Source organism: Pantherophis guttatus, chromosome 8, assembly GCF_059756535.1.
Source record: "Pantherophis guttatus breed Tessera chromosome 8, ASM5975653v1, whole genome shotgun sequence".
NCBI classification, from domain to species: domain Eukaryota; kingdom Metazoa; phylum Chordata; class Lepidosauria; order Squamata; family Colubridae; genus Pantherophis; species Pantherophis guttatus.
The window spans coordinates 52,788,129-53,014,963 of NC_142070.1; the positions used below are offsets into that span (position 1 = coordinate 52,788,129).

General features: G+C 39.4%; 3 protein-coding genes across 30 annotated transcripts; 2 read left to right on the plus strand and 1 right to left on the minus strand.

Moving 5' to 3' along the window:
• The first annotated feature begins 1,300 nt into the window (after positions 1-1,300).
• On the plus strand, positions 1,301-22,466 carry HPF1 (histone PARylation factor 1). 8 transcript variants are annotated; one of them, XM_087875151.1, is made up of 10 exons: positions 1,301-1,496; positions 2,752-2,879; positions 3,334-3,493; positions 5,248-5,437; positions 7,087-7,185; positions 9,108-9,258; positions 10,862-10,949; positions 12,264-12,436; positions 12,909-13,019; positions 21,710-22,466. In XM_087875151.1, exons 2-10 carry the CDS (start codon positions 2,811-2,813, stop codon positions 21,722-21,724), a joined length of 1,056 nt encoding a protein of 351 aa, XP_087731277.1. In that variant the 5' UTR covers positions 1,301-1,496; positions 2,752-2,810; the 3' UTR covers positions 21,725-22,466. The 8 variants fall into 8 exon arrangements, with proteins under 8 accessions (XP_087731277.1, XP_034298551.1, XP_087731282.1 ...); XM_087875155.1 differs by having other exon boundaries at positions 1,460-1,508; XM_034442660.3 differs by lacking the exon at positions 21,710-22,466 and having other exon boundaries at positions 12,909-13,137.
• Positions 22,467-27,887: 5,421 nt separating this feature from the next.
• CLCN3 (Cl-/H+ antiporter 3) lies at positions 27,888-106,633 on the minus strand. 8 transcript variants are annotated; one of them, XM_034442661.3, is made up of 14 exons: positions 106,421-106,633; positions 101,989-102,166; positions 64,754-64,917; positions 62,498-62,597; positions 53,280-53,467; positions 51,363-51,485; positions 50,110-50,316; positions 49,326-49,406; positions 45,263-45,808; positions 42,611-42,797; positions 40,896-41,294; positions 36,008-36,224; positions 29,326-29,401; positions 27,888-28,077 (listed from the first exon to the last, which is right to left on the minus strand). In XM_034442661.3, exons 2-14 carry the CDS (start codon positions 102,146-102,148, stop codon positions 27,919-27,921), a joined length of 2,607 nt encoding a protein of 868 aa, XP_034298552.1. In that variant the 5' UTR covers positions 102,149-102,166; positions 106,421-106,633; the 3' UTR covers positions 27,888-27,918. The 8 variants fall into 8 exon arrangements, with proteins under 8 accessions (XP_034298552.1, XP_087731274.1, XP_034298553.1 ...); XM_087875148.1 differs by having other exon boundaries at positions 105,603-106,440; XM_034442662.3 differs by lacking the exon at positions 106,421-106,633 and adding an exon at positions 106,200-106,402.
• Positions 106,634-116,462: 9,829 nt separating this feature from the next.
• Positions 116,463-206,580, plus strand: NEK1 (NIMA related kinase 1). Of its 14 annotated transcripts, XR_015729221.1 has the most exons (36): positions 116,464-116,784; positions 120,264-120,411; positions 120,491-120,587; positions 121,818-121,915; positions 129,689-129,772; positions 131,436-131,503; positions 131,590-131,676; positions 133,581-133,635; positions 134,533-134,733; positions 139,503-139,563; positions 140,230-140,384; positions 142,805-142,864; positions 143,064-143,111; positions 143,249-143,296; positions 143,395-143,469; positions 143,563-143,735; positions 143,822-143,953; positions 159,275-159,377; positions 164,688-164,771; positions 165,167-165,250; positions 166,852-166,929; positions 172,247-172,342; positions 173,161-173,307; positions 173,794-173,850; positions 177,200-177,431; positions 178,752-178,904; positions 190,875-191,042; positions 191,903-192,017; positions 192,289-192,392; positions 194,429-194,640; positions 194,840-194,914; positions 195,458-195,609; positions 198,208-198,407; positions 200,923-201,056; positions 201,527-201,659; positions 205,433-206,580. XR_015729221.1 is itself a non-coding variant. In XM_034442667.3 (35 exons), the coding sequence occupies exons 2-35, from the start codon at positions 120,295-120,297 to the stop codon at positions 205,444-205,446; spliced, it is 3,825 nt and encodes a 1,274-aa protein (XP_034298558.1). In that variant the 5' UTR covers positions 116,464-116,784; positions 120,264-120,294; the 3' UTR covers positions 205,447-206,580. The 14 variants fall into 14 exon arrangements, 13 of the variants coding, with proteins under 13 accessions (XP_087731262.1, XP_034298558.1, XP_087731263.1 ...); XM_034442667.3 differs by lacking the exon at positions 194,840-194,914; XM_087875136.1 differs by lacking the exons at positions 164,688-164,771; positions 194,840-194,914 and having other exon boundaries at positions 116,463-116,784.
• Positions 206,581-226,835: the final 20,255 nt, after the last annotated feature.

Here is a 226,835-nt window from a genome sequence, read left to right on the forward strand (position 1 = left end):
CCCAGCTCCAAGTAAAAACTCTGAGGCAGGCATTTCTCAAAGTTCCATTTATTTAGAGAAGGTACTGGCAATCTGGGAAAACCCGAATCTGAGAGTTCTGGTTTTCCCTCAGTAAATCAAAACCCCAAATCCAGCCCCTGCACCCATCAGTCTGTCACATGATCCAATCAATGTGTCCCAACTAGAGCGATCCCTGCAACCAGTCCTCCTCTAGATGCATAAACACCATGACCTTGACCGAAGGGAAGAATGCTATTATGTCTAACTACAATCACTCCTCTAAATCCCCCCTCCCACTTTCCCAAGTGCAAGAAGTTGACAGTGGGGAAGCATCTGGTGCTGATATGGCTTCCAAAGCTGACATCCTAACTACTAAGTACCTTAATAATCAGGAATAATATAAAAAGTGTGGAACTGTAGACAATGTATTGCAAGAAGCACAAGATCATATCTATTCTTTATGTGACACACATGTAAAGATAACAATAATCATGGATCTAAGAAATATTTTTATATAGGATTTTTTGTCATTTAAACTCTTAAATTAAGCCCAAAATCTTTTTAATCCTGAAAGAAATATGTTGCCCAATTTTCTATTCTTCATAGAATTCTAATTCTGATGTATCAGTCCATTAATATATCAAAGAAACAATGTTTTTATATTGACATACAAATGTCACAAGTTTGTCACACAAATTGAATATGCTTCAGAGAAGATTTTTAAAGACCAGAAATTTTAAAAGAAATGTTGCCAGACAATGCCAAACAAATATCAAACAAATAGTATTAATCTTTACTGCCTGAGGAGATCATATGTTACACAGGAATTACTGTTTTGGAACTATTAACCTACAATGCAATTTTAAGCTACTTACGTCCTATTATCATTAATAAGCGTCATGTGGTTGATAATGCAGGCCCATGCTACCATAAAAGCTTATTTCCTAGAGATTTAATCAGAGAAGGATTTTTATGGCGTATTGACACTGTGGGCCACAGTGTTTGGTTGTGAGAACATTTCAGGAGATTGAAATTGGGGGCTGGTGGACAGCTTGTTCAAGCAAATCTTGATTGCTATGAGCATTTATCAGAGTGGAAGATTTTAGTTTTTGTGCAACTAAATAAAAAAATAAATCCTCACCCCACCCCACCCCCAGCAAAAAATAGATCATTGACAGAACTCAGTCCCCCTGCCTAGACTAACCCCAAGAGGCCTGGACGGGGATAATATCCAGTGAAGCAGGCCCACGGCTCTCAAAAGGATCATTCTTTTTCAATTTATGCTACAATATATTTTTCCTCAGGGAAAAGCAGGATTCCAAAAGCTCCGACAGCAATTCCCCCGCCCTTCAGGCAGAGGCGCTTTTCCCCGCGAAGCCGGGCAGTAGCGCAGGAGATTCTGCTCACCGTTTTCCACTCGGCTGTGATAGTATTTAGTTCCGCTTCCGTGAGAAAGAGCGAGAAGCGCGAACTGGAACGGACTTCGTTTTGATGTCGTAAGGAGGCTTGTTAGTTTCCTGGCTGTTTATTTTTAATTTGTCTGTTTTTCACTCCTGTTTCTAATAATTGCCGCCTGTTTTGTTCCCTGCCTCTTCTACTGTCTCTTTTTCCCCTCGTTCTAATCTTTTCCTTTTTATATGCTGCTGTTTTTCTCCTCCTTCCATCCCTCCCTCCCTTTTCCGCCTCTGTAGATAGTGTAGGGAAGGCGGGTGTTTTGCGTGTTGTAATAAAAATGTAAGGAAACTTGGGTTCAGTAGTATTCGTTTCCAGATATGTTTTGCCTTCCTTCAGATTACCCTGTGTATTCCAGCGATTTCCTCTGTCCTCCCGTCCTCTTTTATTGACCCAGTTTCCTGGGTCACACACACCTGTGACTACACTCTAAGTCTTCAGGTGAACCTCTAAGTTACCGCAAAGTTTTTCAACTGAATTTCCTACAACAACAGGCTACAGCTCTCCTCTTTAGAGCTACTCCCAATCCGTTCGCTTTGAGCTTGTTCTTTCCTCTTGCCTCTATTAGCAATGACAGTCAGAAGGCCAGCTCTCAAGAGTTTGTTCGCATTTCCAATTTTTGTGTTACAAACAAGTCTCTGCCTTTCTCTCTTACTATTGAGGTTTATGAATGATGTAGTAAAGTATTTGCTTTGATAGAAATTTGTATTTGCTTCAAAATAAATTCTACAGAATTCAGTGGGGGGGGGTGCTTGGAAAAGTAAGTACAAAAGTGTAATTAAAAACGTCTTCTGGGGCATAGTCAGTTTACTTTTGTCTGTTTGCTAATCTGATTCATTCCAGATATGTTAACCAAAACACCTGTCTCTAACCATTATGATTATGCTATCTCAGGATAGTGAGAGTTAGAATAAATTTATCTGGAATGAATCAAAATGAAAAATGCTGTTCACATAATTATTTTGAACCTAGCAATACAAATATCTAGCATGTTATTACAATAGTACCGGTAGTTAGAAGCATTGGTTTAATTCTGTTTTCCTATACAAGATATCCTCAGCAAGAATATGTATAAAATCACAACATATCCCTATGTTTTCTGGGAAGTTCCCATTCAGTTCGGTAGTGCTTGCTTAAAAGTAAACATCAAATTATGAATTTAACAGTTTATGAGCAATACTACAATGTTTTGCTTGCTGCTTGATTAGTTTTTGTACCAGTACTCTTTAACATTTACTAGCTACGTAAATTGCAGTGTGCGCGTCCTGTCTTATCCCCTTCTATTCTTGATTGACATAGACACTTTTGTGCAAGGAGAACTTGGAAACTGTTACAATCACGAAAGACAGAATATAACAATGACCACAACAGGTACCAGAATGGCTGGAGGTAGGAAGCGGAGATGTCATGCAGAGGCACAAAAGCAGGTATCAGTAATATGTCCCCATCTCCATTCCCACTCTATCGAAGAACTGGAAGTTTTGTGTCCTTCAACTACTGGGACAGACAAGAGTTCAAAATACCATGCTAATATCACCTCCCATCCTTGGGATCTTTGATACAATAACAAATACGTTATACATTCATACAAAGTGTCTTGGTCTCATTAAGTGTTACTTAGAAGCAGGGATTTACGAGGGTAGAATGTGTAACTTCCTTTAAGTTGGCATATTTTTTTCTTAGTTTGAATCTGTAAACAGTTGCACATAAACAATATGGAGAATTATATATTCTCTTTGCTGCTTATTTCTTAGTGCACCGCTTTATCTGCTACAAATCAGAAGTTAGCCCCCAGATTACATTCAACTCAGTTTATTTTCCTTGTCTTAAAATGATAAATGTATGAGCTTATTTCTTCCTTGATTTTCTTTTTACTGGTAGGATGAAAACATTAAAGAAGTAAAAAATGTACAAGCTGGCAAAGCAGATGTCTCTGATTGTATTCGCCAAGAAATCGAAAGCTGTTACCGGCTCAAGATGCCTGAAGACTTCTATCATTTCTGGAAATTCTGTGAGGAATTGGAACCTGACAAGCCATGTGGTAGATCTTAAATGTTTATCTTCTCTATATGAATGTTTGTGTGTATACACATATATAGATATAGTTGTGTGTGTACAATTTTAGGCATAGCAATATCTTCAACATTTTGATATTTATTTTAGAAATTTATGAGGCTACCCAATTGTAAAATGACTCTGGGTAGCATACAGTAAAAGTAATACAATTAAAATAAACAAGTCCACCTCCCCACTGCCTCCATTAAAGCAGACATTACAATACAAATTTGCCACCCACTTTAACCCAATTCATGGGAAAAGAACCAGGTTTTCAATGCTCTTTTGAACATAACCAGGGTGGAGACAAGATGGAGGAGAGGGAATAGCTCTCCAGAAGGCAGGTGTTATGATCAAGAAGGTATACTTCCTAAGTCCCATCAAGTGAGATTGCTTAATTGATGGGATCTGGAGCATGCCAACTGTGCCTGATTGGCTCACTTAACTTCTTCCTGTCAATAGATTAGACTTGACCACAAAGAACAGAGGGAAACTACCATAATGCAATGTCTTTCAGTCCCATATGGTGGGCTAGGAGTATGCTATGGTTGATACTATGGTTTGATATTATTTAATATCACTAGTAGTCCTTTCCACATGTAATATAAAATGTATTTATCCTTCACTTTGTTAGTTTATTTCTAATAATCACCATCCTATGTCAATCAGCATGTTCAGTTCTTGTGGGAAGTGCCATTTTGGATTATTATTTTTATTTTATCAGTCTTTTAATTCTTCCAGGTTTGCTGAACTATAGATCTCTGTATAGAGAGCAATTTTGGCTTTATAAGAATTTGACCCTAATCTTTGAGAACAGAGAGAATTATAGATAGATAAAGCATACTTTATATGAAAACAATAACTGTTTTGCATATTTAATGTATTTAATTTTATGTATTTAAAACTGGGCTGTAGGAAACCTAATCAAACTCAGAACTTTTCATGTAATGTAGATCAGAGATCCAGTATTTTTGTTTTAGTTAGTCTTTATTTTCTCCAACCTTTGTGTAACATGACCAAGAGGTAGTTATGTTAATTGCAATTTGGTTTGTTTTTGCCTTGACTGCTAGTTATGTATGTTATTTTCATTGTTGGTTGTGTTTTATACTGTATCTGTTGTTAGCTGCCCAGGGTTAATGTGGTGAGATAGGCGGCCATATAAACTGAATAGAATAAACAAATAGTACTGTCAGGGTGACGGATGCCCTAATTAAATTATGAGTCTCGAGCCAAGCTTCAAAAGAAATCCAGTTATTTATTAGGAGCTTATGTTGGCATGTTCCTAAGTGGAGCCAGCTCTGACCCTATGTAATTTATGCTCCAATTATGACCCTATTTCACCTCTCCCCCCAGGGTGTGTCATCAATCACATTCGCCAACGGAGGGTTGTGGAGGTCACTCCCCTCTGGCTGCTTTAGGAGGTAACCCTGGGATACAGCCTTGAGGGAGATAAACGTGGAACGTGCATCTGTCTTTGGCTGCTATGCCATTTCGCCAGTTTCCCATCCCTCCTGTCCTATGGCAACTCAAGAGCAGGCCAGCGATGCTTTGCGAGTTGACAAGTACCTTATTTTGTGAGCTCAATGAGAAAGTGAATCCAAAGTGTTAGATGCAACCTTTCCATTAATCCTAGAAGCAGAAAGGATAGCAGATAAATAAGTAAAAACAATAATTTTAAATATATATTTTGATATATATTTACAGTTATTATTATGAAACAATAGGTGTTTTTATTTATAGACGCTCTCAAATCAAGTATTGGACTTCAGCTTGTTGGACCATATGACATTCTTTCTGGAAAACACATAAACACTAATAAATCAAAAGAAATAAATTTCAACCTTCACTGGAGATTTTTTTATGATCCTCCTGAATTTCAGACAATTATTGTTGGAGACAGCAAAACACAATATCATATGGGATATTTCAGGTAAGAAATACCTTGGCCTGAAGGGGAAAAATAATTCTTTAACGATGTTCTTCCTGCTGTTGCTTTAAAATAATGAGCAGGCATTACTGAGTTTTGCCTTGTAAGATCTTTTCATTCATATAAAGTTGAAAAACATTTCTAACATAAAATGTTTGAGATAATCAAAGTGTAGGATGGATAAAAATTGATTTTTTTAAAAAAAATGGATTTTTAAAATTTAAATCAGATTTTTAAAAATCAAATTTATTTTAATAAAATATTTTGGAGTAAAAATCTAGCGAAAGATAGTTTTCTATTTAAGATACATTAATAATTTAGTTTATTCAGCATCAAATGGAGCTTAGTTATGTAGCATGAGGCTGTATATTCTGCAATATTTACATTTTTTGTAAACTCATTCAATGAATCCAAGCTCTGTAAGCTGAAATAACTTGCACTGCATTGATGCATTCATACAATTTCACAGTAACCATGCAATAAATCATAAAACAAAGTTCAGGAATATTCCTTTATGCCATTGTTTTGCAAATCTGTGTACACTACAAACTGTATGATTGTTTGAAGAGAAATGCATCTGTACCACCAGCCTTTAAGTGTGAGGAGGCAGAGCAAGCAGTTAAAATGAAAGTGAAACCTAAGCAGTTTATAAATATAATACTAAAGAACACCTGTCATTTCAGATCCATCATGGCAGCGCCTGTTAGCGGGCATCCACTCACCTGCTGCCTGCCACATCCCTCACCTTGTTGCATCACTGCTGCATCACCAGCCGTCCCATTAAAGTGAATGGGACTGTCGGTTAGTCAACAGTGGGTCAGAGGAGGAGCTGCTACGGGACAGACATGACAGTTGCTCTTTAAAAATTATGATTTTAGTCGAATTGATTTAAATCAAGCTTTTTTACTAGTGATTTAAATAATTTAAATCGTGATTTAAATTGACTTGATTTAAATCAAATCCACCCTGTCAAAGGGTATGTTGTTTCACTTGGTGTGACATTAGGATGTTTAATTCATATATACTTGCCAAGAATATTTTGGAATAGAATAAAAATTATTTTGCCTTTGGGAAGTTTGCTGGCATGTTGTGATTTATTTTGCAGGTGAATTTAGAGTTGGTATCTTCAAAATAGTATGAGTGCTAGATTGTATTATCCAGTTTTGACTTAGACAACCTAGCTTACAAAGTTCATTTTATTGTTTTAAAAATTTAGAATTATTCAATACAATAGAATTTACTTTCATTATTATACTGACTGTCATTATACAAAATGTTTATTATAGTATAAAACTAGTAGTATAAAACTATTGTGGATGTATTTTTGTAAAATCTGTGTTTTTAATTAAGACTGCCATAATTCTTGATGAAATTCGAGATCTTAATATTGATCTAGCTTGTGCTAGGGGTAATCAAGTAGATTTCATAAAGTAATCATCTGATCTGGAAGCAATTTGGATTGTTCTGATTGGAATCCCATGTCTGAAACATGAAATATTCAGTTTGAAGGATTCGTTTCAAAATTTTCAGTTTTGCACCTATCTTTTTTGGGTAGGAAAAATAGTGTTTGAGAACTCTCTCTATGGTAACGTAGCTGCTTCAGCTCTAATTCTTAAAATATGTTCAGTTTTAATATCTTGTATATTTTATAGAGATATACCAGATCAACTGCCAGTGTGGGTTGGTGAAACTGAAACCCAGAAAGGCTGTACAATTTATCAAGTTGGTGACAATATATTTGCTGCTGTAAAGTAAGAATTTAACATTTTCATCATGTAAAAAGAGGTTAATTCGAAAAGCAGTCTCAATTTGCAAGGGATTTTTTTTCTTTTACTCACATATAGCTAATGCTATATAGCTCTATGCAGTGGTGGGCTGCTTCCGGTTTAACAACCGGTTCGCCCAGCACAGAAAATGTGAGCATGCGCACGCGGCTTCAAAAACATGGTGATATAAGACTGGATAATGCCTGGGCAGGTGGGCAGGTGGGCAGGTGGGCGGGCCCACCCCCACCCGCAAGTCGCAACTACCGGTTTGTCTGAACCGGCAGCAGCCCACTTCTGGCTCTATGCCATTTGAATTAGGAAAATACACCCCTTACCATTTCAGTATATTTTACCTGTTCTTACTTTGAGAAAATGATTTTGTGGGTGAAGTATTGGGATGAAGCTTATTCTTCTTTTCCTCTTTTAAAACTGTTTGAATATAAGTCACTGTTAACAGAATCCTCTTGCTTGTAAAAAAAATGGTTGCAATATAGTCCCTGTTTATGAAAGTCAAAATCTAGTCTCATGATTCAGAAAAAGGTGCTGCGCTTTTTTATTTATGACAGGAATTTGTACTTGGCTCAGAATTTAATGGTAGAATATGGCTTAGTTTGCTGCTCAAAATTTCTTGTTCAAATAGTTCAGTAGCATAGTTTACATGTTATTTGCTGCTATATACTAATTTGAGAATATTTTGGACAACCATGTAATATTTTTAATCTGCAAAATATTTTCTACAAAGTATGTTTTTCTGTTGCATTTCTATGCATTGCATTGTTCATTAAAGCATTGTAAGAAACTTTCACATAGTTTATATTCAGGTCTGGAATATTGGAGGATGTATATATAACTTTCCATATTTAATCTTTCTGAATATACTGATGTGAAAATGATTTTCCAGCTGTTTTCTCCAAAATACATTCAGCCACATTTTTAGTAGCTTACTGAAAAATATGTATAACAGAGCTTTTTTATTATTGTTATTGGCTTTTGCTTGTCTTAGTGTAAAATGTGATTCTTAAGAGTAAATGTCCCAAAGGTGCTTTTTTGAAGAGGCAACTGGACTTTCTGGTTTTTCTTTGAAGACATTTCGCTTCTCATCCAAGAAACTTCTTCAGCTGAAGAAGCTTCTTGGATGAGAAGCGAAATGTCTTCAAAGAAAAACCAGAAAGTCCAGTTGTCTCTTCAAAAAAAAAAAACCTTTGGAACAACTGTGACTTGGATGACTGAGAATCTGTCAGAGTTTGTTGCAAACATCAAATCCAGAAAGCAGAGACAGATAACTGATTCAGCAGGATTCATTAACTTATTTATATACATAGTAACACATGAATAAATGTACAATACCAAGAGTGGTTCCTCCAATGTGGTAGAGAGGAGAGATCAGTTTCAGTTCTCAGCACACAGATTAGACCAGACTTGTTTGCTAAACCATGCCCAGGCTCCCAACTGGTTTCAGCTCCCATTGGCTGACTTAGTTGCTATGCCTATTCATTGGCTGACCTTGTTATCATGTCTTCCCAGTCATGATTATTCTGAGAGAATCTCCATAGATACTTAAGAGTGAATGTTTCACAGAAAACTTTTGAATCAGCCTAGGTACCAGCTTGTTTTACATATGGATATGAAAGGATGAAGATTTTATCTGGTGCCTATTTGTTTAGAAACAGCTATTTAGTCATTGGTAAAATTCCTTTCATAGAATTACTTCAAAAATGTTTCCATAGTACTTCTGATAATTTGCGAGCACTTCTGATCATTAGAAGTCTATTCTGGTACATATAGGAGCAACCTTTGGGATTTCTACTAATCATACTGTTTTGAAGTGTGCTTCTGTTAGCTAGTAAAAGGCATTTTTGAGTCTTCAAGATCAATGAACTGTAGAATTTTGTGCTCTTTTGTTTCAGGTTATTTTTGTCTAAAAAGCTTAAAGAACTGACTAATAAAAAGAGAGGTGGTTTATTAAAAGACACAGATGAAAAACTAACTAAAACAGCAAAACAATTGGGTTACTCATTGGAACAAAAAAGTTTGAAGGTGAAACAGCGAGATAAGAAGGTAAAATTTGATTGTCCAAACTCAGTAAACTTTAATACATCATTTTTTTTTCCTGGTTTGTGCTAAAATATGTTTATTCCTAAGTCTCTTCCAAAACCAGAGAATCACATTTAATTCTTGGGGTCAGCACAATAAAAGGTTGAGTTCATTGTTAGTATGCAAATAGTAACAAGCATGCTGTAAACATTACAGATACCTTTAAGGGATGAAAAACTTTAGTTCTCAGTTACCATCCAGTCTTAAAAAGGTAAAATATAAATCTTAAATCTTAAATGATTTAAGAATTGAATTAATCAGAAAATACTGCTTCCTTTTTTTATTGTACTCCAGATAATATTCAGAACCGGTTGGATATCAGATTTTTTAGGCTGACATTGTAACAAATTTAAGGATTCTTTAATGATTTGGCATTTTACATCCTGTTTGGTTTCAAGCTGTAGCATATGTTAATACAAATTTGGGTGGGGTGGGGGGAAATGTAACCAACATATAAATGTATATTCAATTATCTTTCCATGATATGGAAGTTGTGATTTTTTGTTTATTTTATCTTAATCACTCTTGTGTATAAAGGCTTTTATATTATATAGTTATTACATTATTACAAGTAGTCCCTGTCTAGTGACTTAACTTCACAACCAGTTCCTGCATTTATGACCTTTGTAGGTCCTTTAAAGCAAAGCTGAAGTAAAATCATAAGCACCATATATTATTTATTTATTCATTAAATTTATGTGCCACCCATTTCATCAGACACAACTCTGGGCAGTGCAGCTTACAAACATTAAAACTAGTACTCATTAAAAATTTAGCAACCACTTCACTTAATGACCAAGTTGCTGGTTCCAACTGTGGTTGACAAATGAGGATTACCTGTAGGTTAGTTGTTTGTTATATTTCACCAATAATAAAAAGATGAACAACTGTCACTCTTATATCTGCATAAGGCCAACTAAATTCTTTCCAGTGGTGAATTGCCTTTTCCACAAGAATCTACCAAGAGATGGTAAAGCTCTTTAAAACTCTTTATGGCCATTTTGCGAGAAAAATCACCAGCATTCTCACTGAATTTGTCACCATTATTTTGGTTGCATGAATTGAGAAGTAAACAAAACAGTCCTACTGTTCTGAATGCCATGATACGTGCAAGCTTTTGTTTACATCTGATAATTTGTTCTTGTGGTTATGAGATGCAACCAGAGTTAGCTTATTTAAAGAAATAAAGCTATTTCTTTAATAGGGCATTTGGTTGCTTGTCAGGAAATATGATGCAGCCTGGATACATTATTCCTCTTAGGCCCACTTAATTTGCCAACTGCTATCTAGTCTATAAGCTTGCCATTTGTTTGATAATGCAGTATATAGGAGAGATGACATTAGAGGGTAATTATTAGTGGAATCCCTAGGCAATCATCAATTTACCTAGGAGTTTTCTCTTTCAAATTAGCAGGATATCTTACGTAAATGTGCACTTGACTTATTAATCAATTAAACAAAAGCAAAACATATGCAAATACATTGGTATTTGAAGACTAGTGTACCTGCACACAATATCTAATGTTAATGTATGTAAAGTACTTGCTTTTTTTTTTTTTCAAAACAGATAGTAACAAAGACATTTCACGGAGCTGGTTTAGTAGTTCCTGTAGATAAGAATAATGTTGGATACAGAGAGCTTCCTGAAACAAATGGTAGGTATTGAAGAACTTTTCTCAAAATACAAAATTAAAACTTCCATGAAGCCATTGTTAATGGTCCACATTTAGACATTTGACTAGCCAAATGCCTTTAAAAGGAAACAGTGAACATATCTTCCCAGAGTCTATCACAGTGGACAGGAATAATTAAAAAAAAAATTAGTATAAAGTTAGTAATTAGGTTTCTCCTCATGTTTTTATCTAATAAGGTCATTTGTAAAAACAGAATTCCATAGCACGGACAAATAATTGTTATTAAAGCAGGATGTTCTTATGCTGAGCATATCATTAAAAGCACTGTAGTAGTCTTTGCTATAGCAGCAACTGAATATCTGTCCTGAAAACATTAGGCTAGACTTAGATTGGTTGCATTTAATTCCATTTTAAATTGGTGGGACCATTGTCATGATTTAAGTCCCATTGGTTTCAGTGGGAGTTTAGGTTGTAATTCTGCACTTATTTTGTAAGACAGATGTAAAATAATACCAATTAACCTCCATTTTATATTAATATTACCAGGAATATGATACTATCAAAATCTTGGAAGATTTATGGTACAGATTAGCATATATTATGCAGTTAAAAATGGTTTTCTTTTAAAATAATACATACCATATTTTTCGGAGTATAAGACACACTTTTTTCCCTCCTAAAAGAGGCTGAAAATTTGGGTGCGTCTTGTACTCCAAATGTAGCTTTTTCGAAGCTTTTTTTTAGCCCTAACGAAGCGCTAGCGAGTAAAGCGATCTCTGCTTCCCTGCTTTGCCTGCTTCCTCCGACTCTCAGCTGTGAAGTTTTTTTTCAGCCCTAACGAGGCGCTAGCAAGTGAACTGATCTCCATAGTTTGCCTGCTTTTCTCATTGCTTCTCTCTCCAAAGATCAGTTGTGCTTTAGAAGTTGTTTTTTATCCCCAAGCAGGGGATAAAAACCAGCAAATTAATGTGCTGAAGCTGACCAGACTAAGGACGCTAGCCAGATGAATACCTGGTAGACAGATTTTTTCCCCCTATTTTCCCCCCAAAAAACTTATACTCCGGTGTGTCTTATATTCCAAAAAATACGGTATATTGCATGTAAAGAGAATATATAGAGGTATGCAGTGCTTATTTGATTTGGAAGAGGTGCTTCCAAATGTAAAACAGTGTGAAGCACAAAGCACAAGAAATAGATTGCAGCTGCTTTAATGAATTGCAGGCAGTTTGTAATTTGTGCTCCTGTGCATCCCAAACGCATCTCTCCAAAATCAATTTTTAAAAATTGTATAGAATATATTGTAATATAGTTCTCATGGAATCTTTTTCTTCGTAGCAAATCTCAAAAGAATTTGTAAAACCATTGTAGATGCTCCTAATGATGACCAGAGATTGAAAGCCTTTGCTCCTATTCAGGAAATGTTAACTTTCGTTCAGTTTGCTAATGATGAATGTGACTATGGAATGGGATATGAACTGGGCATAGACCTCTTCTGCTGTGGATCACATGTAAGTTCATGTTTTTCTCTGTAGTAATTGTTTGAAATATGAATCATTGTCTCTATGATATGTAGCTCTGAAACAAATGACTCCAAAAGTTCAGTAGTCCCAAAGGTGCTTTTTCAAAAGGCAGCTGGACTTAGTTTTTCCTTGAAGACGTTTAGCGTCTTATCCAAGAAGCTTCTTCAATTTAGTCAGAACTTAAGAAGCTTGTTGGATGATAAGCTAAACATCTTCAAGGAAAAACAATGTCCAGTTGCTGCCTTTTGGAAAAGCACCTTTCGGACTATGGCCTGGATGACTGAAAATCTCCATAGACAAAGGGTCAGTAGAGAATAATAACTATCTATATAATAATTTCAGTGCTTAAGAAATTAAGAAAAAAGTGGAAATGAAAAACAAATTAAAGCACTTTATGTTGCTCTGAAATTCATTATCAACTTCAATAAAACCATTACCATTGTCTTTTAATTTTTTGCAGTATTTTCACAAGATTATCAGCCAGTTGTTGCCTCTTGCATATAGTCTGCTGAAAAGAAATCTGTTTGCAGAGATAATTGAAGCTCACTTAGCTAATAGAAGAAAAGAGAAGGTAGATCTACTTGCAGCATGATAAACACTAAAATACTGTAAAATACTTCTGTTATTTATGTTTTTTTTTCTACTAACATGTACTTATTGTGTGATAAATAAATGTTTTTTCTAAATGAGTTATTTTGGCTATAGAATCTAAATTATATCAATCATTAATAACTTTTTAGTTTCTAGTATAACTTTCAGTGAAGATTCATAAAATAATAATTTTAAGCTGTTCTATGCAGAACCCTGTACATTCCTTAATAAGTTGCTTTATGAAGACAAACTTTTTCAAAAGTTTCCAATATATAACGCGTTGCCATAAAGAAGAGGAAGTTAACCTATTCGCCAAAGCACCTGAAGGCAGGACAAGAAGCAATGGATGGAAAATAATCAAGGAGAGTAGCAACCTACCCTGTTTTCCCCAAAATAAGACATCCCCTGATAATAAGCCCAATTGGGCTTTTGAGTGCATGGCAATAAGGCCAAGTGTTTATTTCAGGGTTCAAAAAAATATAAGACGGGGTCTTTTTTTCGGGGAAACACGGTAGAACTAAGGAGAAATTTCCTGACAGAACAATTAATTAGTGGAATAAGTTGTCTTCAAAAGTTGTGGATGCTCCAATATTGGAAATTTTAAAGAAGAGATTGGACAACCATTTGTCTGAAATGGTACAGGGTTTCCTGCCTGAGCAGGGACTTGGACTACTGTGTTTTCCCGAAACTAAGACCTCTCTGGATAATAAGCCCAATCAGGCTTTTCAGCGCATGCAATAAAATAACCTCCCCCCAAAAATAAGCCCCCCACCAACTACTTGCACGCATGCGCAGCTGGTCCCGCCATTTCCTCTGGTTGCTCGCCGTGCAAACAACACGATGTGAGGAGATGAGACCGGAGGGGAGGGATGGGGGGGAACATGCCACATGCACCCCACATGCCCTTACAGTAGTTACCAGTAACGCTGATGGCCATCCCAAAAAGAGCAGCAGGCCAGCAACATACCTCGCGTCCCACTCCTGCCCCTTGGATAGCCACCCGCCCCCTTTGGGGATGCCATTTGGGGGTGGCAGGTGGGGCGAGGGAGAAGCAGGACACGCGTCTTATCTTTCCAGCTCCGTCACATTCCTCGCCGTTGTGTCCAGGGAAACACGTAAAAAAAAAACCCTTGTGAGTTCAAACAAATTTCTCAAACTCGTGAGAAGTTTTCTTTTATAACATGTTTCCCTGGACACAACGGCGAGGAATGCGACGGAGCTGGAAAGGTAAGACACATGTCTCACGGCCCAACACGGCCCACCCCACCCCGATGGCAACAGCCTTGCTGCTTCCCTTCCCCGCCATCTCTTTATTGAGAGGGGTGGCAGGTGGGGTGGGGAAGAAGCAAGACGTCGCTCCCCTTGCCGTCACTCCCCCCCAGTTGCCGGGCATGGCAGGGCTCCTGCCCCTAGCCACCCACCCCCTTTAGGGATGCAATTTGAGGGTGGCAGGTGGGGCAGGCGAGAAGCGGGATGCACGTCTTACCTTTCCAGCTCCGTCGTGTTCCTCACCGTACACAAGTGGAGGGGGAGTTAATGGCCATGAAACAATATGGCTGGCCAGCAAAGGTGTATGTTCGTGAATTCCGTCGACTTGCTGGTAGGCTGCTGGCCTGGCCGGAGCGCCTACTGATGCACCAGTTCCGAGGGGGCCCGGGTCATGAGATTCGCCAGGCCTGCCTGTACAGGGGTCTTCCACCCCGACTCCAAGACTGGTTCCAAGCGGCCGTAGAGTTGGTTGCGAGAATTCTGGCCCCGGGGGGAAGCGGGTCCCGGCCCTTGGAAACCTGCTGACCAGCGATGATGATGGAGCGGAGGACCCAATGGTAAGCGACTCCATTCAACCATTTATCATCCCAGTCACGATGAGGCCTCACACAGGCAAAGGGGCCTGTTATGGTGCGTTGATCGACTCTGGTTGTACCCAGTGTCTCATCAATAAAAAGATGGTTAGGGAGCTAGGTATAGGGGTATGTAGGATGGCTAAACCCATTAGATTCGAGCAGGTGGACAGCTCAATACTTGGGGGGGCACCGGCTACCCATATCACAGAGCCGGTGAAACTTGAGATGGGGGAGTATTGGGAGCTCATCAGATTCATCGTAGTGACAACAACTTGGCCTAGTGTGACTGGACAAATGGGGGCCCATGATATGGTGGGAGAGGGGGTTTCCGGAAACTAAGGATAACAACTGGGCCCAGTCCACCACCACACAAACGGGTTGACCAGGAGGGTAGCTGACCTTGACAAGAATAGGTGTCAGGCTATGGATGGGCCCGCATTCTCTCAGGTCTATGCCGACCAAGCGAAGGTATTCAGCAAGGCAAAATGCGAGGTACTACACCCCTCCCCCCAGGTCCACGAACTGCATCATCGAGCTTATACGCAGGGCAAAATTATCTAAGCCCCAGATGTATTTGATGACGCCAACTGAGATGGCGAAATTAAGGAAGTATATTGATAAGAACCTGGCAAGGGGGCTTGTTATCCTTATGCCTTACGATGGAACCTTACGCCTCTGTGTTGACTTCCAAGGCCTCAATGATGTTTGCGTGGAACATCTCTACCGCTTGCCACTGATGAAAGACATGTTAGCGACCTTGGCAAAAGGCCGGTTTTTCACCAGGCTGGACTTACAGGAGGCATATTACCGGCTTAGAATCTGACCAGGTGATGATTGGAAAACCACGTTCAACTGTCCGTTGGGGAGCTATCAGTTCCAGGTAATGCTGTTTGGGGGGTCCTGGTGGTGTTCATGCAGCTCATCAATGAGGTGCTGCATGAACACCTGTACCAGGGGGTCCTTGTATACCTAGACATCTTGATTTACACCACCACCATGGCTGAACACACCCAGTTAGTGCAGCAGGTGTTTCAGAAACTTTTGGCAGCAAAGTTGTACGTGAAGCTTTCCAAATGTGAGTTTCACCAAACCCGGTTGGACTACCTAGACTATCGTATATCCAGCCATGGGGTGGAGATGGATCCACGCAAGGTTCAGATGGTATTAGAATGGCAGGCCCCCTCAGACGGGGAAACAGTTACAAAGCTTCCTGGAGTTTGCCAATTTTTACCGGCAATTTGTCCCGTCGTTCGCACAGATCACTTTGTCGTTAACCGACCTGCTACGAACAAAGCACACCAATCCCAAACCTTGGCCGGGACAACCCCTTTCCTGGACAGTGGAATGTTAACAGGTGTTCGAGATTTTGAAGGCCCTCTTCACAAGGGAACCCATACTAACCCAGCCCCGGCCAACCGTTCGTCGTACAAGGCAGACGCCAGTGACGTTGCTGTGGGGGCAGTGTTACAAAAGAACACCGATGGCCATTTACAGCCCTGCGCCTACACATCCTGGAAGCTGACACCAACGGAATGGGGTTGGGCCATTTGGGAAAAAGAAGCCTTTGTGGTGTGGTAGGTGATTCTCACATGGCGGCACTTGCTGGAAGGGGCCCAACAGACATTCGAGGTGTGGACGGACCACAAAAATCTCGAGGCCCTACAAACACCACGATGATTATCACCAAAGCAGGTCCATTGGGGACAGTGCTTTCAACGGTTTAATTTCACCCTCAAATACGTCCCCACTGGGAGGAATTTCTGCCTGACGTGCTGTCACGTATGCCCCAGTACCATAGTTGCCGGGAGGACGTGGTACAAGCCATCATCCCACATCATCAACCTGTGGACCCGGTGGCAGGTGCCGACAGTGGGGATAGCCTCACAAAGGAACTGCAAGCGGCATTAGTGAACGGCCCATGGTTATTGGGCAATCAAGCACTGTGCACTCGTCGGGACGGAGTGGTGTGGAAGGGGGACAAGCTATATGTACCAAATTTTTTGATACCAATTTTTTGGTACCTCCAATTGTACTATGATGGGGTTGATGATCCGAACAATTGGAAAAGGGCCCATGTTCTTGGGTCCAAGTTTTTTCGACTTTTGGGTGGTTTGCAAATACTTGGTGGAAAGGAAAACCATATCTCCGACTATAACTTCTCCCCTGAGCCCTTTTCTTGTCGGCCTGGGCTTTATGAGCCCGATGGGCTTCATCCAGAGCCTTGCGGGTTATAGCCCAAGTGCTACATAACTGTTGGATCCACTCAATCAAGGAGGGAATCTATGGGTTTTCCTGGGGCAACTCTGGAATGGGTACGAAATCTTGGCCAGAGGCCACTTTGAAAGGGGTGAACCCCGTGCTGCTATGTATGGAGTTATTATAGGCTACCTCTGCAAAGGGTAGCAAATCTGTCCAGTTATCTTGTTGGTAATTTATATAATATCTAAGATATTTTTTTTATTTTTTTTTTAAATTTGATTTATATGCCGCCCCTCTCCGGAGACTCAGGGTGGCTAAAAACCACTTGTCAGTTTTTAGAGCTTCTTTTAGCTGGTTAGTCAAGTCGCCCGATAAGGTTTGGTCTGCTTTTGCTTGGGCTCTAGTAACTACTGGTGCCACCAGTTATTTTGAGGGGATAATTGGCAGAATCACCTCCTCTCTAATGCTATCGTATTGTGGCAGTCTTGACAGAGCATCTGCCATGAAGTTCTTTCCTCCAGGAAGATAGCGCAGGGAGAAATTAAATCATTTGAAATGTTGACTTGCTTTGGGGACAGTTTTCGTGGCATTTTCAACCCTTCTAGATTTTTGTGGTCAGTCCACACCTCAAATGGGTGCTTAGCTCCTTCACGGAAATGTCTCCATGTTAGTAGTGCCCAACGAACAGCAAAAGACTCCTTCTCCCATATGGCCCATCTCCTCTTGGTCTCTGACAGTTTACGAGAAGTATAAGCGCAGGGTTGCAGCTTTCCCTCTGCATTCGCTTGAAGTAGCACTGCTCCGACGGCTACATCGCTGGCGTCCGCCTGTATTACAAACGGGGCTTCCATGTCAGGATGTTTAAGGACCGGTTCGGCAGCAAACAGTCATTTTAGTTTCTCTAAACCACCTGACAGTCCATAGTCCATTCGAGAGGCCGGGAGGACTCTCTCCTCTCCTTCTGTTTTCAGAAGGTTTGTAATTGGTAAGGCAATTTTGGCGAACGAGGGGATGAACTGTCTGTAGAAGTTAGCAAATCCCAGGAAACTCTGTAGTTGTTTGCAGGTGCGTGGTGGGGCCCACTCTAACACTGCACGGACCTTTTCCAGGTCCATTTTGATAGTTTGGCATAGAGTTCAGTGGCCCTAAGTTTTCTCTGGACGGTTCTCACCAACTTTATGTGTTCGTCCATGGTCTCGGTGTAGATAAGAATGTCATCCAAGTAGACCAATACACCCATGGATTGGTGTTCATGCAGCATCTCGTTAATTAGTTGCATGAACACTGCAGGGGCTCCTTGCAGTCCGAAAGGGAGCACCCTGAACTGGAAACATCCTTGCAGGCAGTTAAAAGCCGTTTTCCATTCATCCCCTTCCTTAATCCGAACTCTATAATAGGCCTCCCGTAAGTCCAGTTTTGTAAAAATTTTCCCCTTGCCTAGGTGGGCTAACATGTCCTTCATGAGCAGCAGGGGGTAGACATTTTCTACAGAAATGGCGTTAAGGTTTTTGTAGTCAACCACCAAGCGAAAGGACCCATCCTTCTTCTCCCGGAAAAGTACCTGTGGTGCCACCCGTGGTCTAGCCGGTTGGATAAAACCGCACTTTAAGTTCTTGTCAATAAAGTCTCGTAGATCCCCCAGCTCCCGGGGGGTCATGGGGTAGATTTTTGGCTTAGGGAGTTTTACACCTGGGAAGATTTCAATGGCACAGTCAGTTGGCCGGTGGGGGGACAGCACGTCTAACGCCTTCTTGCTGAACACCTCCCGAAGGTCCCAGTACTCTTTTGGGATCTTTTCCTTCCCAACAATGTGGTCTGTTGCCGTTGCCACACTTTCCACTCCGTCCACAAAAAGGGGTTCCTTCCCTTCCTTCCCTGGGTGTTTCGAGCGGATGCGCAAAACTCCCATTTTCCAGTTTATGCAGGGGTTCCATTTACGGAGCCAAGGCAGTCCAAGTAGGAGGGGCCATTCCATACCCAGGGCCACGATAAAGCTAAGGCTCTCTAGGTGATCCCCCATTTTCATCTCGATTGGCTTGGTTACAAATGGGCTGGACCCACTCCAGCCACTGATCCATCTAGCTGACAGAATGCGATGGGCCTTTTCATGGCTTTTAGTCTTAGGCCCATTTGTTCTACCACATCCGGGCTGATGACACACCTGGTGCATCCCGAATCTAGGAGGGCTGGCATCTGGCCGTGGGCCCCTGTGGCGGGTACCTTTAGCTCTACTGGGATGGTCAGGGGGACCCCTTTCCGACTTACCAGGCAGTCGTCGTCAGAATTGGTTTCGGTTTCGCTGTCGTCTGCAATGGTCGGAGTTCCCAACTCATCCTGTTTCAGGGGAGCGAACTCAATGACTTCTCCCTTCAGGGCGGTTTCACAGCCTTTCACAGGTGGTTTATCCGATCTCTTTCCTCCGGTAGTGGTGGCATTGGGCGCTGGCTTGGAGAAACACTCAGCAGCTCGGTGCCCCTCCTTTCCACATTTGAAACACGCAGAGGATTTTGGCTTGGGCCCTGCCTTGCTTGCTGCGGCCTTAGGCGCCCCCTTGTGGATCAAGGAGGGTGGCTGATCCCATGTGCGCCCCCCACAGAGATGGCTTCATGCCAGGTCAATCTCCACGCCCGCTGCCAGCACATACCAGCTCTGCAGGTCATCAGGAGCCCCCTGAGAATGGCAATCTTTGTAGACGTCCTCATTCAGCCCATCTTTATAATTCTCTAGCAGAGCCACTTCTGACCACCCTCTCATGTAGGGTGCCAACTCGCGGAACTCTTGGGTGTACTCAGCCACCGACCTCCGCTCCTGGTGATTGCCCTTCATTCTGATTCTCGCTCTTCGCTCAGCTAATGGGTCCTCAAACCATGTTCTGAGGACTGTCATGAATTGATCATAATTTCTCAGCAAGGGGGAGTTTTCGTTGTGGAGTCCCACCATCCATTCAGCTGCTACTCCCCCTAGGGCTTGGGTAACGCACCTGCTGAGCTGGCAGCTCCCATCTGGTCCAGCTGTCTTGATCAGATATTGCTTGTTCAGCCCCCACAGTAGTTTTCCCGGGATGGCTGTTAAAAGAGACCTTGCTTAATGTCAGGATAGCCTCCTTTCATTACCCAAGAAAGAAAAACCCCGACTCCATTTTCATAGAGAAAGGTATCTTTTACTGAGTATGAACTGAATGCAGTCAAAGAAAAGCAAGGTCTGAAGCAAAGGTATGAAAATTACATATAGAAAGCATCCCCCCCCCATCTGTCCAGCGTCCATCATCCAATCCACAATTTCCCCCAGGGGTCATGTGGGTGCCACATCTCATGGTGCCATCCTCCTGCTATGCCAGGACCGTTGACATTGGACCGTTATCAACTTCAAAGAAGCTAAAGCAAAGTTTTTCCCTTCTCCTCCAGCTCTCTTCCCTCCTCCCAGAATCCCAATAGCTCCCCCCTCCCCCCATTTCATGGCAGCCAAGTAATAAAGCAATGAAAGAGCGGAGGCTGACAGTAGGCCTGCTGCAGACCGTGGCTGATCCTGTTCGTCCATGAGAGATCGCCATGGACTTCATAGTAGACCTGCCCAAGAGCAATGGGCACACGGTCATATGGACTGTAATCGATTTATTTTCAAAACAGGCCCATTTCATACCATGCAGGGGGATTCCATCAGCACGGAAACTCGCAAGATTGTTCATTGGACATATCTACTGTCTCTACGGGGTATCTCGACGTATCATCTCAGATCGGGGGGTTCAATTCACTGCCAAGTTTTGGTGTGATTTCGTCCAGCTGTTCAGCTCCACCCAGGGACTGAGTTCTGCGTTCCACTCCAGTACCAATGGGGCTATCAAGAGAGCCAACACCAAGACTGAACGCTATGTCGATACCAGCAGAAAAATTGGGCAAGCCTCCTTCCCTTTGCAGAAGTGACTTACAATGCGGTGAATGGGAGCACTGGGTTCACCCCCTTATGCGTGGTTAACAGGATAGAGTTCCTAGCCATCTCCGAGTGGGTCAATGACTCCCAGATTCCCAGAACTCTGAAGGAATGGGCAGACACAATACCAGATGTCTGGGGAGCAGTGAAAAAAGCATTGCAAAAAGCAGCTGAGACATGTAAGGTACAAGCCGACAAGAAACGGGCAATGCCAAAACCTTTTAAGGTTGGAGATCTAGTGTACCACTCAACGAAGTACATCAAACTGAGGGTGCCATGCAAAAAGCTTGGCCCGAGATACCTGGGCCCATTCCCTATCGTTCAAATGATCAACCTGGTGACCGTGGAACTGAAGCTCCCATCCTTACTGGACCAGGTGCATCCCGTGTTCCACAGTAGCTTACTGAAACATGTACAGACCACTAGGATAAGACCCCTACTGAGACCTCCTGGGCCAGTGGGAGCAGGCCACTACGAGATAGACAAGATCCTAGACTCCCATTTACATAGGGGTAGACCCCAATATTTGGTCAGGTGGAAGGGATATCCAGCTGCCAACGCATCCTGGGCACCTGAAAGGGAAATAAACACCAACAGGCTGCTGTGACGATTCAACCAATGATATCCGGGTAAACCGGGGAGTGGGGATCGGGCACTTGTAATAGTACGACAGCTAACACCTCTCTGTTATGTCTTCCAGGTGGTGCCCTGGTAGAGGGGAGCTGCCTGTCAAGCCCAGTCCACGTGCTCGCCATACCTGGGGGGGCAACACGGTGAGAGTAACTGCAGCCAGGGCGGCAGGAACAGCGGCTGGCGTGGCCAATGGGGATGTGGCGTTCTGGCATCCGCAGATGGCCTGGGCTGCAATAGAAGTCCCCTGCCTCTGTCGGCTGCTTCCTGGAGAAAAGCCGAACCAACGCCTTACAACTGATGCAGCTGGGGCAATGATGGGCAGCCTTTTGCAGCCAGAACCATCGCAGCTGGGACTACAACACCAACAATGGCCTGGGACACCACCAGGGAAGCCTTCATGGACATTGGCCTGGTTGGAACCTGGCCAGTTACGCCAGATGCTGGCTACTCGGGGGGGTGATAGCCGCTGGGTAATTGGGGGGTGGGGTACACTGGACAAAAACAGCACTGGAAGGCGGATGCTCCCAGCACTGACTTCACATGGCTTTAGGTGCCTTCCAGCTGCATTCTGTGGCAAGCCTGTTAATAGGACAATAAAAGCACAGCTTCAGCCATCTTTGTGCTTTACTGCCAGGCTTGCCCTGACAGGCTGAGACTGGCATTTTAACAGGAATATGTAGACTTATTATATCCACTGTATATATGCTATATGTCCTCCATTAAGAATATTGTTTTACAGAGAAAACTATGGATTTATAATAAATCTTTATGACATAAAGCCCATGAATTAAAAGGTAAAAATGAAACTTAGAGACTGCAAAAAAGGAAATGTGTTTATTTATTTATTTTATTTTATTTATTTTATTCAATTTGTATACCGCCCTTCTCCTAGTGGACTCAGGGCGGTGCACAGCCAGAACTAAAACACATAACAATACAAAATTTAAAATTATTAAAAGAATTATATACTTTGGCCCAAATTTAAAACAATTCAAATTAAAACCCATTGACAGATTAAAAGCTAAACAACTAAAAAACTAAAAAAAAAAGGGGGGGGTGGTTTCACGCCAGCCCTGCTTGATGGAAAAGAAAAGTTTTCAGGGCACGGCGAAATGTGTTGCACACCAATGGTCAAAACGGATATTTCATTAGTTTTTAAGATACAACAAATCTTCAAGTGTACTTTGTGTATTCAGACTGAATTGCAGTTTAACTTAAAAGATTACGATTTAGATGACTAGTAAAATTGATGCAACCTTTAGAACAGATTGAATGGAATTGTCTACTCATGAAGCATTCCTGATCTGCTCTCGAGTTGCCATAGGCAGGGGGAAGGGGAATTGAGCCTCGCAGCTGCATCAAGGAACTTGCACTTCAGTGAAAAGAAAGCACATTCCAACCAGCAAGCACCAAGGCCATCTCCACGGATATCCACAGTGGCCGGAGGGAATGACTTCTACAACCCGCAAAATTGCTTTGTTGGGAAATGTGACTGATGACACACCTTGGGGGCAGGGGGAAACAGGGTCAGAGCCAAGGCGCGAATTAAGTGTGATCAGAGTTAGCTTCACTTGGTCCATGCTGACATGACGCTTGAGGCTCATGATTTAATTAGGGCATTGGTTGGAACCCTGACAGGAATTTCCCCAAATTAATATACCCAAAGTGTATTACTTAATATGCACTACCCATGTTTCCCCGAAAATAAGACCAGGTTTTATATTTTGGGGGGCTGCAAAATAAACAGGGCTTATTTTCAGGGGATGTCTTATTTTTCTTTACGTACAGGAGGCTGCAAGCATGGGGCCAGCAGAGTGCTGCTACTGCCGGCCTGATCTCTCAATCTCACCATCTGCTTGCCCGCAGCTGCAACAAGCTAAGCTCTCGGCATGTCCTGGCCTCCGCCCACCCTGCCTGCTGGTCCTGGGACATTTCTCAGCTGCGGTGGGCGCTGTACTGGCTGCAGAGTGACTGTCCATGTTGCTACTGGCCTCACGGGGGCTCTTTGCCCTCCTGGCCATGCTGCTCTCAGCCACCCTGCTGGCGTGCTCCTGCTGTTCTTGTGGCACCCACAGGCCAAGCTTTCAGCACATCTGCCTCCTTTCATCGTGAGTTGGAAGACCCGCACGGTGAGGGACTGCTGGTTAGGTTGATGCACGTCTTTGCCAGTTTCTCCCCTTCAGTGGTCGTGCCACCCATTTCGGGAGTGCAGGAGCCATCCCAAAAGCCCCGCCTTCAACACAATTCACACCAATATGCCCTGACTGCCTTCGGCATTACCTCATCTGTGGCTGCTCTGCTGCCCCTTGCCTACCATCCAGCCTGGCCTGCTGTTGGGTTGGAAGTTTGATTGTGTCCCGCAAGGGAGCCTCCACACCTGGTGGATGTTTGTCTGCAAAAGCTGAGATGGAGCAGCCGCAGGAGGGGGAGAAAGAAGGGAAGGAGAAAGCACGCACCTTCCTTGACACAAAGCTTCACAATAGGCAGTGCGAAAGCAGTGCATGCATGTTGGCCAGTATAGTGCTGGCTGTGACCAAGAAGTGTCCCAGCAGCAGCAGAGCCAGCAGGCATGGCAGGCAGAGGCCAGGGTGCATTGAGAGCTTGGCCTGCAGGTGCCACAAGAACAGAAGCAGCCCAGCAAGGCAGCCAGGAGGGCAAAGAGCCCCTGAGAGGCCAGCAGCAGCACGGGCAGCTGCTCCGCAGCTACTATGGCAGCTGCCATGGCAGAGAAGTGTCCTAGTAGCAGCAGGGCCAATAGGCAAGGTGGGCAGAGGTTGGTGCATGCCGAGAGCTTGGCCGGTGGGCGTTGAGAGCAGCAGCAGCAGGGTGGTGCCCAGAGCCGAGGTCAAGCAGGGCAGCAGCAGGTTGCATAGCAGCCACACAGACAACATAGGGAGCTGCTCCCACCTAGGCACCATCGGCCCCCAGCAGCAGCAGGCCCAGCAGTCGGGCCTCAGGGTTGGCGATGGCGGCTTCTGAAATCGATCCAGGGAAGAACAGACAGCTTCTTCCCTTTCAGCCCCTTCTGCAGTCACCAAAAGAGACAAGTGGCAATTGCTCAGGGAGAAAAGAAGGTAAGGGTGTATTTGAAGAAATATTCCTCTCCCCACAGGCACCCTCCTGATGTAAGCGAGTCAGCTGGCTATGTCCATCCCCCAGATGACCCTCTTAACTAGGGCTTATTTTTGGGGCAGAGCTTATGCGAGCAAGAAAAAAAATCAGGCTGGGTGTTATTTTTGGGGTAGGTCTTATTTTTGGGGAAACACTATTTGGCAGCATGAGAAAAAGTGAATTGTCAAATTCTATTACTTTCTCAGGGTCTGTCAGTTTTCTTGGCACAAGTCTGAATCTAATGTGGTTCATTCATTACTTTTATAGACATCTACTGATGACTATAGAGCTAGATACTTTAATAATTACCATAGTTTTTCTTGTTTATTGCATTTGCCCACTGCAGTTATGTGGGAAAAGCTATTTCATTCTTCAGTTTCAATTTTATTTGTTAGGATCTCATATTTTCACATAAGGAGACATGGCTTACTAGTACTGTAATTAAATAAAGCAAAAAAATAAGATCTAAACAGTCATACAGAAATATTTAATGCATTTTCTAATGAAATCATCACAGTAACAGAACTTTATTTTACTGTAATGAAATGCAGTTTTACCACACCAGTATAAATTAAAACATAAGATCAATGTTTAATACATCTCTAGAAATATTACAGGTGCAATTGTCATAATCAGCAACTGAACTGTTCAAGCAAGAAAAAAAATCTCCCTCAGATATCCCATTCTGTTCCAACATAAATAAGGCTCTGTAATTAGTTGTATTATTACAGGTAAATCCTTTTTGTTGAATACTCAGATATGCTAATTTCAGACACATGAGCAGAGGCACATTTTATGTGCTTGTAAGAAGTTGGGTAAGAACATAAAACACTGCATTAGATCATACTATATATATATATATGAATTACTAAATTAAAATACATCTGGGATATGAGTTGGTATCACTTCACATCACAAAGGGCACTGTAAATTAATACAATAGGCAACTTTGGTAGAGAGCCTATGGCAAACTACGTGTATAGATGAGAGTTTGAAACTTAAGACAGAAGTTTTAAAAACATGCTACAGGAAAAATCATTTTAGATCTGCATGATTAGCACAAAGAAATGTTTAATTTTAGAGGAAGCATCCCAAGATTCCTAAAATGTTTTACCCATAAGTTAAATTCTGTTAATGGTAATTTATAAATGTAAGTGGTATACAAGTGCAAAATTCATTGTTTAGCTGCCCCCGCCCCCGTATAATTTTCTCTGAAATGGTGTTGAAATACCTAATCACAATGAAAATTAATTATTGCAGAGAAACATTCTCAAGCATTCTGAAAAGCCATGTAATATTATCTGGGCTGTTTAACAAAGCAGTTTGCAGTATTGATTCAGGATTTTTACTCTGATAATCCTCTGAAATATTTTTTTTCCAAAGACAAGGATTAGTATCTTTGGATTATATGATTTAGAAGAAAAAAAATACAGACTATTTTACTTTGGCAATAAAAATAACCTCTTGTTACAAGGACTTGCATGCATAGAATAAAGCATCTGATTTTGTTTGCCCTCCTTAAAGTGACTTCCTGTGCAGTTTTGATAATAGTTTTGATATTTACTTTCAAAACAAGCTTATCAATAGAGATAGGAAGGGCAAACAAAAAACAGAAATCGTAGCATGCAAACAAACCTTATAATACAACTATACTTTTATCACTAATTCATATCTGAATAACCATTAAGATGGTACAACCTTTAGAATTTTCAATTGGCCATCACTCATGAACTTTATACAATATATCAGTTTTATTAGGTAAATAAAACCTCATATCAAATATTTGCATTTCCTCTCCTTAATAAATGAATATTCAAAATGCAAAAAAAATTTATTAGGGATGGTAAAATTCAGTTGTTCCATCAATTATTGGCTTGTATTACAGAATTTTTCAAGTAACTCAATTCTATTTCAAATCAATTATTACCACTTCAAAATTCCTCAAAATAAACATTTTAATTTCTGTAATATTTACAAATAAGGACCTATTAATTATCTAGTCCCTTAATTAAACAGTAATGAATTTAAAACTATGGTAATCAAGTATCAGGATGGGTTACAAAGAAATATAAAAATCCTTTCATTAGAAACTTGCCAAGTTTATGGAGGCTTTTGAATATAAAAATCACATTATTAAAGTAAAATCAATAGCGTGACTCATTTATATTTAATATAACCTAATTTGTAGAAACAAAAACTATAATATGTATATTTCGTGCAAATTATAACATTTTTCTGCCTTTATTTGATATAGGTATGTAAAACAAAAAGACCTTCATTTAGGGAAATATTCTCCAGTGCTTGAACATGCAGTTGCTATCAGGTACACAATTAAACTGAATGAACAGAAATTAAACAGAATTGTTCCAATTCTTAGTAGAATAGTAGTATTCTCTTTACATTTCACAAAATTGGTATATAACAGGATTTTTAATAGTACAAAAACTGCATAAGCCTAAGTTATTATTTTGCAACAGAAACATAGTTTAAACAAATTTGGCTGTTTAACTTGCAACTACTAAACTGCAGGGTTTAACATGCTTCACCCACGTTTATTAACCTGTTCAATCTGTTTTTCTTGCAGAAGATCTAAACTGTCACAAGACTTTTATGATATCCAAACTCTTAAGCTTAAATGGCACAAGAAACACTTCCTTCTTGTTAACAAATTCAGCTGGTCACAGTACATCTCAATATGAGAAACCACCATTTCAATAAGATGCATCAATTGTAAGGAGGCTCAGTTGGGGCTCAGGAGAGAGAAATGCTCTTCTGGAATGTAAAGAGGTAATGTGGAATAACTATACATTTCATGAATTAACCCAATAATGATCTGTTGTAAAATGGGCCAAATCGTACAGTTTTCAAAGGACAGCTCAATTCAAAATGATTCAGAAACAGGAACTAACCATCAATTTCTTCCATGCTAAAGCAGCAAGGCCCAAACTGGAGTTTATGAACTTCTTATAAATTATATAACATCCAACTGCACTATCATGGCAGATCTAACAATTCAGAGTGCATCCAGTGCAGGTTTTCAGATTTTGTTTTCTCCATCTTTCTTACTTCGTAAAACCACATTTTCCTAAATCAACTCCTAAATTCCAGCAGTTTACTTTTCAAAAAATCCAGCCTTTCTTTTGTATCACAAAACTGCACCTTATATTAAAGTATTGTACTGTTCAACAAATGAACCTCCTCTTCACTTTCCTCTCTTTCCTCAGCTATTGAGTTCAGTTGAACATTATTGATGCGGGATCTTGGTTTGCCATCTGGGCCATGTGTCGAAGGATATCTTTTTTTGTGATAATGCCAAGGAGGCGCCTAGAAAGAGATACACAAAGTATGGCTAATTAACTACAATATTTAAAGTCAATCAATTTTTCTTGTAAACAAAATCCTTTTTGTTGATAGTAACAGAAGAGCAAAGCCTGATTATTTCAAAGAATGCATTTTGACAGGAAGTAACCATCATTTTATTAAAACTGTGAAAGTAAAGAGGATGGTCACTAAACTATTACCTACTTTCACCTAAGAAATAACTAAGCTACCACCCGCTGATAATTTGTTGTTGATTATTATACGCTAACAAAAAAGTAACAAAGGTGAAAAAGATTTGAGTAAATGAAATTGATCCCATTACAAAAATGAAATATAGTTGAATCTAGGCAAGCTCAAAATTGCTTGATAATTCATTTTCGAGAATTCAATTTTGAGAAACTGAATAGAATGCTTTAGATGTTTCTATAAGAGATATGCAGATAAGCTTGAACAATAATCACAAATCATCTGAAATTCAGATTTTTTTAAAAAAAAGTTAGTCATATTTTCCCCAAATTAAAAAGCAATGCTTTTATGATCAAAGTCTTGATATTATCAAAGAGTGAAGCTGTCCTAAGAAATACTATTACAGGAGAGGCAGAGAGATATGTTACTCTGGTTAGTAGTTGTACTGTAACTGACTTTATAAAAGGAGGCATGAAAAACTTGTGAAATATTAGAAAAAATACAAGTTAAATAAGAATGTAAGCAGTTAACCTGGAATACAGTGTTTATTTTTAACTTTTTTAATTGCAGAGCAGCAATTGCTAAGTGTCATAGAATACAGCAAAAGGGACAACTGATAAATATAATTAGTGTTGATCAGAAAATACAGGAAATCCTAAAATAAGATCTAAAATATCCTATTGTAGATGTCAAGACTAAAGTGTCATATGCAGCTTAAGTAATACCTAAAATTAAAAATGAAAACTCTAATCAGAGTTTTGGCAGGTTTTATCTAATTTCACAAAACCAAGGGGAGAAAAAGATGTATGCTAACCTATGTGAGAATACTAGAATTTCTAGCATCAAGATTGCTAAAATACTACTTAGGTCCTATTTTATTCAGCATGTTTCCAACAAATGGATGTTAAATATTATGTTTCAAATTCACATGATATTTTAATTTAAAAGCTTTTAGAATTGTATATGATTTCTTGTCCAGATGTTATAATAGAACACTGAACAATTCACAGGTTTCATGCTTCCTGATGTCTAAAGTGTCAAATGAGATCTGATATATCTAATCACCAAGGGTTCGACGTGCTGCTTTAGTTGCTCGAGATGCTCTAATATGTTCTTCTTTGTGATGATTCCCAAGACAATCCTGAAACAGATCATGTTATGCTAATAACTGTGTGTGAAAAAAAATGAAATGAAATGAAAACATGGATTGCAGAATTGGTAGTAATGAAAACAGTGAAATGAAAATCTTTGCGGTCAACATCTCTTTCACAAGATGTAAAATTTACGGTGAGGACTTAAAACAAGAATGAATTTAAACATGATGAACACTGGTTAGGCATTTACTGCTGTCACTAAAATCTCCAGTTTCCTAAGGCTGTAAAAATGAAATGCAAGAATGAGCTTAAATATTTCTGCAGATAGGAATTCTGAGCTTTTTACAAATAGCAGATGCTATGCATTTTATCCAGCTTTTTCTGGATTCAAATCATATGAAAGATTTTAAATATGCATTTAAATTTAAATGCAGAACCATTTCGCTTGATTTCTGCATTTAGAATATAGTGAATTGCATATTAATACATTTATTTTGAATTATTTTTAACATGAGAATAGAAGGGAAGAATATGTTGAGGTTTTATCAGTGCCATCTAGGATCAAAATCAGGGAGTCATGACAAAGGAAGACAGTTGGCAGAATTACATATCTAATGGTCAGTCACCAGGACCAGAGGTTTAGCTTTCCATGCTTTTGGACTCATGCTGGAGCCCATCCTCAGGGAATTTCTCTCTCACCATTCTGGTCCCTGTGACCGACCCAGTTTGGATCCTGCAAAATGATCCTGGGACACATATATTTTTTGCCTTCATTTGTGATATATGATTACAAAGTTCCACATCCTGATTCCTGGAAATCCTGCTTAAGTTACTTCTAAATTTTTCTTACAAATCATACAGAGAGAGAAATAAGTTTTAAACTCTCTACTATAAAGTAATTTTATAATATGTGTAATAAAACTGAGCACGTTTTGTGTAGTAGAAACTGGGGGACCGTAAATTCTAGTCTCACCTTAGGCACAAAGCTAATTGGGTGATCTTGGGCGAATCACAGGAAGGAGGCAATAGCTAATCATTTCTGAAAAACATTGCCAAGAAAACTACAGGATTTAAGGAGTTGCTAGGAGTAAAAACTAATTCAAAGACATAGAGAGAGGGAAGGACGAACGGACAGAGATGATATAGTCATTTGTTGAATTTGTAAGGTGCCTCAGTCATCCAAGAGATGCCAGGCAACAGTGTGTGTGTGTTTGTACACACACATCCGTGTGCACGCACACACACACACATATATATATACTGTATATTATTGTTTAATGAAGAAGTGGTATTGGTAAAATGCTGCACAAAGAAACTATTTTTTCTTTCAAGTATAGTGCAGTATTTTATTTCCTTGATAATGTAAGAAATATTTGAAAATCATGGAACTGAACCAAAATCTACTGTTAATTTTTTAAAACAGAAAATTTGTTAGATTTTTTTTTGGACACGTATATATTTTACTGTACCACATTTTCAACTCTTTCTCTAGGGAAGTGTCCTAACAGAAAAGTCTACTGCTAGAACTGTTGCATTGATAGTGGTATACTCAAGTATTGTATTTCTAATGAGTTTACCAACTGAGCTTGCCTCTCAAATTGAAGAGAATGAAATCTGGTTACTGTTGACATTATCAAATGCAAAGAATACTACAAAGTTAAAGTTATTAAATTAACATAAATGCTATATCTGCAGGCTAACTATTTTTGTCCATAAAAATTCATTCACTAAAACATTAAAATAATATTTTGGTTATCTAGGGTGGCCTTTTTACTTAGTTTATTACTTTCCAAAATAATTATGAACTTTTATTTTGTCTATATATCTTACTATACTAACTTTCTGTGATCACTTCAAATTTCTAAAATGCTATTTCGACTCATTATAATATTTTATATCCTCACTCCATAACTGGAGCTCAATCACATTGACTGGAAAACAATGTAACACTGGGCCTAATATGTGAAGAATGTAATTACAATCTGACTTCCGGTTTGACGTCGCGGCGAGACAGGCGGGGAAATAGCGGGCTCTGACGAGCCCCACAAAAACCCCGACTGCTGAACCGCCGCCGATGGGTCTTCGGACCGGAACCATCCTGCAGGGACGAGGATGGAAGAGACGCGCCTCGGACGACCAAGAGGAATTGGCAAGTTCCTTGGAGGTCAGAGGGATCTCTCTGCAAGTCGGGGGGGGCGGAAGCCATAGCAGCTGCCACGAAGCTGGGACAAGCTGGGCAAGTGATGTGCAGGAGGAAAGCGGAAAAGAACGATGCTCTTTGAAGCCGGGTGAGTGACAACCAACCCAGGCTTGAAACAACGTTTGGAGTAATGGTTATTTTTTATTTGTTAGACCCCTAGCCTTAAAACAGCGGCTGAGGAGCTATGGGGCATAGAAGATTTTAAGATGAAATTTTTAAAAGAAAAGAAAAAGACCCGACTGAAAATTGATATTTGAATAGACTAAATTGGAAAAATAAACATTGAGACTTGGTTCAAAATTGAACAAGCTTTAAATTTTTATTGGATTTTAAAGAAAAGAAGAAAAAGAAGAATTATTATCTTTAGAATACAGAAGGAGAAAATCAAGCTGGAACGTGATATAATTGAAACAAAATGGCGATTTGCATGACTAAAGAAAATTGTGGATTGTAGAATGACACCTTCTGGTTTAAAAAGAAACATTGTAACCTGCTCCTTGTTTGGGAACATTGTGAATATTACAGATAACAACTGTGGGATTTTGGCGGTGGAGCTGTTTTTTCTTTGTCTGCAGGCGGCTTGACTTTGGGGGGGAAAAATAAGAGAAAATATAATGGAACTCTTACAATCGGACTAATTGGTGCAGGAACAAAAGAAGTCAAATGGCACAGGAACAAAAGAAGAAAATTGATGTGATTTGCTTGAAATAGAAGTAAGAAAAAGAACTAAACTGACACATGGAGAATTAAATTGTGAACATTGAAGTTGAAATGAAATATATGCTAACAGACAAGGAAATGAGGAATGATACACACACGGCTGGAAAAAAGTAGAAACAATGTAATTAAAAATAAAGCAATGTATAGATGGACAGTAATAATAAAAAGGAGGTTTTTATAGATGAATAAAAATGAATAAGAATATGAGAAGAATTTGATATAGCATATAAAAAATTGAAATAAAGAAGAAAGTTAGAATATGAGAGGAACAGAATATACTAACAGAAATCTATTAATTTACATAAGGATGTGTTTGGAGTAAGAATTAAGCCTCAATGTTAAATTCTTACAAAGATGATAATGATAATGTGATTGAACATGAATAAGTAATGTATAGATGGATGGATGGTAAAATTAAAAAAAAGGGTGATTATGCTGGGATAAGCAGCAACTAAGGTGATTATGGCTGGGATAGACATAGCAAAACAAAGATGATTTTACTGGGTATAACAGTAAAAATAAAGACAATTATGCTGGGTTTGACAGTAAAATAAGATGATTATACTGGGTATAACAGTAAAGATAAAAATAATTATGCTGGGATTGACAGTAAAAATGATGATTATACTGTGTAACAGTAAAACTTAAGATGCTTATGCTGTGATTAACAGCCAAAAGAAGATGATTAAGATGAAGATTATATACTGGGATAAACTTTTAGAATAAAGATGACCATACTGGAATTAATATTAACAATGAGATGATTATGTTGTGATTAAAAGGGTTAAGCTGAAATAAATAGTAAAATGAAGATGATAAATGCTAATAGTTAAAATACTGCGTAAATACTTTGATGATTTATACTTTTCAGATATATTCATCCATATTAAAAGGAAAAGAAATTGAAATGATATTGAATTAAATATTTTAAGATCAGTGTAATAGGTTTTAAGAATTTTTTTTTATTAGATAGAATTTATGGCAATAATGTTAGAGAATATTAAGTTGTGTTATTTGAAAATTAAGATTTGTGGTGAAATAATAGAAAGGTACTTGATTTGTGTAAAATAATATAAATTGGATAATTTTTTTCTTTTTTTTCCTTCTTTTTTTAAAAAAAGATGGTTATTAGTGGGTATTTGGGGAAAGCTTTTGTTAAAGAGGAATTAGTAATTGTACTTATTTATGACCGGATCAATGGCTCGTTCTGAAAAGATATTTTGTATATTTATGTGTCTTAAAAAATTTAAAAAAATTATTCAAAAAAATGTAATTACAATCTGATGCACTGATGATCAGAGAGAGACCTGTCAATAGAAATGCTTTCTAGGTATCTATCTGCATGGAATCATATCAAAAAAAGCTACATAGATAAACACAACATTTAACCGATGCTTTATTTCTATATATGAAAGACATGGAAGATGATTTACAATGTTCAACAAATTTCCTCCTCTGTCACAGCTTTAGGATAGAAATGACTGGCAGATTATGGTCTTGCATCTTTAGGTAAAAGACTAATCTTAGGATAGAAAGCAGAAATCTGGAAATACTCAGCAACGAAATAAATCAGGAACAGGTATCAAAACTGGAAACTCACCATGGAGTTTTGAAATCAGTCCTATTTGGGGGGGCGTGTCTCAATAAGGTTTTCTTTTTAGAAAACAATGTTTAAAAAATAAAGTAAAAGGACAACCAAACTTTTTTTTTTTTAAAAAAAAATAGCCATGTAAATTTCATATTTCTAATAGATTTGCAGAGACTGCAAGTTATACCAAAGCTCAATTCAACCCATTGTGGCCAATAGCTGGTTGGAATGTGTAGTCCAACATCTGGAAGTATTAAACTGGAAACAATGGCTTTTTAAAAATCACACAGGAGAGGTGGATATCTTCTAAGGGATGGAAGGCCAACCTGTAGATGTAGGCGCATTTGAAATGCTTGGGTAAATTTCAAAAATATTCTGTGTAGACTACGCAGTGTAGAAAAGTAGAGAATAAGAAATAAAAAATGGCAGTTTGCAGGGAATGGGGAAACACTTGTCAAAATAAGAATAGTAAATGGCTCAATGACCATTTTTACTCTAGCCCCAATGATGAGTTATTTCACCTTAGTGATAACAATCATACTGACCCTAAGAAATTAAGTGGTTTTTGACAGAAAAAAAGATTGCAGAAGCTCAACCTTGGTAACCACACTTGTCTCCACAGTTCATCCTCACAACCACAGCCTGGGAGAGAGATTGATATGAATAGCTACCTCCAAATACATAGTGACTTCCCTGACTGAGTAGAAACTTGAACCTAGACTTAACTGATTATATTCCAACATTTTACTTTACCATACTGGCTTTTTAGTATCTTTTAAATAAAATGATGCAGAACAAAAATAGTTTCAAATGTATTGTAATTTTACAATTGTAAACAGTTATCTATTTAAAATACTTTAAATATACACTAGAAGAATGACCAAGTTTCCGATGAACTTAATATGATAATGCAATCTAGTATATTCCAAACTATAAGGAAAACTCAATAAACATCACAGTAGCTTACTTGCTTTTAAAAGCTGACTAAGAGATTCAAGAAAGTTCCAAGAAATTATATAGAACAGGAATGGCCACTGCCAGGTTGCAGCTTGTTTGAAACCAGGCCGTACAAGTGATGGGCAAGCGTGCGTGTGAAGCTCCACTCGCGTAAGCGGCAGGAAAGTCCATGGATGTGAAGCTGCACTCACGCAAGCGGTGGGCCCTTGTGCTTGCACACGAACCTCCGCTCACAAAAGCGGACAGCACTTATGTGGCGGGCACTTGTGCTTGTGCATGAAGCTCCATTCACGCAAATGGAGCTTTGTGTACAAGCACTCTCCGCTTGTGAGTGGAGCTTCATGCTTGAGCACTCTCCACTCATGTGAGTGGAGCTTTGCATGCAAGTGGAGTTTTGTGTGCAAGCTCTCCACTCATGAATAAAGCACAATTCGCGCGAGCAGAGGGGCGCTTGCCCATGCCTGCTACTCACACCGGCCCCCACGCTGGCCCAGTTCACCAAGATGGAAAGGTTGGGGACCGCTTACATAGAAACAGAATAATAGAATTGGAAGGGAACTTGGAGCTCTTCTAATTTTTTATTTTTACTTGAAAAATAAAGTTATGGGTGGAGCAAATACAATCTGCAAGACTAACATTTTTAACAAAGTCTGAAAGAACCATTAAACAAGATAGCTAGGCATAGGGCCTAGCTATCTTCGAGACCGCTTGCTGCCACCGACGATCTCCCATCGACCCGTGCGCTCCCACAGAGAGGGCCTCCTCGGGGTGCCATCAGCCAAACAGTGCAGGCTGGTGACCCCCAGGGGGAGGGCCTTCTCTGTGGGGGCACCTACCCTCTGGAATCAATTGCCTCCAGAGATAAGGAGAATCCAAGACCTCGGTGTCTTCCGCCGTGCCCTTAAAACCTTCCTTTTCCAGGAAGCCGGGCTGGCCTAATTTTTTTAAGTGTTTTTAACTGTTTTGTTTATTGTTTTTAATTAATGGGGCCAAATTTATATATGTATATTTTAACTGTATTTTAATATTTGTATTTGATGTTTTTACTTGGCTGTTCACCGTCCTGAGTCCTCAGGGAGAAGGGCGGTATACAAATTCAAAATAAAATAAAAAAAATAAATAAAACAATCTGGGGAAAACAAAATCTTGGCAGGGTACAAAAGACATTTTTCTCAATAAAGAACTCACCCATTGTGTGTTACAAGACATTGCCTTAGTCCCAGTTTGCGGAATATGTCCACCACAATCTCCATTGGTGTGTGATCCGTAACTGTAAAAGGGCTCATATCAAGAATGCTCCTAAGCTTCAAAGGTCGAGGACTTTCTGCTGAAAGTGATAAGGTATGCTGGGCAAAACAGACTCTGGAACTGCCAACAATGCCTTCTTGTTTCTTTCTGGCACTTTCTTCAACAAGAACAAAAAAGAAAAATCAGTATGAAGGATTGGATTTTTTTTTTAAAAAAAGCAAAGTATTGCTAGATTTCAGCCAATTGCTTCATGTGTGTATTATTATTTCAAATTAATTTTCTCTTCTGAACACCCATATATGGATAAGAGCCTTGGTAGTACAGTGGTTTAAGGCACCCTGTTATTAAGCTGGTTATTAAGACCAGCTGCCTGCAATTACTGCAGGGTTCGAATCTCACCAAGGCTCAAGGTTGACTCAGCCTTCCATCCTTTCTAAGGTAGGTAAATTGAGGACCCAGTTGTGGGGGCAATAAGCTGACTTTGTATAAATATACAAAAAGGATGAAGGCTATTGCTGAGCACATTGTAAGCCGCCCTGAGTCTCCGGAGAAGGGTGGCATATAAATCAAATTAATATATATATATATATATATATATATATATATATATCAAAAATTTGATAGCATATCAGGCCATGCAATGATTCTCTCCCTAGGAATTCTATCTGTATGTACCCATGAGAAATGGGTACGCATGGGAAAGTCAAGGGCTTTAAACGATATGATAAAAAGTAGCCCCAATAACAATCTGCTTCTTTAGTGAATGATCCTTCCCTTCCTTTCCCTTTTCATGAGTTTTTTTTCCTGCTATCTTTTCAGCAGCTCCTTTCTCTTGCTAGTCTATTAATGACACTTGCACTGTATCTATATATCTATCTGGTCTCAGCCTCCTTGCAACTGAATCTCCAAGGTGGCCTAATTAAGAATAATCCTAAATTATATTATAAATACCAAATTGGAAAACATCAATTTTGAGAATTCAATTTTGAGAAACTGAATAGAATGCTTTAAGTGTTTCTATGAGATATGCAGATAAATTTGAACAATAGATAATCACAAATAAATCCATCTGAAATTCAGATTTTTTTAAAAAATTAGTTATATTTTCCCCAAATTAAAAAGCAATGTTGTTATGATCAAAGTCTTGGTATTATCAAAGAGTGAAGCTGTCCTAAGAAATACCATTACAGGAGAGGCAGAGAGATATGTTACTCTGGTTAGTAGTTGTACTGCAACTGGCTTTATAAAGGGGAGGTATGAAAAACTTGTGAAGTATTAGGAAAAAATACAAGTTAAATAAGAATGTACTGAATGCCTCCTTCCAACTAAATCTCCAAGGCGGCCTAATTAAGAATAATCCTAAATTGAAGTCTTCTTGACTTCAAGAAGATATTATATGGACTATAAATTTAAAGTTATTGTCTTTTCTTTTTTTATTTAGATATAATGGAATATATATATATATATATTTTTAAGTAGTGTGGGCAGTGAATTAAAGATATCAAGAATTGTTGTGTATGGTAAATTTGTAAGACAGTGGGTGAATAAGCTAGCTACAGACTGATTAGTTTAAGAAAAGGGATTTTTAAGTGATACATTTAGGGGAGTGGAGGAAATGGATAGAGTGGAATAAATGTTAAATTAGATTTTATGGGGAGCCCGCTTTGAAATGTTATTAAAGTAGGACTTATTGTATAGTTTTAAAGTGGAAGGTGGTTTTGAATTGTTGCAATAATGCATAGATATAAAACACTATTATGCTAAATTAGAGTTATTTTATAATAGTTATAGTATAATGTGTTTGTTTTTTTTTGTTTTTTTTTTCTCTTCTTCTTTTCTGAAATGTATGGATAAAGGGGGATTTATAATACTTTTAGCAAGTAAAGGTCAGTATTTTAAGGAGGGAGTAAGTAATCTGTTATGAATTAGGGGTTTTTTTTGTTACGAAGAAGTCACAGGGGGGGAAGGGTGGGGAGGGGGGGTTAGGGAGGGGGGGGAGGGTGGGGAAAAAGGGGGAAAAATTTGTATTTGAAAACCTTTTCAATAAAAAAAAAAAAAAAAAAGAATAATCCTAAATTGCACAACATTTTAAAACACTAGAAATACCAAATTGGAAAACATTAACAGAGAAGAATGCCTTCTGAAAGAAATCTGACTTGGACCAGTATCTAAGATCAGCAGCAGTCCAAAGAAGGCTCTAGAAATTCTTTATATTTTGTAGATTCACAGATCTGATCTAATAAATAACGGGGATTTGAGGCTTTAAATATTATGAATAGTTAAGCTAAGATTAAGGGAAGCGAATTGCACTTACACTAATAAAATGAAATAGCCTCTCATCCAGATACCCCCACAGCTAACTCCCTACTATGACTCCACCTACATATACAGATGGAACAACTAATTTAGGAGGTAATTCAGGATTAAATCTGTGTCTCCAGAGGTTTTAATTGGCTAAATTCCAATGGGTTAATGAATATTTTTATTATATTATGGTCACTAACCAGAATTTAAAAAATGAACACAAAAATAGAGCATAAACAAAACAAGATAAAATATTACAACTGATGGTGGGTTTGTCAATATATAATAAATGTGCCCAATTTTACTGGCAGGATAATAAAACGTATCTATGTTAAAAATAATGAATCATATTCTTCATTAAAAAAAAAAACCAACAAAAGAATTTCCAGGATATTTTACCATGTAAGAAGTAATAAGGCGGGTCTTACCTGTATCTGTACAGATAGTTCTTGACTTATTAACTCTTTAACTGTTTAGCAACTAATCAGTTAAAATGGCACTGAAAAAAGTGACCTAAGACCAGTCCTTGCCCATACAACTGTTCCAGCATCCCCAGTCCTGTGATCAAAATTTGGTGTTTGGCAACCAGCATATATTTACAATGGTTGCAGCATCCTGGGACCCATGGCTGCCATTTGTAACCTTTGTGGATGGCTTCTAACAAGCAAAGTCAATGGGGAATGCCAGATTCACTTAACAATGATATGATTGACTTAGCAACTATGGCGATTTGTTGAACCTTGGCAAAAAAAAAAGGTTGTAAAATCAGACATGACTCATTTAATAACTGCTTTGCTTAGCAATGGCTTATAAACACAATCTTAGCCAACATGGGACTTTTTTGTATTGGCCCTACAAAACTACTGTGTGCAGAGTGTTAAAGCATGTTGAAGTTAGTGCTCTTTGTAATTTAGAAATAATTATAAACTGTAGTCTCTCAACGGTTTATAAAAGGGGTTTGGCTGCTGAGAAGGATTATTTTAGGACCTGCTAGTTCTGTTGGATTTCCAGGTCTTGGATATTTATTTATTATTTATTTATTAATTTTATTTCTATACCGCCCTTCTCCCGAAGGACTCAGGGCGGTGTACAACCTAATTAAAAACACAACGACAGACAATATTTAAAAATAATTAAAATTATTAAATAATAGGCCCAATTTATAAAACCCCGAATTTAAAATCCCAATTAAAACCAATTAAAATCTTTATATTGATAGCCCAGCCTGGCAGAACATGGTTTTGAGGGCACAGCGAAATACACGGAGATCAGAGATTTTGCGAATTTCTGGGGGGGAGTTCATTCCAAAGGGCAGGGGCTCCCACAGAGAAGGCCCTCCCCCAGCCGACATAATTTGGCCGATGGCACCTTGAGGAGGCCCTCTCTGTGGGAGCGGACTGGCCGGTGGGAGGCTACTGGTGGCAGAAGACGGTCTCGAAGGTACCCAGGTCCAATGCCATGGAGAGCTTTAAAGGTGGTAACCAACACCTTGAATCGCACCCAGAAGATCACTGGGAGCCAGTGCAGCTCGCGCAGGAGGGGTGTCACATGGGCACGAGTTGCGCCCATAACCACCCGCGCGGCCGCATTCTGGACCAGCTGGAGCCTCCGGGTGCTTTTCAAGGGGAGCCCCATGTAGAGAGCATTGCAGTAGTCCAGTCGGTAGGTGACAAGGGCGTGAGTGACTGTGCGCAAGGCGTTGCGGTTCAGAAAGGGTCGCAACTGGCGGATCAGGCGAACTTAAATGCATTTTATGCAATTTAAATGCCGAAGTGCATGCTCATAACCATCAGGAGCACTTTCCTGGAGAAGCTGAGATTTTGAGATTTTTGTGAGATTCCAATCAGATGCAATTTTACCTTACACAGATTCAGTTTCAGCTCTCCAGCCACATTAATATAGCAGCATTGTTCACATCAAGAAAAGCAATGGAAACAAAGCTGCTTCTACACAGAATCCCAGCGACGAGTAACTCATATGACAATGTGGCCATAGCAACAATCTTTTATAAAAAGGAAGTCCCAATCTTTCAAAGAAGGTCTTGTAAGTAAGAAATGGCTACAACTATCTAGTTACTATATAAATATCTTAACCTTAAAATGTATTAAATCTCTTTTGGCTATCACAAGGCCACAGAAGGACAACTTCACCAGGGTCTATTCTGAAATTCTTATGTTCTATTCAGAATTCTGTATGGCAAAAGATCTACCAAGCATTTCATCTGAACTATCATACCTGCACTGTCCTTAAAACAACTTTGCAATGATAGAATAGGTATATTTGATTTAGATGTGTATTATCTATAAAAATAATTCATTGAAGGTTCTTTTCCATTTGGTAAGGAAATAGAAGGAATGCAGGACACGTCCAAAATACACGAGACCAAGCTTATCTGCTCTTTGAATACCATGTCCCCATTTCCTTCCTCAGGGTCATGTATACTTTCTATACTTCTGCTATGACTGCCTTCCTGTTACTCTTTGGAAAAATAACAGATATCCTCCAGCTAATGAAAAGCAATTACCTATTGCAATAGTCAAATCTCTCCTTAGTGCAAATCCTACTAATCTTTGGGATTCTTTTGACATTATTACAGGAAAACCATTACAGCTGGTTTCATTGATCAAATTTTCAATATCATCCACAGTCATATTATCCTGTGTTAATACTGCCAATGGAGCATCATTTCTTCGAGGTCTCATGACATCAGCAGCCAGGGTTGTATGAGTAAATTCTTCCTTAGCATCCAAGAAAGGATATCCATTCAGACGTATGTGTGCTTCATAGATGCCTTCTCTGCCAAAAGCATCTCCAACCCATTTGCTCGTCATTACTGCAGCCATAAGAGGTACAATATACTCTAGTCCCCCTGTTAACTCAAACACAATAACCACTAGAGATACAGTCATCCTTGTCACTCCACCTGGAAGGAAAAATAAAAATAAAAATGGCTTAATCAGCATGCTGTGAAATGCATCAAAATTTCTAGGTATCAACTACCAAATTATGCCTCAGAGACAGCAGCTAAACAAATTAACAACAACTATAGAAACATGCAAGGAAGATGGTTAAGTACTACACTGCCATTTAACTGTGGGGTCAAAATTAAATCGCAACCCTGCCAGTGCTTATTTGTGAGAAAATTCCACTGAACTTCTATACACACACTTAGTATAGCTCTACAAATATTTTAATAAAGAACTCTGCCAAATCTTACATTTCTAAAAGATCCTAAGAGGTGCTCAAAGCAACCATATCTGACAAACCTTTAAGCAGCTGGGTCACAGTATCAAGGAGCAAAGTAGTTTTGTTGAATTACTTAGATTATGCTTAGATTTGCACTGTAAAACTTGAGGAAATTGCTAAATCTAGGTTCCAAATATACCACCTCTGAGGTTTATAGGGATCTTTCTTGCTCCTAATGGATAATTATTAATTTGCTTTATTTTTTTCAAGATTCCAATATTTAAAAAGAATTAGGCATGCAGATAGCATGCTGCCAAGCATTAGCTTAAAGCTTCAACTTTATTTCCAACCTGCTTCTGGGCTGTACTTGGTAAGTGACTACTGTACAGCATACCACTTCTTTAAAAGAAAAAAAAAAGTAAATGGAATGGCAAGGAATATCCAAAGGCTCTAAAAAGTATATCAAGTAACAACTTCTCCAGCTGGTGTAAAGGTAAAGGAATACTGGTAGTTCTTGACTTACGACCACAATTGACCCTAAAATTTCTGTCACTAAGTAAAACATGTTAAGTGAGTTTTGCCCCATTTCACGTCCTTTCTTGCCATAGTTGTTAAATAAATCGCTGCAGTTGTTACATTAGCAACCCAGTTGTTAAGTGAATCTACTTTCCCCATTGACTTTGCTTATCAGGTCACGGAAGCTGATCACATGACTCCCAAGGCACTGCAAATGTCATAAATATGAATCAGTTGTCAACCATCTGAATTTTGATCACATGACCATGAGGATGCTGTAACAGTCATAAGTGTAAAAATGGTCGTATTTTTTCAGTACCATTGTAATTTCAACCGATCACTAAATGTAAGTCAAGGACTACTTGTAGTTGTGACTGGTCAACTCACAATGGCAATTATTTTTTGGTACAGGCATCCTTCCACATCATACCATTATAGTTTTCTACAGTTAAATGTTTTTGTATGACAACAATCAGGTCAAATATTTGTATCCACTTGTAACGTAAAATTGGCTGACCATTGGCTGTTAATAATTACCTAAGCATGCAGCAGCACCAACCATAGCGTAGAGTCCCGGAGTTATGCAATCTGCTCCAACTTCACACCACTGCTTGAAGATAAACCAGTCGTGATGATAATAAGCCAATTGTTCTACAGCAATTCCAACAATTCTACCAGCTATTGCTCCAATGGCCATACTGGGTATGAACAAGCCTGATGGAACCTAAAACAACAAAATGTCAAGGAAGATTGTGACTTAGAAGAATGAGTATCTTCTTTTTCAGATTTTTGAAAAGGCTATGGAAGAATTTGCTTGTATAAAGAATTCAGAAACAGAACACCTACAAGCCACATTTGAACAAACATTTCTGAAGAAGAGAATCAGAAACATGCAATGCAAGCAGAGACAAATAGCCTATAAAAGACTTGACTAGCCTGTAAAAACTATTGTCACCAGTAATTCTTGCCATATCGACTCATCGTTTCCTATACATGCATATTTATCTCCCTCACATACCTCAGTGGCAGTGCCTCAGACATTGTGTATGTGAACATCCTAGCAATATGCTTTTTCAGCGTAACAGAATTAGCACATTAACATAGCATGTTTTCCACCATACTGTCTGGAAGCAAACTTTCTACAAAGTACAAAATAATTGTCAGGTTCCGAATCAGGATAAGAAAATAAATCGCAGACAACAGGGTGGATGTTGTTCTAAAGTTTTAATCTTCCTAAATTCGGCACGCTCCGACAATCACCTGGTGCAATTACAGTGAAATATTGTCAGCTCTAACCTTATCGTGCTTTCCCTTCCTGTTTTAAACCTAGCGCTACTCCTCCCCCAGATTCCACCCAAAATCCCTGTGCTGATTGGAGGGCTCCAGTTGCCTTCCTCTGGCCAGTAATTCAGTGCAATTAGTCCTGGTTCGTTGGAGCTGTTCCGATCGGGATAGGTCTGGTAAGCCTCCATTAATGCTGGCTAACGCAGCCGGCACCTCATCTACGCAAGTGCAGTCCTATCCGCCCTCAGCTGGAGGCCCTGTGAACAGCTGAAGGAAGAGGATTCCACTGTCTGTATGCAGGAGGAGGCAAGTGACGGCAAGGCAAGATATCCAGGCAGGAACATGAGCTGCACACTCTGTCTCCCTTCGTTCCCACCGGAATGACAGTCATGATGACGTGGACTGACAATAATTTTAAAAAATTTAAGAAATTAAAAATAATGTTAGTCTGAAATTAAAAACTGGCTTGGAGATGAAACAATCAGGGAACCAGTAAATAAGATGACAAAGCCTGTTTCTTTGGCATTTCTGTTAAGAGACAGAATTTTAGAATTATATGACCAAAATCAGAATAAGCTTTTTATCCAGAATTATCCTTTGACTTTTAGAGTCTTGACTGTGCTCATTCATCATCCAGCTAGCTGGAATATGCTGCTAAATAAATATAAAGGTTTGAACCGTAGTAGTACTATACAAGCATGAGTGAAGAGTGCACAAGACCCTGAAATCTTACATCAACTTATCCAAAAATACATTATTTCAAAGCAATACAGGTAGTTCTTGGCTTACAACAGTTCATTTAATAACAACAACAACAACTTTATTGTCATTGTACATTTATACACAGTATACCCAATGAAATTCATTTAACACCCAAAGACCAGGTCCAACACACATAACAATCCTCAAACACACTTCCACCCACCACAATTCTCCACCCCTAAACCACCCAAACATCACACAACAGACCAAATAATACTGTCCAACAGCTCACTGACCCTTTAGTTCATTGTTGAGTGCAATTATAGCTCTGGGATAAAAACAATTCAGAAAACATGTGGTCTGAGTTTTAATTGTTCTGTATCTTCTGCCAGAAGGCAACAGTCCAAAAAGATTGTAAGCAGGATGGGATGAATCTCTGAGAATGTTATGCAACTTCCTCAAACAGCGAGATTCAATGATGTCATCCAGGGCTGGTAGCTGGAGTCCAATAATATTCTGGGCAGTTTTTAATGATTTTCTGTAGAGGTTTTTTGTCTGCTACAGAGTTGCTCCCATACCATGCAAGAATTCCATATGTCAGGACACTCTCAATGGTGCTGCGATACAGAAGTAGATGCTGAGATAGATTTATCTTCCTGAGCATTCTCAGGAAGTAAAGCCTCTTCTGTGTCTTCTTTACAAGCATGTTAACATTTAGTTATCATTCAAAGTTACAACAGGACTGAAAAATGTGACTTATGACTGTTTTCCAGAGTTACCACCTTTGCAGTATCCCCATATCATATAATCAGATGCCTGGCAATTGGTTCATATTTATGACCGTTGCTGTGTCCCAAGGTCATATGATCACCTTTTGCAACCTTTTGACAGGCAAAGTCATTGGGAAACCAGATTCACTTAATAACCAGGTTACTAATTTATCAACTGTTCACTTAATTTACTTAATAAGTGTGACAAAAAAAGGTTACAAAATGGGGCAAAACTCACTTAAATGTTTCACTTAACAACATAAATTTTGGGCTCAATAATGGTCATAAATCAAGGGCTACCTGTAAACAATTTATCTTATGGAAATAAATTAGTTCTGTTCAATTGCCAGTAGAGAGATGGAGAACTAATTAGAGCACTGCAGAAAGAAAAATGAGAGACCAAAACAATGGAGAAAAGTTTGTTTCATCTTACCTTAATACCAAAAGTGAAGACTGTCATTATAATCTTAAATATAAGAGCTAAGCACAGCTGCCATATTGCTGAATATACTCCAGTGCCTGCTGGACGGTCAGGAATGTCATCCACTATTTTACTGACATTCATGTCATTTCGATAATCACAAAGGGAGGATGACTCCAAAGGCCCACAGTCTGTGAAAAGTTCTTTAATTAGTTCACTGGTGTTGACTCTGGTATAGGGGTTTGGAAAAGCAATGACAGCTGTTATTGCTGCTACAATAATAACCTCAAGAACTGGATACTTTCCAAATTTGGTTGATTTCCGTCGACGGCACCAAGCAATGTTGGCACGGATGAAAAATGCTCCCCACAGTCCACCAAATACACCCAGAAGGATGAAGGGCAATAGTTCAAATAGATACCATGGAGTGTGATATTCAACATAGAAAAGAACCAGGCGACTGTTTCCAAAAGGATTGATGGATCTCAAAACAAACGCAGCCACCAAAGCAGCAAAAAATGATCTCCACAAAGTCTTCAATGGAAAATAATAACTAACCTATAAAGACAGAAAAAAGAGAATATAAACGGATCTATGGGCAAGATTACTTTATTCTAAGTAGTTTGTTGACACAGAGCATCAAGTGGACCTAACCAGATCTCCAAACTTTACTGCCAATGAATCGAACAGGTACTGTGCCTTTCCTGGGATGTTTCAGCAACCTCCAAGTATCTAGACTCAAAAGAATCTTTGAGCTGGCAAAAGAATCCATTTGAGCTGGATAGACAGGACTCCTGTGACTCTGGACATGTAGAAACAACAGAGCATGTACTCCTCCAGTGCTTTATTTATTTATTTGATTTTTTTTAAATTATAAAATATTTATTATTTTATAAGTAACTCAAGGCAGCAAACACAGATAATACTTCTTCCTCCTATTTTCCCCACAAAAACCTTGTGAGATGGACTGAGCTGAGAGAGGCCGACTGGCCCAAAGCGACTCAGATGGTTTTCATGCTTAAAGAAGGACTAGAATTTACAATATCCTGGTTTCTAGGGCAACACCTTAACCACTATACCAACCTGGCTCCTTACAGAGACATTCATACTGGCCAGATCTCAGCGTTACTGCTTAATCCCCAGGGTGCAAAGGACAATTTTACACCTCCCTGCTGTTTGCAGATATTAATCTTGCTATAACCTACAACACTGTCAAGTTTTATGCTGCAGCACTTAAAATTCGTTAGAGAATGACTTGTGCCATAAGGTAGAATGCTTATTTACATTTTGTAGGTATTGTTCTATAACAACCAAGATATTATCTCACATATTAAGTGGAAAGCTATTTAATTTAGGTTTTTAAATGATCATCAGAATAAAACCTTTAACATCAATGAATACAAACTATTGCTAGCTATGATTGATCATTGATAACAAGAATTAATTCATGATTAATGTTATAGTGTACAGATTTTCCTGCATTAAGAACCTATGGCAAATAGGGTCTTCCTGCTGACGTCATGGCACTACCAGTCACAAGAAACAAAGCTCTCTGTTCCTGTGCTTGCTTCTCCCTGTTTGTGGGCTCTGAAAGGAGCCAAAGCCACCTTGTAGGGGTGACGAAGCTAAGGAGGGTCGCTCTGAGAGGTCGCAGGAGAGATCGCAACTCTCCTGCTGAATCGCGGGGCTTTTCCCTCTATGCCACAACGAGGAGAAGAGGCAGTCTAAGATGGCTGCCACAAAGCCAAGGAAGATCTAAGAATTGTGCTGGAGCAGAGTTGGTGAACAGGGCCTGGAACTGGGTGAGAAGAATCCTTTTATTCAAATTTTAGCCCCAAAAGAATATCCAGAAAAGAGAGGCTCATAACTATTTTTAAAGCAGCAGCGACTTAACACTCTGAGGAAAAATTTAAAACTGAAGGAAAAAAAAATTAAAGGGGAAAAGGCAAAAAAATCGTTAAAAATACAGAAAATTGGACTTTTAAATTGGACAGATGTTGTTTTGGATAGGCATTTTGAAATGCTGGAATTATCTAGTTAAAAATTAACATGATTTTTACATTGTAGAAAACTGGAAAAATTGGTTAACATTGAAATTTAAACTAAAAGTGCCACCTGCTGACGAAAGGAAGTATAACACATTCCCAAAATCTTGGAAATGATTACTGGAGACTTAAATGTGAGAATAAGAAAGACACTATCATTAAAATGACCCCTGAAGATTACAACACAAAATGGAATCTATAGAGGGATTTAAGGAGGTTCTGGAAAATGTATGAGACTATCCAGAGGAACAGGTTGATCAATTGTGGGATACAAAGAATTAAGAATATTGAATTTTTTGAGGAGTGACTTTAAGTTTGAAAATATGGCTTTTGGATTATTGGACAAAAGAGGGACACAATAAAATTTAACGAGATGCTTCATCAAGAAGAAATGAGTGGAATTTGGGAAGAGATGGCGTCGTTAATTCAAAGTACAAGGGAGATACTGATAAGAACCCACAAGGAAATTATGAACCGAATAGAGAGCATAGATGAAAAGCTGGGAAATATAATACAAAGGACAAAGAGTGATCAAGACGCCCATGAAGAGGAGGAGCCAAATGAAAGTATAGATGAAAAAACGGAACAGACAAAACAAATGAAACAAGATGATAAGAAGGAGATAATAACAAAAATAATAAGGATTGATGAAATAAGCCAAGGGGAGAGTATTCTAAGGAAATTAAAAAGGAACCGGAGAATCAGGAAGATTTTTCTGGAAGAGAGAGAGGAGCAAGAGTAAATATTTCAAAAGCTAGACAATGGATAAGGGCAGAGAAGGGAGAAATGTTTAAAATGAGTAGTCAAGATGTGGAAGTAGATAGAAATAAAAATCCAAGAGAGGAATATGGGAGGCAAGCTAAGAAACGAACAATTAAAGCTTGAAGCGGGTAAGAGATGAGGGCTAGAAAGGGAATATGTTTAAATATAGTAGTGGCATAACCAAAATTAGAATAGGGATGGAAACTAGAGGGAAGGGGATTAATAAAATACACATTTTTATATAATAAGAAGTAATAATAAGAGGGGAAATCAGAATTTGAATGATGGCTTTATCAAGTATGTTAAAATAATATGGTGACTGGCATAAAAATAATATATTGAACTACTGAATAACCAAATAATGAAAGATTATAATCCAATATGAATATGTGCATGGTTGTCAAATGATTATAATATTTTATTTGTATTGAAATGTATGACATGTAGAATATGATGATTGACATAAAAATAACACTGAAATATTGAATAATCAAATAATGAAGGATTATAAATTGAATAAGCAAATAATGGAAGATTATAATTTAACATAAATGTTTGTATTATTAGAATTGATTAGCATAAAAATAATACATTGAAATGAAAGACTATAATTTAACATAACTATGCATATTATTATTAGAATTATTTAAGAGTGTTAAATGAAACAAATATAATTAATACTATTTTATCTGATAATATTTTATCTGCATTAAAATGTAGGACATGCAGGATATAGTGATTGGCATAAAAATAACATCGCAATATTAAATAACTAAATAATTAAGGATTATAATTTGAATAACTAAATAATGGAAGACTATAATGTAACTTAAATATGTGTACTATTTTTAGAATTACATAAGCTAGCTAAATGTAATAAATATGATCAATACTTTATTTGAATTAAAAGGTATGACATTCAGAATATGGTGATTGGCATAAAAATAACATATTGAAATTTTGAATAACTAAATAATGAAAGATTATAATTTAACATAAAATGTGTATTATTATTAGAACTATATAAGCTTGTTAAATGTGATAAATATTGTTTTATTTGTACCAAAATGTGTGACACTCAGGTGCCACACATTGATATGTTTTTTAAAAATAAAAAACTTTGGGGGGGGGGGAAGAACCTATGGCAAATAGGAATTGTCTCTAGAATTTTTTTTTATAAAATGGTACAATTTTTCTTTCATTCTATTGCAAGTGGCTATAACAAGTAACAAGCAAATCCAGGTATTTTCAGTACTGGGTATACATACTTCTTCTAGGCTGAAAAGAACTCCTCCAATTGGGGCACCAAATGCTACTGATACTCCAGCTGCTGAAGCAGCAGATAATACCTAGAGAACAGATTAGATGGATTTAGATTATCTAAATACCAATTAATGAAACATGCTAAGCTTACGTGCAAAGAGTTTGACCTGGCCTATATAATACTAAATATTATAATGTGGCATTTATTAAACACTTATTTTTCTGGGTTGCATGGCTATCAAAGAAGTCCAGGAAAAGGCAGTCTTTCTTCATGAAACAATGGACAAGGACAGTGAGCAGCTCAATTCCCATCTATAGCACCTTTTCCACTTTGGATCCAAATAGGTACACAGCCCTGTACAGTACTCAAATAACAAACCCTCTTCACATCAATGAAAGCTCCTTATGCTTCTTAATTATGCAAAATCCATATACAAACTTTTCTTCCAACAGAAAGCAACCACATTTCTATTGAAGTAAGGGAGAAGAAAAGTTTCTTTGTGGTGTATACTTCTACATTTAGTCTTGACTGCTTATCAAATTAATCTATTGTCAATAACAGTGCTTCCATGTTACAAAAACAGTATGTACTGGATTAATACAAGCATGTTTTTTACAACAAAAAGGTCCTGCTATACATGAAAAATTAGATTTGCCAATTTAAAATGTAATATTTGGAACACCACCAATAAAGACTAAAACAGTTCATATGTAATTTTAATTTTTTAAAATTTGAAATATCTTGCAAGTTCTACTGAAATTAAAAACTGTAGTTAAAAAAGGTCATACCTCCCTTTTCTTTGCTTCATTTGTGCTGTATTTGGGGAAGAGGTACGAAAAGATATTTCCCCAGCAACAGGCAACATGTACAAGAGGGCCTTCTTTCCCTAAACTCAAGCCCGAGGCTACAGCCAAGACTAAAGTGACTGTTTTAATCATCAATGTCCACTTGCCCAGGTACCCTCTAATGATGAAGCCACTCAATATTGTTTTGATCTAGAAGAAAAGAAAAGTACATTCTGAAGAAATGTTTCTCAAAATATTTATCCTTTTCGGAATGTATGGCTCTATTTTAGTTATTTGTAATTCTTAATGTTTTTGAGTCTTTGGAAGGATTATTTATTTGACTGATCTGGCTGGCCAAATCTATGCATACAGAATTAATTATAAATTAATGTTACAATATTTATTGTGGAATTTCTAACATAATATATAATATTATATAACATGATTATTTAGATATATGTTGACATGTAGAGAAGCAACCTAGAACTAAGGAGAAATTTCCTGACAATTAAAACAATTAATCAGTAGAACAACTTGCCTCCAGAAGTTGTGAATGCTCTAACACTGGAAGTTTTAAAGAAGATGTTGGATAACCATTTGTCTGAAGTGGTGTAGGGTTTCCTGCCTAAGCAAGGGGTTGGATTAGAAGGCCTCCAAGGTCCCTTCCAACTCTGTTATTCTGTTCTGTTATTCTGTATTATGTAGATATTATTTATATGTATTATTTAAATACATTATCTATTAATATATATTTTAAGAGCTCATTTTCAGAATATTGATGTGTGCTGTAATAATCCCTTCCTTTATCAAACAGCATTTTCCATTCAGTATACATGAAATAAAAATTAAGATTGCAAAGAAAAACCACAGATAATCTATTGTAAGGAATTTCTGCTACTTTCTTCCAAATGTATTATACATCTACATATACTATAGGTTAATCTGCTTTTACAATCATAGTATGCTAAAATAAGGCATTCAAATTTCTAAGTAAGGTAACAACTTTTTCTCAAATTAAACAAAAGAATTTTCTTTTAATTTTCCGAGAGCTATATTAATATATTTCTTAATAATATTTGAGAATATTTAAAATTTCTATCCTAAATTGCAATCTTCATGACAGCCTGATTTCTTTTATCAAATTCTAGTTTCTTATTTCTTCTATAAAACAACAATATACCATTAGTTATGTACAGCAATATTTTTCATAAATTTATTTTCAGCACAGTTAGGGATAACTATAATTCATTTCTTACCTCTGGTATCCCTGATCCGCAAGCATACGGTGCGAACACCTTTACCAAAGAAACTGCTAAGAAAGCAAAGCTCAAAGCCCAGAAAATGTACATTATGTAGTTCATTATATAGGAACCTGGTCCCTAAAACCAAACAAAGTAAACTTTAGTAAATCACTTTTTATTTTTCAAATAGACTCCCAGCTTTAAAAGCAAGCTTACAAATACATCACACTTTATGATCAAACATGTTATTTAGAATGTAAATAATGACCTATGACCATTTGACCTGTGATCTTGACCTATAACCATTTGCTCATCAACCATTTAAAGTTACAACAGTGTTAAATGTATGGTGGTTATGACTGGTCTTCAAGAGTTTTGTGTCCCTTTACCTCCACAGTGACATCATTCCAATCTGGGTCTTGGCAACTGGTTCACACTTACAGCCATAGTACCCCACAATTACAATAATACTATTTGTCATCTTCTGTGCAGCTTTCTCCCAAATGTTAACGGGGAACCTGGCAAGGAAAGTCCCAAATCACTGGGATAAATCTTCTCCATTGTGCACCCTTCTCCCCTTCGGTGCTAGATCCATGGTGGCTTTGTACATCTTCCCCAAACCACATCATGGTTCTTGTGAATCCCTGATTCTCACTCTACATTTACACAACCTTGCCAACCCATGCCTCACACACCACCCTAACACCTGCTCTTGACCTTCACTGCATCATGCCTCCTTGCACACCCTCTTGCTCTTTTCCCCACCTGAGCAACTACTTACTTGTCTACTGGCCTGGATCTTGCAACTTCCTACCAGTTTCCACACTGTTTTTGTTTGTGGGAAGCCAGCAGGAAATTGCCTTGCTTAATGATTCTGGGATTTGTTTTTAACAATAGCAACCCGGACTGCAGGATTGCTATTGCTAAGCAATGCAGTTGTAGTTTACAATTACATTCCTTCACAAAGGAAATTCTGGTACCAGGCTGCCATAAGTAAAAAAATTACCTGTGTTTATTGTCCAAAAAGTGGTTTACAGCATGCAGGAAAAAAATGATAGGGTAAGTTTTAGTGATGCTGTAAGGAGACAACATATATATTACTAACTAAAAAAAATTCAACAAAATCCATGGCAGCCCTGAAAATCCCATCGCACAAATATGATTAATAAAAATGCCCTTTAATATTTTGTGATAAATAGCTAATCCACTACAGAAACAATGCTTAATAAAGTATCATTTTGTCTTTTGGAAGGCCACTAAAACCTGGCTTTTTATCCCAGTGTTGGACAAGAATGAGGATATATGGAATTGATTGTGGGGCATCCCAAAGGGATGACTGAGGCACCGAGGTTTTATTTTTGATAATTTATAATATTATAGTTCTGGTTTATATTGTCAATACGAACCTCCCAGAGCTGTTTTAAGATATACAGCCATACAAATCTTTTAAATAAATAAATAAATAAATAGCCTGGAGACTAAAACATATGAAGAATAGTTGCAGGAATTGGGTCTCGCTAGTGTACAGAAAAGGACTAGGGGGGACATGATAGCAGTATTCTAATATTTGGAGGTCTGCCACAATGAAGAGGGGGTCTATTTATTTTCCAAAGCACCAGAGGATAGGACAAGAAACAATGGATGGAAACTAGAGAAAAGCAACCTGGAATTAAGGAGAAACTTTCTAAAAGTGAGAACAATTAACCAGTGGAACAGCTTGCCTTCAGAAGTTGTGAGGGCTTCATCACTGGAGGTTTTTAAGAAGAGACTGAACAGCCAATTGTCTGGAATGGTATAGGGTCTCCTGCTTGAGCAGGGGGTTGAACTAGAGGTCCCTTCCAGCTCTATTCTGATTGATCTAGAAAAACTTTCCTATTGTTAGATAGGGTTTTCTTATCAAGGCACTGATTTCTCTTTAAAGACTTTACTTACCTCTGCTTGACCAATTATTAATTCTGCCCATGTTTTCCATAATGGACATTTATCTCTCTCTTCAAATGTTGTTTCATTAGATGCCCAGCAACACTGTTCATGATTGAACCACAGGGCACTAAGACAAATGCCTTCCTTTAAATCAGTCATCCAATCTGCAGCAATATCTATCAATCCAGCCAAAGCACCTAGTACATAAATACAGAATGTTCTATACTTTCAGAGAATAAACATACTCAAAATTATAATATACTAAAAACACAAGTCTTACTGAGGTTGCTTTTTTGTAAGAAAAAAATGAAATATTAGAGCCGCAGTGGTGCAATGGTTAGAGCACAGTACGCAGGCTACTTCTGCTGATCACTGTGCCAGCAGTTTGACAGATCGAATCTCACCAGGCTCAAGGTTGACTCAGCCTTCCATCCTTACGAGGTCAGTAAAATGAGGACCCAGATTGTTGGGGACAAGATGCTGACTCTGTAAACTGCTTAGAGAGGGCTGTGTAAAGCACTGTGAAGCGGTATATAAGTCTAAGTGCTATTGATATTGCTATAAATGATTTTATAAAAATACTGACACATCATAACTATGTCTTTATTTTTCATGTTAAAATATTGAATATTACATAGTATCAAGACCAGTGGGACTTTGGAAAAAATAAACATATTGTATAAAGCTTTATAATCATGCTGTTTCATGCTGGTATTTATAATTAAAATAAAATTAGTGTAACAAAACATAATAATATTAGCAATAAATAACCATACAATTATAAACATGTTGGAAGAAGGAATTCTAATGAATATAGTAATAGATTTGATTCTGGTATTTCCATTCATAAATGGAGATTGATGTAAAAATCCTGATTTCTTCATTCCCCATTTTAACATTTCATTATTAGTTCCTATGTTAGTTTTTGCTGGGGCAAACCATAAGCAAAATCCGTAAGTTTACAGATTCAGAAGTCTGATGCTTTGGGGATAAATAAGCAAAGAAAGCAACCAACGATACTGAGTCAACCAGCTATTACTAACTTGGATTACATGCTTAATTGCTCATTTCATAATTAGATATGCATGATTAAGGCATGCATATTGTAACGTTACAATACCAATGCATATTATTTCTAATGGACCTATGTACTGTATGCATGAAAATAATGCGTAGATTAATATAATTTCTGTACATTCTTTTAAATAAACAAACAAAATTATACTATCCAAGTTACTCTTCTCTGTAACACTTCTCTATTTGTGAATAAAAAGGTAAAGGTTCCCCTCGCACATATGTGCTAGTCGTTCCCGACTCTAGGGAGTGGTGCTCATCTCTGTTTCAAAGCCGAAGAGCCAGTGCTGTCTGAAAACGTCTCCGTGGTCATGTGGCCAGCATGACTAAATGCTAAAGGTGCACGGAATAGGTGGTCTCTATTTTTCTAGTTGCATTTTTTACAAGCTTTCGAACTGCTAGGTTGGCAGGAGCTGGGACAAATAACAGGAGCTTACCCTATTAAGCGGCCCTAGGGATTTGAACCGCTGAACTGCCGACTTTCGATCGACAAGCTCAGCGTCTTAGCCACTGAGCCACCACGTCCTATTTGTGAATAGTCATCATTAAATATGTTTCTAATTTCTTTTAATTTTCTAACACATCTGACAACTCCTTGGGATACTGTTCCTTAAAATAGTTAACTTCACAGTTTTTTGGAGGACAAACAAAGATGCAGTAGAAGAATAGGCATAATTCCATGTACCATGCAATATAACTATCAGAATTCAAATCATAGCTAACATATTTAAATATCTACAGGTAGTCCTTACAATTACAATGGAGCCCAGAATTTTAGTCATAAATTGTTGTGGTTGTTGAGACACTATGACAGTCATAAAGTGAGTCACTATGGTTGTTAGACAAATCATGTGGTCATTAAGCAAATCATGTGGTTTTTAACAAATTCATACTTGGAAACTAGCAAAAAACACCAGAAACTGGCAAAAATGTTGCAAATTGTAGTCATAAATGCAAGCCTGTTTGCCGAATGCTGAAAATGCAATCATATGACCGTGGCGAGGGGACCGTGGCAGGGGGACATAAAAAGGTATGAGACCGAGGAGAAACCGGAAGCATTGCGGCGGAACTGGCTGGAGAAATAGCAGGCTCCAATGAGCTCCACGAAAATCCAGCCGGACAAACTGCTATCGGGGGGGTCTTCGGACCAGAACTATCCTGTAGGGACAGTGAAGGAGAGGTGCCTCGGACGACCAAGAGGAACAAGCAAGTTCCTCAAAAGATTGGAGGCTGCTCTTCAAACCGGCGGTGGGGGTTGTGGCCATTGAAAAATGACCGCTCTGAAGCTGGGGCAACCGGACTAAGTTGTTTGTGCAGGAGCGGTGTCTGAAAGGAGTGCTGGTACTGGGTGAATGACTGGCCAACTCACAGGTAAAAAGAAAAATTTTAATAACCTTAAAAGGTGTCCCGGAGCAGAAATGAGTGGCTAATTGGTACTTGGGAAAGTTAATGGAGGGAGAAGAACAAAGAGGAGGTTAAAATACTAAAGCCCAAGAAAGAAAATTTTACAACTGGATTTAAAATTGAATTTGGAGAAACTAAAAACAACAAAAGAAAAAGAAACCTGAGGAAAAGAACTCTTTATGTGGATTTAAAATATTTTTGACCATTTTATTTTTAGTTTGTTTGTCCCCAGGATCTGTTTGTAATTGATTTTCTAACTTTTTATTTTCTTCAGACAATATGTTATAATCTCTCCACTTATCTTTATTTCTTTTTGCAATATATGCTATTATAATCCCCCTTAAATATGCTTTTATGGTATCCCAGAGGTTTTGTAATGAGGTGTAGTGTTTCTTGTTGTCTTTAAAAAATAATTCCAATTCTTTTAAAATTTTTTGGATATATTCTTTTTCTTCTCATTCTCATTGAGAAAAGAAGAAAGGGAAGTACTAAATAAGGAAATAACATTATTCGAACTTAAAGAAGCAATTCGGAAGCAAAAAAGGAATAAGACTCCAGGACCAGATGGGTTGCCAGGGGAAATTTATAAACACTTAGGAGATTAGATAGAATTATTACTATTGGAAATATGTAATGAAGTCTTGAGGGAAGCAAAGGTACCAGAATCATGGAAAGAGGCATACATTACCCTGATCCCTAAAGAAGGCACTGATAATAAACAAATTAAGAATTATAGACCAATCTCATTGTTAAATTTGGATTATAAAATTTTTATGAATATTATGGTAGAATGGATAAAAAAAATACTAAATGAGAAGATACACACAGACCAAAAGGGATTTCTCTCTATGAGACAAATTAGAAATAATACGAGAATAATAATCAATATACTGGAATATTATGAGGTGCACCCAGAGAAAAAAGTGGCCCTTGTCTCCCTGGATGCTCAAAAAGCTTTCAATAACGTGAATTGGGAATTTATGGTCCAACAAATTAAAGCCATGAAATTTGGAGATAAATTTGAAAAGATGATTGAGTTGATTTACTCTACACAAAAGGCAAGGGTAATAATAAATGGGGAGACCACAAACCTGTTTAAGATAACGAAAGGAGTTAGGCAGGGCTGTCCAATGTCACCTCTGCTCTTTATCCTGATCCTAGAGACACTACTACAAAGAATTAGGCTAAATGTGGAAATAAAAGGAACTAAAATTAAATAGGAAGAATTCAAATTTGCAGGCTTTCGCAGATAATATGGTATTTGTCATAGAGGATCCATTGGAATCTGGATCGATATTATTGCAAGAGATAGAGAAATATGGGGAGGTCACAGGCCTCAAAATTAACAAAGAAAAAACTAAAATGTTAGTTAAGAATTTATCAGAGAGAAAAAGGAGAACTTGAGAAAAGAATGGGGCTTCAAATTGTAAAAAAAGTGAAATATCTAGGTGTTTGGCTAAGAGCAAGATGCTCAGCATTAAAAAAGGATAACTATACGAAATTAATACAACAAATAGGGAAAGATTTGGAAAGATGGGGGACGTTACAACTGTCATTATTAGGGAAAATCGCAACGATTAAAATGAATATTTTGCCAAAATTGTTCTATCTATTTCAAACAATCCCCATAAAACTAGATAAGAATTTTTTTAAAGAATTAAATAAGATGACTATGAAGTTTGTATGGGCAGGAAAAAAGGCGAGGATAAAATTAATTTCACTTCAGGATAGTAGAAGTAGAGGTAGCTTTGGACTCCCTGCATGGGAGACTTATTATAAAGCAACAAGTTTGGTTTGGGTTAGGAATGGATAAATTTAAAGTACAGGAGAATTCTAACATTGGAAGGACACGATCTTCAGATGGGGTGGCATTTTTTCATATGGAATGCCAGAAACAAGAAACATTTATATTTCTATAGACCTACATTGCGAGATTCACTGATACAGACCTGGGAGGGAATTAGGAAGAAGCACTATTTTAAGATACCGGGCTGGCTATCCACTATGGAGGCAATGATTCACCCTAACACATTAGACATTGGTAAAATATAACGAAATTTTGGATAACAGGGGAAGATTAAAATCCAACCAAGAATTAAAGGAGCAGGTAATAATTATAGACTGGTGGCCCTATCTCCAGCTACAATCAAGATACAAAAAAGATTTAGAGGAATTTGGATTTGAACCAAATTTAACACAACTAGACAAATTATTAACAGGCCCGGAAAAGAAATTACTATCTAAAATATATAATTATTAATTAAATTTTGATTTTGAAGATTAAATCGTAAAGGGGCCAATGATAGCATGGGCTAAAAATGTGGGACATAATATTGAGTTAGAAGATTGGGGAAAAATTTGGAAGAAAAACTATACATTAACAAAATCCACCGCATGTAAAGAAAATCAGTATAAAATGTTCTATCGGTGGCACTTAGCCCTAACAAGACTTGCAAAAATATATCCCAATCTAAACCCTAACTGCTGGAAATGTAAAAAAGCAAAAGGTACCTTTTTTCATGTATCGTGGCTTTGCCCAGAAATTTTTTAAAAAAAAAAAACTGGATTAAAATACAAAAATGGTTAAAATAAATTACACATTGCCAAATAGAATTGAAGCCTGAACTGTTTCTTCTGGGGATCATTAAGAGAAAATATCCTAAAAAGATTAAATATTTGATCATTCATATTATTACAGCAGCGAGAATTGTACACGAACAAACCTGGAAAATGTCCACTACACCAACAGATTGTGTAATAATCCAGAAAATTTTTGAGTGTGCAGAAATGGACAAACTTACTATAGAATTAAATAACAAGGAAGACTCGGAATATTACTCAACCTGGGAAAACTGGTATCAATGGATAGAAAATAAAAATAGGAAATATATAGATCAAAATAAATCATAAATTGTGTTTACATATATTCAATCAAAAAGGAATATTTGAGAATATATGAATAAAGTTAAGATTTGTGTACTATTGGAACAACGTTGAATTGTATCATGGATGTATTTTTGTTATAGGTGTATTTGTATTAGTATTTTAATATTTTAAATTTTAATAAAAGGTTTTTTGAAAATTAAAAAAATTAAAAAATATTTTTGACATCTTGGATATTTAGTTGCTCTGAGAATATCGTGGATTTGAGAGGGACATCTGCTGGTAGAAAGTGAGTACTGCAATATTGGTGGGAAGACAGAAGAAAAAACAGCAGCTGTGACCATGATTTAATCTGGAATCTGTGAGAACTTTTAAGGAGTATCTGTTTTTCTGAACTGTTTGGTTTCGACTGTCAACAATTGTGGAAAATAACAAAGCTTTAATTTGGAGTGGATTGGATAAATATTTGAATTGGATACTGTTTGGAATTCAAAAGAAACTATATGGACTTTGGAATTTCAATTAAATATAAAGTAAAAGTGTTAACAATTTTTTAAATTGACAATATGGAGTCTTGGATGTGTAAAGAATTAATTGAGATGTTTAAAAATATGTGTGAATCACTAAAGGATAATAAAAAGTTAGAAATTTTGCTGGAACATACAGAGCAGGAAAAAGAGTATAAGTGAGGAGCAAGAAAACAATATTGAAAGAAAAGGAATTGAAAGCAAAAAGAAGTTAGATGATTTCACTGGGATTAACAGTGGCAAAAAAAAAGAGTGGATGGGGGAGAATATTCCCCCCAAAAGAATCAAACAAAGGGAAAAGAAGGAAATAGTGGAAAGAGACTAGGAGAAAACTTGGGGAGAATTATTTGAGTAATATATTTAAAAGTGAGAAAAAGGATTCAGAAAAGACATAATAAACATAAAAAGAAAAAAAAGAAAAAAAAGAAGTCAAAAGGAGGAAATTATTAAGAAGTGGAATTTTGGAGAGACCAAGAGAAAATGGCTATGTTAGTAGATTTAAGGGAATTGTATTAATTTTATTAATTGTGGAAGGTCAATTAAGTTAAAGGATTTTAATGTAAGAAGTCAGTATAATGATGTATATTGCTTATAGTAAAACAGAATAGCAGATGAAATATGAAATGGTAATTGGGTTTAATTATGAAGACAAATTAAGAGATAAAATTGAAAAGTTAAAAAGTGGGATGGGGATTTTCAAAATATATGCTGTAAATGAAGAAATAAGATAATTAATTGAGGTTATTGTAAGAAATTAGGAATCAAGGGCAGATAGATAGTGATACTGTTTATGTATTATGTATTAAGAAGAGATAAGATAAAGAAATATGGAAAGAATATTATGGCTAAAATTGGAAATATGTAAAAAAAATTTGGAGGAAAAAAAAGATGAAATAACAAGACACAGTGAAAAATGATGGATTTGTGATAAAGACTTATATAAAAGGGATAAATATGGAAAAAGCAATGTATAAGATGTGACCTGGTCAACACTCTGTTCATAAAATATGTATAATGAAAGAAATATTTTAATAAAACTTGTTTACAAAAAAGTTATGAGACCGGGTTGTAAGTAGTTTTTTCATAAAGTACACTGTAACTTCGAACAGTCATTATATGACCGATCATAAGTTGAGAACAGCCTGTAATTTAATATTTCTATAAGATGTTGGGTTATCTGTACCTTTGGGGATATATACTGGTCCATATGACTAACTTGCAGCCATATAACCTCTTGTATTTTTATAAATCGTAATTACGTTTCAAGAAACAGGAAAACAAGTAAACAACTATTAAGCCAATAGATGTCCATATAAATTGAAGAAATAATTGTAACAACACTTTTGGGAGAGTGAATTGCAAGTGAGTTACTGAAAAATGTAGTCGACAATGGACATTAGACACACAGTTCTTGATAACATGAATTTATGCTGATATAGTGCATGCTGATATATGAGGAACTTAGTATTCCAAAAACTGGGTTCTGATAAAAACACAACTCTAAAGGAACTTTAAATTTTAGCCTCAACTGCAATTCCAGCATTTCCTCCAGGTTATCACTAAATTCAGGACTAAATCCTGTTTTTTAATCTTAGTTTAAAAAAAGTAGTTACATTGCATTCCCTGGTTAGGATGTCACAAATATGTAGAAGTTGGAAGAAACAGAAAGTACAAAGTACTTGAACTCATTCTTCATTCATGCTCCAATGAACTGAGGGTTTGTTTGTTTTTGTGGAAGTAATATGATTCAACAAGCTAAAAAGTACAAGTCTTCAACAGTTATCAAGTATTTTGTAACCATTGCTTCAGCTTCTAAAAAGTTAAATGGAACTTTACAAGTTGCCTGACTTGTTCTGTGCCTAAAAGAAAAAACGTATGTAATGCACATATTTTATTTGACATGAAAGAGAATACAATTTTTTCTCAACCAGCAATACTTTTACATTTTATGTTCTACCATACATCCACAGTATTTTAGTAGAAATGAAATGTGTACTATGAAAGGAACTCTGCTAGTTGGTCACTAAGTGACAAGATAAAAGTCACAAGACAAAATGCTACATAGATGGTATTTAGCCCCGGCCAGACTAGCAAAGATATATCCCAATATACATCCCAATTGTTGGAAATGTGGCCACGGTCAAGGCACCTTCTTTCACATGTGGTGGACATGCCCCGAAGCGAAAGGATATTGGAATAAGATCAGGAGGTGGCTATATGAAATAATTGGCGAAGATATTGAACTAACACCAGAGATATTTCTCCTGGGAATAGTAAAGAAGCCATATGGAAAGGAAAGATACATTTAATGATCCACATAAGTACAGCCGCCAGATTGGCATACGCACAGTACTGGAAAGAGAAAACTCAACCACCAGAAGAGCTCACAATTAGGAAAATAATGGAGTGCGCAGAGATGACTAAATTAACTCATGAATTAAATGATGATGAGAAGTCAGTTTATTATATTATGTGGGAAAGGTGATACAAGTGGATGCATGATAAAATGAAAGAAAGACTTAAAGATGTGTTAAACAATTGTCAAAAGTGATTTGAAATATTACCAAGTATTATTTATGTAAATAGTTAAAACACTGCACATCCGATACTAACTGAAAATGTCATTACACTTATGTTTTTTATGTTTTTGTTTGTATGTTTTTCTTTTTTGTTTGTAAAAAATCTCAATAAAGTATAATAATAATAATAATAAAAAAAGTCGCAAGACCATGCCTGTGTTTACAATTTTACTTCAGCTTTCCTTCACTCTAGAGCAGGAATGTCAAACTCAATCCCGTCGCGGGCCACATGAAGAGTTTGTTTGCCGTTGGGGGGCCAGGATGGGCATGGCCTGGTCATCACGGCCGACTGAGTGGGCGTGGCTGGGTCCTGGGAAACAGGGGCTGGTCCCTCGCCATCTCTGGAATGGCCCCACGGGCCAATGCTGCAGCCTATTGCGGGCCGCATGTTTAACATATCTGCTTTACAGTATCAGAAGAATATAATCACAAACAGCTAGATGAGCCCAAATGGTGGGGAAGATTTCTGGAACTGAACTCAGAGGGAGCTGAGGAAAAGGACAAATCTTATAACACCTTTTCTCCACTCCCCTGTCCTTTCGAATGTTCTCCCCATCCCTGGGATAATTCGCAAGAAGAGTTACTTTTTTATCATTATTGGAACTTTGAACAGTCATTGCCCAAGGCAGTTGCTAAGCAAGGTCTTCCTATAGATGGAATCTTGAGCTTTTCCCTCGGAGTAGGTTTCTACTTGATTCAACATAATTTATTTCTGAATCGAAATATTTAGGATTATATTATTTAAAAAATGAGTTCCTACCTGATGCCAATCCAGTTAGTGTCACAACCAGCCATCCTGACCATGCATCATACAAACTCTCTGTCATTTCCCATGCTGATTCTTTTTTCTTGCTATTGATCTAGATACAATATATAGTTTAGATTAACACAAATCTTATTTTTTTTAACAAAGTAAGATACAGTACAGGTAGTCCTCAACTTATGACCACAATTCAGCCCCAAATTTCTGTTACTAAGCAAGACAATTAAGTACGTTTTGCCCCATTTTATGACTTTTCTTGCCATAGTTGTTAAGTGAATCACTACAGTTGTTAAGTTAGCAACACAGCTGCTAAGTGAATCTAGCTTCCCCATTCATTTTGCTTGTCAGAAGGTCACAAAAGATAATCATGTGATCTCGGGACACTCAACTGTCAGACATACATGCTAGTTGCCAAGCATCTGAAATTTGACTACATGACCATAGGGACACTGCAACGGTCGCTAAGTACAAAAAACAGTCATAAATCACTTTTTTCAGTGCCACTGTAACTTTAAATGATGAATGGTTGTAAGTTGAGCACTACCTACACTTGTTTTGTTAAACTCAAGAGAGGCAGAGAACAGTGAAAGCAATGATGAGCTTCTTATGGATGGATGGATGACCAATATCTTGTTTCAGAAGGCGGGCAAATGTTTATTTTTTCAGATGAACGTACAGTTGTGCTCATAAATTTACAAACCCTGGAAGACTTTATGATTTCCTGGCCATTTTTCAGAGAATATGAATGATAACATGAAAACTTTTCTTTCACTCATGGTTAGTGTTTGGCTGAAGCCATTTATTATCAATCAACTGTGTTTACTCTTTTTCAATCATGACAACAGAAACTACCCAAATGATCCTGATCAAAAGTTTACATACCCTGGTGATTGTGGCCTGATAACATGCATACAGGTTGACACACAGGGTTGTGAATGGCTATTACAGGTAACCATCCTCACCTGTGATCTGTTTGCATGTAATTAGTGTGTGTGTATAAAAGGTCAATGAGTTTCTGGCCTCCTGACAGACCCTTGCATCCTTCATCCAGTGCAGTGCTGCACTGACGTTTCTGGATTCTGAGTCATGGGGAAAGCAACAGAATTGTCAAAGGATCTGTGGGAAAAGGTAGTTGAACTGTATAAAACAGGAAAGGGTTATAAAAAGATATCCAAGGAATTGAGAATGCCAATCAGCAGTGTTCAAACTCTAATCAAGAAGTGGAAAATGGGGTGTTCTATTGAGAACAAACCACGGTCAAGTAGACCAAGTAAACTTTCAGGCACAACTGCCAGGAAAATTGTTCGGGATGCAAAGAAAAACCCACAAATAACTTCAGTGAAATACAGGACTCTCTGAAAATATGTGGTGTGGCTGTTGCAAGATGCACAATAAGGAGGCACTTGAAGAAAGATGGGCTGCATGGTCAAGTCCCCAGAAGAAAGCCATTACTACGCAAATGCCACAAAGCATCCCGCTTACAATACGCCAAACAGCACAGAGACAAGCCTCAAACCTTCTGGCTCATCATTTGGAGTGATGAGACCAAAAAAGTGATGAGCTTTTCACCCACAACCATAAACGCTACATTTGGAGAGGAGTCAACAGGGCCTATGATGAAAAGTACACCATTCCTACTGTGAAACATGGAGGTGGATCGCTGATATTTTGGGGATGTATGAGCTACAAAGGCACAGGAAATTTGGTCAGAATTGATGGCACAATGAATGCAGTATGTTATTAAAAGATACTGGAGGACAATTTGTATTCATCAGCCCGGAAGTTGCGCATGGGATGTACTTGGACGTTCCAACATGGCAATGATCCTATACACAAGGCCAAGTTGACTTGTCATTGGCTACAGCAGAATAAAGCGAAGGTGCTGGAGTGGCCATCTCAGTCTCCTGACCTCAATATCATTGAGCCACTCTGGGGAGATCTCAAACATGCAGTTCATGCAAGACAGCCCAAGAATTTACAGGACCTGGAGGCTTTTTGCCAGGAAGAATGAGCTTTACCATCTGAGAAGATAAAGAGCCTCATCCACACATACCACAAAAGACTTCAAGCTGTCATTGATGTTAAAGGGGGCAATACAGTGTATTAAGAACTGGAGTATGTAAACTTGTGATCAGGGTCATTTGGGTAGTTTCTGTTATCATTATGATTGAAAAAGAGTAAACACATTTGAACTATTAACCTTAAACAGTTTATAAAAGCATCAAGAAAAGTACATTTAAGTATTTTAAATACCCTTCTGTGTCTCTCTCTGTCTTTGCATTTTTCTCGCACCCAATCAATCGTGTGGAAATCATCATAGGTTCCAACTCCAGGAATGGGCTCTTCAAGGAGATCCAATAAATGTGTTGTACTGTTAATACTGCCTCCATTTGTCATTGTATAATGAGTTCCTGCAGCTGAAACAGAATAAACAGTGACTTAGTCCTGTAAAAAGGAAAATATATAATTCAGTAGCAAAAGGAAATGGGAAGGTAAATACACACATACAGACACACATATTACATATAAAGTACAAAGAAAAAAATGGAAAATATACCTGATGAATTGAATAGGTGGCAGTGTCATGCAATGGAACAAAAGAGGTGCTGCAAGGTTACAAACCACCCTCAGGCTTCCCTTCCATGCACTCAAAATAGCTGTATTAGAGGATGTATTATATTTTTTAATTCAAAATACCACTTTCCTGCCAGATTATTTTGATTCAGCATCAGCCTGCCTCAATTACACTGAAAAGGAAGCTCCATTGTGAGGATATATCAAAAGGATAAGCAAGTTTTTTTGGATGTTATATGGAGAAATCTTCATTCTTTTGAAGTTTATATAAGTTTAGTTTATATAACTTCAAAAGAATGAAGACTTCTCCATATACATTGTATGATTCAATATATTGAAAGGTTAATTGAAAATCTATGAGCCATGAAGAATCAAATACTGTAGATTACTATTTTACTTTTTTTTTTGCAGTAACAATATTTTCAAAAAATAAAAGACAGACAATGCAAAGATGGCAAATGCTATAGGGCACAAAATACTACTAAGATTTTGGAGGGCAAAGGCAGTGCCATATAACGACTTGCCTTTCAAATGTAAGTCAGGATTTTACCCTGAAATACTGTAGAGTGGAGGTTGCAATTGCTGTCTTATTACCAGTGCTGAACAAAGAGAAAGCCACCACTTTAGTTAGTTTCTCTTGGGGAAAGGAGGTCATTTTCCCTGTTCTGCATCAAGCAACAAAATATCTTGAAGCAGCTTTAGTTAGGATAGGCCAGTCTAGCAATCTAAAAAGCATTTATTTATTTGTTTGTTTGTTTGTACAATTTATATGCCGCCCTCCTCCGAAGACTCAGGGCGGCTTACAATGCACTTATAGCAATAGCTTTCATTCTTTTGTAAATACCTGCTTATTAGGGCTTTTGGGCCCCCTTAAGCGGTGTTTCTACAAAATCAGCTTATTGCCCCCACAATCCGGGTCCTCAATTTACCTGCCTCGGAAGGATGGAAGGCTGAATCAACCTTGAGCCTGGTGAGATTTGAACTCACACTAATTGCAGGCAGCCGAGTGCTACGTAACAGCACTTAGTCCGCTGCACCACCAAGATGCACCTTGGTGGTGCACTTTAAATAGTAAAAGTGCCATGCTGACATAAACAATTTGCTAATCTCATTTTTTTAAAAAAATTAGACACCAAAATGCAATCTATACAGAAGATAAATATACAAGTTTTATCCAATTATCATTTAAATGTAGTTATCCTCTTAAACTGCATTTTAATAGTATTATAGAAGGTATCTAGAAAGTATGAAAAGGAATAAGACAAAGTCAAGAACAGAACACTGTATGAAATTGAAGGACTTATAGAAAATACTGACATTGCAAACAGAAGGCAAATATACAGTATGATTAATATCTACTTGGGAGATCATCATGACTCAAAGTCCTATCCAACAACAGTAATCAAAAATGGCAAGACACTCTGAGGGAGGAAATAAAAATGTGCATATCCTTTAAAACAAACATAAAATAAATTAGGGAGACAGGAGTTTATAGTTTCATCACTAAGGGGTGGGGGGAGAGGGAGAGAGAGTGAGAAGGAGAGGGAGAGAGATTCAGAACTACATGGTCCCAATCCTTCTACATTGTTGCTTCACTCACTGAAGCCAATACTGTCCCCAAAAACATAAGTGCAGCCTAACAGCCACCAAAGTTTATCCATTTGTAATAAAGTTTACTGTATCCAAAATAAAAGAAACTGAATCACGTAAATTGAAAAAAAAAATCTGAATTGAATACTTTATTTGGCCATGTAATTAGACACATAAGAAATTTATCTCTGGTGCAGAAGCTCTCAGTGTCCGGTATATGCTAAGCAGCAGAATAATGATAGCCATAATACCACCAATAAAAGGGGGTAGTAATGAATATACTAAGAGACCAAATACTAAGCATACTGCAGCCACACTACGTGGGCAAATATACATAGACAATAGACAGAACTGTGAGCATTGATTAACTTTGTCTAATATCATTCTATCTATTTTCCAAACTTTCATCAAAGAAAATTTTCACATAATTACCTTCCTTGCACAATTATGTTTTTAGCAATCCAGGAAAGCAATCGGCTGAAGAAATGTTCTGAAGGTGTCCTTGGTAATAAGTGGCTCATTAAAATAGGTCACACACTACAAGAGTATTAGCTAACAAGTTTCAAGTAACATGTTTCAAAACAAGAGCAGAGAAACTTTCAGAACACCAGCTGTGTACTTTATAGCAGCCCCCCCCCCACAAATTACATGTGTCTTCTAACGATTTTCTTAATTCCCACTGAGTGGAAACAGCAACTTTACTGACAGGTTATATTATGATACTACATGCCTCCCTATTTTCCAACATGTTTAGTGAAAAACAGGCAACTTAAAATTACTAATTTTAGCTCTATGACCCAGTTCCAATGCCATTCAAAACTAATCTGCTAACCTAGTTTCTTCTCGGAAAAAAATATTGATTAAAAAAGCTATAAATCATATAAAGTCATTTAAACATATGCAATCAATGCATCAAATCAATGTTTGATCAATTGCAATGCAATCAAGCATTTCAATGTCCCAGAAACCAAATCTATTTCTTTCAAATAAATATGCATTAATGCCATCAAATTCTAATATGGAATGGCTTTATTTCTCCTTCTTATGGCTATGAATCCTTGTTTTCTTATAATTAGAAATTTTTCAAATAAATACAATACAAATTAATAGCAAACCCATTATTTCTCAACTAAACAGCTTATTGATAACAACAAGAACCAGAAAAATGTAGTGGTTAACAGCATTAAATTAGGATCATGGAGGCCAAGATTCAAACCCCACAATTTATCCTGAAGCTCACGGAGTGACTTTAGGGGAGACAAATATATTTTCTGTTTACAAACATATATAGCAGGGGTGTCAAACTTGCTTCCCTCATTTACCAGAAGCCAGCTGGGAAGGTTACAAATGGCAATTATATCACCACAGGACACCACAACTGTTATAAATACATACTAGTTTCCAAGGGCCTGAATTCTGATCACATACGGTGGGGAAGCTGCAATGGTCACAAGTCATTGGGGAGGAGCCAGTTGGTGTCATCGCGAATGGGTGTGCGAGCGGGATCTCCGTGAAGCACAGCCGGTTTCTGTCCATCCAGGGGACTCCTAGGAGCTGAAGTCGCCCTGTAGGGGCAATGGGAGAGGAAGGTGTTGTGGTCCGCCAGCAGCCTGCGGAGCTGGCAGTGGAGTTGGACAGTGAGGAGGCTGGGGAGGATAATGGGCCAGTCCTGGAGTCAAAGGAAGGCCCGGAGGAGGGCTCTGCACCGGAGGCAGAGATGGGGCCAGGGCCATCTGGGAGCGATGCGCGGACTCCGCAGACTCCAGAGGCAGATAGCAGAGAGGCAGAGGAACAGAAGAAGCCTGTTCCTAGTGCACGCACGCGAAGAGCTGCCAGAAGGCAAGAGCAGCTAAAGCAAAAAGGACAACTCGGGAATAAGGCCAGGAGATGATTGGCACCTCCCAGAAGACTTAAAAGAGCAGCAACGGCACTTGGGATCTTTGTAGGAAAGCAATGTTGCTACATCTGTTTTTTGTCAGCGTCTCTTGCTTCTGAACTTTTGCCAAGAAAAGCCTTTGGCAGGGTGCCAAAGAAGACAAAGGTTGGTGATAAGGCCGAAGGACTGTTTATGAAGAATTTGTTTTGGACTTAATTTGGACTAAGCAGAGAATGAAGTAATTCTCAGCTGTTGTAATAAAATATGCTTGTTTAGGACTGACTGTGTCTGGTACTAAGTCACAACAGAAGAATTCTCTATTGATCGCAAACAGGCAGCGGTCCGTTTTGCTGGTCAGGAGTAATCCTTCCTGAAAGAAGGCGGTGAAGAAGATGGCCATTAATGGCCGAACCGAAGCGTTGACAACTGGTCGAGCAAGCATTGAGAAAGTGGAAGAAAGCAGTGGGTTGGACCTGGATGAAGTTTCTTTACGCCAAAGTGACTGAATTTCCCTATGCTGATCTAAGAAGAAAGGGGGACTCCAGACAGGAGGGAAGGGGATTTCTTTTCCCTCCCCCCACCTTTGAAGCAGCGAGGAAAAACGCAGAGCAGTTACAGATCCATAATAATAAGGAAGGAGTGAAGGGAGAGTTGTTGTTAAAAAATAAATAAACCAGAAAGACTGAACTGGGCTGAACTTTATAAAAGAAGATTTGGACAGAGGTAACTTTGGATAGAGACCATTTGCAATTATATTGAGTCACTTTCCTGGACGTTAGGTTAAATAGGGAAAGTAAAGTATCTCCCCCTCCTTGCACTGATATATAAAGTACTATGAGAAGAGAAGAGAAGGAGCAATGAGGACATCTACTGGGCAAAGAGGATATAAAACTGAAGGATTGTGGAAATGAGGAATACCCCTTTTTTCCCCTTTCTCTTTTCCTGGATATCTTATAACCTATAACCTTTGCCGACCTGTGGTGGATTACAAATAATGTGGACTAAAGGTTAAGTGCTGCCTGTCTCCATCTCTTTGGAATACTGAGGTATTGGAGATTGGCGATTTAAGAGCCCTTGTGGATTATAAACACGCTTGATGAACTCATAATACTATTGGACAGATAAAGTAGAACGTTAAGGACAAAAATAGTGGTCACTCTCGGATTACAAATTCCTTTTCCTGGGATGGTGAGGATGAGGATGATTATTATTACTATTACTATTATTACCTCTTTTATTCATTAAACATGAAACTCAGTCAACTGAACATTGAAAAGAGCCTTGGTAGCACAGTGGACTAATGCACTGTTATTAACATCTGCTGCTTGCAATTACTGCAAGTTCAAATCCCACCAGGCTCAAGGTTGACTCAGCCTTCCATCCTCTCAAAGGTAGGTGAAATAAGGACCCAGATTGTGGGGGCAATAATCTGACTTTGTATAAATATACAAAAGTATGAAGGCTATTGCTTAATGCATTGTAAGCCGCTCTGAGTCTCCGGAGAAGGGCGACATATAAATTAAAGCAAAAAAAAAAAAAGTGTCACAAATACCCTTGACTGGTGCTAATGGTTGATACGGGTTGCGGTCAGCATCCTAGATATCAACCAAGTATCTTCTCAAAATATATGATGTTCCAAGTAGCATAGTTTTTTGCAGTTCCGCTGGTGTTACTGCAGCAAGCTGGAATTTCTTGATGTGTTTTTAAAATTCTTGGATATGGTATCAAGTGCCCCGATGACAATGGGTATCACTGTTACATGCTTCATCCATAGCTGTGTAGTTTCGATGGCTAGGTCGCGATATTTCATGATTTTTTCCCAGCACCTTTTCCTCAACTCTGGCATCTCCTGATATAATGATATCAATAAACTGTACGCTTCAGTCCTCGACAACCATGATATCTGGCATGATATGTTCCAAATGACAATCCATCTGTATATGAAAGTCCCACATTTCCCACTTTGTGCTGCCCTGACTTTTTGGATGCAGGTATGTCGTATTTTTTACATAATGACCAGTGGACTAATTTAGCAACTCGATCATGTCTAGCTTTGTAATTAGTTTGTGCAATTTTGCTGCACTTAATGTTTTACACATATTAAGTGTGAAACAGTTTCAACTTTGTCATTGCAAAGTCGATAGTTTGGATTGTCAGTGGATTTTTGTATCTTCGCTTTCATGGCATTAGTTTGTAATGCTTGTTCTTGAGCAGCAAGTATTAAACCTTCCATTTCTTTCTTGATGGTTCCTGTCTTAAGCCATGCCCATGTCAAGTTGTTATCACATTTTCCTTCAATGTTTTTCAAGTACTGTCCATGCAGAGCTTTGGTTTTCCATCCATTTAATCTGTTTTCTTTATATTCTGCCTTTTTCTGTTGTTTTTATAATGTTCTTCATTTTCACAGCCTGCAGCAATCTTTCTGTGCTTTGGCTCACATAATCATTCAAACTTTCTTTTTCTTCTTCTACAGTTTGATGGATTATTACTATTACTATTATTATTTTCTCATCTAATTGCATTTAAGACATGGATTACAAAAAGAATGGTCTAAAGGGAGGATTGAAGTGGGATTGGATCTCAAAGATGTTTACTTCTTTTTCTATACCTATAGGTCAAGCGAGATTTGGGGTGCTAGAGGACTATATACGTATTAAAAGGTGATTGGAGGTGTTGGATATTAAAAAAATCTGAGGTAAAATTGTTGACCATGACAAGCACTACAAACCTAACAAAGATAGGGTTAGGGAGGAAACCTGCTTCCATACCATCATCGGCTACCTCAAGTCCATCTAGTCAGAGGTCAATAGAAGATATGTTATAAATGGAGAGATCAAATCCATTTAAGGAATTGCATGCTATGCTCCAATATCGATGCAGGAGAACATGATAAAAAACCATGACGAAATGAAGAGGGAAATAGGAGAAATGAGAAACGATATGGGAGAATTTTTTAAAAAGATACAAAAGATGGATGAAAAGTTTGAAAATTTCCAGCAATTGATTACAAAAAAGGAACAGAAAATACAGGAAATAGAAGAGGCTGGAGAAAGAAGAAAAAAGAGTAGATGAAATAAACGATAGACTAATCCAGGAAAGTAAAGAGTTAGAAACTGCAGTTATATTGTTAGAGACAGAAAAAGCAGCACATTATCTGAGATTCCACAATATGGAAGAGGAGAAAGGGGAAGACTTACCAGACGTTTTGGCAGAGTTACTAGCAAAGGCATTAGGGACAGAGAAAGAAGAGATGCTGATAGAAATTGATGAAACTTATAGAATACATACGAATTACACAAGGAGACATAGATTGGACTCACTGCATAAAGCAATGGAGTTCTACAACCAGCATTTCGGTACCGAAGAGGAATTGGAGGAGAGGGAAGTAATAAAAGATAGAGATCAAGGAATGCTTGCTACAGAAAAAAAGAAACTGCAGCAAAAGGAGAGAGAGAAAAGGAACCGAACAGAGAGCAATGGAGCAAGACCCAAAGAATCGAGAGAAATAAGAGCAAACAGACCCAGATATAGATAGAATAATGCAAGAAGAATTTAAGATAGTATCATTAAACATCAATGGATTGAACTCACCCATGAAAAGGAAGAAAACCTTCAATAAATTACAAAGATTGAAGCTAGACATAATATCACTACAAGGTCCAGATAAAAGAAAAACTTAAATAATTACCAAAAGAAGAGAGGAGTGGTGTTATATGTTAAAGAAACAATTCAGGCTAATCAAATATATAATGATGAAGAGGGAAGGATCCTGATTGTGGAAGTAATATTAAATGAAAAGCGGGTACTCCTACTTGTAATCTAGGCATCAAATAGTGGACAAGAACAATTTTATAAAAAACCTACATAATACTATACATTTTATTTTATTTATTTATTAAATTTTTATACCACCCTTCTCCCGAAGGACTCAGGGTGGTGCACAGCCAAAAAATAAAACATGATATGATATGGAGTATGATAATCTTTGTCTCCTAGGAGACTTCAATGCAACAATAGATAAAAAATTGGACTATAAAAGTAACAGAATAAGGTAAGGAGTAAAAAGGATTTTACCTAGAACTTTCTTTAAAATGGCAGAAGAGTTAAACATACAAGATGTATGGAAAGAGGAACCCAGGGGAAAACCAATACACATTCTATTCTATTCCTGGTCTAAAGTAGACATGGTATGGCTGTCGATGGAATTAAATACTAATGTATATGAGGTAGAAATAGATACAAATCTATAGGCAGATCATAATCCAATGAGAATCACCTGGAAAGGATGAAAGAAAAGTATAGATGGACTATGAACCAATTGATATTAAAAGATATAGAATTTAGGCAGATGTTGGAAAAACGAATGGGATTCTTCTTTAAAGAAAATAGAAAAGACACGTCATTACAAAATTTATGGGACACAGCGAAAGCATACATGAGAGGAGTTGCTATAACATTTATAGCGAAGAAAAATAAAAGGAAGAAGCAACAAGAAGTGCCTGAATTCTGATCACATACAGTGGGGAAGCTGCGATGGTCACAAGTGTGGTCCCGTATCTCAACAATCACTTTTTCCTTCACTATATTTCTGTTTTTCAATTGAATTCATTCTATATTTATTGATACACTTGCTACTATAACATACAGCAACTTATATAATATAGATTGCTCAGATATGAGACCTGAAAATACACAGCTCAAAAAAATAAAGGGAACACAAGCAGAAGATATCCGAGATCTGAATGAATGAAATAGCCTTATTAAATACTTTGTTCGTTACATACAGTAGTTTTGTGTTCCCTTTAGTTGTTTGAGCAGTGTATAAACTACTGTATGTAAAGAACAAAGTATTTAATAAGGCTATTTCATTCATTCAGATCTCGGATGTCTTTTGCTTGTGTTCCCTTTATTTTTTTTGAGCAGTATATTTTATTTTGTTCTACCAACTAGAAAAGTTAATGGGAAGATTTACTGGATCTTTTGCTTAATTGGAAGAACTTGGAATAAAATTATGGGTATTTGCTATGTTTTGATTGGCTTTACTGTGAATCACTTTTACTGTGTATTACTGTGTATATGATGGGGTACCTTATCAGTTCCTTAAATCAATCAATCAATCAATCACACAATCAATCAAACAATCAATCACAGAACTGAATTTCTACAGAACATATAATAATGTATAATAAAAGGCAACAATCTCCATAGTTATATTAACTGTCTTATGTATAAACATGAAACCCTAATGGTTTTGCAATTTTTTAACTGTACCCAAAAACTCATTCTTTGTAATATTTGATCAAAATATTTGAAATTATTAATTTCCCAGTAACAGTTATAATAACTTATAATTAGAAATGAGAAATCTGATAATGAAGTACAATACAGATGAACAAGACAGTTTCAACAAGAAAGAGATAAGGACTGGCTTCCTGTCCCCCTTCAGTTGTTTTAAATCAAGTCTCTTTGAAACATTGTTGTCTACTAGACATTATAAAACTCACACATATACACACTTCCACCTATAGATTATCCTGACTGCACCAACTATTCTTAACATTCAAATGACTCAGGAATGGGAAGATTACAGGGTTGAATATTCCTTAATCCCATAAATAAATGTTTCTTTTTTAAAAAAAGAAGCTGCATATGTTTTTTATGAACAAATATATTTAATTTTATTTTTTGTGCTCTGCACAAGTGATTATATTTTAAAATTAACAGCAGAATGTCAAAAAGAAAGAAAAATTTCTGAGATATATTACAATGTAAGAAAGAAAGAGAACAAAATGAAGCCTAGGTAACCTAGTATCAAGCATTCAACAGAGCATTTATATTTAATAATTGATGAGAGTATTTTTGCAACATTTAACCTGCATTAAAAAAAGTGAAATGGAATCAGTAGCTCCAATGTTAGCATGACAGGAAAGAAAACTGTTTTAAGATTTCATAATTATATTGTTCAGCTGGTGAGAGTTACATCCCTATTTGAACTAACTGGAGTTTTTCTCCCTCTTTCAAAACATTAGGACCAAGGCTCATCCATTTAAGATGCTTGGAGATTTCAAACACAAAATAGCTTCTTCACAAAATACATACTTGTGGAATTCAATACTGCAAGGCATGGTATTAGCCACTAACTTGACAGGCTGGAAAAGAAAACTAGACCTACTACTCTGTAGTTTTCCAATAGGGTTAGACCAGTAATGGTAAACCTTTTGGGCTCAGCATGTGAAAAAAAAATAAATGCCTAATTTGATCCTGCTGATGTGTCACCTCCCTTAGAAAAAACAGGTAATTTTTGATTCATTTAAAAAAAAATACAGTCATGTGGTGATCCCCAGGATATGCTGCATGACACTTTTTTCAGTATTCTTTCTATTGACAGGCCCATATAGTCTACCCAAGGCAACTCTGGGTCACACTTCTGCAGTCGCTGAAAACTGCTTGAAAGAGCACCTGGTTCTCACATGATTTTCAGAAGTTCCAGAGGCCATACAAAAGCACATCCTATTTTTGCATGGCCTCTGCAGCTTCCAAAAGTCATTGAAGAATGAAGTGTGGTTTCCAGCACAGTTGTTTTCAGGTGTTGGTGGATGTTGGCATCTGTATCTTAGATTCGCCATCAATGAATTAGCATTTTGGAATATGGCAGCATGTCTTCAGATACCAATGGCAGAAGATAACAGGAGAAGAATATATCTCCACTTCCTTATTGCATAGCGCCCAGAATTTATAGGCCATGATGAGAAACAAGATCCTGGTGTCAAATGGGCCTTGGCTGATGGCTATCCTTACATTCTTACAGAAGAATCTCCATTCAGACAAAACAAGATTATATCTGCAATAATTCACAAACTCAAATCAAACATATATATCAACAAATACTCACAGATTGAAAATTTACATCAAAATCAAATCACCTATTATACCCTGCAATAAAGCACAGAATATAATAATCAAAATATGTGTAGAACAAGGCATTTCTTTCAGTTTAAATGCCATATGACAGTCATATGAACTTTTTAGCAGTAGCTCACCAGAAGTTTACTTTGTCTGGTTATATAAGAATTCAATCTGATATGTCACAGAAAAGATAACCTACTGTTCAGTTTTAAATAAATACAAAATGAAAGGCATAAACAGTACATTTAGAGCAAAGTCCAGGCACACCCTAATCTTATTTGAACACTTTATTCATTATATGTATGAATAAAGTTATCAGAAAAAAGTCCACACATCTTTGAAATAAATGTCAGTAAGATTTTATTTTAGTTAATTTAGTTTATACAGGGTTTTCAAGGAAGCCCAATATTATAGAAATAAAATAGAAAGCTTCACTAGTGCTACTTTACTAATTCTTTTTCATCTAGCTCATAGATTTAAGCTAAGACAGCAGCTTCCACGATAAATGCTGAAACTGGAAGAAGAAACAGTGTTATATTAAAAAAAACCTGCCTATCATATTTGTGTGCTATTTTGCATAATCATTCCATGTCACAATCACTCATTTAGACTGTAACAGCCATATTAACCAGAAAAAACATGTCTGCTACTATTTGAACAACAGACTCCCTATGAATTATCAGCTCCCCCAATTACACCCTCTCCTCCGGTAACCTGAAAACTGCTGATCTTCTAACAATGCTTCAAATCACTTGATAAAGGAAAAGGCATAAAAATATTTTTACAGTATACAAATTTTTTAATGGCATAGCAGTAGAAAAATAGCATTGAAATCAAAACTTCCCAAGATTGCAAATAAAAACCAATGTAACCCATTTTGTTTTTACAATAAAGGACTTGTTTTAAATCACACAGTAAATTCATATTTCACCAAACATTCAAAATGCCATGAAGGAGTTAATACTAAACAGCATATAGAGAGACTTCAACGCCTAGTACGAACAGCATTCTCTTTCACTGAAGGAGTCAAAATAGCTTCCTTGATTAATTCTGGTCATTCTAGTTATGGCAGCCATTACTATGGGGTTATAGTATTACACAATTTACATCAAAGCTTAAGTCTTCTGTTTTTTAAAAAAGAAAACCAAATACCGAAGATGGAGTCGCTTGCTGATGATCTTAGGAAAAAAATGGTTTATCAACAAGGAAGCACAACCCATGTAGGTAGATCTAGTGTAAAAGAAATGAGAGAGGCTTGTCAAAAATGCAGCTGTTTAAAAGAAACAAAAACAAAAACCTTCTCTCTTACTCTGAAAGCAACTGGCACATGACAAAAAGATAAAAGAAACTAAATCACAACAAATTTGCTATACCTCTTTTATGCAACTCTCTTAATGGAATGCCATCTCCTCCCCCATCGTATGGTAAATAAGGATCAGAAGATACTTCCATGAGCTTGACAAAAGGAGTTTTAAGAGCACAACAGCCACGGCGTTTCTTATAGCACAACAGCAGACTGGGAAGCTGCCATATTCAATCAGGATTTGGACTGTGTGCGGCTTATTGCAGCAACTCCGTTCTTCCACGATCGATGATGTCATCAAAGGGAAATTATTGCAGCCTGGTTGCTACTGACTACAATCTAGGAGTGCTTAAAGGTGGAACAGCAGACTTAATTTATGAAGTCTGCTGTTTTTGAAGGTGACTAAGCCTGAAGTAAAGCAGAATAAACTGGTTTAAGGAAGTCCAAGCTAAATCAAGCAATATCAGCTTCTATTCATGTCTAAGCACTGAAAAGGCAGCCATATTAACCTTACAGCTTCTTTATACAGTCCAAATATTAGAGATTCATTTCTCTAAGAAAAGAACAATAAATACGACCTCTTCTATCGATTGCTCACTTTTTATGTTTAGATCTAGATCTGTAAATTATTACAAAGTAGCAGACACAAATCACAAAATGGCTTAAAATAATGAATTTATATTCACATTCAAAAAATGAAGAGTTTGCAGTCATTTAATATATTTCATTTTAAGAATGCCACTGTAATCACTTAACCAATGCAAAAATCTAAGTAAAACTTTCTCTTTTAAAGCTTAAAGAGCTTATGAAAACTGTTGAAATTTATAATTGTGGTATCAAACATAGAATTTGTACACATATGACTTTTCATTTTCTTTCAGCCTGGAAATAAACAACTGAATTCAACTTTTGTATCTCATGTGTATCAGGATAGTGGCTTTCCACTTCTGCAATATAATATTTTGAAAAAGAGTGAATAACCAAGAGACTCAACATAAGGATTTTTGGCAACTGAAGAAGGAATATTATTTCTAGAAGCCTGATCTTTAGGTGGTTTTAAGCTTTAAAAATGCTTGACAGGTTTTAGAGTTCAAATATATTAAGTAAGGATCTTTATTTCCACACCTGAAAAATGCTAGACATATTATTGTTCCTGTTATTATTTCCAAAATCATATCCAAGAGATTGTTGTGGAATAATCCAAATTTGAACATACATACACACATAGACAGAGACTGGTCTGCTTAGATTTGCCTTAGCCCTTAGCATCCTCAGAGATACCTACCAATTTAAGATCTTTAAAAGATCCAATGTTTGAAATGAAACCAACCAATACAACTCTATTTGATATGAAATAGAAGGAAGGAGATCAAAAAAAGAGAAGACCCGGATTATTATAAAGTGTGGAATAGGTTTTATACATGGTTGGAAAATAGAAATCAAATTAAGAAATAAGAATATAAAGTGAAATTTGATATTAACATACTGGATATGTACAGAAGTAGCCGCACTGCAGGTGGAATGCCATCAGATGGCATTCATCTGATGGCACAACCTTGCCACAACCATCAGATGCGATGGTTGTGGCAAGGAGCGCAGTTCATACACCTTGGTGATAGTCTGACTGTTCTGCCCCAGCTCCGGATTCCCAAGGATTGTGACACACACCAACGGTCTTTATCAAAGTTATAACGTACCAAGAATAAACAAAGTCCAGCAAAGGTTGGCAACCAGCCCAGAAAACAAGATACAATAAGACACTCACTCTCCAAAATGCTCTGTAATAATTACACATTGTTTCTAGCAAAAAATTACTAACTGCCTGCGACTTAAATAAGCTAAGGGAGTGGCCAATTATCCTCAAAACTTACTCTCGAGGAGACCTCCTCCTCCTGAGTAGCCACTCCTGCCTTTTGGCAGCCCTGTGTGCTCGAGCATTGAGGAGAGGCTCCTCCACTTCGCTCTCTCCACTTGAAGGAGCCTCTGGAGGTTCTGAAGGCCCTTGCTGAGTCTCTGCCTCTGGCACCACATCCTCTTCAGCCTCCTTGCTGTCCAACGCGAGCGCCGGCTGCTGGCGCAACCCCACACCAGCCTTCTTGTCATCGTGATCAGCCACAATCCGCGCAGGCCGCTGGCGGGCCACAACACTGACGAATCCATCTGCCAATGGTGGAAGGAGAGACCCTGCAACCTAAAGAGACTGGAATAAGAGACAAATGACTCTGCCTGACATAAGTCAACAGTTCTCTTAAGGTACAAGAACTTTAGTACAGTGGACTAAAGCACTGTTATTAACAGATTAACATCTGCTGCTTGCAATTACTGCAAGTTCAAATCTCACCAGGCTCAAGGTTGACTCAGCCTTCCATCCTTTCAAAGGTAGGTGAAATGAGGACCCAGATTGTGGGGGCAATAAGCTGACTTTGTATAAATATGCAAAAGTATGAAGGCTATTGCTTAATGTATTGTATGCCACGCTGAGTCTCCAGAGAAGGGCGGCATATAAATTAAAGAAAAAAAAAAAGGTAAATACGCTGGGCCCTCCAAATGTCCAATGTATGCCAGCGCCGTTCCAAGGAGTGAGCAGGATTAGGACAAAAATTGGGGAGGATCAGTTCCTGCATCTGATGGAAGGCCGTATTGAAGGACCACGCAATCAGCGTGAAATACACAGAGGTCACTTCGTACGGAGAGGGCAGCAATCTCCAAAATCCACCTGGTGGAAATAATTGCCATCAAAAAGGTGACTTTACATGACAGGAGACGGAGGCGGGGGCTCCCGTAAGAGAGTTCAGTACAATAGACAGGTCCCAGGTGGGATACCTATGCACCACGGGGGGACACAAATTAGTGGCTCCCCTCAGGAACCTGCGTATAAGAGGATGTTGGGATAAAGAGTAAGGGACCCACAAGTCAGGACCAATGAGATAGCCAACATCTGCCTCCGAAGTGTATTGGGCGATAGTCCTCTGTTAAGACCGTCCTGGAGAAATTCCAGGATCTGGGCAATTGAAGCCTGAAGGGAAGAAATCCCCATACGGTCACACCAATCCCAAAATGCTGGCCAAGTGGCCAAATAAATGCGGTCAGTGGATGATCTCCGAGACACCTGGATGGTTCAGATAACCCTGGGGGAGAAGTTGTCTCCACTCAGAGTGCGCTGCTCAAGTGCCAGGCGGTCAGTTGGAGCCACAGTGGGTCCAGGTGGACAACGCCCCCTGGCTGAGCGAGGCCACGCCCTGAGGTATCCTCCAGGGAGGGGCCACCAACAAAGATTTGTGGTTGGCGAACCAAAACTGCCAGGGCCAATGAAGTGCAAGAAGAATGACCTCCGCCTGCTCCTCCAGTATCTTCTGTACCACTCTTGGAATGAGTGGCAGGGGAGGAAATGTGTAAAGAAGCCCCTTCGGCCAATGGCTGCAGAGAGCATCTATTCCCTCCGCCTGTGGAACATAAAAGCGAGGGAGCTGCGCATTCTCTGGGGTACCAAAGAGACCACTTCCGGAAGGCCAAATTGGTCCAACAATGTTGTGACCCAAGCCCAAGTAGGTTGTATTAGATGCAAACAGTTCCAAAACAGACTTTATTACAACAGCTGAGAATTAACTCATTCTCACTGTAGTCCAAACTAAATTAAAACAAATTCTTCATAACACAAATTCTTCAGTCTAATCACCAACCTTGGTATAATTAGGCAAACTGCCAAAGGCTTTTCTTGGCAAAAGTTCAGAAGCAGAAGACGCTGACCAGAGATAAGTGCAGCAAGACAAGAACAAGTCTATCAACGTTGTTTTCCGACAAAGAGTCCAAGAGCCATTGCTGGTCTTTTAAGCCTTATGGGAGTCGTCCTCTTTGCTTTAGCTGCTCTTGCCTTCTGGCAGCTTTTCTCATATGTGCACTAGGAACAGGCTCCTCCTGTTCCTCTGCCTCTCTACTGTCAGCCTCTAGAGGCTCTGGAGTCCACACATCCCTCCCCGATGGCCCTGGCCCCATCTCTGCCTCCGACGCAGAGCCCTCATCCGGGTCTTCCCCAGCCTCCAGGACTGGCCCCTATTCTTCCTCAGCCTCATTGCTGTCCAACTCCGCTGCCAGCTCCGCAGGCTGCTGGCGGACCACAACACTATCCCTCACCGCAGGGCCCTTCCCCAGGTCTGACGATATGGATGCGGCCGTGACGGGAATTGGCCATGGAAGGCTTTCACCAAGATAGGGTCATGCACAGAGGTTGCATCCTCCCAGGTGAAGTCCTCCAGCCCATATCCCTTCCACTCACTGAGATACTGGAAACGTCCTTTAAGCCACCATGAGTCCCAAATGCTGGCAATCTCATACTCGGGTGGTTCATCTCCGTCTCATGGCACTGGTTGGGGACGGTCCGGTTGGCAGAGAGGACAGGCTGGTCTTTCTGGGACAAGGAAGGATCTATAAAAGACTGGGTGGACACGAATCGAGCATGGCAAGGTCAGGCAGTAGGCGATCGGGTTAATGACTGCCTCCACAGGGAATGGACCAAGGTACCGGTGATCTAGCTTTTTTTTTTTTTTTTTTTTTTTTTATTTATTTTTTGACATAAGGCATAAAACAACATCTTTTTAGAGCAAGGGTTTGATCCGATATAAAATAAGTATAAATTCCAAATTTCATCAATTAACATCTTAAAGGGAAAAAAAAGAAAAAAGAAAACAGAACAAATCTAAATCCAATTTTTGTCACTCAATCTAACATTTTATTCTAACATTTAGCTATTATGTAATCACCCTAAATCTTAAACTTCAAATCTAAACAGCTCTTCATAATATTCATTTATCATTTTAACAATCAGTATTTCATATATTTTCCTTACTTCAAAGATCCAAATTAAGTCAATGTTTCTTTTAAATCACATCTAATAGTCCACATAAAATATTTTATTCCTCTCAAAACATTTCAAAAACAGTAACTGTTCTTCAAAAATATCTCCTTCACTCCTCCTAGGTTTATTTTTAGCTGGATTGCAGCTTAATTAGCTGGTTTCCAGGGATGCTTTCTTCCACTCCTAACCTTATTTATTGGCTGGATCAGAGTTTGGTTTTAACTACTTTCCAACATTTTCTCCTTCACTCCTCCTAGGTTTATTTTTAGCTGGATAAAGGCTTTTCAGCTGTTTTCCAGGGATGCTTCCCTCCACTCCTAACCTATATTTCGCTGGTTCACAGCATAATTAGCTGTTTTCCAAGGATGCTTTCCTCCACTCACCTTGTATTTAGCTGGTTCACAGTTTAGCTTTAACTGGTCTCCAGCATTGTCTCCTCCACTCCTCCTAAGTTTATTTTTTAGCTGGTTCACAGCTTAGTTAGCTGTTTTCTAGGGATGCTTTCCTCCATTCCTTACCTTATATATATATATTTTGAAAAGTTTTTATTTTATAAACACGCATACATACAATATATAATCAATCAATCAGTGTATCATCTGAATACATCTTTTTTCCTCTTACTCCTCCAATATTTATCATATCTTGATATTATCATTTCATTTGTTGTAACATTTTCCCCACATTTACTTTTATATTTGTACCTTTATCTATTCAACAATTTTATCCCAACCCAACCCTCCCCCCTACCCCCGACTTCCCAGAGCAAAAACAGGGTATAACATTTAACAAGCAAAAGCTAAAATATACTAACCTACTACAAAGTTTAAAACTCCCTCACACTCTTTAACTCCTCTTTTGCAAATTCATCAACCTCCCTTTTGTAAATTCTCAAAATCAGTTAAATTCTTTCTTCCTGAATATAAGAGTCTTTTTCTTGGTATATAATCTAATAGCTTTAACAATATTACAAGCATTAACAAACATTGACAAATTTCATTTTCATCCCTCAAACACCTTTCTTTTTCAACATTGCTTCCTAATAAGATTCTAAATTAAACATTTATCCTCTTTTTTCCTCCATAAACCAATTATCAATTTCTAACTATTCAGCATTAAAAATTCTAAATTAAACATTTTAAAACTTTAAACATTTTATCACCTATACCTTTTAAAATAGTATAATCTTATATTAAACATTTTAAAAAACCTCTTAATACATCAATAAGACCTTCTTAGTTCATTCCTCAAAGTATAAATTTCAAAACCTTCAGGAAACTATCCCTTAAATTTTTGATTAACCATTTCTATATTTTTCCAGTCCTTCTTCCTCAATCAACATTGCTCCCTAATAAAGTTCTAAATTAGACATTTATCCTCTTTAATCCTTCATAAAATTAGACATTTTAAAACTTTAAACATTTTATCTCATATACCTTCTTAAAATACTATAATCTTATGTTAAACATTTTAAAAATCTCTTAATACATCAATAGGACATTAAATCATTTCTCAAAATATAAATTTCAAACCCTTCAGAAAGGTGTCCCTCAAATTTTTAATTAACCATTTTAATACCTCGATAACTCTTAAAAAGCTATCATTTTTACCTCAATAACTCTTAAGAAGCTATCATTTTTATATCCAGAACCAATTGTAATAACACACTTCCTTTATATTATCTTAGAATTGTTGCTGCGTTATTTTATTTACCAGCTGAGCTCATTATTTCTGGACTGTCAGACTCTCCGTAGCTTTGCCAACTTCTTATCAGTAAGCTACGTGTTTCCGTATCCACCCACATTCCTTCACTTGCTCTTCACACATCTCTTTCCTTTGTTCTCTTGCCAGAGGTCCGGCTCAGATAGCCGGCAAGAATTATTTTCAAAAATGTAACAATTAACTTTTCTTAGTTAGTGAGGTGTTTTATTTTCTTTATAACAAATAAATGAGTTTTATTAGAAACCTTTTCTTCGCGTTTCTTTATCAGAATAGTGCAACTTGGAATAAGCCTCGATTCATCTCCTCCTTTAAACCAGGGTAATTAGTCCCAGAGCCAAACATGGGATTAATAAATGCCCTGACATTCTGGTAGCACGAGGATGGTCTGATTTATGGCTTTTTTCCTTGTTTTGTTACTTCTGATAAGAGCGCATAGGCAATTAGTTTTTAGCTACTGAGGTACGCTAATTATTTTGCTAAGATGCCGAAACAGAAGAAGAAAAAAGGAAAAATGAAGCATAGAGCTTTATCCTCTTTGGAAGAAGAACAGGAGATAGTAACGCCCTCAAGATTCCAGCCTCTTGCTACGGCTACGCAATTGGAACAAGAAGGTGCCATGGGTGAAGAAGATCTGAAAATGCTTTCGGAAACACATCAAAGGACAGATATCAGAACAGCTGCTTTTGAAGATAATGAACTGCGACTGAGGTCGGTAGCTTTTTCTTCTCAATTTGCATGCTATGAATCTATTCTACCAGAGCCCACAGATTACGATGTGCTTGGTGCCAGGCCAAGAAAGTTTCCACAAACGGCGAAGCTTTTTCACCCCCACGCAGAGAGAGAAGTAATTCATTATTCTTCTCAAAGCCCTGAGCTCACCCAGCGTGAGATGGCCATCAAATCCTATCGTGAGCATGTAAAATATTATGAAAATGAACTGTCTCGATTTAAGAGAGATTTGTTTATGCTTGAGCATGATAAGGAAGAATCCTGTGACTTAAGATTTTCAAAAGAGGCCATCTTGTCTTCTTGCTCAGAGCCAAAGACACTCCCCCTGGTGGATTCTGTGTCAGGCCAATTAAGACAGAGGGCACTGCATACGTCACATGAAAGTCTCCCTGATCAAGTTACATATAAACCTGCCACGCAATCATTTCTTGAAACTGAGCTGCCCGAAGGTGCAACACCATCTGCTGGCGAAAGTAATTTACTACAGGAAGCTGAAAGAGAAAGGAGCTTAGATGAACATTTTAAATTACTACAGCAGACCCTGGCAAACCTGTCTCTAACTCACTCAGAGATTCAAGCTGAAACGCCACAAGTGTCTCCACGGGCTCAAACTCCAACACCCCCTGGTGGTGATGGTGTCCTTTTAGATGGAACACAGCAAAGGCAAATGACTGCATCTCCAGCAGGTCATGCCAATATTGCAGCTCAAGCACAAATGGCAACTGGAATACAGCAGATTCCAATGCATCAGCCACAGCAGCTACAAATGCCTGCATATGTGCCCCAGCCACAAGTGCAAATAGGGCCACCTCCTGGCCCACCTCCAATGGCACAACCAAGACCATTTTTAGGTCCACAACAGGCACAGCAAATACCACAGGCATTTCTGCCAGCACAGCCAGCATACCAAGTACAGGCTCCTCACCAGGCATTTTCTGTCTCTCCACTAACTGGTGAGTCAAAACTAAAAATGTCAGGACACAATTACAAAGCCTGGGTCAGTGAGATTACACTATTGCTTCTTAGAGAAGGCAGTCATTGTATGGTATTTAACCCACCTGCTCAACCATGGGACTTTGCAATAAGAGATTTAGAGATAAGGGCCCGCACAACATTATTGATGTCCATGGATACTGAACTGCAGGTCACTTTTCCACCAAATACAACAGCCCGACAAATTTGGGCTGAATTGGAAAATTGCTACAGGCCTATCTCAATTGAATCTTCATGTTTACTCATGTCTGAACTCCACGGTTCGAGATTGAAACCCAGTGAACAAATTGGAGGACATTTGACCAAACTGAAAGGTCTGAGAACAGAATTGAGAGAAAGAGGCCATAACATTGAAGATATTCAAATGATCAGCATCATTATTAACTCTTTGAATTATGAATGGAAAGATGCTGTTACAAAAATTAACCAAGTCCCGATTGCTCAACGCACAGTGGACAATGTCTGTAGACTTTTAATTGAAGAAGAGGCATTCATGCTGGCCACACCACACTTGAGAGGACCACCCGCATCAAGAGCTCCAGCTAGGCGCCCCTTCCGAGGAAGGACCTACGCTCCAAGGACGCCAAGATGCTACACCTGCAATCGTGTGGGACATGCCACCCGGGATTGTCCCCAACGAGTTCCAGCTCCCGTCACGTACCAGCCCAGAGGAACAGATTCCAGAGGCAGAGGCAGAGGCGGAAGACAAGGTCGTCGTGGTCCCCGGCGTGATCCACAAACTCCACTCGCCACATTGGCTTTAACCAATGATCCACAACCTCAACCAGAGTACAACAGACGACTCCTGTGGACTTTGGACAGTGGTGCAGCATTGCATGTTACCTACAGAAAGGAACTTTTCACAGAAATGCACGAGCCTGAACCTGAACTACGTGAACTTTATTCTTTCTCCAATCATCCTTGTCAGGTCAAAGGAAAAGGAACTGTTTATGTTGAAGAGCTCGATGCATTCATTCCTGATGTTTATTACATACCAACAGCAACCAGTAATTTGCTTAGTCAGAGTCACTTGTCTAGAATGTTAAAGTTTCAGGTTCACCACCTTGAAAAAGCAAGTTACATAGTTAAAGATGGAGATATTGTTGCTGAAACCATATTAATTGGTGGTGTTTATTACTTAAAGCCAAAGCCTAAAACACAAACACAGGCAAGTATGCAAACTCCAAAAAGGCAGAGCACAGGCCCAGAGAGAGATGCTCCAGAGAGAGATCCTGTTGCTATTCCAAAGGCTCCTAAAGCCAACAAAAATAGAATTGGTAAACAGGTTGCTCAGAGCAAGCCTGAGGTTCCGCATAAAAATGTTAATATTGAGAATTCACTAACAGGTAAACCTTTGCATTCCAGGTGTATTCACAAATGGCATAGAAGATTGGGGCATGCCAGTTTCCGTGTTCTTAGGAAGATGCCGGAGTTCGCAAAAGGTTTGGATCTAAAGGGGTGTAAGGTGTTTTTGGATTGTGCTGTATGCAAGAAGGCCAAATCCAAAGCAGCAGCCATTCCCAAACGCGCTACACGCCTGTCAACACGCATTTTTGATTTGGTTCACATTGACATAGTTGGTCCATTCCCACCATCATTTGGTGGTAGAAAATATTTTCTAACAATTGTTGATAATTACTCTAGATATGGATATGTATATCCTATGAAAGAAAAATCAGAGACTTTTCAGATCTTTAAAGACTTTGCAACCCTTGTTTCTACCCAACACCAAGTTCGCATCGCCAGAATCCAGAGTGTTCGTGGTGCCGAGTTCATGTCTCAGCATTTCCAGGACTGGATGCGTAAGAATAGAATTATTCATCAGACTTCACCCCCTGACATACCGGCTCAGAATGGAGAGGTACTGCAAACCATGATGCGTTGTCTCCTAGAAGACGCCAACCTTGATATGATATACTGGGGTGAAGCTATCAAGTATGCAAATTACATTGTCAACCGTACTTGGAGCAGTGTAACAAATCAGACTCCTTTCTTCATGTTGTATGGCTACAAGCCCAATCTTAAAAACATCCATATTTAAGTGAACATTCCCTTAGCTCAAAGAAGAAAAGGAAGTCCAGCAGCAAAGAGACTGAGATTTATGGGTATTGATGATAACTCAAAATGGAGCAAATTTATTGACTCTAAACATGCAATTGTGATTTCCCAATCTGCTAATTTTGAAGAAGATACTGACTGGTCCAGGATTCATTCCAATGATCCTGGAGTTTATTTTCCCAGAGATGATACTGCTAATGCCACGCAGATTGATGATCAAGATTCCACTGGTTCTTCTCAACCCGATGTTTCGTCTTCGCAAGCCGCGGATGCTGACGCTAGCGACGAAAGTGAGGACGAGGACGAAGAAGAAGAAGACTGGACAGTTGTCCCGAGACGTTCCAAGAGGGCCACAAAAGGGATCCCTCCACAACGATATTCTTGGCAACTGACAAAAGCACCCTTGCCTTTGATTTGCAATGTCACACTTCCACCTGATAATTTCACACAAATCAAGCAGCTCCCTGATTCAGAGCAAGACAAATGGTATGAAGCAATGCAGGTTGAAATGGACAGTCTAAAGAAACTTAAAGTATTTACACCTGCAAAACCTCCAGCAAACAAAAAGGTCATTGGCACTCGATGGGTCTACAGAATCAAAAAGAAACCAAATGGTGAGTCACTGTACAAGGCCAGACTTGTAGCTCAGGGTTTCGCTCAACGTTATCCTGAGGACTACACAAATACTTACTCACCGACAGTTAGAACTGAGAGTGTAAAAATTGCTTTAGCAACTGCAACTATCCTTGGTTTAGAAGTTTTCCAGTTTGATGTTGACACAGCTTATCTACATGCAGACCTAGACGAAGAGATCTACGTGAGAAGTCCTCCAGGATTCCGACAGCAAGAAGGGGATACCTGGTTCCTAAACAAAAGTCTCTATGGTCTGAAACAATCTGGTTTAATGTGGTACTTATGTCTTACTGACAAACTAAATTCAATGGGCTTTATTAAGTCCGAAACTGATGAGTGCGTGTTCACAAAAAGATCTAACGATGCATATGAGATAGTTCTTGTTTATGTTGATGATATTGTTTATATTGGTCCAAATAAGCAAATGAGTGAAATTTTTGCCAAAGCTTTGCAGAGATACTTCACATTGAAATCATTAGGTCATATCAGCACTTATTTAGGTGTTCAGATTGAAAAGACATAGAAGGGGTTTAGTCTTTCACAAGAAGATAAAATTGAACAAGTTTTGCATCATTGCAACATGAAAGATGCTAACACAACAAAGACACCCATGCAAACAGATTTTCACAACTTGACACAAGAAGAAAGTCCTGAGTTCGAGGATCAAACACTTTATCGTTCAGTCATTGGGTCACTATTGTACATTAGTAGTTGGACCAGACCCGACATTGCACTTAGTGTTAATCTCTTATCTCGACACGTAGGTAAGGCAAAACAGTTTCATTGGACATGTATTAAGAAATTATTGAGATACCTAAAATACACTAAACATTTGAAGTTATTGTTAGAACCAACACATACTGATTATGCAGAATTATGTTGTTATGCAGATTCTGATTGGGCAAGTGATAAGAAATCACGTAAAAGTACTTCAGGTTATATGATGTTCTTAAATGGATGTCCTGTTTATTGGCAAGTACGTAAACAGAATTTTGTTTCTTGTTCATCTACTGAAGCTGAATATGCTTGTGTTTCAGATGCATGTAATTCTCTAACTTGGTTTGATGCTTTAGTCACAGATATTTGGACACACCCGATCCGACCGATCACCGTGATGGAAGACAATGAATCGGTGGTTTATATTTCTGAATCACATTTCACAGGTTCTAGGTCCAGACACATTGACATTCGTTACCAAAACATAAAACATTTAGTGAAAAAAGGTTTTGTCAAAATGCAATATGTATCTACACATGATCAAATTGCTGATATGATCAACAAACCACTTCCAGCAGCTCAACACGAGTATCTGCGTGAGAAGATGTGCCTTATTTGATGATGTACTGATATTTGCTCAACTGGCAAAAGAAGGGGAATGTCACTGCGTTATTTTATTTACCAGCTGAGCTCATTATTTCTGGACTGTCAGACTCTCCGTAGCTTTGCCAACTTCTTATCAGTAAGCTACGTGTTTCCGTATCCACCCACATTCCTTCACTTGCTCTTCACACATCTCTTTCCTTTGTTCTCTTGCCAGAGGTCCGGCTCAGATAGCCGGCAAGAATTATTTTCAAAAATGTAACAATTAACTTTTCTTAGTCAGTGAGGTGTTTTATTTTCTTTATAACAAATAAATGAGTTTTATTAGAAACCTTTTCTTCGCGTTTCTTTATCAGAATAGTGCAACTTGGAATAAGCCTCGATTCATCTCCTCCTTTAAACCAGGGTAAGTAGTCCCAGAGCCAAACATGGGATTAATAAATGCCCTGACAAGAATAAACTTTAAAAATACAAATTTAATTAAACTTCTCAACCTCTTGCCAAAATCCTCCCCAAAAAAGATTAATCTTCAGTTCTTCCCTTCTTTCTGTATTTTTTCCAGTCCTTTTTCTTCGATAATTCTTTCTTCTTCAGCATTGCTCCTCCAACTGCTTTTATTTTCGAGAATTTTAAAATTTGGATTTGAGATTGATGTCTCTTTGAAAGTTTTTGTCTTCTTAAAGTTATTTCATTTAATTTGAAACCCCCATAAATCTCTCTCAAGTCCTCCTGATTAAACTCTTCCAGATTCCTTTGCTTTCCCCTCTTGGTCTGGAAAGCATCCTTTTTGTCCAAAGTCACATTAAACTGAATTCCTGCCCCATCTTGTTCCAACAGCTCACTACTGTCTAACAAGCCTTGAAATGATACTATATTCTCCTTTGTCTCCATGTTTTGAGTCAAAACAGTTTCCTCTTCCTGAGACCTTTCATCAAAAAAACCTTTAAGACTTTCCAGTAAAGCAGTGGTTTATGACTCAAAAATTTCATGTATTATGGCTCTTATTTGTATATTTGCTGGTGTGTGTAATAATAGTCCTTTAGCACTTTCAAAGGTGCCAGCCATTTTCTTTTTTTTCAAAGTCCAATTATTTTTAAATTTGTTCAGCTATCAGGTCAATAAATCCAATAATTTTCCACACAATTTAGAAGTATAAAGTAGTTAAGATCAATACCAGTCTTTTTCATTTCACTAGCACTTTAAATCTTTTTCTTGCCACGTTTACAATGTTGCAGTTTTAACGATCACTTTCACTTGTAACTTTCGTTTTAAACGCCCTTAAGCGCCATCTTTTTTCCTTTTTCTTTTAAACGGAGTTAAAGTTTAATACTTGCATTTCCTGTTCTCCTGATTTGCTCTGCCAGCATCCTGATTCGAATTTTCTCATAATCCTTAAAATTGCGCTGCTGGTGTGGTCGCGACCCCTTGTTCTGCTTAAAGCAGAATCATCCCGGATCCGGAGCACTGAAGGGCTTTCAGAGGGCTCTCATCCTGCAAACCCCAGGCTTAAAAAAAAAAAAGACTGGGGGTCTAGGGGAGCTCTACCCAGACCCTTCTGCTCTTCTCTCCCCCTTTTTCCCTGGGGGGGGGGTTTGAGCCGCTAGAACAGCTGATTTTCACTGTTCTAGCAGCAAACGGAATCACGGGGCTGGAGCTCCTGAAGGAGCGTCCATTCAGGGAACACGGAGCCACCGGATGATCTATTCCTTATTTTATATTTAACTGGTTCGCAGTTTGGCTCTAACTGCTCTCCAGCACTGCCTCCTCCGCTCCTCCTAGGTTTATTTTTGTCTGGTTCACAGCCTAATCAGCTGTTCTCCAGGAATGCTTTCCTCCACTCCTAACCTTATATTTGACTAATTCACAATTTAGCTTTAATCATCTAATCCCCAAAATCATACTTCCTTAGCAATTTAAAATAATAATGCGTTTTAACATATATCTTCTCTCCTACTCTTTCCTAAACTATTAATTTTCTTTAAATTTCTCCCATTTCCTATTTGTTTCTTGCTTTTAAATGTAAAACATTTTAAACCATTTTAAAAACCAATTTACCATAGTTATAAAATCTATAAAAAAGTCATTATTAATATTCAAAATTCATTCCCATTCTCTTATTTACTATGAAAAAACAACATTTTAAACCACTTTCAAATCAATTTTCTGTATCCATTAGAACACTTAATATTTTTAAAAAGTTCTTTCAAAATATTCACATTTTTTGTAATTTTTCTATAATGACATTTCTCGCTTTAAAAATAATCATAAAGTCTATAAGCAATTCTTGGTAATATTCAAAGCTTCATTCACGTTTTCTTATTTTCTATAAAGAACAATATTTTAGACCATTAAAAAAAACAATTTTCTGTAGTCCTTAAATCTATTAGCAATTCTTATTAATAATAAAAAATTCATTCATAATCTTCATATTTCTTATAGTTTTTCTATAATCACATTTTCCCCACCTTGAGAATCACTTCTCTTAATAGTAATAATGAAAAGTAAAAGTAGGAAAGAGAAAGGGAGAAGAAAAAAGTATAGCAGAAGAAATCAAAAAGAAAGATTCAAAAAAAGAAAGGGAAAAAAAAGAAAAACAAAAAGAGAGGAATATGATAAGAAAATATTTAAAAAAGGAAAGAAAAAGTAGAAAAGAGAGAGAAAGAAGCAAGAGGAACTCTCCTCCTTACATTATTTAAACATCAATTACATAGAAAGTATTTACATCCATTTTAATCAAACTGTGGTAATTTTCTCATCTTGCTACCCAGTATATTCCGGTTTTTTCCTTTCTCCGATCTGTCCAAACTTTTTTTTCCCTTTCAATTCTAAAATCAATAAAGTTATAAAGACTAAAGGATTTAATTCTTTTGTATTCCATATATGGTATCATCATGTCTTCTGGGGCTACACCCTTCTCCTTTTTGTTACAACGCCATTAATCAGCAATTTTAATTGTTCCAATTAATTTCCTCTTTCCAACTGTCCATAAGTAGTCCAAAAACAGTTTAAGTACATCTAAAATCAAGCCTCCTTAGTTTTTCCTCAAGATAATCCAGTTTGGGAAGCAAGATACAAAGTTTCTTCTTTGAACAGCAAGAAATCCACAACTGCAGTTTGTACTTTCCCTCTCAGCAGGCAACCATTTTAGCTTCCTCCGCTTATTATTCTCCTAGCTTTAAAAAGACATTCTGCTTGTTTCCTCTTCTCCTTCTTCCTCTTCAAAGCTAATCCATTCTCATTAAGGACCAAGAAAATATCAAATTTTAAATCCATCCAAAGGGACATTAAATTCCAAAAGCAGTCAATAAGTACTATTGTCCTTTAATGGGTCTTCTCCTTGTTAATTGTTTTGAGTTCTTTGCCCAAATAGTTCTTAGCCGCTGTTAAGGCCAGGGCATTATTAGTAATTAAATATTTGAAGACTGATCCCGCCTGGGTTAGTCCTACTCACCTGACATTCAAACATCTTGCTCCTGTGTCTCCTCCTGCACTTTGCTTGTCCCGGTTGGAGAAGCTTTGGGGCAGCCGCCATGGCTGCCTCTCCCACCGCCGCCGGCACAGAGGGCGATCCTCTGGCCCCGAGGAACCTGCCCGGTCCTCTCGGCCATCCGAGGGGTCCCTCTCTAATTCCCTGTCTCTCCAGGACAGGGTAGGTCCGCAGATCTGCCGGCGGTGGCTTAATAAACGGGGTTTTTGCGGGGCTCCAAAAAGCCCCACTATTTCCCCGTCCGTTCGCTGTGGCGCCAACTGGAAGTCCCCTCGGCAGTCTAGCTTCTTGATCAGCCAGTCTGATGGAAGGTGCCTGGTGGACAACCAAACACGATCCCCCACAGCCAATGGCGGCGTCGCCCGCTGAGATTGGTCCATGACTCTCTTATAGTCCTCTTTGGCTTTCTCTATATACCATTGCACCAACTGATGGATGGCCTGCAACTCAGATAGTCATCAGCTATCAGGGAGTCGAGTTGCGTGAGGGAAAAGAACCGAAGATATCCCACATTAGCCAGGAAAGGGGTTGTTGCGTACAGGTGTTCTGCGAGTTGTTGAATGCAAACTCTGCTACTGCCAATAGTTTGACCAATTATCTTGTCGCTGGTTCACAAAGCAGCACAGGTATTGCTCCAGAATGCCGATAACTTTCTCAGTTATCCCACCGTTGGTTTCCGGATGATGTGCTGATGACAGGCAGATTTTCACGTCCAAGGCCATCATCAGCCCTTTCCAAAACTGGGCTGTAAATTGAGCCCCTCTGTCAGAAACGACCCTATCAGGTAGGCTGTGCCTTGGTATTGGTGCGCGCCTGACCCAGGGTCTCTCCTAGATCGGGTTTAGGGTGTTTCCCGACAGGGTTTTCTGTGGCTTTGGGGCAGGCCCAGGAGCCGACTCCTCTCATTGCTTCTTTGGGCGAGAGGCGGCCATATGCCCGCAATACAAGCACAACCCCCCTGATTGTCGTCTATTTTTTTTGGCCACTGACAGATGGGGTCGGGCTGAACCTATTTCCATGGGCTCCTCCCATGGAGCTGGGGTCTCACGCCTGACTGGAACCACACAGGTTTCCTGGCAGGCATGGCGACTGGTGCGTATCTGCAACTGGGTGTCGATCCTAAGGCACAGATGTACCAGCATGTTGAGGGTCGGAGGGATATCAACCCAGACCAACTCGTCTTGCAACTCCTCTGATAAGCCATCCTGGAACGCATCCATGAGGGCCACCTCATTCCAGGCGAATGAGCCGAAACTCACTGACATATTCCTGCAGCGGTTTCCGGCTCTGCTTCAGGGTCTTCAGTCATCTGGTGGCTGTCTGCATTTTGATGGGGTCCTCATACATAAGTCTGAGGTGCTCACAAAACCCCCTGAAATCATCCTACAGAGGACTAGCCTGGACCAGCAGACTGCAGAGCAGGCTGAGTACAAACCCTACTTTATCCCAGTCAGTGGGGAAGTCCTCCGTTCTCAGGCTGATAAAAAGCTGGCATTGTCCCATAAAAGCAGGAAACATGACTTGAGTGCCATCAAACTTGTCTGGCACGGCAACATGACCTTTTCTATGGGGACGGGGAGAAGCTGTAGCTTGGAGCTGAGCCATCTGTGCAGCTAACAAAGCTACTTGCTGCTGCAGCTGCGTGTTCTCGGCATGGAGCTGCACCATTGTGATAGAGGTTTGTTGATAATTATCCTCGTTGGGTCAGAAAACAAACTGTTGTGAGCAGAAGAGAAGTTCCGGAAGATGGAAGGTGCAGACACCACTCTGCATAGTCTATGGCTGTCCAGCTGAGCCAGTCTGCCTGCATGTTGGATGCCCCAGAGATGTGCTCCACTGTCAAGGAATGCAGGTGACACTCCGCCCATAGGCCCAGCCTGGAGGCCTCCAACATCAGACCTGTGGATCTGGTGCCCGCCTGGCGATTTATATGGGCCTTTGTGGTCACATTCTTGTTAAGAACCAACACATTGGTCCATGACCAGCTGCCGGAAGTGCAGGAGAGCCAAATAGACTACACGCAACTCCAGCCAATTGATGCTCCAGTATAGGTTGCAGCCTGACCATTTGTCCTGAGCAACCTGCGTCTGGAGATGTGCCCCCCAACCAGTGAGGCCTGCGTCTGTTGTCAGCACCAGATAGTGAGGCTCGTGGAACAGCCGCCCCTTGGATCGGCCGTAGACCTCCACCAGGTGAGGGATCTGCTGATGCTGGGGGGAACCCGGACCCCGGCTGGAGAATTGCCTTTGCCTGCCTTCTGAAAGGTTTCTTGCATGAAGGCGAGCCCACAGGGTAATGTGGATGGCCGAAACCATCTTGCCTAGGAGCGTACACAGCAGTGCCAGGGGAACCTTACGTTCTCTCTGAACTATACCTACGAGTTCTTTAAAGCTGGCCTGTCGCTCCTGAGAGAGGTAGACTTTACCGTCTAGAGAATCTATCATCGCTCCAGGATGTAGCATACGTGTCGACAGAACCAAGTGGCTTTTCTCTATATTAATAGAGAAACCGTGCTCCCTGAGGCAATGCATAGTTACTTGGAGATTCTCTAGGGAAAGATGTTCAGAAGAGGACTGAATTAAAATATCATCCAAGTAACATTGGACACAGACAGGGATGGCCCAAAGATGAGCCGCCAAGGCAGCTAGTACCTTAGTAAAGGCAAGGGGTGCAAAAGAAAGTCCAAATGGTAAGGCACGGTATTGATAGTGCGTACTGGCATAATAAAACCTTAGATATTTGCAATGCGGGGAAAATATAGGGATGTGTAAATAAGCCTCAGTGAAGTCAATACAAGCGAGGAAGTCGCCCTTCCTGATGCCAGCCAAAATAGATTGAAGAGACTGCATTTTGAACCGTTTATAAATAATGTATCGGTTCAGTCTTTTGAGGTCCAGAATCGGTCTCCACCCATCCAAGGACTTGGGAAGCAGAAATAATAAAGAATAGAATCCCTGACCCATCTGATTCTCTGGTACCTCTTGGATAGCTCGAATGTCCAGAAGGTGTCATACGGCCAAATCCATGAGGACCTTTTTGTGCCTGTCTTTAGAGATGGGATAGCAAATAAAGAACCTCGGGGGGGGTGTGTGGAGAGGAATTCAAGAGATAGACCAGATCTTACAGTATCCCTGACCCAAGAGTCCGACGTAAGAATGTCCCATTGGTCAGCAAATAGAGCTAGCCTGCCTCTGGTGGGAACGTCAGGCATGCAGTTAGCATTGGCAGCGGAAAGGACTACTTCCTCCCCCTCGAAAGGACCATTTACCAGGGAATGTTCTACCTCGGTACAGCCTGTCCTGGGTTCCCCACTGTCTAGGCATGAAGGACCCCTGGGGATGGGAGGTTCCAGCACTCCAATAGGATCCCCTCACAGGAGGCCTGCAGAAAAAGGGATAAAATTGAGAGTCAGTTTTATGCTGAGATGAAGGTAAGATCTTGCGCTTGTCTTTCGACTCCACGAGGAAAAGATCTAAGGAGGAGCCAAATAACTTGCCCCCCATAAAGGGGGCTGAAGCCAGACACCACTTGTGACGGGTGTCCGCCTGCCAATGCCGGAGCCAGACTAGTCAACATGCCGCCACCGTCGAAGCCATGGACTTCAAAGAGAAGCGGGCAGAATTGAGGGTGGTGTCTGCTGAGAACTGGATTGCAGTGATGATTTTATTTAAGTCTTGCTGCAGCCTGGAGTCATCAGGAGGCAATTTGCCCTGGAGCTGACTCAACCAGAACAAGGTCGCTCTGTTGAAGAAAGAGGCTGTGATGGCAGATCTAATCACCCAGGCAGCCCCTTGGTGAGCTCGTTGGACCGCCTGGTTCAACCAGCATTCCTCAGGACAGATACCCTCGTCTCATTTGCCCGGGATGGCAGTGTTAGGCAGCAAGGCTGCAATAGGGTCATCTACCATGGGAACTTCCATCAAAGCTGCCAAATCGGATGCCACATTAAAATAGCGCCTGTCAGCAGAAGAAAGCACCGGAGCAGAGCCAGGCGATGACCACTGGCATTGAATAACATCCAGGAATAGTGGAGGTGCTGGGACAGAGTCCACAGGTTTGGCCGGCTCCAAAAAGAGAGGGTTAAATGGATGTTGAGGAGGTGGAGGAGCCTCCCCAGCCACCAGAGAGTCAAGTTGCGCCACTTTAGACGCTTTAAAGAGCAAAGTTTTAAAAACTGCTGGAGGAAAAAGACCAGTAAATGCTGGATGCTCCGGCAAGAGGCCCTCGTCGTCAGACAGGTCCGGGTCCTGGTGGTCAACCTCCTGAAGGGTCACCAGACGGGTCGTGTGTGAAAGAGCTGATGACACCGACTCCGGACAAGATGACAGATGCTGCCCTTGGAGAAAGGCAGGCCAATAACAGTGCCATGTAGGCCTCCAAAATGGCCACAAGCAACTGCGAGGTAAAAGCAAGCTGTAAATGGCCGCCACAGGCGGACCAATAGAAAACCTTTGAGGACAAGGGTTCCTGGGCAGTCAAATTGCAAGGTTCCAATCTCTAGGCCAGACGGCAGTAATAGGTGGCTCTGGCCAAAGCACAGAGGCCACCTGCAGAGCGCAAATGTGCTAATAGTCCCTCGGGAGTTGGGCGGCATAGAAATGTGATAAATTAAATAGTAATTTGAGTGTGAAGCTCAAAATGGCAGCCGCCAGGAATAAATGGAGCGCAAAGCTCCTGAAAGTTCCAAAATGGCTTATGGCAGCCTGAAGTCCCAAACGGTTCCCAACAGCGAGCAATGGAGCGCGAAGCTCCTGAGGCGGAAAAAGGAAATGGCTCTCTCCGAAATCACTGCTGCCAAGCCGGGAAGGGCAGTTTCTGCAGACTGGCGGGCATAATGGGAGCGCGAAGCTCCACCAGCGGATCCGTGCATCAGGCGACCTCCAGGGAGATCGAAAAACCAATGGCTGCCCGCCCAGCCCACTACGGAGCGCAAGGCTCCTCACCGAAGTTATATAGCTGCAGGGAGCGTGGAGCTCCTCTTGTTCAAATCCAAGCCCCCTGAGAGGCACAAGGCCCCACAGTGCTCCGGAACGCCTGCTAGTTCAATGGAGCAGATATCAGAAAAAAAGGTCAGGGGGGTGGGCTCCCTTTGAGAGCAGGCAAGCCTGCAGAGGAGGAATAAGTCTCCACAGAAACGAAGTGTCTGTAACTCACTGTTAGAAGAATCAAGTCAAATGAGAAAACAGAGACAAGTCAAGGAAAACAGCAATCAGGAATGGAATTAATTAAATCTTGGTAAGAGAACCAGCCCGAGACATCTGTCTAGTCTGAAGGACTGAGACAAAAGCTGAATATCCCTAGCAACAGGGGCGGGATTTAACTTAACTATAGACTCAGTCCTTCAAGCTAAACAGACGAGAACAACCCATTCCTGGCTGCTTTCTCCACCACTATGGAGAATAAAGGGATTCCTTAATATGGATGGATTCAGGATATGAGTCTGTTATTTGTTTTTTAAAAGTCTTGTAAAATATAAGTTTAAAAATGAGAGGATGTAGCAGTATGTTAAGAACTGAATTAATTACATATTGATACTAAATGTCCATTATATCAATCTGTTTTGCTTTCTATTACTCACTTTTAATATCCACTTTTATATAGCAATGGTAATATAGCCATGATTAGATTTATCAATAAGATAATCATCTTAATGATTCTTATCAATAATTCTTACCAATAAGAAATATAAAATTAACGTATAAGATTGATGATATAAATAAAAGCTTCAATACAGGACTCAAAATATACAACTTTAATAATTAGAATTTAAATTATTTAAGTCAATTACTTCTAATTGTTAAACAAAATGCCAATCCCACTTTAAATATTATTTCAGGGAGCATGCATTATTGCTCAACTTACTCAGGATATCCAGTTTATTTCCTTTACTTATCATTTAGTAAATCTTAGTAAATCTATCTATATATAAAAACTCTACTTCCTATAACTTTTAACTAGGTGAAATAGTTGCTTGATAGGGCAACAATTTTTGACCTGAAGTATCTCAAATGGGCTAATTTACAGAATGTGTCCAAAACCCAGGACCCATGACTCTTGTGGAATTGAAATTTTGCAAATTTTGCAAATATTTTATGATATAAAAAATTACCATAAAATAGTTTATGATGTAATACAAAAGGTCATAAAACACTTCCAGGGGTCAACTCCATTGTTTGACTTTGCAATACAGTTTAGCATGGCCTACTTTCAAGCCAGATACATTTCTGAATATCTCCCTGAATTTTTAAAGATATTTCCAGTACCTTCAGAAGCTCTGACATTGTTGAAGGCATTTATTTATTTATTTAGTATATGGCATATCATACATAAACTAACAATATATATTAACATTTCACCTAGATTAGTAAAACACAATAAAATATAAATATTCAAAAGATATAAGTTCAGGTACCAATATCTAGGCCATTGATGCACATAGTTTATATTTAAAAAATCAGATACTGGACTGGTATATGCCCTTAATTTACAGCCAGTCAGGATGTGATCTACAGTTTGATGTGTGACCCCACAGTTACATCGAGGGGAGCATACTATGCAGATGCCATGTGAGGTTCGAATCATATTCAGGGTTGTCCATTGCTGATATAGTAGTTCAAAGCCTGGCAGTTCATGTGGGGTTATTTATATGTCTTCCTATGTATGGATGTTCAGCAGCCCATTTGGCTTTCCATTGGGAATCGATGTTAAAGCTGTTGGGCAAATGTTGTGCAAGTGTTAGTGGGGGTTTCCTGGATTCCAGAGTACCAATGGCAGTATCTATTTCCTTTACAGAGAAGGGACAAGAGTACTCAGAAAGCGTTCAGCCTGTCCGCCAAAAAGCTGAAAGCGCTTTCTTGATGAGATTGGAGTGTCCTTTCACCCTTGGAGCTTTGGAGAGAGATACAACTCAAGAGGCTACTTGGTAAGGAGTTACATAGAGTGTTTGTTCTGTAGGTTGTCTAACTTCTCCCAGTTTCCTTAATAGGCTCCAAGCTTTCCTGCTGGATTTGCTGAAATTTCATGATTCTGTATATTGTTTCCATTTCTTACGTCAAGCTGCATCCAAGCTGTGTAAGAGATCATCAGCAATCTCCGGATCACAGCTCTGTAGGAATACCTGGTAGAGTCCTTCAGTATCTTTTTTTCCCAACCTGGGATGTACTAAATCCTCAACGAATATGTCTTTTTGCCAAGGTGATTATTGTCTTCATAAATCTATGATATAATGCTGACTACTTGGTGGAATTTACTGCATAGTTTTATCTAGATTTGAAGGCGCTGAGGAATCTGTATGGAAATATTTCTGAGATGATGTCCCAATGGGTCACAGGTTGTCTAGTTTCAGTTAACAATAACACTGTGAAGCACAGAATGCATTGTGATAATATACCACTAGTGATAAGATAGGTTGGATTTAAAATACCGTATTTAAATACGCACCCCACCCTCAAAAAAGTGGGTGAAAATGTCTGTGCGTCTTATTGAACAAATGTTGCCGAAGCCCCACCCACCCACTGGCCTCCACCCTTCGGCCATTTTCAGCCTCCCTGCGTCCCGTTTTCAACCCATTCCAGGCGGTGGGGATTGCCACCACTTAGAATGGGCCGAAAATGGGGCGCACGGAGGCGTCGATCCCCGCAGCCTGGCACAGCTGATCACCAGTATTCTGGGAGTCCGATCCAACCACCAATCAGCTGCTCGTGCTAAATCGGGCTATGATAACGTGCTGAAGCTGACCAGGCTGTTTGCTGCAAGGACGCTAGCCAGATGAATACCGATGGATGCTGGGAGGCAGAGGCAGATTTTTTTTATTGTTTTCCTCCCGAAAACCTAAGTGTGTCTTATGATCCGGAGCATCTTATAGTGCAAAAAATATGGTAGCTAAGTATGGCAATTATTAGATATTTATTCTGACAGTAAAAGAAAGCTATTTCCAGTAAATTGGTTTAATTCAAAACAGACAACTTTTCTCTTTATTATCAGTCACAAGCAAATTGTTTAAAATCATATTTCTGGTTGCTCAGAAAACAAGTACACATGGGAAATTGGTAAACATTCCCCAATTAACTAGTCATTTTATCTCAGATTGCAGCATCAGTAAGTTATACTCTCAAAATGAAGCTTAAGTTCCTGCTTTGTGTTACTTATTTCGCCAGGCCGGATTGGATTGAAGGGGTTTTTAAGGGGAGTTTTAATGGTTTTTAACACTTAATATTGATTTTATCTGTTTTTATTGCTGTGAGCCACCCTGAGTCCTTTCCGGAGAGAGGGCGGCATATAAGCAAGCTAAATAAATAAATAAATACTTCCATTCCATTTCCAGATTCTTCTGGGTTTTTTATTATCTACAGTTGTGATATCTGAATTTAGCAATTATAGCTATCACAGCTCATAATTTGCCTCTAAATCTAAATCAAAGACCTAATTCAGTTCATGGTTTCAATTCTAATTGGAGACAAACTGATTTGCATTAATCATAGTTTTCCCAATTTAAAGGTTATATCTAAAACTATAGAAATCAGAGGGAAAGATAGGGCCAACAACATAGAATACTTGGAGAATTTAAATTAAGAAACACAGAACTAGGCACAAGAGAAGAGTTGTATAATGGTATAAATAAATGGTTAATATGACTGTAGAAAGATACGGCTGAAAATGTATAAATGCATCAAAATGAAAGCAAGCAAATTCGTAAACTGTAAAATAAGGAAAAAATAAGTGAAATAGAAATCAATCACTGATGCGAGAATTTCTTAAGAGCTAGTCTATAGACTTCTTGTTTCTTTTTTGTTTTTGCACTGTGTTAATGTATACGTGTTTGTATGTATTTGTGTTTTTACGTTTGTCTATGTTAATAAAAAATAAAAAAATTTTTAAAAAAATTATAAACTTTATTAACAAATAAATAAAACACGCACAAACATATATAACAAAGCACAACAAAAAAAGTACATTATACAATAAAACAATTATATATATTCAAACAAATAAAAATAAAAAATAAAACTATAGAAATCAGAACCAGGAAATGAAAGGGGCATTAGGATTTATGGGCTCAAGCTGTAGCTCCAAACACAAGAAAGTCAAATGACGTATCAGTACAGTTATTTGTTTCATTTTATATTACATTTATATAAAAAAGTCAATTTCTATTCTTAATGCATCACTATCTCTAAAAAAAGCTATACCACAATGCCAGATTAGTAATGCTAGAGCAGGGGCTGCATATTGGGAAATGGGGTGCGCAAGTGACAGGCGAGTGCACGAAGCTTCATTTGTGCATGTGCAGGAGCTAGGTCGCGTTCATGAAACCATCCCCTCCCCACCTCTGCCACCACCGCTGCTGCTGCAGGTCCAGAAAATTAGAAAGGTTAGGGACTGCTGTGTTACAAGATATAAATGAAATTAATTAATTAAACAATATAGCAGTAATATACAGACTCACCAATACATATGTCACCATCTAATAAATTGTCATCCTCAGAGGTCTGGAAATCCATGATAACACCAGCTCCATCTAGCAATTCTTCATCACTACTAGCACTAGTTATGCTGTTGTAACTATTTCTATAGTAACTTCTATGGAACAGTTGTTCAGACTCCATTTAGCTTCCCTTTGTAAGCTAAAAAAAAAGAAGACAGAAATAATTAGATGTAACTTTTTAAAGAGGAAAAACAAAAAGGATTTTTTAAGTAATATACATGTTATACATGGAATATTTCAGTGAAGCTATAATTAACAGAGTGAGGGGTCCTTGAGACTCTTTGAACTTAGTTGTTTTCTTGCAGACATTTCATTAGCCAAACTAGGTAACATCAATGCTAGTCCTGTGCTAGTCCACTAGCACTGATAATGTTATCTAGTCCGGGCAATGAAACGTATGAAAGAAAACAACCACGCTTAGAGGACCCCCTCATGTCAACCCTGAGCTACAAATATTCTCCCTTATTTTAACAGAGAATATTATTCACACAAGAGCAGATGCTGAAAATTATTTAAAGGCAGATTTAAGTTTTTTAATTAAATTTTGACTTTAATATTTTGAATGCTTCTGACACTAATGTATTATTTATACTACAAAAACTACAGAACTTCAAAAAATAATTTCACTGCCAAAAGCATTTTTTGAAATCTACAGAAATTATTAAATGTGTGCTTAAGAACATACTACATTTCCTGAGGGCATATTTTATCTAATGGTGATTTGACTAATTCATAATTTCCTATCAGAAAATCTTCATAATTATAGTACCTGAGTTTCAATACAAGTAGTCCTTGACTTACAGTCATTTATTTAATGACCATTCAAAGTTACAACGGCACTGCAAAAAGTGACCTGTGACTGTTTTTCACACTTATGAATGTTGCAGCATCCCCATGGTCACACGATCAAAATTCAGACACTTGACAACTGGCATATATTTATGACAGTTGCAGTGTCCCAGGGTCATGTAATCACCATTTGCAACCTTCCCAGCTGGCTAATGACAAACGAAGTCAATAGGGGAAGCCAGATTCATTTAACAATTGCATGATTCACTTAACTGCAGTGATTTGCTTAACAACTGTGGCAAAAAAAAGATCATAAAATGGGGCACAATTCACTTAACAATGGTCTTGCTTACAAAAGAAATTTTGGGCTCCATTGTGGTCATGGTTATCTGTAGTTTACTGCACCACTGCCCTAATTCACTAAAGCATAATAAGCATAAGACATTCAACCTTCAGCAAGTAGAAAGTTTTCCTTGCAACTTTATATCTCATTGGCAAGCTGTTTGCCAATTTGCAGGGAGGGAAATTGATGAAATCTTTATGCTCAGAACATGGAAAATGTTCCCTGAATCTCAGCCAATATTAAATACTATTTATTTTTCAAAAATCGTGTCTATTGTTTTTAAATTTAACATGCTATACTGATGTATAATACATAAAAGTGGAATTCATGCAATCTTGGAATCAACATGTTTACTCTTTTTTATCCGACTCCAAAAGTAGTCCTTGACTTATGAGCACAACTGAGCCCAAAATTTCTGTTCCTAAGCAAGACAGTTGTTAAGTGAATTTTGCCATTTTACAACCTCTCTTGTCACAGTTGTTAAGTGAATCACTGCAGTTGTTAAATTACTAACATGGTTGTTAAGTGAATCTGCTTTCCCATTGACTTTGCTTGTCAGAAGGTTGCAAAAGGTGATCATATGACCTTGGGACACTGCAACTGTCATAAATACAGAATTTTGATCACATGACCATGGGGATGCTACAACGGTCGTAAGTATGAAAAACTGTTATAAGTCACTTTTTTCAATGCCACTGTAACTTTTAACAGTCACTAAATGAACTGTTTCAACTCAAGGACTTCCTGTACTATACAAGTGTTATGTGGGTATACCTTGGAAGTCTAATACTGAACATATTGCTGCATGATGGACCCGTTGAAGCTTCAGAATGCTCTTCAAGGACATATAGCACATTGCAATAATACAAGTAGAAGGGAACTAAGGCATGAGTGACAATAAGTAATACGATCTAGGAATTGGTACAACTATGCATAAGACATAATTGTGCAAAGATTCTCCTGACCACGCTGCCATCTGCTTGATTGTTACCTATCCAGAATCAATTAAGAAAATCATTGGATTTGAGGGGCCTTAAACCTCACAGTCACTCAGTCTTATTAAGGTTGAGCTGAAGCCAATTCCTTCTCATCCAGACCTACACACCCTCCAGGACATGAGAAAGCACATCAACAGTATCACTTAAGTGGTTCAGACATAGATGGACCTGAATATTATGGCGTACTTAATTTTAATATTTCAGTTAAGTACAAATCAGACCAGAGGTTTCCAAATCTTTTCAGGACAGAGAAAATGATAGTTTTAAAAAGTTCTCAGAACATGGGTAAAAAAATTGGGTTCATTTTTTTGGCCTTAGACTCCCACATAACCAACCTCATTAAGTTCTTTTGAAAACTAGAATGAAAAAAACTTGAATTATATTTAAAGAAATCCAGAAAACTGAAAAGTAGCAAAGTTGTTGCCAAACCAATTAATATAATATTCCATATTCAATCCCTGTATTTTACAATATATTTCATTCTTCTTGAATAACCATCAGCTATATTATGCATACATAATCACAACTCATGAGTGTCATATGACTTCAAAAAACTATATTAAAATCTTATTGAGAACTCATATGTCTAGCATTCCTAACAGCAACACTATGTATCCATAGTACTGCAGGGTTGGATTATTTGTATTATTAACCCTAACACTTTGATTACCTCTGATAGGAAGATATTTTTTTCTCCATAAGAAACGGAATAAAAACTATCAAATTTAAAAGCTATTCAATTCCATAAGCACAATAAAAAGAAAGTTCCAGATTGTTAGTAGCAAGAGTAGTCTTATATACCACTTCATAGTGCTTTACAGCTCCCTCTAAGTAGTTTACAGAGTTAGCATATTGCCCCCAACAATCTGGGTCCTCATTTTACTGACCCTTGGAAGGATGGAAGGCTGAGTCAACCTTGAGCAGGTCAGGATCGAACTCCTTAATCAAACTTTTTAATCAAAAAGTTAACATACCAAATCTTTGGTATGTTAAGGGACATAATAAAAGAAGAACCCTCTATTGTTTATATTCTTCTAATAATAGCTATAGTGCCTTACTGAGCTGCATAGGTCTGTCCCACATCCTGCGATCTAAAGAAAAATATCTTGGCAGGAAAGTATGAGGACAATGATTATGCAACTTAAAAATTAGGTTCAAAATTTGGAACAAAAGAAGATCAAGCACATAGTCAATTGGATTAAAACTTTTCTAGTGAAAGATGGCCTTACAGAAGTAGTTTCATATATATTCTATATGTGGCTAGGCTTAACCTGTCTCCAAAGTCACACCAAGGCAATGATTTTGATTAAAACAGACAGCATCATTAAGCATAGCCTAAAAATCACAACCTCCTCCTCCTTTTGCCTTCTCGGGAAAGGCATTACCACTGCTTCAAGTACATGTTAAAAGAAATATTGTAGGAAGCATCCTACAGAAACATTTACCTATGCATGTCTTCTTTAATTCAGTTAAAATTAATCTTCCACATGTATTATTCAATTCACAAGATACAAACAGCAACTTAATGAGGACATCTCTCACAGGACAGATTCCAAAAGAATATTCATGGCACAAGGAAAAAATTACTGAATACCAGAAAGATTGCCCACTGTTTTTCTTTTTCATCCATACAGTAGGGATATTTTGTCCAGTAAGATACCATATAAAGTTCCTCTCATTTTTCCAAAAAGGAGAAAAGGAGAACAATAAAAAGTAAAGCGGCATCAAAGTCAACAGTTTAAAATCCTTGTAAAATACTGCCTTTTTTAAAAAAAACGAATCACAGCACAACCTATGACTTCCAATGTGCTAAGACTGTAACTCCCAGAATTTTCAGTAACTACTTGTTCTAACACATACAGAAAGCACCAGGATGAGGAACGCTTGCTTCAGCATTTCGCAGAGAAAAACTTTATTAGTTAACCTCCTGCTACTATAGTCAAGGGTAGAACAGCCAGAGCCTTTGAGGCTCATCTCAAGATGCCTCATCTTGTCTATTCATTCCCGCTTTAGATGTAACATATATAGAAAGGCAGACTTGCCATCACCATCTCCCTTGCAGTTAAATGGCGGCGGGAGGGGGAGGGAGGAGTGTCTGGTGTGTCTGGTGAAGGATGCCGGCAACATCTCCAGATAGATCACATCTCTTTCAGTCACGCGCATCTACTGTAATGTTTGTCACACTCTAGTTCTGCGATTGCGTCTCTGAAAATGATTCCTATCTCTCTCCCCGATCTAGCGCCTAGGCTAAAATCCGCCCTACCTGGCCGCGTGGCGCCGCCTGGTGATTCCCGGAGGGGATCTCGCACATCCTCCTGCTCCTGAGCTGGGAAGAAAAACCAGGACTCTGCGAGAAAGGGGGCGGGACTTTGTAGAGGCAGAACGAACTTCTCGAGATCAAATCCTACCAACCAATCAATTTCCGACGCCGTTCACATAACGGAAGCTTTTTCTGACGGAGAGGTAAGCTTTCTGTGCTGCGCAAGCGCAGAGAAGGACTCTATAATGCGCCTGACACTAGAAGCCTCGTTCCAATTGGTTTGCGACTTTGCGCATCCGCCTAAACAGTTTTGTCAAAGACCCAGCGTAAACTTGCTGACCCAGGAATATTGTAGTAACGAGGGGTTTCTCAGTCCCATTTCCGCCAGATGTTTTAAAATTTGAACCTCCAGGTAGGAGCCAATAGCCTGAACTACAACTGGAGGACACGAATTTGAAGAAGATATAAAAATATATAGCTTGCATTTTAACACACACACCCATTTAGTTTAATAAATTCAGTTTGTCGTTCCCCAAAATGTATGTCAATTAGTTTCCTAAATATTATTGCAAACCACTTCTTTTAACTCAATTTTACTTTTGTTTGCCTTAGAATCAATGTTGATTCTTGGAAATTGCCTAGGTTTAGTTCCTGAAATTTTCTCCGCAAGATTGTGGAAGTGATTTGCCATAGCCGCCTTCCAGGGTTGAGAGGATGGACTAGCCCAGGGGTCTGCAACCTTAAACACTCAAAAGAGCCATTTGGACCCTTTTCCCATAGAAAAACCTGGATGGGTGTGGCCAACTCAGTCACCCCAGCCAATCACATGAACCCCCCCATCACGCCTACCCAGGTTTTGTGGCTCCAATGTCTTCTGTGGGAAATGGGTCTCTCTCTCTCTCCCTCTCTCTCATTTCTGTTTTTCTCTCTTTTCCCTCTCCCTCTCCCTTTCTTTTTCTTTCTTTCTCTCCCCCTTCTCTCTCATGTTTCCCTCTTCACTCTCTCATTCTCTCCCTCCAGCTCTCTCTCATTTGTCTCCCCCCCTCCTCCTCCTCTCTCATTTCTTTTTCCTCTCATTCTCTCCATCATTTTCTCATTTCTTTCTCTCTCTTTCTCTCCCCCTTTCCCTCTCTCATTTCTCTTTCTCTCCCTTTCATTTCTCTTTTTCTTTTTCTTCTCCCCCCCTCTCTTTCTCTCCCTTCTCTTTCTCATGTTTCCCATTGTTGGAAGAAATATCCTTCTGGGTTCAGTTCCAAGTGGGGAAAAAAACACTGGAAACATGGAGACTGCTTGGAAAGATGGTTTAATGGTGGACAGGATCACATGGTTGAACCCAAGTAACTCAACTTGGAAAAGGGCAGAGATGCTGCGAGTCCCTGAGTTTTATGCCCTCTGAGCTTTGAATTTCCTGGGGCACAGGAAGGGTATCCTGATTGGTTGTCAGACTCACAGGGGGTGAGGGTCTTAGCTAGCCTTGCTGCCTGATGTAATCTTCCCAGGTCCCATGTGGGGAGTTTCTATTGTTAGATAGGTCCTATTGTGTTGCAGATGATGGTCCATTGACAAAGGTGGGGGGAATGAGTGAGCTTTGCTGAGGCCTTAATGGCCCATTGACAAAGGTGGGTAGACCAACTAAATGAAAATCAACAATCACTAGCAGAGATTCAAAATTATTTTTGAAAATAATCTAGAATTTCTACCTCCCAACTTGCCAAACCAACATAACTTAATGGACCTGCTTAATAGGATTGCAGTATTAGAAAAGATGCTAATGTCCTATGGAAACAATGTTCCCTATTCATTCCAAGCAAAATTCCATATTTTGGAAAATGCTTTGAGCAGCAAAACCCCAATCAACCAAATTAAATATGTATGCAAGTATAGATAGGTAAAATATATTTTTCTCTCATTCTAGGAAAAAGAATAATAAACTAGTTTTCTGGAGGGGTTTTTTGAGGGGGAGGGGAGGGGTTGCTGCCTGGAAATACTGTGAGTTCTACAAAGCCAGCTGTGTGACCTTGGGCCAGTAACTCTTTCTCAGCTGTAGGATGAAGGCAATGGCAAGTTTCTTCTGATATCTTGTCAAGAAAACTGTAGGAACATTGTCCAAGCAGTTGCCAGGACTCAACAATGACTTGAAGGCACCACAACATACTAGTCACACAGTGAGGCACAAACTTTAATGTGGTTGTAGGCCAGAGGTGGTATTCAGCCAGTTCCCCCAGTCGCCGCTCGCACACCCCAACTGCCATGTTCATTGCCATGTTCTTCACACACACGCATCCCATTGCCTTGCAAGTCCAATGGGATGCGCACATGCAAAGAACATGGCAGCGGCAGCAGCTTTTTCCGTGATCTTCGGTACTTTTCAGCGGCCTGTGGCCAGCCGCCACAGCCACAAAGCAGCTCTCAAAGAGGAGGCGGCTGGGAGGCTTCTTTGCCAGCCACTTTCCAGCAGCAGCGGCTGGCTGGGGGCCGCCGAAAACTCTGGTCAGCTTGTCTTCCGGACTCTGGATCAGCTGCTGCAGAAGGTAAGCAGCCTGAACAAAGAGGCAGGGTTAGGGAGATTGCTAAAGGAGGGGAAACGGGGTGGGGGACTGATGAAGGGAGGGTCGGGGTAGATTCCAAAAATTTTCCTACCTTTTCCTGTGGGTGTGGCTAGGGTCATGTGACATCAAGTTGGCCACTCCCACTCAGTCACATGCCTCACCCAACCTAGCTACATCCATCGAACTGGTAGTGAAAATTTTTGAAACCCACCAATGTTGTAGGCCTTGAATCCTCTGCAAACTAACATAGCTGTTGAATTGTTTTTCCTTCCCAGATCAGGCACTCTCCACTCTTCCTCCTCCTCAGAATGAACAAAGCCCTCTAACTAAAAAGAAGATGAATTGAAAGAAAGAATAACTGAGTATCTACAACAGCACCAAAACAATAGAATAAGATTTCCTGCATTGAAGCTTGTTCCAAAGAGCTAGCACAAGTATTAAAAGATGTCAATACTATAATAACAAATATAAGCACCAGCTCACTGTAAGAATCAAATCAACAACTGTACAGAACATGTGCAATTATAACTGAATAACTGGGATACAAAATCAGAAACAAGAAAGAAAAATGGTGCATCACCAAAATGAAACATTAAATGGAAAATAAGATCAGCCTGTTGCTTTGGGTTTAGTGCAATACTCTTTACTATCTGGAAATTTCAACTGTACAGAATGCAACTGCATATACGGTAATGAAAGCCCCTTGATTTACCCATGCAATGTTTTTGTTGTGTGAGCTGCACTGGCTTCCAGTTTGGGTGCAATTCAAGATGCCAATCATCGTCTTTAAAGCCCTATAAGGCACAGGGCCAAGTTATCTATAGGACCACCTTTCCCTGAGATCATCTACCAGTCCTATCAGACACGGTAGCCAAACTACTAGATCTTGCCCTATGGAACATTCTGCGCCCTGAAATTCGGCAGACCTCCATCCTCCTGGCTTTCCCTTGACTTTTTCTCTAAGCACTGGTCAAAATTGGATAACTGCACATTAGATGGTTGATTTGGTACACACACACACACACACACACACACACACACACCTTAGCAGGTAAGCAGAGAACAACCAGACCTGACACTGGTTAAGAGCAGAGAAGGGTTTTTCTTTTTTTCTTTTTTGCCTTTTGTCCTGTAATATTTCCTAAAATATTTCATTCTTCTAGGAGAAGGGTGGGTGCTAACTTCCTACAATCCCTCCTTTTTTTTCTTTTTTTGATGTGAGTGGGACACACATGTTCTTGGCAAAAGATTAAAATTGATCAGATCAGGGAGACTTGATGAGTGCTTTTAATTGTTCTGATGCAAAGGGGAAGGCATTGATAGAGGCAACAGAAAAGGATTTCTTCAGTGGCTCCCAAAAGCTTTCAACCATGAAGGTCTAGCAGCCAGGGGGAAACTTCTGGTAAGAAATTTTACATTATCCAATTTCTATGCCAATTAATTTCAGATGTCAGATATCACCTTCTGTGAGCTTCCAGTCAGGTTTCAAGCAAGCACATGTCCCAAAATTTTTCACAGCCATGGTTTTCCTTTAAATTGCAGGCTGCCCATTTCCAAGGGTTGGTTAGTGAACCTGCCCTAGTTCTTACTTTAGTGCATCCAGGATTTGTGAGTCCAAATTGAGGTTAGTCAGTGTGCAATCCAGGCTTTTTTTTTTTTTTTTTGATATTTTTTTATTACACACACTGAGCCCTGGGACTTCTACTCATGAGACCACCAGTGCAACATATCTTTCTTTACTGGGCAACTGGGCAGCATCATTTGTGAGTCACAGTCAGAGCTTGGGTTTTGGATATCACTTTTTCTGCTATCTCTTCAAGTGAGGGAATTGCCTGAGGGGGATTGCCCCCTCCCCCATGGAATTAGCAGGGAGATATGACTACTTGGGCTTTTAGTGGCACAGAGCAAAAATCAACCTAGGAGAAGCTTTGCATGGAGGTAAGTGAAGGGAGTAGTTTCAGTCTAATTCTGAATGGTGTGTCTGTATGTACATGTGTATGCAGCTACTTTTACAATACAGGCAATGCAAAGATTTTGGACATATTTCTCCTTCCCACCAGACAGAAATCTAAGGTGTACAAAACTTGCTGTGGCAACCATTCCCAAATACAATTCTTACAATAAACTGATTACAATATAAATGAGACAAGAAAGAAAACCTTACAATGAATTTCCACCCTCCCCCATAGTCTTTCCAGCTGTCTTCTGGGGATTAAAAAGAGTCTTCTGGTCTTTACTTGTACATCTCAGGGTCTTTTATTTCATGTCTGCTGGGTGACGTGCTTGGTGGTAAGGCTGGTCAGTCAGGCTTGAGAAGGTCTGCTCCACTCTGGTTGCTGTGATGTCTTTCAGTGGAGGATGGATTCAAACCCAATTCCTGGCTCAAACAGATGTAAGGTCTCCTCTGGAGGCAATAACTGGATCCATGGGTTCTGCTTACACAGGTTGCAGAGTCATTTGTGCAGGGCTGAAAGACCTGAGAATAGGATCCCCTCCCCCACTTTGTGGGTAAACTTCCCAGGAAGGGCATTGTAACAGGATTAGAGATGGGGGGGGGAGTAGATAGCTTGCAGGCAGAGTTTGAAAAGAAACAACACATCAGTATTGCAGTTACTAAACAGATAATGCGGTTTCAACAAAATGGAGACACAACAGATGAGAAAGAAAAACTGGATTCACATACTTCGGGAAGAGATGAGCAGGTAAAACCATTTAAACACAGTGAGTACAAGACTGAATTTTTTTTTCTTGTAAATGAACTTAAAACGTTTCCTCATAAACTTGAGTTGTTACTTTAAGATACAGAGATGGAAGGAGGGGGAAAAATAGAAATAAAACAAAAAGTTCTCTTTACTCTGTTCTAGTTGGCCAGACAAACCCAGGGCAAAGGTTCTTTCTTTTTTCTCTCTCTCCCCCATTTTTAATTGTTTCAACCTCTTTTTTTCCCTAAAAGTTTAAAATTCTTGTCTCTAGTGATCAGATACATTTTACAGTTACAACTACCTCGAGGGCACACAAAGACTTAGATATACACATAAAAAAACAAGGAGGACAAAGAGAGGAAAACAGAACTCTGAGATTTACACACATACTGATCATTCCCGCCATAAATCTCAGTTAAATTAGGAAAGGCACAAATCTTAACAAACATACCACATGGTTGCATAGAAGACAGAGAAAGAGACAAACAAAACAAATAAAAACCCCAACATTCCTATTTATAAATTTCCCTTTACTTTTAAGTACCTTTATTTAGCCAAATTTGTCTCCCAGTGTTATCTCTTAGCAGAGCCCATTTTTTACACAATTTCCTGGCTTGCTTTTTGCTCATGCCAGTTAAGACTGGCATCTGCCTGGCATCCTAAGCCACAATCAACTCTTCCGGGGGATTTTCCATCATCCGCGAGCTACTGCTTCCCATGATTGTTGAAATGTAAGGTTCGCTGTGGCTGTAGCCGGCGACTCTCCTTTGGTTTTCAGAAAAAAAGGTTCTGGGAAGAACTTCAATTCCCTCACAAAGTACGGGCCCCCTTCTTAGTTAGGGAATTAGTCTAGATTTGCGGATCAAAAAAGGATCCAGGAGGACTTCACTGCCCCTACAGCTAGTGCTAGAACCTCCCTACTCAATATGCATACACTGGGGCTGCTTTCTTGGAATACACTGGGGACTCCCTTTACTTTTATTGCCCTTTTCACTTTCGCTCAATGTTCGCTCGGCTTCCGTTCCCTTTAAACACAATGTCCCACATTCGGCCACCCCCACTTGCTTTCTCTATCCTACTGGTCACGGCTCAGTGGAACTAGCGGTAGGCAGAGGTGCAGCTAGAGGTCGCTCAAAGAAGTGGAATCAGACTGTTGTCCAGATGGAATCCCACACACGCACACTTCGTCCTTCCCTAACAGAAGGTCCTGTGCTCTGGCAAAACCCCATGCTCGCCAGACTGTTGGTCTTTCTGCGGTTAGGAAATGCACAGAGGAAGCAAGATCCAGCTGTGATTGGGAGGAGGGCCCTCACACACATGCAGGCATACACACATTTCCCATGCTTTTCCATGCTTTAAAATTAAAATTTAGAAGGACTCACCTTCTTTCCAAGCAGCCTTTGAGCTCAGCACTCAAAACCCCCTTAAAATAAGGTGACCAGACGTCCCGCTTTTGGCGGGACAGTCCCGATTTTTAGCAATTTGTCCCGCGTCCCGCGGCGTTTCAAAAAAGTCCCGATTTTTCATTCTGCCTCCTGAGTCCCGCTGCCTCTTGAGCCCCAGCTGATGGCTAGAAGAAAAAAAAAACTGTTTAAACTCTTGCCCGGGGCTTCAAAGGGCCGCCCTACAGGCAATCAGTGTAAAGAGTTCCTGAAGCAGTTTTTTTTCCCCCTAGCTAAGCTGCAGAAACGAAACCGAAACCAGGATCTTTGGTGCAACGTGACAAAATGAGGCAGAGAGATTTATTTTTATTTTTATTTTTCCTCCCCAAAAAAGGTAGGTGAAAAACTGCAAACAATGGGAAATTTAGGAGGAGAGTTCAAGATTTTAAAACACAAAAGAAAAGAAAGCTGTATTTAACTAGGGAATTGTAATAATTGAGATACTATTAATTGTATATTGTGTTGAAAGCAGAAATGGTTAAGTTGTGGTTCAGAGGAATATATGGGGGAAATTATTTGGTTTAATATTATTGGTAAATATAATTAATTGATTTGTAAGAAATTGGATTCCATGGAAATAATTGGAATATTCATGTTTATATTGATTAATATACAAAAAAGATAGTTTTATAACTAATTGATTTATATTAAAATGTTGAATTTGTATTAAACAACTGTATTACATAATTACATAATTAAACAATGTGAGGATGGATATAAAAATAGATGACAATGGAAAGGGGTATAATATAGAATAGAAGGGAAAAATTGAATTTGATTAAGATTAGAGATGAGGATGAAGGGTAATATTGGTTTTTTTTAAAAAATAGATGAGGAATAAATATGGCAAAAAGGAAATATAGAAATTGTAAATTTAATTGAAGTGACTAAACACTGTTTAAATTTGTGAACCGGCCAAATACTCTGTTCAAAGAAAATAAATTGTATGTTTGTATGTGTGTTTCTAATTACTGCTATTTATTCATATTTGTTCTCTTTTATTCTTTAAAGTTTAACCATTCATTCTTTATCTTAATATCTTTATATTTGTTGGGGGTTGGCTTTCTTCCCTTTCATCTTTTTTATTGTACAGCATTCTTTCTCCTCAAATCTACCACCTCTCTCTTTTCTTTCCTTCTTACTTTCTCTTCCCCCCCACTTCTTCTCCTCCCTACTTCCTCTTCCTTTCTCTTTCTCCTCCTCTCTTCCTCCCCCTCTTACCCTCACTCCTACTCTAATTTCCCTTCCCTTCCTTCATCCCTCTCTATTGCTATATCCTTTTATGCATATGGACTACTCAGAGGGCTGAAAAAGTTATTTTTGACTGGTCCTCGCACTTTTGACCAGTCCTCGAACTTACGACTGTCTTCACATTTTACGTTTTTTGCCCTATCTTATCACCATGGTGAAGAGAAGCAGTTGTGAAATGAGTGACATGGTTGTTAAGGATGCTGCACAGGCATAAATGTGAGGATGGTCATAAGTGTGAGGACCAGTCAAAAGTGCGAGGACCTGTCAGAAATGACTTTTTTCAGCCCTCTGATTAGTCCTTTTGTGCATATGGACTACTCAGAGGGCTGAAAAAGTTATTTTTGACTGGTCCTCACACTTTTGACCAGTCCTCGAACTTACGACTGTCCTCACATTTTACGTTTTTGCCCTATCTTGTCACCATGGTGAAGAGAAGCAGTTGTGAAATGAGTGACATGGTTGTTAAGAATACCGCACGGGCATAAATGTGAGGATGGTCATAAGTGTGAGGACCAGTCAAAAGTGTGAGGACCTGTCAGAAATGACTTTTCAGCCCTCTTGAGTAGTCCCTATACACATAGCCATGGCCACCCGGTCACATGACCAGCTAGCCATGCCCACCCAGTCACATGGCCTCCAAGCCACACCCACACAATAAGTCACGCCCACAATGGTGTCCTTCTTACCAATGTTAAAATCTGTTCACCTTACCCTATACACATAGCCATGGCCACCCGGTCACATGACCAGCTAGCCACGCCCACCCAGTCACATGACCAGCTAGCCACGCCCACCCAGTCACATGACCAGCTAGCCACACCCACAAAATAAGCCACGCCCACAATGTCCCTCTTTACCAATGTTAAAATCTGGTCACCTTACCTTAAAACCTAGTTCCAAATGGCCAAGGTCCACGAAAACTTACCCACAGACTCAATGGCTCTGCTGCTAGCAAGGGAGGCTTACCTGGGCCAGGTCCATTGGTTAGGTTAGCTTGGAGTCCCATCTGTGGGAGCCAAATTGTTGGAAGAAATATCCTTCTGGATTCAGCTCCAAGTGGGGAAAAAGACACTGGAAGCATGGAGACTGCTTGGAAAGATGGTTTAATGGTGGACAGGATCACATGGTTTGAGTTCCTGAACAGAAAAGGGGTGCCCGAGATGCTGAGTGTGCTTTGGTTTTATGCCCTCTCTGGGCTCTGAACTTCCTGGGACCCAGGAAGGGTATCCTGATTGGTTATCAGACTCTCAGGGGGTGGGGGTCTTAGCTAGCCTTGCTGGCTGATGTAATCTTCCCAGGTGCCATGTGGGGAGTTTCTGTTGCTAGATTGGTCCTATTGTGTTGCAGATGATGGTCCATTGACAAAGATGGGGGGAGGCAGGAAGCTGCTTTGTCTTTAAAACATGTTTCTCCATTTCTCATCCAGAGAAATATATTCTACCATTTTAATATTTCCTAAAATATTTCATTCTAGGAGAGGGGTGGATGCTAACTTCCTACAATAGGATGGCCCAATCTTTCTGGGGCTATTAACAAAGCTGGAGGGCTGCTTTCCAAGAGCATGTATCTCCTTTTCTCATCCAGGGAGCTATAATATTCTGCCTTTTTAATATTTCCTAGAATATTTCATTCTTCTAGGGGAGGGGTCGGTGCTAACTTCCTACAAAGTTAATCATTCTTAATAGTGAAAGAATTAGAATTCTCTACTGTGCTCATTTATGAGTGCTTATTTTAAATATGCCCATTAGGGCTACTTATCTTCAATACATTACAAGATTATTTGTTTTCCATGGAGTTAATACTTAAATTCTACATTTGTAGAATCAAGAATTTTTCATTAGAAAAAACAATGAAGCCATATAAAGTATAAACAACTGGTTCAGAAATAATCTTATTTAGTCAACTATTTCATCAACGGTTAATTTATATGCAAAAGAAATAGTATAATAGGAAGAATTAAGGTTCTGAATTAGTACACATAGTGCTAGCAAAGTATCGAAACGCGTGCAATGTAAAATACTATATGCAATAGACACGACTTTTACGTTAATCCAGCCTGTGCTGGAGACCCCCTCCTTTCTAAGGCTTCCACGTCGTCACGTGGTCTTTCCCTCGCCGTTGCTACGGTGAAGCTGTAAGCAATTAATGTGGCGCTCCCTATCTGGTACATCCAAACTCATAGGTCCCGTTTCGTCCAATGAGAGAGAAAGGTTTAGATCGCCTTCCTATAGCAAACCGAAAGAGGTGGGACCAAAGGTTGAGGCTCGGTTGAAGTAGTTGAAGAACGAGATGGCCTGTCTAATGAGGTTGTGCAGAGACATGGGAAGCTTCTTGTAGCGGGTCTCGGATGGCTTTTCTCATATTACTTACAACAGATTTGATATTTGTTCCGTGGTGGACGGAGCGCTCACGGCTGTTGCCTTGTAAGTTACCTCAATTTTGTGTCTTAGTTCTTTCTCCGGGATGGGTGTGTCAAAGCCAGAACTGCAGTGATCATTCTGAAGTGAGAAGGCCTCTGGTTACCAGTCAGAGAGTCGGGTAGCGCAATTTCGGAAGACATTGTAATATAAATGATTATTTAAAGAATTCTTATCCACAGCTTATTAAACGGTCATTAGTATTCAGAAACTACCATAACGTGAAAGTCTGCTGAAAAAGTTAAAATCTCGCTTTGTGCTATCAATTGCTGTTACGTTGAATTCAAGGATGAATGTAAAAACTCGTTACATCCTTGAAAATGTTTTTACTGCAGTTTAGTATAATGCAATGGGTTTTTTTTTCTTTGAAATCAAAGAGAAACGACTTGCATGTTATAAACAAACTCATGAGGAATTTCTCCCTCAGTCTTATATGATGGGTTGGGGAAGATCTACCTAGAAGCATCCAAGTAGCAAACCTTTATCTTAAAACAGTAATGTAGCTTGTTTTGAACAGGGATAGCTATAATGTATAACAGATTGGATAAGCCTGTTTCTCTTATTGGGACTTCTATTTGCTACCTTTTATCTACTAGTTATCAGGTATATTGACTATACAAGACACTCAACCCTATATTCAGGAGCTTACTTATGCCAGCAGTTTCATAGACATGATACAGCTAAATGTTTCCTTATTCCACACAACTGAGATATGCAGAAAATTAGCAGAACAGAAAATCAAGCCATGTGCCTCGGCCCGCTTCAATAGTCAGCATACTTGGATTCTGGTCCTTGTCCTCTCACTTTTTCAAATCAACAGACATTGGGTCGTTCTTTTTCCCCACTTAGTAGGTGCTGTGGGAATTAGATTTACCAAATCCTAATTTTCTACCCAATGACCCTAATTATTAGTTTCAGGTATACAATAAATGCTTATTGGTAATTAGAATAAAATTTTGGTTCCCTATAAACTAATTCCTTTGAGGTAGAATAAAACCTTGCTACTAATACATTCTGCTACTCATCAGTTAGTAAAGGTTGAGTTTCTGCAAAGCAGTTCCACCTTTCACTATAGTTAGACATTGGAAGAGGATAAGCTGAGAAAACAGAGAACTCCAGATCCACAAAAATCAATAGGTAATATTCTAGTATATCAAGGCACTTTCATTCCCTAAATATGATTAATTCCTAATAGCTTAATTTAAGGCAGTTAAATATCTTATTTTACCCATAGTTTATATAAAATAATATTTAAATCTATTAATTATAGACATATTCATTGATAACCCAAAACTTTTCTTGGGAGCTATTCCCAAAGACTTGAATGTTGGAAATAACTGATTTAGCATAAACCTAATTTAGGTAAACATGCGTAGGACTAATTTACATAACTGAGATTCAGATTCAGACTTAATGAAATAGTTCAAACAAAGCATCTAAACTACCTTTGGTTAATTCAAGCTATACTAGTGCAGAAAATTAAAAAGTTATTGCTTTGGTGAGGTGCCTTATCCTGAGAAATGACATTATGCAATGTCATCTAAAAAGTTTATATACTGTATAAATTATACTGGATCAGGACAAACTGAGCAATTTTTCTATCCCGGTTACCCTGAGTTTACACATTTAACTGATAACACAAAAGAAAAATGGTGGTACATGATCAGTTTCTAAATTCTCTGTTTTAGGTGGTTTGTGGCAACATAAAGTAACCTTAATTCTGGATTTTAAAAGCAAAATTGTTACACTGAATTTCCATTTTTTAAAAACTCAAAATTGTGAAAGCTATCAGGATACTGTTGTGGCCTGCCGGCGGCCAGCAGAGCTGGCAGCAGAGTCGGACACTGAGGCGGTTGGGGAGGAATTTGGGCCAGTCCTGGGGGCTGGGGAAAGCTCGGATGAGGGCTCTGCATCGGAGGCAGAGAGGGGGCCAAGGCCATCTGATAGTTATGTGCAGCCTCTGGAGTCTTGACAGCAGCGGGGCAGAAGAATAGCGGGAGCCTGTTCCCAGTGTGCGCATGTGCAGAGCTGCCAGACAACAAGAACAATTATGAAAACAGAGTCGATTTGAAGTACTCTGAAGTATTTGAAGTATGATTGGCCCCTCCCATAAGACATAAAAGAAGACTGAACGGGTTGTGAGCTTTTGCAGGAAGCAATTAGTTCATCTGGCCGATTCAAGATTTGAAAGTTCTGTTTGTAACTGTGCCAAGTTTGGCCTTGCCCTGTGTCTGGAAATTAGCTCTCTGGCAGCATTCCACATGAGATAGGTGGGTATTGGTAACCTTCCTCTGAAAGACTGTTTATCAAGCCTGGCGAACTGTAAATGAAAGTAATTTATGGTTGTATAAATAAAAGAGATTTTGCGGGATTAAGATTGTGCTTTATACTTTCTAAGGAAGCCTAGGTCAGAACAGATGCTTCATAAAGTTTATTAATGCAGGTGAAGCATCCTCTTTGAAGCATTATGCTAGTGTATCTTTTGTAAGGGTCAATATGGTTATATGCTCTCTCTGTGTATGCTTGTACAGAAAATGCCATTGCAGTGAAGCAAAAATGAATGTATACATAGATATGCAAATTGTGGAAAACCTTCAAATAGCTACATTGACCTTAGCAATTGCCTAGAAAAGTCCCTGAAGTGCTCTTGGCAAAGTTTTTCAGAAATAGTTTTTCACTGCCTTCTTTCTAAGGTTTAGACCGCAGGAGTGTCAAACTGGCGGTCCGCAGGCCAGATGCATCATACACAGGCCATACCTACCCCAGCTCAGTGAAAGGAAAAACGCCTTGAAACATCACATGACGGCAATGTGACACCCCGAGTTGACTGGACCAAGGTCCCCCAATTGGCTTCCAGTTTCTAGCCTGGTGCCTTAACATTTGTTGTTGCACTACACCAAACTGGTTCTGATTCCTGAAGACATAGAAACCTTAATTTGAAGAGGACCAATATACTCTGTGAAGCTCCATTTGAATGCTTTGCACTGCTCTAAAATTTCTCATTACTGTATTATTTGTCGTCTTATGCTTATAACAGTTGAATCCCTTCGAAGTTTGGATAGTTGCAGATCTTACCAAGTGGTTTATGGAGGCATTCAATTTTTCCAAAACAGAAAATTTTGAGATTTATAATGCAGAATTACCCCTTTTCTATTGGCAATTTGCTGTAAATAAAAACTAATTCTTTTTAGTGAGTGCTACTTTGAAGATAATATGGATTCTCTAATTGTTACTAGTGTTTGTATATTTTGTAAATTATTAATAAGCCAACTATTTCTCCGTTTCCCATTCTTTGAAAAACAACTATAAAACAAAGCAAACAAATGAACACAAGCTAAGTGTAGCTTAACTGAAACAAAAAAAAAAGGATTCAGGTTGTAGTATATTTAAATCTTGATAGTATTAAACTAAGTGATTCAGAGACCAGTTTAGAATGTAATTTTGATCTAACAAATGCTAAAAGAATAAACTGATTTTCTCCGTAGCTTATGAATAAGGATGCCTTAAAAAGCTACCATGGACAAATATATTAAGGTGCAAAAGATTGGTGAAGGATCTTTTGGAAAAGCAATTCTGGTTAAAGCAAAGGAAAATGGCAAACAGTATGTTATTAAGGAAATTAATATATCCAAGGTATGTCTCTCAAATTATGTTTCCTTTTCATTATTCTATTTACAAATACATTTTAAGAAGTAGTGTTTCTTTTTTTAAGATGTCAAATAAAGAAAGAGAAGAATCAAGAAGAGAAGTAGCTGTTTTGGCAAATATGAAACATCCGAATATTGTTTTGTACAGAGAATCATTTGAAGGTAAGTCGTAATGATAAGCTGATACTTTGAAGTCGGGCATAGAAGTCTTAAAACACAAACTCGATTAAAGATATGAAATTGTCAGAATTTGCTTAAATAGTAATTTTACTACCCAGGTTTTCTAGCTGAATTTCTTGTCTATGTTACAATTCCATGTCTGCTGACGAGGAATAAGTACAGCTAATTCCTGACGAGGAATAAGTACAGTTACGAGTGTTCATTTAGCACCTGTTTGAAGTTATGAGATAAGTGCCCCCTAGTGTTTACAAGCAAGTCCCAATATTACGAATGTTGCAGCACCACAAGTTGTTCGCCCTTATGAACAATTGCAGGTCTGCAACATTCACCCTATTCCCCCGGCCCCTGCTCCCCACAACTTCCCCCTCCCATCCTGCCCTCCATTTTCAAAGGCGTCAAAGCTGCCTATGGAGTGTTTCAAAATGAAGGTATTTGTTCTGTTTTCAAAGGCCTCATAGGCGTCTATGGGGTGCTTCAAAAGAGTGTGAATCCCTCCATTATCAAAGGCCTCATAGGCCTCTATGGGGCATTTCAAAACGGAGCAACTCCCTCCATTTTCAAAAGTCTCATAGGTGCCTATGGAGCATTTCAAAATGGAACGAATCCCTCCGTTTTCAAAGGCCCCATTTGCACGCAGATGAAGCGTTCAGTCTCTATCTGGTCGAACAGTATCCAGGTGATGGCAGAAAGGAGTTGGGGGAGTGGGGAGGAGTAGAAGACAGGCACCGCAAACACTTTTTGCACCCAGGAGCTTCCATTGACTCTTCTGCGGAGAGGAGACAGATCTTTGCAACGTGACTCGAGCGCGGCAGGGAGTGGGAAGCATGAGGTATCTTAGTGGGTTGAGGAGGCCTTGGCTTGTTCCATCACTAGCTCCCCTCCCTCCCATGGCCTTCACCACCTGAAATACCTCATGTGCACTTAACAAACCATTAGCGAATGCGTGGGTGAAAGCGGGGAGTGATCCCATTCAAGATCACTCGAGGTATGAATGAAATGGGCAGGCTCCATTCCATTTGTAACTCAAGGACTACCTGTAATGCTGATCAGTAGATTTCTAAGAGAATGTTATTGAGTTATGATTATAAGGTAACCATATCTGTTTCATTACCTTGAAAATATGCAATTATTAGAAATTAGAAACTAAGAAATTACTTTATTAATAGCATATAATATAAATAAACACCAACTATTTTCTTTTCTTTGTTACAGAAGCCGGCTGCCTTTATATAGTAATGGATTATTGTGAAGGAGGAGATCTGTTTAAAAAAATCAATGCACAAAAAGGAGTCTTTTTTTCAGAAGACCAGGTAATAGAAATTGGGATATTTATTTATTTTATAGGCTGTCCTTCTTCTAAATGATTCTTGGTGTGACTCACAACTAAAAAAACATAGAACAAATAAAGTCACTCGGAAGAGCAAAACGACAACAAAATAGTTCAGACCAAAATAAAACAAAGAAAAACAAAAAAGAGCTCTACAATCATCCTATTCCAAAATCTCTGGAGAACAACTTGATCTTCAGTGATTTCCTGAATGATATAAAGGTGGGAAATCACACAAATCTCTGGGGTAAGATCATTCCAGAAAGCTTGTGCTTCCTGATTCTGAAGATGACATTCTTTTATTGGTGGGAGTACAGCCATCCTGTTGGGCTAAATTGGAAGAACCCTGTGTGTAATTTCTCCCTGCCTGCCAATACTGATTGAAACCAGCCATAGAGAAATGAGACAAACGCATAAAATGGTGCTTCTTACTCCCAGTCCTGAAAGCTGGTCCAAAAGGATATTAAGGTCAATTGTGTTGAAAACTTTACTTTACTTTACTTTATTCAAATTTCTATACCGCCCTTCTCCTTTCGGACTCAGGGCGGTGAACAGCCAAGATAAAAACATCTATACAAAACATCACAGTTAAAAAATAAAGTTAAAATAATTTATAAATTTGGCCCATAATTTAAAACTTGTCAATTTAAAATCAATATTAAAATTTTAAAACTAACCCTAAAATCAAGACAGACCGGCTAACTGGAAAAAATAAGTTTTTAGGGCCCGACGAAAAATCCGAAGGTCGGAGATCACTCGTATCTCTGGGGGTAGATTGTTCCATAGGGTAGGTGCCACCACAGAGAAGGCTCTCCTCCTGGGGGTCGTCAGCCAGCATTGTCTGGCCGACGGCACCCTGAGGAGGCCCTCTCTGTGGGAGCGAACCGGCCGGTGGGAGGCTATTGGTGGCAGAAGGCGGTCCCGTAAGTACCCTGGCCCTAAGCCATGGAGCGCTTTAAAGGTGATCACCAACACCTTGAAGCGCACCCGGAAGTCCACCGGAAGCCAATGCAGCTCGCGCAGGAGAGGAGTCACATGGGAGCGCCCCGTCGCTCCCATAATCCCCCGCACAGCCGCATTCTGCACCAGTTGGAGCCTCCGGGTGTACCCCAAGGGGAGCCCCATGTAGAGAGCGTTACAATAGTCCAGACGAGAAGTGACGAGTGCTTGAGTGACCGTGCGTAGGGAGTCCCGGTCCAGAAAGGGGCGCAACTGGCGTATCAGGCGAACCTGACAAAAAAAACCCCTGGCCACGGCTGTCATATGCCCTTCTAAAGACAGCCGCGCATCCAGGAGGACACCCAAGTTGCGGGCCCTCTCCGTGGGGGCCAATGATTCGCCCCCAATAACCAGCGATGGCGTCAGCTGGCTATACCGGGACGCTGGCAGCCACAGCCACTCGGTCTTGGAAGGGTTGAGTCGAAGCCTGTTTCTCCCCATCCAGACCCGCACGGCCTCCAGGCACTGGGACATCACTTCCAAGGCATCATTGGGATGGTCTGGGGTGGAAATGTACAGCTGAGTATCATCAGCGTACTGATGGAACTCCACCCCAAAACCACGGATGATCTCACCCAGCGGCTTCACATAAATGTTGAACAGGAGGGGCGAGAGGACCGACCCTTGCGGCACCCCACAAACAAGGCGCCTTGGGGTCGACCGCTGCCCCCCTGTCAACACGGATTGCGACCGGTCGGAGAGATAGGAGGAGAACCACCGCAAAACGGTGCCCCCCACTCCCAGTCCCTCCAGCCGGCGCAACATGATACCATGGTCGATGGTATCAAAAGCCGCTGAGAGGTCTAATAGGACCAGGATAGAGGAAGAACCCCTATCCCGGGCTCTCCAGAGATCATCCACCAACGCGACCAATGCCGTTTCCGTGCTGTACCCAGGTCTGAAGCCGGACTGGAGCGGATCCAGATAGACAGCTTCATCCAGGTACCGGGGAAGCTGTCGCGCCACCACACTCTCAACAACCTTCGCAATAAAGCGAAGGTTGGAGATTGGACGATAGTTAGCCAAAACAGCCGGGTCCAGGGATGGCTTCTTGAGGAGAGGCCTCACCACCGCCTCTTTCAAGGCGGCCGGCAGGACACCCTCACTCAAAGAAGCGTTAATAATCCCCTGGAGCCAGCCTCGTGTAACCTCCCGGGAAGCCAGCACCAACCAGGAGGGACACGGGTCCAATAAACATGTGGTTGCGTTCAGCCGCCCCAAGATCCTGTCCACGTCCTCGGGAGCCACAGGATCGAACTCCTCCCAGATAACACTCTCAAGGCCTGCCTCAGTCGTCTCGTCTGAACTAACCCAGTCGGCGGCCAAGTCTTCCCGAATCTGAGTTATTTTATCATCCAGATACTGTACAAAATCCTCAGCTCGGCCCTGGAAGGGGTCCTCCCGCGCTCCCAGATGGAGGAGGGAGCGGGTCACCCTAAACAGGGCGGCTGGGCGGTTATCTGATGACGCAATAAGAGCGGCAAAATACCTAGATTTCGCCGCTTTTATCGCCACTAGGTAGGTCTTAATATGAGACCTTACCAGTGTCAAGTCAGACTCGGAACGACTGGCCCTCCAACCGCTCTCTAGGCATCTTTTCCGGCGCTTCATCACCCTCAGCTCCTCGGAAAACCAAGGAGCTAAGTGAGTTCGGTGCCGGGTCAGAGGCCGCAAAGGCACGACCCGGTCCAAAGCCTCGGCAGCCGCCCTATCCCAGGCGGCCGCCAGGTCGTCAGCCGAGTCATGAGCTAGAGTCTCAGGAAATGGCCCAAGCTCCATCTGGAACCTATCAGGGTCCATCAGGCGCCTGGGGCGGAACCACCTGGTCGGTTCCGCCTCCCTGCGACGGGGTACGGCGGTCAGAAAGTCAAGTCGAAGGAGCGAGTGGTCAGACCATGACAAGGGTTCAATAGCTACATCCCCTATATCAAGGCCACTCAACCACTGACCAGAGATAAAAACTAAGTCCAGAGTGTGTCCCCCCATATGAGTAGGGCCGTGAATTACTTGGGTCAGGTCCATGGCCGTCATGGAAGCCATGAACTCCCGAGCTACCTCAGATGTCTCACCGATGGATGGCAGGTTGAAATCCCCCATGACCACAAGTCTGGGGGTATCAGCCGCCACCTCGGCTATAACATTGAGGAGTTCGGGCAGGGTCGTTGCCACGTGGCAGGGAGCCAGGTACGTGATCAACAGACCCATCTGCACCCCACGACCCCACTTCACAAAAAGGGACTCACATCCGGCTATCTGAGGTACAGTGGTCTCCCTCGGATCAAGACCTTCTTTTAAAATGACCGCCACCCCCCCCGCCCCTGCCTTGAGCTCTCGGCTGATGAAATGCACGGAAGCCTGATGGGCACATCTCCACGAGGGGAACTCCCCCCTCATGGCCCAACCAGGTCTCCGTGATACCTGCCAGGTCCGCTCCCCCCTCTTGAATAAGATCACAAATGAGGGGGGCTTTATTTACTACGGACCTGGCATTACATAACATCAGTCGGAGACTCGGGCGCTGAGACTCTAAGCAGCCTGGGGAACGGGAAGAGCTAAGGGGACCGGGGCACGCAATCGCTCGGAGATAGCGAGCACGTGCCTCCACCACATGATATGGCCCCCTGCTCCCGCCATACCTGCCCCTCCCACTCAGCGTGCTAATAGAGAAGCCCTCACTAGAGGGCATTCTAACAGTCCCCTTTCCCCCAGAGTCCGTACCCCCTACGGCACCATTAATAGCAGCCGGACTGGTCTCCAACCCCCGTGGGTTTTCCCCCAAACCCACATAACCTCCCCCACCCTCAGAACCCCTTAAAAGTCTAATTAAAAAAGTCTTTAAAAAACCCCTCAATCCCCTTTTTGCGACATGCCACCTCTCGGGGTCCCAAGATCCGTCATTAAGGTGGGCCCTCGATAACATAGAGGGCCAGGCCTGCGAGAGGGGGGAATCTCGCAGCACAAGAAGCTTTGCCCTAGAATACATTTTAACACTAGAGTGATAATACAAGTTTGGCCTAGACATGGCCTAGGGGTCTATAATGATGGTTTCAAATGTCCAGGAAGCAAGACTAAGATAATCGGAAGAGTCACCATTACCCTCTCACGGTAATGGGTAGGAGTCCTCACGTTCAGTCCAGCTGAGGGGAACTATCCAACCACCCTCTCACGGTGGTTGGCCATCCTAATCAGGCAAGATGGAAAAAGTCAGAAAAAGTCCAAAACCACCCTCTCACGGTGGTTTGGCGTTCCTGGCCCTGAAAAGATGAGTCCCGTCCACGGCGAACGTAGTCTGGAGCTGGCTCCATCCATCCTCCCGTAACTGCCTTGTCCTCCATACAGCCAGGAGACAGGACGAAAGACAGAGCCAGGTCCCAAGCTCTGGGGAAGAAAGTCCACATTGGCCAATAGGCCGATAACAGGGCCTAAAAAGGGAGGGGGGGGAGGCCATCCATAGCGACCCAATACTTGAGCCGTCCACCAGCCTCTCCAACCCCAGGTCTTTCCACACAAACCCTTAACGTCAGCCATGTATCCTTCAACCCCTGAGCACAATGGGGTTCAACTCCCCCATTTCAATGTCGAGGCTTGATGTTCCTCTCCTCTCCTCCAACGCCAACAACTCTCCAGCTCTCCAGCACCACCTCCGCCCTCGACCTGGTTGCCACGCAGCAGCCGCCATTACCACAGCGTCGTCCTTGGTGTTGGCCACACCCGAGCTCCCAGCGTTCCCCAGCGCCCCCGGAACATCCAAAAGAAACCCCCAGGGGCATCCAGGGTCAGGGGGGAGCTCGCTGGGCATCACCACCGCCGCCGCCGCCACCGCTCTAGCAGCCGCCGCCTCGGTCAAACAGGGAGAGAAACGGCGGAGCCAATGCAGCCGGGCTGTCAGCGTTCAGCCTCGGCGTTCTTACACCCGCGCCGTCTTCCGCTCACTTCTCCCCAGCCACGAGGTTCCGGAGGGCGAAAAAGCCCTCATCAGGCTGGGGAGAAAGTCCTCAAACTGGAAACGGGGTTGCCGATGTTCATGGCAGCCCCAGAAGACCCCTGCCAGTCCACGAGCCGCCCATCTCTAGACGCGATCTAGATGCGCCAAGTATTAAGTGCGTGATCAAGGAGTACAAGTATGGTCACATCCTTCCTATCCCTGCTTCGCCATAGGTCATCAACAAGCACAATTAATGCCATTACCTGAACCCTGGCCTGAACCCTGACTGGAAAAGGTCCAAATAATCTTCCTCAGAATCCTCTGGAATTAAATCCTGGCTGCGCTCTCCAACGTCTTTCTAAGAAATGGAAATGTGGAGAGTGGATTATATTTGTCTAAGATAGTTAGATCTAGCTATGTTTGCTTGAGTTGGTTACCATCACCTCATCAAAAGCTGAAAAACTGCACATTCCTTCAAAGAAGCTGATACCATGTGGCTTCTAGGTCGCTTTGACAAGTCTAGAAAAATTTGTGTTAAATACAAAATTTGTGTGCTTTGCTTGCTTAGAAAAGAGAAGAGATTGATTCATGAATATGCAAAATAATGTTGAAAAGATACTTAATATTTATTTATTTATTTATTTATTTATTTATTTATTTATTTATTTATTTATTTATTTATTGGTTCGATTTATATGCCGCCCTTCTCTGGAGACTCAGGGCGGCTTATAATGCGTTAAGCAATAGCCTTCATACTTTAGTATATACCTGCTTAGTAGGGCTTTCGGGGCCCCCTAAGCAGTGTTCTTTTTTATACAAAGTCAGTTTATTGCCCCCACAATCCGGGTCCTCATTTTACCTACCTCGAAAGGATGGAAGGCTGAGTCAACCTTGAGCCTGGTGAGATTCGAACTTGCAGTAATTGCAGGCAGCTGGTGCTATTTAACAGCACTTTAGTCACTGACCGTATTTTTAATGACTTCATTAAAAATGGACAAAGTATGAAAAGTCACAACATAGAAAAGAAAGCATAAACACGATCTTGAAAGAACAATAAAAAAGGTTAAAGTTTACCTGTCAGTTGTGTCCAAGGCTAAGGCACAATGCTCCTTTCCGTTTCTTGGCTGAGGGAACCAGCATTGTCCGAAAACATTTTCCATGGTCATGTGGCCAGTATGGCTATATGCCAAAGGTGCACAGGATGCTATACTTCCCACTGAAGTAGTATCTATTAATCTACTTGTATTTGCATGCTTTCAAACTGCTAGATGGGCAAGAGTTGGGGCAAATAACATCTTGTTGCGTGGAGCTTGGGGCTCCAACCCAGGCTGTCAGTTCTCCAGCTGACAAGTTCAGCATCTTTAACCGCTAAGTAAGGCATCAATCAAGAGCCCTGGTAGCGCAGCAGACTAAAGCACTGTTATTAACATCAGCTGCCTGTAATTACTGCAAGTTCAAATCTCACCAGGCTCAAGGTTGACTCAGCTTTCCATCCTTTCTAAGGTAGGTAAAATGAGGACCCAGATTGTGGGGGCAATAAGCTGACTTTGTGTAAAATATACAAAAGTATGAAAGCTATTGCTTAACGCATTGTAAGCCGCCCTGCGTCTTTGGAGAAGGGCGGCATATAAATCAAATTTTTAAAAAATATATATGATAATAATAATAATAATTTATAATAATAATAATTTTATTTCTATACCGCCCTTCTCCCGAAGGACTCAGGGCGGTGTACAGCCTATTTAAAAACACAGAAACAAAAACAAAAACAATATGATGGGTTGCTGATACTCAAATTGATTCTTTCAGTCTTGGTAAATTTGAATACATTTAACAACCACTTGTTGAACAACCATTCAAACATGATAGTTCTGAATGAATGGTACTTATGACTAGTTCTCAAAGTAATTCCGACTTTCTCAGTGTCCCCACTGTCACATGATCATCATTTGCAACCTTCACGGCCAGCTTCTGACAAGCAAAGTCAAAGCCAGCAGTTCATGTGATGTCATACAGCATGAGATTTGCTTAACAGTGGCAACTAGAAGTACTGAAATTGCTGTTACTAAGCAGCACAATCATGTGATATTACACTTTAGGACCATGTTGCTTAGCATCAGACATTCTAGACCCAATTGCTGATAAGTGTAAAAGAAAAAAAACTGGAAACCATGTGATCTTGCCTATGTACGTTGTGCATTCCAATGGCTAGGAACTGTAGATACTGAGCTGTCTTTAGGACAGTTCTTGGCTTCAGATTCGCAGTCAAAAAGACTGCACAAGGAAATAGAGATGGAGAAAGAAGGACAACGGTGATTGATGGTGGTGACTGAATCTAGGGAAAAAATACTTTACTGAGCTACCATATTTGTGGGTCTGATACTATTATAAAGCCTCCACTCTCCTGAAGTTCTGTCAATGAGCAACATACAGTTTTAGGGAAATAAGCAATTTGAAGATGCTTCTGCCTGAATGTTAGCTTGACACTTCTTTTCAAAAGGAAAGAAAAGGAGCTAATGAAGCTGACATTCCCATCTATGGGAATTTCATTCTCTATTACTTTTCCTTATCTTTGAAGAGACAAGGACTCATTATGTTATGAGCACTGGCAGCATTTTGGAATGGTAAGTTTTCGGAGGTTTATAAAAAGGCTCCCATTCCTCACTTATACAGTACTCTGAAATATACTATCGGTGAATTTTTTTCTTTTTGTAAAAAAATTAAAGTAATTTTGAGAGTAGTAAAATAGCATCTCCCTGAGATAAATATTAATTTTAATCTCATACTAAAAATATAATTTTCTAACAAAAAGTAATTTCTTTGTAACTATAGATCATGGATTGGTTTGTACAAATATGTTTAGCACTGAAGCACGTACATGATAGAAAAATTCTGCATCGAGATATAAAATCACAGGTAAGTTACATATAACCATTTTTATGTGGAATTTTAATAAGTATGCTGAAACCTTGTGCTTACAATTATTGATGAAATAAATCAGATCTGAACAATTCTTCAAACTGGAGAGATGGCTTGTTCAAAGCAATAGTTATATTGTTGAAATATAGTATTTCAAAAATGAGATGTACTAAATATCAAGTTCATGGTTTTTCTTCCAACTTCTTTTTATATGTGTAGCTATGAGATTTTAAAGTTCTAGATTTTAAATAAATTATTGTTTCCTCTTATGCCTATTTGCATTAGCAAATTTATTTAAATAAGGTTACAAACAAACCTGTCTTCAACTGCAGGTTTTCAGCAAGTTTTCCAAGTTCATACTTTCAGTTTCATCCACTTCCATGAACAGAAGTGCAGGAGCCTTAAGCTACTTTTAGCTCATAATATGAAACCAAAATTCTAGGCTAGAATGCCTTCTCAAGAACAAGTTGTCCAATAAATGAAAGCTAAATGAGTGTTAAATAATGTAGCTGATGTTTAGTTAGGTTAACAATGTACAGACTATAGTTTTGCTAAGTATTCAAAAGAGGAGCTTTACTAAATATTTTAACATAAACAAAACAAATTGTTAAAACAGATCCTTTGGAGAGCTTGTCAGTTGGCTTCAATTCTGTTCCTGTTTGTGTACATGCACACAATTCCACTGTTAGTAAAGCAGCTATGCATGAAGGTCTATGCAGAGACAGCCTGGGGTGTCTTGAAGCAACTGTTATTTATTTATATCCCATCTCCCACCGTTATTATTTTTACAAATAACTTCCAACAGTTTCTCCTCCTATTTTTCCCTAACAGCAAATCTGTGAGGTGCATTGGGCTGAGAGAAAGTGACTGGTCCAAAGTCACCCAGCTGGACATAGTGGATTGCAGCCTAGTTCTATCATGAATTTAAAAGTTTTATTAATTTAAAACATTTAGTATTTATTTCATCTTATCTTAGATTTTTTCACCCACTCAAGGTTAACTCAGCCTTCCATCCTTCTGAGGTTGGTAAAATGAAGACCCAGATTGTTGGGGGCAATATGCTGACTCTTAAACCAGTTAGAGAGAGCTGTAAAGCACTGTGAAGTCTAACTGCATCTCTCAGAAGGACTACAACTTTTTTTTGAAAATATGCTATTTGTATATTAACTGTTATATGATCGTAGTTAAACAGTTCGATGACTTCTGAAGTTTAATCAAGCATCTTTTTTCTGCTTAGAGACTGATATGCATTTTAAGTCATAAGACTTGATTCTGTGCATTAATTTGCTTCAAAATAAAAGGTTGGAAAATAGCATAGGAAAAATGCAAGCGTGCTTCACTTGTAGAAGTTTGGGACAATTGTTGGATTTGCACTTCACATTATGTAGCCATGTTTGAATACAGCAAAATTGTTTCATTTTCTACAACATATGTTATAAACAATGGATCTTTAAACCACAGTGATTGGCTTAACAGAATACAAGCCAAAACTAAACATTATAAATTTATGTTATCTCCGAATAATATAATGGACATTCAGCCAAGAGTAGTTTCTAACTATTGTAAATTGTAAAGAATTGTAAATTCTGAGTTAAAATCAAATTATTGTGTATATTTTTTTAAAAAAAATAATAGTATTATGTTTTTTCTTCTACTCCAGAATATATTTTTAACCAAAGATGGAACAATACAGTTGGGAGACTTTGGAATAGCTAGAGTTCTGAATAGGTAATCTTAAAACAATCCCCATTGCCTCAATTCTAATAATATTATTAAAATGATTATTTGATTAATATTTTATTTTTTTATTTTAGTACAGTGGAACTTGCTCGAACTTGTATAGGAACACCATATTACTTGTCACCAGAAATCTGTGAGAATAAACCTTACAATAATAAAAGGTAGCATTTAACTATTTTCCTTTGTAATCTGGATAGATACCATGACTTTTTATTGTGCTATCATTTTTTTCAACTTGCTTGTTCTCGTTTAACTTTGATTTATTTTAGTTTTGTAGAGAAATCAGTGTGCTTTTATTTAGTCTTAATATAATAGTTTTTAGATAAAGGAATAAAACTAATTTTTGATTACTAAAAAGCTGTAATATGTAGTTCTGACTCTATAAAGCAGTATATGTTCTACAATTAGAAAACCTAAGTATATAGTAAATATTTTAAAATACCGTTATATATATTTGACAATCAAAATGTCTCCACAAGTAGCCATCTCATTCTGTGTAGTTTACTACGGCACTAACGGATTGGTATTGCTTCAGTAATATAGAATTTTATTTTTTTCTAGAGCCTGAAATAAATGGCCTAGGACAGGGGTCTGCAACCTTAATAGAATAGAATAGAATAGAATTTTTTATTGGCCAAGTGTGATTGGACACACAAGGAATTTGTCTTGGTGTATATGCTCTCTAAGACAAGTTCATCGTGTGTCCAATCACAAAAAGCCATTAAACACTCAAAAGAGCCATTTGGACCCTTTCCCGCAGAAAAAAAAACACACCGGGAGCCACAAAATCTGGGTGGGCGTGGCCAACTTGATGTCACCCACTCCCACCCAATCACATGACCCGCCTAGCCACGCCTACCCAGCCACAAAACCATTCTCTGTCTGTCTCTCCCCCTCTCCCTATCTTCCCCTCTCTCTCCCCCTCTATCTTTCCCCCCTTCTGTATCTCTCTGTATCTCTCTCCCTATCTTCCCCATCTCTCCCCCTCTGTGTATCACTCTGTATGTCTCTCTCTATGTCTCTCTCTTCCCCCCCCCCCCCGGTGTGTGTTTGTGTGTGTGTCTGTCTCTCTCTCTCTCTTGGAAAGCCGTGGCTGGGCCAAGCCAGCAAGCTCTTCTTGGAGCACTTTGCTACTACTTTTATTTCTTCTTTTTCGAAATCCAGGCTGGCTAAGGAAAGATCGCCAGCAGCAGTGGAGGCTTCCCTTCGGGCAACCGTCCTCCTTCCCCCACTCCATCTCCTCTCGCGACCCCCTGGCCAGGTGTGGCTAAGCCAGGAGCATGTGCATGTGTGAGGAGACCCTCCTTAAGTGAGCGGCCGCCTGCCCCACGTGCACCTTTCCTGCACTTCGGTGCTTGCTTGAGGAGGGTCTACCCACACGTGTGCATGCTCCTGGCTCAGCTACAGCCCACCAGGGGGTCAAGAGGAGGAGGGGGAGTAGGGTCGCCCGAAGAGAAGCCTCCGCTGCGGCTGGCGATTGTTCCTCAGCCAGCCTGATTTCCAAAAATATCTAAAAAAATAAAAGGGGCGAGAGGCGGGGCCAGCCAGTGATGGGACAGGGAGCCACAGCAGAGAGCCCAAAGAGCTGCATGCAGCTCTGGAGCCGTGGGTTGCCAACACCTGGCCTAGGAGAAAGTGGAACAGAAGCAGTAAGCAGGCAGATAGTACTTAGATTACAATCTGAATCCATTGTACACTGAGCCACAATTTCTTTATTTAACCATTGAAAGTCAATCAGTAAGTCACAGTGGCTTGGATCACATAAAATGCTATATCATAAGCATGGTTTACACACTACAGGTTGGATTCACTGATAAATCCATGTTCTGTCTTAGTATAGTATAAGGAATCTAATAATTTCTTCCTGTTTACCTAAGTAAACCAAAACAGTATATTTCAACTGTGGCGTTTTTCCATGTTCTCAAACTCATACAACAATCAGATGATATTCCTACAACTGATGAGTATAATATATTCCTGCACAGCTTTTTTTATGGAAGGGACCAAAGACAAAATTGAATTTTTAGCTGCTATTGTAAATGTACTATTTGTTTTTGTTTCTTAGTGACATGTGGGCCCTTGGCTGTGTTCTTTATGAAATGTGTACATTGAAACATGCAGTAAGTTAAAGTTTAATATTCTTAATCACCTATTCTGAGCATTTGTATCCCTTGCTGATAATATTTTTGGTAATTGGGTATTGGAGAAGAAATAAATAATTGCCTTAGTTATTTTATCTATGTTCTCAGTTGTCATGACAAATAATATTTTGCTTTAACAATATAAATAATGTGTTTTTATATAATCTTACATTCTTACATAAAAAGCTATTGTACTTTATACATATGTTGGATCACTTGAATGTCCAAACACAGCTGGTACTATTTGAGGGTTCAGATCCCACGTTTAGATGCTTTGAATAATATTGTAAAGAAAAGGTCACAAAATGTGAGATTATAGTTAGCAATGTTAAGATTTAAGTTAACCATTTATACTCATTAATCCTTCATTCATCAACTTTTCAGCATAAATTAACATGTTTAACATTTATTAATATGTCAAGTTCCTTCTTCCTTACAGTAATTTGCACTACTTAAGTATGTTTACTGAGATAAATCCTAGTTTCAGTGTGTCAATTTTTTGTATAAATATAACCTTGAAATAATTGTGTGGAGCCTGTTTTATTAGTTTATATTTGCAAACTGCATTCTTTATATTTCTGAATCACTGTGAGAGGTGAATCACCTCCATATTTGTGAAAAAATACAGAATATGATGAAAACTACAGAACAAAATGATTGATCAGGTTTTTTTATTTAATCTAATCTAGATTAGTTCTTCTAAAAATTCCCAGTTTATACATATAATATGCAAATATTGAAAAAAATATTTGTGAAAGTTTCCTGTTGGGTGAAAAAAGTTAATATCTTGAAATATATTTTAAAGTAACTTAAGGATATCACTAAGTATACTTAACAGCATTGCTATTATCCAATAAATTCTACTTTTCTCTCTAGTTTGAAGCTGGTAATATGAAAAATTTAGTTCTCAAAATAATCTCTGGATCATTTCCTCCTGTTTCTACACGTTATTCCCATGAACTTCGGAGTCTGATTTCACAGTTATTTAAAAGAAATCCAAGAGATCGACCATCTGTCAACTCCATATTGGAGAAAATGTTTATAGTTAAACGCATTGAAAAATTTCTTACACCACAGGTACGTATTTGAACCTTTATGTCTAGGCAGTGAGTTCAAAAGTCCATTTTAAATTTTTTGCTTCCAAGAACCATTAAAAATTCCTTTATCAGTGATTATATCAATTATTATTCTATTTCATAAAATGTTTAAAGATATAGTGAAAACAGGCATTTTTTCCCTCCAGACCAAGAGGAAAAGCCTCCATTTATGATAGCCAGGGGAAAAATGGAAAATGTTAAAGCCTCAGGCAAATAGAAATAAACTAAATAGAGAATTCCATCAACAAGGAAGAAAGGGCAAGGAAAGATATGTCAACCAATAATGTCAACAAATAGAAGGAAAAAAGGGAGAAAAGTTGAAAGGAAAGTTTTATAGCAAATAGAAAACTGCATGAGAACTTTGTAAAATCCTTATGAAAGCCAGTTTGGTTAGTGTTTAAGGTAGAGGACTAGAAGCAGGGAAATCAAATTTTTGGCCAGGTCTAGACACAGCCTATAGTTGGCCTCTTCAGTTAAAGATGAAGAAGTGAAGGTAGTAGGTAGATTTGATTATTGCCTAAGAAACAATAAAGATGAATGGAAAAGTAGAAGAGAACCCAGAAAGATGATGGAAAGGTAGAAGAATAATTCTAGATGGGAAAGGAATGATGAGTATTTCAATGACATTAATATAGTTAAAGTAATAGTTTTTTTCTAGTGGTGATGTACAACTAAGAAAACTAGATATTGAGAAGGAGTGAGAGAAGGACATACTGAGAGAACTGTGGACTGGTAGAAGAATCAGCTAGTCTTGGACTAAATAAAATCTGTTACCTTGAGGTAATGATCAGCAAGCAGAAGCTTGCATATTTTGGGCAAATGAGATCAGCAGGTGTGGGATTAGAAAAGCCTATGCCTGGCAAATGGAGGAAAGTAGAAAAAGGGAAAGAAAACTAATACAATGAATAAATGGAATTTAAGATTAGAATTTCCTCAGCTATGACCATTAGAAATCAAGCTGACAAAACATTAGCCATACAATCACTGAAAATCGAACTTGGTTTAATAATACTTTACTTTACTTTTACTTTACTTTTATTTGATTTATATACCGCCCTACTCCCGAAGGACTCAGGGCAGTGAACAGCCAACAATAAAATACATACATACAAAATTTAAAAGCAGAAATAAAATCGAATTAAATAGTTTGGCCCAGACAGATTAAAAAACCCCAATCAATTTAAAACAAATTAAACTTTGAATATTAAAAATATTAAAAAATTATTTTAAAAGAGGGAGAAAGTTAGGCCAAGCCCGCCTGGTGGAATAAAAAGGTCTTAAGAGTGCGGCGAAAGGTGCGCAGATACGGGATCCTCTGTATCTCTGAGGGGTGCTCGTTCCAGATAGTAGATGCCCCCACAGAGAAGGCTCTCCCCCTGGGGGCTGCCAGTCGACATTGCTTGGCCGATGGCACCCGGAGGAGCCCCTCTCTATGAGAGCGTACCGGCCAGTGGGAGGCTATTGGTGGTAGTAGGTGGTCCCGCAAGTACCCAGGTCCTAAGCCATGGAGCACTTTAAAGGTGGTGACCAAAACCTTGAAGCGCACCCGGAAGACCACCGGGAGCCAGTGCAGCTCGCGCAGGAGGGGTGTTACATGGGAACGCCATGTCGCTCCCATTACCACCTGCGCGGCCGCACTCTGCGCCAGTTGGAGCCTCCGGGTGCTCCTCAAGGGGAGCCCCATGTAGAGAGCGTTACAATAGTTCAGGCGGGAGGTGACGAGGGCATGAGTGACCGTGCGTAAGGAATCCCAATCCAGAAAGGGACGCAACTGGCGGATCAGGCGAACCTGATGAAAAATCCTCCCGGTCACGACCGTCAAGTGCTCTTCTAAAGACAGCCGTGAATCCAGGAGGACGCCCAAGTTGCGTGCCCTCTCCGTGGGGGCCAATGATTCGCCCCCAATAGTCAGTGATGGCACCAACTGACTATATCGGGACGTCAGAAACCACAGCCACTCAGTCTTGGATGGGTTGAGCCTGAGCCTATTCCTCCCCATCCAGATCCACACGGCCTCCAGGCACCGGGACATCACTTCAAGGGCATCCTTGGGGTGGTCTGGGGTGGAGATGTACAGCTGGGTGTCATCAGCGTACTGATGGTACTTCACCCTGAAACCACGGATGATCTCGCCCAGCGGCTTCACATAAATGTTGAACAGGAGGGGCGAGAGGACCGACCCTTGTGGCACCCCGCATATGAGGAGCCTCGGGGTCGACCTCTGCCCCCCTGTCAACACAGACTGTGACTGGTCAGAGAGAAAGGAGGAGAACCACTGCAACACAGTGCCTCCCACCCCTAACTCTTCCAACCGGTGCAGCATGATATCATGGTCAATGGTATCAAAAGCCGCTGAGAGATCTAACAGGACCAGGACAGAGGAGCACCCCCTGTCCTGAGCCCTCCAGAGATCATCTACCAACGACCAATGCCATTTCCGTGCTGTACCCGGGCCTGAAGCCCAACTGGAACGGATCCAGATACGTTGTTTCATCCAGGTGCTGGGGGAATTGTTGTGCAACCACGCTCTCAACAACCTTCACCACAAAGCAAAGGTTGGAGACCGGACAATAGTTTACCAACATTGCCGGGTCCAGGGAAGGCTTCTTGAGGAGGGGCCTCACCACCGCCTCTTTCAAGGCGGCGGGAAAGTCACCCTCACCCAACGAAGCATTTATAATCCCCTGGAGCCATCCTCGTGTCACTTCCCGGGAAGCCAGCACTAACCAGGAAGGTCACGGGTCCAATAAACAAGTGGTCGCGTTCAGTCTTCCCAGAATCCTGTCCACGTCCTCAGGGGTCACAGGATCAAACTCATCCCAGATAACATTCTCAAGACCTGCCTCAGTCCCTCCCCCTGAGACTACCCAGTCGGAGTCCAGATCTTCCCGAATCTGAGTGATTTTGTCATACAGATACTGAGCAAAATCCTCGGCTCTACCCTCCAAGGGGTCCTCCCGCGCTTCCTGGTGGAGCAGGGAACGGGTCACCCTAAAGAGGGTGGCCGGGCGGTTATCTGATGACGCAATAAGAGCAGCAAAATAACTAAATTTCGCTGCTTTTATCGCCACTAGGTAATTCCTAATATGGGATCTTACTAGTGTTCGGTCGGATTCAGAAAGACTGGCCCTCCAACTACTCTCTAGGCGTCTTCCGGCGCTTCAACTCACTCAGCTCCTTGGTGAACCAAGGAGCCAATTGAGATTGGCGTCGGGTCAGAGGCCGCAAAGGCACGACCCGATCCAGAGCTCCAGCAGCCGCCCTATCACAGGTGGCCACTAGGTCTCAGTCGAGGCATGTGCCAGAGCCTCAGGAAATGGCCCAAGTTCCATCTGGAACCTGTCAGGTTCCATGAGGTGCCTGGGGCGGAACCATCTTACCGGCTCAGCCTCCCTGCTAATACCAACTAATTACAGAATATGCTGAATTACTATTGAGTTTAATAATTTCAAATTTAAATTTTATTTCAACATTTTGCCTAAGGTTTTGAAAAGCTGTTACAATTGCTACTATGTAGTCATGTAGTCATGTCATATGTGGAAGTAACCTTGATTCTTAATTTTGACTCAAATATTTATGGAGTCCTTGGTGTTCTCTGAGCTTGATTGCTTGCTTGTTTTATTACTCAACTAGGTAATACCTTCACAGTTCAAGCCTGAGTTTACTCTTATATACTCTTCTACTAGAACCAAATATTTACTTGAAGCCAACTTTTTCCAGCCTAGTTGCCTTCTAGGTTATTGAATTACAGTTTGAATAACCATTAGCTAGTGGCATCCTGAGAGTTTATTTTATTATTTATTTTATTATTTATTTATTTGTCAAGAATGTATTAGGTAATAAGTATAAACATAGATTGGATACATAAAATAGATACAAATAGAGGAAACATTAGGATAGGGACGGTAGGCATGCTGATGCTCTTATGCACACCCCTTACAGACCTTTTAGGAATGGGGTGAGGTCAACAGTAGACAGGTTAAAATTTTGTGGGGTTTGGGAGGAAACCACAGTCAGGTAGTTCATTCCAGGCATTGACCACTCTGTTGCTGAAGTCATATTTTCTGCAATCGAGTTTGGAGCGGTTCACTTTAAGTTTGTATCTATTGTGTGCTATTGTATCTATTGTATTGTTGTGGTTGAAGCTGATGTAGTCATTGACTGGTTACAGCTGATGTGGCAAATTTTGGAATATTTTAAGTCCAGTTCAAAACTCAATATCTTCAAAAAACACATGGAGTTCTTATTAAGTATCAGTATGGCAAGTTTGCATGTGTAGAATTTCTGCCTAAATATTCCAGTTTTTAGAGACATAATCGTCTTTGAATCAGGCTGTGGGCTCTTTAATAAGAGACTTTATAATTTGTTTATATATTAGGTTTATATTTTGTCAAGATTATAAAGTGGCATAGAATAGCATTTCATACTGCCCATTTTTCTTCACAGATACAGGTTCAAGAGGTAGAGTGAATTGAGAGTTAATGATTACCCAAAATTATTCAGTGTGTTTAAGTAAACTGAAGGTAGACCTGAATCTGGGTCTCCCCAATTAAACAACTAAATGATGGCTGTCAGAATGTGATATTAGGTTATAAATGCTTACTAATATAGTATTCTTAATAATTTATCTTCAAAGTCATATCAGCATTTTTTTTTATCATAAATGCAAGTATAAATATCACTTTAAATGTTTTTTTTTTGTAATTAACTTTAACTGCATATATTTTATTCAAAATCATGTTCTTTTAGCTTATTGCAGAGGAATTCAGCCATAAAATTTTTCAGAAGTTTGGACCTCATGCTGGGCCAGGTAATATATAAACTAGGTAATTCTAACTAAATATATAACCAATTAATAAACAAATCTTTGTTGAGCTGATATCTGAGCAATTACCATAACAATGGCTTTGTGTACATGAAATATTTTATTTATCTTACATAGTTAAGAACTTTAATTTAAAACCTTATTTATGATTCTGGATAATCTCTGTATAAGAGAAGCTATTATTGGCCACAGTTTTGTTCTTGAGATGATTTAGTAACTTTCATTGTCAAGCTACTTTATGACCTTAATAAAACTATTGCTTTAGTTGGTTAATTGAAAATGTCTTAATATAGTATGTTATTCAAATAATTGCAATTCAACATTTCCTGCTAGATTTGTTCAGTTATTCTTTTTGTAAGGCAAATATTAATCTTTGCTTTTTGTACATTATGGAGCTTCAAATTATAAATAATTTTCCATTATTTGTCAAAGTAAGAGAATTGTATAGTTTCTACATGATTACAGCATGCATTTAAACATTTCAGTCTTATGCATACCTCTAAAGCATATGAAAATCAGTGGGATTAATTGTATAAGGTTAGGCTAATGAATATTTTCTGAATATTCCTCTCAATATTGTTTTACTATGAGCAATATTTTATCTATCCAATTTTGTGCAAAGAGTTGACATTGTTATTTTCTCTTGCATAGCAAAGAGACCAGCCCAAGGGCAAAACTTAGCCTCTGCTGCACCTGCTCACAAAATTACCAGACCTGCTGCTAAATATGGAGTGCCTTTAATACTTAAGAAATCTGGGGATTCAACTAAGAAGTTCTGTGAGAAGCCTATAACTAAATGTAGACAGGTGAGAGCCTATTTAATAATAAAAGTATTTTCAATCTTTGGGATAGAAAAAGGGTACATTTATTACTGAAAGTGTTTTACATTGCACTTTTCAGTGTCATAATTTCACCCGCAAATTCTCTAACAGGAATTGAAACATAGTATATAACTAGTTTTTGCACCTAGTTTGATATTGAATGCTGATTCAAAATATGTAATATATATTTCCACTGACTTTTACTTGTCTTTTATTGTAGATGAAATATGCATCATATTTGACTAAATGTATATGAATACATGTAGCTACTGTGTTTCCCCCCAGGTCTTATATTAATTTTTGCTCCAAAAGACACATTGGGACTTATTTTTTGGTTAAAATGCATCTCTCTGGCTGATTATCTTAACTGAGGCTTATTTTTGGGATAGGGCTTATATTACAAACATCCGGAAAAATCATGCTAGGACTTATTTTCCAGTTCGGTCTTATTTTCAAGGAAACATGGTATTTGTAGATTAATGGTTAAAACAGCTGCGAAGTAGAGCAATACTGAAATTTCATCTTAGTGTCATTTTCAAATAAGTTGTCTTATTTAAAACAGCAGTAATTCAGAATACTACCAGTAATATTCCTGAGAAATCTAAAATACATAATATCTAAAACCAATAGGTTCTGGTTAATTGAAACCAAGTGTTTAACTTCAAAAAGTGCAAAATAATGCAGTTTTAAGTGGGTCTTTCTGAATATATTGTGACATTATGGGAATATATGGAATATATTATGTTAAATGTTCACTATTGGACCTCATATCTCTATTCAAAGTAGGACATGAATACTTAATCGACTAACAGTTAACTATATCAAATTAAGGTTGAGAAGAATAAAGTTCAGTTGCCACTTAGTTATAAGTTTGGATAAATCATTTATTTTCAGAGTAGTGTAACCCATCTGATTGATAAAAGGTTGAAAATGTGTGGATAAAAGAGTGTGCAGGTTGATGAATCTCCTAGGAGGAGAGGCAACGTTTGAAATAAAGTCATTGTATTACACATTACCATGTTTAAATTTCTAGCTTAGATCTGGTCTATATTGTACTACCAGCAAAAATGCAAATGAATTAACTCCACAGCCTGTCTGAGTTGGCATTTTCTTTAATGGCCTTTAGATATCATCAAAGTTATATTTTTGTCTAATCTGCTCATAGATACATGTTTTAATACCCCATCTTTTGAACAGATCAGTTATTACTTTTGATTGGGTGTTTTAGGTTGTATAATTGTTTTTAGAGGCTTTGGCTGTTATGTGGTATAAATGTTTTTTAGAAAAGATCTGTGCTTGAGGCTTTCAATAGTGAATATATACCATGATTATTCTGAAATGAGAGCTTATTATATTTCCTAATTATCACTAGGATTTTTAAAATTCTGTTTCCATTCATATGGAAATAAAATATGATATTAACAACACGTTCTATATATTCAGACATACTGTATTTTCTTTTGTGTTAACTTGTAACATAGTTTCAGTGCTGACTTTTGTAATCTTAGAAAAATGTCATGGCTCTTATAAGCATTTTTTTTAAAAAAAGACAAGATAGAACTATTCATTTGTTAATTTTTTTAATCTGTAAACTGTAAAATATGGTCTTAAACAAATATTGCTTAGCAAAGCAAGGTACTCATTTCACAAGATTTATTGGATAGTATGGGTAGTCCTTGACTTATGGACTAAACTTAAGCCCGGAATTTCAGTAGTAAGTCATGCCGGTTGTTCAGAGGGTCACAACATTACCATGCCCAATTTAAGCACATGTGGTGGTTGTTAAGAGAATGCTATGGTTGTTAAGCAAATCCTTTGTCCACATGGCTGTTTTTGCCAGAAACTGGAAGTTAGCACAAGTTTTCTACAGAGGAAACAAATTGTGTGACTGCAGGGTGCTGAAAATGGCCATAAATACAGTCTGGTTGCCAAGCCACAAAATGTGGTATGTGACTGGGGGGAGCCCGGCTATTGAAACTTCAGATCCAGGTTGTAAGTAGCTCTGCAGAGGTCCGTCATAACTTTGAATGGTTTCTAAGCAATTAGTTGTAGGTCAAGGACTACCTGTGTTCCTACATATCGTCCGAGAGAGTAATTGCTAATATTTAATTTGAAAATACTCCTTTCCGTCTTTTTTGGTTACATTTAACAGATAATTGAGGAATAAAACAAGTCATTATTTAAAATAACATTAAAATAATAAAGCATTAAGAACTAAACATAAAGATGACTTTGTAAACTATAAGCTTTTACTAATTTATCTGTGAAAAGTTAATCTATTTATTAGTAAAAATGCTCTGGGCCCACAACAATAATTGTAAAGTTTAATTTTAAACTATTGATTTCACATTCTCAATATGTAATATGTAAGTTCTTGCTAATTTGCAGTTTCACTTTTTATTTAGGGCCCTCCACCTCCATTGAAGAAAGGGAAACTACTAGACGAAAGGAGGAAAATGTTTGAGGTATATAGACAAGGAAATAAGAAATTAGGCTAGAAGCTTTTAAAAACAATAAATAAAAATCTTGAAATCTTTCCTCATTTCCTTACAATAGAATATTTCCATTTTCTAAATGAGAATACACCTTTGTGCCATTGAGTCATTACTATCCTAATCAGAATATGATAATAATTCATACTTTAAATCAGTTTCCATTTTTCAGGAAGCAGTTAAAAAGAAAAGGCTAGAGGAAAAACAACAGCGTGAGCAGGTAAATTTAAGGCTTTGCTATTTTTGTTTTGATTTTTTGACAGATTATAGGAATCTGCAACATTCTTATGATTAATTGTGGATGTTAAATAACTTAGATTGCTGCTAATTAAAAACATTTTCATCCTTAATTTTTAGATCAGTGATATGAAGGTTGAGCAAATGAGAAGACTTGGAAAAGAAAGGGTAAAATGTTGGACTTTAAACATTAATCAGGAAGTTCGGTTTTCAGAACTTTCATTGGATTCTAAAGTCTAGTTTTAATTTTTTCTCCTCTTTTCTAGATGGAAAGAATAAACAGAGCCAGAGAGCAAGGATGGAGAAATGTTCTTAGCATAGGTGGAAGTAGTGAAATCAAGGTTGGGAGCTCCTATCTTTCTATATGAAATTACTTTTTATAGTTACTACAAATGTGAAGAGGAGCAAACAAGAACTTCTTTTTACATTCATAGGCTCAGTATTTTGGTGGGGGAGGAGCTATTGTGCCTTTACCTGTTCCTGGTCGAGGACCATATGAACACTACCATGCTATTTTTGATCAGATACAGCAACAAAAAGAAAATCTTAAAATAGAAGGAAAAGATGTAAAGTTGAATGAAAAGCCTGGTCTAGAGCCTAGTCAAAGGTATGTCTACCTTCATTAAAAAAAAAAATCATAACATGTAATTTTGGCCTGAGGCACTGAAAATTACTGTGCATATTTATCTACAGAGGATCTCCACCTGGAGTTCATGCAGGAATTCATAATGGGCCTGCAGCTTACCATCATTCATCTGATGCAGATGCTATTAGGAAAGGAATGAAAAGATTGGAGAAGGTCTCTAGACAAGCCAATGCAAACAGGTTGAGTAATGATACATATCCTGTGTGTGTAGATGAAGAAACAATGTACTGAGAATCACAGACATGGGTGCTCAAAGAGATACCTGAAAGAAGTACATTAATTATTCATGCTTCACTCATTGCTTCTAAAGATACCATGCTCTATTTCACACATTAAACTAAAATTTTTACATTACATTTCAACATTATTATTCTTTTAATTTTGTGAAGCCACACAGAATTCAGCTGGGCAGCCTACTATCAAATCTTTATTACAACCATAAAACAGCATAAACAGGTGGAGTACAGTCATTCAAAAATCACAGAGGATAGATCAGACTAAAAATAAAAATATAAAAAATTATAAAAAGCTAGAAGATATAAAAGATATATAAATTAAAAACAGAGTATATAGAAAAACAATCTAAAAGAATGGATAGGTACCATATTTTTCAGACTATAAGACGCTCCAGACTATAAGACACACCTAGCTTTTCGGGAGGCAAACAAGAAAAAAAATTCTGCCTCTGCCTCCCAGCAATTTGCCTCCTTGCAGCAAACAGCAAACAGCCTGGTCAGCTTCAGCACAGCCTGATTTAGCACAAGCAGCTGATTGGTGGTTGGATCTGCCTCCCGGAATACCGCCTATCAGCTGTTCCAGGCTGCAAGGATCGCCACTGCCCTTTGTTGCCCATTGCCGCCACCACCTATCGCCACCTCCATGCTCCCCATTTTCGGCCTCCGCACACCCCAGTTTCGGCCCATTCCAGGCGGCGGGGATAGGTGGTCAAAAATGGGCACATGGAGGCTGAAAATGGGGTGCGCGGAGGCGGTGATAGGCAGAGGCAACATTTGCTCTATAAGACGCCCAAACATTTCCACCCACTTTTGGGGAGGGAAGTGCGTCTTATACTCCGAAAAATACGGTATGTATAGGGGAACATAAAAGATTAGTATGTGGAAGACTATATCAAGTTACCAGTTTCTCTAATATGGCAAAGGAGGTGTTCATTAAACATAGTTTATAAGACTGGTGATTATGTGACGAATTTTGAGTGCTGCTCAATATTGGCAAAATTGAATGGCAACATTGGATGTTGTAGCAAGGTTGGTATCTGAAAGCGGCAGGGTAACGTAAAATTATCTTGTGTACCCTGGATATTTATACAGCAATGGGGCAACCCACTAAATAAAAGTATTTCAAAATATTTATTAGATAATAATAGAAACAAAAATAACAAAATAGCATTAATAAAACAATAATACCTAAAGTAAAATAATACAGAGACACCCCTACATTAGAACATTATATAAAACATTGAAAATATCAAAAAATACAAAGAATCTCACTTCATCTTAAATTTGTTTATGTGCTTACTAGTAGACTTACTAGTCTACTAAGGTATGTATTTTAGAAATGGCAGTAAATCACCTTCATCCAAATTTTGGTGACCATGGGTCTCATCTCAGATATGAAAGGATTCAAAAAAAGTTTCTTTAAAAGACTACTAGACAACCCATGAACCACTGGGTTATTGTTTCAGAGATATTTACTTAAACAGAAACAGAATGACTAACGGGAAAGAGTAGAAGTGGGAGATGGAACAGCTTCCAACTTGCTTCCAGCTTGACTGTGACTTCACTCCGATAGTTATTGTGGAATTGGTCTACATAGCCTCCAGAAGGCTGGGGCAGGACCAGTCTCCCTGATCTCCAGAAACCAAAGGAAGAGCAAGTCCACTCAGCCTTCAAAGGGCTAGACTGGTAGTGGTCCACTAAACCTCTGGGTGGCCCTGGGGCAGCAATGAAACAACCACAAATTTGCCAAGTTTCAATCCCATGGGAGACATGGGTCCCAGATTTTTGACACATTCTGTAAATTAGCCCTTTTGAGGTACATTGGTTCAAAAGCTATTGCACTATGATGTATTGTTTCACCCAGTTAAAGGTTTCAAACACAAGAGTTTTAGTACTATAAGGATAATACAAGAACAATCCAATATAGAAAGGCACTTGTGAAGGAATCATGGGAAGATTTTTTTCCCAAGCAGCTTGTATAGGAATTTTTAAACCTTACCCAATATTACCCACTTATTAGTTAACAGTATTGTTTCCATTTAGTGCACTTAGTGTTTAAAATTTAAGTCATTATGAAGGCGGCGGTATTACAATGCTGATTATGGATAATTAGCCATTAAAAATAAACTTTTAAAAACTAAATTTCACTGGATTAAATTCAGTCTGGTGAATTCATCAATGAAATGAATATTATTGGTAGAACTGTCTCACCTCCCTTTTATCTTTTACAATGCTGCTAACCATTTTAAAATGTCAAAATGTGTAGTATGTGATATAATTAAAAGACAAAACACATGTTTATAAGTAATGCTATGCTCAATTGCTAACTTCCAATAATGTACATTTAATATATTCCATTTTAAATTATTCAAAATGCATCTAATGGAGAGAGCTCTTTTCTTATAGTCTAGTATTTATATACTAGACTATAGAACTCATATAATTGTCTTGGAAAGTCAGGATAGATCCTTTTTCCCCTCTGGCTTCACATTGCGTTGTGTGACAGAGGGAGATGTTATTAGGATGAGATTCTGAGGAGCATATTTTTTTATTTACATACATGGAATGTTGCTGGGTTTAATTTTGAAATTTTCATTATATCTTAATGTCCTACGTATATTTCTAACTAGTTTTTAATATGTTAATAATAAACACCATGTCATCACTTAAATTTCTCCTAAGCAGTTTCACAAGTGTAAAAATTCAGTATTCATTACAGTCCAAAACCTTTAATGAATAATAGTTCTGTGCAGTAGATATGTCTCTTCATACAGAGTTGGCATGTGTTTGTGCGTATGCATGCGCACGCATGCAAAGAGTAGCTCTAAATCTTCATATTCCTGTTGTTTGGCATGCTGGTTAGTCTACTGGGAGTTGAAATCCATCAGTATCAGAAGTAAAGACATTTTAAAATATCCAGAAATATTAAAACAATGGGAACCTGTTTTTCCTAGAATAAAAAACATGGAAATATTAGAAGAAAATAAAATTTATAAATAATGTATGCTGCTACTAATATCTACCCTACTCCGTGTATTTTGAGGCCTAATAGAGGACAGGAAGTCATCCAGCAACTTCAAAGTAAAAAGTGAAAGCAAGCTCCTGAAAAAAGGATTGATTACTTCTTTTTTGAGTCAGGGTCCCTTGCAAGATGATCTGCATTTTTGTTCTTCCATTTGAGACCTTTTAACTCAGGGGTGTCAAATTCATGTCACGGAGTCGTCACGTGATATATCTGGATTTTTTTCCTCTTCGCTAAACCAGGGGTGGCCAGCGCGTGACGGAATCTGCCCGCAGGCCACGAGTTTGACAGCCTTGTTTTAACTTGTTCTCTGGGTATACAAAATGCAATGATCTGATAAATCTAAATTGTCCTGCATTACTGTATATTGCATTAAAAATCATTCTGGGAACTAAAACCTAAGTATCATCATATACTTTCTTAACTACAGGTAGTCCTCAACTTACAACCACATTTGAGCCCAAAATTTATGTTACTAAATGAGAAATTTGTTATGTGAGTTTAGCCCCATTTTACAACTTTTCTTGCCACATCTGTTAAGTGAATCACTGCAGTTGTTAAATCAGTAATATGGTTGTTAAGTGAATGGTTAATGGTTTCCCCATTAACTTTGCTTGTCAGAAAGTTGAAAAAGGTGACCATATGACCCTGGGACACTCAACTGTCATAAATGTGAGTTAGTTGTCAAACATCTGAATGTAAATCACATGATCCTGGGAATGCTGCAACTGTCATAAGCATGAAAAATTGTCGTAAGTCATTTTTTTCAATGCCGTTGTAACTTTGGTCACTAAGCAAACTGTTGTAAATTGAGGACTACCTGTAGTTTATATATCACTTTAAAATAAAAGATTAGGAAATATTCAATTATTCCGTGTTTTCTTAGTTTTGAAGGCCATGATAACATTGGGCATTTTTCTTTTTTAATTTTTCTTCCCCTCCCCCTCCTGCTTATAATAGTAAATCCATACTTCAAGTGTTTCAATGATAGACTGAAAATAGTTTAGGCAAAGCCCCTACTATCTACCCTAGCCCACTGCAGAAAAGCCCCTCTGAAACTGAACAATCGCTTTCATAGCTTCCCCCTGGAAGAAAATATGCACACACATATATCATCATCAATAGTTTCTAAAAAGGAGACATTCCCAGCATTCTTATGACAGGAAGAAAAGTATCCCAGACTTTCCTAGAGAAAAAGGCAAATATTGGTGATTGGAGATACAGTTCTTTGGGGAACAGAAACAATAGTCTGCAGACCAAACAGTCAATTTAGGGAGGTATGTTGTCTCCCTGGAGCAAAAATTAAAGATGTAACTTGAGAACCTTACTAAAATAATCAACCCCACGGATTACTACCCCTCTCTTCTACTATACGTGGGGACCAATGACACAACAATGAATCTAAAAACAATAACGAGATTATGAACAGCTAGGGAAGAAAATTAAAGTTCAAGTGGTGTTTTCATCTATACAGTGAACAAAAGGCCAACATCCAACACGGGAGCAAAGGATTTGAAAAAAACTACTGTCTTAAAAACTGGTGTTATCAAGAAAACTTTAGTTTCCTAAACCATGGTCTGCATTACCTACATGAAGGACTACTGGCAAGGAATGGAGTCAACCTTACAAGAATTGGAAAGAATATATTCAGAAAATGACTGGCTCAGACTAAAATTGAGGAGGGGGGAAATCTTCAAGACCTTTAGAACCTAATTCCAAACAAAAACCACTAGATAACCAATCATATAAGGAGGTAGAATGTAAAGAGGAAGAAGATGAAGAAAGGAAAAACAGTGAAGTAGAAAGTGATGGAGAGGATGGAAAATCCAGATACAAAGTAGGAGATATAAGAAACATACCCAAGACCCATAAAGGACTGAAATGGCTATACACTAACGCTCAAAGTTTAGGGAACAAACAGTGTGAAGTTGAAGTATTAGTACATGAAGGTAGATAAAATATAGTTGCCATTACTGAAAAGTTGTTGAGATGAAATTCATGACTGGAATGTACTGATGAAAGGATACAAACTATTCAAAAGAAACAGGCGGAACAAAAGAGGAGGTGAAATTGCATTATATATAAAATCTCTACAGATATCCTACATCTCTATAGATATCCACAAAACCAAGGATGAAAACCACCTAGAATCCATATGGGTCATTATAAAAAAAAAAAGAATGACATTGCTATAGGCATATACTACAGGCCATCCAACCAAGTAGAAGAAATAGATGAACTTTTTGCCAAATAATTAATAATTAATTAATTAATACTGCAGTAGTAATGGAAGACTTTAACTACCCTGATACCAACTGGGAGACAAACTCTGCAGCAAGTGGGAGATCAAACCAACCTAGCTGATAACGTTTTCATCCAAAAGGTAAGAGGGAACTAGAGGAAAAGCTATACTGGACCTAATTCTTACTAAATGATAGAGGGAGTTGAAGTTGCCAGAACTTTGGGTGAGAGTGACCACGTCATATTGGAATTCAATATAATGCAAACAAAAGCAATAGAACATAATCCAGCCAGTGTTTTAAACTTCAAAAGAGGTGATTTTAACGAACTCAGAGCCTAAGAAAAATTCCATTGATAAAATTTCCTAAAGAGGAAAACAACTCAAGAAGCATGGGAAAAGCACAGTCCACCACAATACCACTGAAAAAGAAAAACAAGAAATCCAAGAAGAAATCAGCATGGTTGCATAAAGATCTCTCTGATAAACTAAAAGACAAAAAGGACAAATACAAAAAATGAAAAAAAGGACATATAACTACCATGTTTCCTCGAAAATAAGACCCGGTCTTATTTTCTTTCGGCTCCAAAATAAGCACTAGGGCTTATTTTTGGGAGATGTCTTGTTCCTTTTCAGTGCTGCTGCCACAAGGCAGGGGAGTGGAGCTGTCCCACATGCCCCGCACTGGCTTACCTCAGGACCCCCACAGCCAGGCCATCCACACCCCGACACTTGCCTTGCCTCGTGACAGTGGCTCCAACAGCCCTGTCCAGTAAGACCTTGCGTGGCCACCTGCTCACTTCTTCCAGCACCAGCATGGCCCTGGAGCAGGAGGCCGGGTGACACGGCAATGCTGCAGCCATGAGGCGGGAGGGTGGAGCTGCCCCACATGCCCTCATCTCATGGCTGCAGCACTGGTGCATTGCTCAGCCTCCTGCTCTGTTGTGGCCGCCAGCAAGCAGAAGTGGCCCGGCCATACAGGGTCTTTAAGGATGTGGCTGTTGGAGCCAGCACCATGAGGCGAGGCAGTTGTCACAGCACAGAAAGCCTGGCTGCAGGGGCCTCGAGGTAAGGCTGTGCGGGACAACTCCCTGTCATTCAGCCTTCTGCTCCAGTGCTGTGCTGGTGCCAGAAGAAATGGACTCGTGGCCAAATAATAATAATAATAATAATAATAATAATAATAATAATAATAATAATAATAATAATAATAATAATTTTATTTCTATACCGCCCTTCTCCCGAAGGACTCAGGGCGGTGTACAGCCAATTTAAAAACACAAGACACAACAATGATTAAAAATTAAAATAATTAAATGGATTTGGCCGATTTAAAACCCCAAAAATTTAAAATACCCCAATTTAAAATTATTATGTTGATAGCCCGGCCTGGCGGAACAACAGGGTCTTCAATGCGCAGCGAAACACCCGGAGGTTGAAGATCTTATGTATTTCCGGGGGCAGTTCATTCCACAGGGCTGGGGCTCCCACAGAAAAGGCCCTCCCCCTGGGTGTCGCCAGCCGACATAACTTGGCTGATGGCACCCTGAGGAGACCCTCTCTGTGGGAGCGGACTGGTCGGTGGGAGGCTATTGGTGGCAGAAGACGGTCTCGAAGGTACCCGGGTCCTATGCCATGGAGCGCTTTAAAGGTGGTAACCAACACCTTGAATCGCACCCGGAAGACCACTGGGAGCCAGTGCAGCTTGCCCAGGAGGGGTGTCATGCGGGCACAACAAGTTGTGCCCATAATTACCCGCGCGGCCGCATTCTGGACCAGTTGGAGCCTCCGAGTGCTCTTCAAGGGGAGCCCCATGTAGAGAGCATTACAATAGTCCAGTCGGGAGGTGACAAGGGCATGAGTGACCGTGCGCAAGGCGTCCCGGTCCAGAAAGGGCTGCAACTGGCGAATCAGACGAACCTGATAAAAGGCCCCCCTGGCCACGGCCGTCATATGCTCTTCTAAAGACAGCCGTGCGTCCAGGAGGACACCCAGATTGCGAGCCCTCTCTGTGGGGGGCAAAGATTCACCCCCAATAGTCAGCGATGGCACCTGCTGACTATATCGGGACGCCGGCAGCCACAGCCACTCGGTCTTGGACGGGTTGAGTCTGAGCCTGTTCCTCCCCATCCAGATCCGCACAGCCTCCAGGCAGCGAGACATCACATCAAGGGCATTGTTGGGGTGGTCTGGGGTGGAAATGTACAGCTGAGTATCATCAGCGTACAGATGACACTTCACCCCAAAACCACAGATGATCTCACCCAGCGGCTTCACATAAATGTTGAACAGAAGGGGTGAGAGGACCGACCCTTGTGGCACTCCCCATGCGAGACGCCTCGAGGTCGACCTCTGCCCCCCTGCCAACACGAACTGCGAGCGGTCGGAGAGGAAGGAGGAGAACCACTGCAAAACGGTGCCCCCTATTCCTAACCCTCTCAACCGCCGCAGCATGATACCATGGTCGATGGTATCAAAAGCCGCTGAGAGATCTAATAGGACTAGGACAGAGGAGCAACCCCTGCCCTCCAGAGATCATCCACCAACGCGACCAATGCCGTTTCTGTGCTGTGCCCCTGCCTGAAGCCTGATTGGCACGGGTCTAGATAGATAGCTTCATCCAGGTGCCCGGGCAGTTGTCGTGCCACCACACTCTCAACAACCTTCGCCACAAAACGAAGGTTGGAGACCGGACGGTAGTTAGCTAATTCAGCCGGGTCCAGGGAAGGCTTCTTGAGGAGGAGCCTCACCACCGCCTCTTTCAAGGCGGCGGGAAAGGCACCCTCACTCAGAGAAGCAGTTATAATCCCCTGGAGCCAGCCTCGTGTAATCTCCCGGGAGGTCATGGGCTCCTGCTGCACATGGCTGCTGCTGCTGCGAGGCAGTTGTCAGGACGTGGATGGCCTGGCTGTGGGGGCTCTGAGATAAGCCGGTGTGTGTGTAGCAGCTCCACCCCCCACCTCACCTCGTGTCGGCACTGCGAGCAACCAGACAGAATGGGTAGGTGGGTGGCTGCCAGGTGCTTAAATAGGGTTTATTTTGGGGGTAGAGGTTATATTGGATGCACATGCAGAAAACATACTAGGGCTTATTTTTGGGATAGGACTTATTTTCTTGGAAACGTGGTAAGACGGTATTAGCAGACAGCCTGAATCTGCAAAATCAGGAAAGCAAAGACTGAGAATGAACAAAGATTTGCAACAGAAGTCAAAGATAATTTTAAAAAAGAGTTTCTTTCAACATATAAATAAGAAAAAGGTCAAGGAAACAGGTCCACTTAAGAGAGAAGATGGCAAGGAAATAACCGCAGAGATAAAGCAGAACTGCATAACTCATTCTTTACATCAGTTTTCATGCACACACAAAAATCCTATAGCCCAACCTACCAAAAACATAACTGTAAAAGACAGACTAGAAATAAAAATAAGCAAGAAAATGGTTAGAGAACACCTATTTGAGCTTGATGAATATAAATCACTGGGACCTGACGGATTACATCCCAGAGTTTTGAAGGAGTTGGCAAATGTTATCTCAGAACCATTGTACTATATCTTTCAAAAATCCTGGAACATTGGGGAATTACCTGAGGATTGGAAAAGAGCCGATGTGTTTCCCATCTCAAAAAAGGAAGAAAAAAAAACAGACCCAGGAAATTACAGACCAATCAGCCTAACATCAACACTAAGGAATATACGCATATACACACCCTAATCAAAACATAGATCTGCACACATCTAGAAATAAATAAAAGTTATAACTAAAAGCCAGCGTGGGTTTGTTAAAAATCATGCCAAACCAATCTTATTTCATTATTTGACAAAGTGATTAAATTAGTTGATCAGCAAAACGTTGTGGACAGAGTATACTTAGACTTCAATAAAGCATTCAACAAAGTATATCACAACCTACTCCTTGGTAAGCTAGAAAAATGTGGGAAAGACAGCATCATCACCAGATGGATTTGTAACTGACTGACAAACTGTACACAATGAGTAGTCCTTAATGGTACTACATCTACCCTGTTTCCCCCAAAATAAGACATCCCCTGATAATAACCCCAATCGGGCTTTTGAGCACATGGCAATAAGGCCAAGCGCTTATTTCAGGGTTCAAAAAAATATAAGACAGGGTCTTATTTTTGGGGAAACAGTACATGCAGGGAAGTAAGCAGTGGGGTATCACAAGGTTCTGTCTTAGGCCCAGTACTCTTCAATATCTTCATAAATGGCTTAGATGAGGGAATACAAGGGGAACTCATCAAATGAGGACCCAGTTTGTGGGGGCAATAAGCTGACTTTGTATAAAATATACAAAAGAATGAAGGCTATTGCTTAACGCATTGTAAGCCGCCCTGAGTCTCCGGAGAAGGGCGGCATATAAATCAAATTTAAAAAAAAAAATTTTTTTTTGAAGATGACACTAATTTAGCAGGAATAATCAACCCCCCAGAAGACAAGCTCAGGATCCAAAAAGATCTTGATAGACTTGAGCAATGGGCTCCGTCCTACAAAATGAACTGTGAATGAAATGTGAATGAAACACAAAATGTGGGGGCTTCCGGTTTGCTGCTGGCCGCCGCTAGACGTTCCTTTGGGATCGTCAGCTTCCTTTGCCTGTCAGAGCCGCCTTCACAGCGGAATGGCGGCTCGAAAAAACTCCGTTTCCATGAGGAAACGGAGATAGAGCCGGCAGGGGTGGGTAGAACTCTCTGCAGAGTCCCAAAAGTTTTTTTTTTACTTTTGGGACGGAGCGGATGAGATGCCCCATATCCCCAGCCGCTGCTCCGGGCTTTGGGAGACCTCTGCTAATGCAGAGCCAGGCGTGAAGAGCAAGCCTGCGAATTTAACAGATTACTCAAAGAAAATGTGAGCTGGACCTGTAATATTGAATCGCAAGTATTTTACTTATCTTTTAAAAAAATTATTTAAGAGAAAAGAGGAAAGGAAAGGGGGAGAAAAAAAGCCTTTTAAAATGGCGTCTGCCGCGGCTGGAGAAGAGGCTGAAAGGAAAAGTCCTTCCGTTTTCTATTAATACAATGTAGCGGAATAAACACCACTGGCTACATTTGTAGACAAAACTTCGCTCCTGTGTCTTTTTCTCTCTTTTTTTTCCCTGGAGACTTGACATTGTTATTGACTGGAAAGAAGTCTTTTTTCTTGTTTTTTTTTTTCTTTTAACAAAGCTTGCCTGGGCGGAAATATGGCACTGAAACTTATAAAGTCAAACAAACAAGTAGTGGAGGGGGATTTTTTTTTTTTTTTAATTTGATTTATATGCCGCCCTTCTCCGAAGACTCAGAGCGGCTTACAATGTGCTCAGCAATAGTGGGATTCCCCCACTAACAACTTAAAAGAACAAGTTTTAACTCTTCAATCTCAGAAACCTGATTTCAATATAATAGAATTTCTTTTAGAGGAGATTGTAAGAAGGGATGAGATTGTGAATCAGCATCTTGAAAAATTTAAGCAGGAAATTAAAGAATTGGTGAAATCTAAGTTTGATTTTTTGGAGCAAAAAATTTTAAAAGTGGCTAATGGTTTGTCAGAATTTATGATACAGTTGGCTACAAATACTAATTTACTAGAGTCTAAAATGGAAGAAATTCAAGATAAATTGGACAATAGAACTCAAAAAATTGAAAATGATTTGATAAACACACAGGATAATAGCTCAGAAGAAAAACCTAAAATGGAGGCTGATCAAAAGTCTGGTAATGTAGAAAATCTGCAACAGAGGATTGAAAGAGAGGTTTTAATGGTACAATATAATTTCACAGAATACGCGATAAGACTGAGAGGTTTGCAGGAAGATAACAGAGATGATTTAAGGAAAATATCTTCTGAATTTCTAGCTGGGATTTTAAAGGTTCAACCCGAGGAAGTGTTTTGTAGGATTGACAGAGTTTACAGAATAAATTCCTGGATTGCCAAGCAAAGGCAATTGCCTAGAGATGTAGTGATTTATTTTACAGACAAAGAAATTAGGAATAATATTGTGCAAAATTCCTTCAATTCTAATTTGCAACTGCATGGAAGAAAGATTTGGATTTACAAAGAACTCCCACCTAAGATATTAATGGAAAGGAAGAAATTTGCTTTTCTGGTGACTGAGTTAAAAAAGAGAAATATCCTATTCAGGTGGGACGCTCCAGTTGGTATCATATTGAGATATCAAGGAGAAAGATACCAGTTAAATACTGTTGAAAGAGCGGAAGAATTTTATCAAAACAGATTGAAAATGAACTTAACGTCTTCAGGTATAATACAGGATAAGCAGAAGGAGTTGGAAATAAAGGGAAAATATCGAGCCACAGAGACTGTACCAGATAAACCGCCTTTGGATTTTTTGGATACCCCAGCTGGATTATTTACAAATCTGAGAGAAGTGGCATCTGACTTTAATGTGATGACCTATCAAGTCAAGGACAAGCACGGAAACCAATTAGGGGATATACAAGGGGCAAAAAAGAAAGATGAGACACAAAAACAAAACCAACAAGATCAATCTACAGAGCAGAATCAAAATCGACTAGTTGATACACAATCCGTAGAAAGGAAACCAGGATGGAAATCAAACCCGCAAAAAGAAAAGAAAAAAAGAAATAGGTTGCATAAAAATAGAAATTTCTAAATCAAGCAACAGTGAAGCCAGTGACTTTAAAAATGAATGAGTATGTGAAAATATAGAGGAGGCGACGTATTGGTCAATATTATCCTGAGGATGGTGACAGGCCTCTGCATTGCCGTAATTTTGGGATGTGAAAAGAGCCTTAAACTGATGGATTTTAATTATCTACTTTGGAACTCCTTTTCGTGCTGATAACTATATTATAATTATCTTGAATTATAAGGCAAAAGAGTCATACTGGGGCATGCAGAAGATCTGGTTGTTACCCACTACGATGATGGGAATTAATAATCCTGATGAAAGCCACAATTATTACTACATGGAATATAACTATAATGTCACTCGGGTGGTTGTTTTTACTTTCATATATATAAGAGGATATTTACTACTGATGGGGGTAGATATGACTGAAGATTTTGAATATACTGTTGCATCAGCAAGCTATGTTACCCTATTATGGATGATGGTTTTAATAATCCAGTGGAAAGACTTTAAAGAAGATATCATATGGATTATGAATTTAAAGTTATTGTCTTTTCTTTTTTACTTAGATATAATGGAATATAAATACATATACTTTTAACTAGAGTGGGCAATGAATTAAAGATATTAAGAATTGTTGTGTATGATAATTTTGCAGGACAGTGGGTGAATAAGCTAGTTTGCAGACTGATTAGTTTAAGAAAAGGGATTTTTAAGTGATATGTTTAGGGGAGTGGAGGAAATGGATAGAGTGGAATAAATGTTAAATTAGGTTTTACGGGGAGGGCCGCTTTGAAATGCTATAGTAATATATATAGATCAAATGTTAAAGTAGGATTTATTGTATAGTTTTAAAGTGGAAGGTGGTTTTGAATTGTTGTAATAATATATAGATATAAGTTTGGGAGAGGAGAAAAAGGGTAGATTATTGCCAAATTGGGAGTTATAATACTATTTTGCTAAATTAGAAGTTATTATACAATGTTATAGTATAATGTCTTTTTTTTTTTTTCCTTTCTTGAAATGTATGGATAAAGGGGGATGTTATAATATTAATAATATTTTTAGTAAGTAAAGGTCAGTATTTAGAGGAGGGGGTAAGTAATCTGTTATGAATTAGGTTTTTTTGTTATGAAGAAGTCACAGGGGGGGACGGGTGGGGAGGGGGGTTAGGGAGGGGGAGGGGGAGGGGAAAAAAATTTGTATTTGAAAACTTTTTCAATAAAAAAAAAAAAAAGAAACACAAAATGTGGAGAAAAGCAAGGTTTTACACGTAGGCAGGAAAAACCAAAGGTATAAGTACAGATTAGATGAAACCTGGCTCCAAAACAGTAACTCTGAGAGGGACCTGGGAGTCTTAGGCTTAAATATGTTGCACTGTTGTTTAACAGTGCAGCAGTAGCCTAACAAGCTAATACAATCCTTGGTTGTATAAACAGAGGCATAGAATCAAAATCACATGAAATATTAGTACCATTTAGTAAGGCCACACCTAGAATACAGTTTTGGTCACTACATTACAAAAAGCTGTTGAGAGTTTGGAAAAAATGCAAAGAAGAGCAACTAACATGATTAAAGGCCTGGAGACAAAAACATACAAAGAATGGTTGCAGGATTTGTGTTTGGCTAGAAAAGAAAAGAACGATTAGGAGGAACATGACAGCAATATTCCAGTATTTGAGAGGTGGCCACAAAGAAGAGGGGATCAACTTATTTTCCAAAGCACCAGAGGGCAAGACAAGAAACAATGGATGAAAACTAATCAAGGAGAAAAGCAACCTGGAATTTAGAAGAAACTTCCTAACAGTGAGAATAATTAACCAGTGGAACAACCTGCTTTCAGAAGTTGTGGGTGCTTCCTCACTGGAAGTTTTTAAGAAGAGACTGGCAAGAAGTACATGTCATTTAATGGAATGAAAATTAATTTGCAATTTTTTTTCACTGAGGGGTTCTAAAAATGTGTTTTTACGCCAAGAATTCAAATTTGCGGTTATTTTTGCAATTGCACGATGTTTAGCTATCTCATTAATTATAATGAGATAGCATTTGGTGTTTAAAATAGCCAACGCTAATTGAACAAAAGGATTTACCGGGATGTAACTTATGAATAAGTATCTGGGGGTTCGATACGACCCCCGGTTAGTCCTTCTTTATGGTTGTCTTTATGTCTTGTGTTGTGTACCTATATATAACTCATATCTGTTTGAAAATTATGTTTTTTTATTTGTAAATAATAAAAAAAAATCTAAAAAAAATATTTACAATCCCTAGGCATGTTACAACTTTTGAGCACCCCTTATGTTTGGAAATTGAAAGATGAAAAATTTGACATGTCCTACCAGTAGACAGTCACTTGTCTGAAATGATATAAGGTCTCCTGCTTGAGTAGGGGGTTGGACTTGAACACCTAGAAAGTCTCTTCCAGCTCTATTTTGATTGATTGATTGATTGAATATTCTTAAATTAGTACTTATATCTGAATTGTATTGCATTGACTACTAAATAATTTTTTAAACAGATATGCTATATCTTGTGCTGAAAATTCTGCAGGTTAATGAGCAAGGTAACATATCAAATGCAAGAACAACAACAATGAGCACCACTAATCAGAGAAGGCTGAATTAAAATAGAGGATCAGCATTTATCAAGTAGCAGCCCAACTTGAATGGAACCAGTTAACAATCACAGTGACTTCCTTCAATATATTTGTAACTTTTCCTCATATAAATAGAATTTAATATTAAATTTCATATTTCATGTTAAAATAGTTTATTTGAATTCTAATATTCTGTCTCTTGTTATTTTTATAAGTAACTCAAGGCAATGCACATATATAAAAAACTCTTCTCCTGTTTGCGATTATTTTATTTATTTATTTTATTTATTTTGTCACATTTCTATGCCGCCCAACTCCCAAGGGACTCTGGGCGGCTTACAACAAAGAATAAAACAATGCAAACAATCCCATAAAAAATGTTAAAAAGTAAAACATTAAAACATTAAAAACTTTAAAAACGTTAAAACACATGCATTCCAATTCGTGGCCGGATCTCGCAAGATCATTAAAACGAGATCAACGGCCTCAGGCCTGCCGGAAGAGCCAGGTCTTCACCGCTTTGTGGAAGGCCAATAGGGTGGGGGCGGTCCAGACCCAGGTAATTGGTTCCAGAGAGCCGGGGCAGCCACAGAGAAGGCTGTGGGCCCGCCAGCCGACATTGTTTAGCTGATGGGACCCGGAGGAGACCGACTCTGTGGGATCTTACCGGTCGCTGGGAGCTATGTGGTAGAAGGCGGTCTCGAATATATATACACATGTATAAAACTCTCTTCTGTTTGCGATTATTTTAGATATATTAAGATGTATTAATACATTCAACTTTCATATTATACTCAGGCAAAAAGGATGGATAGCTGCAGAAAGAGCCAAACAAGTTGAAGAATTCTGGCAACGGAAGCGAGAAGCCATGCAAAACAAAGCCCGCGCTGAAGGACATATGGTATGAAACTTTGGCATTCTACTGTGCAGGCATTTGAAGTATCTTTTTTATTGTTAACTGTTATCTACTTAATCTTCTATTATCTATTAAAACCTAATAACTTATGACAAGACAAATATAATTTGTATATCTTAGAATCTTGGTTAAACAGTCCATGAAATATAAATAAAATATTTTTTATTATTACTTATTGTCAGAAACTATTTTATTTCTATTATATCTTTTGCATCTTTCTTTTTATTTTCTTGAATACACAGTGATTGTAGTTTGCAGTTCATATGACAATAATAGTTATAAATCCTAACATGTATTTTAAAATGCAGTCATGTATGTCTGCGTATATTTTCTTGATAATAATTTCCTAACTTCTGATTAATCCAACTGCATTGTAAATTAATTTTAAAATTTGGGCAAACAAGCATTCTTGCTTTTCCTAATAAGTTCCTTTTAATTAAATCACTTTTTAAATTCTATTCTAAGACTTAAGGGAGCAATGGAGAATTAAAGTAGAAAAAAAAATCCTTCAATATATATGGATCTTTGCTTTCTTTAATACACCTAAAACAAATTATACCAAAGTAAAGCCTTGTTCTAATTTACATACTTTACTATTTTATGATATAGGTTTTATACATAATTATATAATTATTGGGCTGTTCATATGAGAACCATAGCTTCCTACTATACACTGTGTGCACAATTATTAGGCAAGCTGTATTTTGGAGGATTAATTTTATTATTAAACAACTACAGTGCTCTCAGTCAATCCAAAATATTAATAAACCTCAAACCTGAATATTTAAGAAAGTAAAAGTGGGGGTTTGGCTTTCTAAGGAAAATATCTATGTGTGCACAATTATTGAGCAACTGTTAGTGTGCACAATTATTATGCAACTAAATGAAAAATGAAAAATTTCCCATCTCATTTAGTTTCATCTGTTAAAGTCAGAATAATGAACAAACAACTCAAAATGTACAAATAAACATTTCTGACAGTTCAAAAAAAAAAATGAGTGACCAATATAGCCACCCTTCTTTTCAATAACAGTCATAAGCCTTCATGGAGTCTGTCAGTTTCTTGATCTGTTGATGATCAACTTTTTTGTGCAGACCCAACCACAGCCTCCCAGACACTGTTCAGAGAGATGTACTCTTTTCCTTCACCATAAATCTCCCGTTTAAGAAGGGCCCACAAGTTCTCAATAGGATTTAAGTCAGGTGAGGAAGGGGGCCATGACATTATTCTTTCATCTTTGAAGCCTTTACTGGCTAGCCATGCAGTGGAGTACTTCGAGGCATGCGATGGAGATTGTCCTGCATAAGAATCATGGTGGTCTTGAAAGATGTAGACTGTTTCCTGTACCACTGCTTGAAGAAAGTGTCTTCTAAAAACTAGCAGGGGTGAAATGCTCCTGGTTCAGACCGGATCGCCCAATCTGGTAGCGATGGCGGCAGGCAGTTCGGAGAACCGGTAGCAAAAATCCTTGCCCCCCCACCCCTGCCCAGCTGAGCTGCGCGATCATCAGAGGCTTTTTTTTTTACTTTTAAAAGCATTTTTTCTACAACCTCTTCAGCCGAAAAAATGCTTTTAAAAGTAAAAAAAAATAAGCCTCTCATGATCCCGCGGCTCAGCTGGGATCGTCAGAGACTTTTAAAAGCATTTTTTTCTGCAACCTCTTAAGGTTGTAGAAAAAATGCCTTTAAAAGTAAAAAAAAAAAAAAGTTGGCCACGCCCACCCAGTCACATTACCACCATCACCACCAAGCCATGCCCACAGAACCGGTAGTAACAAATTTTACATTTCACCACTGGTCCATCTTCAATCCTAAAAGGTCCAACTAGCTCATATTTCATAATACCAGCCCATACCAGTACCCACCTTCACCTTACTGACGTCTGAGTTGAAGTGGAGCTCTGTGCCCGTTACTGATCCAACCACGGGCCCATTCATCTTGTCTGTCAAGAGTCACTCTCGTCAGCCATAAAAAAATCTGTCTTCAGATATTTCTTGGCCCAGTCTTGCCATTTCAACTTATGTGTCTTGTTCAGTGGTGGTCGGATTTCAGCCTTCCTTACCTTGGCCATGTCTCTGAGCACTGAAAACCTTGTACTTCTCCACATTCCAGGTAGGTTGCAGTTCTGGAATATATGACAGCACTGGAGGATAATGGGTTCCTGGTAGTTTCACATTTGATTCTTCTCAAATATTTGACAGTTAATTTGTGTCTTTTTTTCTCAACAAAAGAAATCAATCCTGTTGACTATTTGCAACAAAACGTTTGATGGTTCTGTGATCATGCCCCAATATCTGAGCAATTTCAAGAGTGCTGCATCCCTCTGAAAGACTTTTTACAATTTTTGACTTTTCAGAGTCAGTTAAATCTCTTTTTTAGCCCATTTTGCCTGAGGAAAAGAAGCTGCCTAATAATTATGCACACCTTGATATAGGGCAGCTGTTGTGTGCCAAAAGCAAGGGGGTTGCGAGCGCGCGTGCCCGCACCCATAATTCAATGCGCCCCACCCCGTGCATGCACATGTGTTCCCCCCCCGCGCTCCCCCCGCTTTTGGCACATGATGGCATGGTGGGCCTGGTAGGCCCTTTTCAATCACCCCAGGCTTCAGAGCATTTCTTGGAGCCTGGGGAGGGCAAAAATGGCCTTCCGCACCCTTCTGGAGGCCCTCTGGAGGCCAGAAACAGCTCGTTTGCCAACTTCCGGTGGGCCCGGAAGCCCAAAAATCAGGTGGCGCGCATTGGAGCTGAGCTAGGGCAATGCTCGCGTGCCCATCCATATGGCTCCGTGTGCCACCTGTGGCTCGCATGCCCTAGGTTCGCCATCATGGATATAGGGTGTTGATTTCCTCCTCCATTACTCAAATACACATCACCTGATCAGTTTATATCCACTAAACATTCAAGTTTATACAGTTTGGAGGTGGGAAATATGCATAAAAATGATGATATGGTCAAAATACTCACTTGCATAATAATTGTGCACACTGTGTTTGAACAAATCATTTTCCTTCTTTGGGATATGAAAATGGAGGCCAGAGGTTTCTACTTTTAAATCAGTCATGGAGAACTATGATTTGCCTGGAATTACATGCAAAATCTTATACCATTCTTTGTATTTAAAAGAAGTAAAAATAAGCACCGATATCTGCAGCTTGTTTAACTTATTTGAAACTTCATTACACTGCACTGTATTTTAATTTGGTCTTTGTTACCTTTCTCTCCTGATTCCTTCATGAACAAACTTTCTATTCTGAATTTATTGTTGTTCTGTATAATGCCCAATATGGAAATAGACAAAACAGGACAGTGGGTTAGATGGTTCACAGTTTTTAATGTAATATGTTACAGTTCAGTATTTAAATGAAAAACTTCAAAACCCTTTCCTTCTAGTTTCTCTTTCGTTAAGGGCATTTTGTTTAATACCACAATTCCTCTGCAATACATCCATTATACTTTGTAGACATATATTCATCCTTTATAATAATTGCTAGCAGTTTTATACAGACTCTGAAGGTCAGGTCTAGCTTTCAGAGGGGAATGTAATAAACCAAAAAAGAATATCATTTTCTCTTTTTAGCGAATTTCAATAGCTGTTATAAATGATTATAAATATATTAGAAACACTTGCTGGCAATCATATATACTCTTACGTATGCACAAATGTATTTAGTGTACAGTGGAAAAAATGAACTGATCAGCTTTAGTAATATAGCCACAATTATCTGAATTTCCATAATTTATCTTACTTTAAGGTAACTTTTTATACCTTCAACCCAACACAGTGAAAATTCTTGCATTATTAGCCGGGTGGAATGAATTACCATCAATTTTACTAAGGCTTACCTTAAAGTTGTGCATCTGCTGTCTGTGGAGTGCAATGAGATCAGCAATCTGCTCTAAAAATTTCAAAATCAGATATTTTGTATTAGTGGAAGAACATATAAAACATTTTAGGGTGGTACAGAGAAAAGAAAAAAAATACATTTGCATAGGCGCCTTTTGCTAGCATTTATGTGAACATAGTCCTCCGTGTAATAAGGCTACAATTTTGCATTGGGTAAGATTGTACCTTTTTTTCTCATTCATATCCCTTGCAGTAAATTATGTTTTTTTTCCTTAATATAAGAGAACAGGAATAGTCTGACAGTGTAATTGTTGCACTGTAACTTAGTACGCGGTGGCTCAGTGGCTAAGCACTGAGCTTGTCGATCGAAAGGTCAGCAGTTCAGCGGTTCAAATCCCTAGTGCCCAGTAACAGGGTTAGCTCCCATTACTTGTCCCAGCTTCTGCCAACCTAGCAGTTTGAAAGCACGTAAAAAATGCAAGTAGAAAAATAGGGACCAACTTTGGTGGGAAGGTAACAGCGTTCTGTGTGCCTTTGGCATTGAGTCATGCCGGCTAAATGACCACGGAGACGTCTTTGGACAGCGCTGGCTCTTCGGCTTTGAAACGGAGATGAACACCGCCCCCTAGAGTCGGGAACGACTAGCACATATATACGAGGGGAACCTTTACCTTTAACTTAGTACCAACATATGTAAACAATATTTTTGCTCTGCACTGCATAAAACTCTCTTAAAAATACTTTTGAAACATGCAGTATTAGGGCTAAAATGGGGTATGAAAAGCTCAATTTTATTAACTTTATCTTCATAATATTTATATTTAAAAATAATGATCTAATTACCTTGACTACTGATAGGAAGTAAAGATTCCTTTTATACTATTTCATCTATGAGTGAAGAAATATTTGTTAAGATTTGAGTCCTGATCAAGCTGTCAAAAGATTAAAATTTTATTGCTTTTTACAAAATAGGAAATGGGGTTCACCACATGGATCAGAATAATGAATATAATATAGAAAGCAATAATCTGATTAAATGAGCAATTCAGAAAAAAAATGTAAATTATATGTACATTTTATTCAAAATATTTCCAAATTTTACCTCTGTATTATCTATAATATGCTATTACTATGATATGTATGTTATGAATAAGAATTCTGAAAATATTTTGAAATTGTCATTGAAATATTTTCAAGAAGTTATGGTGAGATTTTTTTTGAGATAAGCAAATATTAGCATTCAGCAAATATATCCATTGATTTTACAATTTTAAAAGAAATAACTGGAAGATATACAGCAAGAAAAAAATGGAAGAAATTTGGTGATTAAGAACACATTTTTTTTCTTTAACCTTTTTATTCATTGATAATGATCAAATGTTGATTGATATAAGACTAGATAATATGATGGCCCTAGCTATTATTGAATTTAATACATTAAATGGTGAACAGGACACACTGCAAAATCTGACAGCTATCTATGGAGGCAGGTCCATTTCTTCAAGAGGAAGGAAAGCCAGAAACAAGGAGGAAGAGGTACGCTTCCTGCATGTTTTCTGTCTTCATTGCATACATAGAATCCCATTCTCTGCCACATTTTTTCTGCATGGACGTATAATAAAAAAAGACTTCTTTAGAGCTTTATTTAGTATAAACAGACAACTCTTAGAGATGGCCCTTTGGCAAATTATTGTATTTGTTACCTAAATTCTATCACCAGAAAAAAGTAATTCGTTTTCTCTTAAAACACAATCAGATTTAATCTCCTTTGATAGTTATTAACCACATTTCATGATACATCAGTGATGTGTCTGCTGAATTTACTTCTCTTCCAAAAGGGACTTGACACATTACTAGTTTGTGGAATTTGAAAGAATCAGCATTGCTGAAACTTTCCTCAAGCAGAAAGGTCTCTCTTTATTTTCTTTCAGGAATACTTGGCAAGACTGAGGCAAATTAGACTTCAAAACTTTAATGAACGTCAACAAATAAAAGCAAAACTTCGTGGAGAAAAGGCAAGTTATTTTCTTTTTATTTAGAGTAAGTGGAAGCATTTGCAGTGACTCATGATCTTTTATGCTGTTTTGGGTTAATTTAAAAGCCTCTGCATAAGAAATTAATTCAAACCCCTGGACCTCTGTGTGTTGTGCTTCTGCTTATTCTGTGAAGTCTGTTGATTCAGAAAAAAGAGGGTATCAGGAAGGGAAAAGAGATGTCCCCATTCACTGTGTAGCCCTGGGTTATCTCTGAGAGAATGCAACACTTGAAAAACAGTGGCCCACTTCTGATTTAGATTATTAGTGATATCAATCAACTGTTTTATGGAACATGCTCATTATTGAATGTAGTAATCTACATAGCAAACTATCTTACTTGGAGTTGAAACAAAAAAAAAATGAAATCTGCTTCAAGCTGAGCATAACTCCTTTTGATTTCACTAATATCTTCATGTAGTATTGTCTTCTCCCAGTCTAATCTATAGCCTGGGAATTACCTAGTGATCTGCATTCAAGTACTAGTCAAGCCTAACCCTGCTTAATTCTGATGAGATCAGCTTTGTCTCATAGAGTAACAAAAACACATGTGAACTAGAATTTCATGGTTGTATCTTAAAATAACTGCAATTTTCAGGCAGTGTGCATTTTAACCTTCCATGTCGGCAAATAAAGCAATTTTCATAAGCTTGGGGAATACAGAGAAAAATATCTCCGGCTATGTAGGAGGATCTATGGCAGGGGTGTCAAACCTACATTGTCACGTGGTCACATGAAGTATCACAACTTTTTCCCCCTTTGCTAAAATGGGGGTGGGCATGGCCAGCACATGACGCATCTAGCCCACGGGCCGCCAGTTTGACACCCTTGATCTATGACTACATATAAACTCTCTCCACACTGTCAAGAGCTTTTAGTGATATTATAAAAACATTTTTAGTTGCTTTCTGATTCAAGAATAGTTTTATATTGGTTCACTGTGCATATATTGTACATAGGCAAGATTTCATATCTGGACAATTAACTTTAATCAAAAATACATTATTTTAGGGTTGAGTGAATCCAGCAGTTGGGTGATTCCAGCAGCTAAGTGAAAAAATATCATCCTCAACATGCATATGAGCTAAATTACTAATTTGGTAATCAGTAGAAGCTGATAGTAAGATGAGTATCAATCAGTGCAATAACAATACTTTTATATTGCTGGCCTGCTACATTAGCTATGTTCTATTTCTTCATTGAGAAGTAGAAATATAGTCCAAATACTGTATCCGTGAATTATCTTACAGAGTGGTTACTATTGCAATTATTATGCTGTGGTTTGGAAATCTGTGATTAGGATGTTAATATTTAACCTGCCATTTAACTTGTCTATATAATCTAGTTTGGGGATATTTTTGTTTTTAGACATATCTATCTATTCACAGTGGTTCCATGTCATATAAGATATGTTGTAATATAACCAAAAGAGTTGTGTTCTCTTTAAATAAAGTCATTTCTTTCTTTATTAAAATAGAACAAACCTTACTTTGAGTTTGAAATGTAGTTCAGTTATATTGTTGCTTATCTCTAGTTACAATCGGCATTAAAAAAACTGATTTTTTTTTAAAACAATTTTTTAGAATGAAAACAGTGGTTCTCCTGTCCATGAAATAAATGAAGAAACAGAATTAAGGCGTAAAAAAATTGAAGCACTAAAGGTAATAGTGAAAAATAAAAGAGAAAAATAACTAAGTTGAAATGGTAGGATGCAGTTATCATATGGATTTTACATGTAGGAATGACCAATGCATATTAATAATTTCCAAAAAAGAAAAGGGCCAGAGCCCTTAGATCCGTGATGGTGAACCTATGGCATGCGTGCCACAGATGGCGCGTGTAGCCATATCAGTGGGCACGTGAGCTCAGCTCTGGCGCGCATGGCTCCCCGGCCAACTGATTTTCATGTCTTCTGGGCCCATCAGAAGTAGGGAAGCAGGCTGTTTCCTGCCTCCAGAGGGCCTGGGGGGTGGGGAAGGCCCGTTTTTCTTTCTCATCTGGCTCCAGGGCCTCTCTAGGAATCTGGGGAGGGCGAAAACGGCCTCTCCCCCCCAGGAGGTCCTCCGGAGGCCGAAAACAGCCCGTTTGACAACTTCCGGTGGGGCCTGGAAATTGTCAAACAGGACATTTTTGGCCTCCGGAGGACCTCTGGGGGGGGAGGCCGTTTTTGCCCTTCCCCAGACTCATAGAGAGACCCTGGAGGCTGGGGACAGCAAAAAACGGGCCTTCCGGTTCTACCGGAAGTTGTCAAATGGGCTGTTTTCAGCCTCCGGAGGACCTCCGGGGCGGTGGGGCAGGCCGTTTTTGCTCTTCCCAGACTCCTAGAGAGGCCCTGGAGCCAGGTGAGAAAGAAAAACGGGCCTACCGGGCCATCACATGCCAGAAGTGGGGGGAGCGGGGGGGGTCGTGTGCGCATGCGTGTGGGCAGGACGCATAGAATTATGGGTGTGAGCACACGCACACGTGACAACCCACCCACCCACCCCCCGCCCCCTTACCTCCTAGCACGCGATGGCAAAAAGGTTAGCCATCACTGCCTTAGATTATTAGAACTACAGGTAGTTCTCAACTTATGACTATAATTTAGCCCAGAATTATCATCATAAGTGATGATGGTCATTAAGTACTATAAGCCACCGTGTGATCATGACAAATTTCAAGAGTACTTTGGATTCCTAGACCATGGTTTGCATTATCTACAAGAAGAGCTTCCGGCAAGGGATGGACTGCACCTCGCAAGAACCAGGAAGAATGTACTTGGAAAACAACTGGCTCAGCTTTACTGAAGGGCTTTAAACTATAACTATGGGGGGATGGTGACAAATCTTTAGGACCCAATCTCAAGCATAAATCCCAAAACAATCAAATGAGGTAGAGCGTGATGGAAGGAAAACTCAGATACAAACTAAGAGATCTATCAGCCATAAAGGACTCAGATGACTATAACTAATGTTCAAGGTTTGGGGAACAAACAGGGTGAACCTGAAGGACTAGTACATGAGGGCAAGTATGATATAGTTGCCATTACTGAAACTTGGTGGGATGAAACTCACCGCTGATAGAAGGACATAAACTGTTAGGTCTATAAACAGACTTAACAAAAGAGGAGGTGGAATTGCATTACACATAGGAGATCACTACATTCCTATAGAAATGCAAAGTTTTCTATAAAACCAAGGATGAAAGCCACCTAGAATGCCTATGGGTTAATATAATTTTTTTAAAAAAGAATGCCATTACTGTATATACCACAGTCCACCCTACCAAGCAGAAGAAATAGATGAACTTTTTGCTAATCAGTTAACAACTGTATATAGGAAACACACAACAGTAATAATGGGGGACTTTAACCACCCTAACATTAACTGGGAGACAAAATCTGTGTCAAGTGGGAGATCGAACAGGATGTTGACCAGCGTAATTGACAACATTGTCATCTAAATGGCAGAGGATGAAACTAAAGCGACAGCTATGCTGGACTTTATTATTACTAACAAAGAAATGCTAGAGGGTTTGAAATTGCAGGAATTTGGTGGGAGAGTGACCATGTCATATTAGAATTTAACATAATGCAAACACAAGTAATAGAAGATAATCAAACCAGTGTCTTAGACTTGAAAAGAGCTGATTTCAACAAACGAAGAGCTTGGGAAGGATACCATGGATGAAAAGGGGAAAATAACTCAAGAACCTTGGGAAACTTTGAAAAATATGATTATTAAAGCCCAGTCTAGCACAATAGCATTGAAAAAGAAAAATAAGAAATCCAAGAAGAAACCAGCATGGTTGTACAAAGAACTGTCTGATAACCTGAAAGATAAAAAGGACAAGTGTAAAAAGTGGAAAGAGGGACACATAGCTAAGGCAGCATACCAGTATATAGCATTAGCACTAGCACTAACAAGATATCTCCACCTCTGGTGACCCAGATGATGCTATGACTGCTCTCTTGCATTGCCTGGAGGCTGTGGGGGCCTGGATGGTAGACAACAGGCTTTGGCTGAACCCTTGTAAGACTGAGTGGCTTCGGTCCATGGAGCTCCAAGATCCATGACTTTTAACATCTTTAGTTCTAGATGAGTTGCACTACCCTAGACAGAACCTGTCCACAACTTTTCCTGAACTCATGACTCCTGTTCAAAGAGCAGTGGTAATCACAGCTAGGAGAGCCTTTGCATATCTTCATTTTGTGTGCCAGTTGCAGCCTTTTTTGAGTCAGGAGTCCCTGCGCTCAGTTGCTCAACCTCTATCATCTCATGTTTGGACTGTTGCAATGAGGTCTATATGGGGCTATCCTTGAAGAGCATTCAGAAGATATAGCTGATGCAGAGTGTAGTGGCGTGGGCAGTTTTTAGGGCCCCGATAGTGGCCCATGTAACACTATTGCTTTACAAGCTGCCCTGGTTGCTGGTCTGCTTCCGGGTACAACTCAAGGTATTGGTAATCATCTTTAAAGCCCTGCATGGCATGGGTCCAGGCTGCTTGAAGAACTGTCTCATGCCAATGGGACTGGCCCATTGACACTGGCATAGGGGGCATGGTGCAGATCCTATCAGCCAAGGAATTTCAGCTGTCAGGCTCCTTCTCTGCTGTGGCTCTTGCCCTCTGGAACACTCTGCCCACTGAGGTGTGGTTGGCTCCCATCCTCCTATCATTTTGAAAGAGCCTCAATACTTGGCTCTGTCTGATGGCTTGGGTATCCGATAGGGGAGCTTCATACTGGAGGTGATTGATTAATTAAAACCTAATCCCACCTCTCCACCCCCTGTGTGTCCAGTCCCTGCCTTTCCCATCTGGTTTTAATGGTTTGTAATTGTGAATTATTTTATCTGCTGTATGCCCTGTCTATTTTAAAGTCTTTTCTTCTTTAATGTTTTATGCTGTAAGTCATCCAGAGTCATTGGATATGAGATGGGCGACAAATAAATAAAATGGGATGCTGCCAACCAGCATAAATGTGAACTTGTTACCAAGCACCCAAAATTCAGTTGCATGATCTTGGGAGTGTGCGTGGCCATCAGAACTCCAGAACTGGATCTTAAGTAGTTTTAGGGAGATACATGATAACATTAAATGGTTGCTAGGTAAAAACTATTATATCAGAGAAAAATATTGCTCAGCCCTGTCAAAATCTATACATGGGGAAATTAAAGAGACTCCAATTGAGAATGTAACAATACCTTAGTCTATTGTTCCATGCCTCTTTATATATATAAAAAGTTTATTGTCATTGTACATACATACACAGTATACCCATATACCGTGTTTCTCCGAAAATAAGACCCTGTTTTATATTTTTTTAAATAAGCACTTGGCCTTATTTTTGGGGAGGTCTTATTATTTTAGGTCGCATGTAGGAAACCAGAGGAAATGGTGGGGACTGGCTGCGCATGCATTTAAATATTTTCAGGGGGGGCTTATTTTCGGGGGGCTTATTTTAGTGCATGTGCTCAAAAGCCTGATTGGGCTTATTATCAGGGGATATCTTATTTTAGGGTAAACAGGATTCTTTATCATGGAGTGCATATCTTTCCTACTGGGGTAGTGTTGCTCAGTGTAGCTTCACATTCCCTTTTTTATTCAAAGGGATCTCATTATATTCCTGCAGTCTGTAACATTTTCTTAACTTAGCCTATACCTCAGCTTCTTTATGTTGTCAGTAGTCCTCAACTTAACAATCATTCATTTAGCAACTGTTCAAATTTCTAATGGCCCTGAAAAAAAGTGAGTTTCAGTCGGTCTTCACACTTAAGATTGCCAAAGTTGCAGTCGTGATAATATTTGGGCTCTTGGGAACTGGTATGTATTTACATGGTTACAGCATCCTGGGGTCACATGATCACCATTTAGAACCTTCGGAGTCAGCTTTGAACAAAGAAGTCCATAGAAGAAATTGGATTTGCTTAATTACTGTGGCAAAAAGGTTGTAAAATCAGGCATGACTCACTTAATGATTGCCTAACTTAGCAATGGAAATACTGGTCCCAATTGTGGTCATAAGTCAAGAACTACCTGTACGCAAATCTGCTCTCTTGCCAAGTTCTTGAACTTGTTAGAACTAAGTTTCTTTGTGCCATTCTTGGAGCCCAAAAATATATTAAAATGCCATGTTACATTTGAATATCAGTTTGGCTCTTATTCATCAATTTTTCATTAAAATTAATTTCCTTCCCTGTAGTTTTGGTTTCTTTGGTCCTTAAGGATTGCTTTAAAAACATCTTAAGAAAGTTCTTTGGTTTTCTCAGTGGAGAGCCTTTACTCATAAGACTATGGAAATGTTAGAAATGCTGTCAAGTAATAGAGCTGGGAAATTAATCTTCTAACCAATCTAACTTTATTGTCTACTCTTACAATCTCTCTATCATCCATTGTAATAATGAAACTTTGTAAAGTGACTGGCACAAAAAGGGTTTATTATGAAGAAAGAAAATAGACTGTATTCATTTAGATTTGAAATGTGCCAGATGTAAGTGTTCAGTTTTTTCATTCAGCATTAATTTCTAATAAAGGAAGATGCATCTATAGTATTAACCAGCAAGGCACAAAGCCAACAGCTTCTCTAGTTCCTTGTTTGTCAACAACTGTATTTACACATTTGCACATTCTCTAGCCTGTACATATAATACTTCATTGTTAAAAGTGTGGTGCCTATATCAGAGATGCTGTCTGCAATAATAGTAAAGCAAATATACAGCAGAAATAGATTTATTTCATGAGGCCCAAACTCAATGGGTGAATAGTTAAAACAAGACAGACACCTTGAGAGCAACAACTCTTAAAATGCATGAAAGTGAGATATAATTATATGATTTGGGAATCTAATCTGTTAAAATTCAGTACAAATATATTTTAAAAAACAGTATTATAAATGTCAAATATAGAAAATCATATTCATGGAAATGAAGTTGGTAATTAATTTCCATAGAATTAGAATAGGGTTTCTTAGTTTAAAAAAATACTTTTTTGATCACATTCAAGGCTCAAGCAAATGCCCGGGCTGCAGTCCTGAAAGAGCAGTTAGAACGAAAGAGAAAAGACGCATATGAAAGAGAAAGGAAAGCTTGGGAAGAGCATGTAAGAAATGTTAACCTATTGGATGTTTTCTATGTGCTTGCAATTTTTCTTTGAAGCTTTAAACTAAGTGTTGCCTTGTAGTGCACTAAGTATGTGTAAATAGTACGATGCTCTTAAAACTTAGAGATTTTGATTTTTTTTTCTTTTGTATTTTGAGAATCTGATCACTGGATCTTCTTGGACAGAAAATTGTCTTAGGCAGTGTCCTGTCCTTGAGCAACATTAAACATTCCTCCTAAGCACTACTAATTTTATTGCCTTTATTCCTCTCTTGACTTATTTCATAATTTCTGTGATTTGCCCTCTCTGAGACACTTCAGGTGCTATTCAGATCATTAAATTGATTGTGTTTAGATGACAGGGTAAAGAATTCCCAGGACCCATAAATGTTTGATTTAATTTCTGTAATCATCACCTGTCTTCTTCCCAAGTACTTGAATGTTCAGAAAATGTAGAGGAAACTGAAGAGGTTTTTTTTTCTACTAATAAAGAGGCATGAAAAAAGTTGTTTCTAGGCAACAATAAACTCCTAATTTCTATGTGGTCTAACTACAACAAAATGTTTTACCTTCATAACTCAGTTTTCAATAGGAGAGTGATTTTAATTATCACACTTACCTAATGATAGAAATGAGGTAGAATTTAAAAACTGAGTATTTTAGTAGTTTAATTATAAAAATGAAAATCAGTAATATTTGGGAAAAAAATATGAAGCTGTTCATTGAAGAAGAAATGAAAATGTTTCTATCTTTACATTTTTGTGTTAATATTTGATTCTTCCTTACTGTCGTGTGTGTGTGTATGAATTATAATTACAGCTGGTGTCCAAAGGGATAAAAACTCCACTGGGAGCTTCAGAATTAAGTCCTACACATACTAAGGGGGAGGAAAGTTCTCCTACTAGATTAAAGCTCAATTCACCACAAATCATCACAATGACCTCAGCTTTGAAGGAAGTGGGTGCAGTAAGTAATATCATCATTTGCAAATAGTAAGATTAGAGTTTAGGATAAAAAATTATTCCACTATGTCACAATTTCTTACTGTCACTTCAAATTCACCTTTTCCCAATATTTTAAACTGCAGAATATTGTTGGTAAATTATGATAAAAATGGATCAAAACAATTGAACTTATACATATTATTCATTCTACAAATAAGTAACACTGATATCACGCATGAAATAAACACATCTATATTTGCATGTCCATGAAGACTGATGTTCTGTCACAGTTTACATGCTTTTTAGAATTCATAACTCTGTCAAATAAGCAGCACAAAATTAGTCGTCTGTTATATAAATTCAAATTATCATATCTGAAATTTGGATTATAAGGAATAAGTAACTTTATGTCAACATATTGATAGAATGAAATGACAAACATTATCTTTTCCAGTCTCATGGCTATCACTTAATGTATTTGACATATATTTTCAATCTGGATTTGTAGGATGAAAATGCAGTACTTGCCCAGGAAGAGGATATTAAACCTGATCTTTCTATACATGTAAGTTTAATTATTATTTATTTTATTTATTATTTATTTGTCAAGCATGTATAAGATAACAAATATAAGTATAGACATGATTATGAATACAGGAAATGGATACGAATAAATGGGGACAGTAGGTCAGGGACGGTAGGCACATTGGTGCGCTTATGCATACCCCTTACAGATGTCTTAGGAATGGGATGAGGTCAACAGTACACAGTCTGTTTTATTTTTGTGCTTTGTTTTGTTCTTACACTTCAACATTTTTTTAAAAAAAATCACTATTATGTTATATAAAAACTCTAATAAAAGGTTTGCTTATATCCCAAACCATTCTTTTTTTTTTTTATTGCAAAAGTTTTACAATTACATTTTCACCCCTTTTTTCACCCCCCCCTCCCCAAACTTCCCATCCTCCCTAACCCTCCCCCCCCCAGACTTCCCTATTATGTACTCATAACTAATGACACTAATATATAAGCTTGAACCCATCCCTCCCCCTGTATAATTTTTCCTCTTTGTCTCTTTACATTAAAATATTTCTAATACATTATTTTCAAATAAAAGCTATTTGATACTTTCTAGTTTGGTATTTATTCTGAACATATTCTATCCACCTTTTCCATTCCCATTCATAAGTCTCTTGTGAACAGTCTTTTAAATATGCTGAAATCTTCGCCATCTCTGCAAAACTAGCCATCTTCAAAGTCCATTCCTCGATAGTGGGCAAAGCTTCATTCTTCCAGTATTTACCTATCAACAATCTTGCTGCTGTTATCATATACAATATCAGTTTTGTTTCACCCCGTGTAAAACCCTTAACTATACCCAATAAAAACAACTGTGGAGAAAATTGAATTTTTTTCCTCAAAACATTCTGCATGACCCACCAAATTTTTATCCAAAAAGCCTTAACTTTCCTACAGGTCCACCAAACATGATAATACGTAGCATCCAAACATTCGCATCTCCAACATTTTGGCTGAACATTAGGGTACATACATGACAACTTTTTAGGATCTAAATGCCATCTATAAAACATTTTATAAAAATTTTCTCTCAGGTTTTGCGACTGTGTAAATTTAACATTCTGAACCCAAATTTTTTCCCAAGTTTCCAGCATCACTGGTTCTTCAAAATTCTGTGCCCACTTAATCATACAATCTTTAACTAATTCCGTTTCTGAATCTCTTTCTAACAAAACATTATAAAGCCTTTTAATATGCATTGGACCTTTCTCTCTTATATGTCTAACCAATTCTTCCTCATGCAACATAATACCAGTTTTTTGGTCCTCTTTCCATCTCAGTTGTAGTTGATTATATTGTAACCAAGTTAAATTAAACCCTTCATCCAACAGTGTCTGTAATGTCTTCAGCTGCCATCTGCCCGCATCTGTGAAAAGAACCTCTTTATATAAAAACCCCCCGAGTGACATTATATTTGTATTCCACAAAGTATGACCAAGATCCAGCCATAGCGGTATTTTGTAATCCCATTTGAGTCGGTGCTTCTTCCAAACTCTCATCAAAGAGTCTCTAAGTATATGACTTTTAAATACTTTATCTACTTTATCGTCGTAAAATAAATAAGCATGCCATCCAAATTCAAGATCAAAACTTTCTGCATTCAATATTCCAGTCTTTTTACTTCCAAACCAATCACTTGTTAAAGTTAAAGCTGCTGCATCATAATATAACTGTAGGTTTGGGAGTTTAAGGCCTCCTCTTTCTGGAACATCTTGCATAATTTTCAATTTCACTCTCGGCTTCTTCTCGTTCCAGACAAACTTATTCACACCAGACTGCCAAACTTTCAGTTGTTTATCACTTTTGAGCACCGGAATCATTTGAAACAAAAACAGAAATCTTGGCAAAATGTTCATCTTAACTGCTGCTATTCTTCCAAGTAAAGACAGTTGCAGCTTTTTCCAAGTCTCCATGTCTTTCTGAACCTCTCGCCACAACACCTCATAATTATTTTGAAACAATTTCATGTTTGATTCTGCAACCTGAACTCCAAGGTATTTTACCTTAGGTACAATTTCAAAACCTGCCCTCCTTTCAAGCTCATGTTTACGATCTTGTGTCATATTTTTAACTATCATTTTAGTCTTTTTTGAATTCAGTCTAAAACCTGAAACTCTACCATAGTCTTGTATAATGTCCTTCATCAGGATTGTTGATTCCATTGGTTGTGATAGGGTAACAACCAGATCATCTGCAAATGCCTTTATTCTATAATCCTCTTGCCTTATCATTATGCCTTTCAAAATTTTAGAGTCCCGTATTGTATTTAGCAAGACTTCCAATGTTAAAATAAATAAAAGTGGGGACAACGGACATCCCTGTCTTGTTCCTTTTTCAATTTTAAACTCTGTCGTCAGACTTCCATTAATAATAATCTGTGCCTTTTGCTCTTGATAAATTGCTGAAATCGCCTGTATAAATTGGTCCCCAAAGTCCATCTTTTTTAAAGTCTTTAGTAGAAAATTCCAATCCACTCTATCAAAGGCCTTCTCTGCATCCAAAAAAACCAGCACTGCAGGAATCTGTTTATTCTTATCAAGATATTCCAATAAATCTATTACTTGCTTTACATTATCCTTCATATATCTGCCCTCAATAAATCCCGCTTGATCCTCATGAATCACCTTTTGGATTACTGGCATCAACCTGTTGGCTAATACTTTCACATAGATTTTATAGTCTGTATTCAAAAGAGATATTGGTCTATAATTCTCTGGTTTTTTAGGACCAACTTGTTCTTTTGGTATCAAAGATATATAAGCAGTTGTCCATGATGGGGGTATTTTACATCCCAAACCATTCTTAAATCTAACATTCTTAAAATTCTAAATTGTTTTTTCTTTTTACAAACATCCTCTATTGCTTTTTCTGTAGCAACATTTTATTTAGTCTTCATCTAAGGAATTAGATGTTATTTTATATACCAATCTTACAGGATTATGATATGAAAAAGTCTTTCATAGTATCACTGCTTTAGAATCCTGAGCAACCAAGTTCTTTGAAATCCAAATCATGTCTATTTTTGAAAAGAATCCATGTCTTTCAGAAAAGTAGGTATACTCTCTAATTTGAATTATCATTTTTCTGTCTTCATATATCAATTAGCCCTGCATTGTCTATCAAATCAAAGAAATTGGTAATTTGGCTTGAGCTATTTTAATATTTGTCTCAGAGAATCTGTCAATTCTGGGGATATCACTCCATTCCAATCCCCCATCAAACACCAATTTTCAGGAAGAAACTTGTTTTATAAATGATTTATGGAGAGATTAACAATACCTTGTCTTCTTTTGGGGCAAAGTTTATTTTTTTGTAAACATTTTTCTGCTTTTTAGAACAAGCGAGAAATACTTCGAAGGCTGAATCAAAATCTTAAAGCACATGAAGATGTGAAAGAGAACAGGGAGCCCGAAGACACCTCTGAAATCCCTGTGGCTGGCGAGAATCATCACCAACAAGTAGTAATATGTCCAGTTTCAGCTGATCGCAAGAAATGGGAAACAGGAGCACAGCTTGTAGTTCCATTAGCACAATTAACAATGGAAGAATCCTTCTCTCAAACAGAAGGTAAATTGCCTTGGTTTTCAAATTGCTTTTGCAGTAACATGTAGATATTTATCTTACCACGTAACCTAATGATACTTAACAGAGATTGTGTCTACTTCACTACTTGTATTATGCAAATTGCAATGCATAATAGATCAGTTGTGAGGCAGTATTCAACAATGAACTACTACCACCCAAGAAAGGCAAAGACATGATCCAGATTTTTTGCCTTAGTCTAGGGTTCTTTTCCTCCTGTTCATTTTTTAAAAACTTTGTACAATTAAGTAAGTATTATTTATATTTTTTAAGTTAGACTATTGACGGTTCTATTAACCTAATCTCATAATTATTTGTTTCTTTATCCTAGATTCCTATTTTTTGCAGAACTCTGTTCTGACTTTCACTCATTTTCTAGTTTGCTGTATGGAATTATTAAGAACATACTGTAACCTAGTTTTCAAAACAAAAAAGTAAGAACAGGTCAATACTGTGTGTTGTTAGAGCATTCAAAAAAACCTGTGCATACTCATGAATCAAACCATCCGATAGTGATCTATGATTGTAATAAACTTTAAATATAACTAACTAATTAAATCACCTGTTTCTTCACTTGAGACTTGGCAGTTTTTCCTATTAATCTATCTGTAGAACCAGCTGTTCAATCTTTCTCTGTGCTTAACTATAATGGAGCTAAGAGAGGAGTTCAATGTCATGTCTTAAGGCAAAGAATCTGGATCACATGCTTTCTGCCTGAAAATAAGGTTGAATGCCTTGTTGCATCAAGCTAGAAAGCATCTTTATAATACATCGTCAGTATTTTGTTTACTGTTTAAATTTTGTTCAGTCTCACTATTACACATAGACTAATGCTGAACATATAAATATTAATACTTTTCATTTTTATTGTTGGAGGTTGTTTTTTTCCTCCCATATAACATCTGTTCACTTTATTAGTATGTGTGAAAAATAACATCTGTTATGTTATTAAAACTTTTTCTTTCTCATTTACCTTAAAAGATGGAATAATAGTTATTCTTAAGTTCTATAGAATATTTGCCAGCTAATGCTAATCAATATTTTTTAAACAAAATTTGTTTCCATAGATATCTCATATTAATTTATACCATATGAAATTGGTTTGATAAAATTGTTATATTAGAAGTATATTTACAGGCCACCACATTTTCACTTTATTCATTTTAAGGATCATTTAACATTTAAAAACAATGTGGAGTTATTCAGAGATGGCTCTCTCAGCTTTCATTGAATGTACAAACAAAATATTTTCCTATATATTGTTTTTTAAAGATACATTTTGGCTAACATTAATTTTTCCTACAGCACAAACATTTGGAGAAGTTATTAAATTAGATATTGCTGAACCCCAGCGAAAAGTTTGGGATAATAGCTCTATTGATTCTGTATTGAAGAAACTTGGGGAAGTTGAATTACAGCTTCAAACTGATCTGATGGATAACTTAAACATTACCAGTGGTAAGGATAAATTATAGCTATCATCTGAAGTTTTGAAATCCATACAAGGCTTACATTTTTTAATTTTTTATGAATTGTAGTCAGAACATTAAACTAAGGTACGGTTTTTCTTGATTATTAAGAGAGTAAAACATCTTGCACAAAATCTCTTTGCTTTGGCCCTGAAAATGGCAACGCATTGTAGGGTCCTTTTTTAAAGCTAAAAGCCATTAGCTAAGACGGGTTTTCAAGCATTTTCAAGCCACAGAACCTATTTGTTATTTTAAAAATTCTTGGAATCTGATCAAGAGTGATGTAACTTCTAAATGCAAGTCCCATCCTTCTACTACAGTTTAACTTAGTGGCTAAGGGAAAGAAAAACCTTGGTGAGGGGAGGCTTAGTTTTTTGCTGAGAGTATTTTCCCCCATTATTTTAGTCCTGCAGCTCCCATTAAAATATTTGGGTTCCATGGAACCTAATTAAAAAAATCCCACCTTATATTTTATTTCTGGGTCAGGTGATGTTGCAAAGTTTTCTGGGTCTCATTAATCATGATTAATGTGGATTAGGTGTTATTTAACTTGTGCTCATATTTCTGGGCTGAATCTGTGTCAGACCTTTGAAGATAGTGGAAAAGTGACTACCTGGATCTGGGAGATGTCAGTCCTTTGCTTCAGGCCTACTGTTCTATCCTTAGACCTTCTGTTCTGGCCAACTTTCACAACTATTGCCTGTTAGGAGCTTAGCAACAAAATGTTTGCAAAGTACCCCATTAGATTGTATACTATCAATGTTTTTGTTATGTTTCTTATTGTGGATGGTTTTATTACTATCCTTGTGTAAATTCCTGCAAGTCTGTATGGACAGCATACAAATAAACAAATTGCATTTACTAAGCCAGTTCCCCAACCTTTCTGGCCTTGCAGACCGGCAGGGAGAGGCAGGGGAGTGGGGAGGGTTCCACTCAAGAAGCTGGCAAGCCTGCGTACAGGAGCTCCATTTGCGCAAGTGGCATGCATGTGCACCTTCCGCTCACACAAATGGAGCATGCATGCACGTGCTTGCCCACTGCTCATGTTTGGCCGTGCATGCGCTCACCCGCCATTCCTGCAGCCCAGTTGCAAAAATCTCACATCCCAGAGATTGGGGACCCCTGTGCTAAGCAGCATGACACAGAATTCATAAATACGTGTAAAGATTTTTGGGTGTCTAGTTGACATAAAAATAGTCCTTGACTTGTCACTGCAATTGAGCCCAAAATTTCTGTTGCTAAGCAAAACAGTTAAGTAATGTTTTGCCTCGTTTTACGACTTTCTTGCCACAGTTAAGTGAACCACTGCAGTTGTTAAATTAGTAACACGATTGTTAAGTGAATCTAACATCCCCATTAACTTTGCTTGTCAGAAGATCACAAAAGTTGATCACATGACCTTGGTCACTGCAACTGCAATAAATACATGCCAGTTGTCAAGCATTCAAATTTGATCATGTGACCATGAGGTTGCTGCAATAGTTGTAAATGTGAAAAAATGGTTGTAAATCGACCACTACTGTAGTTTAAGAGATTGATGTTGACCTTTAAAACCTTAAATGGCTTAAAGCCTACTTGAGCAACCACCTTTTCAACCTTGAACCTGCCTGGATTCTTAGATTGCAGGAGAGGCCCATTGGAAGATGGTCTCATTGCTGGAAGGTTAGCTATCTTAACATGTGTGTCTGTTTGGGGGGAGGTACTTTCTTGTGTAGATCCAGGGATGAATATTTTCCCCAAGAAATAGTGTAGCACACACCTGTCAGAATTTATGAAAAAAGCAAAACTGCTTCTTTTGTCCAAAGTGTTAACTGGTAAACTGATTTTAATTTCTGGATTTTAAATGAATGGAAAAAATATTTGCTGTTAAATTTATTCTTAAACAATAGTACCTAGATCAAAGTTAAAGTTATACCTTAGTTAATTACAGATATTCATTTTTACTTAATAATTTCTTTTAAATTCCAAGATGGGATAATCTCTGGATTTCTTTTTTATTTTATTTTATTTATATATATATATACATCAACATCAATACATGAACAGTGTGGCATCTGGATATCATTCATTTTGATACAAATAACAATACTAATATCAATAATATGTATTGCATTAATTAAGATTACATAGTCCTAGTATTAATATTCCTATTTGTTTTTTTAAAAAAAACATAAATTTATTAATTTTTTAAACAAAGAAAAAACAAAAATATAGGTACAAAAATACAAAGAATAATTTTTTTGTGCAGAACTGTGACCTTTTACATGACATATTGCTACTAAGTTCTTATACTCTATGCACTTTATTTCATCAAATTCTATTATATCTGAATCTATTTTATTTTTCTGTTTTCAATCCATTTGTACCATTTCTCCCATGATACTTAATACTCCAAGTCTGTCATTCCTTTCAATTCCAATGTTAGTTTGTCCATTTCAGCGCAATCAAAGATTTTTTTGATTATTAAGTCCTCGGAGAGCGTCTTTGCATTCTTCCAACATTGCACAAAGGCCAATCTTGCCGCGGTTGTTATATGTAGGATCATATGTCTTGTTTTCTTATCATAAGCTTTTTTCTTTTTTTTTCTTTCTTTTTTTTTTTAAATATACTTTATTAGTTTTATTGTTAAAAACATCAAATCTCTACTAAAATCAGAAGTGCAGTGTTTGAACATATTTACAAAATATACATCAGGTATACTTCACACTTAAATTGCAAGAAATAAGCATACCTTGACATCATGATTTTATCCTATTATTTAACCATTCATACCACTTTCCCCATACTACATGGTGTTTTGATTTCTCATTGTTATTTAGCTCATTTGTTAGTTTTGACATTTCTGCGCATTCTAAAATTTTATTTATTAATATTTCCTCTGATGGTATGGTTTTATCTTTCCAAAATTTCGCATACACTAATCTGGCCGCTGTTGTTATATGAATTATAAGTTGAATTTTATCTTTGGTAAACCCATCCCTGATTATTCCCAAAAGAAATATTTCAGGGGATAAATCTATTTCCTCTTCAATTATTTCCCATAACCAATTTCGAATTCTAGACCAAAACCTTTTTGTCTTTGAGCAGTCCACCACATATGATAGAAGGTGCCGAGATCCTTACCGCACTTCCAGCAAGTTGCTGAAGCATTAGAGAACATTTTCGCTAATCTGGCTGGCGCTAGGTGCCACCTGTGGAGCTTCTTATAATGATTTTCCCTGTATGTTGCTGCTTTAGTCATTTTATAATTTCTGTTCCAGGCCTCTTCCCAATTATTAAAATTTAAACTATATTCGATGTTTTTTTCCCAGGTACTTAACTGGTTTCTGGCTATATCCTCTGCCCTGTTCTCGTCTAATAGAAGATTGTATATTTTTGCTAACATTTTTTTTTCCACCCCCAGCATAATTTTGTCTAAATTTCTATACTTTGCTTCTATGCCATATTGATCCCTATCCATCTGGTACCTTGAATTTATCTGTAAATAATTCCACCAGTCTAGGTTAAAGCCTTGGTCTCTCAGCGTGTCCAGGGATTTAAGATTCCCGTTTTCATCTAATATATCCTTATATGTGCCAAATTTTAAAATGTCTCTTCTATTTGGAGAGGTCAGGGCCTCCATAATAGAAAGCCAATTTGGTACTTTGGCGTAGAACCGCTGCCTAATTTCCTCCCACGTTTGTATAAGGGACTCCCTTACTTTGTGTTTGTGAAAATAGGATTTTTTCTTATTTCTTGGGTCCCACAAATGGGCGTGCCATCCTTCTTGTAAATCGTGGTCTTCTAAGGTCAGAATCCTCCTATTTTGCAATGTGACCCACTCCTTAAAACTAATTTAGCTGCCTTTTGATAAGCTTCCCAATCAGGGAGTCCAAAGCCACCCATATTTCTTTTCCCTTGTAATATCTTATATGAGATCCTTGCCTTCTTTCCCTCCCATAGAAAATTCCTAACACTTTTATTCAAATCTAAAAAGAATTTTTTATCTAAACTCACCGGTATGCTTTGGTATAGAAATATAATTTTGGGGAGGATATTCATCTTAATTGCTGCTATTTTACATGAAAGACAAATTTAGCTTTTTCCATCTATCTATATCCTGATGTATTTTTTGTAATAGTGGGGTATAATTATCTTCTTTTAATTATGAATACCTCAAAGTTATCCATATTCCTAGGTATTTTGTTTTCTTCACTACCTGGAAACCTAAGGATTTTTCCAACTCTTTCTTATATGCTTCTGTTACATTTTTCACTATTATTTTGGTTTTTGTTTTGTTAAGTTTAAAGCCAGCAACTTCTCCATACTTCTGTATTTCCTGTAGTAATTTTGGGCCAGTTTCTAATGGGTCTTCTGTTATTAGTGCCACGTCATCTGCGAAGGCTTGCGTTTTGAAAATTTCTTTCCTAATCTTTAGTCCTTTGATTTCTTTATTAGATCTAATCTTCCTAAGTAGCACTTCTAACACCAAGATGAAAAGTAGGGGGGATAGGGGGCATCCCTGCCTTACTCCCTTTTGGATCTGAAATGTTCGAGTCTTGTCCCCATTTATTAGAATACTCGCTCTCTGTTTATGGTAAATATTCTCAATCATTTTCCTAAAATTTGCCCCAAATCCCATTAAATTAATTTGATTGACCATAAAGCTCCAATTCAGGTTGTCGAACGCCTTTTGGGCATCCACAAACACTAGCGCCAACTGCTTTTCGGGATGTTGCTCATAATATTCTATAACATTTAATACCGTTCTCAGATTGTCCCTCATTTGTCTTCCTGGAAGGAATCAGTTCTGGTCCTTATGGATCCAAAGGTTTTAAAAAAATTTTACCCTCTCTGCTATTTTACTCATAAACAATTTATAATCTGAATTTAGTAAGGAGATGGGTCTATAATTTGCAATTTGTTTCGGATCGGCACCTTCTTTCAATATGAGTGTGAGATACACTTCCCTCCAAGTATCCGGGATTCTTGTACCAACCAAGACCTCATTAAAGATTTCTAATAATTCTAATTGCAATGCTTCGTCAAATTTTATATAGATTTCCCCTGGGAGTCCATCTGGACCTGGGGTTTTATTGTTTTTAATTTTAGTAAGAGCAATTTTAAGTTCCTCTATTGTAATTTTGTTATTCAACATTTCCCTCTCTTCTTCTCTTATGTGAGGTAGGCTAGCTTCCATCAGATATTGTTCCACCTTATCTGGCTCAATCTCTTCCTCTTTGTATAGAGCTTCGTAGAATTCTCTTGTTCTTTCTAATTTATCCTCTTCCTTTGTCAGGAGGTTACCCTTAGAATCTTCTAATGCAAGAATTTGACTTTTTTCATTTTCTTTTTTTAATTTGTATGCAAGCCATCTTCCGGACTTATTCGCGTTCTCGAAGTAGTAATGCTTTGTTCTTTTTATTTTTTGCGCTAACTCGTCCTGATCCAAAATATCCAGCCTATGCCTCGCCATCATCCACTTTTGTTTAGCCACCTCGTCTCCCGGGTTTTGCAGTAAATTATTTTCCGCTTCTTCTAACCTTTTGGTGTGGGCCTCCCTAGCGTTCCTTTTTTCTTTATTTTTAAACGCCATATACGATATAGCTACTCCTCTCACATAAGCCTTCATAGTATCCCAAATAATTTCTCTGGCCGTACCTTGATTACCATTTTCTGTAAAAAAGCGCTTTACTTCTTCATTCAGTTTAAATATAAACTCTTTTTCATTCAGTAAGTTCGTTTGTAATCTCCATCTCTATTGTTTCCTCTTATTCCTATAATGCCAATTTATTTCGAGGAGCTTGTGATCTGCCCAGGCGTTTGTGCTCATATCGACCTTCTTAATTTCCAATCCTAGTTTCCTGGTGGCCCAAACCATGTCTATTTTAGACCAGGAATTCTGCGGATTCGAGTAGAAGGTGTATTGTCTGTCGGAAGGATGCAATGTTCGCCACATGTCAATTAGGTTTAATTCATCCACCAAATCAAAAAAACTTTTTGGCAAAGGTATCCTTTTATTTTTTTTAATTTTTCCACTTTTATAGTCTCTGTCTGGGTCTACAATACCATTAAAGTCGCCTAACATACATATTTCATTATGCGCCCATTTTCCTAATTGTTCATGTAATTTCCGATAAAATTGTCCCTGTTTTTTATTCGGGGCATGTACCCCCACCAACATCATTTTAGAGTTACCACTCGTTACCTCTATCATTAGGATTCTCCCTTTGGCATCTTTATATTTTAGTTCTGCCTCTATTCCTCTTCTGACATACATAGCAACCCCCCTTTTTCTTTTCTCTGCTAAGGACACGAATACTTTGCCGAATTTAGTATATTCTAGAAAATTGGCCTCTTCTTTTTTTATGTGGACCTCCTGTATGCATATTATATCCAGATTTTGTTTAACCAGTTTTGACAGTATTAACTTCCTCTTCTTATAATCATTTAAGCCATTGACATTTAGAGATAGAATTTTTGTATCATTCATTCCTAATGTTTGTATCTAATTCCTAGTTCTTGTTTGTTTTTAGAGTTACTGCTCTTACCGGTCTAGTTTTTTTTCCTTTTTCTTCTTCTTCTTCTCTTTTCTTCTCCTCTTCTATATCTTCCTTTGTACTTTGTTCTTGGGAAGTTTCTTCTTCTGTGTTTGCCGTTTCGATTTCCTCCTTGCTATTTTGCTCCTCTTCCCCCCACCCCTAGCTGATCTAGAAAGTCCTGTGCTGCACTTAAGCTGTCAATTTTAATTTTCCTTCCCTGCCATGAGATTAACATCCCCTCTGGCAGGAGCCATCTAAATATTATGTTTCTTCTATTCAATTGACTCATCAGAAATCTATAATTCTTCCTCCCTTCCCTCACTCTTTTTGGTACTTGTTTTAAAATAATCACCTCTTTCCCTCTGAATGTAATTTGTTCCTCTCGCGCTATGTTGTATAAGATGTCCCTCACTTTTTTTCTGGCGAATCTTACATGGACCTCCCTAGGGAGCCTGTTCCTTCTCGCATAATTTGTTTGGACTCTATAGACTTCGTCAAGCTCTCTAATGATTTCCTGTTTGTCTTGCTGGAGAGCATCCGCAATCAACTCAGCCATCTTATCACCCAGATCTTCTTCTTTTTCTTCACAAATATTTTGAAAACGGAGGTAGAATGAGGCCTTGTCCATTTCAAGATGTATCAATGAGTCTTTGGTTTCCTTATTCTGTGTCGAAAAAGTTTGATCTACCATGTCCAGTTTCTTTTCGTTTTGTTCAATCTTTTGTTCTGCTTTTTGAATTCTTTTCTCATTATTAGCGATTGAAGCTTGGATCTCATTCATCTTTGAGTCTAGCACATGGATATCCAACTTTAATTCTGAGTAGTTACCGTATTTTCCGGCGTATAAGACGACTGGGCGTATAAGACGACCCCCAACTTTTCCTGTTAAAATATAGGGTTTGGGCTATACTCGCCATATAAGACTGCCCCTCTTCCAATGCACACCAAATAAAAATTAAAAAACATCAACTGGCTCACCTACAATGTAAAAGCAGCTGTGCTAGACCCAAAATGGCCCCTGTAACAAGCAGGAACCTCACACAGCCACAAAAAGTCCAAAAAACCACCTTTCACACTTTACACACACAAAATTCCACATACAGCTTTGTGAGATTTTGTGTGTTTGTGTAGTTAGAGTGAAACAGTACAGAAACGCACTAAATCTCAGAAAGCTGCACAAATATTGTTTTATTTTATTTTATTTTTATTTTTATATGAAAGCTAAATTTAAAACTTCCTAAACTTTAAATGGCTAGGTCTAAAAAAGAACAACTAAAAAAACCCCAATTGACTATTTTTTTTAAAGCTCCCAAAGGGGAAAAAAACTTACCCAATAGAACAGGGGTCTCCAACCTTGGCAACTTTAAGACTTGTAGACTTCAACTCCCAGAATTCCTCAGCCAGCTTTGCTTTGCTGGCTGAGGAATTCTGGGAGTTGAAGTCCACAACTAACTCCTTGCTTGATTGCAGGCAGGGAGTTGCTTGCTTGCCTGAATAGATTCAGGCAAGCAAAGCAAGGCAAGCGTTGTGACTAGCAGCTGAGGTAAGCAAGCTGGAGGGGGAAAACTTTTTCCCTTTTACATGGCTCTGGCCATCCCAGCTGAGTTGCAGGGAACTCAGCTGGGATCGTCAGAGCTGGGATCCTCAGAGTAAAAGGGAAAAAACTTTTTTCCTTTTACGTGGTTTCTGGTGATCCCAGCTGAGTTGCAGGGAACTCAGCTGGGATCGTCAGAGCTGGGATCCTCAGAGTAAAAGGGAAAAAACTTTTTTCCTTTTACGTGGTTTCTGGCGATCCCAGCTGAGTTGCAGGGAACTCAGCTGGGATCGTCAGAGCTGGGATCCTCAGAGTAAAAGGGAAAAAACTTTTTTCCTTTTACGTGGTTTCTGGCCATCCCAGCTGAGTTGCAGGGAACTCAGCTGGGATCGCCAGAGCTGGGATCGCCAGAGCCATTTAAGGCTCGTCAGAGCCTTTCAGGCTGGTCTGCCTGGTTACAGGAGAACTACACCCGGCGTATAAGACGACCCCTGACTTTTGAGAAGATTTTCATGTGTTTAAAAGTCGTCTTATACGCCGGAAAATACGGTATTTAGCAGTTTCTCTTGCATCACTAACATAGTTTCTTGGATAAGTGACAGAGAGGACTGTACAGTTTGTAAAGTTGGGGTTGTTGGAGGTTTATCTATTTTCTGCAAGCCTTCTAATGACTTCTGAGTAGCTGGGGACCACATTGCTAAGGTAGGATTGATAGGATTTTTTACCGGTTTTCAAGATTGTTGAAGTCATACTTGCCATTTCTTTCAAAATTGACTTTTGTTCTTTTATTATTTTCTCAATATTTCTCCAAATAATCATTCAGTGGCACTTGCCACTGTTTTCCACTATTAGTTATTTCTTGGAATCCTAATTAAGTTACTTGCTTTGTTAGGTATGAGAGGTCTATTTATTTAAAGACTCTTCCTTAAATTCCTATCCTTAACCTTCTTAATTCCATTGACTTTGACCAGCAATATCACTTTCAGTTGGACTCTCAGGTAGATAGCGCTTGAATCACAATATTAATACTATCAAATGCTTGATTGTAATTGATTAAATATTAATTATTTATTTATACTTAATTTAACAGCTAGTAAATAATTGAATAATTGTTAAGAATTAATTTTCTTTGTGGGGGATTAGTTCAGGTCCCTTAAATACAAACAATATCTATCGTTTTCTGGTGTCTTAAATCACTCTACTTCCTAGAATATACAAATATCCTCTATCTCTTAAGTTCCTATATCTTACCTAATTAATTTTTTAAAAAATTGATTTCAAGTACAAAATAGTATATAACTCTAAGTGCAATAAATTACTATAAAAAATAAGTTACTACAAATAAATTCTACCAATATAAATAAATACAGTTAGATGCTTAACAGATTAAATATATAATTAGTCAGATATATAGTAGATATAAAGAGGTAGAAAGATATCTATTACTATATTATATTATAAATATTATATTATAACTTATAACTATTAAAGGTGAAGAAAGTTCAAAGTTTGGTGGTTATAAAAATTTACAATATTTGTTGTAATAGTTAATAATAATATATAAAATACAGATTACTGCATAAAGCATATCTGGGATGGAGCAGAGTAAGTTTCTTTACTGCACAGCCTCCCAATTTCTTCCGGTCTTTCTTCTTTCCAAGTTCGGAGGTCTGAGTCTGCACTCTATGGTTGGTCTCAGTGCTAGATTGTCTCAAGCCAGTCCTTCAGATTGTTACTCTGTCCAGTCACTGAGATGGCAGTGTTTCCTGTTCTTCTCCACAGTCGAGTATAAACAAATCTCCACTGCCTTGTTTTCCGCTGGATCAGTGCTGTAGACAACCGAAAAAAGGAAGATTTTTCTGGGTTCCTTTCTCTTCTTGCTCGCTAAACCCACCAACTCTCTCTCTTGCGCAGAAAATCACACGCCAGTCTCACGCCAGTCTCTCCGTTCACCACGCTGGCTTGTCAGGTTCCAACTTCTTTAGATCTCCTCCTTTAATTTCAATCGCCGCTCTTTCCCTCGCTGAGCCCTTATCGCCCGACTCCACCGGCCCCTTCTTTGATACCCTCTTTAGGCAGGAAAGGTGGGCTCCGATTTTGACACTGCAGCCTCCGAATCTCCTAGCTCCCGTCTCGTTGCTGGCTGCTACAGCTTCGGGTCCGCCATTAAGGCAGACTCACACACGTTAGATTGACAGAGCCGCCGGGTCTAGCAAGAAGCATTTGCAATTCGCTTTCTCGCTTGCCTGGCTCTCTCTATTGTCTGTGGGGCTCTCCAGGTCCCGCGCCCCCGAAGGGATCCCCAAAACGCGGTGACAGATGGTGTTGTGGAGTAGCGGTCACTCACTCAGCACCATATCGCCGCAGCTCACCAACCGGAATTCCAAGCTTTTTTCATTATCCCCAGAAGGAACAGTTCCAATGTATATTCCAGTTGAGCTCCGGTTATTTCCTGCAACCAATTTTTTATTTTTTTCCAATATTTTTTCGATTCTGAACCCAGCTGCCATGAGTGATAGAAGGTACCCTGCTTTTGTCCACATTTCCAACAATTTGGAGTTAAATTTGGATATATTTTTGCTAATCTTGAGGGATACCAAATGCCAACGGTAGAACATTTTGTATTGGTTTTCTTTATATTTTGCCAATCTTGTTATTTTATAATTTCTGTTCCAAATGGTTTCCCATTCCTCTAATTCAATATTGTGCCCTACATTCTTTGCCCACACTATCATCACTCCCTTCACTAATTATTCTGCTTTTCCAAATTCCAAAAAATATTTATACAATTTGATTATTAACTTTTCATCCGTTCCAATCAGTAATTTATCTAAGTGTTGTGTAACCAGTTCAATTCCATATTCCTCTTTATCTTTTAAATACCACGATATTATTTGTAGATAAGGCCACCAATCAATGTTAATTCCTTGTTTCTCCAGATCTTGCCTACTTTTTAAATTTCCTTGATCATCTAAAATTTCACAATATTTAACCATTTTATTTATATCCATAATGTTTGGGTGTATCTTGCCTCCATTGTTGACACCCACCCAGGCATTTTCATATAGTATTTTTTTCTTAGTTTCTTGAAATATTAACATTAAGGCCTCTCGTATTTTGTGATGAAAAAAATATGAATGGGATTTATTTTCTTTGTCCCATAGAAAGGCATGCCACCCCTTTTGTAGATCATGCCCTTCCAATATAAGTAATCTTCTATTTCTTAAGTTTATCCACTCCTTAACCCAGGTTAAAATTGCTGCTTTGTAGTAGAGTCACCAATCTGGTGACCTGGAAGCCCTAGACCTCCTCTGCTTTTACTATCTTGAAGGTCTGTTAATTTTATTCGTGCTTTTCTACCTGCCCATATAAATTTTGTGGTGATTTGGTTCAATTCTACAAAAAAAATCTTATCCAATGTTTTGAGTAAAAGAGGAATCATCTCACCCAGTTCCCTTCGCTGTTCATTTACACCACTCCTGCGCTTTCTTTGTTGCCTTGGCTGTCCTAGCTTCACAGCAGCCATTTTTGGCTACCTCTTCTCCTCGTCGTGAAGGAGAGAAGGAAAAAAATCCTGCAACAAGCAGAAGAGATTGCGACTCTCCACGACCTGCAGGATGCCCTTCTTTTCTTCACCACCCCTCCAGGGTGGCTTTAGCTCCTTTTGGAGCCTTTTAACATGGAGAACTCTGCATGGGAGTACGGAGATCCACTCCTCAAGTCTGATATCACCACGATGTCAGCCGGAAGTCCCAATCTCTGCATTTCTATACAATTGCAGTACAGTTTTAAAATAACATGGATTAAAAATGCAGTTTCTGAGTGCTGAATGCTACATTTCATGTTTGCTGAAAGGAATTCAGTAAGAAGTATGTTTCAAATGATAACGTTGTTTTTTCTGTAGAAGTGTCAAAGACAACTTTAACAGTAGGAAAGAGCGATAATGCTAGAGCAGTAACTTCTGTTGAAGGAAAATCATCATTTGAAGCTGATAATAGTAAAAATATGGCAACAGCAAGGCTTCATGGATCTGAGTTAGCCCAATTATCATCTGAACCTACTCTGACGGAAGGTATGTCTTGCCAATTCTAAATTCAAGTATATTTAAATGTATTATTCTAATAAAGCAGGAAAAATATATTAAAGAAGCTTGACAAGAATTTGTTACCTATATGAAACCCTGCAATCCATCTGTTTTATTCCAGCATACTTTTGGTCCTGATTGATTGTACAAGAGCATTATATCATTATAATGATACTTATTTCTTATATCTTTATTCTTTAATTCTGTCTTGTTTCTATTCTTATTGTAAACTGCCCAGGGTGTCAGTGCATTGGGATAGTTGACAAATGCTGTTACAGATAGGTCTCAATTTATGACTGTAATAGAGCATTCCCTGTGATGGTCATAAAGTGGGTCACCCAGTGACCAACACAATTTCACTATCTTTTTTGTGGCGGCTGCTAAGAGAATGTGACAATCATTTGCTGTGCGGCATTTTCGCCAAAAATAGGAACTAACTGGCAAAAACATTGTAAATCACCATCATGTGATTCCATGACACTGCAAACAGCTGTAAATGTGCTAAGCACCCAAAATACAATCATTTGACGGTGTGTGTGTGTGTGTTTAGAGATCTGTTGTGAATTTGAATGGTTGCTAAGCAACTAGTCATAAGTTCAGGACTATGTAGTTAAATATTCAATCAGACATAACAAACATGTAAAGATAATACAGAGAAATATTTAATAACATTTCATGTGGCATTTTAAAATATGACTTGACTGGTTATATCTTGCTATTGCTATTTTTGAGTTCTGTTAAAGATTTTTAAATGATATTCATGCATAATATTTCAAAAGAGTTTATGCCTTGCTGCTGAATTTGCTGTGTGTAAACATCTCCAGAAAAGCTAAAACTTTTCCCTATAGAATCAGATGATTTGGAAGCAGAATTGCTAGAAGAAACCCAAAGAAACAAATGTCAAACAAATATATTTCCTGTTGCTGAAGTGTGGGTTAATGAAGGAAAAGAAAAGGAAACAATGTAAGTCCCCATTATTTATTTATTTATTTATTTATTTATTTATTTATTTATTTATTTATTTATTTATTATTTATTGCGATTTATATGCCGCCTTTCTCCCTAGGGACTCAAGGCGCCTTACAAAATGACAACTTCAATACAAATCACAATACAATACAAAATTAAAATCAGTAAAGTATCAGTATTTTATACTGCCTCCATTTGAAAATCAATTTTTGACAAACTAATAATGAACTATTTGCTTTTTTTCCTGGTTGTGATACTCCCACAGGTCAGAAGTTCATACTGATAATTGTCACTATGACGACAACAAAGATCTTGCTATAGAAGATGGAATTCATAAAAAAATACCAATCCATGATGAACCATCAATAGGTCAGCACCTGCAATTGTTTAAAGCAAAACTCCTCCACATTTTTGTACTGATTGGTACATTTGGAAATTTCAGAACATTTGTGGGTATAGTCACAAAATGAATGCTATTAGAGAATTTTCCCAAAATAGCTGGCATGTAGGGACAGAGATAGTCACAAAACCACTGAGAATATATTGATTATTCCTATTTATCTATATCTTATTAGAGAGCTGGTGAACATTGGGCAGTAGTCATCTAACATTTCTATCTTTAGGAACATTTTTGGATTTATTTAATGCACAAGTGCATTCCTATAAATGAAGACATTTGAAGATTCCCTCATCTTAGATAATTTAACGAATTCTCTGTTAATTCTAATGCTATATCTATTGTTTACTGTTTTATAATATTGTTTTATATTGTAAGCTGCCAGAGTCCCCACAAATAAATTTAATAAATAATAATAATGTATTTTGCAGCTTGTGAGCTTCCTGCTGACTAATAGATTGCTATGTATGCACATACATAACACACCTGCATGCACACAAGTCACATTTAAAATACCAATAAAAGAGAATATTTGTAGCTCAGGATTGAAATGAGGGAGTATAGCACTGATGATGAAACATCTGCAATAAAACAACCAAGCTCAGAGAGCACCAAAGACCTCTCACATTTAAAGTGTTCCTTCTGGAATGGAATATGGTGGGCCATAACACATCCTTACATAATTAACATCCTTAGGTCTTTAAATGGTAAAATGGGACTGGATTGGATGTGTCTGGATATTTATTTATTTAAGTACATTTACAACACATGTACAGCAACCCATTTACAACAAATCTAGGCAGCTAACAATATTAGTAACATAATAAAACAATCATAATAATACAATGGCAGATGAGAAAACATTTGCATCCTTAACAATCATCTCCTGACCGCATGCCTAGATAATAACCATGTTTAAAGGCTTTTCACAATGCTAATTGGAGCCAGCTTCACCCACATTATTTTTTTATATGTTGTTCAGTTTAAATAGGAAACCTGTGTAACAAAATCTACCTACCTGAAAATAAACCTCTTGTGATCCCAATATTCTTAAGGAACAGAACTGTCAGCAGAATTTTGTCTTTATATCTGATTCTTTCTGATCAGTACAAGGATGTAGGAAGAAAAAAATGCAGATGACACAGAAAAGAGATCATGTGATGAGTGAAAGAACTCTTTTCCTTTTGCCATTTATCCTGCTGAAAAATCTCCACTTTTCTCACACATAGGCTTTCATAGCCTATGGCGATGTGGAGGACAGTTATTTACTGTTTAATTTAAATGAATTATGAATTAAGCACAAATTTTAAAAAATAATTATAGAAAAGCTAACTATTGTAGTTAATAATGAAAACATTGTATTAAGACTTTGATAAGATATCTTTAAACTATTAAAAGAGATGTTTGTAAGAAGTCTGTCTTAAGCACTGGAAGCACTATTAGAAATTATAAAGAAAAATGCAATAAATGTTATATAAACTAAGTCTGGAATATTTTACACAGGATAGTTGATAATAATAATCCTGAGAACAAGGAGAGGAAGAATCCAGTTGAACAGTCTTCTAGAATCAAGTTTATCTGCTTTTGTTCTTTTTGTACGACTGTCAGATGTAATAAGCCCAAAACCTGGGACTGATAATTATTTCTCTTGAGCTGAGCAGCAATGCTTTTTTCAATAGTGTTGCAGTAGAAACAGTCAAGAATTGAAAAGAACCAAATTTGATTGACAGGACTTCTTAACATTCATTAGGTAGATAAAATTTAATGACTTGAACATAAAATTACTGAATTTAACTGACAACTTGAAAAAAACTGTTTATTTCAGATAGGAGGGAATGCTGATGCATTGTTTTAATAACAATGTACAGTATTCATATTTTAATTCTAAAATGCTTGCTAAATATAAAATTCCTTCAGATGTTTGAATCATTCTTTTACTTAATTGGAGCCCTTGAATTGTTACTATTGTATATGTATTTTTAAAATAGTTTGGTCTTTATTATACCAGAGACCAACAGCCCTGCACTGCCTGAACCCTTTTTTCAGAAGGTCCAGGAACACCAAGCAAGACTAGTAGCTTTTCCAGTTCTTTCAACACAGTCTTCCTTTGAAGATTCTCTTCCAACAAGGTCACGCTCTGTATCGCCAGAGAAAACAAAAGGCAAAAATTCAGTGTTGGTAGGGCTTTCTACAGGTCTGTTTGATGCAAACAACCCAAAGGCAAGTGTTAAAAATCTTTAATATCTTTCACAATCTAAATCCTGTAATTGAAAGCAAACACATATTTTTTATGAACTGATTAAGCCACATAAATTAATATAAAATGTTGGGTTTTGCATGCACATGTATGGATTTATTTGTTAATAGATATAGCATTTCTTCTAAATGATTATAAAATTATGATATCTGACCTGTACAGCAGGGGTTCCCAACTCCTGAGACACAGATCGGTACCGGTGTGTGGCCTATTAGGAACCAAGGTGCATAGCTGGAGGTGAGTTACCGGTGAGGGACAAAATCAAAACCATTTCTCCCGCCCCCAGTCTGTAGAAAAATTGTCTTCCACGAAACCAGTCGCTGGTGCCAAAAGGTTGGGGGCCACTGCTGTACAGTACAAGAATTACATACAAAAGTTTTCATATAAAAGAGACATTTTGTAATGTTGGAAACAGATGGCGTTCTGGGAAATTATGTTTGAAATAGAAATTTTATTTAAGAATTTAAAAGTTGTGAAAAAGTTATAATGTTTGTTATGCGATAAACAGTTTATCACATTATATATTGTTATAAACCTCTATTACATAATGAGAAAAATTCAGTTTTGTCAGGAAAACTAACATAGTTTAACCTGTTCTATTAACAACCTGTAACTTCTTCTCATTGCCAAACAATATAGTTGCTTCATTCTTAGAGATAAAAATAAAGATAAATTTACTTTGTTACAATATTTTATATTCATATCTTGATTAAGATACTATGTTATTTTGATATTGCTTTTTGATTTAATCTATTCATGTAATGCACTATTTCATTTCAGTTGCTGAGGACATGTTCCCTTCCAGATCTTTCAAAATTATATAGAACATTAGTTGATGTTCCTAGTGTTGCAGATGTCCAAAATCAAGAGAATCTTGAAATTGATGATGTTGAAGATGTACCAATTAAAGAACATTCAGATTCTGAAGAAATGTGAGCTATCCTACTTCACTAAAAGTATTTAGAGAATGTGTTTGGCATGATTTTCATGAGAATTAAAATAAATGATAGTATTAATAAAAGGTAAATTTTAAAAAAGGGGTTGTTTGCTATCCCAGTCTGGTACTCTTCAAAAGATCGGGGCTGCAGTTTTCAGAGGTCCCAACTAGTATGCTCAGTGCCTCTTTTGGTTGGGTGTTTGGTCCCCAGTACATTTGAGGTGCGCAGCTTGGAGAAGTCTAGGTTATGCTGGGGCATGTTGGTGTCTTTAATCAGGAAGGGAAAACAGTTCAGAACATACTTTGAACAGTAATAAAAATGCACAAAAAACCAAATATGTAACCATTTTTTATTTCTTTACAGTACATTAAGTATTAATGCACCTGATGGAAATCATTCATTAATTCCGTTGTAGAATACTTTGAAGTGTTTTATTGGCGAAATTGGAATGTAGTAATTACAGAAGGTTGATCACCAATAGAATGGCTTGGAAAGGAAACTGAATGTCTGTTGCTGCAAAATACATTCTGGGAGTGAGCACAAAAGGTTTTGAGAAACAGGCAAAATGTCTACAGACTTAGACATTGAGACAAACGAAAAAAGTTTTCATTTATGCACTTTGTTACCTTCATTAGCAATGATAGCCGGGCTTGCTGATCTTACAGGTTAGCAGGCTGGAGGACTTCCCTGCCTGCCTCCCATCCCCACCTCAGCCTTTTGGGTCTTTATATACTTGATCCACTTGTTCTTTGATATCCTGGCTTGGTCATTCTTGCCAAGGGTCTCCTCCCATGGCATCTATCCCCTAACAATGATGTGAGAGGGGTTTCAGAACTTGTGCTGTCTTTCTGGTAATTATCAGGTAAACTTATATATTAAAATACTTTTTGTAGCAGATAAATTAAGACCTATTCCAATCAAAACAGCAACTTTAAAAGAGAATTAACAAAAGAACCCCCACTACTTTAGGGAGAACATAAGATGGTAATGGTCTGTTACACGTTTTCATCTAAAAAAAATACTATAGAGAAATTGGAAGGATATTTCAGTTTATTCTAAACCACAAAAAAAATCTTAAGAGAAATTATTTCCTCTGGCACAATCTGGAATATACATAAAAGTACAGAAAATTATTGAGCTGGCAAAGATAAAAGATATAAAATGAGGATTCAAAACAACATACAAAAGCAAAACAATCATCTGAACTTAATCGAACAGCTAGTTAAAACATATTGACTTATTTCTATAGAAATAGAAGTTTTTCTTGAATTCCAGTGCTTCCTTTTAACTGGGTTTTACTTTTTTTCCCTGGAAATTCCAATTTTTAATCTGAAGTCTTCAGAAACAGTGTTAATGTCTTTTCTCAGTTTCAGTCCAGCAACAATTTCTTAATTTCTTCAACAATTTCTGCTCAAGTGTGTAAAATAATTCAGATTTTTCCTTCTCAAAGACAGAGCAGTATACCTTTCTGTGTAGGTTGGAAGCTACCTTCATTCAGGAGATGTACTGTATATTTAAACTAAGATACTAGTTAGCATGTAAGCTGAAGGTTTGCAACCCACTTTCTCACCAAAGCAGTACATCCAATTGCACAGTTATTTGTGAATTTCTTGATTTGTAAAGTAGTTCTTAAATATTCAAAACCTATGTCTTGTAACAGTTAATATCGCTTCTGCTTTGTCTCAGTGGTTGCATATCATTTTCATTTTGTAAAAGCTAATTGTTTTATTCATGGAGAGATATAATCACCCACTCTTAATTAGAATCTTACTTTCTTATGCTCTTCTTGCAAAATGGTTGAGGAATTCAAGTTTAGAATTTGAGATTTTCCATTTATTTGTTGTAACCACACACACTGTCCTGAAATAGTGACTTGTTTGCTCAGATATATCATACTTAAGAAAATTTCTCTTTCTCTTAAGCAGGCCTCTTTGCTAAGATCTATCTGCATGACAATGAGACAGAGAATGAAGTTTTCAATTATGACTCCTTATAAACTGAGAAAGCGAAGATAATTAAGATTGTATTGGCTTCTCTTTGCCAGTCTGTCTGATTTGTACTTCCTATTATTGATTTCAGTGTTAAAATGGTTTTACTTCTTAAGCAAAGAACCTCAACTGTTTTGAATTCACAAGGCTGGAGTTAAATTGAATAAATGAAACAGAAATTATCTGTAAAATGTTCAGTATTCATATCAGCATAAAACAAGGTCCAATTCATGTGATATATTTCAATCTATAGTATATTCTATAAAGCTGTTCACTTAACCAAGATCCAAAATTAAATTTATGACTGAGTTGATCACTTACATTTCCCATATCTGTTTGATATTTCTAATGCAAAATAATACTTTTCTGATAATTATCCACATGATCAGATAAGGGTGTCATTGTAGATCATATAAAAAATCCACAGAGGAGTGATTTTAGCGCAGCAAGTACATGACAGAATAACCACATGGCACAGTCTTTGTTGTCTATGATCAGTATTAGCTATTATTGTGGATAAAAACATGTTTTGCAGTTTTAGCTTCAACATTTCTGAAGAATTCACTCTTGATTAAAGTAATAGCCAAAAAAATTGTGTTTACAGAATCTTTGGGGAGACAGATACAGATTTGCAAGAGCTTCAGGCATCGATGGAGCAGTTACTTCTAGAGCAACCCAGTGATGAATTTAGTGAAGAGGAAGAAACAACATTAAAAGCCAAATGCCTAGGAAATGATACAGAGGTGGAAGAGGATGGCAACAATTTCAGTAGTGAAAGTGCTTTTAATGAAGAATGGCATTCAGGTATGCTTCGGTTCTGTATTTGTTTTATAGAAAGGTAAGTCTGAAATTGGTGAGTCAGTCTTCATCTTGTATGATGTTTAAACAAAGTTAACCTCAAGGACAAATCATTAGGACTATGTTACATATATATCCATTTATCAAATCTACTAAGCAAGCATTTTATTTAGCATTAGTTGAAGTAATGGGTACTGTGTTTCTCAAAAAAGACGACCCACCTTGAAAAGAAGCCCTATCACGTTTTTGAGCACATGCGATCAAAATAAGCCCCACCCACAAAATTAGCCCTAATTAAGACCCCACCCACCCCGGGGTGCAGGGGGTGGGGCGAGGCACACAGGTAAAAATTAAGCTAGGGTGGGGAGGGGGGGTGGAGCTGCCCTACTTACCAGGCCTTGCACACCCCAACACCTGCCTCACCTTCTTCTGTGGCCACTTGCTGCCACTCGCACACATCACCCTGGCCTCCATTTTGCCTTCAGATGCCTGCCAGAAGGCATCTTCAGCTGATAACACAGCTCCGGATCGATCCAGTGCCTTCTTTTTGGAGAAACACAGTAGCTTGAGATTGAACTATTGTTGTCCATGTCCATGTCCATGTCCATGTAAATAATTGCAAAATGGCCATTAAAAAGAGAATAGTGTTGTGCTCTATTATCAATTGCCCATTACTACAGGTGTGAACAGGAATTTTCTTAAAATAAATCATACTGAAGCTCTGTCCAGTCTGCCACTGCATATTTAGGACTAATGTGTCAGCATCCTTCAAAACTGTATTTCTAATTTTACTGAGCAACAGTTTACAGGTAGAGAATGTCTTACCACATTTGACTTTGAGATTTGTGCTAAGTGTGGAAATTGTTGAAGGTGTGTACAGTCTTAAATTATTTAATTGGATGCACAAAATAATTAAGACATATGGCAACTTTTTGAAACTTTTTCACTAAGATAATGGGAACAATTATTTATTTACCATTGGTTAGAACCAACCTCAAATATTATGTCCAGTTCTGAACAATTCAGAAAAATTGCTAAAGACTCAAGAAGATTAAAAGTTAAAATGTATGAAAAGAGAAAGGATATTTATTTATTTATTTATTATTCGTATTTCTATGCTGCCCACTCTCCAAGGACTCTGGGCGGCTTACAACAAAGACAACATGGACAACATATTGCCCCCAACAATCTGGGTCCTCATTTTACCTACCACGGAAGGATGGAAGGCTGAGTCAACCTTGAGCCAGTGAGATTTGATCTGCTGATCTGCTGAACTAGCAGTCAGCTGAAGTAGCTGCAGTACTGCACTCTAACCACTGTGCCACCTCGGCTCTTTATTTAGATTCAAGGGTGGAAATTCATCCTTCAGATACCTGAAAAGATGTTGCAAGTAATTCAAGACTTGTTCTTTCGCATTCCAAGTACAGGACATGGAATAATAGATTTAAGTTACAAGAAGTTAGATTTTGATTGACTGTTAGCAAAAATTTATTAACAGATTATTCAAATTATCCAAAACTGGTGGGTAGCTCTTAATTGGATGAGTTTCAGAAGAAAGTAGACAGTTGCCTGGATGCTTTAATTTGGATTCCTGTTCTGAGTGGAAGGTTGAATTCAATGCCCTTCAGAGTCCTTTTCTGATCTATGATTTTAATATTGTAACATTTCTTAATTTCATTAGTGCTATTTTATACTGAGCAAGCCTTTAATAAATATTATTTTGCCATTGCCATGAGGATAAGCTGCCTTTGTTGCTGTGTCAGCAGAATTCCATTGTTGTGGGAATTACTTGATATAACCAACTGAAAAATATCTGATGAAATTCAAGGCCTGACTAGGTGGCTCAGTGGCTAAGACACTGATCTTGTCAATCAGAAAGGTCGGCGATTCAAATCCCTAGTACAGGTCTCCTGCGTGAGCAGGAGGTTGGACTAGATGGCCTCCAAGGTCCCTTCCAACTCTTGTTACTGTTAAAGGCAGCATAGTTTGAAGAACATTGTTTTCAATGCATAGTTACCACCTTGCAGACTAAAAATTCCAGTGTATATGGTTATTAATGATTGGTTGCAATCAATGTTCATTACATAGATACAAGATCTTGATGTGAATTAACTAATGGTGTAAATGTGAATTGGTTTTGTTTTGTTTTTTAATGTTAAATGCTGCTTGAGTTTGTGTACCTTTTTTTTTTTTTTAAACTGGGGGTGGTCGGCAAACCACGGCTCGTGAGCCACATGCGGCTCTTTGGCCCCTTGAGTGTGGCTCTTCCACACTCATGATACCCTGGCCGGCTGTGGCTGAGCCGGGAGCATGCGCACGCGCAGGGAAATCCTCCTCAAGCGAGCACTGATTTTACTGTTATATTTGCATATGGTCATACGAAGCTATAGAATATTCATAATAAGTCTTGAGTGTGCATATGACAACTTCAAAATTTAGACAGGAACTGGAAAAAGGATAAAATAAGTATTGCTACAATAAAAAATGGAATGCTAAAATGTTTTCTCATATTTCTTCATAGACAATAGTGATGGTGATAATGCCAGCGAATGTGAGGAATATAATAGTGTGTTCAGTCATCTAGAAGAGCTGAGATGTAACCTGGAAAAAGAAATAGGCTTTGAAAAATTCATCAAAATTTATGAAGAAATAAAGGTTTGTAGAATGTTTAATATGAAGAAAATGGAGCAAAATTATTATCTAGTAATAATGATCTCCTTTATAATATGAGAACTTTTTTAATGAAATTAAGCTAATATAGTTATTTTTCAAATGAGTTTTAACATACAATTTCTTAGGGATGCTCTAAGTAATTTATTGTGTTCAGGAGCTGGAGGCCCATTTATGCCTTGATAACTTCTGGCTGGTAGTATATCATGTATGTCTTCTGCTAATCATTTTCTGAATAATATGATTTAGAGACAGTCCTCCATAACGGCTAACGTCTACTCCGCTTCCCAGATTTCCACTGAAAAGGTAGCTTAATAATGATAGTTTCTATTTAGATTTTAGCAAAAAAAAAATATTAGCAGTTTTGGTTCCTTGTTGGATCTGGATGAGGAAAGTTTGTGATCTTATAATATTTTATTACGTTAAGTAATACATTTCTACGCCTTATTTTCTAGGCTATACATGAAGATGAAGATGAAAGCATTGATATTTGTTCAACAATAGTTCAAAATATTTTAGGAAATGAACATAAACATCAGTATGCTAAAATTCTCCATTTAGTAATGGCAGATGGAGCATACCAGGAAGGTAAGTATCTGACAAGCACGTGTTCAGTGTTATTTTTCTGCTGACTGCCTATTCATGGTTAGCTAGTTATTGTGTAAAATGCCATTTTTTGTTGTACAACAGTTGTTTCTATATATACTAGAAAGTTATATATTTTTAACTAGTAAATATTAAATATAGAACTACTACTTTAACCTTTTAAAAGTTGCCAAAATTCTACTAGTTAATAGGATTCTATCCAGTAGTAATAACTTCAGCTTGGGTTTGCCCATTCTTGGATAGAACATAGTCCAATTTGTTATACTGCAATTTGTAATTGTACATTTTTCTATTTAATGTTTTTAATGGAAATTATATTAGATGTGTTCATACTGCAGAAAGTATATATGCTAAAATACACAGCATTTTGTGTATTATGTGTATTGACTTGGTACAATGTTAATCTTGATCCTTTTGCCTGTTATTAAAAGAGGCAAAAACAGGATTTTGCTAGTTCCTGAGATTTTTTCATAACTAATATGAAACAATTTTACAGATTCCTAATATTTAATATAAATTGAGTTGTATTGTTCCTAATCCCACACATGGAACATGCAGCTAGAGGGATTTAAATTATTTAAAAGAAATAGACCAAATAAAAGAGGAGGTGGAATTGCACTATATATAAAAAATAACTACATCTCTATAGAAATAGAGCACAACAATGATGAAAACTGCCTTGAATGCATTTGGGTCAATATAAAAGGGAGAAAATGACATTGCCATAGTTTATACTATAGTATAGGCCACCCAACCAAACAGGGAATAGATGAACTTTTTGCTAGTCAGTTAACTAAGGTATGTAGGAAGCACATCACAATAGTAATGGGGGACTTTAACTATCCTGACATCAACTGGGAAGCCAAACTCTGCACCAAGTGGAAGATCAAACAGGTTCCTGAGAAACCTAGCAGACAACTGTCTCCCCAAAAGCAGATTAAAAAAGCAGTATGGATTAGCCATACTGGACTTAATTCTCACTAACAATGATAGAAGAACCTTGGGGGAGAGCTACAGGAACCTTGGGGAAGAGTGATCATGCAATATTGGAATTCAACATTATGCAAGCACAAGCAATAGAACAAAGTCAAACTAGAGTCTTGGACTTTAAGAGAGCTAATTTCAATAAACTTAAAGAGATCTTGGGAAAGATTCCATGGATGAGAATCCTCAAGAGGAAAACAACTCAAGAAGTTTAGGAAATTTTGAAAAGTGAGATTACAGCAGCCCAATCTAGCACAATACCAATGAAGAAGAAAAATAACAGCTCTCAAAAGAAACCAGCCTGGCTGCATAAAGAACTCTCTGATAAATTGAAAGACAAAAAGGACAAGTATAAAAAGTGGAAAGAGGGGCACACAGCTAAGGCAGAATATCAGCAAATAGCCCGAGGCTGCAAAGATGAAGTGAGAAAAGCTAAGGCTCATAATGAACAAAGGCTTGCGACAAAAGTAAAGCATAACAAAAAAAGCTTCTTCCAGGGGTGAAATGCTCCCAGTTCGGACCGGCTCGGCCGAGTAGATAGCGATGGCGGTGGGTAGTTCGGAGAACCGGTAGCAAAAATCCCTGCCCCCGCCCCCCATGCCCAGCTGAGCCGCGCGATCATCAGAGCCTTTTTTTCCTTTTAAATGGCTCTGACGAGCCAAGTTCTGAAGATCCCAAGTGAGTTTCCTGCTAATCAGGCAACTCAGCTTGGATTGTCAGACCCATTTAAAAGAAAAAAAGTTTCTTTTTTTCTCCCCCCACCCCCAGCCTCCAGCTTGCTGGTCGCAATGCCTGCCTTGCTTCGCTTGCTCTAATACCTGCAATCCATTGCATCAGCAAGCAACTGAATATCCCTACTTGCAATCAAGCTCATCGGTGAGCAGCTCTATCTGCAACTTTAAGACTTGTGGATTTCAACTCCCAGCAAAGCTGGCTGAGGAATTCTGGGAGTTGAAGTCCACAAGTCTTAAAGTTGCCAAGGTTAGAGACCCCTGTTTTATTGGGTAAGTTTTTCCCCCTTTGGGAGCTTTAAAAAAATAGTTAATTGGGTTTTTTTTTAAGTTGTTCTTTTTTTAGACCTAGCCATTTAAAGTTTAGGAAGTTTTAAATTTAGCTGCTTTTATATAAAAATAAATTAAAATAAAATATTTGTGCAGCTTTCTGAGATTTAGTGTGTTTCTGTAGTGTTTCACTCTAACTACACAAACACACAAAATCTCTCAAAGCTGTATGTGGAGTTTTGTGTGTGTAAAGTGTGAAAGTTCTTTTTTTGGGCTCTTTGTGGCTGTGTGAGGTTCCTGCTTGTTGCGGGGCCATTTTGGGTCTAGCATAGCTGCTTTTACATTGTGGGTGAGTCAGTTGTGTTGTGTTGTGTTTTGTAGGTTAAAAAAGGGCAAAGAAGTGACATTGACTTCGCCACGCCCACCCAGTCACCTTACCACCAAGCCCCGCCCACTAATTAAGCCACACCCACAGAACCGGTAGCAAAAAAATTTAGATTTCACCCCTGGCTTCTTCCAACATGTTAAAAACAAGAAAAAAGTTGAGGAAACGATTGGTCCATTGGTGGGAGAAAGTAGCAAGAAGGTGACAAGCAACAGGGAGAAAGCAGAACTACTTAATTCGTTTTTTTGCATCTGTCTTTACACAAAGGGAAAAAACAGTCCAAACTATCAAAAACAGCACCACAAAAAACAGATTAGGAACACAAGTTAAAATAGGGAAGAAAATGGTAAGTGAGTACCTGTCCACCCTAGACAAGTTCAAATCACCAGGACCAGATTGATTACACTCTAGGGTTCACTGAACTATATCTTTCAAAGATCCTGGAGCACTAGGGAACTGCCAGAAGATTAGAAAAGAGCTGATGTAGTTCCCATCTTCAAAAAAGGGGGGGGAAATAGATCCAGGAAACTACAGACCTATCAGCCTGACCTCAATGCCAGGGAAGATTCTGGAAAAGATAACCAAGCAATGAATTAGCGAACACCTAGAGGCAAACAAAATAACCAAAAGCCAACATGGGTTTGTCAAAACCAGATCATGCCAGACAAATCTTACCGCATTCTTTGACGAAGTAACACAATTAGTGGACCAGAAGAATGTTGTCTATATAATTTACTTGGACTTCAGTAAAGCATTTGATAAAGTAGACCATAACTTATTACTTGATAAGATAGAAAAATGTGGGTTAGACAGCATCACCACCAGATGGATTCGTAACTGGCTGACCAACCGCATTCAACGTGTAGTCCTCAATGGAACTGCATCTACACGGAGGGAAGTATGCAGTGGGGTACCCCAAGGTTCTGTTTTATTATGCTAAATAAATAAATTAAATCGATGCAGATCTAATATAGCTTCCAAAACAGAGATGGAAGGTTGCAGAAGTAAAGGGGAAAAGATATATGATGCTCCTACAAGTTAAATACTAGTCTTCTGATAGATACTTAAATGTTATATTTGTACCATGCTATTTATTAAAACTAGCTTTTGTTACATAAGTGAAGTATATGTCTCTAAAACTTTAATATATAAAACAACATGAATCATGGTAAAATTAAAAATTAAATTGACAAGACTTTAACTATAAAAGTTTAAGTAAAAAATATTTAAGTATAAAAATAGAAGATTTCTTATTTACTTAGTACTTTTTCATTATTTCTTAGAGGATAGTGTTTGTTGTCTTTTACTAGATTAGCAGTTTTGAAAGTCTGCTTACTAAAAATTGTTTTTCCCATAATTAAATATTTTAAAATCTTTCTTTGCAGACAATGATGAATAACATGCTTTGGTGACATTCTAAGCAAAAGCAGGTGTATGGATTTTATTCTGTAATAACAAACTGTACAACAAAAATAACACCTTATTGGAACAGACTTAAAATCCTGTTGGTTGCAAGAAGAAAATGGGAAAAAAATGACTCTTCACCATTTTATAAATATATGTTGATATATAGCTTCAATCCTTCAGTAACACATTGAAGACTGTGTTCTATTTATAATGAATGACAAGGAATAGAAAGACTGACTCAGAAATAATTTACCGTTTAAAAGTATCATGTGTGAACAAGCACATGAACCAATCGCTATTATTGTTTTTTTCTTTTTATCTAAACAATAAGAAGGAACAAACAAAATAATATATTTTTGTGCTCCTAACAACTTTCTTAAAAACCTTGACTGCTATTGGTGGAATTTTTAAAGATGACTTTGTTTTCTGCGTAGGATGACCATTTTTCAGTAATACTACTTGATTTTAAGTGCATACAACATGGAAATGCATACATTTCCCTGAAATTAGTGGAACATTTTACATGCATTTAATATAAACTTTAGTTTTGATTTTTTCTGTAGAATGTGATTGTAAAATTATTTACAAATCTCAGAATTTGTGACATGATCAGTTTATCATTTTTCTCCTTGAAACCCCTCAATTCAGTTTCAGTTTTTATCAGCTTGCAGCATTAAGTGATTTTCCACTGTAAAAAGAGCTTTCAGAATGAAAGTTTCTTGTTAGAGTACTATCTCCACAGCAAAGTCTGCTGCTTTTTTCGTTCACCTGTAACAAGGCCATCCTAGCAAAAACAAATGCAGTATTGCTGTTGTTTTGAAAGTTAGATGCATATTCTACAGCTGGGTTGTTTAAAAGGAAAAAGCTGGATTTTATTTCCTCCACTTCTCACTGAAAAGTAATTCTTTAGTAGGGAGAGAGAGAATTTCTGCGAGATGATGAATCAAAGCATTTATAGTATGTAACATAGTATTGACCAGCTGAATCAGCTGTATAACAGTGGTTTATGTTGAATATATAATTCTGTATTTCCTGGCTAACAATGGAAAGTAGAATGTATATAAAGTATAATTAAATTTTTAAAGTAATAATAACTATATGAAATAAATATTGGAGATGTTGTTTATTTGGATTTGGATTTTCTTGATTTATGCAGCTAATGAATTTCCATGTTTATATTGCAGGAAAAAGAAACAAAATTAAAACGTATTTATATTTTGTATTTTAAACTAACATTTAGTGTACACTTCAGGCAATTATAGAGAAATATATACATATCTTTTATGAAAATAAATGTAGGTTCCAGATTGTCAGGGCATTGATTAATCCCATATTTGGCTCTGGGACAAATCACCCTGGTTTAATTAGAGGATGGATCGAGGCCTTTCCAAGTTGCAATATTCTGAAAAGAAACGCGAAAAAAAGTTCTCTAATAAAACTCATTTATTTGTTATAAAGAAAATAAAACACCTCACTAACTAAGAAAAGTAATTGCTACATTTTGAAATAGTTCTTGCCGGCTATTTCTCAGCCGGACCTTTCTGGCAAGAGAACAAAGGAAAGAGTGTGTGAAGGAATGTGAAAGAATGCGGACATGCGTAGTAAAATACTGATAAGGAACTTGGCAAACTACAGTAAGTCTATTAGTCCAAAAATAATGAAGCTCAGCTGGGAAATAAAAAAACGCAGTGACACAGATGGCAAAAGGCAAGACACTTCCTTGCTGACTATATAATCATTAGTTGAGGTAGAAATTGCTTTCCATGGAATGTTCACTCCATAGACAATGAACAAAATCTACAAGAATAGACAATTGGCTGGATTTAAACTAACGTTCTAAACTAAATGATAGAAAATAAAATTTAAAAGGCATTTTATATTGTTTTCTCTTGATCTGTTGAATATTCCCTCCCTGCAGTTTTAAGAGGCTCACAAAATAGATAAATAGCTTATTTTGCATTTGAAAGAAATGTAAGCAAATTCTCATTCACTTAAATAGAGGACTAAGTACACTTGACATTGAACCCCGAAACTAGAATGTTATTAGTCTTCTATGGATTCTACAAAGGTTTATAAACAGATTGACTTTCTAATTAATTGACTACATAAACAGATGTACATTTTTAAAAAATTTATACTGTCTCCGAGGTAATTTGTTTGATACTTGACACTTACAAGGAAAGAAAACATTGAACAATTTATATGCATCTTAACAACTCATACAATCTTTATTGTCAATTGTTGAATCCTTAAGCAGGGAATGATATGTGTCTAGATTGCAAATGAACATTATGAATAGATGTATCTTTTTGCTGCCTAATTTTCCCTGATCATAAAATTGTATTTTAAATATTTCAAAGGGGAAGAAAATATAGAAATTCTGCACATAATAATTTGGTCTTAGTAAGCCTGGAGGAAATCCTGTTTGTACATAGTTTTGCCTTGTCCAAATTGTGTTAATGTATCACAGCTATCTTAGAACTACTGCCGGCCATTCTCTGTAAAATTCATACTACATAATCTCCCTTTGCAGGATAGGACTATCCAGATTCCCTTGGAATTATACACAGATAAAGAGATCCCACTTAGCCATAATTAGTATTGCATTATACCGTGTTTCCCCGAAATGAAGACCTCTCCGGATAATAAGCCCAATCAGGCTTTTGAGCGCATGCACTAAAATAAGCCCTCCCCCGAAAATAAGGCCTTTGAAGCACCTGTGCAGCTGGTCCCCGCCATTTCCTCAGGGGGAGGAAGGAACGTGCCCCACATGCCCCACACGCACCTGCCATCCATGCGGAACAGCCTCTTGGAGGCCACCCCCGCAAACCCTAGCAAACCCAGCGGCGTGGCAGGGCCGATGGCATGGTGCAGAGTCCTGGGAAACATGGCTGGAAGTGTGTGCACAGCCGCAGGGTCGAATAGCTTGTGAACGGCTGTGTTGTGCTGTTGCTAGAAGTCCTGTCACCTCTCTGTTCTTCACGCCAGCTGCGCATTTTGTTGCCTGCCGGTGCCATTGGCAGTCAGACCTGGCCAAGAGAGCAGCCTGCTGACTGCAGCTGGCCAGTGCTCTCCCAACATCTCCCGCCACCACAGCCTTGGTCGTTGTTGGACTCGCCAGCTCCGATGGTTGCAGCTCTGTGCCTCCTCCTCCCCAGATATGGTGAGCTCGCTCCTCCTGCACCTCAAAAAAAATAAGGCACCCAGAAAATAAGGCCAAGCACTTATTTCGGGGGTCAAAAGAAAATAAGACCCTGTTTTATTTTGGGGGAAACACTGTAGTAGAATTTACAGAGCAGTAGCAATCACTGGTGGTGGAAGCATATAGAAGGAATTAAAGAAACCTAAAATCCTTATAGTTTGAAACATAAATTCTTGCTGGGCATTCTTGAAAAGTGATAACAAAATTATTTGATGGTTGTGCTGCAAATATCTCAATCCCAAATATTTCATATAGAACTATATGTGAGACACTGGGCTGGTTAAGGAAACTTCCTATCCTCGTACTGCAAGGCATGCAAAGGAAGCAAGGCAGCCAATTTGCTGTGGTTCCTGTTCTTTAGAACATCTTACTTCGTGAGATGAAATTGGCTCTCACCCTTCTGCAGGAGCCTGAGGACCTGGCTCTGCCAGATGGCTTGGGGCCCTATTGGGAGAACATCACATTGGATGTGGTTCAGAAGTGGTATTCAGCTGGTTTGGACCAGTTCATGCGAATCTGTAGTGATAATTTTAACTGCTCCATTAAACTGACAAATACTACCTTTGGCTGGCCCTGGCCCCACCCACCCACTCCACCCACCATGCTCCACCACGCCCTATATATGTTGCCTTCTCCATGCGGCCCAGCTAATTGCCTCACCCGCTCTGCTCACCAAAAGTAAGCATGCCGCCTGCTCACCCTTCACTTCAGGTTGGAGCCTAGGGATGTGCCATTGCCTGAGGCCCCAGAACATCCACCAACTTGCCGTTTGCCTTGGCCGGATCTCGCCATTCCCTGGCTCTGGCCTTCCACAGCACCTCCACCTCGCATGCCGCCCGCTCAGCCTCCACCTCACTCACCTTCATCTGCACCTTGGGGCCAGCAAGGGCCAGCCACCTGTAGTTTTTCGCTGCCTTCCAAGCAGCTCTGCTACGATGCCATCCCTCCGTCCCTCAGGCCGTTCTCCTGGCTCGGTCTGGCTGCAAGCGGCACCGACAGGCAATGGGGTGCGGCATGAAGAACAGGGTGGCAACGACGGCGACAGGACTTCTTCAGGCCTCTTTCGCTGCCCACTCGGTTCTGGTTGGCAAAGAGGCAGCGGCTAGAGGCTTCTTGTGCTGAAAAAGAAGTGGTGGCTGCAGGCTTTTTGCACCAAAAACTACAGGCTGAAAAAGGCCTGAAGAAGTCCTGTTGCCACCCTGCCGGGAAGTTTCTCTGCAGTTGGAGCTGCGGTTTCCCACTTGCTGGGGCTTGCTGGGGTTCATGGCCTTTTGGCATCTATCTGGTTTGATGGGTGGCAGTGGGCCGATGCCTATTCTTAGCTTTCGGTAGCCGTCTTCCCACATTCCAGACGTTTTTCTGGAACGGTGACATCCCCATTTGTCTAGCCAAGCGAGGCCCAATATGATTGACTCAGTCATTTTGGGAGCTATGACGAATTGGATGAACTCTCAGTGATGCCCCATCTAACAAGTTCTGTGACCAAGGTGGCAATGCCCCTGCCTATCAGCCTCTCACTGACCTGTTCAAAATGGATGGGGCATGCCTGGGGTCTTGTGCCTATCCCTAGCTGTTGGACTATGGGGAGGCTGATCAGGCACCTGATACAGCCAGTATCTATGACGACCTCTACTTCCCCTTGGGCTCCCGTTTCCAGCACTACAATCTGAGTTTTGATGGTGAAGGGGTGGATAGCTTCACTTACCATTGGGTTGTCCTCACCACTGCTCCCTTCGGCGGAGCCCAGAGGGTTTCTCTGGCTGGAGTTTCCTCGTTCCCAGCTGGAAGGAGAGGAACCTCAACAGCCTGTTTGGCGATTCTCTCCTTGTCCGGTGGCTTCCTTGGGGTTCCTTTCCCCTGGGTTGCGGAGTGGGTCCGGGCCTGAGGGACTGGGGCAGTGGCCAGGCACTCAGATGCCCTGTGCCCATGCTGATTGCATTGGTAGCACTTGATCATCCTGGATGGCGTGAGTTGCGGCACATCAGTTAGCTTGACTGGAGTTCGGCAGCCCAGAGGTCTTCTTGCAGTTGGCTTCTGATGGGGTTTTTCTTTGGTCAGCTTCTGATGGGGGTGGATTTCCAGATCCATGGCCACTGTGGTGTTGTACCAGGCTTATATATGTTCTGCAACTCCCCTGATGCCACAGGCTTGTCTGAGGTCTGAGTCAAGGGCTTCTTTGAAATAGTAGACGAGGAGGCGTTCAGGCCAGTCTCTCAGTTTCCCAGCCAGCCTCCAGAATTCCCACACTAATTCTTTGGGGGGTCAGCCCACTTGATTCAACACTTTGATCTGGGCCTCAGCTTCTATCCGGTGGCCATGTCCTCGAACTGGCCTTGGAGCAGTTGGATGAACTCATCTGCATCTTCCAGCTCCAGGGCTCCCTTATCATGCAGTTCAGCTATCCACTCCGCTGCTTCTCCTTCATTCATGCCAACCGCGATTGCTGAAATCATGTCCTGATCGGTCTGATATTGGTCCTCATAGCGATCATGTGGCACCAAACCCAATTGAGGAAGTAGGCCAGCTTCCCTAGAGTCCCGTCAAACATCGCTCTAAACCATGGAATAGGAACAGCTGCCAAGGCTGGTTGTGGGGCCAGGGTTGGCTGTGGGACCAGTGCCGGCGGCAGGACCAGAGCTGGCATCCATTGGTATTGAACCCACCCCTGGCCGGGGTAAAAGGCCCAGCCAGGGGGATCTGGTCAGCAGGAGGCAATCTGAGGACCAACGGCTGAGAGGGCTGTTGGGTCTCGGCAGTCCCAATGGTGGTCCTTGTAGTGCCGGACTGGATTGGCCTGGTGGGTCTTCCTGCGCCGCTCTAACTCCAGCAGGAGCTGTTATCCCAGTAGACTGGGACCAATGGGGAAGGCTATGGTGCGATCTGCTTCATGCCGAGTGAAACAAGGCCAACAATCCACTCGGTGCCACTGTGGTCCCTTGACCCGGAAAGGTGAATGTGGGTTGAGCCAGAATCCAGTCAGGTGGGCCAGTACTAGGAGGTTGTGCGATGCTGCCCATGCTGAGCTGGTTGAACCACTCCAGTAGACCCACCAGTGACTGGCTTCACGTCGGCAGTGGAAAGCCCGATTCTCGGGAATCACTGAGATCAGCCGGTCTTGGTGCTCTCCATTCAAGGGATTGGGTCTGCTCCGCTCTGCTCACCCCATCTGCTGTTCCTGCAGCATCGCCCTGGTCAGCAACTCTTGGGGATGTGCGGCTCCCATAGTCTCGCCCCGCAGAGAGGGATCCAGTTTAGCGGCTTGCCAGGGCACCTGCTCTTTGGGCTGGGCACCCTGTTGACGTTCCACTTCAGCGGCCTCCACTGCCTTCACCACAAATTCAGAAGGGGAGTAGAGGGTCTCGACATGGATCATCGGACTCTGTGGTCTCCGGTCTCTCCTCCATCTTCCCTGAGTCTTCATGCCACCCGGTGTTGGTTCGGCGTTCGGGGCTCAGGACCCCAGACAGTACTCCTGAGATCAGGAAGCTGGTTGAAGTTTTAATGGAGATTCGGGTTAATGTCAGGAGTCCAAGTAACACCCCCAACGAAAGAAGACTCCAAGGCCATAAATTCCTCAAAGTTCCATTTTATTAGAGATATTGGCACATATGGGAAAACCCAAATTTGAAAGCTTCCAGGTTTACCCCACCCAAAAGAGAGTCCAAGTCCCTTCCCCTGCACCCACATGTCCATCACATGGTCCAATCAATGCACCGTCCCAACTGGAGATGCCTCCCAGTCATGCCACTCCAGGTGCAGGCAGAGTGTCCTCGACTCTCAAAGAAAAGAATGCTATTATGGCTAGATATCTCCACCACTCCATGCAATTCCCCCTCCTAGTTTCCCACAGCACTAAGTGTGGCAGCCCTGAAGATCCAAAGAAAAAGATGGCTTCCAGGGTTGACAAGAAGTCTGCCACAATGAAGAAAATATAATTGGTCATAACTAATGCTTAATACTAATAGAGTGAACATTCAGAAAAAAATATTTAACAAAAGGAAAAAAAGGAAAAGGAAACACAAGTTGACATCCAAAAGGGTTTCTAGAAATTTCAAACTAAAAAATGAGGGAAAACATTGAATTTGAGAGAATAGAATTAAGGAATGTTGAAATTTGAATGTTGAGCAGAGACTCACAAATAAAAAACAGTTAATTATGAACATGATTTCCTAGAATTATATTTTGTAATTTTATTGATAAGCATATTCTGGGAGTCCACATATCTGAAAGTTGCCAGGGTTGAAAAAGACTGGAGACTTTGGTTCAAAGAATTTAAATTACTAGGAAAACATAGGCATATTTTGGTAACAGTATTCCACTTCCTCTAGTACCTTCCTATTTGAGATTAGCTTTGTTTAGGTATTCAAAATTCTTACATAATTATAACTAGATAAATCAAGAATTCTCACAGTTGGTGATTCCCCTCCCCCAATTTTAATAGAATCTGTGTGAAACCCCCATGATATAAAACCAATGAGCTCCTCCCAAGCAGTAGTTAGTATGGCAGTTACCAATTTTGTATCAAATGGGATTCTTAGACCCTTTTTATTTCCTTACTACAATATCAGATGGTTCATAAATTTAACTAATATCACTCTGATTCTGCAGTATCTCTGCTTGTAATTCAATCTCTTGTGCATCTCCTTTCTGGCAGCAACTATCCATTGCCCTAGCCTTTGACGAGCAGAATAAATAAGCGTAGCATTTGCTCCAGAGGACAAGGGAATCAACAGTGCAAAAGGAATCAACAGTGCCAAATGATAGGCATAACTGGGACAATTGAAAACTTGCCCCTTTTTGCATGTATGCAAAGGGCAAGACTTCAACCACCTGGTTATGCTTTTCATATGACACTGTTGAAGCCTCTATAGATGACCCCGATTTGATTGCTTCAGGTTAAAAAAATATGCCACATGTAGTCATGTGAAAAAAAAATTACACCTTCTGAGTTCTATGATTTTATGCACTGTACATTATAGCCAAATATCTCCATTTTGGTCTCATCTGTCTAAAGAACATTGTTCCAAAAGTCTTCTGATTTATTCAGATGTAACTTTGCAAACCTAAGCCATGCTTCCATGTTCTTTTTAGAGAAGGTTTTCTCCTGGCAATCCTTCCAAACAAACCATACTTGTTCAGTTTTTTTCTAATTGTACCATCATAAACTTTAACATTTAACATGCTAACTGAGGCTTGTAGTGTCTGAGATGTAACTCTTGGATTTATTTATTTTTATTATTTTTTGCAATTTCTCTTGAGCATTGCATGGTCTGCCCTTGGGGTGAATTTACTGAGATGTTCATTCCTGGAAGATTGGCAACTGTCTTGAATGTTTTCCACTTGTAATAATCTTCCTCACTGTGGAAATATATACATAAAATTGTTTGGAAATGTCATTATAACCTTTTCCAGATTGATGGGCGCAGTGGTGGGTTCCCGGTTCGGTCCGGTCCGGCTGAGCTGGTAGCGGTGACGATATGACGTCACCGAACTGGTTCTCCCCCCCCGCCCTCCCACTCCCCCCCCCACGTTATTCTTACCTTTTATTTGGTCCCACCCCCAATCTATTGCTGCCTCCTGAGTCCCAGCTGATGACTAGAGGGAAAAAAAACTGTTTAAACTCTTGCCATAGGGCTTCAAAGGGCCGTCCTACAGCTGATCAGTGTTAAAAGCAAACAAATGAGTTGGGTCGTAAGTGCGAGGACTGGTCGTAAGTGCGAGGATCTTCCAGAAACGACTCTGACCAGCTAGCCATGCCCACCTAGTCACATGACCTCCAAGCCACACCCACAAAATAAGCCACGTCCACGTCTTTTATAGAGGTAGTCACACTCACTGATGATCAATTGATCAACGGCACTTGATTAGTAGCACAGGGCTGCTACTTGGCTTCTTCATACCTATGGAAGCAATAAGGATATACTTAGTTTTTCACACATGGCTTCTCCATTTTGCTTTTCTTTTTGTAAAATAACTGATGACATGGTGTAATATATCATGCATTATTCATCTGATGTTATATTTAAGAACTACTAAGAACCAGATGATTTTTACTATGTCCTGATATATAAAACCATAGTGTATAGGAGCCTGAGTGGTGTAGGAGGTTAATGCCTCCTAAGGTAGCATTTAACATCCAGCTGCCTGCAATTACTGTGAGTTCAATTTTCACCAGGCCCAAGGCCAACTCAGCCTTCCATCCTTTCTAAGGTGGGTAAATTGAGGACCCAGTTTGTGGGGGCAATAAGCTGACTTTGTATAAATATACAAAAGTATGAAGGCTATTGCTTAACACATTGTAAGCCGCCCTGAGTCTCCAGAGAAGGGCAGCATATAAATCAAATAAAAATAAAAATAAATAAATAAATAAAAATTTCCTTTACATGACTATAAACTAGATTTTCAGATTGTAGTCTATCCTGTGTCTATTGTGCCTTACCAACCAAATATCTTTGTCCTCGCAGACCTGTTCCCTTATTTTCAGATTTTTGATTGTCAATGCCACTGTGATTGAAGATGGGAGCATACGGCATATAAATTGTAATATGTTTATACACATAACAAAGTGTATATTACAACTGCCAGTTCTTTAGCTGGTGCTGACCTTCATACACATGAAGGTCATCCTAAAAACCTATGATATCCTAATGCCGTGTTGGCGAACCTATGGCACGCGTGCCAGAAATGGCACACAGAGCCATTTCACCTGGAACGCAAGGCATCGCCCATTCCTCTTCCGGGTTTCTGGCACATGCATGCGCATCGGCCAGCTAGTCTTCTGGTTACTGGTGCACATGCGGGCGCGACGATCAGCTGACCTTCACATGTGCAGCAGTGCCAGAAACCGAAAGATCAGCTGGCCAGCTGATTGTCGCGCATGCATGCATGCCAGTAAACAGAAGACTAGCTGGCCGGTGCACATGCATGCCCCTGGCAAGGCTGGCCCCTTGCCAGCCAGGAGCACTCCCCAATTGCTTCCCTGCACCCGCTCGCCTGCCTGCCTACCTTGTCATCGACACCGCGAGGAAAGGCCCCGAAGCTTCACTGTCTGGGATCCACATGGGCTGCCACAGGGAGGAAGGGAAGCCCCGGCCTGCCCGGCCTTGCCGCCACCACCCCCTCACCCCTGGCAACGGGGGTTCCCTCACTGTGCTTCCCCGGTGGCAATAGGAATAGCAGCCTGGGTCCTACCTCCCTCCCCGCTGGAGGCTTTGGGCCGCTCGGGCGGGGAGACAGGAAAGCCCCGGCCTAGCCGGCAGCTCTGCTCCTTTTCCACTTTTCGGTTCTGGCGTGCCTCCTCACCCCTTGCAGCCAGGAGAAGGAGAAGCGAGCTGTTCCCAGGAGGACCAGACTAGAGTGCGCTAAGTGGTAAGAGGCGTGCCGGCTGGGAAGTGGTCATGCTCCCTTGGAAGAAGTGGCTGGAGAGTGTTGCACCAACTTTGCCGGCGTGAATGGCCATGCTGGATGCTGCCCGGAGCTCGAGGCTGGCAGGAAGAGGAGGAACAGTGGTGGCAGACTGTTCGTGCTGGTGAAGTTTCCAGGCCCAAAACGGGGCATGGGGGTGTATATGCGGGTTGTGTGGCAGCGTCTTGACTGGGCCACTTTGGCCTCCAAATGCGTGGCCTCCACCACCCTGCCTGGGCTCCTCCTGCTGGGAGCCACTGGACAAGCAGGTGCGGGTGGCAGGGCTTTGGCGGACCAGCAGCCGGTGAGGGCGGGGGAGATGGACTGCCTGCACAGGTGACCACATGGCCGCCATCAAAGCAGGGCTGAGAAACTCTCTTGGCTCGCTCCGCCAGTCGCACATGTCCCCTGGACTGTGGGCATCGCCACCTCCCCCTGTGGTGGCCAGAGAGCCTGACTCGGTGGCGGCGGCTGGGCGGGGGTGCAGTGCCGCCTGTGGTTGGACCCGTCACCCGATCTCCACCATGCCTGCTGCTGCGCTGCTGGCCAAGCCAACGCCAGAGAAGGACCAGCAGGTGGGGCAGCCGCCCGCCCTTCTGCTCCTTCCCCGGCGTTGACTCAGGGACACAACTGCGAAACCCATCCGGAGTCGATAGGGGACTTCAAGACAGGGACGCGATCATCGCCCGCATCCTCCTTGGCTTGCAAGAGATGGCTCGGGTGGGCGCAATAAGGCAAAGCCAGTAGAAGTGGCTGCTGAGTGCAGGGTGTGTGTGTGTGTCCTTGGGATGCAGAGAAGTCAGTTGGGTTTGGATCGCAGGATGGGGGGTGCTGAAAAGTTAACCCTCGACTTTCTGCAGATTCCCCCTACCCACTCACCAGCGCCTTGGTAGGGTTGCTGAAAGTAGAGGCGCCAGTAAATTAATGTGCAGCTGCAGTGCAGGTTCAGTTCATGTCCGAAGGCTACTCAAGAGAGATTGTTGGTTCAGCTGGCAGCGCAGCAGCAGACATGGTGGAGGTTGGGCAAGGGGCCCAACCGCAGGTGGCATGGCACCCCCGCCCAACCTGCACAATGCTGGGGAAGGAGCAGAAGGGCGGCTGGATTTTCTCCTTTTCCATGTCCTGAAATCTTTTGAGACTAAACTAAAACTGATACCTGAAGAAACTCTCTCTCTCTCTCTCTCTCTCTCTCCCTCCCTCCCTCCCTCCCTCCCTCACCCCCCTCCACCCCTCTCTCTCTTTTCCTCCCGAAAAATCAATTCGGCAAATAAGCACCCCGATCCTGATCTCTCCTGAGTAGACTTCAGACATGAACACATGTTAATTTACAGGCGCCTCTGTTACTTATTTTTGAGGATCTTGCCCAATATCTCCAGCACACGATACATTAGTTGAATCAACAATATTTATTTACAGCATATCTATCTCTTACAGATGGTCAGCTGGAACTGGGCTCCGGGCCACATGGATGGAGCTTATATACATTGGGGTATATACCTTGGCGGAGTTGAGGTAAGGAGGGGTCAAGGGGTGAAGGGGTCTGTGGGTGTTAACCCTTACAGATCATAGCCTCATGATGAGAGCATGTGGGTCAGGCGTTTATACATGACAAAAACCCCTCTAAATGCCTGACCGAGATGTTTGGGTGAGTTGGTTATGTGAGGAAGGTGCTACATGTGGACACCTAGCTTTGACGTTAAGTGAGCGTGTTGTTTGTTTTGTAGCGGCTTGGTGAGTATGCCTGCCGTCTGTTCCTCGGTTTCGCAATGTACGGTTTCGATGAACCCAATGCTTGAAAGCTGTCTGACGTGCTTGTGTTTAATGTCTATATGCCTCGATCTCTGGCCTATTGCATCTGCCTTAGATATTTCGATGGCAGCTCTGTTGTCTTCATGGATGACGATTGGATACGTAGGTTCAGCCCATATGTTGGAGAGCAAGTCGTCAAACCAAACTAAGTTGTTGGTGGCCTTGGACAAACATATGAATTCGGCTTCTGTGGTGGATGTAGCAACCAAGTTTTGTTTACCCGTGTACCAATGTACGGGGCTGTTATTAAGGAAAAATATGTACCCAGATATGCTCTTCCTGCTTTTTACATCCCCTGCCCAGTCAGCGTCAGCGTAACACGTTAGTGTCGGTTCTTTGGAGATTTCTGGCTCCAGACATATGCATTAGAGCTGTACTTCAAATATCTGAGTATCCTCTTGACGGCTTCCCAGTGGTATGTTGTAGGTTTGCCAACATGCCTGGATAGGAGGTTGACGGGTAAAGCGATGTCAGGCCTTGTCCAGTTTGCAATATACAGTAGTGAGCCTATGGTTGACCTGTAAAGGGTGTTATCGATGAATGTTCCTGCTTCATTATACATGTTCTTCAAGAAGTCTGGCTGCATTGGAGTTTCACAAGGCTTGGCATCGAGCATGTTACATTTATGTAGGAGTTCTAGGATTTTCTCCTTTTGGGATAGCCGGAAACCTTTGTCAGTTTTGGTGATTTGTACTCCTAGGTACTTATCTACCTTTCCTAATATTTTCAGGGAGAAGTGTTTCCCTAGTTCATCAGCAAAATTATCACATTTGTGTGTCTGGTTACCAATGTGTAATATGTCATCCATGTATACAAGGACATATTCAATGGAGTCACCTTCCTTCTTGATGAAAAAACAGTTGTCAGCTGAGGTGGCTGAGAAGCCCATTGATCTGAGGATTTTGGCTAGGCATTCGTACCATCTTTTCCCTGATTGCTTTAGTCCATATAGGCTTCTATTCAGAAGCCATGTTTCCCCCTTTTGTGTACCTTTGCTGGGAGGGGCCTTGACTTAGATTTCCTTGTCAAGTTCCGCATGTAGGTATGCTGTTTGCACATCAAATTGGTGCACCTCGAAACCCAGGATGGATGTGATCACTAATGCACACTTGACACTCTCTGCCCTGACTGTGGGGTAATACGTGTCTGTGTAGTCTTCTGGGTATTTTTGTGCGAATCCCTGTGCTACTAATCTGGCTTTGTATAACACTTTATTGCCTTCTAGCATCTTGATCTTGTAAATCCACCTGGTACCAATTGGGATTTTGTCATTTGGTACCTTGGCTGGGGTGTACACATTTAATTCTTGGAGGCTACTCATCTCCCTCTCCATGGCTTGCTCCCATTTGACCCTTTCCTCCTGGGGTAGGTCTAGTACTTCTTCATAGGTGTTTGGGGTTACGTTGTTAGTTTGCAGGGATAAAACATAATCCTCTAGTCTTTTGGGTGCCTTGTTCCTGTTAGATCTAACTGGCTTGTTTGGCGGGGTTTCTGTTTCGTGTAAGTATCTGGCTTCCTTCTCTGTGAGTGCGTCTAGCTTTATGCTTTGGTGATTTTCTTTCCACTCCCTGATTTCTACTTCCTGCCATTTTGGTTTGGTTTTTCCCTGTCCCCTCTTCTCCATTATAACTTGACCTGCCCCGTTCTGCATGCTATTGGGTTGTTCCTTTTTGGGGAATACCTCGTTTAGATGTATCTTTGACCAGTTGGAATGCTCATGGAAAACTGCTGTCCGGGACACTATGAATTTATTGTGGCTATCTATGAACCTAAACCCTTTGGTCCCCGGTTCGTATCCCATGAACCTCAACCTTCTCGATACTTTGTCCCCCTTGCGCCTTAACTGCTTGGGAATGTGTACGTCTGCTGTGACCCCGAATATATGTAAGTGTGCTATTTGTGGTTTCTTCCTATACATTAACTCGTATGGGGTTTTATCTATCACACTAGACCACAATCTGTTCAATGTGTAGTTTGAGTAAATAAGTGCCTCTGACCAAAAGGATTGTCCTAACCCCGCATCCTCTAGGGCACACCTCATCATGGTTTGTAGGGTGCCATTCTTGCATTCTACCACCCCATTTTGAAAGGCGGAAAATGGCGAGGAAGTGTAGTGTAATATCCCACGTGCCTTTAGCCAATGTGAAAAATCCTGATAGAAACTCAGACCCCCGGTCTGTCATTATCTGTTTGATTTTGGTGTTGTGCTGAACCTCTACCCTCTTGTAGAATTCCTTGAATTTCTGGTATACCTCGTTTTTATGTTTGAGAGTGTATACAAATCCGTAGCGACTAAAGTCATCTACGATAGTCAAGAAGAACCTCTTTTTGTATTTAATGGATGGCCTCAGGGGCCCTACCAAATCCATGTGTACTAATTGGAAAATGGAGTCAGTAGTGCGTACCGATTTTTTTGGTCTGGGTTTGACCTTGAGTTTGGAACATTTACACACGGAACACTCAAAATAGTTCTCACAATTTTTTACTTTCAGACCTTCAGAATAGTTAACCATTTTTTGTATGTCAGGGAAGCTAATGTGTCCCAATTTTCTATGCAATAGATGCGCGCAGTCGTCATGGATGGGCTTGCCTATCGAAGGCTTCTCCCTATCAGATGACTCACGAGCGTGTGTATCATCAGGGGCAAGTTCGCAATTGACCCCCTCTATTTTCTCATTGTCACCCCTTTCGTCTTTTGTGGGTACAGGGCACACCTTGGTGCTTAGGTTGGCGTTTACCCTTGGGTGTTCGTTACAGTCTGGTTGGAAGTATGGTAGGCCTCCACTGACTATGGTTCTCCCTCTGTTCTTACCGCCCCTAGTCATGTATACCTTCCCTTCCTTGAATGTGACCTCAATGCCTGTGTCCCTGCTCAGTTTCAATGTGGCGAGTATATTATAGGGTATTTCCGGCACGAATAATACCCCCTCTATCTCCCCTACTCCCGGTATGTGCATGTTCCCTTTTCCAGTCACCAAAACATTGTCTTGGTTTGCCACCTTGATTATAAAGTTCTCCTTCGTGAATGATGAATTTTGGGTTGTATATGGTGTGGTTAGTGGCCCCCGAGTCTATGAGCCAAGTATTTTCTTTCTTGGCTTGGTTGATGGCGTGCCTCTGGTCCCCAAGGCCATATAGTGAGCCTGTCTGGCTTTCTCTAGAGCTGTCCCTGTAACCCCTTCTATCTCTTGTGTTGGGGGAGTCTCTGTGTCTGTGTCTGTTGTCTGGGGAGTGCCTGTCTGTGAACCTTGGCCTGTGGTCTAGACTGTCCCTGCGATAGGTGCGGCCCCTATCCCTTGTGTTTCTGGGGCAGTCCCTCTTATAATGGTTTCTGGAACCGCATATGAAGCACTTGGGCGCATTGTGGTTTCTACCTAGGAACTCTACTCTTTTGGCTGGTTTGTGCTCTCTGCGACATGAGGAGCGGTCCTTCCTTAGGTTGTCCTCAGCTATCAATTTGTTGGTTAGTGTCTCTAAAGTGAGTTGTTCTAAGCTAAAGCTGTCTAGCTGAGTGATGAAGTTGTCCCAACTGGAGTCTAGGGAGTTAATAATAATGCTTTCCATGATCCCCTCAATTATGACTTCCCCCCTCTGTATTAGCTCGGCCTTGGTGGCATTTAGGGTCAGTAGGTGCTCACTCATGGATGTCCCTGCCTTGTGTCTGGCTGAGTGAAAGTCTCTAGAAATTCTGGTGGTGGTGGCCATGCTCTTGCTGTAGAACAAACCGAACATTTTTTGTATTAGTTCTGAAACAGTCAAGTGAAGACTGAGACTAGGTATATACTGGGTGAAATGCTAGCTATCAACATGTAAAACACTTTCTGGTGCAGGCAGTTTAATTCAAAAGTCCATGGCCTTTCAAGGGGGTCAGTGATCAGAAATAGCAAGTTCTCCCTCAAGAAGATAACCTGTAGTTGCTGGTTCCACTCTAGGAGGTTTGTCCCATCTAATTTTAACTTAGGAAAGTCAATTGGCAATGTCCCTGTGCTGTGTGTAAAGCTACTTACAGGCTGTCGCTATCCATGGTTTTTGATGTAAGGGAACTCGCAATATGGCACGGGGATGCTCGCTGTTAGTCTGTACTGACTTGCTTCTATGTTCTTCCCTTCTCTTTTAACAGGCGGATTCTGAGCATTCTCCAGGTTCATTTTTGTCCAGGAATCGCCAGGGAAGGAGCTTGTGGTCGTGGCTCCTGGATGGAGGCCCCACTCGATTGGATGAGTCCTCTGCTCAGTCCCGGGTGGCCTCAGATGATTGATGGGCATTCGAGACGCCGTCTGGATCGCCGGGGTGCTTCTTGGGTCACCCTGAAGACTCGGATGGCCCACGGTAGCTGGGTGGAGGTCTGGGTGGCCCGTTCTGGGGTGATGCCTGCAGGCTGGAGCTGGGCCGAAATCCATGCCCGTCAGACGCTCCAGGAGGCTCGGTGGGGGTCGTCGGACCGGTGAGTGACCGACTTGCCCCCCAGGTTCTGGTGTGGGTCTCGGTGGGGGCAAGGAGAGGTCCCTGGTGGGTTGCGGTTGTAGAGGCACCTAGGTCCCGGTGATCACGTCCCCAAGGTGGTTCTTGGTGGTGACCCCTTGCTCATCGGCTGCCTCTTCGGGTCCCTCCGCGGTGTCTGGGTGCGGGCCCAGTAGTTTTATTTTAGTGCTGAAGGCCGCGGTTAATATCCATGTGGCCTTATCGATGTCGAGCTCGGTAGGCGAGCTCGCTGGGTTGGGTTCTTGCTCATCCCCATCTTTGTGGTTAATTTTTTAAATTGTTCGTGAGTAGGCCTCGGTTCCCACCAAGCAATTTAAATCACGGGAGCCCATTGGTTGCTGGTCGGCCATCTTTGGTGACATCACGGTCTAAGATGGCCACCGCAGAAAGGGCGCGAATTCGGTTTTGGCTCTTTCAACGGGACTATGGTAAGGGTGCACGTTTCCTACCATGTCTGTGGTCGTGTGGTTCGGTTCGTCCTTGTCCTCTCCAGTCACTGCTCCGCAGTCCTCGATTAGCCTCGGAGGTTCGCGATGGGGTCCTGGTTGGTTGAAGCTGACTCTAGTAGTTCCAGTAGTTTTCCCCTTAAGTCGCCTTCCTTACTTGCGGTGGTTTCGGGGTCTTTTTCTTTTTCAGTTCGTTCTTCTTCGATTTTGGCTGGGGTGCCAGGGCTGGAGACCTGCTCGTTCGCGTCCGTCTCCTCTCTTGGCATGGCTCCCACAGGCGATAGCTGTGCTGCCATTTTCTTTGTGAAGGCTCGGGTGTTCGCTCTTCCCTTTGCTTCAGGTCACTTTAGGGTTCCTGACATGTCTTAGAGTAATTGGGCTAGCCAACCATCCTCTGTTACCATAATGTTACTTATTTTCGAGGATCTTGCCCAATAACTCCAGCACACGATACATTAGTTGAATCAACAATATTTATTTACAGCATATCTATCTCTTACAGATGGTCAGCTGGAACTGGGCTCCGGGCCACATGGATGGAGCTTATATACCTTGGGGGCGGGCGGAGTTGAGGTAAGGAGTGGTCAAGGGGTGAAGGGGTCTGTGGGTGTTAACCCTTACAGGTCATAGCCTCATGATGAGAGCATGTGGGTCAGGCGTTTATACATGACAAAACCCCCTCTAAATGCCTGACCGAGATGTTTGGGTGAGTTGGTTATGTGAGGAAGGTGCTACATGTGGACACCTAGCTTTGACGTTAAGTGAGCGTATTGTTTGTTTTGTAGTGGCTTGGTGAGTATGCCTGCCGTCTGTTCCTCGGTTTCGCAATGTACGGTTTCGATGAACCCAATGCTTGAAAGCTGCCTGACGTGCTTGTGTTTAATGTCTATATGCCTCGATCTCTGGCCTATTGCGTCTGCCTTAGATATTTCGATGGCAGCTCTGTTGTCTTCATGGATGACAATTGGATACGTAGGTTCAGCCCATATGTTGGAGAGCAAGTCGTCAAACCAAACTAAGTTGTTGGTGGCCTTGGACAAACATATGAATTCGGCTTCTATACCTTGGGGGCGGAGTTGAGGTAAGGAGGGGTCAAGGGGTGAAGGGGTCTGTGGGTTTTAACCCTTACAGGTCATAGCCTCGTGATGAGAGCATGTGGGTCAGGCGTTTATACATGACAGCCTCTACTTTCAGCAACCCAATCCAGGCGCTGATGGATGGGTAGGGTGGATCTGCAGAGAGTCAAGGGTTAACTTTTCAGCATCCCGCAATCCAAACCCAACTGGCTTCTCCACGTCCCAAGGAGACACACACACCCCTGCGCTCAGCAGCCACTTCGACCGGCTTCACCTTCTTGCGCTCCACCAGAGCCATCTGTTGCAAGCGAAGGAGGATGCGGGGCAATGATCATGTCTCTGTCTCAAAGGACCCTCTCGACTCCAGACGGGTTTCACAGTTGTGTCCCTGAGTCAACGCCGGGGAAGGAGCAAAAAGGCAGCCATAGTTTTTCCTTTTCCATGCCCTGAAATCTTTTGAGACTAAGAAGAATCTTAAATCTCTCAGGAGAGATTGGGACCGGGGTGCTTATTTGCCGAATCAAATTTTCAGAAGGAAAAGAAGGGGGGGGTGGGGGAGATGGGGGGAGAGAGAGAGATTCAGATTCTTCAGGTATCAGTTTTAATTTAGTCTCAAAAGATTTCAGGATTTCATGCCTCCGTCTGCCTGTCTCTCGGCGAGGAAGCTTCCCGGAGGTGTGGCCGAAAGTTCCCTGTGGAAGCTGCCAATCAGAAGTCCCGGGGGTGCCTGCTTCCAAGGGAATGGCTCAGCTATTTCAAAGTGAGCGGCCGGGAAGCTGAGAGACAGGCAGACGGATGCTGTACGCACTCTTGCCTCACTCGTCAATTGAAAACAGCGCTAAGCTGCAGAGAGCGGCAAACTCCAGAGTTGAAAGAGGCTGAGGAGAGGAAGGGCCAGGATCAGAGTCAGCCAGGGGGAAAGGGACGTATGTGGTGCCACTCCCCCTATAAACGCAGTGTCCATCTGCCGCTCTCTCGGTGAGGAAGTAGCCAAGCCGGTCCCTTTGAAGCAGGCGCCCCCGGGGCTCGTGATTAGCGGCCTCCACATGGAGCTTTCGGCCGCCTTTCCCCAGAGCCCCAAGGCATAGCAGCTGCCTGCTCCTCCCTCTCTGCCTGCCGCCTGCCCTCAGCCCCGCAGCGAAGTTTCGGAAGCATCAGGGAAAGTTTGTGCACTGTGTTTGGGGCAGGATAGCAAGCCACTGCTGTCGCCAGCATCATGGCAAGCAGGCCAGCTGGGTCAGAGATCAGCTTTCTACTCCTCTGGCAGCTCGCTTCTTCCCTGGAGAAGGGACGGCGGCGTACAGCAGAAGTGCTCTCGGCCCCAACAGGGAAGCTCCGAACATACGGCTTGCTTGGATTCCTCCCTGCTGGGAGCCGCAACCTGCAGGGGGAAGGGCAAGAGCGACCGGCCAGGTCAGGTGCACAGGGCTGCATTTGCTGGCTGGGTGGCTGGCTGCCCCGTCCGCTGCTCCTTCTCCAGCGCTGGCTGGTGGCACAGCAGGAGGTGTGATGGGGGTTGGGTGACGGGCCCAACCACAGGCAGTGCAGTGGTGGGTGTTGGGTGGGGGTGCCCCGCCGAGCCAGGGAACAGCGGCTTTCAGGGGGAAGGAGCCCAGGGAAGCCATGCATTCAGAGCTCACTAGCTACTGGTCCACAAAGCCCCGCCAGCCGCACCTGCTCAGCCTGCAGCTCCCAGTAGGGACAACCCCAGGCAAGCCGGCATTCAAAGCTTTCCCAGCGGGGCCGAGAGAGCGGCCATCAGCCAGGGAATGGTGGCTCCCAGTGGAAAGGAGCCCAGGCAAGCCACATGTTCAGAGCTTCCCCAGCAGCGCTCTTGGCTCCGCTATGCGCTGGCTGTGGAACGGCTGACTTGCCACTGAACGGGCCGGTACCTAGTTGTCCTCTGGTAAGAGGAATGCCGGCCCTCTTGGAAAAAGTGGGGGGGCAATGTTCGGGGACATGCATGCGCAGTGCGGGGCTCATGCGCAGGGGAGCATGGGACTGTTTCCTGCATGCATGCACAAATGGGGGCGCACACTGCAGTATGGGTGCCAGCATGCAGGAGCACAACAGCGCTCCTGGGCTCAGACTTTTGGCACGCAATGCCAAAAAAGTTCGCCATCACTGTCCTAATGTATCACCGTAGTATATGTGTGGATCCAAGCAATGTGGCCTTTTGAAATTGGCAAATAGAAATTTTGTCAATACTCAAATTTTCTAAATGCCATCCAATATTTTTTGGTATTGCACTCAGTATGGCAATAGCTGCTGGGAACACTATGGCTGGTTTATTCCATAATCTTTCAATTTTGTGTCAAGTTTGAACCACTTTGCTTCTTTCAAAACCTTCATGCTTTTCAACTTGCCTATGAACTGGGGGGAGGGAAGGGGGAAATAGAATGCAGAGATCATGAGAGCATGGAAACCATCAAGGTGCTTGAGAAAGAGAGGAACTGTTCACATAACAAAAGGTCATATCATAATTGGACAATATGATCCCCCAGGGGTGGGGAGAAGGGAAAGCTATTGTTTAACTAGGCAAGCATTTGCGCGGGAAAACCAGAGCTGGGTTTGTTTCTTCAGTACCAAAATGGTGTATCCAATAAAGTTTTACTTTTGGGAATTCAAATCTCCTGAGAGTGTTTCCTTGTTTTGGGTTCGCTAGTTGGACAATTGACACTTTGACTTTCAGATCTAGATATTCTCCAATTCTGTGATCTATTCTACTATCTCCTGGCATTGCCACATCAACTTTCTTCTTCTCAACCACAGTTAAATATTGTGCATTATGGGCCAAAAAAACCTTTTCCAACATACACCAGTTTTATTATATGTTATCCTTGTTTTTCAATAATTCAACTATAGCAGATGTCGGCAACCCATGACTGTGAAGCCGCATGCAGCTCTTTGGGCCCCTTGCTGTGGCTCCCTGCCGAACCAGATCCCACCACTGGCTGGCCCC

Excerpts from the sequence above, each read along its gene's own strand:
- NEK1 (XM_034442667.3), top strand. The coding sequence starts at position 120,295 with ATGGACAAATATATTAAGGTGCAAAAGATTGGTGAAGGATCTTTTGGA. Across the intron at positions 164,772-165,166 it reads CCAGAAACAAGGAGGAAGAG|GAATACTTGGCAAGACTGAG; the intron begins GTACGCTTCCTG and ends ATTTTCTTTCAG. Across the intron at positions 195,610-198,207 it reads CATTCAGATTCTGAAGAAAT|AATCTTTGGGGAGACAGATA; the intron begins GTGAGCTATCCT and ends TTGTGTTTACAG.
- CLCN3 (XM_034442661.3), bottom strand. The coding sequence starts at position 102,148 with ATGGAGTCTGAACAACTGTTCCATAGAAGTTACTATAGAAATAGTTAC. Across the intron at positions 50,317-51,362 it reads GCGGATCAGGGATACCAGAG|ATCAAAACAATATTGAGTGG; the intron begins GTAAGAAATGAA and ends CTTTTCTTCTAG. Across the intron at positions 45,809-49,325 it reads TTCTTTTCAGCCTAGAAGAA|GTTAGTTATTATTTTCCATT; the intron begins GTATGTATACCC and ends CTGTCTTTATAG.
- HPF1 (XM_034442660.3), top strand. The coding sequence starts at position 2,811 with ATGACCACAACAGGTACCAGAATGGCTGGAGGTAGGAAGCGGAGATGT. Across the intron at positions 5,438-7,086 it reads TATCATATGGGATATTTCAG|AGATATACCAGATCAACTGC; the intron begins GTAAGAAATACC and ends TATATTTTATAG. Across the intron at positions 12,437-12,908 it reads TCTTCTGCTGTGGATCACAT|TATTTTCACAAGATTATCAG; the intron begins GTAAGTTCATGT and ends AATTTTTTGCAG.